The sequence below is a fragment of the Rosa chinensis genome, chromosome 6, assembly GCF_002994745.2.
Source record: "Rosa chinensis cultivar Old Blush chromosome 6, RchiOBHm-V2, whole genome shotgun sequence".
Lineage (NCBI taxonomy): Eukaryota > Viridiplantae > Streptophyta > Magnoliopsida > Rosales > Rosaceae > Rosa > Rosa chinensis.
In genome coordinates this window covers 3,090,404-3,369,346 of record NC_037093.1, presented here as the reverse complement: position 1 = coordinate 3,369,346, position 278,943 = coordinate 3,090,404, and the positions used below count along the sequence as shown (strand labels likewise).

Below are 278,943 nucleotides of genomic sequence, written 5' to 3'. Positions count from 1 at the left end.
TCAGAGTTTCAATTTATATGATTTGGTCACGGTGTGACCTTTATTGTTTCTTTTGGGAAAAGAATGTACTATTTTGGGAAAACATGGTGTGTGTCTCTTTTTACGAGTTGATGGGTTTCCTCGTTGGGCGAGTTGTGCATGTGTGGTTTTGAGTTACTCATATAGGCTTGCAAAAACTTACCGGGTTTGTTGTGTGGCAACCCGGTACACCATTCAAACGGTGTAGGGGTTAATCCTGCAGGTCAGGGTAATCGTGGCTGAAACCGAGGTAGCGAGCTAGCAGCTTTACGGTAGGAAGCCAATTTTGTGACTTTACCGTTATTTGGACTTCCGTTGTAGTGAGCTCTGAGGAGCATTTACGTTTTATCTTGTTGTTGACAATTTAATTCGTAAGCTTGTGTAATATATAACTCTTTGGAGTGAGTGTATATTAACTTTGAGGGTTCAGGGCATCAATATGTGTGTAAGTTTAAGGGAAAAAGTTTCTAGGTAATTTGTATTGATGATTGAACGTTCACGCATATATAATTATGGGGTTATATATCGATTTTCATGTGTGTAAAATCAAGAGCGTGACAACGATCCCTACTTGCTTATATACTAACGAATGACAACAGGGTTTTAAATTGAGCGCCTATTTTGGCGACATCAATTTTTGGCGCCTTTGTCGGGGATTGAAAAATCTTCTTGTTTATTGCGTAAATAAATGTTTATATATATATATATAATATACTTTTAAAATTGTTTTATTTGTTCTTGTAATTTGTGAATGATAGTGGTGGACAAGCGTAAGAGTTTTGTGAACAAGCGTTAGAGTTTTGATTGTGAGTCAGAAACCATAATGAAATAGGTGAAGGACTTGATTACACGCATTTTTATGCGCGTAATTATGTTCTAAACACTAAAATTAAGCTAATATCCAAAGTAATTATTATGTAATTAATACATTTTTATTTATATTCTAGTAAATAAGTGGAGTTGTGGATTTCGGAAGAAGTTGTGCGAAATTGGAGCAAAATGGGATTTCTGACTAAAGGACGAAAAGTCAACCGTAGTCAACGTCAACGAGAAAGCGGAACCTGATGATCCGAAAATAGTGTGTGCAATTATATCTTGATGGGAAGAAGTAAAGAAAAAAAAAACAAAATAATAATAAAAAGGTATATATATATAGAAAGAAGTTGCAGTTAAGGTTTGTTTTAATTAAACTTTGGTTTAATTAAACTAAAGTTTAATTATGTGGGAGCTGCATGCACGTGCCATGCATCATCAGCCACCATTTTCTTTCTTTCTTCACCGCACCAATCAAGTTCTGACACCTCATCCATCACCTAATTTCATTTGCTCTCAGACCAGCCACACATGATTAGAGCCTATGACTGTTCTCTCTCTTACCAAGACCGAGACCCTTAGAGACCCAATTATAAAAATCCTATTATTCGCACCCTACAGAGGATAGCCGCACACCACCACACTTCCATCTTTCCCATTCTCTCGTCCACCACCCACTTCACCTCACACTCTCTCCTTTTCTTTTCTTCATTTTTAATTTCATCTTTTGGGATTTGATACTCAAGACTTCAAGGGAATTATCATTGTGAGGGTGATTTTTGTGTTTTGGACTTTCGGCAGCAAAACCCTCTTGATTAAGCGAGACTAGGCCCAAAATCGATCAAAGGTTAGACCTGAGAACAACTTTGTTGTGACCAGCTTGATGTAACAGCAGCTACTTGGCTTGACGATAACGGCAGCTATTTGGCTTGATGATAACAGCAGCGATTAGACTAGATTTCATAAGAACACGACTTATAGGCGGGCATGGTGTGGGAGCTAGATGCATGAGAGTTTAGCAGAGAGGGAGAATTCCAGCAGTAACATGATTTCTGGATTTTGGGTTAAGGTTGGTTGGGAAGAATTGATGGCTAGGGATTCAGAGACAAAGCTTGATCTCTTGCTTGATGTTTCTGGGCTGTTGTGGCTTGGTTTCCTACAGCAACGAACTCGCCCTTTATAGCGGTGATAGACGGGGAGGATTTGCGCCAAGAACCAGAGGTTTTGAAAGGGTATTCTTAGTTTTGATGGGATCATTCTAAAACCTTCAGCTTTTGTTTTCCCCATGAAATCAAAAGAGTGAAAGCTTGCTTTGGCCATGTGGGTAAAGACCGGTGGCGCAGGTATAGGACGGCGATGGGGATCCCAGATTTCGTGCTGCCGTGATTTTTGAGAGATCAAAATCCCTTGATTTGTGCTATTGTAAATTGTGATCACAAATACCTAAGGATTATTGGAAATTGAGGCAGGATTTCGGAGGATGAGAGTTGGGAAGCTTTTGTATAGACTTGGGGTTCTTACCAGAAAAGGATGGAGTAGTAATCCCAGCAACAACTTGATGGAACAACGTTCCTGATTTGGGGAAGACGACTCCAACGTCTTTTTGGGCTACGGGTTCTAGTGTAGTGGACTTTGGGTAGGGAATGACTCTAGTGGGCTCTAAGTCTTGTTGGGCTTGCTTTCATCTCTCTACTAGCCCTTGTTAAGATTTTGGTCCATCAAGCATGAATTTTGGTTCCCAAGTCCAAAATTATCGATGGGCCTTATCGTAACAATGGGCCTCACAAGATCCGTTACCTTCCACACCACACCCTTCCGTATAAGCCCCAAACGTAGCTTGGGTCTACGCGTATTGCATGGTAAATAAGCGTGTTAGCTCCTTTAAAAATGCATATCAATCGTTTGAGAATTTGGGCTTCTCGTATCGCTTGCTAAATAGAGAGCTTCCTTTTGACGTGAAATGGGCTTGCTTGAAGGGCCAATTAGGTTACGAGGTTGATGACTTGTTCTTCTTCACGTGTCACTTATTAAATTTGAACTCGTGGAAATTTGGGTGTCAACATTAGCCCCCTTGATTATGTAGGTCGTGTGACCGTGTTACGGGCTACATAATCAAAGAATCCGGAGACTTACCGCGTGATTATACATAACCGCTATATTTTTTTTTTTTTTTTTTTTTTTAGAAGTTGCATCGGCCTGGGCATCTTACTGAGATGATTTATCAAGCCTCCCGCGTGACAACAGATTCTCGTCATCATTGGACTCCTAATTAGAAGAGAGGAGTCCCACTTTTCAATTACTTTCCTTCTAGGAAAATGGCATTGGCGTGTAAAGTCCTTTTCTTTTCTCTTTTTCTTCTTCCATATTTTGATTTGCTCGAGACATCTTCCTTCTCAAGTGTCAGACTCTCGTTTTGAGGAGAGAAATCAAATTTCTTTGGCTTGAATGTCCCTATTCTCACGCTCTTACATCGGGTTAGTTACAGGGCCGATTCGCGACTTCTTCCGTGCTCGGTAGGCTTGTCAAATTGCTTTCTCTTTTGCCTGAGGTAATCATCTCCGTCCTCTATTATCTCTGTCTCCCCCTTCTTCTTTTTTTGATTCTGTATCCGCTGTAATTGATTATTGCGTTAGCTATATGATTCGTTGCATATCGAGTGCTGGGTACCAGTTCTACTTCTGTATTTGATTGTCGCTTCAGCTATTTGATTTGTTGCCGTGACTGATTCATTGCATATCGCGTGCTATGCTCTCTCGGGTTATCAGTTCTACTGCCATAACTGCTCATCGTTTCAGCTATACTGATCCCTTGTCGTGATTGGCCTGCTGCTGTAATCAATTTTGCTGCGGTGATTGATTTGCTATCATGTGTTTTGAAAGGTACATAGCCCATGAGTATTTTCTTCTCATTCCCTAGTCTCATAACACATCCCGATTTGCTTTTCTTCTTTTACTGTCGTGACAACAATGGGGTTGGTACACCAAAGTATCGTTGGCTATGTAAATTGTGTTTTTTCTTGGCTTGGCTTGGCTATATGCACTCAAAAGTCTTGGTTTTTGATTAGTTCTCTGCCTGATGTGTAATAATAGATTAATTCAGTATGAATGGCTCGATCTTTTGCTTTATGCATGGAGTTCTTTTTTTTATTTTTTATTTTTTATTGCTGTGATTGCGATTAAACATGATGGAGCTTGTTGTTTCTTTGCTTGGTTCATCATGTAAGATGTGTTTATTAGCTTGGTTGGGCTATGTGGATTCAATAGTTACAATTTTAGCTTAGCCCTTTGCTTGGCGTGTGATTATGAGTTGGTTGAGCATGGAGTGGCCTGGATTCCCTCTTCTTCTTTTTTGCATTATGCGTGGAGTTTTACTGCTGTGATTGCAATGGAACATGATGTAGCTTGGTATCATATAGTTTAGTTCATCATGTAAATTGCGCCTGTTAGCTGGGATTGACCATGTTGGTTTTAAGGTTTTAATTTTGCTCGGTTTCTTGCTTGGCATGTAATAGTTAACTGGTTCAACTTGATTGCTTGTGAATAGCATGCTGTGATTCAATGGCTTGGCCTCCCTTAGCTTCTTTTTTTTTTTTTTTTTTTTTTGCATTGGCGTGATGATGTGCTTTTGAATTGGAGCCCTTAGCCTTTTATTTGCTTGTTGCCATGTGTTGAAAATACTTTCATGCATGTTCATCATATCGATGTGCCTTTGGAAGAGTAGTTAAATGAGTAATGACATGGAGATTAGATAGTTAAATAGGTTAATATGCTGAAATTAATAAGGCATGTGTTGTGTGTGTATTAGTTTAATGCATATAGGCATCAAGTGGTGGTGGTATGCATAATTATGTTTGCTAAATAACAAATGAGTATTTGAAAGGAATGAGATGCTTGGTGATTTGAAATCAATGCTTGGTTACTATAGCTGAAGAGTCAAAGTGTTGCGCTTATTTGCTAAGTCGTGGAACAAAGTAAGGAAATCACGTAATCAAATAAATAACAGAAGTGAAAACTAGATGATATGTAACATATAAATTGATGACGTTTGTATTAGTTATGTGTGTCATATAATGCAGGAAGCATGACTTTTATGTTCAGAATGGTGATAAAATGTCTGCAACATTGTGTGAAAAATGAAATAAGAGTGATGAAAAGAATAGAAGGAAACGTATGACCTGATAATTGAAAGATGAGAGAGATGACTTGCTGCTGGGAACAGTAGCAGGAGTAATATTCGTGAGAAAGAAAAAGAAATAAAGTGTGTTTTTTGGAAAATCATGAGTACTAAATAGCGTGAACGAATAAACGAAGCAAGTACTCGGATAAGATAATGCATGTGTGACAAAATAGAGGTCAAAGAAAGCAAGGTTGGATTGAGACAGACCTTTTTCCATGATTTCGGTTATTTGCTTGGAGTATTTTTTTTTTTTTGCCTAGCATGAACTTGTTTAAGGGCTTGGCGTATTCCTCTTGGTCGTGGATCTGCTTGGCTTGAGCATGAGCTTGGCATGAGCATGAGTTTGGCATAAGCATGAGCTTGGCATGAGCATTGACATGAGCATGTGCTTGGCATGAGCATTGACAATTTGACATGAGCATTGACGTGAGCATGTGCTTGGCATGAGCCTGTGATGAGCACGAGCTTGGCATTGTGTAAATGTACTTTTAATAGTTCAAACATCATAGGAACTTTGACTTTTGTTTTTTGTTTTTTTAAGTCCTAATACCTTGAATGAGCAGAGAAGTGGTCTTTTGTAGCTTGGTAGCGCTTTGCAAGGATTACTTAGCATGTAGTGGTAATGATGAATCATACAGCAGTGATTGTGCTCATGAATCATCTTTCACCAAGCCCCCAGTATACCTTACTCCCAGCAAAACCAATATTTTGCATGTAGCACGGCAGTGACACAATACCATAGATATGCATAAGAGCTGTCATGTTTGCTCTCTAGGTTGTGATTTTTGATTGAGCTATGTAACAGAGATTCAAGCTTAGGTCTTTATTTGATATAGCTAGCACATTCCGGCTATACTCTCATGTCCATTGATTACTCGTTGACTAATTGATGGCTTGAACTTGTTGAACTAGGATCTAGTAGGAATTGCAGCTACTGTATGAACTTCTGCTGGAATTGCAGCTACTGTATGAACTTCTGCTGGAATTGCAACTACTGTATGAACTTCTGCTGGAATTGCTTTAGTACAAGTTTCAATAACTTGTGTGTATGCTTGGTTGATTATGATGGTGAGTTGTTTTGGCTTAGAGGACATAAACACAACGTCTAATGAAAAATGGTTAGAAGTGTTTATTTTCTTCAAAAATGAAGGGGAAGGACACTAGATGTTTGATTTTAATAATGGATAGAATTTAGTAAAGGAGGTGGATTGGGATACTGAAGGGAAGATGGTGCAGTGTTTGGTTTTGATAATAGATATACTTGATTGTCTGAAATCAATAGCATATGGAAGCTTGAATCTTGAATTTGATTGAATACTTTGCTTGCTCAATTTCCCTGAATTTGATTGACTTTCTTCTGTAGTTAAATTGGATTAGCATGCTAAAGCTTCAGTTTCTCACGTGTGTATTTGAACGTTGGCTTTATTCCCAGCAGTAAAATGGGTCTGCTACTTGTTGATGGAAGAGCTTGTGGCTTGATATTTTAGAGGATTTATTACATATGAAAATGCTTCATGGAATTTATAGCATCTTATCTAGCATGTTGCAATGCCTAGAATCATTGAATGCTTTGTTATTAACTGCAACAGAATGGATCTTCTCTCTCTTTTCTTTTTGCATGTTGTTAAGGCAACGAAATAGCTTGGAATATTTGAATCGCTTGGATATGATGCCTTTTTTTTCTGAGCTCATTTTAGCATGGTGGTGAGTGGTGACTTGCATGGTTTAGCAACAACTTGATCATGAATGTATGTAGTCTTGGCTTGGTTCCGGCAGTGAATTTTTTTTTACTTTTCTCTTTGTTAAAGCACTTAAGCAGTTCGGAGTGCTTAAATTTCTTTAGGCGTTGCTTGAGTTGCATGATGTTTGGTTTAGATTGCTTTGGCATGATGGTTTAGACTTGCTTGATTAGCTTTTTCGTTGTGGAATAAGTCCCCATTGCTTGGCTTGGGTTTATTTTGATTGAGCTTGTGATAACTATGCTTGAAAATGTAATAGGCATGAGTTTTCATAAAGGAATTTATTTGATTTGAATCCCTCTATACAAATGAGATCAAATCAATCCCATTCTTTTTTTTTGGCTTTCAGATGGGATCAACTTGATGCATGAATATGAGGATCAAAAGTTTGGGGTGGATGAGCAAAAGCTTGGAATTAGCACGGAATTGGCATGAATTTGAGTTAAGAGTAGGTATGAGCCTGATATTGAAATCATAGAATGTGACGATTCCTGAATTTATATATGCATGTATTGTCTTTGATTGTTTTTTTTTTTTTTTTTTGAATATCTTGATTGCATTTGTAAACTTTAGCTTCGCTTGGCCAATGAGGACCTTGATCACTGTGGTATAGAAGGGAGGCTTGAAGGTATTTTGGAGTAATGAGGCCTACATTTACTGTGACTTCTTCAAATATTCTTTTTCCTATCAGAATTTTCTCTTTTTGGATGAGATTGCCATGCCTTGATCTGAATATGGAGCATTTGCTGATAGGAGCTTCACTTTGGCAATGGAAGAGATAGAAAACATCATGTAACAACCTTAATCACAGCAGTAACTATAGTAACCATGAGCAAGGTCTTAATTACTCAGCCCCCAAGTGTCTTTGCATAAGATTTGAGATGCTATTTTGAAATATGGAGGCTTAGGAATAAGTTCAAATTGGTTTAGGTTCTTCAAAAATGAGAAGGGTAGTTGTAGCACTCAATTGGTGATTGGAAAAAGCATACTGTGATATGGGCAATACAGTCTTGAAATTTGATAGCTGCTGCTTTGCATGTTGCTTGGCTTCATTGCTTATTAAATACATGATTATTCCACTATAACTCTATAAGCTGGTTTCATATTTGGTAGAGACATGGCTTGAGAGAGGGATTCTCCTAAAAGAGCATGTATAGATTGACTAGCTCTTGGTACATGGTTTTAGGCTTAATGGAAAATCTTTGGTGTTATGTATAGTACTGAATTACAAGCAGTAGCTAAGGGAATGTTAACAGCAGCTCAAATTTTGGCTATGAAATCTACTAGTTTGAAAGAATGCACGGTGATGCAATAACATGGCTAGGAGATCAGGTGTTAGAGTAGGTTTACTAAGATTTGTGTGTTTGACTATGGTTTTGGGTTTAAAGAAAATTCACAGCAGCTCATATTTCTGTAAGCTAACTTGATATTTGACATAGGCATGGCTTGAGACAGTATTTCTCAGGAAAGAGCATGAATAGATGACTCAGGTGTTTTATTAGCTCTTCGTAACTCTTTTTTTTTTTTTTTTCTATCGATGACCCCTTTCTTTGCTTGGCTTTGGCATGATTGAATATTCTTTGCATACCCTTATGATTCTTATGAAGGTTGATCCAATATTTGGCATGGGGTCTCAACTAACTTGGCTTGGCTTTACTTTGAAGAAGTACCTTCAATTTCACATCTCGATCACTTTGTTTCTATAGCAGCTGAGTTGTTGATTGAATGACCATGACACACTTCTTTTGGTTTTCTTTTATAGGAGCATCAATAATTGAAAACTGGAAAACAAAGCTTCATTCCCGGTAGTAAATTCCAGCAGCTCAGCCCCCAGGTAAGAATGTATAGTGCAGATGCTAAATTTTCTTTGGTTCGTATTAGTCCCTCCAAAAGAAGCTTGCTTGCTTTGTCATTATCAAGTCATTTGAATTGGCATGAGAATGATATGATTGTTTGCTTAGAGAATTTGAGAATCTTCAGCCTTGGATATGTGATTTGGTAATGACGGCTCTTTCAAACATTCTTAAGCATGACTACTAATTTAAATGGAACACAACCATTTTTAACAGTGGCATGAGTTTTTGCTTGTTGGCTTGTTAGCTTGCTCGAAAAGGATACTTCTAATTGTGAGCTTTTAGTTGATTTAGGAAAACGGTGATAATAAAGATGAAACTTAGTTCTAACTCATCGGTGAAGTAATGCCTAGTTAAGGATATGGCTTTAGAAAGTGAATTTATATGGAATGAGGACCTAGTTTAGGACGATATATTTTCCTTACATGTTGGTTTGTTGCTGTGATTGTTTTGCTCTGTGCTCAATGTGTAGCCTTCTATTAACATATGCACAATAATAAAAGATTCTAATACTAAGGCTGGCAAGATCTCAGTAGTAGTTATCAAGATGTCTAGCATGTGGATCTTTGATGTTCATAGGAAGAAAAGATAAGCATGGATAGGTAAAAATGGGGATGGGTACGTCAGCATGATTATTGAGGAGCTTTTATGTTAATGCTGACTACATAACAAGAAAGGGTAAATAGTTCCTAATGATGGAAATTTTGGAATTTGGTTTAGTGCACTTTGGTTTTTGTACAGAGAAGCTCTTTACCTAATGAAGCTAATGGTGTTGAGTGCTTGATTACAAAAAATGCATGCAACCTGCTTGTGTTGTAACAATGATGGATTGAAGATTGATCTTAGGAGTGTGCCTGTTTGCTTGAGTAACTATAGCATCTGAAGGCTTGGGGCATACTTGAATAATTGTTTGTCAAATATATATATATATATATATATATTATAATTGCATCATGAATGCTTTTTCCAGCTTTTTAGAATCTCCTTTGTAACTAGTTTATGGTCTTGCCTCAGGTTGGATCGGTATTCCATTGAAGATGAAATGTCAACTTCATTAGTTGACACAAGTTACAGCAGCAACTATCTGCCCCAGGCATATTGACATGAATGGGGGTTTAGCATGGCATCTTAGCATGATTGGATGTTCTCTCCGTTTGACACCAAGAGGACTCTGCTTGTCTTTTGTGTATAGTTTAAATAGAAGTTTTGCTTCTTAATCAAAGTCACAGCTTCTGAACATCGTGAATTTGATAGGGAGGTTGCAATTGGAAGATGGAGTTTGCACGAGTCACAGCCTAGTTCCATGAGAGGAACATGAAAAGATGTAATTAATTTTTCTTTAATACCCAATTCTTGGCTCTTGGAGAAAATAAACCACTCTTGTACTAATATATTTTTATTGGTGTATATCAAAAGTTCACAAGAGGTAAGAGAGTAGGAAACTGAATATGGATTTTTCAAAAGTGAAGAAAACAAAAAATGTTTTCTGATTAAGCTTGACTATTTTGCCCTTATGCTTGACTGTGTATTGGTAATGTTGTGACAGCAAAAGCATGATTTGGATGGTTTGAAGCAAGTTATCATCCTGTTATGGAACAAGTGCTTGATTTTTTTTTTTTCAAAAAGCATAGAGCATTGATGTGAAATTGAGGGAGTTTTGTGGCACTAATGGTTGTGATGTTTGAATGGTGTTTATAAATTGCTCCTAGTATTGATTGTCAAGATAAACATCAGCTTGATATATGTTCAGCAAGGAAGAAATTAGCTGCTGGAAGTGATTTGAGATAAAAGGTTCAACCTTGTAAGGACGTGATTTGAGATTAAAAGATGCATATTTTTAGGAAAGAGGTAGTACAGACTATGAGAAGAAGAGGATAAAATGTGATTTCTTTTTCAATAGCTAGATTTTGGCTTTTGAGGAGAAAATCAAAACATTCCTTCCTGGTGTAAATCAGAGTTCATAGGAAGGTAAAAGAGTAGAAAACTAAATCCGAGTTTTTTTTAAAAGTGAGAACAAAATAAAGTTTTTTTTTTTTTTGAGTAATAAGCTTGTTTGCATCACTTTTAACATGTTGCTTCTCTGCTTGACTATATCAGCTGGAAGTGTGTGTTTGCAAAATTGTTTCTGGCAATGGTTCCCGATCCCATGAACAGAGCCTAAGGGATAGATTGGGATCTACTGTTGTTAGAATATTGTAGCTTGAGATATGTCGCAGTGAGGAAGAAACCACCAGCTAGAGTCACAGCCTAGTCCCCAGTGGAGTCGCCAAAAATGTGAGGGTGATTTTTGTGTTTTGGACTTTCGGCAGCAAAACCCTCTTGATTAAGCGAGACTAGGCCCAAAATCGATCAAAGGTTAGACCTGAGAACAACTTTGTTGTGACCAGCTTGATGTAACAGCAGCTACTTGGCTTGACGATAACGGCAGCTATTTGGCTTGATGATAACAGCAGCGATTAGACTAGATTTCATAAGAACACGACTTATAGGCGGGCATGGTGTGGGAGCTAGATGCATGAGAGTTTAGCAGAGAGGGAGAATTCCAGCAGTAACATGATTTCTGGATTTTGGGTTAAGGTTGGTTGGGAAGAATTGATGGCTAGGGATTCAGAGACAAAGCTTGATCTCTTGCTTGATGTTTCTGGGCTGTTGTGGCTTGGTTTCCTACAGCAACGAACTCGCCCTTTATAGCGGTGATAGACGGGGAGGATTTGCGCCAAGAACCAGAGGTTTTGAAAGGGTATTCTTAGTTTTGATGGGATCATTCTAAAACCTTCAGCTTTTGTTTTCCCCATGAAATCAAAAGAGTGAAAGCTTGCTTTGGCCATGTGGGTAAAGACCGGTGGCGCAGGTATAGGACGGCGATGGGGATCCCAGATTTCGTGCTGCCGTGATTTTTGAGAGATCAAAATCCCTTGATTTGTGCTATTGTAAATTGTGATCACAAATACCTAAGGATTATTGGAAATTGAGGCAGGATTTCGGAGGATGAGAGTTGGGAAGCTTTTGTATAGACTTGGGGTTCTTACCAGAAAAGGATGGAGTAGTAATCCCAGCAACAACTTGATGGAACAACGTTCCTGATTTGGGGAAGACGACTCCAACGTCTTTTTGGGCTACGGGTTCTAGTGTAGTGGACTTTGGGTAGGGAATGACTCTAGTGGGCTCTAAGTCTTGTTGGGCTTGCTTTCATCTCTCTACTAGCCCTTGTTAAGATTTTGGTCCATCAAGCATGAATTTTGGTTCCCAAGTCCAAAATTATCGATGGGCCTTATCGTAACAATGGGCCTCACAAGATCCGTTACCTTCCACACCACACCCTTCCGTATAAGCCCCAAACGTAGCTTGGGTCTACGCGTATTGCATGGTAAATAAGCGTGTTAGCTCCTTTAAAAATGCATGTCAATCGTTTGAGAATTTGGGCTTCTCGTATTGCTTGCTAAATAGAGAGCTTCCTTTTGACGTGAAATGGGCTTGCTTGAAGGCCCAATTAGGTTACGAGGTTGATGACTTGTTCTTCTTCACGTGTCACTTATTAAATTTGAACTCGTGGAAATTTGGGTGTCAACAATCATCAAGAGCACACATCTTATTTTTGGGTAGTTGGGTGAAGAAATTCTTAGTTCATACTAACCCATAGCTAGGAGTGACCAAGCTAACTTTCTTCTCTCTTCCTTATTATCTAGTTCATAATTTTTGTGTACTTTTGTTGATGAATTCTTGAATGGGTAATGAGTAGTTTAATTTGAGAGTTAGGGTTGTGCAGCCCTAACTCATCTTATATAAATATTGATGCTTTAATTTTAATAAATGCAATTTTCATTGTGTATGCTTTAAATCCAAATTTATTGGTCCTTAGAAGCATGTTTCTAGGCTTTGTCATCATTTGAAATTATGTGAGCAATTGTGATGAGTAGATTGATAAATTGACAATTATTGGTCTTGTTGCATCTAGGATTTAAGTGTGGTGACTATTAGCTAGCTTAATTGTAGCTAAACTTGCTTGGGTCTCTATTATCTTGCTCTCTAAGCCTCTAATTTTAGATATTCCGGCATTGACAGGCGTAATGCCTAAGTTAGAGAGTTGATTGTGGGCCTAACCGGCATAATCAATACACCGAAATGATAATTGGTTTAGTAGCCTTGACCGGTACTAGATACGAGACTCGACACATATAGGAAATGCATGAATTTGTGAAATTGACATCGATATTTGCAAGATAGTTAGTGTGAATCACTCGACACTCCCATGTTTTCATTAATTTGAAAAATCCAAATTTAATTTCTTATTTGATAATTAGTTATTTAGTTTACTTTTAGTTTGCATTTAATTTAGTTAATTCTAAATTCAAAACTCCCGAACAAAATTATACCTTCCATTGTGTAGGCTACAAGTTTATGGCTTTGATTAGGCTTAGTGTGAGCTAAGCCGAGCATTGCCGAGGCTTGGTGCCTTGTGAATATTATTTTGCTTTATTTTATTTTTATTTTTCATTGTATGCTTTTGAGTTATTCTAGAGCCAATTACCTCGGTTAGGTCCAACACGTAATCCCCGAGGTATGATAAACTAAGGTCCAAATACTTCCTTTACTTGACACAATTCGTACGCTTGCGAGAGTATATGCATCAAGTCAGGACTCTTTCTTTAACATTGGCTTCCCCCTCCTTTTCTTTCAAGTAGGCGCACCTTATTAGGATATGAGGTCTAGGTTGATTGGATACTAGAAGTGCATTCAAGTGGGCCTTGAGCCCCGCCAAAATCGTTCCTCTACTACGTGGCCATGTTAGAAAAGAGTTACCAAACAATTGATGAAGGAACCTGATGTTAAAGCTAGAATCCTTGGCCTGTGTTCTAAACCTTGGTGTATGACTTGTAATTAAATTTGGGCTTTTGTAAATCACTTGTTTCACGTCACTTATACATATACTTAAACTATACAAGACGTCTTATACACACTACACCAAAAACCTTCTCAGACAACTGGGGAAAACCGTTGTGTGATTTGGAGGGCCACTGTTGTAGACCGAGCCGTTGTCTGTTGAAAATTTAGACAGCGGTGGAACACAGTTGTTTGAGAAACACACAGGCAAGGGGTATGTGTTATAATTGTTGTCTAATAGCTTAGCAGATTGCTCGACATATGCCAGGTACAGCTGCACATCAGTTGAGGCGCTGCCTTCAGACAACACTGCTTGTTTTCAAGCTGTTGTATGTTAAGCTTGTCAGACAACATACTTTTATTTTGTGCGTTTTCTGATTGATCTTCAAACTTCAGTTCTTGGACTATATCTGTTGTATGATATACTTTTGGGACAACTGAGTTCAATTTCTTCTGTTGTATGATTTACTTTTGGGACAACAAAGTTCAATTACTTCTATTGTATGATGCCTGAGACAATGATTTGGAGAGTGTTAGTATGGTGTGATTGTTATTGGACAAAATTAATACTCCATTATTACCTAAATAATAGTACTATCAATATTGGAAAGAATCTGAATCCAATTCATCAATTGAAGTACTCCAATTCATACATTAAAGAATCAAATGTTCTAATAAAGGATGTATTTTCCAATCATCCATACATTAAAACACAAAAAATCATTCTAATAGCTCATAGATATATGTATTAACTAACTATCCAAGTTCCTCATAAAGATCAGAGTCATTCTTCATCTAGTAATTACTTGGCATGAATAAACTTCTCAATCGCACTTCTGTCTGCATTTGGTGGCAACCTTTTTCCCAATAATTATTTGCCTTCTCATTACCCAAAGCTACATAGTGAAACACAATATGTTGATTAACATGATCATGAATTTGAATATGATAGTCATTAGACATTGAATAAAGTCATCCCAAGCAAAAAATGTGAAGTGACTTTTTCTAAAAGAACTATTTTCAGTAAACTTATGGGGGATAGAACGACAAGGGGAAAAAAAAACAACTATGACTACAATGAAAGCGGAGCAATGCATTGTATCCAATTGCCTCATGAATGCTAGTCATTCTAAGAGTCATGTTAACAAGATGCTATAAGATGAAACCAAAAGATAGCATAAAACCTGAAACACAAAAACTTGACATTTATCTCCTCAGATTCCTAAGCAACCAAAAGCTAACTAGGCACATGATAATTCAAAATAGGAAAAATTAAAATAATAACCAAGTGACTAGAAAGACAGAAAAAAAAACTAATAGCATACTTTTAGTTTTTCTCCTTGATAACTTAATGAAACAGTCTTTCAATCCAATAGTCACATCAAACTTAATTATAGGTGAAAGTGTAATTCATCTAAACTACTACACACACGAAAGTTAACTAAGCCAACTGCAACCATATATACCTATGGATTGGGGGAATTGTGAGAACTCCAAATTATTTTTCTTCTACAAAGAAATGTCTGGGAGAATCCAATATCTGATACCTATGAGGGAAAACAATTGTTTACAGATAGAAAAATAAACTGTCAACGTAACAACAACATAATTAAGATTGGCTTTTCTTTAGTTGTAATTTTCAAGACGGAAATGATCCAAGTCTCCTATCAGAGACTCCAATCCCAGCATTAAAGAAGTTATGGCTCTAGGGCATCTAAAATCCGCAAGAATTTTGAGAACTTGTTGGATGGTGATTTCGAGAACTTTGTGTACAAGAGAGGTTACGAAAGAGAAAGCTTTGTAAGGTAGTGTGTCCACTTTTGTTGTTGAGACCTCTTTATATAGGCAATGCCAAGCCTTGTATTCTCCTTCAAGTTTTGCTTCCAATTAACTTCTCTAATTGCTTTAGGTTTGCCTTTAATTGGTGTACAAAATTGGAATCAATAAATTAATTCAAAGTCATCATAATCAAGGCGTAATCTTTTAGGATTCTTCTAGTATTTCTTCCTGCCCATGGCCTCTTGAACCTTATAAAGTGCACGCTAATTGTCTAAAAAGAAAAGAAAAAGAATTAACATTAGTGGTAGTACACTAGGTTTTTCTTAGTTTGGCCTTTGCAATTGTTACTATTGACTCATATTCTCCTTCTTAGTTCATAACATTTATATAATATGCTTGAATTTTAAGTATTTCATTACTTCAACCCTACGAATTGGTTTACTCTCCTTTTTTTTTGTGAAGTAAAACATGATTTATATATAATAATCAATGATGGTTACAATCAGTATGTAATAGGGGCATCATGAACATTCACAGGAGCTGAATTTGATTTAGTAAGGTTGAACTAAGAATCTAAAGCAGAACAAACCATATGTGGTCAAAATGGTTGTTCGATTACAAAACTAAAGCTCACTTGGAAAGAAAAAAACAATGCAATTACAAATGGATGTGGATTATTCTTGTCCCTAATAATATAGTTATGTTGCTCGCTAATGCTCTCAAATGAGGTGCGGTGCTCATACTATAGTAACCTAAATGAGATTCATTGAAGTCATTGAGAACTCTCTCTATCAATTTGTAGGGAATGAAAAATAACATAAAAACTAATGGAAAAATGGACTTATCAGCGACACCAATTCCTAAAATCATTAACCGCAGGACAACATCAGTCTTCTTATTTAAAATACTAGCCAATAGGATAGGCCTCCAGAAATCTAGGAAGCCCATATACCATCATCACCATTTCTCCCCGGGTCTCAAACCCATTAGCAACTTGAGACAAAGGAATAGGCTCATAGCTGTACCCAATAATCATCATTGGGCCTCTCAATCTCTATGGGCACACAAAGCCCATCTCTTCTCCTCTTTGATGGACCACCAGCACAAACACCCTTGACCAAGCCACCAGACCTTTTGCTCTACCACACCGCATCACTGCCAAAACCCGATCACCACGACTGCCATCACTAGTTCTTCCCATCCAGATTTTGTGAGATCAATCGCCATAACACCCACAATCTAGGCTTGTAAAACCCGATCCAAGACTGATCAACACTACCAAGATCCGAGTTCAAGGTCATCATCCAATACGACCACTATCAATCAAAAACTTGCAGCTTGAACCGCAATCTGGGTTAAAATATGACAACCCAAGGAGGCACACAAACCTACAATAGAATAAGACGTTTTGAGGTTTGCTCTGTTCGGACGCAAACTGAAACCTCTACTAAGATCTGTGTCAACCCAACACAACAAAAAAACCTGCTTCCATAAACGACCTAAAACCTTCATGGAAGAACACGAGAAGAAATGCACTAGATGTAGCGGGGCAACGTAGAGGAGGACATATATCATAAATAAATGAAGGTCAGCCAAAAATGGCATGTTTATGGTGCTAACGCATAGTGGGGGATCCAGAAAAATTTCTCACATAGGGCAAGACTATTAAGTAGTAAGATCATTTTTCTTTTTTGAAGCAAAAAATTCTTAACTTTTAACTTATGTCAATTAAATTATCTCAAACATGTTTGTTCTTGTTTTTTCTTCTTCTTTTCAAAATTGAGATTTAGAACCCAACAAGTATAAATAAGTAGGAGCTAAACAATAAAATTTAAAATAGAATAGTGAAACTAGAATTAATACAACTTTAAATTGAATTTCAAAAAAGAAAAATATTTCATGAAATGATTAGAGTTTGTGCTCTAGAGAAACTCTTAAGCTTTTAAATTAAAAAAAAAAAAAGATAAACATCTTCTCTCAAATAAAATTTAAAGAAACAAAAGATAGAGGTATATGCTACTATCAATACTATGTCGTTTTGATAAGTTCAAGGAGACCAGGAATCAAGAGCAGTATCTCGTCATCTTCAACCTCTTGCCTCTCTTTCATAAAATTTTTTCTGTAAAACCTTCAAAGCACAAAAGCTTCCATGGCTTGGTAAAAGAATCGAGGTTGGGCAACTGCCAAACCTCGCCACCCCCTGGATCTGCCCCTGCTAACGCACATGTTCTCAACAACGGCGTGATCGCCGTACGTTGCTAGGGTTTTCATTCTTTATGTACAAGTTCCCATTTGTTAAGGATTATTTAATTGTGCACTAATGACATAATATTACGCCAAAAATAAAGTAGTGCACTAATGGCGTAATTTATCATTTTCGTGTATACTTTTACAAAAGACACAATGCATCATCCAGAAGGATTACTCTTCTAGAGTTGTAACAGTAAAATAAAAATAAAAATTAATTATTAGAATGGAGCATAGGCAGAGGAGGGTAGTGGGAAAATGGGTTTAGGGAAAAATCAATGAGTATCATCTATTGAGGATTGTCATGCCTCGAATTTTGAATAAGATATTCAAAATCTGAAACACAATATCCTAACCAACATCCCAAAATTGCATACAATCCTTTTTCAATTTGATCTAAGCAATAACAATAATCCAAAAACATATTCTCAATAAGGACTCAATCACTTGAGTCGAACGTTATATCAACAAGTGTTTACAAGGCTCGAAAGAAAGAAATACAAAAGTAGCGATCGTTAGGAGCATACTACATACAGCAGTACGATACAAAAATAGGTCATGAACCTAAACTGCTGCAACTACACCTCGAACTCAGCCCTGGCGATCTTGACCTGCAAGAATAACTCCTACACCATAGAATAGTGCACCGGGTTGCAACCAACAAACCCGGTAAGCTTTTTAAGCTCGTATGAGTAAACTCTAGTTAAATTAACACAAACCCGCATGCTTGATAATTTCACAACTCAAGAGAAATCAAAGCAATCTAAAACAACTCCATAAATAATAAGAAAACAAGTCCCTCAATGGACTATAAAAGAAGGACACCACACAAACTCTCTTTAAAAACGTGTAATCGTGGGCCTCAAGTAACCCACGTGATACTCTCATGCAATGCCATGATAGACATATTAGAGCTCTAACTGAATCGTAGCCCGTCACCCTGCCAAGGTTATGGCATCTATACTCGCCCCAATCATAGCCTGTCACCCGTCAAGGTTATGGCATCTAATACACTCGTCTCAATCGTAGCCTATCACCCATCAGGGTTATGGTATCAGATACCCTTATCTCGACCACCAATGTGATAAAAGGTCCTTAGACCAAATATTTGACAATCCACTTGACTCAAATACTTTCCTCAAGCAAAACACACTATTACACAATAATCAACACATCATGATAATTGTATGCTCATAAGAGAAATGCTCGAAATCACAATTCAATCAACTCTCAATCATTACTTCACCCAATGTCACACCATCAACACACACACATATATATATATATATGTATACATACAGATCCTATCCAGAGCGAAGCTCCGCTTTGAAAATTAACGTGTGAAGTTCGAGTTTTGGGTCACTTTTCGGTCGCATATCCACATCTCGACCGTTTAGTTTTTACGTACTAGTGTATAGATCGTCTCTGCAAATTTTCAGCCAAAATGATGATCGTTAAGGCATTGATAACTGCCTTAAAGCTAGTACGGTTCAGGTTGACAGATTCAGTCCGTCCATTGTTTTAAGCGAGTTAGATACCTTAACGATCATCAATTTGGTTGAAAATTTGCAGAGATGATCTATACACTAGTACCTAAAAACTGAACGGTCGAGATGTGGATATGCGACCGAAAAGTGACCCAAAACTCGAACTTCACACGTTAATTCCAAAGCGGAGCTCCGCTCTGGATCGGATCTGTGTATACATATACATATATATATATATATATATATAGTCATTCACGCTAGAATAACCACTAATACCAACTATAGTTCATACGTATTAAAACCAAGAAATTCATTTTATACTTAAATTCATTTTTTACCTGTGTGCCGTAGCCTTATGAACCATAGTCGATCGAGTTCATATTATTTCAAACAAATCTTTATTTTCGAAAATGATTTACAATTAGCAATCAATTCTGACAATTAAATAACTCGGTGCGTAAATGAATCACCTGAGATTTACTCACCTCAAAATCTCGCTGCTTCTTCTCTTATAGCAGAGATATGGTATCGATCACACTCTGACAATCACCTAAGGAATGTACGTCACAACTTAGTATACGAATCAAAAATCAATTATGTTTTCGGACCCCCCTTTGCACTAAAATCCCTAAAGTAATGCCAATCGAGGCGAAACTTCATCAGAGACCAACTGAGGTCTCTGGAATACTTATACGAACAATATATCAAAGTTGCAAGTCGATCGGACGACCAGATCCTCACGGATCGAAAACTGATCGAACCGAATACCCTAAAACGCTAAAATTCATAACTTAATCATGCAATCTCCGAAAATTATGCATTGTACATCAATACGATGGAATCGATGTGTACATTAAAAAGAGAAACAGAAACTGTTCCGGGGGTGGCCGAAAACCACTGCCACAGACGGCGGCGGCGGCGCCGTCAACCACTGGGAATGGTAATGAAACCTATATGCTTCTCTTCTTCTCAACAAGACAAAAAACTTTCCCAACTAGCATCAAGTCAAAAACAAAGCGGAAAGTGTCAAAAAGTACCTCCAAAGCCACTGAAATAAGAAAATTCCCAGTCATCCGGCGAGCTTGATTTCTCCGGCTACGCTTCAATCCATGTCCGATCCTCCTCACAGCATGATCAACATTCTCAGCGATCCTAGGGTGCCCAAAAACTTGAGCAATCGTGGCCAGAGGAAGGAGAAAACGGCGTTGACTCGAAATGGAGCTCGGATCGGGTTTTCATTCCACCGCCATGTAGCCTCCGCAAGAGGGGGAAAGGTGACCACTAGTTGACGCAGGAGGAGGAAGCGAAGCCAACGCACTTGGTTTCAAGTCCAATGGTGGCCAGACGGTGAAGAAATCGACCGGTGAAGATTTGAACGATTTTCGGCTGAGAGAGAGAGAGCAATTTTTGGATTTTTTTGGACTTTATACTAAAATGAAAAGTTTTTTTTTTTTTTCAAAAGCCATAACTTCTTCATATGAACTCCGATTTCTGCATTCCATATGTCTACGAATTTGTATCGACGAGCTCTACAACTTTCGTGAAGGAAGTTTTCACAGAATCCTAACGTATAAAAAGTCAAACTTCGTAACCCCCCTAAAACGTGCATAACGAATAATTATTCGTTCGAAAATAATTCCACTCCACCCTTGAACCATGAAATCGTATTTAGGAATTGATAACCAATTTCTAGGGTCTTACAAGGATAGTCATAATAATGAGGTTCTTCATTCTTTGACTGATAATGAATTCATCAAAATCTCTTGGCCTGGGAAGTTGCTTGGATCTCCTCATTTTAGTTTTACCATCATGCTCCACTTTTAAAACACAGGAACCCTGCATGTAAAATTAATATAAAAAAATATATAAATTAGGATTAAATTCAATTTACTCCCCTAAACTTTGAGCCTAAAATCAGATCGGTCCCTCTTTCTGAAAATCAATTACGATGGTCCCTATACTCTCAAATGACATCACCCGAGTCCAAAATTTAAATTTGGCTCGAACCATGACGTCACATGCTGAATTGGAGCCGACATAGGGACCCACTTTTCAGATTTTAAATCCTACAAGGAGGGCAAAATAGATATTTCCAATTTTTCTAATTTTTTTCTCTCTTTTCTTAATTTTTGTTTTCTTCTCTCTCTGTCTCCCCCGCCCCTTCTCTATATCGACGACCACCTCCACCTCCCTTCGATCTGAAGCTCCACATCACGCCATCTTGTGTGGCAACCTGAATGAGTATACCACAGCGCCGTAATATTAAGCCAATAGGAGCTCGATACGTCGTAGACATACCGTAGACCTACCAACTTAATACTACAAGGCCTTTTGAAAATACAAATTTTAGAAAATAGGAGACCAAGAAAAACTAAATTTAGTAAGGATTTTAAATCAACAACCCAACACTCAAAAGAACAAGTCTAGAAATGCTTAAAAATAAAGTGGGCAAGTGCATTGTGGCGCCTTAGGGCTTACATCATAACCGAAATGAAAGGAAAGTTCAACAACAACAATAAAACAAAGGGGTGAGGCGCGCTCCCTGGTAGGCAGACCTCACAGAGTTCAACATAGGAAGAGAAGCTAGTAAATCGATAGAGTACCAAATGGGAAGAACTTCAAGCAACAGGAACAGCAACACACGGACTCGGCCAACGACCCACTTCTAATCCAAATCGTCCGGAATGACCTCGTTATAACCTGAAATGTAGGGGTGAGCATTTCATCCTCGCTAGCCCTATAGGGGCCGACCCAACCTTAGTTAGGTTTGAAATCTAATAGGTAAAACATAGCTACTAGAATATAGGTTGCGCGCATTTGTAAAATCAAGTAAAACAAATGCAAACCAAAAACAATCACAGTTGTTTCGTTTCAGGAAATCATATGCAGCATGCTTCACACAATTTGGAGCTCCGAGATATTTACCTGCCGACTAAACCAAAATAAATCGGTGACCGACCTGGTTCGTCCTGAATTCAAGAACCAGCCAACTACTCTGTAGTCCTTGTGACTACAAGTAGCGAAAGTGTCCATTTCCTGGCTCTGAGTCTCCTATGACTGGTTCACTGTCTGTATTTACCTTTCCTTGACAAACATAGGAGCACAGCCCCCTCCGGAGGTTCACGGTTATCGACACCGTTGGATCCCTAGGAATCTACGCGTCTAGGTCCCATTCACTTTCAGGTCACAAACACAAACATACAAAAGGGTACAGTATCTCAACATGCAAGTCTAGCCTCGGTTTTTGCAATCAACAATTATCGGTTTTGAAAACACATGTATCACGAGGCATCGACTAATGAACAACCAAAAACATACTTGCAGGCAACATAATATTATACTAGAGCATTCCACATATATCGAAAAGCCTCTAATAAGGAAGGGACAGCTCACCCTACCTGGAAAATGCTGGCGTACTCCACACTCTGATGCTTTCCGCTTAAGCTTCCTCAACGATCGTGTTTCCTGAACCATTACTTAATTTGTAAGTAATTATCCAGGTAAACATCATGATCAACCTTAAGTAACCGTGTACACTAAACCCTTTTTATTTCAATGAGGCCATTAATTATTTCTTTCAACCTTTACCAATTTGGGAAACTAACTTCTTTCTTAAAAAGGAAAACGTCCTTATCGCTCCGCTAAACTTTCGCCAATCCGAGTGACCAAAGTTGAGTCCATCCTCACGTTTTAGGAGGTCGGTCAACCATGGTCAACTCTCGGAGTTGACTTTTGACTATTTAACTTTGACTTCTGACTTTTGACCAAGTAAATCTTTATTTACCATTATTTATTATTTATTAAAAATAAATAAGTAAATAATTCTTATTTATTAAAACAAATAAATAAATAATTATAAATAAAGTTTTACTTTTACTTTTACCCATTTACTTCTCCTTTTTCACCTTTTCACTTTTACCATAACTTTTACCTCCACACTTTCACTTTTACCTTTACCTCCTTTTTACCGAATTTACCTTTACTTTCACCTTCTTCACTTTTTTTACTACTTTACCACCGTAAAACCACCTTTAATCCAATTTTTACCATTTTCTTTATTTTCCTTTTCTTCCAAAAACAAATCCATTTCTTTTCTTCTTCCTTTTCTTTTTCTTTTGGCCAAAACTACACAACAATAATCACCAAACCTTCCACAACAAAATTCCAGCACTATGAAAATTATGCTAATAAAATCCTACTAATTTAACCATCCGCAAATCTCTAATTTCACAATTTTTCCAACAACAACAATAGCTCAACATAATCAAAATAAACCAAATAAATTCTAAAAATTCTAGGGTTTGTCCAAAACCCATTCCTTACCCTTTCTTCTTCAAAAATCACGTCCTATTCCTTCTCCTTGGCCTTCTTCACCTACAAATCCGTCCAACATCAACATCTCAACCAAAAACTCGAAAACAAGGTTGCATGGATAGATCCTTACCAAAAATCCTTGCCAAACCCATAGCCTAGCTTCATGGTTTAAGGAGAAATCAGGTTCATGCACCAAAAATTCAAATGGAAATCAAAAACTCGAATTTGGTAAGAAAGATGTATAGATCGAAGGAATAGAGGCTAGATTAGGATGGAAAATACCTTGATTTGAGCTTGGAAAGAAGAAATCACAAAAGCCCCAATTTTAGCTTCGGGTTCTAAGGTTTTTGGGGGATTAAATGGCTAAATTTCATGATTTTGGTTGGAGAATTGGAAAGAGGGGATGAAGAGAAGAAAATCTGGAAATTTTGGTTGAAGTCCGGATTCCAGCGACCGGCGGCGGTGCGGCGGTGGTATGGCGGCGACGATTTCCGGCGAAGGGCTAGAGAGAGAGAGTCTCGGGTAGAGAGAGAGAGGAAAAGGAGAAAATGAGGAAGAGGCTAGGGTTTTGGGGAGAATGAGATGCTTAAATACCTCTCCAATTTAATTGTGAAAAGTCGAATTTGCCCCTCCTTTTGGGCCAATGGGCTTGGGCTGCTCCTATTTCATTTTCCTTTTAATATTTCCTTAAGCCCACTCCGAAAATTACATCTTCAATCATCCTTATTTCTCCGATACTTCACCGAATCCTTTCGGGAAAATTTTCCGGGCTTGTCCTAAGCCTCGAAACTTTAAAAATAATCTCCTAGTCCCAAATTGGATTTTTCTCTAAATTTCTTAATCCTTTAAATGGCCTCAAAGTCTTAACCTAAGCTCAAATACTTGTGTACCATACGAATACGTAGCTTCATACGTTATACGATAAATTAAAATAACCAATGAATAAAAGAAAAAGAATACGGGGGTCTACATCTTGTTCCTTGTCCTCTTCCTCGATCAGAATCGGCGGCGTAGGCACAAGCTTCTCTAATTTCTCTCTATCTCCCAAATTCGATTCAAGCCCTAATCACTCAATTTCGCCTAATTCGGAGCTGGATGTCGATGGGCCGGAAATGCCACCTCCACCCCCTTCGATCTAAAGCTTCTTGTTCCTCATCCTCCTCCTCGATCGAAATTGGCGGCGTAGGCACTAGCTTCTCTAACTTCTCTCTATCTCCCCACGAAGTTTTTGCGGCTCGAGCGGTCTTTTGCCTTTTCTAGAGACTCTGGCCACTTTACGGTAGCGCACCGGTCGCAGAACCTCCAGACTTGTCCACAGCGCTGTTTGGGGACTCAATGCTGCCGGCGAGCCTCAGAATGTCGGAATGAGTAGGGCTTTGTGCTTTTGGGGCAAGGTGGGTCGGAGGTACTTGAACACTATGGGGGTTGTTGGGTTGTATTTCTTTGTGATTGAGAGTGGAATTGATTGTTACAGGGGTGAAGATGAGATCTTCAACACTGGTGTTGCCGGATTTGGGGTACTCAAGCGGTATAGACTCCCTGGTCATGGGTGTAGAGAGAAGATTTGGAGGTGCAGTTCCTACTTTGGTGAAACATCTGCAAACGCCGCCGTGCAGTGAGGTCGAGTTTCATCGTCTTTCATCTGAAATGAGAGAGAGAGAGAGAGAGAGAGAGAAGAGTGAAAATATAGAGAAAAAATAAATAAAAAATTAGAAATTAAATTAAATTAGAAATGTCCATTTTGCCCTTCTTGGGGGCCCCTGTGTCGGCACCACCTCAGCACGTGACGTCATACTTCGAGCCAAATTCAAATTTTAGACTCAGGTGATGTCATTTGAGTAGGGACCACCGTAATCGATTTTCAAAAAGAGGGATCGATATGATTTTAGGCCTAAAGTTCAAAGGAGTAAACTGAATTTTTTCCTATAAATTATATATGTTTTAGAGATTTTTAGCAGACTCTTTATATTGGTTTTGTAGCTATTCTAGAGAGCATGTTTATCTTTCATCCATTTTAGCAATTGCACTAGACTCTTAAGTGGCTCTCTATTTTAATTTTTAACATCTAACTCCTAAATATAAAGAACGAGATGAGGGTCTCAATTATTTTTACTAAACTAAAAAAGAGTGCTTCTATTCATAACTCCAAAATTAGCTTGTAGTTTAATAGAGTGTTTCTATTAAACTACAAAGTAAAAATAAAGACATCCTCACTTTTCAAGTTTAAGGAGGTCCTCTTTAGATCCCCCCCACACATACACACACATTGTACCTACATGTGCCAGAACGAGCATAATTAGCTATAATGAGCCACGCTCATTGTACCGCCAGAGGTACCGACTCCCACCAAAGGGGTGACCTGCGAAGGCACGGCCAGGCGGGCTACCGCTCGAGCCCTGGATAGCCCCCAGATCACCGCTGACGCGCCGCGTCAAGATAGCATCAGAAGCTCCAGACGCTGGGAATCGAAGCACATCAATCCCACATCGGAAACAAGAAGAAGATCAACCTTCTCCTCACCTATAAAAGGTTCTCTCCTCTCTCCTCATTAATTACGCATTTACTACTCATTTATTGCTATGCTGCCCATATACAGTGACTGACTTAGGCATCGGAGAAGCGAAGACCGCCCAACGCGGTCTCCCTTTGACGCCTTGTCTCTCATGTTGCAGCAAGCGGAAGTCATCTAATCCTCGGAGTAGTGGTCAGCCCATCGGACTCGCGTTAAACGAAGAATCGGCTACCGCCGGACTTGAGCATTAGCATTGGTGCCGTCTGTGGGAATCCTTGAACAAAAGGTCACCCCACCACCACTATGACTAACGGTAGCAGGGAAGACGCTGACGAGCAGGCAGATCAGTCCGCTATTCCCCAACCCACCAACCCAGCAGTAGGCATCAACCGCGCGTTATTCACCACCCCGGTAAACCCCGGCGGTGAGACAAACCCAAGTAGCAGCCGCATGCCAGGCCAAGACCTTGCCTCTCTATATGAGCCGGCACTGGCGGATCTTCACAAAGCAAACAGAGAGCAGGAACAAGAACGAAAGGAAAAGGCCGAGGCCCAAAAGCAAGTGGCCACGCTTGTGTCACGCTTTGATGAGCTAAAGAGAATGCTGGAAGCAACCGCTAACCCGGCACGTAGCGAGCAGTCACGGAGCACCAGGCGCAGCCGACCTAGTACCGGGGCATTGATACCGGCACCAGTCATGCATATGCAGGTCCCACTGCACCCACCGGAGCTAGCGGGAATGGGGCCGCCCCCTGTACCCCAGCTAATGTTGGAACAGGAGGCAGAGTCATCACTTTACACTCACCACTAGAGACCTAGGGCAAGAACCGAGGGAAACCCACCCGCTCCCAGGCGAGGATCAGTTCAGCGGAGTACCCGGTTAGACCCCGCCGGCGATGCAACTGCTCAAATACTGGAAAGGATGCAGCAGTTGGAACAAAGGTTAATCCGGGCGGAATCAGGCACCCCAGCACCAACTTCAAATCCACTTTTCGCGTCCAGGCCAGGACCATTTACCGCTGCAATTTTGCTGGCCATCAGACCGGCGTACGCAAAGACTCCAAAAATGTCACATTACAGCGGTAAGACTGATCCCTTCGTCCATATGGACACCTTCAAGAAAGTCACCAACAACAAGGGATTCGATGACGCCACCCTGTGCCACTTGTTTAGCGAAACGCTGGACAATGAAGTAATGAATTGGTTCTTCGAATGCCCGCCGGGATCCATTGACTGATTCCAGGCATTATCGCACGCTTTCCTTTCTCGGTTCATCCTACTGTCCGCGTAGCACCATAATACAAGCCAACTGTTCAACGTCAAGCAGGGTATGGAGGAAACACTGAAGGCATTCGTCACAAGATGGCGAGCGGCAGCATCTCAATGCCGTGATCTTGATAAAACAATGGCTTCGGCAGCTTTTAAGCAGGGACTCCTCAAAGGGCCATTCCTCTATCACCTCAACTACAATCATCCAAATGCAGTATACGACACCTCATGAGTGAGGCGGTCATTCATGCCCAAGCAGAATTCATCACATATGGAGAAACCCCACCACCACCAGCAGCACTAGCAAAGTCGACGCAACCCTCCTCCAGTCAGCAGGGGACCGCTAACAAAACCTCCAACACACCGCCAACTGACAAAAAGAGGGAGTGGCAGCAGGGCCAGTACCAGAACAAGCGGCAGAAGGACCAACACTACAAGGGGAACCGCCCATCCCATGGGGACAACCGCAACAAACATAAGGAGTCTTCCCAGCGGTATGCAGTATTTACAGTCCTCACAGCCTCGTATGAAGAAATATACAATCAGTGCAAGGATCAAATCCCACCGCCGCCCCCGGGAAAATACCCAAAAACAGGAAAGCCAAGAAACACCGGCAGGTGGTGCAAATACCACGAGGACAGTGGTCACAATACCAACGGCTGCAACGCTCTCAAAACGGCCATTGAGACCTTGTACCGTGATGGCAAGCTGGAGCAATTCAAGGTGCGCCAACCGCCACCTATGATCGCCAACATTGAGCCCATAGGCCGCATCAACACCATCGACGGAGGTGCTCCAATCACCAACATGTTTCACAGAGCTAGAAAGCATTATGCGCGAGCTAATCACCCAAAGGAAGTCTGCAACATCTGCTACGAAAGATCCGCCAAACTCCCAAAGTCTGGTTGGGAACCTATTACCTTCTCAGAGGAGGAGGAATGAGGAGTACATCTGCCCCATGACGATCCTTTCTTGATCGACGCCATTCTCGGCAAAATGTCAGTGGGAAGAATCCTAGTTGATAGTAGGTCCGCTGTCAACGTTATATTCAGTGGTTGTTACAACGACCTTAAGCGGAACAGGAAATTACTCCAAGATCATGAACCACTGCTCAGCTTCTCCGGTGACGTCACGCAACCGCTGGGTTCTGACTATATGAGGCTAGTTATCTGTACTAGTCCATGTATGGCTGAAATACATACGGAGTTCATAATTGTCGATTATTTCAGCTCATATAACGCCATCATTGGTCGGCCAGCGCTCAACAAACTTAAGTGCATCATCGCCGGGTACATGCTGCTCATGAAGTTCCCCACACCCAACGGCACAGGCTGTGTCAAGGGAAGTCAACAGTTGGCACGCGAGTGTTATTCTACTACTATAGCACAATCAACCCGGCGCCATGAGATCCTAGCGGTAGGCAGTCAGGCACCGCCACCAAATATTTTTGAGGACCCTACGGAAGACGAAAAGAAGTACGTAAGGAAGGAGCTTGTCAACCCGGAAACATCATTAAGAGTCATCAGCATCTCTGACGTGCACCCTGAGTGGACAGTCCCCATAGGTGCTCAATTAGACCCAGAGCTGGCGGCGGAGCTCACCCAGTTCCTACGTGACAACGCTCCAGTCTTTGCCTGGTCATATGCAGACATGCCAGGTATCTCCCCTGAAATCGTCACACATAAGTTGAGCATCAAACCATCCTTCTACCCTATCAAACAAAAACGCAGAGCCTTCGACGAAGAGAAGTACAGTGCTATAGGAGAGGAGGTTGCCAAGTTGCATGGCATTGGGTTCATCCGCCAGGTCATCTATCCCCAGTGGATTTGGTTATGGTCAAAAAGGCTAGCGGCAGGTGGAGGATGTGCGTCGACTTCAATCTTAACAAGGCGTGCCCAAAAGATAGTTTCCCACTACCCCGCATCGATCAACTAGTCGATGCAACCGCTGGACACGAACTCCTCAGCATGATGGATGCTTTCTCCGGCTATAACCAGATCAGGATGCATCCCGACGACCAGGAGTGCACCACCTTCACCACCGACAAAGGCCTGTATTGTTACAATGTGATGCCTTTCAGTTTGAAGAACGTGGGGGCAACTTATCAGCGACTGATGAACGCCATGTTCGCGGAGCATCTGGCCAAGATAATCGAGGTTTACGTAGACGACATGTTGGTCAAGAGTATAAAGGCCAGCGGACATGTGGCAAACCTAAAAATCATAATAACCATCCTCTTGGCCTACTGTATGCGCCTCAACCCGGAAAAATGTTTCTTTGGCGTCACCGTTAGCAAATTTCTGGGGTATATTGTCAGTGAACGGGGCATCGAGGCCAACCCTGACAAGGTGCAAGCCATCCTCGACTTTAAGGACCCAGAATGGAAGGTGCACGTCCAGTGCCTCCAGGGCAAGCTAACCGCCCTGTCTCGATTCATCTCCAGACTGACCGACAGGTGCGCCCTATTTTTCAAAGTCCTTAAAACAACCCACAAGAAAGTCATCAATTGGAACCCAGAGTGCCAGGCGGGGTTCCAAGGCTTGAAGGAATACCTGGCGGCAGTTCCACTCCTCTCCATTCCTGTGCAAGGAGAAACATTATACATTTACCTAGCGGTATCACAGTCAGCGGTGAGTTGCGCCATCGTCCGGCGGGAAGGCCAGGACGAGTTCCCAGTGTTCTATGCCAGTAGGGGCATGAACGGAGCAGAAACACGGTATCCTCCCTTGGAGCAGCTTGCTCTTGCACTCATCGTTGCCGCCAGACGCCTCCACCAGTACTTCCAAGACCATACAATCCATGTGTTAACCAATCAACCGCTGAGACAAGTAATGCAGAACCCTGAACATTCGGGGTGCCTCAGCAAGTGGGCCATTGAGCTCAGCGAGTTCGACATAGATTACAAACCAAGAACCGCGATGAAGGGCCAAGCGGTAGCAGACTTCATTGCTGAGCTCACCGAGCGTCAGCCTGAATCCAAGATCGATGTACCGCCCAGAACGGAAATAGTGACAACCGAGGAGCCGGCTCCCCAACAATCAGACTGGAACCTACACGTGGACGGCTCCGCTAGCGCCAAGGCCAGCGGCGCTGGAATCATCTTAACAGGACCAGGGGGGCTTAGCGTCGAGTACGCATTGAAATTCAACTTCAAGGCCTCAAACAATATGGCGGAATATGAAGCACTCATTGCCGGCCTACTCCTCACCATCGATTCAGGGGCGGACAGTGTCAACATCTTCAGCGACTCTCAGTTGGTTGTTAACCAGGTCAATAACAGCTTTCAGGCCAAGGACCAGCAGTTAGCGGCATACTTAGGGTACGCCAAGACACTGCTCAAAAAATTCAAGTTCCACACCATCACACAGATCCCCAGGGAAAGGAACGCCAAGGCTGATTCACTGGCCAGACTAGCAACCGCCCAGCCACACCAGAGTCCAGAGGACACAAGGGTAGAGTGTCTGGACAAGCCAAGTATCACAAAAACCCTAGCGGAGATCTTCAACATTGAGGCCAATCCTAGCTGGATGGATGAAATTATTGTGTACAAGCGGCACGGGACATTGCCAAATGACAAGGTCAAAGCGCGACAGCTCCAGTGGAGAGCAACCCGTTACAACATGCAGAGCGGCAAACTTTACCGCCAGGGATTCACTCACCCCAACCTCCGTTGTCTAACCCCAGAGGAGGGAAAGGTCATGCTAGCAACAATACATGGCGGAGAATGAGGAAATTATTCAGGCGCCAGATCCTTGGCTAATCGCACAATGCGACAAGGCTACTTTTGGCCTACGCTTTGTGATGACGCCCGGCGGATATCAAAATCTTGTCACAAATGCCAACAATATGCTGATCTTCCACATGCCCCTGCGGAACCTCTGTCGGTTATCGTCGGTCCTTGGATTCACTCAACGTGGGGCCCAGACTTGATGGGAAAATTCCAAACCGCCAAAGGTCAGTTCAAATACATCATTGTCGCCATCGACTACAACAGCAAATGGATAGAGGCGGAACCCCTGACGGCAATAACTACCGCCAAGGTAATTCACTTCCTCTGGAAGAACATCTACTGCCGCTACGGTGTCCAGCATGCAATCATCACAGACAACGGCACACAGTTCAACAATAAGGAACTCATCTCTTTCACCGCCAACCTGGGCACCAAGATGCGTTTTGCATCAGTCGCTCACCCCCAAACCAACGGCCAGGTCGAAGCGGCAAACAAGATAATCAAGAAGCTGTTACAGAAGAAGCTCGATAAGGCCAAGGGTTTGTGGGCGGAGAAGCTCCCGGAAGTTCTATGGGCCATCAGAACAACCCCAACTTCCGCCACAGGGGAAACCCCCTTTTGTATGATGTTTGGAACTGAGGCTGTCCTACCTATCGAGGTAACCCAACCAACCGCTAGGGTCGCAGGCTACTGCCCCGAGACCAACAGCGACGGCGTCAACCTCGACAGGGATCTCCTGGAGGAAAAACGAGACGCAGCCCATTTGCGCAACCTCCAGAACAAGCGACGGGTATCGCGTTTCTTCAACGCCAGGGTCAAGGCCCGCAACCTCCAACTGGGGGACTGGGTAATGAATAAAGTCATACCACCACCAACAAAACTCCACCCAACTTGGGAATGTCCATACAAAATTGTAGAAGTCGTTAGCCCAGGCACCTTCTACTTAATGGACAAGGATGGCGTCACAACGACCCACCCTTGGAATACCGAACACCTTCGGTATTACTACAAATAGTCATGCCGCTACCCAAGAGCATCTTGACTTAGCTAAATTTTTGTTCAATATTTAGCTAAGGGAAGCTCCCCAATGGGTACTACCCCGCTTTTGTAAACGTTGTTCAGACAGCTATCAATGAAACGAGGAATTATTCAAACCATTGTTACCAAGTCTAGCACTGGGGGCAACTGGCTCAGCTACATTGTGCACTTGGACCAATTTTAATTCCTGTTATGTTTCATTCGTGGCCAAAAACAAAATTGTCAAAACTCTAGTGGAACAAACATCATAGAAAGAAAAACCAAATGCTGAAATTTCATTAACTTCACGCCTGTTCATTACATCAGTTAAATACGCCCTAGCGGCTACAAAACGGGCACTTCTGTCTTCAGGGGTGGGCAAGGTTGGCTTGGCTGCCTTCGGCATTTCCGCCTTCTGCGTCCGGCGGCGGTTGTTGGAGGCTTGTTTGGTCAGATCAGCGGGTTGTGGGACTGGGGGTCTCTATGGTACTATCCGCCCGGGTATGAGCCGCCAAAAACCCGGTACAGGACACCTCGGACTGGGTAGGGGTCCGTTGGGAGTCATCCGCCGGACAAGCGCCACTTTCCCTGCTACCCGAGCGGGTACCATCAATCTGAGAGGGGCCATCACCCTTTGCCGATGGAGCTTCCCTGGTTGGCGGCACTACAGGTATGGACACCTTCGCCCAGTCAATGGCGCCCTTCTGCCGCAGCATTTCCACATTGGCCAGAGCACTGGCCTTCGCTGCTTCAGTCAGCACCTTCTTGTACTCCGTCGACTGCTTGTATGACTCAACAACGACGGCTGCAGCGCGGCTCCCCTCAGCCTCCAGGTGAGCGACTTCACCCTCTAGCCGCTTAACCTCGGCCTGTCTGGCGGCGGACTCCCGCTGAAGGATCTCAACCTTCTTATCCTTGGCAGCCACCCGATCCCGCAGCAGGGACATGTCTTGCTCCAACTTGGAGAACTGTTCCTTCCGCTCTAAGTGTCGCTCAATGGCAACGGCCAACTTGCCACGGGCGTCTGCCGCATCACAGTCAGCCTTTGTCAAGCGTCGCTTGACATCAGCCAACCTTCCCTGGGCCTCCCCCAAGTCCCTCTGTAGGCCCGCCACCTCTTCCCTGAGCTCCCGCTCAACTGGGGGCTGTTTTGACGCCGCCTGGAACATCTCATGTAGCCCAACGGCGTTGTGCCCAAATGCTGTGCTGAAGGGCGATTCGTTAAAGGCGGTCGACCGTACAATCCCCTCCAGGCCGCCGAACCCCAACCGCTCGCAGAGGTGATACAGGAACTCCCGTTCACCGTCATTTAGGAACTCGGCGTAAGCGGCAAATGAGTCCAGGATGCTCGTACTCGCCGCTTTCGCCACATCAATTGGAGCCTCGGGCGGAGCCTGCCTTGACTTCTTCGGCTGCACACGGGCCCCAGTTATCTCCACTTCTTCCTCTTCCCCACCCGAGTCGGGTTGACGGCGTTTTCGATGAAGCGCCCGCGTGCTTCCAGCCACAGCAGGCCTCGAACCCCCCGTCGGCAGCTCCAACCCCGCTATGGTGACACCCTCAGTTGGGTGCACTCCTTTCTTCTGCACCCCGCGCCACCTCATTCACCATGCCGGTCCCCGCCTGAACAGCAGGCAGCCCGTCACCACCAAGATGAGAGTGGTGCGGCATTGGCAGCACCACGGGAACCTCGGACGGGCTCAGCTCCAGCGTCTCTGGGTCCACCACTGTCTTCTGCGCCGCCAGACCGGAAGCGTACATGGCCTTCAAGAAGTTGTCGATCTCGGCACAGTCCATGGCTTTCGCGAAGGCGTCACGGCTCGCTTTGTTCCCCGACGGAGTTTCTAAAAAAACAACAACGGTCAGCATGGAACAATCTCTGTAAAGATGCGATACATCGGAGAGTACTTACCAATGGCACGAGTCAGTTGTTGATCCACCAACAACTCCCAGCCTGTAAGGAGACGGAAGTCCAGCAAGTTGTGATTCCTCTAGCAACCTTTGATGCGTGCCACGCGGCACTCTTCCTCACGAGTCAGGTTGTACCACAACCCCGCTGCACAAAAGGGTCATTATCAGTACAGAGTACAAGGCAGTGTAAAAAAAAGAAAAGGAAAGCCCCACTAGACATGTTCGGCGGAGACCGACAAACAACCTCAGATAGGCTGAAACTCCGACTTAATCCTAAACGTCGGCTCCCCTTCGTTAGACCCCGCTTGGTACTCCCACCCCGTCGTGGCAACACAGAAGGTCCCCCGCCAATACGACATTGAGTCCCTCAGGTTCTCGATCAACTTGGGCGCTCCTTGGCGACGACTGAGGTGTACTTGCCCTCTGCAACCCTGGCGCTTCACATACACCAGTTCGTAGAAGTGTAGTATCTCCGCCATGGTCAGTCCTTCGCAATCGGACAACTGCCACAATGAGTTCAGCGCCAGCAGCAACTGCCACATGTTGGGGCAGACCTGCCCAAAGGCAATGCCAAACTCGCACACCAAGATCTGAAGGTTTGGCACCAGCGGGAAGGTCACTCCCTCGCCGAATATAGCCTCGTGCAAGACGACGTGGCCCGCTGGCAGGATCGAGGCCTTCTCCTCCACCATCGACGGATGCAGCTTCACCACGCCGGGCAACCGGAACACCCCCTTCAGCCGGTTGACGGCAACAGTAGTCATCCTACCTCCCGCCTCATCAACGGGGGTGCCGTCCTCAAACACCCATGCCGACTCGGTATCCTCTCCCGCTACACCTCCCCCCCTAGCGGAACCGCTGGCTGCGCTATTGCTTTCTAAGCGCTCTTCGTGCATAGTGTGGGCAGCGGCAGCCTCCCCCGCCCTAGAACTCTCTGGACGTGGTGCACGACCCATAACTATGTCCCACGGTATAGTCTGTAGCGGCTCAACCTCTAGCAGTTCTGGCAGTGAGGTTCCTGCACGGGCAGATGGATGCAACGAGTCAATAAAATTTCTATCCGTCGCGCTGAACGACACTTCAGATCCAGAATCCTCACTGCTCGAAATCTCTATGACGTCGGCCATCCCAAAAACCCTAAAACCCAAATTAGTTAGCTCACACAAGATCTAACCTATACCTATATCAGTTAGTACCCAAGAACATCAAGAACAGTTACCCAGAAAATACCAAAACAAGAACAAGCACTCAAACCCAGATTCGACCATCTAGCAAATCCCTAAAAGCCCCAACTCCGTCAAACACAACAACCCATCCCCAAACCCACTCTCACACCCTCACAGCACGTCAACGAACAACAGATACCCAAAACCCAGAAACTTGCCATGACAGACATTCAATGAAACAGGGATACAGATCAGAAAACCAACCTCAACAATGGAGTCTCTGGTATGAGTCTGAGCACTTGTCTTCAAGGTCGAGGTCGTCGTTTTTTCCACGTATGGTGACTCAGCAATATTTCCTCGGCCTTCTTCTCCGATCTCAGACGCAGAAAGCTTGACGACGACGAGTATAGTTCAAAGTTTAGAGCAAAGTGTCAAATATTGCTAACTTCCCCCCCTTTTATGTCAACGTCAAATAGTTCTAGGCCGTCCACTGAAAAACGACATCAAGTGTCAGCCGTACACGTGTCCCACGACTCCAATTACTCTCCGGATTAACCGAGCCGTCGCCTCAGTTACAAAATCCATCATTACTTAGCATTAATGGCGAGGAGAAGGCTAGGCGGAGGAGACACGCCTCCGCACGCTAACCCTCTAGGGGTTCGCCACGTGTCAACCGCCATCAGATGAACCGTCTAGTGGAAGCTACCACTTTTGGGAAGGCTCCAATCGTCGGAGGTATCCGCTGAGCGAAACCCCGCTAGTGGAACTTCTCACTTGTCACTTTCCAAGTGTCGAAGTCCGCTGAGCGAAACCCCACTAGCGGAACTTCTCACTTGTCACTTTCCAAGTGTTGAAGTCCGCTGAGCGAAACCCTGCTAGCGGAACTTCTCACTTGTCACTTTCCAAGTGTCGAAGTTCGCTGAGCGAAATCCCGCTAGCGGAACTTCTCACTTGTCACTTTCCAAGTTTCGCAGTCCGCTGAGCGAAACCCCGCCAGTGGAACTTCTCGCTTGTCACCTGAGTGTCGAAGTCTCCTATGACCGAATCCCCGCTAGCAGAACTTCCACTCATCAACTTGCAAGAGGCAGCCCCAGCTACACGCGACACTGCCGGCAGAGCCCCCTCCATCTTGCAAACCCCGTGCGTTGCTGAGTGCAACTTCGCTCAATAACTACCACCAAACACGTCTACGCGACCCTATTTCCTGCTACATCCAGCGGGGGGTATCCGCCAGCGGCGAATCCCGAGGCTACGCCTCACTCTGACAACGACCGCCACGCGGCGTTAGGGTCAGATCGTCCCTATGGGACACGGGGACTGGTCAATAGTCTACGACGACCCTGATCAGGTACGTTGACCCCCGTCACTCGGGTACTAAGATTGGGCTCGCTACCCAACACCCTCTGCTCTGCGTAGCTTCCCCTCAACAAAAAATTTACCGACCATCCGGAGGTCCGTCTTGGCTAGGGAGTGGGGGACTCCCTGGCGGGCCTAGCAGGGGGCCACCCGAAAGGGTATAAAGCGTTTGCTCAGTAAATCCATGGTTGACAACGCACTGACGCTAATTATGCTGTTGCAAGTCTAGCGGAAGTAACGCTTCACACCGCCGATCAACTCCCCAACCAAGATTGCCCTCCTTGACTGGGGACTTGGGGGACTTGTACCTACATGTGCCAGAACGAGCATAATTAGCTATAATGAGCCACGCTCATTGTACCGCTAGAGGTACCGACTCCCACTAAAGGGGTGACCTGCGAAGGCACGGCCAGGCGGGCTACCGCTCGAGCCCTGGATCGCCCCCAGATCACCGCTAACTCGCCGCCACGCGCCGCGTCAAGATAACATCAGAAGCTCCAGACGCTGGGAATCGAAGCACATCAATCCCACATCGGAAACAAGAAGAAGATCAACCTTCTCCTCACCTATAAAAGGTTCTCTCCTCTCACCTAATTAATTACGCATTTACTACTCATTTATTGCTATGCTGCCCATATACAGTGACTGACTTAGGCATCGGAGAAGCGAAGACCGCCCAACGCGGTCTCCCTTTGACGCCCTGTCTCTCGTGTTGCAGCAAGCGGAAGTCATCTAATCCTCGGAGTAGTGGTCAGCCCATCGGACTCGCGTTAAACGAAGAATCGGCTACCGCCGGACTTGAGCATTAACACACATACACACACAATTATTAAGAGAAGAGAGTTTACTCTCCAAAACTGAAATTTGTTACCAATTTAACATTTATATATTAAAAAAACTATGAAATTGTTCAAATAAATCCAGAATATGTGTCTGGCCCAAACTCTAGGTTACTTGACCCAATTGTAATAGGGTTTAGAATTAGAGATATTATCGGAGATATTCATAGATATCCAATTAATTGTATCTTTCCTTGTACAACTCTAATTCTATGTCTTGTAATCCTCTCTATAAATATGCCCCTCTATATAAATGTGCCCCTATTATCAATGAAAGTACGACTCAATTCTCTTCCAATTTCGGTTTTCCTAAAACATGTTATCAGCACGACATCCTAACCCTAAAACCTAATAGCCAAAACCCTAAATCCGAATACAAAACCTTGATACATTTTCTGCCTCCGCCACACAACTTGAAGCCCTCGACCCCAGGAATCTAGAACCAGCCAGAAACTTACCGAACTAGACACTAGAAGCTCTAAACCATCCGCAACAAATATTCCACCGGTTCACCACCATTCGAACTTTCAATTGCTACCAAAATTTGCCAGAATCAGCCCCTCAATGCCACCATTCAGGAACCGGAAGCCAAATCCAGAAAGCCGGCCTAAAAATTACTGAACCGGCCGACTGAACCTCGTCCAGAAAAACCCGCAGAAGCAAAAGAAGAAGAAGAAAATAAAAAGACTCGCAGCCCAAAAAGTGGAAGACGATGAGAAGTTTAGAATTAGTTTTTTTTTTTTTTTATATATTTTTTTATTTCAGTTGGGCCTCCAACTGTTTTTTGGGTTTGTTGGACTCTGACTTTTGTGTACTTCATTTTCTTTTGGGCCTTTTTATTAGGTTTTGTATCATTTATTTTATAATGCCTACTAAATTAAGATTAATTGAGATTGGGTTATGTACTTCTTCAGGTCAACCTAATAAGTATATAAACAGGTCACAATTGATCTCTTTTTACTAGGCGTTTTAATGTAATTTTTTTCACTTAATGAAATTTCATTTTACCGACCAAAAAAAGAAAACATGTCAGTCAGATAGAAAATGAGGGTCATTTAGGAATTTCAACTTAACTAATGAGATAAGGAAATTTAGTTTATAAAAAGATGAGCGTAGATTTCACTCTCCTCAAATTAACCACCATATAGTAATGCTACAGATAATAGTTCACGGCATTATCTTCTATAAAAAGATGAGACCCACCATCACGTGAAATTCCCTCTTTGATATTGAGTACATATGCTTTAACTCTCCAACCGCTATCTGTTTGGATCCAAGCACAAATCACGGAGGTACCACTACTGAATTATACTCCACACCATTATTATCGATGATCACTGTCTAGTAGGGACGTTCATCCTCATAGTTCCCAGGAGGATCATAGCTGCAGATCACAAACACCCACCCATTGGTGCACTTGGCTCTTGCACATCCCAGATGAACCGAATTGCGCCAAACCACCTGAGTATAATGCCCGCATTCATCCCCAACACACTTGTTGGAGGTGTAGTCGTAGTTGGGCTTCTCAGTCACCCAAAACTTCACTGCTTGAGCGCCAGTCATCTCACCGTAGCCCTCGGCCAAGTTCTCTCCGTAAGGCCCTTCGGAATGCACCATGTCGCAGCCTTGGATTCGAGTGTTGGCGTAGTGTTGAGCGTAGGCAGCTACGGTGTAGTTCCAAGTGATTGGACCAACACCAACCGCCGCTCTAGCAGCATTGTGCTCGTCAACAAAGCCTTGGTGACCACTAGGGTCGTAGGGGATCCCCTTGCCGACCTTACGAGCTAGGGCAGCATGAGATGCTAGGATGAAAGCTAGGGAGCATGTGGCTACTAAAAGTTTTGTGATCAGCCCCATGCTTTGTCTTTCTGCAAGAGCCAGATAGACGGTTTGGGAGGTAGTGCTTGATGGAAATGGAACATGGGGAAGTTGGTATTTATAAGGAGAAGCTTGGAGCAGTTGTTAGTTAAGATGGTGTTAAAATGATTTTAAAACCAATATAGTGGGAATGAAATGGAAGCAATAACATGCATAATGTAAGGGGATTGTTGGACTTTTGTGTCCATTTGGAGAAAATGCCAGACATTTCATGATAAGATGTGTGTCAACTTACAACTTACCTCCAAATTCTAGTTTTTGGGATCTAGTCGTAATCCTTACTGGTTTGGAAATGTCCGGGTTGCAAAGAAGTTCTGTGTTCAAAATCTCCGGTCCTGATTGTTCAGATCCGTTTCTTTGTTGGTTTGGAAGGTACTAGTGCAGAGTATGGTTGCCACATTTTTCTGCTCCATAAGCCCATGTCATTTGTTCTTTCTTTCTAAAGCTTAGGATTTTCAAGTCCAGTGATAATGTAGCATAGTTAAAGAACTAAAGATTAAGATAATATTAGGTCCCAATACGAGTGTAATAGACTATATTCACGGCCGTCCCTAACATTACTTTTGTAATTTTGCAAACGAAAAGTATGCCAAAGATTCAAAGAGAAGTGTGAAGAAATCCAAGTGAAGGATCCTAACAAGTCACGCCACTAATAGTACAAAGTCATGTGGATTCATGTCACTATCCACCACCGAATAAATCATGCATTTAAGCAACATCAAATGCTTGTAGTAACTTAACCCGGTTAAATGAGTGACTCAATTGACCATGTCGAAGACAAATTTGTTTGGCACTACATTTTAAAGGTCTGGAATTATATGTGATCATCGGTGAGCTTATTTGTTCTTTATATATGTAGCTCATCTTTGGAACCTTGTTGGTAGAAAACAAAAATAAACTTACACTAAAGCATGGATGTTACATTACATTGGACATGGTGTTTTTCTTGGAAATGAACATCCATGTATAAAAACATTCAATTTTAATCTTTAAGAAGTGAATTATAATTTTTTTTTTGGCTGAAAGTGAATTATAATTTTAGTTATAGGTATTTTCATCTCCCATATATCGATTTCAGGACTAAAGCAAGTCTCTCAAATTGACAATCATTCAAAAGTGGCCCCTTTATTTTAAATTTTCCCTTTAAACATACATGGTCTAGAGCCATTATATATCTTTGAGGTTTTGGCCCATCTTGGAGATCTTTTAATTAAGAATTTAAAAAGAGCTCGTCTAAACCTAGTCGGCTAGTCGCATAGGGAAATACCAAAAACAAATTAAAAACAAAACAAAAAAAAATCATTAAGAGTAACTCCAGCATAAATGCATAATTATTTAAAAGATTCAGAATGTGGGTTGTGGTACATCCATATATATTTCATGAAGACACAAATTTCCATCATTTTCAATAGCTATAAGAATAATAGTAATTAAGATATGGGAAATAGGAGAAGAGATTCAGACAAATTAAGTAACAAAATTAGTAGCCAATGTGCATTGTATGGAGCTTATTTCAAACAAAGAGACAGATTTTGGATTGGTAGTAATTCAAAATCACATGCTTGCTTTGCAAGAGAGCAAATTTGGGACGTGATTCACGGCCAATTTTGTGCAACCAGACCTGGATTTCTCCTACATTTTTATAATGATCAATTATGGAGTTGAAAAGAGCTGACCGAAAGCGATATCTGTTATCATTTTTTTCACTTTACAATGTTCATATAATCATTTTAATAGTTGTTTAACTTTTTTTTTAAAGAGAGTTTCTATGAAGATTTTTTAATCTGCTTACTAGATCTCTCTTATTTTTTCATTATTAAATGATCTATGTGTCCTCATATAAAATTATTGTTATAGACAACAAAGTATTAAGAAAAGTTTATTTTTATCTCTCTCCAAATCTTAATAGAATAGAAATACAAACAAAAACAGAAGGAGGCCTCCGGGGATTTCGGAGCGACCTCGCTTGCGAAACCTAGGGTTTCGATTGCAGGCGGCGGCGATCTCATGGTCCCCAGACCAGGCGGCGATGAGACAACGACGACTAGGGCAAGGAGCGGCGTTGCAGTCCTCTGGTTTCGTCGGTGGAGTTGTTTCCAGATCAGTGTTTCGACAAGAAAGCTTGAGACGGCATGGGCTCTGATCGGCGGCAGTTTTGGCTATGGCAGTTGATCGAGGGTGCAGACCAGGGGCTTCTCGGCTGCGGGGGTTGCGTCAGGGCTCTGTGCTTTTGTGTGGTGTCAGCGATAAGGAGGCGGCGGCCTGTGTGTTGTCTGAGTAGGGGTCTTTTGATCAAGGTCGGAGTACAGGTCGGGGTCCAAACTTGACCATGGCCAGGGTGGAGGTCCACGGCCGGCCGCCAGATTGGTGATTGGCGCCTGCTCTCTCGAAGCCTGATGCAGGCGGGTCTGGGAAGGAGTGGGGTAAGAGATGGGCCTCTGCCTGCCCCGGCTGCTCCTAGTGGTCTGGCTAGGCAAGCCCATTCTCTTTTTCCCTTTTTTTATTTGGATCAGGCCTGTTTAGGATTTCGGGAGAGTGGTAGGTTTTTCGCTTTGCTTTCAATAATTGAGCTTGGCTCGGCTCATCTCCTATTCTACCATTGATCGTTGCTATGTGCTGATTTAATGAGCGGCGAGGTACACCATGAAGGTCTTAGGCGTCAATGCTTGTTATGTCAGTTGCTTTGATTTAGGGTTGGATAGGTGTTGGGTGAATTTACTTGTTGCATTTTTTTTTCTAATTTTTTTTCCAGTTTTGGCTAGTAATAATTTGGCTACTTTAGGCAGTTTGGTTAGGAGATTTTGGCTGCTCTGTGCAGTCTTTTTTGTGCTTGTACCTGTATTATGAGTGGTTTCTTGAAACCCTCTAGCTTGACACTGTGACGTTGTAATATATTGGAATCTGATTCCATTTCCCTAAAAGAAAAAAAATAGAATAGAAATGCAATATTAATTTTGGCTTTTTATCCATTTAGCCATATTCTAGGGATTTTTTTCCCACTTACCTTAGTAAATTTTTTTAATTATCCCTTACCCAAAACACTCTAAGGAGGTCTTCCCTAATACCCCATTAAGTTTTTTGTTTTTGTTTTTAGACTATTTTAACTTTACCCCTTTATTACATAGAGAGAGAGAGAGAGAGAGAGAGAGAGAAACCATAGAAGACTTCGCCAGAGTCCCGTCATCTGCCGCCGGAATCTAGTAACCGATCGTCGGATTTCGATCATCGACCATTGGAATCCGGTCACCGTACGCCGCCCAACGGACTTTTCTGAAAATCTCGCCGGAGGTCCCCAAAGAGGTCGTCGGAAAGATTTATTGCCCCCAAATAAACTTTTATTGCCCCTAATAGACCTCTATTGCTATCAAGCCCTGAATTTTGAATAAATAAATTCAAATCCGAAAGGCGAAAACTTCACAAGCATAAGAAAACACTTAGAAAACTTTTCATTTAAATTAAGCAAACAAAACAGATTGAGCTCACAATGTCAATACCGACTCATTCTTTAGAGTCACATATTACATGTCGAGAGTTTACAAATTAAACTGAATAACAATTCATTAAGTAAACGCACCCCAACACACTCACTACACAGCAGAAGACTAAAACCAATACACTTCTACGTCCACACCATGGAAAGCACACCTTAGCTTCGATGACAATTAATCGATATTCTAACCTGCACAATAAACCCTACACCATGGAATAGTGCACTAGGTTGAAACAACAAACCCGGTAAGCTTTTTAAGCTCGTATGAGTAAACTCAATTAAAATGACTCACGTCACGTATGCTTATAATTTCCCAGCTTGTGAGATAAATTAAAGCAACAACATTTAACTCCACAAAATACAACCAAACATACAGTCACGTACACTAGGTAAAAATTAGTAATCCCTGCATAGAAAATTTAGTTCAGGAGATCTCCAAAGTCACACAATTCAAATTATAGCAACTCCTGCATACAGTTTTGTTCAGGAGATTATCCCAAAAGCACACAATCCAAAATAGAAATAGTAGTAATCCCTGCATATGGCTTAGTTTAAGAGATTACATAAAATTCAACAATAGAAGTTGAAAAGAATGAGAAATAAAGAAACCAAACAACAAAAATGAAAAAGGAAATTAATTAAAGAAATCAACAACTCACACTAATGAACCCTTCCAAAACTCAACACCTTTTATCAAAAGGACAATTACAAGTCACCCTGTGACAAAATCATAGGAAATGTTAACCTAACAAATCAATATGAAAATCTGGTCCAACCTGGACACGCTGTCAGACAGATTAGAGCTCTAACTGAATATATCGTAACCTGTCACCTCGGCCGAGGTTCAGCCTTACGAAATATTTCTTGAGGTCACAACCTGCGACCCCGGATCCTTAGGTCAACCTGACCCTTAGATCAAAACATTGAAACGAGTCACATTGGACCCAAAACGTTACTCAAATCACCAAAAGGAGAAAGCACAACCTGTGACTCTCACATCTTCAAACACTTTTCAAAACAATAGAAATTCCATTTCCCACAACATATTGTTTCTCGAAAAGTCATACCCCAAAACAATATATGAACTCACTCACAAATATTGTTTGCATCACAACAATTCTACCAAATACATATATATTTCCGACATAAGTAAATGTTCAATTCAACAATCTACATATCACAATGTCACACCATCCAGATATATATTTCACATAAATACACACACACACGTAATCGTCCACTCAAAAATGACTACTAATACCAACTATAGTTCACACACACTAAAAACGGAGAAATTCATTTTTATACTTGAAAACTCATTTTACTATACCTGTGAACCGCAGTCCTATCAACCGTAGTCGATCAAGTTCATATCATTTGAAAACAAATCTTCATTTACGAAAACGATTTCACAATTTACCAATTAAACTGAATAATAATGTAACTCGGTTCGTAAATGAATCACGTGAGATTTGCTCACCTCTAAATCTAGCTGCATCTTTGTAACAGCTCAAAAATAACGATTCACAAATCCTTCACCAATCAAATCCGTCAATCACCTAAACAAATACGACCTTAACTTAGAAACCGATTCAATAACACGCTTCAACGATGATCCAACAGTTGGATCGTCATCCATGACCACACAAGGTCATCATAACAGTTCTATGATCCACATATCAGAACTACAAGTCGATCGAACGGTCGGATCCTCACGGATCGAACATCGATTTAACTAAAAACCCTAAAACTTTGAAAATTCAAAACTTGTTCATACGATTTCCAAAAATTGTGCATTATACATCGACACGTTCGTATCGATGTGCAGATTGAAAAGAGGAATAGAAACTGTTCCCCAGGTGGCCGAAAACCACCACCACAGTGGTGGCGCCGCAGCTCGCCCAAATTCAAAATTTGACAAAACTTCCTAAAAAAAATCTTCTTCACAACACCAATTTCAACTTTCTCAACTGCAACAAAGTCAAATTATGAGCCAATTGATCAAATTTTACCTCGCAAGGTTTAAAACCCGAAGAACCCTGGTTTTGAAATATTCCAAATTCGATCTCCACAAGTGAAATTGTTGCAAGCTACCTTGGGAGAATCCTTCCCTAGCCTCTGGGCAACAAAACCCCTCAAGAAATTCCACCTATGGTGGCCGGAATCTTCAACTCCAACCAAGGTGATTTGCAGCTCGGTCGCTCAACTTTCCGGCCTTGCTGCGTCGTGCACGGCTCGTATCTCTCTTCGATGTCTTCAACAAACTTGTAGATGAGATCAAGGCGAGCAAAACCCTCAAATATCTCGTCCTATGGTGGCTGGACGAGGGAGACTGACGCCGGCTCAGGTGGAGGCTGCGTACGGGCTCGGGACAGAAGAGAGAAAAAGAGTTTCCGTTTCTGGGATTTTCTGATATTTTTTTTCGGATTTTTCCTATTTAACCAAAATGGAAACTTTTTCCGAAAGCCATAACTCCTTCATACAAACTCCAATTTTCGCGTTCCACATGTCCACGAACTTGTATTGACGCGCTCTACAACTTTCATGAAGGAAATTTCAGCAGAATTCAAACGTATAAAAAGTCAAACTTCGTAACCCTCCTAAAATGTGTATTTCAAAAAATTAATCATCTGAAACAATTTCGCTCTATCCTCGAACCACGAAATCTACTAATGAACACGTAATTAATTTCAGGAAATTTTGAGAAATTAATAACGAATTTTCGGGGCATTCCAATTGCACCCTGATAAAACTTGACTTTTTCTTTTTTCTTTCCATCTAGGCTTTCTGCCCCCATTTTACAAAAAAAATAAAAAATTATTTGGGCACCACGACCCCTCCTCCATTCTTTTCGGTTGCAGACCCGCGACCGACTTTTGCTACGTACCAGAGCTGCACGACTTCGAGCTTGTACTTGGCCCACCGCTATCACAATTGCCGGAATGAGAAGTGGAGAAGGCCGCATCGGAGAGACCTCGATCGAGTTCATCGGAGGAGGGCTAAGGGCAGTCCAGAGAGAGGAGAGAGAATCTGCCGAAGACCTACGTTTTGTCAGCGTGGATGACTTCAAATGTTCCCGGAGGGAAGCGGGAAGCGAGGTTGAGAGAGGGCGTCGTCCTTGTCTTCAGGCATGTACGCCATCTCTGCCTCCGGAGATCAAAGATCAGAGAGAGAGAGAGAGAGAGAGATCTGCATCCGAGTGGAATGTTGTATTTTCTTAATTAAGTACAGGCAAAATGGTCATTTGATGTTAAATTGTGTATGTGGGAACAAGAATCTATTGCTGAGGTAAGTGGGATAATTTTTGTTTATTTTGGTGCTTTGGGTCAAGGACCCATTAATTTTTGTTATTCATTTCCATTTTCAAATCTCATTTCGTCACACTTCTCTCATTTTTTTTTTATGAAAGCTAGCTTTTGAAGAAGCAAAAAAAAAAAAAAAATGCATTCAAAATTACTTGGTGAATTTTACAAGAACAAAACTATAATGCAAGATATATAAAAAGTAGGGCCGATCCTGACATTTTGGAGGCCTGAGGCAAACATTCATACAAATTTTTTTCCTATAATAAATTGAAACTTAAATACACTAGTAGAGTAGTAGCAATGAAAAAAGGAACAAAAAAATCTATATTTAATTCCTAAATTAGAAAGGACATTAGTAGAAAACTAGAAATGAAAAAAAAAAAAAAACTGTTTAATACCAAAAGAAGAACAATTCTTAGGTTCACCTCTAGGGTGAACGAGCATATTCACCCCCATTGTCGATTAAAGCATAATAACTTTATAATTTTCTAATCCGACCATTCATGTTATATAACGTAATACAAAGATTAGCTCTGTGAAAAACCAATCAAATTGAAGACTTTTTAATCATTCATTTCTATGAAATACATGGACAGTTCATCATAATAGTAGTAAGTGTTGTTAGAACCATCCATTTGTTTGATTCAATGAGATAATTAAAAGATTTCTGATTCGATTGATTTTTTACAGAGATGATCTTTAAAGGCTTATTTAAGATATGGACCGCTAGATTATAAATTTATTAAGTAAAAGTATGTTAATCGACAATGGGAATGAATATGCTTGTTCACCCTGTTTCAGTGGTCTCGAGAGCTGTATGATCGAACTGAACACGGGTTGTATCTGTCTGCTACTATCGTTATCGGTCTCGATTATCTGCAAAACAAACGAAGGTCAGAGGGAAGACCGGGTGTGCCGGCCTTCGACGCTTCGATGCCTAAGTCAGTATCGGATAAGATAATGATAATGGAAAGCGATAGTAAACAGTTACCTCTTTAGGTTGTTGGAGATGACCTTAATGTAGCAGGTTTGTGGGAGCTTGGTTTTGTTTCTTTCGTTGTGGGGCGCTTGGTATCCCGATATCGCCCCTAGGGGTATCAGAACCCCCAGCTGGGAGCTTATCTCGCCGGTGTATAGGTGATACGAGTCTTGTGCTTCTGATACTTGTGCTTAGGAGGTATGTGTATACCAACAAGTCTCCCAAGTCCCCGGTCAAGAGTTCTCTTGGGTGGGGAGTTTGTCGCTGGTAAAAGTATCGGAAGTTCAAGGCGAGTTTATGCCACGTGGGTTCCGTACAACCATTACCCCCTAGTCCCCCAAGTCCCCACTTAAGAGGAGTCTTAGCTGGGGTGACTGAGTTGTTTTGGCATTCGAGGTGGTGTCGTTATCACGAATCAGTGGTAGGGTTGCATGCGTCTTTTAGCGCATAAGCTATGCCCCGGTGATACGTGTGGTGAGCTTATTTGCTTTTGTGTGCGGGAAGACCGGTGTACTGGGATCCGTAACGTGTAATAACGGCAGAGTGGTGAGTAGCTGAGGCGACGGCGTACGACCTCTGTAACGCTCGGGGATGTCGGACACGTGGTGAGATCTGGGGTTGTCGTCCTTGCACATCCAACGGTCCCAGTGTTCTAGAGGTCCTTATATAAAGACAGGGGAGAGAGGTAGAGATGGTTACTGTTCCTGCATTTGTATTGGAGCTTGAAAGAAAAACTGGGTGAGACTTGGGTCGTAGCTGTGTGGAGAGCATTTAACCGGTCGTGGAGTGGTCGTCGTTGTTTCTGTATATCAATCGGAGGAGTGAACAGGTATGTTTTCACTTGATCTTTTGTGGGTTTATCTGAGGCTATTGGTGTGTGTGTACCTCGTGAGGGTCGTGCTCCGGGAAAGCGATTTACTGGCGGGTTATGGGTTGCTTTAGGTCCGGTGAGATTGTGGAGGGGTTGGATTGTGGGTCACGCTGAGTCTCATTTGGTTGCTCCGGATAGGGCTTAAGGATTTGAATTTTGCGGGGGAGTCTTGAAGAAGGCGATATCGAGAGAAAACGATTGATCAGGGATTTGTGTCACTCGGAGTATGGCGCGTGAGAACCGTAGTCGTGGTAGGCGAGAGGGTTCCTCTCGTGGTGGTGTTGGTGGGTCCCGTGGTTGGGGAGAAGGTGCTTCTCGCAGCTATGGTGGAGATGGTTCCCAGGGAACTGGCGAGCGTGATTCCCGAAGAGGTGGTGGGGGAGCTCCCAGCAGGAGTATCGCGGGGAGTTCCCGAGGAAGTGGCGAGGGTTCGTCTTGCGGAGTTCCGAATAGGGTGGAGCAACCCGTGGTGTCTGATGTGGAGGGTGTCGAAGTATTGGAGATCTCACGTTCGCCACTTGGGCGGTTGCTTCTTGGCTCTACGCCCATTGATCAACCTGGTATGAGTATGATGGAGGAGCAGATTGCCGAGATGAGGACCACTTGGGCAATTCCGGACAATGTTTTGTTACATCCCTTGAGGGATGGTGAAACGTTCAGTCACCCTTAGTTAGGATGGGCATGCTTTTATGAGTATCAGCTCAGGTGTAGGTTGAGCTTTTTGATACCGAAGGAGTTGCAGTATCTGCTATCTTGCCTGAATGTAGCGGTAGGGCAGCTGTTGCCCAATGCACTAAGGCAAATAATGGGAGTATTGCTATTGTGGAAGCTAAGCAAGTTGCTGTGTCCCAGTATCGGCGAGTTCAATTCCATGTTCAAGATGTAGCACACGACCAAAGCCGGCGATAGTGGCTGTGTGAATTTTAGGGGGCGCGGTCGTACTGTTATAGAAGACCTGCCATCAAATATCTACGCCAGCTGGCGGGGGAGACCGTGCTAAGTAGGTGGCCAGTGGCAGAATCAGGATATGGTACACCGAGCCCCGAGCTGGTTCCAACCCATCTGTGAGTATCTTGATTGCATTTGTAGGTGGGTTTTCTTGTCTTTGGTGTGTACTAATAGCATTTATGTGCATCGTTGTGAGGTAGGAGGTGGAGTTTACCACACTGGAGCAGAAGCGTGTGGAGAGGGTGATGGGTGCGTTTCCCAAGGGGGCGAAGGGATTCTATCGTCTGTGTAGGCTCCCGATATATGAGAGATTTGATTTGGGGAGTTTTCCGAGTGAGGGATTCTCTATTTGTTTGGTATGGTGTGGTATGTTGTGTGTTATCCTTGCTGACATTGTGTTTATTTAGCAGCGGCAAGGTTCTAAAAAACGCTAGGCGCTAGTCGGGCGGTGACCCAGGGACTAGCGCCTAGGGGCCTAGGCGGGAGCCTAGGCGGGGACTAGGCGGTTTTTTTTTTTTAATTTTTAAATTATTTTAATGACATATAATAATATAAATGATAATATTTAAAGTCTAAAAATTAATTATAAATATAAAAATAGTCAAAATATAGAATAAATTAGGGTTTATGACCGCCTAGAACCGCCTAGTCCCCGCCTAGCACCGCCTAGTCCCCGCCTAGCACCGCCTAGCACCACCGCCTAGCCCGCCTAGGCGGCCGCCTAGGCGCCCAGCGCCTAAGGGAAACGCCTAGGCCTAAATCGGAGCGGTTCCTTGCCGCCTAGCGCCTAGGCGCCGCCTAGGCGGCCGCCTAGGCCGATTTTTAGAACATTGAGCAGCGGGTATGTCGAACGAGGCCCCTAACAAAAGTGACGCCCTGTATGCTGACGTCGATCCAGATACCATTATTCAGGGATTTTTGCGAGAATCGCAGACAGCGAGGCGAGTGGATGTTGACCTGTCGAATAAAGTGCGTGTGACTGATCATCGGGTTAGCATGTCGCTGCCCGATGAGATGTATCTGAGGTTTTCCGATGCCGTGCTAGAGTATTTTAATCAACAGGCCGAGAAAGAAGCTGGTGCGGAGGGGCATGAGGGTGGCGTTGCTCGGGAGCCAACTCGGGATGTCCAGGGGCCACCCACGCAAGCTGGTAAGGCGATTGAGCGTCCCCAAGTGGGTGGTGGCAATTGTCAGTCCCCCGAGACTCGGGAAGTGACGAGGCGGTCCCCCAGTGTCCCAGCAGGAGGGGAGGGTCTTGGTGACGTGGCTCAGGTCTCGGAGTCCATAGTGGAGGTGGAGATTTCCTTCGAGGATTTGCTGGAGGAGGTGGAGCGGCGTCAGAGTGATACCAGCGCTCGTGCTCGCCTGGTGCAGGGTGCGGTTCTGGAACTGTTGGAAACCTTTTTTTGTGATGAAATTGGCGATCCTGCCTTGCGGGAAGTCATCACCTTGGATAGTGGGGAGACGGAGGTGACCAGCCAAGCTATTGGCGATACCGGGATGACAGTCGAGGTGCTTGAGGTACAACCTGAGTCTGGAGAGGGTATAATCAGGGTTGCTCAAGTTACCGAGACGGGGACCCAAGATGGCGAGGGGGATGGAGTCCGAGTGGTGGACACCTGTGCTGGTACAGATGGGGCCGAGTTAAGGAAGAGGACGACCTCACAGCTTCATCTCGGGAGTCCTCCAGTTGGTGTTGCTATTGACACTCACTGTAGTAAGAGGTCTCGGGTTGATAATGTGTCGCGCTCAAGATCTACAAGTGGGGGTTCACGGGGTTCTCGTGATGAGGTTTCCGGGGGTCTCGCACGCACCCTAGGCGAGATTGGAGTTACCAATGGTGCCATCCTTCACATGGTTGCGGACTTGTGAAACTGTCATCGCTATCGCGGTCATGTGAGTGCTGAAGACTCGCGTCTGGGGTATCGGGAAGCTCAGGACAGGTTGATAAGGGTATGTATCGTTATGAGTTTGCCCTTCTCTTTTTTTTTTTTTTTTTGCGTGCATGTAAATGTGTTGAGAATGTTGTGTGATGCAGGCTGCGAACCTGAATTACCACGCCTTGGGTGAGTTGGTGGCTCATTTTGATCTGGAGATAGCTCGGCTGCAACGAGAGCTAGAAGCCGAGAGGGAGCGGGCTTGCGAGTTGCCCAGTGTGGTGGACCAAGGTCGGATGGAGCGCGAGGATATGAGGCGGGTAATCGATGAAGGGATTGCGAGGAGGATGGAGCTGGAACGAGCGCTTGCCATAGAGGAGGCTCGTCGTCAAGAGGCCAAGGATGTTATCGCCCCACTGAGGGAGGCGAACCTGCATTTGACTGGGAAGCTACAGCGGGTGGAGGATGGCCTGAAGTTGGTGGAGCAAGTTAGGGATCGGGTGGCTAAGGCCGAAGAGTGTCTGCAAGATTTGGAGAGGCAGGTCCGAGAGCGCGATGCTGAATTGGAGCTTCATGCTGCTGCCTTGGAGAGTTTCTCCCTCTCCAGATCGCGTGGTGGATTTGGAAAAGCAGGTTGGGAATCTGCAGATGGACGTGGATCGTTTACAGGATGTGGAGCTAGAAGCAGGCGAGAGGGAGGCAGAGATGGAGCGGCTTAGGAAGGAGTTAGCCGAGCAGCGGGCTCAATCGAGTGACTTCGCAGAGGGGTGCATTTGCCTGCACGCTGCTGCCGAGACGCATCGGGACAAGCTCGCCAAGACTAAGCGAGATGGTGCGGATAAGGCGGTGGATCTCTATCTCCGGACACCCCACTTTCAAGAGAAAATGAACAAAGCCTTCTCGGATGGGGTCTTGCACTAGATTCGAGACTGTATCGCTACTAGGTGGATTGACCAGGAGAAAATGGTATGTGACATGCAGGCCAAGAAAGCGGTGAGATCGCAAGCCAGTGCCGAGAGTGGTGGCCGGAGTTCTGGGATTGTGATCCGAGACCAGGCTGTACCGGAGTGTGTATCGGGACAAACTGGTGATCTCGAGGTGGAGGGTGTTGTTGGCAAGTAGGAGGCTGTTTCACTCAAAGCAATTTCACAACATGTGCAGCCATATGCTTGCTTTTTGATCTCATCTCCACTAGGTAGCTCACAACATTCAAGATCAAGAGGTCTTTTATTTGGTTGTAATGGGGCTAAGGGCAAGTGGTTAAGAGAAATGAAAGATAAGGAAAGACAAAGTCCATAGAAGTCGATGAAACAACTCTCTCTTGTAGAGATTTAAGACTTTTGCTTTCGAATGCTAAGTCACTCACTCTAAAACGCAATATACAACCCACACTATACTAGGTAATTTTTTTTTTCTTCTTTCTTCACACAACTTTTTTTTCTTCTACTTTTCTTTTTCTTGAACTTTCTTTTTATTTTCACAACTTCTTCTTCTTCTTCTTCTTCTTCTTCTTCTTCTTTTTTTATTTTTTTTATGAGAACTTTCTTTTCTAAACACACACTCACCCTCACACTTATTCTTTTGTAACCTCAAACTTTTGACTTTTCTTTTCTTTTGAAGAACTCAAACATAAAGTCATTCTCTTGAATCGCTTCAGCAACTACCATGGAAGGGTAGGATAAAAGTGTATAGGCTAGGTAGGAATTTGTGGTGCGAATGAACAAAAAGGCTAACTATGTACATAGGCTCAAAGTGGCAATCTAGTGGTAAATATCTTTGGGCACATGGTTCTTTGGCCATGGTGGTATTAAGCCTAATTGCCTCAATCCTTTCTATCCCGTCATAAGCTAAAAGTAGCCTCGAGAGGTCTCAAGCAAGTTCTAGATACTCAATGTCATGAAATTGTGCACACATGAAAGAATAAGTGAGTGAACGATGCATACACTATGGATATTAGGCTCAAAAGCTCACAAATAAGGCATGCAAATTAATCGAATAATATATATGCTTCTCTAATTATGATGGACCTAACCATAGGCTATATGCACACATATAATCAAGCATAGATCACATATACATTCAATCACAAAATAAATTCAAAGTCCTAGATCATGCTCAATTTATCCACAATCATAACAAGTTAAGTTCATGGCTCGTCATTGGGGTTAGAAAAGGCATTAACCACTAAAATATAATTACAAAAAAAACTAATCTAAAAAATGAAAAATCTGTTTTGTTTTGTTTTTTTTTTTAGGGCACCCTAGTCCTCATCCCCACACTTAAAACCAACATTGTCCTCAATGTTGTCAAGTGAGCTCGAAAGCTAAATCCATGTTAGATTTAGGCATGAGAGTGAAGTCCGGGTGAAGACACAAAAATTAACTATCTAAATGAAAATCTAAATGCGGAGAAAAGATACGGAAAAACCCCTTTTGTAGACCTCCATTGCTCACGACCCACGGAGAAGACAAATATGAGACACCAACCTCAAGGCACAAGGCCTTGACTTCCTTAACATATGCTCCAAGCTAGCTCTAGGTGCTCATGAAAGATCGATTCCATTGAGGAATATATAGTGTCCAAAGAGCAATGCGTCACAAATAGACCACCAAAGAATAAGGACAAGGTCCTCCATTAAGCACATGGCCTTGACCACCTCCAACACACCTCAAAACAGCCCTATAATGGCCTCCAATGAAGAGTTGAAGTGCAAGAAGTCCAACCACCCCAAGTGAACACAAACTAGTGAGTACAGAAAACTTCCAGCAATGACCTTTATATCTTCAAATGCCCATATCTCAAACTCAGAAAGAGATAAATAAGTGAGACTACTTCGAATGGAAAGTAGACTCAGATATCTTTCTATCCATATAAAGTAAGGCACCTATATCCAAATGAGATGAAAACCAAAGCTGGTCAAAATTGTTGATCTGTCATGAAGTCTTCTGCTAACCCTCAGTCACCAAAACAGAATTATCTGAAGCTCCAGAGATGAAAAGAGGGTGATACCAACTAAATATGAAACTAGACTCATAAGGCTACCTGATGGTAAAATTTTACTGAAATATAAATTCTGAGTCAAAAATCGTTGGCCTCCAAACTCACTAATCTGTTCTGCAGTTTCTGCTGTGCCCTGTTTCTAACCTCTGTCACTTGGAACACAATATCTGCAGCTAGGAAGGTTCAAAGTAAAAACTGTTGTACTATCATATAGAATAAATGTGAAGATACATCTAAATTTTGGCTCCAAATATCTTGATATGTAGAGGGTGTAGCTTCCCAAAATCACTCTATAGTAGCTGTCTCTGTTCTGACCTCCTTTCATTGACCACTAAGTAACTTGAGTTCCAGAGACTTAAAGGGACTCAAATTTGGGCAGTACATAGCAGGCACACAGAGAAATATCTCCAGAAAAATTCAGCTCAAAATAGGACTTAGATATGAAACCTTAGTCATCCAAAGTAAACTGAAATTTCTGGACAGAAACTGCTCACTATAACATTCAATCTTTCTTCAACTTTCCAACTCCGCACACCTCCCATCCTCCCAAAAATGGCCAAAAATATTTATTGACCACAAAACTAAACTACTAAAGAAAGAAATAAGACCGATGATGTGCTAGGGTTGCCTCCCTAGCGAGCGCTTTGTTTAAGAACTTCATTGCTGGTCCATATATTGTAATTTTTGTCAAGGTGGATACTTCTCAAGTACGACCACCCTATTGTTTGGCGCTAATGGACTCCTTGATGTATCATAGAGGCAAGACCAAGAACTACCTATGAATATTCCAAATGGCGAGCAAAAGTGTAGCTTCTTAATTTTCCTCTTCTTCTCAATTTTTCTTCTAGGAGCCAATATCCTTGCCTTCTCCTTCTCAAGTGGATTAGAAATGGTGCTCATAGGAACAATAGGTGGTAGAAGCTCTTGAGAGTGATGGGAAAGGGTGAGTGCAAGTGCTTCACTTCCTTTCCAATCCATCACCTCATTGTAGAAACATTGACCACTTAATGGTTGACTGGGAGGTAAAAGTACCTTGATCCCAATCCTCTCATTAAGAATGTAAGTGCTCAATGTCCTACTCTCCCCCTTGGGAAGCTCATGATGGATCACTTTGGATGTGGGAAGAGAGAAAGTCCTTGGCTCTTCAATTTCTTCATCATCACAAGCTAGTGAAGGACTCTCTTGCTCCATGGGAATATTGGCCTCAATGTATAAGGGATTATGGTGTATGACTTGAAGCTCGACATCCTCCTCAATGAACAAAGGATTATGGTGTATGACTTTGAACTCCGCATCCTCCTCACTAGAAAAGACATCCTCCTCTTCGGAATCATCTTCAAATATCTCTCATCCATTAGGAAGCTTAGATTTCCAATATTGCACCAATTCCTCCGAAGTGTAGTCTCTCACCCCACTTGCATTGAAACTTTCATAACCAAGCTCTCTTTCTTGTACATCAACATCACTATAATCATCGATTTGCATAAATGACTCTTGCTCAAGATGCTTGATATGTACCTCTTCTCTTGAAATAGGCTCCACTTGGTCAAAGAAAGATTCATGCTCATAAATGATGAAGGGTGGTTCTTGTGCAAGACTTGCCTCAAGTTGCTCATTGGAATGTGCAAGCATTTCTTGAGAAGCTTGCAATTGGGCTTGGGAAGCTTGCAATTGAGCTAGCAATTCTCCAAGAGAAGGCTTCCTAGACTCATATGCTTGCTCATGAGGATATACTTCCTGAACCATAGTCTCTTGTGAAATCCGAGCTTGAGAGGCATGTAAAAGATCTCGGGAGGCTTGCAATTGAGCTAGTAGTCCTTCAACGAATTCCTTCCTAGGCTCATAGGCTTTATCTTGTGGATATGCATCGGGTACAAATGTCTCTTGATACATGTACTCATACTCTTGCATAAAATTTGGGCATTCAAATCTCAAAGAGCACTCAAAAGGTGAATGCCACGGAGAATGACACAAAGCACAAGTTTCATTGCAAGAAGATATAGAACCCACCGCATGAGAATTCCACTCTTGATGACCTCCACCATAAAAACATTCTTGCTCATATCCCCTCGAGTCATCTCATCCATTGCTCCATCGATCCATAACTCAATATGATAAGAAATAACCACCTATGAATTCCCAAATGTAAGATTAGTAACCAAAAAAATTAGAAAATATAAGATTAGAAAGTAAGCAAACAAAATAAACAAATTTTTTTTTAATAAAGAAACAAAAATATGCTAATGTGACCTAAAGAACCGGTTCACCAAGGGATTAAGGCTATTAAACCCTAATCCCCGGCAACGGCGCCATTGACTTGATGCTCATTTACGCAAGCGTACGTATCATTGTCAAGATACGGAAGTATAATGCCCAAAGTTATCGTACCACGGGGATTAGTGGCTAACCCACAATCCTTGGGTAGTCGAAACTAAAGTCACAAGCAAATAAAGGAAAGTAAAACAAATAAAAAGGCTAATCTAAAGCACCAAACCTTAGCAATGCTCGGCTTTGGTTTGCACCAAAAGCCTAATCAAAACTAAGAGCCTAGTGATGACTATTTACAATGAGGTAGAAATTATGATTCAAAATTGTGATTGTAATTTTGTAAAAGACTAAGTCGAAAACTAAATTAACAACAACAATTAAAAATGAAGAAAAATAAATAAAAGAGAGATAGAATTGGGTACTAGGGATCACTCTCTAGCAATTTCAATGCAACAAACACATTTCAAGCAAACAAACATATTTTCATGAGAACCAAATCCCGTACTTAATGCCGGTCAAGGCCACTAAGCCGAATTTCCTTAATGGTATTCACATTTTCGGTTAGGAAAAATATGAACTCTCTAACTCATGAATTAGTACCTTACTAGGGCTACCAAAACATGAACTAAAGGCATAGAGCACTAGAAATTAGGGATTTAAGTATGCAATAGTTACAACCTAGAATGTAATGATTACTTAGTTCTCTACCTAATTCCGGTTAAGGCCACTAAGTCAATTTCTCTTATTTGGTATCCTTTCTTCCGGTTAAAGCAAGAATGAACTCTCTAACCCTAATCATTATGCCTTGTAAGGGCCACAACATCTAGGATTAAAGGCGAAGGGCACAAGAAAATAGGAACATAGGCAATCCTTGATTCTCGATTAAGCAACTACTTGACACACCACACTAATTACATGAAGCTAGTGAACAAAAGAACCACCAATTGTATCACACATCACAAATCTCAACACATAACAAGAGAGTGGTCAATTCCCTAAAATTCATGCATCAAGAATCAATTGACATAGTAATTAGAGTGCACCCATATGAAAATGCATTATTTATCACTTGAAAAATATGTCCATTACATCAAAATTGAGCTAGAGTTAGAAACCCTAGCTCCCAAAAGTGATTACTCACAATCCATATTCATGAACATCAAAATTACAAGATTCAAATAGCAAAGAGTAGAAAAGTGTAGGTGAAAACAAAGATAGTCACTAATAGCTATGAAGCTAGCATGACTAGCCTTGAATTACAACCCCACAAAATACCCAAATCTTGAATCTTGGGGAGATTAAGCCCTTGATGGATCCTTGAAGCTTTGGGTGAGTAATTCTTGAAATCTCAAAAGAAAATATCAAGCAAAAAAATGAAGAATGGAGAGGAAAGAGAGCAGCCCAAAGGGCTGCCTCTGTTTTGGTGCGGCGTTGTAGCTCTGTAGGGTTCTTGGGAGAGGGGTCAAATCAATATATATATATATATATATATATATATATATATATATGTGGTCTCCTCGTTTTAATTGTGGTTGTCGACTGTTGGAAGAGGTAGAGGAGAGATAAGGTGATGGGTTAGTTGTCAGCAGATGATTCAAAGAAGAGAAAGAATGGTCTGCCATTCATGAAGAATGGAATAATAGTATGGTCATGGACTACCACTAGTCATCATGTAATTGGCTACTTTAATTAAACAATTTTGTTTAATGGCTGCACAATGGCACGTGATGATGGCTCTGATGGTGAACCTCAATTAATCATTATTTAATGATTAATTAATGAAACCAATGATTAATTAACAGAAATTCTTCTTTTCTTCATTTCTCAATTATTTGCTCTGATTTCACGTCATTTTATCTCGTTTCCGCAATTCCGCTTATTTCCTATACAATAAATAAAAATGGATTAATTACATAATAATTTACTTAAGAATTAACTTACTCATGGTGTTTTAGATACAATTATCTGCATATAAATGCATGTAATCAGAGGCCCTCGTGGATATCGGGGACGAGGTACAAGGCGAGATGGAGTGGAGGGGTGAGATCAGGTAGGGGAGCAGACACATAGTGCCGAGGGCGAGACCTAGCCTTTGTACTTCTTCATTTTTTGCTAGCGATAGGTTATTCTTTTTCTTGTAAATGTGTTAGATTTTGTTGGGACAATTGACCGAGTGGTCTGACTTTTGAGATGTCCTCTTGGTATTGGAACATGTGAAGTTTATGGGGAATTGATAGTGTTGGGCGATAGTCCCCCGTGCGTTGAATATATTTATTACTTTGTCGATTGGTTGCCTTGTCATTAATGCAGGTCATTAAGGCGATGCGACGATTGGTCATCTGGAGTCGGTTGGTGGTGATGGCGTCCCCTATAAATAGGCAGGTGAGGAGAAGGGTTGATCATATTTTCAACATGGTGTTTTCTTTGTTTTTCATTATGCTCCTGCTTCTGAAATCTTCTCTTCTCTCTAGGCAATATGCGTTTCTAGATTTCTGGGCTTTATAGCTTAATCTCACCTTGGGTTATGGGCTTTATAGCCTAATATCACAAGGACTCGGCTTCACCACCCGCTTGGGGATTGCTCAATCTGTGCCCCTGCGAAACTGAAAAGCCGTCCGAGTGAGAAACCCAAGGACCAAGATCACTGGAGGGGGGGTGGGCTACAACGATGGAGATCGAGTGGTGAGGTGCAACTGCCCCCAGCCTTTCACATCGGTATCCGGTCAGCCTATCAATCCTCCAATTCAGTGATCTTTTTCTGAAGCTCCTCAAATTCCAAAGAATCAAACTTGATCAGAGCCATCCTATATCGGACTCGGGAGGATATGCGAGGATAGCTGCATGTCTATCGCGTTTGTAGGAATCATGTAACGATGTAATTGTGTATCACACTTGTCCGAAGTAGCAATTGATGTATCGCTATTGGCCGCAAAGCCCTTTGTAATGAATATTTCGTTTTGGAGTATGTATCGCCTTTCATTGTTCTATCGTTTTTGAGTCTGAGCTTTGTATTGGGTATCCCCCATCACCGATTGCGCGTGCGAGTGTAGACGCTAAAAATTTTGAGGCAGTCTGATATCGTTGCTAGAGGCAAGAGCGAATGGCGAGGTGATACATAATGTAATCTCGTGTGACACGGTATCGCGTTGGCCTTGATCATAGCTGCCTTACATCACGTGTCTTTGCAATGTTAAGGGGCTCCCGACTCGCGATGTGTCGTGTGGTAGTAACTGTTCGTGGTGATGTATCACCCATTATTCAATCAGTTGATTCATGGCGAAGCATAACGGTGCATTCATTCATTCATGTGTTCGCGTATCGCGTAACATTCATTCATTCGTTCGTTGGCGTATCACGTAACATTCATTCATTTATTTATTGGCGTATCTCGTAACGTTCGTTCCTTAAGTGGCATATCGCGTAACGTTCATTCATAGATTCATTCATTGGGTCGCACCTGGCAACGCAATGGTTCGCGAGGGACAGCCCTTCGCTGGGTCAACGAGACCGGCCGTGGGCAATATCATGTTAACATTCATTCACTCGCGTAACATTCATTCATTAGTTCGTTGGCGTATCGCGTAACATTCATTCATTGGATTGCACCTGGCAAAGCAAGGGTTCGCGAGGGACAGCACTTCGCTGTGTCAGCGAGACCGGCCGTGGACGATATCACATTAACATTCATTCATTTATTGGCATATCGCGTAACGTTCGTTCATGGATTCATTTATTGGGTCGCACCTGGCAACGCAAGGGTTCGCGAGGGACAGCACTTCGCTGTGTCAGCGAGACCGGCCGTGGGTAATATCATGTTAACATGCATTCACTCGCATATCGCGTAACATTCATTCATTCGTTCATTGGCGTATCGCGTAACATTCATTCATTCATTCATTGGATCGCACCTGGCAACGCAAGGGTTCGCGAGGGACAGCACTTCGCTTTGTCAGCGAGACCGGCCGTGGGCAATATCGCATTAACATTCATCATTCATTTGTTAGCGTATCGTGTGACATTCATTCATTCGTTCGTTGGCGTATCGCATAACATTCATTCATTGGATCGCACCTAGCAACGCAAGGGTTCGCGAGGGATAGCACTTCGCTGTGTCAGCGAGATCGGCCGTGGACGATATCGCATTAACATTCATTCATTCATTTATTGGCATATCGCATAACGTTCGTTCCTTCATTGGCATATCGCATTCATGGATTCATTTATTGGGTCGCACCTGGCAACGCAAGGGTTCGAGAGGGACAACACTTCGTTGAGTCAGCGAGATCGGCCGTGGGCGGTATCACATTAATATTCATTCATTCATTGGTGTATCGCGTAGGCAGTAAGTTGGGATTGCTATACAGCGTGCCCTTGCTTGTTGACTTATGGTGGCCGTCGTAAGGCTTATGGCGATAATATCGAGAGAAATGTGACAAATTATAGGTCTAAAGGCGATAAGCGTTATCATTCTGTTGATAAGTGGGTGTGGCGATGAGGAACGTTGTGTTCAATACGAGAGCATTTGAGATATATGTAATATCATAGCATATAATACTGCGCGAAGGCAGCTGTAAAATACATAACAAGAAAAGGTCAAGGAGATAACATTGACGCTTACAAGCATGAGGGGTTGAGATAGTGTTGGGGAAGCGAGCTTGGAACCCTTGCGCTACTTGGGGTAGTATCGGAGATGCTGGGAGTTCCATGGGTGTGGGAGGGTGACGCCATCTGCTCCCCTTAAGTAGAAGGTGGCAAGTCCGAAGGCCTCGATGATTTCGTATGGCCCTTCCCAGGTGGCCTTGAGCCCTGTTGGGGTTGGCATCTTTTCTTTCATCACCCAGTCCCCGACGGAGAGGAGGCGAGGCAGGACCCTGGCTTTCTAATAGCGAGCGATACGCTGTTTGTTGTTGATATTCCTGAGGTGGACACACTCGGGTCGCTCTTCCAGTAGGTCCGAGTCAAGGTTCAACCCCTCCGAGTTGGTGAGCGGGTCGAAGCATGCGACTCTCTAGCTACGTACCTCTTGCTTGATAGGGATCACGGCCTTGGTGCCAAAGGATAAGAAGAAGGGGGACTCGCCATTTGCTTATGTAGGGGTTGTTCGTATCGCCCAGAGCACCTCGGGGAGTTTTTCGGCCCACAAGCCCTTGGCTTTGTCGAGCCTCTTCTTAAAGTTCTGCTTGATTATTTTATTGACAGCTTTAACTAGGCCATTTGTTTGCGGGTGTGCGGGGGAGGCATATCTTATCTGCGTGCCATACTAGCCCACGAAGTCCCTGAGAGTATCGTTATCGAATTGGGCACCGTTATCGGTGATAATGGTCTCGGGGATTCCGAATCGGCAGTATATGTTCTTCCACAGAAAGTTAATGACTTTGGCAACCGTGATCGTGGCTAAAGCCTCGGCCTTGACCCACTTGGTGCTGTAGTCCACTACGACGATGGCAAATTTGAGCTGTCCCAGTGCTGTTGGGAACTTGCAGATGAAGTCGAGGCCTCACTGGCAGTATGCCTAAGGGGCGATGATGATCGAGAGTGGTACCGAAGGTGCGAGAGGGGAGTTGGAGAACTGGTGGCATTTAAGGCAGGCGTTAGCGATACGTTTCGCGTCTTGTTCAATGGGAGACCAATAGTATCTTGTACGCAGAGCCTTGAAAGCTAGGTTTCTCGCTCCTACATGATTGCCGCAAATTCTGCTATGCAGCGATAATAGGACTCGTTGTCCTTATTCGAGGGAGATGCACTTTAGTAGGGGGAAGGACCTGCCCTTTCTGTATAGTTTGCCTTCTCGTACATTGTATAGCATTACTCTTCTGTGGAGCCTGGTGGCGATGATCTTGTCTTGGGGCTCGATGCCCCTAGAGAGGTAGTCAATAAATGGGTCCATCCATGAAGGTGGACGCTCGCTCTCGGTCAGGAATATTTCCGAGAACGGCTTATCGATGCTTGGTTTGTCTAGGATTTCCAATTTGAGGTTGCCTATATCGGTGTCTGGGGGTGATGTTACCAACCTCGCGACAGCGTCTGCCTTGCTGTTCTGTGCCCGAGGGATCAAGGCGGTTGTATGGTTGGGGAGACATCGCTGGAGTAAAGTCTTGGCGAGAGATTGGTAGTGGGATAGATGCGGCTCCTTGGCCTGGAAATCGCCACCGACCTGGTTGACGACGAGTTGGGAGTCACTAAAGATTGCCAGTCTCGTGACGCCTAATTCCTTGGCCAACTGGATGCCAATGATCAGGGCCTCGTACTCGGCTGCATTGTTTGAGGCTTTGAACCTGAAGTGTAGCGCAAACTCGTATGTGTTCCCCTCTGGGTCAATCAAGACCACCCCAGCACCACTGGGTTTACTGTTGGAGGATCCATCCACGTGGAGAGTCCATGGGGGCGTGGTATGGGGTTTCGAGATAGTCTCGTCCGAGGGTGCGGCATCTTCTAGGGGTATAAACTCAGCGATGAAGTTGGCAGCGGCTTGCCCCTTGATGGATGTACGTGGAGTGTAATCAATATCGAACTCGCCGAGTAAAATGGACCATTTTACCAGTCTTCTTGAAGATTCCGGTTTCTGGAGAACTAGTTTCAGGGGTTGATTGGTCAAGACATGTATCGTGTGCGCTTAGAAGTATTGCCGTAACCGCCGAGCGGCCGTAAGGAGTGCGAGGGTGAACTTCTCTATATCGGAGTACCTGGACACGGCATCGTTGAATCCCTTGCCGGTGTAGTAGACTGGTAGCTCACTGCTGTCCTCTCGCTTGACCAGGGCAGCGCTAACCCCGGTGACTGATACAGCGAGGTAGACGTACAGGACCTCTCCTGAGATAGGTTTTGAGAAAGTTGGTACTGACGCTAGATAATCTGGGAGGCCCTAGAAAGCCTTGTCTTACTCGGGTCTTCAATTGATCGTCTCGGTATGGTGAGCTTTAAGGAGCTTGAAGAATGGGGCGCACTTGTCTGTTAAACGCGATATGAATCGAGCGAGAGTGACAACCTTCCTAGTGAGGGAATGGACCTCATTCCTAGTTTTTGGTGGTGTCATACCGAGAATTTCCTATACCTTCTTGGGGCCTATACGCCCCTTTCGCTGACCACGAAACCCAGGAACTCTCCTTCCAGTACACCAAACACGCACTTGTTTGGGTTGAGTTGCATGCCATATTGGAGTAGGATGTCAAAGACGTTATCCAAGTTTTTAATGTGATCTTCAATGGTGACGCTTTTGACGAGCATATCGTCCACATATACTTCCATGATCTTACAGATATGGTCTGCGAACATGGCGTTGACCAGTCTCTAGTATGTGGCCCTGGCGTTCTTTAGACCAAACAACATTACCTTGTAACAGTACAAACCCTTATCGGTGGTGAAGGATGTGTGCTCCTGATCGAAGGGTTCCATGGCAATTTGGTTGTAGCCGGAAAAGGCGTCCACAAAACTGAGGAGCTTGTGTCCTGCGGTGGAGTCAACTAGCTGATCGATTCGTGGGAGGGGAAAATTGTCCTTCGGGCAAGCCTTGTTCAAGTTGGTGTAATCGACACACATGCGCCATTTTTCGTTGGCCTTCTTTACCATTACAACATTAGAGAGCCATGTCGGGTAGGAGACTTCTCAGACAAACCAGATGTCTTGGAGTTTCTTGACCTCTGCCTGGATGGCTTTGTATTTCTCTTCCGTGAAGGCCCTTCGTTTTTGGCGGATTGGGGGAACGTCTGGTGAGATGGTGAGTTTGTGGGTCAACAGCTCTGGCGAGATTCCTGGCATGTCGGCATACGACCATGCAAAGACCTTCTGTCGGGACTTGAGGAAGGCGATGAGCTCTGCCTGGAACTGTGGGTCCGTCTTGGACCAGATCTTAACTTTTGTTTTGGGTGTGCATCGGAAATGGAGACCGATATCAGGTCTTCCAAAGCATCTGGTCTCGGGTGCTTGAGTTTGCGCTTATCGTCCTTCCTTTTGCTGCGTGTATTGCGATCATCTGAAGTGTCAGGGTCTTCCCTTGGGTCATCAGGCTTGTCGGATAGGGAGGGCAGGTCTGAGGTTAGGAGTACCTCTCGCCGGCTGTGCCCTCTTCCGACAGTCAAGGAGTTGCATTGTCTCGCGAGTTCTTGATCGCCTCTGACGGTGAGGATGCCACCCGGGGTGGGTATCTTCATCATTAGCATGTGTCCTGCCACAAAGCATTGGAGTCCCCATATGGCATCACGCCCCAGGATGACGTTGTAGGAGGAGGGACAGTCGACGATGATGAAATGTGCTGTTATGGTGGTGATAGTGCTGCCGCCGCCCAGTGTGATCCTCAAGTTATCGGATCCTAAAGGCTGTGTAATTTCTCCTACGAAGCTGATTAGGGGTTCATGATCGGGGGTGAGTTTCTTCCTATCTCAGTTCAGGCCTTCGTAGCAGCTGCCGAAGATGATGCTGACCGCTGCGCCGCTATAGACCAAGACTCGGTGGCAGCGATAGTGGTCGATGACCATGGTGATTAAGAGTGGGTCGTTGTGGTTCTTTTGGATGGTGTCCTACGGCGATTAAAGGCTATCGAGTTCCATTCGACCTGGGGGGGGGGGTGTGGCAACCATGGCTGAGTCCCAATATCTCTTAGCCCCAAGGGCATTGGCGCTTCTGGGCATGGTGGGTCTCAGGTGTTCGTGAGGCCCTGCCGTGTATCGTTAAGATCTGGCCGTAGACTTCGATGGCATTAGCCCCAATGGCAGGAGTGCGATATTGTGAGAGTTGGCCGCTCTGGATGAGGTGCTCGATGGCGTTTTTCAGTGCCCAACATATATTGGTGGGGTGGCCGGATTCCTCGTGATATATGCAGTACTTGCCGTTATCTCGTGGCTTGGATTGGCCGGGCTTGTGCTTTGGTGGGCGCGGAATGATGTCCTTGTGATTGTTCCAGATGTCCTCATAAGAGGCAGTGAGTGTAATATAAATCTCATATCGGGGAGCCGTGAACCGCTGGTCATCCCTGTGTCGGGTGCCACCGTATGGTGTATCGCGATGTTGACTGCTTGAGGAGTTGTATTTTGGCTTCTCGGGACTCTTTCCGTATTGCTTGTCTCTCCTATCGCTATAGCCTTATCTCTCTCGTTGGGCCCTGTAGCCTGATTGGGCGGGTTTGTCTCGGTTGGTGTCTTTGTTTCTGATATCGGGATTGTTCACTTGAGGTGCAGTGACTGGGTGCGCATTGGCGTTGGTATCACGGCCAAAAGTGTCGTACTCGGCCTGAGCCAAGGCGGTAACGGTATCAAGGAGGTCATCATATTTTGCAGGGGGATTGGTGTTAATTTGTAGTAAGAAGTATCCAGGCTGGAGTGCTTGCTTGAACGCTGATACCGCTAGGACTGGATCGAGGGAGCGGCATTGAGTGGCCTGCTTTTGCCATCGGCAAACAAGGTCTCGCAATCGCTCGTTCGGTCATTGCTTGAGCCGAAATAGGTTGGGTGTTGTGCGATACCCACCGCCGCATAGGATGAATCGTCACATGAACTTGTCTCCCGGTTCCTGGAAACTGTCAATGGAGTTGGTGGTTAGGTTGAGGAACCACCGCAGGGCCTCTTCCTCCAAAGTTTCCTCGAACGCGTAGCAGGCCATGGCGTTAGTGTATCGGGTTCCATGGAGTATGGATTGGAAGACCTCTAAATGATGGTATGGGTCTCGGGTCCAATTATACTTTTCGATCTTAAGGGGCTTGGCTTCTGGAGGGCGCTTCTCGGCCTATATACAGGCGGTGAAGGGTCCAGTCTTTTCCTGGAAACCAGCTGTGATCGGCTGCCACCCGGCTCTGCTTTCGGTGCTCTCCACTCGTGCCTGTAAGGAGGCGATGGCTTCGCTCATTTGGAGCAATAGCCGGGTGTTGGGATCGGGTGGAGGTATGTTTGCGTTCGTAGCAGTGTTTGCATTCGAGGTTCCCGCCATATCGGCAGTCGGTTAGGGAATTGGTGCGGCGCCGAGCTGGCCTGGAAAAAGTTGGGAATTCAGGGTAGACCACCTGATGGTCTGTACTGGTGTTGCTGTGCTTGGGGCCAGCGAGACTTCCCGACATGAGGTTTGGGGGCATGAAGGTGCCAACGAGGCCAGTGGCGGGGTACGCAGTGAGGGCCGGTCCCGGTGTGGGGAAATCGCCAATGGTCGGCATCAGGGTCTCTTGTTGATGGGCCCTGTTGTCATGCACAAATCGCCGCTGGAGTGCTTCTCGTAGGGTGCAATTTTGGTTGGTCATGTTTTCGACCTCCCGGAGGGCAGCCATGGCTACCGCGCGTTCGGCCTCGACTTGTGCGTGTGTCTCCATGAGGTCGCGCATTGCTATCTGTAGCGCTGTGATTGGATCGGTGGTCACGAATGATCCGGTCTCGGTGTTTGGGCTCTGAAACTCGAAAGTACACTGGACCTGGCGGGGCGTTGTCTCACGAGGCAGATCATCGTTGTCGTTATCCGGATTGCTGGTAGCCATCGATGTGTTGTCCTGCCAGCAAGGAGCGAGGGGAGTCCTTCTAGCGCCAAATGTTTCAGTGGTCTCGAGAGCTGTCTGATCCAACTGAACACGGGTTGTATCTGTCTGCTACTATAGTTATCGGTCTTGATTATCTGCAAAACAGACGAAGGTCAGAGGGAAGATCGGGTGTGCTAGCCTTCGACGCTCCGATGCCTAAGTCAGTATCATATAAGATAATGATAATGGAAAGCGATAGTAAACAGTTACCTCTTTAGGTTGTTGGAGATGACCTTAATGTAGCAGGTTTGTGGGAGCTTGGTTCCTTTTCTTTCGGTGTGGGACGCTTGGGATCCCGATATCGCCCCTAGGGGTATCAAAACCCCCAGCTGGGAGCTTATCTCGCTGGTGTATTGGCGATACTTGTGCTTAGGAGGTATGTGTATACCAACACACCCTAGGGGTGGATCTAAGAATTGTTCCCAAAAGAAACCAGAAAAAAAAAGTGAGAGAATATAAAATGAAACTAATTTGTAGCAATGAGAAAAAGAAAAGAAAAAAAAGGGTACTTAATACAAAAGAAACCTTAAAAAGAAAAGGAGAACTGTTTTGCTTCGAACTTGGGTGGCTTAGAAGGCCACGATGCACACTTACCGCTGCTCTAGAGCAATAACCACTTAATGTGAAGGGCAAAGAATATATATAAGGTCGTACTGAACTACAATATATATATATATATATAATAAAAACTGTCGGAGGCCTGAGGTGGCGGCTTCAGGCTGCAGCCCTCAGGGCTAGCTCTAATAAAAAGATTAAACAAAAGTCTTTGTCATCAATGTAACAAGCTCAAGAAACGAGAGATAGAAAGCCATCATGTGAACTAACGAATAAGTTTGTGAAACGATATATAAGAGAAATTGAGTTCTACAACCTTAGCTAAAACGCCAGCATCTATAAGGCATGAAAACTAGTTAAGCATGATATATTAGGCTTCAAAAAGCCTTTGTAATTTCTTTTAATTAGTTATAAGTCTTTATCATTGTTCAATAATTATCTCAATTATTTGGTAATTCAACGATATATTATGGTTACATAGGAACAGACGGATTTTTGGGAGAGTATGAATACCAAAGATCCATGTCCAAGTTGAGAGAGATGGGGAGTGGGAATGATGAGGATGTATAGATGAAGACTTGCAAAAACGGGACATCTGAAAGCGGTAACCCGATTTCACTGTATAAATCCCATCCTTAGAGAGAGGCCATACAAGTTTTTCTTGAATATCCGAATGAGTTTGATAGTCCTAATTTTGTACTGATTTGAGGAGACAGATCGGTAATAATAGTGGAAAGGTCCCAAGCCTTCCAGTTCCAATCAATTAGTGATGACACCGGAGTGTGGAGAGAGTGTTTTTCCGGGCAGAAAGGGGAAGAAGGAAGATCCGGCACCCAATTAAATTAGTGTTTTTCCAGGCACAGTAAAAGATTGATCACAAAATATTAGCAAAAGGAACAAATTAAATTACTCCTAAAAGAATAAATGCATCACCTACAATGGTTTAACCCTGGGCAGAATAAAATTTACTTCAACCGACTCTTATGACCACAAATTGAACTCAACACATCTAGTAAAATGACTATAGTTTTTCCAAATTTTGAAAAGGAAAAGAATTCTCCCAAATTTTCTCTTTAGTGGTTCCATGGCAAAGGTTGGCAAAAGCAGCAGCCACAAAATTAGCTTATCTAAGAATATGCTTTAAACTGGCTGAATTAAAAGCTCTTGCAATGCTTCTGATGTCTTCAACAATTTGAAGTAGTCTCCATGGTGGCTTAATTTAGCAATTAGGGAGGTTCTTGCTCAAAACCTCCAAGCCACCATTAAGTAGCAACCTCCCCCAAGCAATGTTGTCTAACATCAATTTTGATGCTTCAGTTACTAATAACATACTATTCTGGATTTCTGCATGTGGAGTTGTTATTTGAGTTTCTGATGGAAATCTTCTCATTCCAATAACAAAAAAAAAATTGGAAGTGCATCAGTGCCGATTGCTGAAGCAACTGTTTTAAGAAATAGTCCCATTTTAGCCAAGGATAGAGGATGCCAAAATGTCATTGTTGAATGAGACTCAAAGTTAGTCATCGATGTAGTCAAAAACTTAATAAGAATTTATCCTCCACCTATGATTATAGTTCGAGTGTGTTTAGCTAATAGTGGTGTGCCTCTTTCTAGCTCTTGCATGTTAACCATCAGAGATATTCAAATTCAATGGTTAATATGCAAGAATAAACTTGAATAGTACTTTATTTTAGTTCATGTAACCTTAAAGAAAGTGGGATTCATTCCTGTTTACCTAACTAAACTTTCACTCATTCTTCATGCATGTAAACGTCCCTGAATTTCTAATTTTATGAACAACACCCCTGAACTCTCAATTTTCATCAGCCGTGTCCAATTTCTTGAGCTCTATTCAAATTTAAAGTTAAATCTGACGTTCGAGTCCACCGTAAGAACTAAAATAGTCATTTCAAGAAAAAAATGCTAATAAAAATACCCACTTTAACGGATAATACGACGCCATTCAGCCTCTGCTCGCCTTCATCTCTCTCTCTCTCTCTCTCTCTCTCTCTCTCTCTATTCAAACCATTTGTCTGGTACACCGAATTCAATACCCAGAGAAAAGAACCATCATTCAACCCGTTTTAACAAACTACATATCTATCAAATTTAATAGATTTCTTGGGTTTTCTTCTAGTTTCTCTCCAACAGCACCGACATGGGTATCAAAAACCAATCTGTGCTTTTTCTACTATAGCTCAAAACTTGAAAACTCAGACCAATTTTCAGAGAGAGAGAGAGAGCTGGAGAGGTGTACTGTTTACTCGGGAAGATAAGTGGGAAATTCGACCACCGCTGGAAGACCCAACTAATACCCAGTGGTTTTATTACTACACCAGAAAACCACTTGTTACCTGTTCACCATATTTCTTCTCCCCTGACCTAGTTTTCCAGCCAAAACCCCAACCCCAGATGGCTGAAACCGGTTTCGTTTCCAGGTGGCCTGGATCTGAGAGCCGAGGAGTTCAGGCCCAGAAACCGAAACCCGATACCCCTTTTCAACCCACCACCACCACCACCTCTACCAACTAAGTTTATTATCCCTACCCAAGTGCACGCCCCGATCCTGCCTCTGGCCGTGGGGCCGACTCAGGCGGTGCTGTTGAGGCCGGTGCCGTGTGATGTCAGCGAGGTGATGATTCGGAGGGAGTTGGAGGCTTTCGAGCAGGTGAGGTGGGTCCCGATAGAGAGGTCGTCCATTTTTACAATCTCAGGCATGCAGATAAGACCTTGGCGGAGATTTGGGACAAGCAGATGCAACACCAACCCACCCGGCCTCTTCATAAAGGGGAATGGACGGCTCGTATTGGACGACCAAGGTGGCTGCGGTGGACCTAGATCATGGTTCGGAGGTGGTAGTGGAAATGGTGGTGGTGGTGGTGGTGGTGGTGTTTGGGTACTACTACTTAGAATCTGAAGCAATAAAAAAATAAGTTGAATGGAGTTGGACTGCAAAGAAGAGGGGGATATGGAGCACAGGCCAAACGACGTTGTATTAGCCCTTTTGTTCTGATTTTTTTTTCTCTTAAAATGACCATTTTGGCGCTTACAATAGACCCTAACATCAGATTTAACGTCCAATTTGGACAAACCTCAAGAAATTAGACACGACTGATAAAAATTGGGAGTTTATGGGTGCTGATGAAATTGGAAGTTTAAGGATTAACATAAAGAATGAATGAAAATTCAAGTAAGTAAATAGGAACTAATCCAAGAAAATAATTAATGAATTGATCGATTGGTATACGGGGAACATCATAACTAGTAAAACATCATATACAAGTCAAATGTTTTTTTTTTGTTTCTTTTTTTATTTCAGAATCAAACAATACAGATTACATTATTAACGTAAATGATAGGAGGTTTAATAATAATAATAACAAATGTGTCCTCTCCTTTCTGTTCTAAAATCAAAATTCAAAATTAGCAGAAAAATAAATATTCATTTATATATGTGGTTTTAAGCAGAAGCTGGACTCCTCTCCCAGGTGAACATCTAAAAAGGTTTTTCGCCAATATAGTTACCAGGAGGATCATAGTTGCATGTTATAAAAGTACCTCCATTCTGGCAACGAACCTTGGCACACCCAATGTGGGTTGATTTTTCCCAGACCACCTGAGTGTAGTGGCCGCACACCTGGCCTGCGGCACATGTATTGGAGGCATGGTCATAGTATTGTTTCTCATCCGCCCACAACTCCACCGCCTTTGAAGGTGAAACGTCGTAATTACCCATGGCTAAGCATTCACCATATTGTCCATGTGAATGCACCATTTCACAAGTCTCGGCTTTTGAATTGGCATAATTTCTAGCATATTCTGCGACTGTTTCGTCCCATGAAACCGGAGGAACATTTTCCACTGCACGATATTTGTTGTGTGCTTCGACGAATTCATCAGCCAATGGATCAGCATTGGCCAGAGAAATATGAATTGAGATTAAGGCAATGCAACACATGCCTAGGAAAGTGAGCTTACTGAATTCCATTTTTGGTTGATGTTATGTTCAAAAGATACAATATTGTTCATATTTATAGAGACAAAGGATATTATTTATCTGTTAATTGGAATTTTTTTTCCTCGCACAAATGACGGTGTAGAATCATACAAATTAATGGATAAGTTTCACCATTTATACGAACAATGCGCTTAGTCCTGAAAAATTTGATTCAAAAATAGGTGAAGCACGGAAAACTAGGAACTTAAATTAGTGAATTTCCGTTTTGGTCAGATATTAGTGGAAACAAAAATTAAGGAATCATTTTTCAATGAAACGACAATAATTTTATTGATTTTTAAGTTGAAAAGGTCATGCATAATGCTAGTTCAACAAGCAATACAATAACGACACACACCCTAAGAGTCATAAAAAAGAGTTGTTACATAGAGCACACTACAAAACCCACCCATAACACAGAGTAAACTGCCTAACACACCTACCTTTCAAGATTACATCCACAACAAAGAAAAATAGAGCTCAAAAGAAGACTAAATGAACAAGCTAGGTCCCTATTTTCTTTGCGATCTTTTCTAATCAAGCAGAAAAAATAAAAAATTAGACCCGGCATCTTTTATAATACAAGATGAAGGCCCAACAATAAAAAATAAAAACCTTGAATCCATATGGATCCGATTCGAACCGGCCCATATTAAGCCCAATACACAAATAGAACCCAACAACACAAACTTTGAGAAAACCTTGCAAAAAACTTCTCTGCTGACACATTGTAGCTGCCATCATCGATGTCCTTGCTGCCATGCACGCTGATGTCCATGTTGGTCCACGCCTGTCGCAGTTGTTGTTGTCAAAAGACAAGGCCAATTCTTGTTGGGGACACTAATCAACATGTATGCCAACTCTGGTACCATAAGCATCACACCATAGCAGACGCCTTGAATACACCACAGCAGGCAGCTACTTTGCTACCTCACAGCCACCACCGTCGCCAAATTCTTTGTTGCCCCCGCCATCGTCAACAATGTCATCGGTAGCAACTAGGTTACCCATTCTACCAATATCTCGAGGCAAAACAACAGCCATATTGCTCGGATCATTAACCAGATAAAAACGGACCGCCGCCACTCACCTCGACAACAAGGGGAAGGAGAGAGCTAGAACCCACAAGCCTTTACACGGCCAGTGGCCATCGCCACCCCCAGTCAAAGGATGAAAGAGGTGCCTCCCACGGCTACTGACATCATTATGTCCACCACCATAGAGCGTAAAATCGGGCTCTATAAACCAAGCAAGGGCCCTAACATCGACTCCTGCCCTAGTATCCATCTCCACTTAAGAAATCTTAACCACGTCAAGCCAAATTCTGATCTACCACAAAAATACTTGTATTGTCATCACAGACAACGACAATAGCAAAGAAAAATAGGCAACAACCTATGAACAAGGAGCACCGTCGAGCAAGCCTGCCCTCACCACCATAGGATAAACAATAGAGAGGTGGAAGAACACCCTTCTCTGTTGAATGTACAGCGTAACCACTCGCCGGAGCTACTTGCTGCCAAAAAATCTCTCTTGTGAGAGTCAAAGGTAGAAAGTAAGTTCCACTTTGTGTTTTATTAAAGAATGCTTAATTAACTAATATTTGTATTAATTCAGAAATACTCTCAAGATGAACGCACTTCACTCTCTTTCTCTTTAATCCTTCCCGTTTTCAAACCTTAACCCCAATCGGCCTCGTTGACTCCATCTTCTCAGGCACTAGTTCTGGCCGTCTGAAAATCCTAGTGGCGAATCCAGTGTTCACGTTCTCCGCCTTTCCACCGAGAAGCGGTGGAGCAGATGGTTCTTGGCTTATGCAAAGGAAATGAGTGAAAAATGGTGGAGATGTTTGCTCTGACCTTGAAGCCTTACGAATGGAGGATCTGGACTCATGTATTCAGCCTACACCTTCAATTAAAGCTTTGATGAGCTATGCGAGAACCCTTAAAAACCCAGTTGATCGCTACAGATACACAATAATGGAGGACTTTGTGATGACTGATGATGACTGCACTTACACTCAAGGTTAACATGGTCCAAACGTTTCTTTCTCTGAAAAAGTGCATAATAAATTGGATTATGAATGGCGCTGTGCTGTTGTTGTTAAGCTTATGGGTAAACCAAATTCCACCAACACCTTTGAGTTCATGCTGAAAGGTCTGAGACGCAAGTGGGAATTGAAAGGGGGCTGGCAACTTATTGATCTCCCCAATGACTTTTCCATTGTCAAATTCAATCTGGAAGATGACATGAATCATGCTCTTTGTGGAGGACCATGGATTCTGGCTGGGCAAACATTAGTTGTTAGAAAATGGAGACCAAACTTTGATCCTATGAATGAATCTATTGGAAAAATGGCATTATGGGTTAGAATTTTTGGTCTACCTATTAAATACTTTAAGGACTACGTTGTTGCTAAAATTGGCAAGATCCTTGGAGAAGTTGTCAAAATTGATCAATTAACTCTTGGGTAGGCTAGAGGAAAATTTGCTCGTGTTTGCATTGAAGTTGATTTGAACAAGCCCCTGCGTCCTTATGTTGAAGTGGAATTTGCTGCCTATGATGTGGTGTATGAGGGAATTTCCCTTATTTGCTTTGAATGTGGTTGTTTTGGCCATTCTAAAGAGAAATGTCATTCTCTTGCCATTGACACCAGTGATGCTCATCCACAACATGTTCCTATAGTTTCTTAATGTGGTGAAGGTAATAATTCAATGGGAGATGATGTAACTATTGCTCAACAGGCAATGGATACCAATCTTGAGGGAAGGAATTTTTCTCCGGATTCTGGTATCATTAAGGAGGATATGGGACCATGGATGTTAATGAGTTACAGGAACAAGAAGAAGGTTGGAGACACTGGAGGGGCAAAGAAATTTGTTGGGGCTGGTTCTAGATTTGCTGTTTTGCAAGAAGAGGATGAGAATGTCAATCTTGCTTCTCAACATGTGACCAATAATGACCATACTGAAGATACTAATCCTATCATTGTCAAAATATGGAAGAGCTTTCAAGATCAGAAGAAGACAATAAATAAGGCTACTAGAACCAAGACCATAGCTGTAGATTCTAGCAAAAGCAATCACAATCTGAAAGAGAATCCTGAAATTGGGAAGTCCAAGTTTCTCCTAGAATTCCTATGAAAGAAGTTTTGAATAATATTGCAAGCACCAGTGATGTTAAACCTGTCATGCATTATCAAAGGAAAACCAAAGGTACCAATGCTGCAACTACTAAACATCAATCCTCTGTTTTCATAAAGCTTTCTTTTGGAAATATGGAGACAAATCTTCTGGGTACTGGTGTTTCAGCGATATTCAGTCATTGTCCTCCTGAGGAGAATTTGCCAAATAATAAGAAGGTGATAAGTGATGATAATGCTTTTGAACATTTTGTGGAGCAAACTTTTGTTGCTAATAGCATGTTGACCATTGCCAACACCCTGCCTCCCATTGATGGGGATGATATCGTTAATGTCTGACTGGGTTCCCACATATTACTTTCTTACATTTCATCATGTTTAACACAATTTTTTGGAATGTTTGTGGTGCAGGTAGTGAAAAATTTAGGTATGATATTCTAGACCTTATAATAATGTTTTCTGTTGATGTTCTTGTCATTTGTGAACCTAGGGTCCCCTTCATGAGGGCTAAAAAGTGTTTGCTGCAGGCTGCCTTTACGAACTTTGAAATTATTGAGGCAGAAGGTTTTTCTGGTGGGATTTGGCTTCTTTGTAACTCTTCTAAGGTTCAACTTAACGTGATTGATAGATCTTCTCAATTTATTGCTGCAAAAGTTATCTCTTATGGACACTCTCCTTGGATTCTTTCTTTGATATATGCTAGGCCTTGCAATACTTTATGAAGTCAACTTTAGGGACTTTTTGATTCTGTCATTCAAAATTACTCTCTTCCTGTTGTTTTTATGGGAGATTTTAATGAACTTGGTTCTGCTGAGGATAAAAACATCGGCCCTTTTCATGGTAGATTGGGAGGCTTATGTGACTGGATTAACAGGAACTCTCTGATTGATTTAGGCTACATTGGTTCCAAGTATACATGGACTAATGATACCATTAAAGAAAGACTTGACAGAGGTTTTTGTACTTGTGATTGGAGGCTTGCCTTCCCTGAAGCAATAATTAAGTATCTCCCCAAAATGAAATCTGATCACTGTCCAATAGCCCTACAACTTACCTCTACTAGATGCAACACTCCAAGGAACTCTCCCTTTCGGTTCCAGGCGATGTGGCTCTCTCATAAAGACTTCTATCAATTTATGTCCTCGACTTGGAAAGATGCTTCAGGTGAGTTTTGCTCTAAACTCTCTTAGTTATCTTATGCTCTTAAGACTTGGAATTCCAATGTGTTGTGACTTGATGCATATACTCTTTACGCAAGCGTACGTACCATTGTCAAGATAGAGAAGTATTAAGCCCAAAGTTATCGTACCACGAGGATTAGTGGCTAGCCCACAATCCTTGGCTAGCTCACAATCCTTGGGTAGTCAGAAATAAAGTCACTAAGCAAACAAAAGAAAAAAAAATAGATAAAAATGCTATTCTAGGGCACCAAGCCTTAGCAATGCTCGGCTTTGGATTTCACCGAAGCCTAATGAAAACAAAGACCTAGTGATGACTATTTACAATAAAGTAGGAAATGTCACCGAAAATGTAATTTGCATTCCTAACAACTAAAGTGCAAGAATTTAAATGGAGACTTTAATTAACAACTAAATTAAATAAAGCAAAGAAAAGTAAGAAATGATATAGGTATGGGATTGGTAGTTAGGGATGAATCCTAACCCTAATTCAATGCACTAGATGCTAATTTGATTTACATGCAATTTATTAAAGATGGTAGAAGCCGTACCCAAGGCTTTTCAAGGCTCACGGGCTAAAATTCCCTTTCATGGTATTCCTACTCCGGTTCAAGGGCCGTAGGAACTCACTTGACATGAATTAGAGCCGGTTCAAGGGTCACTAATTCACATCAAGAGGCCTAGAGTTCGAGGAATTAGGCAACCAAGCTCACCATAATTGCGATCAAGCTAATCATGTAGTGAACCATGCTTGTACTTCCCACGAATATTAAATCGGGGTTCTAGCTCTAAAATCTAAGGATGTCATCCCCTAAATTTTAATCTAGAATTATCAAAACACATACCCAAGAGTTGACAATTCCTAAGCATGCATTCTAACCAATTATCACAAAACACAAGCATCCAATAATTAACAAATTACATATATAAATTAAATTAAGCATCCATTACATCAAATTTGGGTTATGGCACACAACTCTAACCCCCAACAAGGAAATTACTCACAACCCATAATTATAAACATCAAAATTACAAAATTCGAAGATAAAAGAGTAGAGAAGCGTAGGAGAAAACAAAGATAGTCACAAGTAGCTAGGAAGCTAGTATGACTACCCTTGAATTAAAACTCCCACAAATACCCAAATCTTGAATCTAGTAGAGGAGAAGTCTTTGATGAATCCTTGAAACTTTTGGGTGAGTGAATCCTCTAAATGTCTAAAAGAAAAGTAAAGAAATAAGAAAAATGGAAGAAAGGAGGTGGAGAAGAAGAGAAAGAGAGCAGCCCAAAGGACTGCCTCTGTTTTTGGTGCAACTTTGTAGCTCTGTTGTTCAAGGGGGAGGAAATATATATATATATATATATATATATATATGTATATATATATGGGAATGGAATTAATAATCAGATTGTGGGTTGTGTGGATGTGAGAAGAGTAGGAAGATAGGCTGCCACGTGGCAGCCCAAAAGAGGGTGAGAGGAAAGAAAAGAAATAAATAAGAAAGAGAGAAAATTAAAAAAAAAAAAAAAAAAAAAAAGAGGAATGACATGCACGTGGGAGAGAAGTGAAAATATGATGATGCTGACGTCAGCAAATGCTATTTTTATTTTTATTTTTCATTTTTCTTTTCTTTTCTTTTCTTCGTTCTTCTTTCTTCTTTCTTCTTTTTATTCTTTCTTCTCCCTTCTCAATGCATTTCCTTAAAAATTATCGGAGGCAATTAGATTTTGTTCCCTTGATGGCGTTGACCACGGTTGACCCGTATTGACAATTTCCTCCTTTTGTCGGAAACTCCAATTTCGCACAATTTTCTCACGATTTCCGCAACTCCACTTATTTTAGTGTTTTAGATATAATTACACATTATAAAAATGCGTGTAATCATGTTGTTAATATCTTTAGAAAAAAGAGAGAGCTTTTGGCTAGAATTGGTGGGAATCAAAAGTGTTGCGATAGATTTGTGAATCCTTTTCTCATTGATATGGAGGCCAAGCTAATAAACGAGTACAAGTCGATTCGCGACCAAGAAGCTTTATTTTGGAAACAAAAATATAGGGACAAGTGGTTAAAGGACAGTGATAGAAACACTAGGTTCTTCCACCTGACCACTATTATTCAAACAAGGAAAAATAAAATTAAGAGATTAATGGATGATACTGTAACTTGGGCCTCTGATCTTGCTCTAATGAAATAAACTGTTGTTCAGTTTTTTGAGAAGCTTTTTTCTGTCAATGAGGTTATTGATACGAGATTTAATATTCCTCTTCTCTTTCCGTGCATTGAAACTGAGATGCTTAACTCTGTTGCTGCTGAGATATCCATGGATGAAGTTAAATCTGCCTTATTTTCTACTGGAGGTTTGAAATTCCTTGGCCATGATGGTTTCCCCGCTGTTTTCTTTCAAAAGCAATGGTACCTTTATAAGTCTGAAATTTTTGATATTGTGCATACTGCTTTTCATACTGGAATCATCCCTAGTGGCCTGAACCACACACTCATAACACTTGTGCCTAAAATGGTGAGCCCTGAGAATCTGACTCAATTTCGACCTATTAGCTTATGCACCACTATCTACAAGATTATTTTGAAAGTTTTGGTTGCCAGGATAAGACCCCTTATGCAGTCTCTGATCTCTCCTAATCAAGTTAGTTATGTCCCTAACAGTCATATTTCTGATAATGTAATGATTGCTCAAGAAGTTCTTCATAAGTTTAAAGGTTCAAAAGGTGTGAAGGGCTTTTTTGCTTAGAAAATTGACTTGTCGAAGGCTTATGATAGGCTCAAATGGTCTTTTATTGAGCTGGTCCTATATGAGTCCCAATTACCCCATTCCATTGTTAAGTTGATCATGCATTGTGTAAATTCTACAAGCTTTCAGGTTAATTTTAATGGTGAATTGTCTCGGACTTTCTGTGCTTCGAGAGGAATTAGGCAACGTGACCCGTCATCCCCTTATATCTTTATCTTGTGTATGGAAAAGTTGTCCCATCTTATTTATTCTGCCATTGATGCGAATATGTGGAAGCCTATTAGAGCTTCTCAATCTGGCCCTAAGATCTCTCATTTATTTTTTGTTGATGATTTACTTCTTTGTGCTGAAGCTTCTACTCTGCAGGCTACTACTCTAAAGAGATGCTTGGATTTATTTTACTCTTTATCTGGTCGAACTTTCAACTTTGAGAAATCCCTCATTTACTGTTCTCTAACATTGACCGTGATTTGGCTAGTAGTATCAGCTCTATTTGTAGCTCTCCATTAACAAATGATCTTGGAAAATTTCTTAGTATGCCTCTTGTTCACTACAGGGTAAACAAGCACACCTACGCAAGTATATTTGATAAAAAGGGTGCTTAGCTAGCTGGAAGAGCAATGTTCTTAGCATGGCAGGTAGATTAACCTTAATTAATTTTTTCTGTTCCTCTATACCTATTTATGCAATGCAAACAGCCAAACTCCCCCTACAGCTTTGCCATAGCATTGATAAATTAAACAGAGATTTTTTATGGGGTGATATTGAAAACAAAAAGAGTGTTCATCTTGTAAATTGGGATGTTGTTTGCTTACCTAAATGTCTGGGTGGACTTGGCATTAAAAAAACTGAAGACATGAACCAGGCCATGTTAGCTAAGGGTAGTTAGAGAATTTTTCAAGGTGACAATGATCTCTAGAGCTCCATTTATAAGTATAAATACCAAGCGAATGTCAATATTACTTGTATTGACTATTCTCCTCCTTCTGGGAGCTTAAGCACGTGGAGGAGCATTGCTCATGGAGCCTCTCTTCTAAGGAAAGGTCTTATATGGAGGGTTGGGGACAGCATGCCTGCAAAGTTTTGGACTGATCATTGGTTGGGTACGTTTCCTCTCATTAATTGATGTTTCTTTGCCTGGTTATTCGGCAAACATTGATGATACTGTTAGTATCTTTCGGAAGAACACACTACTACAGAAAATGCATTTAAGGACATTCGAAAAACGTCCTAAAAAACTTTAGATGACGCTTAAAAAAAACGTCATCTATCAAGGAGTCATTGTAAGTCATCTTTTAAGACGTTGGAAAAACGTCCTTAAATGTCTACAAGGACACTGTAAAAGCGTCATTGTTTCTATAAATAAATGTCTTCTAATATTTACAAGGACACTAGAAAAACGTCCTTGTAATTCAAAAAAACGTCATCTGATATCTACAAGGACGCTATGAAAAGGTCCTTGTATCTCATAAAAACGTCCTCTCAAATCTATTAGGATGTAAAAAAAAACGTCCTTATATGTTTTCCATGACACAAAAAAAAATATACATATTTACACAAATGATTATGAACCATTATAAATTAATAGCTAAAATATATACAATATCAATGAGCACATTCATTTTCATAAGTTTACTAAACTAGAAATTACAATCCAATCTAATAACAACTTTACAAGTTCAATTAGATCATATTCATCATGAGGGTTCATGAATGTCTTTAACTGCAAAATCAATAAAAGAGTAGTAAATAATAGTAACAGTGAACATATGTTTGCCTAGAATTTGTAATAATTAAAACTTTTTTTTTTTTTGAGTGGAAGACGTCAATAGAACCAACACACACACCCATGCAGTGTATCCCAGCATAGCCAGACTAATCACTGCACCGCAGACGCATGAACCATTGGGTGTTTTAACTAACCCAGGTCCCTCAAATCTGCTGGCCACGGGTTGTAATAATTAAAACTTAGAAGTAGTATCAACATATGAGTGTTCCAACTTTTATCACAGAAATTTAGGCAAAAGAATCCACCAATATTGAAAATCATAAACTTGTACAAGTGCCAATAAATCAAGGAAAAACTAGACAAAATTTACCTCATTAATGTAGAAGGGTCGTGTGTCTTTATATTTCTATCAAGCTTTGGATCTTTCATTCCCTGTAATTTACATACGCAAAAATCAACAAATGAACTCAGCATCCATACGTTATCACTCAAATAACACAGAATTATAAGAAAATATTGAAACTGAAAATATGGTACACGATATTAATTAGATTACCCCTATTGTGTTCACAAGTCCATTCAAACTTCAGCACAAACATAAAGATGTATAAATATATCATTCATCAACATAGTGAACGCCTACCACATTGATTCAAGCTATTTTCACCAAAATGGAACAAAAAGTTTCGAAAGGTCAATACAGATACCTCGAAGCCAATGCAGCAACCTCAGAAGAAATGAAGCAACCCTGCCACCTGCAGATAAAAAAATAAAAAAATAAGGTAGTATATACAAGGAAATAGAAAACAAAAATCATATCCCACAAAGAGTGAAGTTGCTTACATCAAGAAATTTCTAGCGACCATCATCACCCTACACAAACAAATCCCAGTCTTATTTAGATTCTGCATCCAAACTATTGAAATTAACTATTCTTTCTCTCTCTCTTTTTGGTTCAAAGAAATTACCTCTTCTTAACAATATATGATACCCAAGGGCACAAAGAGTAGAATGCGTACAAGACACCTCAAATATATGAGGGAAAAAAAAAAACAAATTATACAGATGTAAGAACAAATCAACATGATAAAATTATAAATGACAGTGAGGACCCACCTAGTTGCTATACTTTGAATCTTCTGATTCTTGCTGCTCTTGGTCAATTTTTCGAAGAATCTCACAAAATCAACAGACTTTTCGGCCACCTGACAGAAGTTAGAGAACTTTATAAACCCCATATCAGAAATCCTTTTAGCTGATATAAGAAATTGTTGTGATGCACAAAGTGGGTACCTCTCAAATTAGAAACTTGAGAAAAACAATGAAGCTTCTGCTCGGATGTGTTACCCTATTTTGAGCTCCTTAAAACATAAAATATAAAACAACATACTCAAGAAAGAAAACTCATTTCAGAAACACAAGACAACATACTCAAGAAAGAAAACAGTCACCTACACTTGTTCAAATACTAAGAAAAGCATAAATGGACAAATGAGAGATCTTGGCTAACTTGCAGAAGATAAAAGGACTTTACCTCTTCCATATCTCCAGCCAGGACCTTCTTATGAACTTTGTAATTTCTTCATTTAAGTTCGAAGCCAAAACTGAAAAAAGAGAATCTTCCAAGTCTTTCTCTCTAGAGATTAAAACTAATTAGAGTTTGTAAATTTAAACAACAATTCCAAATCACACAGATGCAAGCATGTCTTGAATCTCAATTTGAATTAAAGCCAGCCTCTGGAAAATCAACCTCTGAAATCGATCTCAAAACTCAAAACCACTTCAGACACGAGCCATCTGAAATAATACCCATTTCTGAAAGTTCATACTAAACAATCAAACAGATAATCAATCAAGAATCTTACAAGTTTCAATTGCCACTCCAACTGTATTCAATCCAAAGTACATGAACAACATATTAGAATTTTAATTTCAATAAAAGACTACCTCAATCTCTATTAGTACTTCGAATTGGAGGCAATTAATTGATCAAATAGATGTTAAAAGGAGATCAACATCAAACTTTGATCAAATAGAATAACAAGCACAACTAAAAACCCCAAAGTCCAAATTTAATGATTCAATCAGATGTCAAACAATAAATGTAAACTACAGCCCCGACAGAATAAAGTTCCACACTTGAAGCACATGATATCGATTTCAGAGAAATATAACAAAGAAAAGAGGAAAAAATTTTTACATATAAACGGTGACCCAGTTGAGAAGAAGCTACAGAGCAGAGTTTTGGATAGACGGCTGCAGAGAAGGTGCCAAGAAACGAGGCCAAGCTTGCACTATGCCATCATCACCCACAAAGAAATCTAAATTAAGCTCAAGCAATATGCAATAAACTATGAATTTAAAATACCTACTTCAGAATCAGCAATATCAATCCCAAAAACAAACATCTTACAAAGAAACTCGAAGAAATTATTTGAGAGAAGAGAGAGAGAGAGAGAGAGAGAGAGAGGAGTTGGTACCTTTAGAGTAGGGAACTATATGAGCACACTCGAATCAGAGACAACCTATCTTCCATAAGCACTTAAGAACAGCAGAAGAAGACTATGCAAGGAAGAAAGTTATAGATCGCGATGGTGATTGAGCATCAGAGCATATTGAACAAAACTCGGTTTCTTTTTTCTTTTTTCATGTTCAAGGTGAAGAACGGTTTTCTTTTTTCATGTTCAAGGTGAAGAACGGGGTGAATTCTGAAGTGAATTTGGCAAGATTCCATGGGAAAGCTGAAACTCGGAGAGGGAAAATTTGGAGAACCCGGGAAAGTGAAAATTTTAGGTTTTCGTTTCAATTTTGTTGCAAAGCTAGTGCTGTGATTTTGTGATGATTGATTTGCGAGATGTATATTTATACCTCGATATTATTGCTCTCCATTTTTGGGTTTTAAGGGAATTGAACCTGTGACCTCATATTAAACTTGGAGGCGCCTTTGGCTGAGGGTTGCACATGCTTTTCTCTCCGTGTTTTGGAAAAAACCTTAAACGTCCTAAGCATGATGCAAGGACGCATTTTAAATGTGATGTCCTTGTATCCAAAACCCAGGTGTCCCCAATCTAGATTTCTGTAGTAGTGACAATGGATGGGACATTGATAAATTACAAATTTGTTTGCCTGAGACATTTATTCAATAAATCTTAAGCATTCCTCCTAGATTTGAGGGATGTGGCCCTGATATTCAAATATGGGGATATACTTTTAATGGTCGCTTTACTGTTAGATCGGCCTACAATAACCTTTTTGATATGTCTGAGTCCAATCTTTTCAAGTGGAATTTCATATAGTATCTTAATATCTCCCCCAAACTGAAAACTTTTCTATGGTCTGTTATTCATGGGAAAATTCTCACAAATGTCCAAAGGGTTAAAAGAAACTTTTCTAGTGATGATAAATGTCATACTTGTGCCCTCATGCCCGAGACGCTTCTTCATGTTTTCAGGGATTATCCAAAAGCCATGGCTGTTTGGAGAACTTTCAATTGGCCTACCGCTGTGAAACACACTTTCAACCTTGATTGGATTGGATGGCTTACTGCAAATCTCCACATAAAGTAATTTACTCTAATAATATTCAGTGGTGTAGTATCTTTGTCTTCATTTGTTGGTATCTGTGGAAATTGCGAAATAAGGATATTTTTTAGGTTGGCTTTCATAGACCCTATAATACCTCTCACATAATTCTGAATGCTAAGATTGAGTGGTCTCATGCTCAAGCTAAACTTAACTTGGTGGATCAATATTGTTTCAATATGTTTTCTTGGACCATGCCTGATGATGGTTATGTGAAACTTAATGTGGATGGCACAAGAGCTGGTCAATCAAGACAAATTGGTGTTGGTGGAGTATTACGAGACCATAATGGTGATTGGCTTTCAAGTTTTATGATTAATGTTGGTAAAGGATAGGTCCTTACTGCTGAGGCTTGCTTTCTAGCTTGAAACTTGCTACTGATTTACAGGTTAATAGGATTGAAATTGAATCTGACTCTGCCATTCTCATCAAACTCATTGTTGAAGGCTGTGATAGTTCCCATCCTCTTGGAAGCATTTTGAACAGCTGCAAGTCTCTACTTAATGGTTTTGAAGATGTGAAGATTAAACATATTTTTAGAGAAAGCAATATGACAGCAGATGCCATGGCTACGAGCAGCCTCTCTCATGATCCTGGGATTGTTATTTTCAATACTCCCCCCCCCCCTTCAAGCTTCAAGTGCTTTTATGGATGATATTTGTGGCTTAATGAGGAGCAGAAGATCGAAAGTTAGCCTCCATGGCTAGTGTTTCTTTTTGCTTTAGGCCCTTTGGGCCTCGTTGTAACCAAAAATAAATAAATAAATATCCGTATTAATTCTCACGAGTTTCTCTCTCACCTAGGGAAACCCTAAGGCCTACTTCGGTTGCAAATTTGTTCTTGTCCGGCGGCCCCCGAATGTGGGGGCTGGCCTTCGGCTTCACCGTTTTCACGAAGTTTGCTGCCGAACGGGAGATCTACTGCCCATGGGACTCCGTCAGAGGGATTTTCTCAAGCTTTTTTCAGATGGTTCGACTGGGATGGTGGCGATGGTGATGGTCGTATTGTATGGGCCAGTAATCAATCCCCACTGATGGCATGGGTTTATTGCATCGTGAGTGTCATGGACCTCGATCGATGGCGGTGTGGTTTGCAAGGCTATGGTCTAATGATGGGTTTTTTCGTGATGATGCAGGTCACGGCGACGTGGCTTGGGCGACGTAGTAATGCAGGTCGTGGCAGTTTGGATTGCAAAGATGAGATGGCGTGGAGGTGCGAATCATGGCGACGTGAGTGGGACTGATCTAGCTCAGCTGAACAGTGTTGTATAACTGGGGTGATGGGGGGAGCAGACTGTTGACTGGCCCGAACCAGGATGATGGGCCTGGAACAATTTCCTTGGTTACCCTATTGGGCCACGAATTGTTGGGCTGGGGTTCTGCCCTTGGCCCAACCTTATGTTTTTAGCTTTTTTTGTCTAATTACAATAATTTTTCTTGTTTTAGGAACCTAGATCTCTAGCACCTTTAGTATAGTACCAATGGAGGATTCCTGCTATCTCTACATATTTGATTGTACAATGAGTAGGTCTATTTCTATGTACCACTGTGGGTACTACCACTATCTTCTTGTCTGCCTATGTCCTTAAATGGTAGTGGAAGGGTATGTAACGGCATATTCTGGCTTATAATAAATATATTATTTCACCTCTGAGGGTTGACTCAAAAAAAAAAAATGCCTAATTCATAAAACACAACGAGCATATGATCATCTAATTTTTTTCTTCTTTTTATCAATAAAGTTTTCTTTTTTTACTAAAAAAATGAAAAATATTAAAGACTCGAGACACATAATATATATATCAAATATGTTTTTAGATAGACCTTTCTATATAATTTATTATTATTAGATGTTTCGGAAAGAATGTATTGGACCTTATCACATATTTACTTGAGACAACAACTAGAGGATTAAGAGAAGCAATTGGTACTGCATAGGACTCTAATTCTTGTAAAGATATCTTAGATGTTTCTGATAAGATATTAAATGGAAAACCGTTTTGCTTATCTGATATATTAGATAAGTATAGATATGTATGCAAAAGAAGGAGCAACCTAGTGAAACACAAACACTCTTATGGGAAGAGGACTGTGTTTTCTGCTCTTATATAAAGGCATAGTCCCAGCACTCTCTCGACACCGAGTTACAAGAGTCTTGCCCCATAGAGACAACCAAGATCCTGAGAGTAGTGCAGAAGATTGTTGCTTCAAGAAATCAAATGGCTTCAGGTCATTATCATATTAAACTCCAAACACAAGTTCATGGATCAAGCTATGTTATAATCTGTGTTTATGTATATTTGTGAGTGATTGCATATATGTGCTATATGTATGGTTGCAGTTTTCATTTGGTATCAGAGCATCTCACAAAATGCATAAACCGATTTTCTATGAAAATGCTTCAACGTTTTGGAAATGCATGTTTTTCTTTTCTTTAATGTCATCAAACTATGAAACAATTATGGGCTTCACGGTCTTGGGCTTAGACCTGGTTTTTTTGTAACACGCGGGTCTTAGGATCCGATCTGCTTCCGCTTTAAACAAAACGAAACGACAACCTTTAGAACGTTACTTTCAGAACGACCACTTTATTCACTCTGATTTTGGGGCTTAAGGGTTCATGCACGTAATGCTTCAATTTCTATTATGCTTGCTTGATGGATTGTGATCTGATATGGTTGCTATTGTGATTGTAATTATGATTGTGATTGTGTTTGGTTCAAATCATGTCGTAAAATGCATAATCCTGCAATTATATGATCACTATCGTCTGTGAATATGGCTGCAAAAGATTTTAACTACTAAAGTCTCCCAAATTTACAAATATCTAAGCACCTTATTGCCTGCAATCCAATGTTTGTAACCTGGATCTGATTGGAACCTTGCTAAAACTCCCACTGCAAATGCTAAGTCTGGCCTTGTACACACTTGAGCGTACATTAAACTTCCTACCAATCGAGCATATGGTCTGTTCTTCATTTCTTCCCTTTCCAAATCATTGCTTGGACACTGTAACTTGCTCAATTTATCTCCCTTAGAAATTGGTGCTTCACCATTTGAACATTGCTGCATATCAAATCTCTTCAACACCTTTGATATATAACTTTGTTGTGAAAGCCCTAATAGATTTCTACTTCTGTCTCTCTTGATCTCAATGCCAAGAACATATGCAGCCTCACCTAAATCCTTCATATCAAAGTGTTTTGATAGAAAGACTTTAGTTTCTGATAGAAGATTAGTATCATTGCTGGCAAGCAAGATATCATCCACGTAAAGTATCAGAAAAATGAAATTTCTGCCCTTTCTCTTCATGTAAACACATTCGTCTACCAGATTCTCACTAAATCCATGTGAACTCACTACTGCATCGAATTTCAAATACCATTGTCTCGACGCTTGTTTTAATCCATAAATGGATTTGCATAACTTGCACACCATGTTTTCTGTTCCAACTTTAGAAAACCCTTCAGGTTGCCTGATATAGATTTTGAAATAAGCATTCACAGTCTTAGAGTTGAGTTTTGACTCTTGAGAATTATGTAATCTAGCTTCAGCCTTGCAACCCCATACATGTGTGTGCTATAAACTTGGTTTTATTTTATTCCACTGTTCAAAAGGTGTGATGATTACAGACTTGCTAGGATTTCGATTTGTGAGGTAATTAGCAGTTTTAAGTGCTTCTCCCCACAAAAATCTTGGAAGACCTGAAGTGCACATCATGCTTCTAATCATGTTCAGCAATGTTCTATTCTTCCTCTCTGCAACCCCGTTTTGCTCAGGGGTCCAAGTGTAGTGTACTGTGCAACAATACCATGCTCTTGCAAGTATAATGCAAATATCTGTTAAAATTTTTTAACTGCAGGAACAGCTGGTGTTCTAAACTATATTCACAGGTGAAGACATAAAGTACCAGCTGCTGGTTCTGGAATATAGATGTTTTGATGATGAATTTTGCACACAGCAAACCATTGTTGAAACTTTTATCGTTCATGAAGTTATAGGATCAGGAAAATTGTATTTTGCTTTTAAATCGCAATTGTATCTCCTACATGAGGATTGACTATTGATGTACTTTAAAATGCAAAATAGCACACTACATTTTGATCAAGCATGCATCTGGTTTATTTGTTCTTTTCTTATCACACAGATTATGACTGAACATATAATATAGTAGCTTGATTAATTTTGGTTTTGTGATATGGAACCTAAAGAGTTTTATCATGTTCTAATACACAGGAAGACTTGATGAAAATAAAGAGAAATTGGGGCTTGATTCTATTCTATGTTGAGTTATAAATATGATTGCTATATGACTTTTAGAATGTTTTTGTTTTATGATTGTTTGTTATTCTTTAAACTAAAACTTCATGAAAGAAAACTTACACTTCTTTTCTTTTCTTTTCAGCAATGAACAACTCAGGACTAAGTTTAGCTACCATCGAGCCACTCAATGGACACAACTTTAAGAAGTGGAGGTCTGATATTGAGTTGTACCTAGGGTTGAACAATATTGATAATTGTTTAACCGAAGAGGCGCCTGTGATCACTAATGTGAGCACAGCCCAGGATAGGATGAAATCTGTTGAGTGGATTAGAGCCAATAGGATGTCTCTGTTGATTATGAAAAGGCTTATGAGTGATGCTATGAAGGGTAGCTTCCCAGATAAAGCAACGGCAAGAGAGTATCTGGACTCAATTGTAGAAATGTTCAAAGAGAATGAAAAAGCTGAAACTAGCATTCTGTTGAGCACCCTGAATAATCTGAAGTATACTGCTTCTGTGGGGATTAGGGAGCACATAATGAAGTTCATTGATGTTGCTGCAAAGCTGAAAGACTTAAACATGCCTCTGCAAGACCAGCTTATAGTTCACCAAGCCCTGAATTCTCTGCCTAGTCAGTTCAACCAGCTGAAAACCACCTATGCAACCTAGAAAGATAAGTGGAGCCTGAATGAGCCCATTGCCGTGTGTGTGCAAGAAGAGAGCATAATTAAAAGTGAGAAGGAAGTGACAAGGGATGTGAATCTGATCGGTAAGCCACAGTGGCAGAAGAAAAAGGGTAAAGCTGTGAGTGATCCTAGCAAACCATCTACTTCAGGAGTTAAGAAACCATTTCAGGCCAAGGGTAAGGGAAAATTCAAGTGCTTCTTTTGTAAAAAGGAGGGGCATATGAAGAGGGATTGCAACTCATACAAGAAGCGGATTGCAAAGAAATCAGGTAATGTAGTCTTTCCCATTGAGATTAATTTGATAGATGTTACTCCTGATTCTTGGTGGTTGGATTCGGGCTCACCGATATATATTATTACTTCGATGCAGGGGTATCTAAGGAGCAGGACTCCAAGAAGGAGTGAGTGCAATATACGCACTGGGAACAGCATGAAGGTGGCGGTCAAAGCTGTTGGAACAGTTAGACTAGTCTTAGATAGTGGAAATTTTTTGGATTTAGATTCAGTTTATTGTATTCCATCAATCAAAAGGAATTTAGTTTCGTTTACCCTCCTTGTAAAAGCTGGTTACAGCTTGAACAATGATTTAGCTAGTGGAATAAAAATCCTTCATGCTTCAACTTATTATGGTTCAGCTTCTTTGGTTAATGATTACTGGAAAATAAATTGCTCCTATCCTAAAGAAATACTGCTTGTTGAGAACTCAGAAAAGATAACTGGAAAGAAGAGAAAGTATAATGAAAAGTCAGCTTTTCTATGGCACAGGAGACTCGGACATGTCTCAAAAGAAAGATTGCAGTCATTAGTAAAAGAAAACATTCTGCCTGAGCTTGATTTCAGTGACTTAGATACCTGCATCGAATGTGTGAAAGGGAAAATGACTAACAGTAAGAAAAAGGGAGCAAATAGGAGTATTGAATTGCTTGAGTTGATACACACAGATATTTGTGGACCCTTCTCTCATAAAACCATATGTGGAAACAAATATTTTATCACTTTTATCGATGACTTCTCAAGGTATTGCTATGTATACTTGATATCGGAGAAATCACAAGCACTTGACATGTTTAAAATCTTCAGAGCAGAGGCTGAAAAGCAATTAGAAAAGAAGACACTACTAGAATAAATTAATCACACAACACATGAGTTTTTGCTGTTGTCTGAGTTAATCAGACGACAGATTTTTTAAACCAATCGTTTCACCTCCACTCATCCAACACATCGTCATTTGTTAAATTTGAGAGATTTCAGACAACACTAACAAGGACATGTGTTGTCTGAATAATGAAAAAAACAAACAAACAATTAATTTACATTTATTTTTTCCCACTCAAAACCAAAATCTTGTTCCCTTCCTTAGCTAAAAAATTAGGTCATTCTCCCACCCAAACTGCTTTCAGCCTCTCTCACTCACCAAAATGGTGTTCCCTCCCTTAGCTAAAAAATTAGGTCATTCTCCCACCCAAATCGTGTTCCCTATCTTAGCTTAAAAATTAGGTCATTCTCCCACCCAAATCGCTCTCAGCCTCGTTCTCACTCAGCCTCGCTCTCACTCACCATCAATACCCCTCACCCTCAATCTCGTTCACCCTTTCACCCTCGTCGAGCCTCTCAACCTCTATCTCACTCACTCTTGCTCTCACTCACACTCGATACACTCTCAGGGGGCTGTCTCCGTCGATCGAGACTCACCCTCGTTCTTCTTGGTTTAAATCTTCTGGGTTTCATAACTCATCTTTGTTCTTAAAGACTTCACCTTTCTATTTCTCTCCCTTCCAATTCAAGACCTTTTTTATTCTTCTTCACCTTTTCACGCCACTGTTGCTCTGAAACTTTGATGGGTTCTCTCTAATTCCAACTCTTCTGGGGTCTTTTTGGAGCTGCTGAGCTTTTTGACTTAAGGGGGCTCAAAGATGATCAAACTTCATCTCTTTTTGTTGTTGCAAGAATCATGCTTTTCATATTAGATTTTGATTATTCAGTGGCTAAATTCAAATTGATTATTCAGTGACTTCAACCTCCGATATAGCAGACCCACTCAGGCAAAGATTGAAGGACAGAGAGAAGACTGCGATTCACACAGATTTTAAGATGGTAAGTAACTCTGCGCGTCCTTTTCTTTCAATTTTCTGATTATGCGATGAGTGACGACTATTTCGTTTGAAATTTCTGATTAGACGATGGCTGAGCTGAATCTGCTAACCACCTCCACTTGTTAATCCACAGAGGAGAGACTCTTCCTTCTTCCTCTCTCAACCCAATTGCGTCTTCTACAGGCCAACTCGCTTCCAGAAACGAATCCCCAATTCGAGGTTATTTCTGGGGTTTTGATCTAATTTCTTCACAATTATACTTGAATATGCAATTCGATTGCCTTTTCCTTGCTATGTGTTTGTATGCAAATGTTAAGTTTTCAACGGCATGAGAATTGAAGAGACCGTACATTCAATGTACAATTTGGAATAAAAGTAATTGAAAGATAATGAGATAATGTAGTTTTGTGTTAGGTAGGTGATGATTGACACTTCATGAACATAAAGAGGAGAATTTGGCAGCTTAATGTAGATTGTTATTGGTGTAAAAATTGCTAGCTTAATTTTTTCTCCAGGAATTATTACTCAAAGATCAAATGTGTTTATATCTCATACCATCAGGCAGTGCATTTATTGAAAATTTGTGATCATTAGCTGAATTGCAATTTCAATAAATAAGCATGGGCTTTCCAACTCTCAACAATTGTGGCATTGGAGATAGAATATGAGGAGTATGTCTTGTTTGCTGGTATTAATTTGTGGCTATTTTCAATTTTCTTGCTGATTTGTAAAGTAATAAGATAGCTGTAAGCATTATCTGAAGGAGCTAGGACATTTTGAATTGAATTTTGCTTTGTGAAAATCATGGAAATGGTCTCAAAACTTATGATTAACAGATAGTTGCTATTCTTTAGTCCAACTAGTAGTACTATCGTTACTCTCTATCCATGTTTGGCTTTCTGTTTTGCTTTGGGTTCATGCTTTAGTTTGTTCGTTTCGTTTTACTTTTCCTTTAGTGTGGTTCTTAACTCAGGCGGGTACTGATTGTAAATTGCTTTCCTTTCTTGATCATAGTAATAGCCGGAGGCTTCCTATCCACTATAGGGATCATTCGTCGCCTTGAGGAATTGCGAGGCGAAAATTTTCTGCTAGTTAGTGCCAAGCTTGATCCCAGTAAGTCCTTGCATTAAAACTTCATTCATGATCATATCAGGAACCTAATCAACTAGCTACTTAAACTCTAGTTAAATTTTGATAATTTCTATCCAGCTGCTAGGTCTTAATGTTTTCGTTAGGTCTTAATGTTTTGAAGCCACTATGCTCTTGATTTAATTACGTGTATATATATATATATATATATATATATATATATATATATATAAGCAACATACATATTCAACTGAGCAGCTAGCAGGACCATGCAATTTGCATATATATATATATATATATATATATATATATATATTGATGCACTTTTGACGTGTATTGATCTGTTTTGATGAATACTTATAATGCATAATGGTTGAATTCCCATTTACTTATCGCATCACTTAAATGTTATGAACTTCAATTCTATTTGGTTTTATGTTTTGTTTTGTATCGCAGCATTGAAATATTATAAATGAAAAGAGCTGATTGTATATGGTTTGTGCTTCCAGATAATGACACCTTCTATGCGGAGACCTTCACCTCAAGCAGTAGCAACGGCCAAAAGAATGAGGGAAATTCAGCTAAGAGGGACAAGGTCTACCAATACCAAGCGATCCAATGGAGCATCATCAAGGGGAACCAAGGCTTTAGTACAAGTTGCATCAATGTTGTCATTGAAACGACAAAAGAGATTGAAGGGTAAAACAGCTATGAAAAGGGAAGGACTGAAGTTGCTTAAACGAGGGTGTGTGACAATGTCTCGTATAGTGAGATGAAAAATAATTGGAAAGAGGATGACAGTTCAGTTCAACCTTAAAGGACAACCCATAGGGAAAGCTGGTAAAGAAATGCAGTCATATATTGGGGTGTTAGCTCGCAAGAAGGTTCCAATCTCGATACCTACATGGAAGGATGTTTTAATGGAACCAAAAAAAAAAAAAAATCTGGGAAGGCATAAAGGTATGAGAACTCTACTTTTTTTTTGGTTCTATTGGTATCTATTATGTGTTAACTATATGCTTATTTGTTAAAGTGCTTCCTGATGTGTGCTTTCTGCTATTTTCTTGTATGCAGTTGGCATTTTTGTTGCATCTAGAACACAAAAGAATGGTCTTAACGTCAGCAGGAGCAAAATGGAGAGAATTCAAGAGTCATTTGACCACCCGCTACATTCTCCCACATAGAGATAACCCTAAAATTATCAAATCTCGACCAGAGGACTATCTTTTCATTAATCAAGATGACTGAGAGATTTTTGTACAAGATAGGTTATCTGACTCATTTCTAGTAAGTTAACTAAGAACTATTATAAGTTAATATTTTTGTTTTGCATTTAGTGTTTACAAGTTAAGCATGTATTGACTGGACATTGTTATATAGGAATTCCATGAGAAACAAAAAAGAAAATGAGCTTTAAGTAAATATCCTCATCGGCTGTCACGTAAAGGGAACGCTGGATTGGAGGAAGAACTGGTCAGTAATCAATTTTTCGTTTCTGGGTTTGTGTATATTGATTCATTTAATGTCTATGTACAATGGTATAGATATTGACTTAATCAATTTATGTAGTCTGCAATTATGGATGAAACTGAACTTGATCATGCAACCATGTGGATCAAAGCACGTCAAGATAAGAATGGAGGATTTAAAGATCCTGTAGTAGAGGAGAAGGCCAAAAAATTGTAAGTTCCTATTTGGTTTGTGAAAAGGCATTGTAAATGTAATGTTTACCACATCACTACCTGCTTATATCTAAACCTCATCACTTATATTTGTTAGGATGATTTGAAGAAAAAAGAGGCTGAGGGAGAGTTAAGCACTTTTGGTTCAGATGATGTGTTAACTTTAGCATTAGGAAATCCTGAACATACTAGAATAATAAGAGGTGTAGGGGCAAATGTGAGGCAAGATGCATACTTTAACCTCCCAAAACGCCCAAAGCAAAGTGTTGAACAGACTGTTAGGTTGAGTGTTCAGAAAATAATGGAACAAGAAAGGGAGAAGATACTAGCAGAAGAACAAGCAGTTTGGGAGGAGAGGTTGAAGAAGTTAGAAGCTGTGGTGTTAGGGAAGCCTATGATAACTGAATCCCCCAAAGTTTCCACCATTGAGAGTCAAGTTGGTTCTGGGCAAGGAAGTTGTTCAAATATGCATGAGAAGGCTGCCAACGCAATTGAAAAACTGATTCCCTCCACTGTCAGAAAGTCTTTGGATTTAGAACTTCATGACAAGGAGCCTGTGAAAGCTGTGAATCCCATTGATGGTGTGAATTTGAATGCTACTAAGAAGGGTCAGCAAATTGGTCCCGTGGTTGTTGATCTGGAAATCCAGAAGGGTGAATTTCAGGTAATTGTAAATTTATTATATTGTTAAGTTAGCTGATGTGTTATGCTGCCAGGTTATACATTCAATTATTTTATATAGTGTCTCATTAAATGCACTTTTTCATTTTTTAGGCACAGACAATTGGGAAAGAGTGCCAATTAGCTTTAGGTTCAACCGATAACGTTGTAGCTATATATGTGTTGCATAGATTCATTGTTGTTGCACAATTCAGTTCTATAGATTCTTTTTAGGAATTATGTCAATTACTAAGTACAAACCATTTTGTTTCAGTGGGAGAGAAGAGGTAAAGCAGTATATTCCCAGGAGGATATCGATGTGGTCAGAACTTAGTGGGCAAAGTTTGTGGTTAAAACATATATGTAAGATTTGTGTTGGTACTTCTTGGAGACCTAGTTCAAAGTTTGTGGTTACGTTTTGGTTGGACATGATCAATAGCTAGTACTTTGAATTGATGTGTAAGAAATACTTTATACAATTGGGTACCCTATTTCTAATTTCGGTGTGTTTTGCCAATGTATGACAATGATGTGCTAGTAAATGACATTTGAACTAATTTGTATTTCATATTTGCCTATTTCCAGAATCAGTTGTGCTTATTCAATTCAAACAACATATATAAGGCTATTAAATGTGGTAATGCAATATCATCAGACAACACATAAATTTACACACGTAATATCTATTGTCTGAGGAACATTCAGACAACAGTTTTACTCAAGGAGGCATTGTGTGCAATTCCTTGAAACGACACAACCAAACTATCACTGATGTCTGAGTTTCATTCAAGACAACAAATGCATCCAACATTGTTATCTTAATGGATTTCAGACAACATTATTATGCAACAACATGTTATCTTAAATGAATTCAGACAACAGAAACAAAAATTACGTGTTGTCTGAGGTTCATTCAAAACAACAGATGCTTCTGGCATATTGTTATCTTAAATGCTTTCAGACAACATTTACATCTTGCAATCTGTTATTTTAAATACATTTCAGACAACAGGGAAAAAGTATATGTAGTCTGAGGTTTATTTCAGACAATAGATGCGTCCAGAACATTGTTATCTCAAATGCTTTCAGACAACATGTACATCTAGTAACCTGTTATCTTAAATGAATTTCAGACAACAGGAAAAAAGTATCTGTAGTCTGAGGTTCATTTCAGACAACAGATGCGTCCAGAACATTGTTATCTCAAATGCTTTCAGACAACATGTACATCCAGTAACCTGTTATCTTAAATGAATTTCAGACAACAGGAAAAAAGTATCTGTAGTCTGAGGTTCATTTCTGACAACAGATGCGTCCAGTAAATTGTTATCTTAAATATCTTTCAGACAACAGAAAGAAATGAAACATGCTTGGTTGATATACATTTCAGACAACAGCGACAAGATGAAGTCTTGTTTGAGGTTCATTTCAGACAACAACATTCACTTATTCTTGTTGTTGGAGATTCATCAGACACAACACAACATTTAGAAAATAGTTGTCCTAAAATAATTTCACTCAACACCAAAATAACAAGTTGTTGTCTAAGTCAACACGCATTAGATTTTGGATAAATTCAGACAACAAATTTTTGCTTATACGTGTTGTGTGACTGCACAACAGACAACTGTTATCGACGGTTGTCTGAATGAGGTCAATCAGACATCAGGCTACTAGACAGCAGTAGGTTTTTCATTCAGACAACAGTCGTTTGACAGTTGTCTAATTAACTTTGTGGTATAGTGAGATTAAGGTGGTGAGATCAGATGGGGGGAGAATACTATGGTAGGTTTACTGAAGCTGGACAGAACAAGGGTGCTTTTGCATTATACTTGCAAGAGCATGGTATTATTGCACAGTACACTACACCTTGGACCCCTGAGCAAAACGGGGTTGCAGAGAGGAAGAATAGAACATTGCTGAACATGATTAGAAGCATGATGTGCACTTCAGGTCTTCCAAGATTTTTGTGGGGATAAGCACTTAAAACTACTAATTACCTCACAAATCACTTAAAATTGCTAATTACCTCACAAATCGAACTCCTAGCAAGTCTGTAATCAACACACCTTTTGAACAGTGGAATAAAAGAAAACCAAGTTTACAGCACACACATGTATGGGGTTGCAAGGCTGAAGCTAGATTACATAATTCTCAGAAGTCAAAACTCGACTCTAAGACTGTGAATGCTTATTTCATAAGCTACCCTGATAAATCTAAGGGCTTTAAATTTTACTACCCAAATCATAGTACTAGAATTATGGAGACTTCAAAAGCTGTTTTTGTCGAAGAGATGAATTATTTACATGATTTTGAAGATCTGGAGCTTGAATTTCAAGAAATACCAGAAGAAGATTCACCAGAAAACTCTAATGTTGTGTCTCTTGAACCCCTACAGTTGCCGAATTATTTAGCAACTGAGACCTTACCTGAACCAATAGTTCCAATAGCTCCAGAGCCATACATTCCCATTGAACAAGTTGAAAATGTGACGGAAAATGTAGAACCTGCACAACTTGCACAACCTGAACAAGTTTTGAGGAGATCACAAAGAGAGAGAGAAAGTCTACTATTCCAGCAGATTATCATGTTTATTTACAAGAAGCTGAAGATGAAGTTGTTGAAGACAATGATCCTTTGACTTACAAGCAAGCTATGGAATCAGAAAATGCAGAAAAGTGGATAGAAGCATTGCAGGCAGAAATGGACTCGATGAAAGTTAATAAAGTCTGGAAACTTGTGGAGCCAGTGAAGGGCCATAGAGAAATAGGATGTAAGTGGGTGTTCAAGACTAAAAGATATGCAGATGGGAGTGTTGAAAGGTATAAAGCCAGGTTAGTGGCTAAGGGTTTTACGCAACAAGAAGGAGTTGATTTTACTGAAACCTTTTCTCCTGTGTCCACCAAAGAAACATTTAGGGTGATAATGGCTTTAGTTGCTCACTATGACATGGAATTACATCAAATGGATGTAAAGACCGCTTTTCTAAATGGTGATTTAGAGGAGGAAATCTATATGAGGCAACCTGAAGGGTTTTCTAAAGCTGGAACAGAAAACATGGTGTGCAAGTTATGCAAATCCATTTATGGATTAAAACAAGCGTCGAGACAATGGTATTTGAAATTCGATGCAGTAGTGAGTTCACATGGATTTACTGAGAATCTGGTAGACGAATGTGTTTACATGAAGAGAAAGGGCAGAAATTTCATTTTTCTGATACTTTACGTGGATGATATCTTGCTTGCCAGCAATGATACTAATCTACTATCAGAAACTAAAGTCTTTCTATCAAAACACTTTGATATGAAGGATTTAGGTGAGGCTGCATATGTTCTTGGCATTGAGATCAAGAGAGACAGAAGTAGAAATCTATTAGGGCTTTCACAACAAAGTTATATATCAAAGGTGTTGAAGAGATTTGATATGCAGCAATGTTCAAATGGTGAAGCACCAATTTCTAAGGGAGATAAATTGAGCAAGTTACAGTGTCCAAGCAATGATTTGGAAAGGGAAGAAATGAAGAACAGACCATATGCTCGATTGGTAGGAAGTTTAATGTACGCTCAAGTGTGTACAAGGCCAGACTTAGCATTTGCAGTGGGAGTTTTAGCAAGGTTCCAATCAGATCCAGGTTACAAACATTGGATTGCAGGCAAAAAGGTGCTTAGATATTTGCAAAGGACTAAGCATCACATGCTTGTATATAGAAGAGTGAAGGAACTGGAAGTTGTTGGCTATACTGACTCTGATTTTGCAGGGGGCTATCCAGCATCAGGAAAATCGACTTCTGGTTATGCGTATATGTTGGCTGGTGGAGCAATTGCTTGGAGAAGTGCAAAGCAAACTCTCACGGCTACTTCTACAATGCAAGCAGAATTTCTTGCTGTTTATGAAGGAACTTGTGAAGGGCTATGGCTGAAGAATTTTATTAGCCAAACCAAACTAGTTGACACCATTATTAGCAGGCGCTTGAAGATATTTTGTGACAACACAGCATCAGTGTTCTTTACCAACAACAACAAAAGATCTTCAAACTCTAAGCATATAGATTTGAAGTACTATAGTGTGAGGGAGAGAGTGAAACATGGTGAGATTTCTGTTGCTAATATTGACACCTTGTCACAATTAGCTGATCCATTCACCAAGGCACTCTCAGTTGGTGTCTTACCTAGTTTAGATTGCTGAAAATAGTGGGAGTTGTTCTAAGTTTTCTGATTCTTTTGATGCTTCTTTTGTATGACATTGAGACAATGATTTCATTGTGTAATAAAGTTTTTCCCTATGGAAATTTTCAGTTAATACCATGGTTTTCTGTTTTGTTGCAGCATTATTTTATTTTAGAGTAAAACCCATCACTAGGGTCAAAACTTTTCTCCACCGGACAAAATGATACCCAACTTTTAAAAGTGATCAAAATGATACCTAAATTTTTAAAAGTGATCAAAATGATACCTAAATTTTTAAAAACAAATCAACTTAATACCCAACTTTCAAAAGTGATCAAAATAATACCTAAAGTTTTAAAAACATATTAATTTGATACCTCGGTTTAATTTTTTTTTACTTTTTGTTAAAATTAATCACGTGTGGTGCAGTATTTTATGGGGTTATAATAATATTTTACACAAAAAACTATTTTTCAATTATTTTTTATTTTACTTTGTTAATTCTCTTCTTCTTCTTCTATCTCTGCCTCTCTCTCTCTCTTCCCATTTTTCTTTGTTTCTTTAGAAGTTAGGAAACATCCGAACTTTATTTGTTTCTACGATCGATGGTAGAATTGAAATTGAATGGAAGATTTTTTTAAAAAAATTCTATAAAAGAAGAAGATTGGGTTATAGATGATTAATGACCCTTTGACCACAAATCACTTCAATTTTTGTGCTTGATTTTGCATTTGACTTAACAAAGAAGTAAAACAAAACAAAAAAAGGGCTAAATACATTATACTACATAGTTTGGGTCTAAAATCAATTCAGTCCCTAAACTTCTAATTTCATCAAGAACACCCCTGCACTTTCAATTTTGATCTAATAGGTCAAATTTGTTAGTCTTCCGACAATTGAGTCATTTAACTTGTTGACGTGGCTCATATATGGTCTATGTCTTATGATGTGGTGTTGAGGTGGCCTGCATAATCAATTTTGGAGTGAGTCCCACTATTAGAAATCTATCAAATAAATAGTTTTTCTACAAATAATCCAACTATAACTTGAACCCATAACAGAATATTAATGAATTGGACCTATTAGATCAAAATTGAAAGTACATGGGTGTTTTTTTATGAAATTAGAAGTCTAGGAACTGAATTGATTTTGGACCTAAACCACAAAGTAGTAACCAGTATTTAGCCCTAAAAAAAATAAACTGAGGTATCAAATTGATTTGTTTTTAAAACTTCAGGTATCATTTTGATCACTTTTGAAAGTTGGGTATCAAGTTGATTTGTTTTTAAAAATTTAGGTATCATTTTGATCACTTTTGAAAGTTGGGTATCATTTTGTCCGGTGGAGAAAAGTTTTGACCCTAGTGGTGGGTTTTACTCTTTATTTTAAGCTATAGATGCTTGTTTTAACAGCTGTTATTCTTATGAGTATGAATGGTTTTTTCTTAAATGTATGGCTACATTATTTGATCATACTCATGAGTAGAAAACATATCAGGTGGATTTATGGTGGAATCTATGTTTTCATGGATTTTGTTGATATATACAAGATCATAAAGAAAGGACAGTTTACTTTGAGCGTAGATGTCAGATTCATGCAGGAGCTCAATTAAACATATAGATCATATCTTGTTGGTGATTTATGTATTATTTTGCTGCTGCGTTGTAGTTGTGGAATTCAATTAACTTGTTAGTTATTTGTTGTTCTTTAGCTCAATGTTGCAGCAATATATTGACAAAGTCTTGAAATGGTTGGTGAGACTATGTAGTACCTTGTGCACACTCCAGATTATTGCTATGCTCAGTTTATACTAGTTTTCTTGTCATGTAAATTTGTGATGGTCCAAGTGGGAGAATGAAAGAATGTATTGGACCTTATCACATATTTACTTGAGACAACAACTAGAGGATTAAGAGAAGCAATTGGTACTGCATAGGACTCTAATTCTTGTAAAGATATCTTAGATATTTCTGATAAGATATTAAATGGAAAGCCGTTTTGCTTATCTGATATATTAGATAAGTATAGATATGTATGCAAAAGAAGGAGCAACCTAGTGAAACACAAACACTCTTATGGGAAGAGGACTGTGTTTTCTGCTCTTATATAAAGGCATAGTCCCTCACTCTCTCGACACCGAGTTACAAGAGTCTTGCCCCATAGAGACAACCAAGATCCTGAGAGTAGTGCAGAAGATTGTTGCTTCAAGAAATCAAATGGCTTCAGGTCATTATCATATTAAACTCCAAACACCAGTTCATGGATCAAGCTATGTTATAATTAGTGTTTATGTATATTTGTGAGTGATTGCATATATGTGCTATATGTATGGTTGCAGTTTTCAGTTTCCCATTACATACGTAACATATCTTCTAGTAGGCCGGGATGCTCTCCAATATAGTTTCCAGGAGGATCATGGTTACAAATAATAAACATTCACCCATTTTTACACATGGCCCTAGCACAACCAACATGAACCAAATTGCGCCAAACCACTTGAGTATAATGCAAACATTCATCTCTAGCTAATACAGTTATTATTGGCGCGTAATCATAGTTAGGCTTCTCGGTCAGCCAAAGCTTCACTGCTTGCGCACCTGTCATTTCATCATAGCCTTCAGCCAAGTTTTCGCCATACGGTTCTCTAGAATGCTCCATTTCGCATGTCTCAATTTTCAAATTGGCATACGTTTGTGTGTATAGGCTGCTACTATGTTGTTCCCACGTGATTGGACCAACACCGCGTTGAGAATATATACATCCCACATGAGAAAAATAGGAACTTACCCATGGGTTTATAACTGTTTGGGTCACTCCATCATTGCCAATTGGTTTTAGATGTGAACCCTAGATTACTTTATCATGGTATCAGAGCATGTTATCCCACGTGTGCATACCTTACCATGATAAAGTAATCTGGAGTTAAAACTAATTGGCAATGGATGGAGTGGCCCAAACCCTTATAAACTTATAGGCAAGGTTCCATTTTTCCTATGTGGCATGTATATATTCTCAACACGCCCCCACACGTGTGGTGAATTTTCAAGTCATACACGTGGACAAATTTGGATGATTTGGAGCCCGTGTGGCCGTGAGGCATGCACACGTGGGATAACCTGGCTCTGATACCATGATAAAGTCGTTTGGGATTCACATCCAAAACCAATTGGCAATGGATGGAGTGATCAAACCTTTATAAACCCACTAGAAGGATCCCATTTTTCCCATGTGGGATGTATATACTCTCAACATATCGATCTTCGCTCGAGCTTTGTTGTGTTCATCAATGAAATTTTGGTTGGAACTGTTAATTACTCTAGCTTGAGAGACATGAGATCAAATGATTACTACGTATTAAGATGCATATGCCCAAAAAAGGTTATTAAATCCTATAATTTTCCTCTATCCAGTGTGTAATGGAACATGAGATTGTGCATTTAAATAAAAAGATATGGCAGTTGTATTGTAACTAAGAAGGTTGAAGAAAGGCATTAGTACTTTCAACAATGAAGTAAATTTGGAAATTAAATGCTAGATCCTTCAACTTAGTTAATTAAAATAAAAAGAACACATCCCTTAAATAGGAGATATTTTCCTTTTAATTCATGTCACCTCCAGACATTTTTTTTGAAATTGGCTTCAATTTGTGTAAAAAATTTCGTTACTTAGATGTAATTTCGCACTTGGAATTAGTCCTATTAGAAAAATTATTGTATAGTCTCAAACCATCATGTGTACTATGGTCCTAGCGAGTTAATATTATTTGTCTACATGGGGTTAGAAATGAAGGGGAATTAGTCTAACTAATTAGGGACAAATTGGTCTGTTGCTTGTTAGCCTTTCAACTTTGGTCCAATAATGAGAAATTAATTTCAGATTTGTAAACTATGAGTTTTTAACAATACAATCTTGTATTTTCCTAGTGCATGTTGCAAATTATCGAACAATTTTAGAGATTTGTACATCTGTGTTTTACTGAAACATGATATATTCATCATTTTAACCATTAGATGTGTTCCGGTTACATGTCACATCATTTTTCAATTTAAGATGTTCTTATAATAATCTAACATAAATTTAAACTCAAAAACGAAATAAAACCCTAACGCCGCTCTCATGCTGCTCTCAAAAACCAAACCCTAACACCGCTGTCGACCTTTTGCACCACTTAATGGCTTCATAGATGAGGTCACTGCTACCTTTGCTGCTTCTCTCACATGGATGGAATGAGAACTCAACGTGGAACTCAAGCTTTCTTGCTGGCTCGTCATCTGACAACAAAGAGAGTCAATGCCCCTGAACTGCAACGCCATTTTTGGTGTATATGGGTACTCCACGGCGGCTTTAAGGTGTGAGACAGAAACCTAGATCGCTTTGTCTTCACATTTGACTTGCACCGAGACCAGAATAAGGTCCTCAAAGGGGATCCGTGGTATTTCAACCGGTCACCGGTGGTGCTCCAAGCCTATGATGACCTTGTCGCGCCTCAATCTGTACAGATGAAAACCCTATTCGCATAAGCAACATCCCGCCGACCTTAAAAGCTGAGAAGATGATCAGGAATGTGGCATCTATCGCTGGTACATATCAGGACATTGATCAGAAACTGCTGGATTCCACCTGTAAGATTCGAGTCCATGTTAGCCATGAAATCTCAAAGCCTTTCTTCCCTAAGAAAACCCTAAAGCTAGCTAGCTGCCGGTGTTTTTGAAGAGTTTTCGTTCTATTATGAGAATCTGATAGACAAATGTAGGAAATGCAACGTAATCTACCATGTACAGGGGGTTTGTCAAGCGATGTCACCAAATAAGAGTGTGGACGAAGCTGATGCAGAAAGGCTGCAGCTTCCAAAACCATTCATGGGCTTTTAAGAAAACAGGTTTAAGAATGGAACTTTCAAATTCAAAAGCATTCAAACGCCGATTCTACTTTTATAGCACGTAACCTATTTGGGTCTGTTGAGGGCAACAAGCCACTGAAACAGGTGGTTATCAAAAATCTGGGAACTGAAAGCAGCTAGACTAGTGGTGATGTCGCTTTTGCTCTGATCCCGTTTGATAAAGCTCTAAAGGAGTTGAAGAGAAGTAGACCGGCATCTCCATACTCCTCTCCAAAGAAACCGAGGTTTCTGTTGAATTTGAATACGGATGTTTTGGCAAAAGAAACAATGGCAAAGGAGGTAAAAGTTTCTGAGTTTCCAACTAAGTTTACAACTAAATCTCTTGGCTTAGTTGAAACTCCAAGAGGTATGCTTGTTCCCATGGAGGTGATGATGCCAAAAGAGCCCAAAGTTGGTGAGGAAAGTGCATCGGTGGCTACAAAAAAGAAGAGAGGTCGTCCTTTGGGATCAAAGAATAAGAATCCATCCAAGTTGGTACCAAGAAGTACCTCGTGAAGAAGTTTTGAGTCTGCTCTATATTCTGGAAAGCCTCGTCGGCCTAGCGCTAAGGGCAAGCAAAAGATTTAATTTCCTGTTTTGTCTATCAATGCCTATTTACTATGTTACTTCATAGTTAGAATAGGCTTACTTTAATAAGTGAGCCATGAGTTGTACGATGAATGGTCCTAGTCTATGTGTCAACGTGATGTTTCTTCATCACAACTTCTTGTCGATGTTTCTTCATCATAACTTGTTGTCTATTTGCTTAAAGTAGCGGAATGATATGTAATTGTCCTTGAGACACTTTAGTTCCAAAAAAAAAAAATTTTAACATAAAATGTTCTTATAATCATCTAACAGCTATTAATTTTTTCAAAGAGAAATTAAGTTGGCCAAAATGTATTTCTCTCGACAATGATGGATGAAGTCTAAAGGTATTTAATTTGCTTTCTATGGTGGATGGTCCCAACTTTCGAATCACTCCCTCCCCAAAGTGTTAAAATTTTTTTTTTAATTAAAAACATGTTACTAGGGTGTTGGTTCGGATTTTGCATTTATGTGGCTCAAACTCTTATAAACCCACAGGGGGGTCCCATTTTTCCAATGTGAGATGTATATTCTCAACACGCCCCTGCACGTGTGGCAAATTTTCAAGCCATACACATGGACAATTTGGGTGACATAGAGCCCGTGTGGCCGTGAGACATACACATGTGGGTAACCTGGCTCTGACACCATGATAAAATAATATGGGGTTCACATCCAAAACCAATTGGTAATGGATGGAGTGGCCTAAACCCTTATAAACTCACAAGCAAGGTCCCATTTTTTCTATGTGGGATGTATATTCTCAACAATCTCTACTGAATCGGTAGTAAGTAATTAAGTAGAATGCCTGAAGAAATACCGAGCTTAAAACCCCCACCCAGGCCCGGCCTTGCCCAAGGGCAGCCTTGGCAACAGCCCAGGGCCCAAGGGAAGGTGGGGCACCAATATTTTATATATATATATATATATATATATATATATATATATATATATAAAATCTACAATAATATGTAGCGGAATGTAAAAAAAAAAAAACTTCTATTTTCAAATTCTAGACGCACTAGCTGTGTGTTTTTTTGTCTTTTTCTTCTTCTTCGACTCTTCAAGTCCTTGAGAACTGCAAAAAGTCAAGCATCATTATAGCAGAGTCTCTCACTCTTTCCAAAACGTTGAAATCAAACAAATTTCTTTTTAAAGTTAGGGTTTCAATGGTTATTCAATCCCTCAATTCATTTTCATAATTGGTGCCTCCAATCTTTCTCCTCTCTGTTTTTCATCTCCTAATCTTTCTTCTTTCTATTTTTTTGTTCTTCTACGGTGCTTAAACAAATTTTTTGACATTCCATGATGTAGGTTGAGGTATTTATCAAAATAGGTATTGGGTGTATTTCAATTTTGAAATTATGAATATTAGAAGTTAGGTTGCTTGGTTTTTCTCAGAATCGTCATAAAAAAAATACAAAAAATCTCCAGACAAGCTCTAGGCACCAAAAAAAATTTCGCCCTGGGCATCAAGAACCTCAAGACCGGGCCTGCCCCCACCACCTCTTGCTTCCAGAGTCAATCCCCAAACCAAACACGTAACATAATAAACTTTGAGAAAACAACTAATTTGGTTAACCGTCCGTGGCTCCGTCATGACGAGATGGTACTTACTTTCAGACTATATATAGCCTCGGCATGGCTAGATGCAGACCTAGGGAGTTTCCAAGAATCATAATATGTTATCGTAGCCAACTTCAAAAGTTTGTTTAATGAATAATGTACGTTGGTTAACTATAAGTTTTTCTTTTCTTCTACTTCTGAATTAAGCTCATATAATTTTTTCCAGCTTTAAATTTTCATGTAATCCAGATGTACGTGCTAGAGGAGATAAGGCCTATATCAATACAAACTTGTTTCTCCTTTTTTGTAGCTATGCTTGAATGGTTTCACGTGTCATGTATAATCTTCGTTTTCAATTTAGGGATGCAGAATTGGAATGCAATTTATAGACTGGGACAATAAGCGTTGAGAGCATGTCTCGAATAAAGAATTAAGAGTTATGTAAACTATGAATTGGAAGTGCTCCTGTAATTATCTAAGACGTTCTCGCACTGATTATAATATGAGATTTAGGAAATATGTGCTTCCTACCGTAATAAAGAGTTAAGGACAGTCAAATGGCCATTTTTAACGCAAAGATAAAAAATAAAAAATATTAAATGTAGAAAATGTTAAGTTCACACTCATGTTTTAAATTGGCTATGCTTTGCGCAAAGTGTTAACATATAGAGTCAGATGCTCTAGTTAAAGTGAGAGAGAGAGAGAGAGACATGAGAAGTATACTGGTTCGTCTCTCACTTTGTGGGAGACTACGTCCACTTTAATCTTGCACTATATGAGTTGGACCTTGTGGCCCAAGTGTATTACAAAGGTTGTAATGGGATGAGGTCTAAGAGGGAAGGATTTTCCTTTTATCCCTTTTATAGGGAAGGGAGGCTTCTTCTCTTACATGTTTTCCAATATGTGAAATACTAATGTCCTATAAAAGCATATCATGAAGCATATTGATGACGCCGGGAGGGTAGCCTCCTAGCAAGGTCTTGGCTGCCTTCAACCACTATGGGGTAGCTTGGATAAAAATCTACGGGATCCATGTCGTTGTCGCATCCCACCATGAATTGTGGGCCCACTAAGAGAGTGTCACTTATGCTTGGTGGCATGGCATATTAACCATGCTAGTGGAGGTATGTACAAGTCCTTGAAATCCCTAAGTAAGAGCGTGAAGCTCGGGGGTGCCAAGAAGGCAAAAGCTTTAAGCTCAGGTGTGTCGGGAAGGCAAGATCTTTAAGCTCAGAGATGTCAGGAAAGCAAGGACATGATGAGCTCAAGGGTGCACGTGAGGCATAAGCAAAGAGCTCGAGCATGTCATAAGGCATGAACGGGTAGCTTGAAGATGATGCCATGAGGCATAAGCGTAACCGTTGCTAATATGCTTGGTAATAGGTCGTATATACAAGTCCCTGAAGTCCCCAGTCAAGGAGGCTTTTCTTATGGGGTTGATATCAAAGTGTGGCTTTGTGCTATATATCGAGCACAACTAGTGCGTTGTGTCTGAGCGAACGCTTTCAGGTGAGTCCCTGCTAGGCCCTCCTCGCAGTCTCCTTTCCCTAGGTAAAATAGACTCCATATGGTAGGATAATTGCTTGATAAAGGGAGTCTACGTTAAAGCAGTGAGCTCTAGGTAATGAGTCTAAACTTAGAACACTAGTGTCGAAGGATACTTGCCAGATCAATGGCTGCTGTGAGCATATTGTAATGTCCCTAGCTCTTTCCCTGTGGAGTAACTTGACTGTAGAGTCTTGTAGAGACTACTGTAGTGAAGGCGTAGCCTTGCTATAGGCAGGTGACCGTGGACCATAGACTCATGGATTCTAGATCCATTAGGTCTCTTTTCCGTAGGGAGAGTTTGACAATTTTCTGTGAGTTTGACATAGTATGATGCCCGAGTAAATACATTATTAACAGATGTATGTAAATGACAAGAGGATTTCTTTTTCTTTTCTTTTTTTAAATAAGGGATTAGGCGATACTTAGCTCTTCTAAGACAAACATTATAGGGAAAAAGTCTCACCCTCAATTCCAAAGGAGAATTAATTTAATTACAATTGTGTTCTCTACTATCCATCCAAAAGCTACAATTCAAAACTAGCAAAAAAAAAAAACACTCATTTATAAATTTATAATTCAACTGTCCATATTTAAAATAGTCTTTAAATATGGTCTCTGTAAAAAATCAATCAAATCGGAAATCGTTTAATTATCTAATTGAGTCAACCAAATGGATAGTTCTAACAACACTTACTACTATTATGATGAACCGTCCATGTATTTCACATAAATGAATAACTAAAGGGTCTTCAATTTGATTTATTTTTGACAGAGCTAATCTTTGTATTACGTTATACAACATGAGTGGCTGGATTAGAAAGTTATATAGTTATTATGCGTTAATCGCAAGAAATGATGAATATGCTCATTCACCTAAGGGGTGAACTTAGGAATTGTCCCTCATTCATATATGTTGTTACAAGTAGGAGCCGGACTCCTCAAAAGATTTGGATCTCTATCATAAGTGAACATCTAGAAAGGTTTCTCGCCAATATAGTTTCCGGGGGGATCATAGTTGCATGTGATAAAAGTACCTCCATTCTTGCAATGAACCTTGGCACACCCAACGTGGGTTGATTTTTCCCAAACCACCTGAGTATAGTGGCCGCATACCTGGCCTTCAGCACATGTATTGGAGGCATGGTCATAGTATTTCTTCTCATCTGCCCACAGCTTCACCGCCTCTGCAGGTTTCATGTTGTAAGAACCCATGGCTAAGCATTCACCATATGGTCCATCTGAATGCACCATTTCACAAGTCTCAGCTTTTGACTTGGCATATTTTTTAGCATAATTTGCGACTGTTTCGTCCCATGAAAGTGGAGGAACATTTTCCACTGCACGGTATTTGTTGTGTGCTTTGACGTACTCTTCAGCCAATGGATCGGCATTGGCCGGAGAAATATGAATTGAGATCAAGGTGATGGAGCACATGCCTAGGAAAGCGAGCTTGGTGAATTCCATTCTTGGTTGATGTTATCATAAAACAATACGAGATTGTTAATATTTATAGAGACAAAGGATATTATTTATTTGTAATTGGAATTTTTACCTCATACAAATTAATGGACAATTTGCACTATTTATGCGAAGAATGCTCTTAGCCGTGAAAAAATTGACTCATCATAGGTGAAGCACGGAAAACTAGGAACATAAATTAGTGAATTTCCTTTTTTGTTGGATATTAGTCAAACCAAAAATTAAAGAATGTTGACAATTAGTGTGCTTTGTCAAATTAGGATTAGTTTTATAGTTGTAATAGGAGAGATTTTCTACTTCGAGTTAGAATAGGAATCCTTATACTCCAAGATTATGTACTATATATATATATATATATATATATATATATACACACATATATATATATAAATATATATATATACAGATCCTATCCAGAGCGGAGCTCCGCTTTGAAAATTAACGTGTGAAGTTCGAGTTTTTGGTCACTTTTCGGTCGCACATCCACATCTCGACCGTTCAATTTTTAGATACTAGTGTATAGATCGTCTCTGCAAATTTTCAGCCAAAATGATGATCGTTAAGGCATTGATAATTTCCTTAAAACTAGTACGGTTCAGGTTGACAGATTCAGTCTGTCCATTGGTTTGAGTGAGTTAGATACTTAACGATCATCAATTTGGCTGAAAATTTGCAGAGATGATTTATACACTAGTACCTAAAAACTGAATGGTCGATATGTGGATATGCGACCGAAAAGTGACCCAAAACTCGAACTTCACAAGTTAATTTCATAGCGGAGCTCCGCTCTGGATAAAATATGTATGTGTATGTGTGTCTATATATATATATATATATATATATATATATATATATATATATATATATATATATATATACAGGCCCAATCAAGGGCGGACGTCCGCATTGTCGCTAAAGTGTGGAGGTCGACGCAGGGCATGGAGGGAGGCTGGAGGCGTCCCGGACCATTCTGGGCACCGTTCGAGGTCGGGCTTGCCGGTTTCTGGGCAGCCACCTCACCTGCAACTACAGGTTCTGTGCAGCATGGCTGCAGGTTCTGTGCAGCATGGCAAAACCCGTCGTCGGCGACTCCACCAGACCGCAGACCCCTTCGCATGACCCCTGGCTTCCCTCCGGCAAGCCGTGCAGCGCTGTCGCAGCTCTCTCGAGGCCGGAGCCGCGACGTCCACACTTTTTCTGGGTTGCGGACGTCCGCTCTCGAACGGCTCCGTGTGTGTGTGTGTGTGTGTATATATATATACAGTGCTCCTATTATCAATGAAGACACACAACTATTTTTCCAATGCTCTCTACATTCCAATATCCTTAAACACATTATCAGCACGAGCCCTAAATCTGATACCAAAAAGTCAAAAACCGAGAAAGGAAAAATTCCCTCTGTGGTTAGCCTTACCTGCCCCTACAGCTTAGAGCACCTTGCCCTCGTTTGCTAGCCTTGCTAGCCCCCACATCAGTGCACCAGCGCCCATCTTGCACACTCTTGCACGCGTCCACCAGCTAACCCCTGCAAGTTTCTGCTACGCCCCCCTGCACCCTCGCAGCTAGCCTCACTACTAGCCTTCTCTTGGTGGTGCCTACGCACAAGCCTGCACATTAAGGATTGAAGCCGACGTTGCAATCCTGCACATCTCGGCCGCACAGCAGGGATATATTGAAAGATAGTTTGCAATCCCCGACCCAGGATCGATAGCACGTCTGTAATCCTGCACACCTGCACCAACACGCGCATGCTTCAAGAATTTCAAGCTCCGAAATTCACAAGTAAGTTGTTCCCATTTTTGAAATTTAAATTTGTTTTTATTTTTCTTCGGGGACTTACAAAATCTCTTCTCCTACATCCCACCTTTCTTATAACGTGGGTTCGATTCACAAAAGTGGAACTGTGGGGAATTCAAGCTAAATTACGAACTAAGAGCGTTCGTAAACCACAAACTAAGAGCGTTTGTGAGCATCAAAATATTACGGACTAAGAGCGTTCGTAGGTGACCGACCAAGAGAGTTCATGAGCATCAAAATTTGACTATATAAATGTCATTGTTTTCAATCCAAATCCAAAATTTGGAAACTATCAACAAAGACAGTGGTTATAAATCTTTCCCAAGTAGGCCTATCCAATTAATTGTGATGTCTAGGAAATGTTTGAACTGAGAAAATGGTTTTAAAAGTGAGCATAGCTCCACCAAAATCTTGCCTTACCTTACCTGTCACTACCAAATTGGAGTTACCGAACGGATTGAGTAACTACTACTTATCTAAAACTTGATTATTATTTTTGGATTGAATTTTGATGTAGAAATTTTGACGTAATCATTGGCTTTCATTGAAATAAATTTTCGATTTTGATTCAAACTTTATTCATTCAAGTATGTTTCCTAGAGAGCTAGAATGCCTCATGGATAGTGCGACTACGCACACCATACTTCGAAATATGCAGTTATTTCTTGAGATGATGCCTACTCGATCTTCAATGACTACAATGGCAGGGACATATAAATTAATTCTTGGTTGAGGACCAACTCAATTCTTGTTGCCAAATGGTACAATCATTAATGTCACTAAAGCTCTCTACGCTCCTAGGGCCGGAAGAACCCTTTTGAGCTTTAAAGATATAAGAGGCAATGGTTTTCATGTGGAAACACATTGAGAGAATGGACAAGAGTTCCTTTGCATCACTTCTAATGACTACAGACATAAACGAGTATTAGAGAAACTTATGTATCACTCTAATGGGTTGTATGCAACCACTATTAGAATTATTGAATCCAACCATGCTATGAGAGATGACTTATGGGATTCCGACACATATAGACTTTGGCATGACCGTTTGGGACACCCAGGTCGTGATATGATGATCCGTATATTAAAGACTTCACACCGACATCCCTTCTTCAGAATGAAGAGAAGTAAGAACCAAAAATTGGTTAGCTGCACCTGCGCCTCACGACACCAAGACTGTGCAAGACCAGCCACTTAGAGCCCATGTCGTCCACCCCCTGTGGCAACAACATGGCTTTGACTCTATGGACCCTTCTTTGACTCCTCTTTCTACTTCTAAAGTCCATTGTGACTTCATGGCTCAACCAAAATCATCATTGGTTGCTTCTAAAGCCCATCATTCGTTCTGTAAAGCCTGCTCTTTAGCAAAATTAGGATCAAAATCATCTTATGCAAAGGACACTAAATAAAACATACCATTCTTGCAAAGAATCCAAGGTGATATTTGTGGACCTATTCAACCACCTTGCGAGCCATTTAGATATTTTGTGGTGTTGGTTGATGCATCAACATGCTAGTCACATGTCATGCTTTTGTCCACAAAAAATGCTACATTTGCTAAACACGTAGCACAAATTATTAAGTTAAGGGCTCGCCACCCTGATCATCCTATTAAGTCTATAAGACTTGACGATACTGGGGAGTTTACATAAAAAACTTTTGATGATTATTGCATGTCCATTGGGATTGAAGTTGAACATCTAGTTCCTCATGTTCACACCCAAAATGGTCTCGCAGAAGCTGCCATTAAACGACTACAAATGGTTGCTAGAGCATTGGCAATGCTCACCAATCTCCCTATGTTTGCTTGGGGATATGCAATATTGCATGCAGCTGTGCTTATTTATCTGAGACCCACTGCTACTCAATCCTTTTCTGCATCCCAGATGGTTACTGAGTATGAGCCTGATGTCTCACACTAATGCATATTTGGGTGTGCAGTTTATGTGCCAATTGCACCGCCACTGTGCACCAAAATGAGTCCTCAACAACGTTTAGGCATTTATGTTGGATATGACTCTCCAACTATTATCCGCTACTTAGAACCGTTGATAGGCGATCTATTTACCGCTAGATTTACAGATTGTCACTTTGATGAGACAGTCTTCCTGTTGTTAGGGGGAGATAAGAACATAAATGTTCAACAGGAATGATAGGAATTGTCATGATATGTCCCCACTTTGTCTCATTTTGATCCCCGAACCGCACAGTCTAAAATTGAAGTGGGAAGAATTCTCGATCTTCAGAACGTAGCAGAATCGATGCCTCATGTATTTTCTGATATCGCTAAAGTGACGAGATCACACATACCTGCTGCAAACGTGCCTGCAAGGATTGATGTCCCAAAAATTAGAGGACATGACGCTATCTCATGGGAACCAAAGCATGGCGCCAATGTCCCCTCCTATGGTGATGTTGTGGCTAGGTCCATGGCTCCTGCCAGGAAGCGTGGGAGGCCCAAAGGTTCGATAGATTTTCGCCCAAGAAAGAAAGTGAGTTTGGCACAAAATAATCCATTAATCATTGATGTGAATAATCCACCTCATGAAGATATTCCGGATTATGGTTATGTCCAAGAGACATTATTGGGGGACGCCCCAATGTCAGAACTAATTTCAGAGAATAGAGAGATCTCCATGAATTATACTAGTGTACATGAGATGATGGATAGAAATTCTATGGCTATTGATGATGCATTTGCATATCATGTTGTCAAAGGAATTATAGAGTATGATGATATCGAACCTCACTCTGTTGAAGAATGTCAACGAAAAGCGGATTGGTCTAAATGGAAAGATGCGATCCAGGCTGAATTAGATTCACTAGCAAAAAGACAGGTATTTGGGCCTATAATGCAGACACCCCCAAATGTAAAGCCTGTTGGCCATAAATAGGTCTTTGTTAGAAAGCGTAATGAGAAAAATGAGGTTGTTAGATATAAAGCTCACCTTGTGGCGCAAGGTTTCTCACAACACCCTGGAATTGACTACAAGGAGATATGTTCTCCCATAATGGACGTCATAACGTTCCGTTACCTTTTTAGTTTAGTAGTTTCTGAAAAACTTGACATGCAGCTTATGGATGTGGTTACAGCATATCTCTATGGGGATCTAGATTTAGAGATATATATATATATATATATATATATATATATATGAAGGTTCCAGATGGACTTTAATTACCCAAATCAAGTAGCTCTAAACCATGGAGCGCGTTTTCAATAAGATTAAAACGCTCACTATATGGATTAAAACAATTTGGACTGATGTAAGTAACTACTTGATTGAGAAGGGATATATTAACAATGAACTATGCCCGCGCGTTTTCATGACAAGTTCCAGATTTGCAATTGTCGCGATTTATGTTGATAAACATAATTGGAACTCTTGAGAGATAAGGGAAACCGCTGAACACCTAAAATCCCAGTTTGAGATGAAGAACCTTGGGAGAACACGGTTTTGGCTAGATTTAAAACTTGTATACCGTGTCAATGAATGCTTTGGTATTTTGATAAAGTCAAGATGTACTCCCATGACCATCCGTAGTCTTGACCCTAAGAGGGATACGTTTCATCCCAGGGATGATGACGAAGACGTGTTAATTAGCAGAAGTGTCCTACCTAAGTGCAATAGGCGCATTATTATACTTAACACAATACAAGACCAGACACCTCATTTGTTATGAACTTATTAGCTAGATGTATCCCTGTGCTAACGCAATGTCATTGAATTGGTATAAAGACAATCTTTCTATACTTAAAGGGTATGATAGATATACGCTTGTTTTATCCCTACAAATAATGGAGGAATGATGGAATTATGGGATCGGACTCCATATGGCAAAGAGCCGCCGTCTACACCTCCGTGGCCGACCATGTCGCTGCAGGAACTACCGCTGCCACCAAGGGCGGTCAGCCTCACCCACCTCCCATACATCAAAATGATGGTGATCTTTTGATAGGTTTTGCTGATGCAAGGTATCTCTCTAACCCTCACAAAGGTCGCTCCCAAACGGATTATGTCTTTACCATGTGAAGCACCGCGATATCTTGAAGGTCTACAAAACAGACCCTTGTTGTACTTCCTTGAATCTTACAGAGATTATTGCTCTACATGAAGCTGTGCGTGAATGCATATGGCTGAGGTCTATAACTAGACATATTCGAGGAACTTGTGGTTTGAAGTCTACCACAGATGAACCTACATGCATTTATGAGAATAATGCAGCTTGTATTGAACAAATGAAGTAAGGTTTCATCAACGGCGACAACACTAAGCATATATCGCCTAAGTTTTTTTACAATCAGCAACAACAATCACTTCTAAAGATTGTAGTGAATCAAATCCGATCAGAGGATAATATAGCGGACTTATTCACTAAGTCATTACCTAAATCCACCTTCGAGAAACATGTGAAGAGCATCGGATTGAGAAAGTTATCCGAACTCCCATGATTGTAGTAATCAGGGGGGGATGTCGACATCAGGGGGAGGTATGATATCTACATGTTCCATCTCGAAGAGTGAAGAAAGTGTTGTACTCTTTTTCTCCTCCTCGAGGTTGTTTTTGTCCCATAGTGTTTTTATTACTCGAGTAAGGTTTTTAACGAGGCAACGATCAAAGCGTCACCAAAAGTTTGAGCGGCGCCACAAGGGGAGTGTTGAAAAATGTTGACATTTAGTGTGCCTTGTCAAACTAGGATTAGTTCTATACTTATAATAGGAGAGATTTTCTACTCCTATTATCAATGAAGACACACAACGATTCTCCCAATTCTGTCTACATTTCAATTTTCTTGAACAATGAATCATTTTTCAACGAAACAACAATAATGTCATTGATTTTTTAGTAGAGAATGTCCTCCATTATGCAAGTTTAGCAAGCAATACAATAACGACAACCCTCCAAGGGTCGTCAAAAAGAGTTGTTACATAAAGCACACTACAAAGCCCACCCCTAACACAAAATAATCTACCAAGGATTGAAAAAGTAGTTGCAGTCCCATTAACCAGAAAAGACACACTAAACGCAAACACTTACACTGCATGAGCAAATAAAATTCTTGAGTTTTGCAATCACATACGTAGAGAGTTCAGTCACCTATAAGTGAAGATGTAGGATGATGAGAATCCTTTCTTACCCAAATTTGTTTCAATTTTGGCACAAATGACCGGGATTAAAATCATGTCTGCAATCTTGTTAACTTCTCTCATTGTTCTCTGAATTTTTTTTTTAAGGGATTGATTGTACGTGGATGCTTCTTTGGAGAGCCCTAACATTCTGAAAATTTTCCTTGAGCTTGTTACATCGAGGTTTGATATGACCAGGTATCCCACAGTGATGACAAATATGTACAAATTTTCTAGGAGGTGACTGAACTTTAGAGGCATTTAAATCTGAACTTTTCACGAACCTTGTCCTTTTACCCACACTCACATCTTTCCCTGATTCAAAACCTAAACCTCTTTTGTCACCACCTCTCTTACCCATATTAATCATTTTGTTCACTTTCTCTAAACCTATTGAAGATTGAGACAATTTTTTTTAGGACTCATGAAGATCAATTAAGGCTCAAATTTTCAGAGGCTAGAGAATCACCACGGCAAATTTGGGCATTCAAATTACATTGCAAGACTTTTATTTGATCAACATAAGCATTCCTCTCAACTTCCCAACTTTTATCTTTGGACTGAAGTTGCTCTTCCAGTCTCTCTCTCTCCCTCAAACAACTTAAGGGGGGTGTATTCAATTCAGATTTTAAAAGACTTTGTTTGAGTTTTTATAATCCATGGATTTACTTAATCCACGGATTGTTTAAATTCTATATGGACTCTGATTGATTTTAATGGATTGATTTACTAGTATTTGTTTAGATTTTACAAATCCTTATGCTGTTTTTGGTAGGTTAATTTTTGTTTTCTTCTTCTTCTTTAATTAAGCAATGGATGCATGTATGGATCCAACTATAATGCTATATCAATGACAAGAAAGTATGGCAATCTACCATTCTTTATGTTGTGTATAATGATATATGAACAATAAGAGAAAATTAATGAGTCAAAATGTTACACAAAAATAAAGTAGTAAACTAATGACATAATTTATTTCATATCTAATAATAATACCATTGAAAGTGAGCTTCATTAGCTAGAAGGATTAAGGCTTCTAGAGCTATAGTGATAAAAATAAATAAATAATTATTAGATGAGAGCAGAGGCAGAGGAAGATAGTGGGAAAATAGGTCTAAGACAAAATGGATGAGTGTCACCTATTGAGACCTGCTTTTTATTTTTTTTATTTTTTTTGGGTGAAGAGGTTCTTTATTTTTTGAGCGATAAAGAATCCATCAAAATCTTTTGGGAAGTGGTTGGATTGTTTTTGAGTTTTGATATGTATAAAAAGCACTATAAAATCCTCCAAAATCCAGCATTTAATGAAATCCTTAAAAATCTGTATACTTTTGAATATCAACAGATTTAAATGGATAATTTTAAATCTTAATTGAATACATCAAGATTTTAAAGGACTGTTTAAAATCTCAATTGAATACCCATAAACTTCTAAAATACAAACAAATCTTGTAGACTCTTAATTGAATACACCCCCCTTTTTTGCTCCAAATGATATCACTAAACCAAATGATACTAGGCTGTTCAGTCCCATAACTTTACCCAAATTTAGTTCCTTACATGTATTCCATATATTTATTTGACTTACTGTAATTAAACTTTTATTTAATTTGATCATTTTGGTTGTGGCAACACCATGTTTCTTATATTTATCTTCCAACACATCATTCGAATTCTTATCATCGTCTGATTTATCTGAGGATTCATTATGAAGAGAAGCAGTTAGAGCAAAGTGTCTTTTTACACCGGAGGAATCTGATTCTGACTCATAATCACTCAAAGTATACTCAATGCATGTTTGTACTTGATTTTGATTTTGGCCTTTTGTTTGCACAATTAATAGCAAATTGACCAAAACCTTGACACTCAAAACACTTGACACCTTTACTAGAACTCTTATTGTTATTTGACACACCACAAGATCTATCAAACAAAAACTTTGAGTGACAGTTTGGACTAAGATTCTTCGGGTCAAATTTGTTCTTTTTCAATATATGCAACTATTTTTCTAAAGAGATTGACAAAGAGGTCAAACTCTGTCTCACATCCTAACTATGCCTGGGATCTCACTAAGTATGTATAGTGACCTACTCGACAAAAGAAAGTACTAGGATAGATATCATGTTGGGGGGGGGGGGGGGGGGGGGGGGGGGGGTTAATAGGCTTAGGTGGAAATTATGCTTAATTTTAACTTAATTAAAAACAATCTAAGCTACAGTATTGAGATTGCAGAGGTCTATCGATCCGTGCAACCCAACTTTAGTATTTTCAGAATTACATGTTAAGAGAGCAACACATATTCAACAACCACAACGGAAGTAAATAACTGATTACACATTTTTATTCACGTAATTACATTTTAAACACTAGAATTAAGATAGTTTCCAAACTAATTACTATGTAATTAAGATAGTCTTTCTTCGGTCTCCAGGAGACCACCACGTCCCATCCATGACCCATTCGTTCATTTTGCTTTTCTTTCATGTTTGAGTTTTTACCCAATAGGCCTAGTTTCTACCTTCTCTCTCCACCAATCACAGCCACCAATTTCTATTCCTTCTTTTCTCTCACGATCATCACCATCCACGTGCTCATTCACTTACCCTCTTACAAAACCAGCCGCGCCACACCGTCCCATCATCCATCTTCTCTCTCATGACGACACCACCCTATTCTATTCTCTCCGCCAAACTGCAGCCACCTCAATTCAACTAACCATTTTCCTTCACCTTTCCTATACCCACCGAAACCACAGCCTCACACCCAACTAATTTTCATCATTTTCTCCAAGAGTTTGAGTTTAAGTATAGAGCGAGTATAATTCCAAGCTAGTCCTACTCACAACAATACTAAGTGACTAGTGTTGTTTTCTCTCTCTTTTCTCAACTCTATACTTTCTTTAATTTATTGTAATTTAATGAATTTTGTAGTGGGTTTATTAATGGATTATGAGTAGTCTATTTTGAAAATTAGGATTTGAGTCCTGGCATGAATTTGATGTAATAAATATGTTTTAATTCAATAGTTTTCAATTTCATATATGGCATATGTTCTATTCTATAATATTTGACTTACATGATGATTAGGAATTTGATCAACTCTTGAATGTGTGGATGAGCATGTCTAAAACAAATTAGAGAGTCTAATCACCTCTTTAATTTATGACCAGGACACTTGTTTAGAACAATCACAATACCAATTTCGATAGTCATATTGGCTAGCTTGGGAATCTTGATTTTGGAACTCTTCGCATTTTGGTGCAACTAGAGGCCCTAACAAAGCTCTAGATCATCCAAATTGAGCTTCTACGACCTTTGAATCGGAGTAGGAATACCCTTTAAGGAATCTAATTGCCCATGAGCCTTAAAAAGTCTTGGGTACAGTTATTGATGCTATTATGAATTGAATGACCATTGGAGTAACATATTTACACATTGAATTTGACTAGGAGGATATCCTAGTGATCTAATTTTCATTTCTTGATTTTCTAGCATCTTAATTTTTAATTGCAATTTTAATTTTTAATTTTCAATTTGCTTTTCAAAATCAAAATCAACTTTCACAAAATCACTTTCATTGTCCATACCATTTGGTTGTCAGTTTTGGCATATACTTGTGGTTGTCTTGACACATTTTAGGCTTGGTTGTTTCGAGCTGGACATGTAAATAGCTTAATTGGTGCTAATTTTTAGATTTTAGTTGTTTAATTACTAGTGACTTATTAATCGGCATAACCAAGGATTGTAGTTAGCTTTTCAATCCCTGTGGCACAATAATTTTGAGTTTCAATATTTTCCAATTCTTTGATGATCATGCCCTTATTGCACATAAGTTGCATTTAAGCATCAAATCAAGAGCTCAGACACAAAAGGTTGGTTGACACAGTAAAACTCTCAAATTGAGGTAAACAACTACGAGTCTTAATTCTTGAAGGCCAAATGAAAAGCAATGCGCTAAGTGTATACGAACAAGCACATACAAACTTATAACTAAATTGAATTGCTTTGACCGCGGCTATTTCTAATTACTCCTCAAGAGGGTTGAATAATTATCGACTTGTTGTTATTCACCTTTTAAATTGCCTCTGTTATCTTCTTGAAGGAATAGCGCTGACATCGGCTATTGATCTCTATGACACATGAACTATGCACGCCACTTCCTCCTAATTGATCTCGTGGGATTCTCGAAAATGCTGATGATATGAAAGTGTTTGATCGACTTATTAATTCACTTCAACGTGGAAAAAATGAACTAATAATTCTCAATGAAGCTAATCAGTTTTTCTATGAATAAAAAATAAACCTCTCTCAACTAACAATGGATGCACAATATATTCTCAAAAAGTGTAGAAGAATAAAACTTTTTTCTCATATATGTATGTGTAGCCAACACCTTAAAACGTCGGTAAGCTGTGACCCGTTGGTAAGTTATAATTTCAACAATGTAAAGATCATGAGTTCGATTTACACTAACATATGTAAGGTTGGGGTGAGTTTAGGGTTTTAAAAAATAAAAATAGAAAATGAAAAGCCAACACCCTAAGACATCAAGAGAACCTAATAAATGAATTATTTTTTGGAGAATACATCTAAGATCAATTTTGGGTTTTGGTCTTTATTGCTTTATTAATTTCAGATACTCACACACTTCTGAAATAAGCCTAAGACTCATTGTATGCGAACACATTCATATAATTCTTATACTAACCAATGGTAACGAGGAAATGGGAAAGTGGATAACAAAATTAAGCAAGTGCATTGTACCGAGCATATTTCAAAATAAAGATACAGATTTTGGATGGTAGTAATTCAAAATCACATGCTTACTTCGCTAGTAGAGCAAATTTGGGACGTGATATCTAGTCAAGGCCACTTTTGTGCAACCGGACCTGGATGTCTCCTCCATTTTTATAATGATCAATTATGAAGTTGAAAAAATTAACCGAAAGCGACGTACGTTGTCAGCGGGCAATTTTACGCGGAGCAAATTGACCGCAAAACCGGCCGGTAATTTCTAGCCTTTTTATATCCCTAATGATGACTTTCATGTTACAGAAGAATAATGCCAATAGATTAAGAGACATATAGAGAATTACCTTTCCCTCGATTGAAGATAGAAGAAGATAGAAGTTTGTTAAACATAAAGTCGATTGTGTGGGACTCTAAATTCGAAATCCAACCACGAATTTGTCCATAAGGAGAGAGTCAATTGTACTTTCATTATTCTTTTTTAACAGATACACATATCATTCTAAATTTCTAACCATCGCAAAGTTAATTAAAGTGTTGTATAAAAATAAAATTAAAACAAAAAAGTTAATTGAAGTAGTTTGAAGGTGCAAAATTTGTTCAGTCTTATAACTCACAATCTCTTACTTATAAAAAAAAGACTAATGTTAATAAACCAAATGATACTGGACTGTTCAGTCCCATAACTTTACCCTCAATTTAGTTCCTTACATATTTACTGTAATTAAACATGAGAAAAATGATGAGGCTAAATCAAGTCGAGCAACAAAACTACTACCATGCAGCGAGTTTTAGGCTTTTAGCCAATTACTGCCTAATACCATTGCTCATCTATCAGGGGAGGAGCGAAAAAAAAAAAAAAGCATTCTGGTTTTCTTTCTTCCGAACAGCGAGTTGCTCTCGCCACCCACTATGGGCAATTTTGCTCGGAACTTGTCCCTGATCTGATGCCATGTGCCTTTCCTTTTCAATTCCTGTTTTTTTTTTTTTTTTTTTTGGGAACCTCCTTTCAATCTTCTTTAATCCCTTCTCAGATCCCTCCTCCTTTTTTTTTTTGGCCTAGGTAATTTCAGCGCCTTTTCTTTTCTGCACTCTGTGGAACCACGACTTTTGGCATCCCGCACAGTAACGTCAAGACAAATAAGAATGACTTAAGGCTAAGCCTCATGAGTCATGACCAGCCCACTAGGGTGCGTTTGGGGGGCTTTTTTGCTCCCCTGCTTATAAGCACCTGAAGGGTCTGCGTTTGGTAAACTAGCTTTTGCCCCACTTTTGCAAGAAGCCACCACTTCTTTGGTCGAAAAGCATAAGCCATCAACCCCTTGCTCTTAGAAGCAGGCAAGGCCTTTTCTCACTATAGTGGTAGGTACTGTAGTTTAATAAAATTTTCGAAATACCGGGATGTGTCCTCTCTTCCTTTCAGCAATTACACCACAATGCCATCAAACCCTAATCTTCCGTGCTCAAAGCCTCATTCCAATCCCCAAATTTTCGTACCAGGCTCTGAAAATCGAAAGCTTTCTAGGTATTAATAACTCCTCCCTTTTCCATTTTAGTTCCTATTTCATCTTTCATTTCTCAATCCATGATTCCCTATCTGGATTCTTCTTTTATTCGCTTAATGCTTATCTGGGTCATGCTTCTATATTCAAATCCTTGTTTGCAATTGTTATTAAGCTTGATGGTTTATAAGTTCACAGTTTCAACCAAGAAGCTAATTACTTTGTAGTTAAAGCTAGAATCTTGTTTGTCAATTGGTGCTCGCCTCTTGTTTCCTTTGTTTGTCTTTTCAATTACCAATTATCTAGCTGCTACTTTTATTCTGTATTGCTATGTGACATTGGGTTTCTGAGCTTAGAAGAAGTGCATGTTTGATCTTGGATTTTGGTTGTTTTTTTTTTTTTTTAAAATTTTGCTAGCTATAGATTGCTTGGTTTTCTAATGTTGGAAGAAATAAGTTTTTTTAGAAGCATACACTACTAGAATTATAGCCCCAGACATCGGTCAAAAACCGATGAGAAAAAAAAATCCAACCGATGTCTTTGTGGGTGATGAGAAAGATCCGGAAAATGCAGACATCGGTTTTTAGCCGATGTCTAATATTCGGGTAGACATCGGTTCCTTATAATAAACCGATGTAAAGAAGTTTAAATGATAACAAACTTGCATGCTTTACTATTGTTAAACCCACATTTTATTGTATTTAAAGCTTAAAGAAATATAGATTATATAACACAAGTTTGAGTTTTAACATCGTTATTGATTTAAGAACCGATGAGTAATACTGTTGTAGACATCGTTTCTGACAATGAACCGATGTGTGGATATGTTAGTAACATCAGTGTTCATTTCCGAACTGATGTCTGGAACTCGGTAGTATATCGTTTCTGATAATGAACCGATGTCTGGATGTTTTAGTAACATCGGTTTTCATTTCGGAACTGATGTCTGGCACTCGGTAGTATATCGTTTCTGATAATGAACCGATGTCTGGATGTTTTAGTAACATCGGTTTTCATTTCGGAACTGATGTCTGGCACTCGGTAGTATATCGTTTCTGATAATGAACCGATGTCTGGATGTTTTAGTAACATCGGTTTTCATTTCGGAACTGATGTCTGGCACTCGGTAGTATATCGTTTTTAACAATGAACCGATGTCTGGATATATTAGTAACATCGATTTTCATTTTGGAACTGATGTATCTGTATTTCTGGACATCAGTTTTTATGGCTAAAACTGATTTCAACTTTATATCTAAACATCACATTCTATAAAGAGGATTCTGTCCACAAAATAGAACTGTGATTATAAATTGCAAATTGGGGTATTATATCCGACATTCATCATCCTTAACAGTTTACAAAATGGGCAAAATAAAACCCCAATTCATATATGCACCTATATACTACAAGGCTAGCCTAGCAATTAGTATTCTTGTTTGTTCATAATTGCTACAAAAAAGTTAGTTAAAACTAACTCAAAATCAAGAAACTGGTCAGAACCTACAACAGAGTCTGTAAGTAGTCGGCTACTTCAATGCGGACCTCGTCAAGTTGTTGTTGGGTATACCCTTTCCGATCCTTTACCGCCCACTACAAATACCTATAATTCAATAAATAAATCACTTATCTGAAATAGAAAAGAAAACAATTGGGAAGCTAATTGCCATAACTCTTGTTAGTTGAGATTTGACATACCTGAAATCCCACCAATATCACTCAAAATTGATCCAGATTGGGTTCAGTCCCTGCAAGGCAAAATAGTCGATGATCATCAAATTTCACAATTCACATTTGGCAAAGTTTTCTCGATCCCAAGCATTTGAGCCTACAATGTGGAAATATAGCAAGAGCAAGAGCTAAAGCATTGCTTTCTTCAATTTCTGCAACTTTATATTAAACAGCAGAGTAATTGCAGTTATATCATGATCCTCACAAATCTTCTAGAATTGTAAGAATAGACAACGAATATCATAATCTACTTCAGCCTCTAAATCCTATTTAAGGTGGCACAGAATCAAGAATTTTCATCGAGATGATTCTATAATTATGATATGCAACAGTGGTTTATATGTTCAGAAGCAGAATCATGAAACCTTGTGAAAGAAGAGCCTAATCTCTCCTAGCAAAACATCAAAGCTTTTGAAAATAAATAGACATACTTCACACTTGCCATCATTAGTAATTTCGAAAATTTCTTCACACTTATTTCCTTCACAATTGAATCACACACCTCATTTCTTCTCCAACAGTTTGATCTTTTAAATAATAAGAAAACTGAACTTAACTAACTACATTGAACTACTATTACTTGGTAGTAAGCAGTGAGGGGTTTTGCAAGCTCAATGACCACAACATTGAACCTTTGCTCTTACCACTGTGATAGTCCTAAGGCTCCAGACAAAATTGAAGTTGCCGCTTTGATCTGCTAGCGTTGACCTGCAACAATGATGAATTAAGAGCACCATTCAAAATTGAAAGAAGCTTAACATGTTATCAATGCCATTCAAAATTGCTGCCCAAATATGTTTCTTTGCCTTCTAATGTAATAAGTATCTAGCATACAGCATGCTGTCTAGAACATGAAATCAGTTCACACATGCAAATAGCAATGACTAAGGTAAGTTCAAAAGGCTAAAATGCAGTCAACCCAAAACCAAGTAGCTTTGGAAAAAAATATATACAGATACATATATATATATATATATATATATAATTACAACTTTAAAAATAAAATGAAGTGATTGACATCTTACCTGTTAGCTTTCTTATGGAGTTTCTTTATAAGTTTCCGCTACTTTTCTGGATGGTTATGTATGCAGTTATGCACAGAGATAATCACATGGATAAAAATATCGTCAAATTAACTTAAGAGTCTAGAAACACAAATACTTAAATTTAAAAAGCATTCTAGTAAAACACTCACATCCTCTATCGGCTCAGATCAAATCCTCACAGGCTCCACCTCTTCAAACTTAATGAACTCCCTGATCAAGACCTTCTTCTTCACCTTCACCGGTAATTTTTCAACAAAGATAGTCCTCAGAAGCTTACTTTCGTAGGATATGTGTTGCAACTATGCTAAGTAGCCACTTCTAATCATGAACAGTGATATGTGGAGTTTCCTTTTTCTTTAAATTCCTGCAATAAATCAAATGAATCATACTTCAAAACATTGCACTTGCATATGAAGTCAGCAGAGAAAAGCAAGTTTAATTGTATCTAGACTTAAAATATTTTCCAGAAATTCTTTCCTGTAAGCCTAAACCTCAGTCATGGAAGAAAAAGTTCATAATCTGCATTGGAAAACCAAAATACCATCAGGCCCTTGCTTAAATATATGAAAGAAGACCTACAAATTGGCAGGCCAACACTTTTTTATCAAATGCACCACATCAAAACCCAAACAAAATGAAATTATGCAGACTCTTTTATCAAAGTCTAATCATGCAGGACTTTCCTAAGTTCACATGTGTATAGTGGGTGGACAATGACTCATGAGATGCCCAGTGATTCACGAAATTCAAGTTCAAATTTACACAACGAAGTGAAAAGGAACTCTATCAAAATTGAAAACCTAGTATCGATCTGAAATTAATCATTATAATACATAACCAATAAGCATAAAAATTAATTTGGTGTATAAATTTGTACCTTGAATCTGTGAAGTAGAGCAGTTCTTCTCGTCTTTTGGATTTCCCTGCCTCTTCTGTCCTTCCCGTCTCCCCCTTCTTCTGTTTCTTCCTTTCTCCCCCTTCTTCTGTTTCTTTCTTTCTCCCCTCTGAAAACCCAAAATCCACAACTATGCAAACTATAATGAGAAATCAATCACACACAATCAAATATGGCTAATTGAATAATAGCATCAATATAATACCTCAAAACTTTAACTTACACAACAGAAAATCAAGAGCCTAGCTAAAAAATCCATACTACTCAACACGACTTATCTTTGAAGACGTATTAAAAGCAATTGCTTGTAATGCTAATAGAATTATATAATCCCAAAAAATGAAAACTATCTGACCTGTACTTGAAGCTGGAGCTGCTTCAAATACTCAACTGCTTCATCCAGCATTGAAGCCTTATCAGTCTAATAAAAACAAAACCCCAGATCACTCATTTGAAAGATAAACCACACAAAACAAAACAAAAAATTGCAGAAAATTTAAAAGCAGAGTACCTTGTTAGAATTTGGAATCAGGCACCAGATCAACATCTTCACGTTTAGTTCAATATGAATAGAGGTCCAAGTTCAAATGATTGAGATTCCTAAATGTTGGTAAGCTTTGGAGTATTTCATTGACATAAAGATTAACTCTGAAAGATAAAAAGTATCAAAACATCAATTTCATGCTTTATAATCTAGCTAAACTCAAAACATCAATAACCAAGAAATCAAGTACTATATATAATCTAAAAACTAAAACCTCCACAGAAAAAAAAAAAAAAACTAATTGGCAGAATCAGAAACAGAACCATTAAACACCAAAATTGTTATAAAACAGAGAATAAATATAATCTGCATAACGGCAAATAGATGTCCGAATATAATTTTCAACAACCTCTAATTTAACGAATCAAACAATAATCTCACACCCCCAATCCAACAAACTGAACTTCCCCAATCACATTTCTCACTATCCAATTAAAATTGCAGAACAAATTTCTCTAAAACTGTAAGTAGATGTCTATGCGTTAAATTTATAAGCAACCCCACAGCAGACTGTTGAAACATCAAATTACAAACTGTAATCAAAATCAATCAACCCCAACATTATTGATAAAGGAAATAACGAGAGAGCCATTGACTGAATCCCATCAGGCCAACTCCGAAATCCGCAATTCTGCACAATCAACTTCCCATTATGCAACTCATTGCCTCTTTCAGCCCTCATGGGTCTTGGTTTGTACCTCTTTATCAATATGAAACCACAAATAAGCACGAACCCAGAAAAGCAAGTAATACTCAGATGAGAAAAGGCAGAGAGTAAGAAGAAGTAATACCTTTCTTGCAGCACCATCAATGGGTTTAGCAGACTTTAGAAGAACGAAAACATGCAAAATACCCTGCTCCTATCCTTTCTTCCTTCTTGAAAACCTTCAACTCCCGATCTTCCTCTGCAGATTGACAGCCAACATGTGCAAGAACTAAAATCAAACACAATCAACATGCACCAACTCAAAATACCACACATTTAAGCCATTCAAAGACAAACCCAACTCAAATACACAAGAATTAAACAAAAAAGACTGAACTTTAGATCAAAACCGGACAGAAAATCAGTACTGGTGGTAACCAAGAGAAGAGAGAGAGAGAGAGAGAGGACCTACGTTGGAGAATGACAAGCTCAGGTCGGCTAATAAGCTCGAGGTCAGATCGGAACTCAAGCTCGAGGTCTGGAAAACTAGATCGGGGACTCGGGGTCAGAGCGAGGCAGGGGAACTCGGGGTCAGAGAGCGAGGTCGGGGACTCGGGGTTAGGTTGGGAGCGGCTCCAGTAGGCTTAGGTTGGAGAATGAGGTCGGGAGTCGACGCAGGTCAGCTTGGAGAAGGAGATCGGGAGTCGATGCAGGTCAGCTTGGAGAAGGAGGCTAGGTCTGGAGGTCTGGGTTCGAAATTTTAGAGAAAGCGGAAAAAATACCAAGTGTTGGGGGGGAATGCAATTTTAGTCCCCGCACGTTCTCAAATTTTTCAAAGTTAGTCCCTCCGCAGTTTTAAAAATTTTTCCAACAAAACCTTTCTCATCGGTTCAGTTAGTGACTGATGTCTATAATAACAATAGAAATCGGTTTTTTCACAAACTGATGTTAAAACGATTTTTAACATCAGGTGCAATCCTGACCGATTTAATAGTGGCGATGTCTAATGACATTATTCTAGTAGTGATACAACAATAGGGTTTTGAATTGCTTTAGGAGAGTTGTTTCTAGAATTTGAACTCATTAGTGAGCTGCTGAAAATGTAATTGATCTTTAACCTGTGATTCTTGTGTCCATCTCTACTTCTCCAATTAGGGAAAATTGATCGAGGAATCATAAATGATGTCTTGATGAAAAGAAGAATATGACTGGTTTTGTTTGAATTTGTTGATCAAGGTACTGGTATAACTGATCTTTACCTAGAAATAAAACTTTAGGACACACGCTTTACCAAAAGAAAGTATGAATGAGTATGCTGGTTGACTGAAGTTTCCATTCTTTGAGTGAACTTTGAAAATATGCTGCTTTCTGAAATCTTGTTTTTTAGAAAAACAATTGTTACTTTCATTAAAGTAGTTTCATGTTTCATGTTTATGAAAGCCTTAACGTGGGGGGATCACTTTTTGTTGACTGAAGTCTTTTCATATAATTGAGTCTCTTGCCACTTGGAGGTTGAGTAATGAGTTTGGCATTCAGGCCATAACCTCCTATTGCATTTTTCCTGAAATGGGCTGTTATTGTTTTTTACTCTTTTTATTTTACTAAAGACACCCATTTCTGGAACTTGTTGGCTCCGCGTCCACCGAAAGTCAGTAACCTTTGTCACCATCAACATTTGGATTGCTCCATTTCTTGTAGATTAAATGTTTTTTCTTCTTCTTTTGATCAGATGAAAGAATGAAATCATTGTCTTTGTTTTTTCCTCTCACCTCTGTGTTTTTGCTAAAAACGTTAGATTTTATTAGCTTTAATTTTTTCTATATCTTAGATTTTACTTTTTTAAAGGTCCTGGATTGAACAATAGAGGTACTTCTGTTTATTCATTTACTTTTGTTACCTCCATACGCTTTAGCTTATTGACTTTCATTTATTTATCTATTAGCTTATTCATTTACATATGAATTTATGATTAGGATTTATGATTAGGACTCGGCTTGTGAAAGAGCTGGGTTTTGGTAATGACATGTGTTGCAATAAATTCTTTGTTCTGCCTCTGAAATTTCTTTGTTGTGATTGCCATACACTTGCTATGTTTTAATAAACTTTGATTGTTCCTCCGAAATACTTGAGTGCTAATTAATCATTGCAAGTTCATTGACAGAAATTGTCTATGATTAATTTTCCTGGTGTAGTTTGGTTTGTTTCATATATAATGTAATGGTTGGTTGTTCGTATGATTCATCATTTGTTTACTGGTCTAGTGATTAAGCACATTGTTTAGATCCCTTGCATATGACTCATCCTTTGCTAATCTATATTGGATATCTTGGTTTTTTTTTTTAAATTAAATTTTCTTGCTTGGAGTCTAGAAGGAGTTTGTGATTCAAAGAATGGAATCTGCAATTCATAAAATTTGAAAAGATGTGATTTTGTGATTTAAAGTCTATCACTTAGAAATCCAAGAAAATTAAGCTTCTTTCTGAATGCAATAGCTTAGGAAATACTGTCTGAATAATACTGTTGGATAGAAGACTAATGCCAGTAAATTATATTGCAACTCAATAACTCCTCAGATACTATTGTAAAGGATGTTGATATTTGATTTGCTAGAATCAAGTTTTACATTTTTTGTCTGTTCTGCTATAACCAGTTAACATCAGTGTCTTGCAGCACTATGGGTAATGGATTTTTGTATTTTATTGCTACATAAGTCAAGATTAGATGGGCTCATAAATGTCCATCCGATTTTGATAATTTACTATTGATTGCATATGCTAAATGATTCAAATATTGTCACAGTTCTAGAATCTTTCATTACTTATTTGTGCTGTCATATGGCCTTTATTTTCTGCACAATAAGAACTGAGTTATAACTTATGGATATATGGCTAGTTTTGTGCAAGACTGCAAGATATTTACATAACATGCATCTACTTCTTTGGTTATAGCTTTGTATTTGGAATGCATGATAGCTAACTTTTCACTCATCAAAACTTGTTAGTATGGCATTCGGTCCCAGTACCATATGGATTGTCATAATTTGTCGCAATACGGAGACATGTACATTGTGATAGACATTTTGTTCGTGGTGAAGAAAGAGAAGGTGATGGGTCAAGTCGTGGGATAGAGCTGGATGATGATGTAGAAGAAGAATATCATGGTCATGATGCACAAAAAATGGAAATAATAAGAAATATCATTACTCAAAGTATGATGAGTGCGCGTAATAACGTGAACATTTGAATATGTTATGATATTTTTTGTGGTTACTTGATGCGAACCAGAAACCAATTGTTATTAATGTTACTAATATATTTGTATAAGTTATTTTTAAAATTGTCCAATATTAATCATATGGTCACCCTAATTTATAAAAACTGAAAGTTGACAAAAATGAATAAGGACATAATAAAGATTAAAAATACTAACAAAAGCATTTGATCATCATTGTATTACCAAACAATCAAGGCAAAATAATCTCTCATGTCCAATTTGGTCATTCCACAAACAAAAAGTACAAGCCAGTTTGAGTTTACCAAACACTTCGGCACTGACAGCACTTACAAAAAGCCAGTTTACCAAACACTCAGCTGCTTTCCTTTTCAGCTAGTTTTTCTCATAAATAAGCAGAAGCCAGCTTTTCTGAAAAGCATAGCCATACCAAACATAACCTATATATGGATTAGGATCTATTAAGACAAAGTCTAAATAGCCCCATAAGATAGCACCTGACCCAATTCTTCATCTACACCTCTGGTTTCCAAACTCTTTACCCCACACCAGGCTTCTCTACATCAAAGAAGGTTTGTTACCCACCCATTCTCCTAACCATTTAGACTGAGGAAAATATTTAGCTCTCAGAAGTCTACATACCAATGAATGGGGCTGATGCATTAATGATTAATCTCCAAAAAGTTTTGGCAAGAAGAACCTGGTTAAACAACTCCAAATCCTTGATGCCAAGTCCTCCTTTTCCTTTACTATTACATAGCTTCTCCTAACTACACCACTGTATTCCTCTCTTTCCTCCCCTTTAGCCCTGTTTGGACTCAAATTAACATTTTTCCTGACAAGGCGTGACTCGAAGAAAACCGGGCCAATATCTGTGGCCCAAGCCATGTATTTTCGACAAGTTTGAAATATATTATTTAGAGGTTAAATAAAACGTACTTGGAGACCAAGAAATCTAGAAGCAATCTCAGTATTATCGGATTATTACTAATAATTAAGGATTTGTTAATTAATGGTGATTTGCTTGATTAACAAGATTGTACAAGATAAATATGCAATTATCGGATTATTACTAATAATTAAGGATTTGATAATTAATGGTGATTTGCTTGATTAACAAAATTTTGCAAGATAAATATGCAAGCTGCATATATGGCTGAGATTACGTGAGCCATGCAAGGTAATTATCAAGGTTGCCTACATATATTGCAATCCGGAGTATGGTGGACATGGAACAATTCAAGAAGGATATATACAATTATCCTTAATTGCTTGCGATCATCAAGGGATATGTATATGAAATCTTGCTCAAGGTAATTATCAAGGTTGCCCACATATATTGCAATCAAGGAGTATGGTGGACGTGGAATAATTCAAGAAGAATACAATTATCCTTAATTGCTTGCAATATATATATATATATATATTATATATATATCTTAATTGCTTGCAATATATATATATATATATAATATATATATATATAATATATATATATATATAATATATATAATTTATATATATTATATATATATATATTATATATATATATATTGCAAGCAATTAAGATATATATATAATATATATATATATATATATGTATACAGATTCTATCCAGAGCGGAGCTCCGCTTTGAAAATTAACGTGTGAAGTTCTAGTTTTGGGTTACTTTTCGGTCACATATCCACATCTCGACCGTTCAGTTTTTAGGTACTAGTGTATAGATCGTCTCTGCAAATTTTCAGCCAAAATGATGATCATTAAGGCATTGATAATTGCCTTAAAGCTAGTACGGTTCAGGTTGACAGATTCAGTCCGTCCATTGGTTTGAGCGAGTTAGATACTTTAACAATCATCATTTTGGCTGAAAATTTGCAGAGACGATCTATACACTAGTACCTAAAAACTGAACGGTCGAGATGTGGATATGTGACCGAAAAGTAACCCAAAACTAGAACTTCACACGTTAATTTCAAAGCAGAGCTCCACTCTGGATAGGACTGTATATGTATATATATATATATATATATCTATATGTATATATATATATATATCTATATGCATGAAATCTTGCTCGTGCACGGTGCACGGTGGATCAATTTTTTTTTTTTTTTTAGCAAAGAGAGAAATTAACAACTTTATTGATCATTTGAAATATGGTTACAATCAAAGCTTAGAACATCTCTAATTAAGCAGCTCAGGAATGACATCATTCCAATCTAGTTGATCATCAGACTCATAAGCTTCACTTGCAAGTCAATGTGCCACTGCGTTTGCAGTTCTAGGAGTGCGGGAAATAGTGACACCAGGCCTACTCTCCAGCCATATTCTAATATCATCAATGAGGTTACCATGTTCCAAATTCTAGTAATCCTCCATATGGAGCTCGGAAACAGCCACAAGACAGTCTGTTTCCACACTACATTCAGTAATCTGCCTTACCTGCAGCAATTGTAAACCAGCTTTCAACGCTAATAATTCCACAAGTTTGGTAGAAGTGACGAAAGAAACATGGTGAGCAAAGGCTGCTATACAGTTTCCTTGATCATCCCGGAGCACACCCCTGACACCTCCTTCATACCCGTTAGGCAAAAAAGCTATCCACGTTGAGTTTTAAATGTCCCAACGATGGAGGAGACCATCGTACTCTTTTCTAAACTGGAGCTCTTTTTGTTGGTGGACAGTGAGCCTGCTGAAAATCATAATATCACACCATTGTGCTACACATAATATCCGGATGCATAGTGGATCGATTAAGGAAAGCTACTAAAGATATATGTGCATATCCAAGAATCAGTCTTTGAGGCAATTATGTTGCCTACAGGAAGATTACGTCCAAGACTCTAAGAGGCAATTAACCTTGCCTAGAAGATAGCTACATGATAAGAGGCAATCTATTATTGCCTACGATATATTATTAAAACTATTAAGTGTTTTGATTTGATTCAAGGCAATAAATGTGGCCTAAAATATGGTATTTCTTTCCTACTAGGAAGGTGAATCTGCAATGAGTAGCCTATATATATATATATATATATCAGTATTAATTAAGCCAATAAGGCTTAAGGTTAAATTTTCAATAATCCTACAATTTCCCTTGATTAATTAAAACTCTAAGACTATAAACTTTAATAGATAATGGATAAAACAGTAAATTAAAAATAGGAAAAAGAAAAACAGGAAAAGAGAAAAAGAAAAGAAGAGAGAGAAGAAACTGTTAATCTCAATGTAGGAGGGCTTTTACTAGACGTGTGAGCAATGAATCACCAATTGTTATTTACCACAAGTCCAGAAACTGTATTATTCCTCATTTTTTATTGCAGTTTGATGAAGAAATAAATTATGTAAAACCAATTTTTTGGTACAAAAAAAATTAAAAAAAGCCAATTGACACACGTTAAGAGGCTAGTGTGTGTGTGTGTGTGTGTGTATATATAGGCTAAAGATGAAACACAACACAATCAACTAGTCGCACAGATTATCACTCCGGAGCAAACCTACTTTCAACTTAGTAGAAACCACCCTAGCAACCCAGCGAAGCTAAAGTCACGCTTTAGCAAAACCCTTACTTTCTCCTACAACCCGGTTATTGCTCTGCTCAACCTACAACAGTGAGTATCGATTCGGTGATGTAAGAGATCACACCAAAAGTTCTTATCTGTAAGGCATAGAAAAGAACCTTATGACAAAGTTGGTGCTCTCCTCATCCACAACGTTTGAGAAGAAGTTAGGTCAAGGAACGCCCCGACGACTACACCCTCAGTGTTCGCATGCTCGCGCATCAGCAAAAGCGTCTATTTGCTAGCCCAAATTAGGATGAGGCCAAACAAGCCCACCGTAATTTTGTAATTTTTGATTGGAAAGCCTTCTAGACCCCTTTAGGCAGCTAGAAAATATAAATTGTGTATGTAGGAATTGTTTGAGCCACTGATTTAACATTGCTTTCCTTGCCTTTGAAAGAAATTTTCTCAATCAACCTACTAAGTGACTATCCAATCTAGACGCTTATTATACAATTATATTAAAAGCAATGGATTGGTCTAGTAAGAACGAATTTGATAATATTTTATTTTGGTTTTAGTGTTTAACTAGCAATAATTTCTCGCGCTTTGCTGCGGGCGTTAGAATTGGTAGTGAATTGTTAATGATAGTGAATTATTTTTTATCTTCTGTTAATGATTATGTGTGAAATTTTGGTTTACTTTTTTTTTTTTTTTTTTTGAACAAAGGGCTGGTGCGACTGCCCTCAACCCTTGAGTAATGAAACCGTCGAATACAAGGAGGGGACATTGAGCCTAAACCCCTTATTACAATAGGCACCTAGAGTACATCCTGAAATAATATCATGAGTCTCTACTAAATTATTGTATTCAAATATGCACCAACTAGTAAAAAACTCGCTCCAGACGGTTCTATTTGCTTCCCAGAGGTGACACAACGGAAAGATAATTTGATCTGCAACTTGAACACAGCATAGCATAATATCCATTCTTACAGCTTTCCCACCATGTTGCCACTGGAAAATACATCCAGTGACACCAAGTTTCACCCTGCCACTAGAAGGTAGTGACCATTTGACAAAGCAAGGAACTCGCCGCCTACCAAGAGCAGACAAGGCACATTGCGTGCACACACAGGCGAATTGCCCGACTAACCCTACACTAAAGATGTAGGGACTTATTACTCGCAAAATGCGCAACCAAACTAAAACATAAAAATAACTAAAAACTTTGAATAAAAAAATAGCCTGGGCAGGGCCCAAGAAAAGAAGCCCAACCCAAGCAACAGCCCAGATAGTAAGGAGGTCACAACCATTGTGTAAAGCCCGGCCCAATTCTGACACTGCACCTGCAGCGAACCGCCACTGCCTTCCACGGGTCGCCACCATATGTAACGGATCTCCACCGCCAGCCTCAGCCCACAGCCTGCGTCGGACCACCACCTGAGTCAGACCACCTTCTGCAACGAATCGCTACCACCTGCATCAGATCTCCCTTGCCTGCATCGGACCTCCACCTGCGAGTTGACACTGACAATGCACCGCCATCCCAATTGTCCCAAGCCACTGCCCTCCTACCCATCCTACTCAGATTAGATCTGAACAAACTCACAGATCCAATCAAGAACAGAATCACCATCACCCACCGACTTCGTCCAACCAGCCTGCGAACAGCCACCACAAAACCCGACACCGCCGCCCATCCGACCCACCGCATCAACCTGCCAGAGCTGAAACACCGCCACTCCACAATCCTGATCACCCCTACCACCTGACACCAATCCCCTCGATCTAGGGAACGAAGATCACCCAACAACACATCCCGTCCGATGATAGTGTCCATGGACACGCCGCCAGACGGAGACCAGAGCCATTTTTTTTTAAAACCTAGTCTCCCTTTTGTCCGATTTTAAGATTCCTCAAAATTTCTTATACAGAAATGATTTGGAAGTACTTAATATGATACCAAAGAAAAATATTGTGGAAATTGAAGTAAAGATCTAATCTAAAAGGCTGGCAGAAGCAGAAATTATAGAAGGAATGTAAGAAGTTTGCAAGGAAGTTCAAGCAAAGTTCAGTTGGTAGTGCTGTTCATCAGATAATTTAGAGATGATTTTAAATCTAAAAAGAATTTTGCTTTAATTTATTGATTGAATTCTATTATCTCCACCAATTCATTCATTTTTTCATTTGCATGAGAGGGTTTCTAGTCCTTGGAGACGGAGTACAATTTTGGGTGTAGATAAACAGGACTGCCAACTGAATTTTGCTTGAATTCCTTCTTGAATTGCTGCTTCTGCTAGGTGCTCAGATTGAGTATTATAGTGAAATGAACTGAATAAGATTACATTATGACTTTATTCTGCTTGTTAATTCACTGTAGAAAAGCCAATGCTACTCTGTGGGATTTATTGTGGGAATGTCTGCAAATTGATTAGTAAAAGAATCAGTACTATATTTGTACTGTGAAAAAACATATTCAAGTAACAGTATTTTAGTACCTGTAGTAGGATACAGTGAGTTGTAATCCCACTTTGTTGCCATAGGTGAGTGAAAGTTTTGGAAAATAACAGAAAATGATTGTCTTTTTTGGAGAAAGATTATTTGAGGCCTGTGTATGGAATCAAACATCAAGAATCTGAGATGAAAGAGATATAAGGAATTGCAAACTAAAGATTGAAGGTGGAAAAGCTGTAAAACTTGATCAGATTCAAAATCACAAACCAGTATAGATTCAGAAACATTTTCATTCTTTGTGGAACAACAGTTAATTTCATTTTTTACCGGCTGCGACCTTTCAACTATCTGCAAAAGCAAAAGCATGTCTAAGATATTTAGACTTCTATTAAAAGAGAGAATATTAAATTATTTAAGTTGAACATTTTGTCTATTATTAGCTAAGATATTTGAGTATAGTAGTTTAGTTCACCATGTACAGTACTTTGTTGCAAGAGCTGAGCGCAAAAGGGTGGTCAAGTTTGAAGCAAAAACAAAAGAATTGTCATTTGAGTTGTAGCTAAAAGTTTTACTATAGCGATATAAGATAAAGGTTGAATAAACTACAGTGAATGAACAAATTTTGGCTGCAAAGATTTGCATAAATTTATGAATTAATCATTTGTCAATCAAAGATGAATATAATTGAGTATAACAAAATTAGATCATTTTTTGTAAGGGTTGACGATAAATAGAAAATGATTATGGAGAACTTAGTCAATTTTGAAGTATTTGACATATTGATGAAATCTAACAACAGGTTCAACCTATAAGAGAGTGAATAGACAGAGTTATGAACAATAGAAGTTGAGAAAACAGCAATATGCAATCAAGGAAGCACAAAATAGAATGCATCTATATTGATTCTATTCTTTCGTTATGCTCATTTTGTCATCTTGTAAATCGTTTTTTGCAATGAATTAGAAAAGCAAATATTCTGTTAATTTCATGTTTATCACCAATTAGAGCTTTCCCTTTTCTCTATCTCCATCTGACTCTTACAGTTATATTTGGCTATCAAAGAGCGACACGTGGCAAAAGCGAATGATTCTTCTCCACATCGCTGTCAGTTGGCTCAAGTATTACTTCTATGCGAAAATGTTCACCTGGTCAGTTATTGATCAAGTAAATAATGCTCAACCACCCTTGGATGTAAATCCAATGGCAGAAAAAATTATTATTAAGTTGAGGTGTTTTGTTTTCCACCATTTGATGTAAATCTAAGGGTTATTGAGCATAAATTTTTTAGTCAGCAACTGACCAGGTGAACACCACTTGACTTCCATGAGATTGACGACACTGCCATTCGGTCCCATTTTTTGATTCAAACCCAAAACCAGGGGCAGCTGCGTCTTTCCCACCCCTGATGAAGAATCGGAAATAGTAACCTCAACTCACCACCTGAACTCAGTTTTAATACACATGCTCTCCCCAAAAACCCCCCACAGTAATTTTTTGACTCCCCAAAAACACCTACAGCAATTTTGTGATTCAAACCCAAAGCCAGAGACAGCTACGCCATTTCCCACCCCTGATGAATAATTGAAAATAGTAACCCCAACTCATCTTTAGTATATGTATAATTTGTTAATCTTTATATATATGACTTCGATTAGCGCGCTATGCAAATGAGCTTTACCTGCTCATGCCTCATTTATGTTTCTTTGTAGATCCTTGTTAGGGTTCTGAATTTTTTGTAGTTGTATGTATGTAATGAATTTAGTACTATAGGATATTCTCTGATTAAGGCGTAAGAGAGCACTGTAGATTTTTCTCTCTCTTTGAAACCCACTCCATGCCCTTGAGAATCGATGGTATTGCTCTCTCTTTATGGGAGCTTCCCTGAGCTATGTCTCAGATTTGGGGCTTCTGCCTCTTCTTTCTTCTCTTTTTTTCTCCTTCAATCTCCCTCCCTTCTCCTTCCATCTTGCCCCAATTTTCTTTTTGAACTTTAGCCCCAAATTTGCTCTAACCCATTCCTCATCACCCATCACTTTCTTTTACCCACCATCTCTCATCTCTAGATCTTGTTGCCTGGATTTCTTCTATTCCATTTCAAATCGGTACCATGGCTTGGTTCTTACAGTGGCTTCTTTCAAACGCGATTTCTCGCGTCTCAATCGGAAGATAGGTAGAGCTTTGGCTCGGGTGCATGCACCTCCTCCTTCTATGTTCTACTTTCAGGGTCTCTTGGCTCCTCATGATCTGGGTTTCGTTTGTTAAATCATGATGCAATAACAGTATACATCAAACAACCAAGATCAACACATATAACAACATATCAAGAACAAATAATCCAGCTGCACAACATCCGCACATAATCTGCAGAAAAGCTTTCCTAGTAGCACTAGGACTCCACCTGGATCAATAGTGCTTTGGATCCTTACAGAAATAGCTTGGCCTAGGTTCGACATCTTGGAGCAACTGGAATGAGGATTGAATAGCAGCAGAACTCGAGCAAGAAGCCTTCTGTATGTCAACACCAAAAGCTTCAGAATGGGGCTGAACGATATGCAAAAACTGGTGATGAATACAGGGACTTTGCTCCCTATATATATTAGCCAATAAACCCGAGCTGGACTCATCCCATAAGGAGTCCAACACTTGCTTCATGTTTATCTTGATAGGAGACTCGTTGTTTATCACAAATACTCGATGTAATTCAGGTTAATTACTAATGAGCTTCCTACTTCTATTAACAGACATACTTCTCAATAGATAACCAGAATTAGAGTTATGATTATATACTTCTTGTTATTTATGTAAAGATAAATCAATTGCTTTTATTCTTAATGTAAAACAGATAATATTAAGTCCATATTTTCTAACAATCTCCCACTTGGACTAACATTGTTTGCATACAACACAATTGAACCAATAACTCCACATAACCAACACTACAACAATGATAGTCATTTCCAAGGGTGGCGTTTGGTCGGAAAAAGCTATTTCCGACAACTAGGTGCCCTCGGTGGTCCTCAGAAAACTCACTACTCATTCAGCTTGGTCAATTACAGAAAATAATGCAGAACCTCAAATCAACTTTGATTAAATAACCAGGTTGATTAAAAATCACTAACAGAAATTTCTGTAATCACATAAGCTCAAGGTGATAACAAGAGCAAAAATATGGATAAGTATATCTACCTGCAAAATCCAATGCTCACAGTCCAACATAATGATTTTGACAATTCAAAATCTTAACAGCAAAACTGAAAACACTAGTGAACTGGTATTTGCTTAACTGAAAACTCAAATTGTATCTGCAACATTCTACAATACAGAAAAGTCGATCACTTTTTTTTTAATTTTTTTTTTATGAAAACGAGAGGAGGACAAGCTCAACGTCCTCTCTCGGAAATTTATTGATAACTGAAGAAACAATACATGGGGTGGAGGACGTTACCAAAGCCAGCCCCAATCAAAGAAGCAAAGAAGACCAATACATACTAGGAACATTCTAGAAAGTTCCGTACCAATACAAAACAAAGCAAACAAATCAAAAGTCAAGTTAGCACAGAGAGAAAAAGAATACCTTGAGAATGTCAAGAGAACCTATAGACTAGCCTAGATGAGAAGTCACGCCTATAGTCAACTGCCAAGAATGAAGGTAAAGAAGACCACGTACTCCTTCCCACATGCGACGCTTCGTAATTAGCCAACGTATCAGCAGGAGAATTTCCTTCCCTAAAGATGTGAGAAACATGCAGATGCAACTGTTGAGCAAGAGCTAGACAGTTGAACCATTGTACTTGCAGCCGCCAAGGAATCAAATTTGGAGAAACAAAATACCTCAGGAGAACTGCTGAGTCCGTTTCGACCCACACATACTGCCATTCCTGCAACATGGCCACCTTAATAGCTTCAATAAAGGCCAGTACCTCAGCATCGAGAGAACTAGGAACACGCACACGTGAATCGAAGGTAAAGATGAAAGCACCATCATGATCCCGAGTTATGCCTCCAAAGCCTGCCTGGTCTTGACATCTGAAGTTCACTTGATAACACACACTGATATTCTAAAGTTCAAAAATTGTAAGCAATAGTAAATGCATAAAACCAAAACAATACTGAAACTAAAACATATATATGAAATACCTCATTTTATTCAAAGCCTGCATAATCAAAATTGCAACCCAAGTTTAAGAAATGCAGTAACTAAACCAAGAACCCTATTACAAAATTAAATTCTAAAAATTAAAAATGGCTCCCACTGAAGTCAAGCCTCCAAATCTGATAGAATTCCCATGTTCTTGGTATGTTTCTGAAAGCTTGTAACTGACAATGCTTTAGCGAAAGGTCTGCAAGCTGTGACTCAGTATTGATGTTCAAAACATTTATCTCACCATGCTTCACTCTCTCTCTAACACTATTGAATTTTAAGTCTGTGTTTAGAGTTGTTAGACCTTTTACTATTTTTACCAAAAAATACTGCAGCCTCATTATCACAAAATATTTTCAATGCATCTAAAACAATTGAACTTAAGACTTTAGTATGCATTAAAAAAATTTTGATCCACAGACTCCTTCATAAATGGCTATGAACTCAGCTTGCATGTTGGAGGTTGAAATCAATGATTGTTTCATGGTTTTCCATGTAACAACCCCTCCTGCAAGCATGAAGACATAACCAGATGTGGACTTTTTAGAATCTGGATAATGGCCTGCAAAATCTGAATCAGTATAGCCAACTAGTTCAAGCTTCTTAACTTGTCTGTAAACCAACATGTGAGATTTTGTTTTCTGCAGATATCTAAGTACTTTCTTTCCTGCAACCCAGTGTTCATGGCTAGGATTAGACTAAAACCTAGATAAAATTCCCACTGCAAATGATAAATCAGGTCTAGTGGAGACCTATGCATACATAAGGCTACCAATTAATCTAGCATAAGGTTTGGTTTCCATATCAGACATCTTCCCCTCATTTTAGATAGTTTGTCACCTTTGGTCATAGGAGCATCACCTGATGCACAAGTCTCTATTCCAAATCTCTTCAACACTTTTGTGATGTAATTGTGTTGAGATAAGCCTAATAAGCCTTGTGCCCTGTCTCTCTTAATTTCAATTCCTAAAACATACGATGCCTCACCTAGATCCTTCATGTCAAAACATTTTAGACAAGAAGGTTTTGGTGTCTTTGAGGAATTTAATGTTAGTGCCAGCTAAAAGAATATCATCTACATACAGTATAAGAAAAATAAAATTTTTCCCAACTGTCTTAATGTACACACATTCATCTACAATATTTTCAGAAAAGCCAAAAGATGAAATCACTAAATCAAACTTCTTGTACCATTGTCTAGAAGCCTGCTTAAGTCCATAAATTGATCTTTTCAATTTGCATACATGATCTTCTTTTCCAGTTTTCACAAAACCTTCAGGTTGTTTCATATATATGACCTCATCTAACTCTCTATGCAAAAAAGCTGTTTTCACATCCATTTGATGTAGCTCCATATTATAATGAGCTACTAGAGCCATTATAATCCTGAATGAGTCTTTAGTTGAAACTGGAGAGAATGTTTCTGTATAGTCTATGCCTTCCTTTTGTGTGAAACCCTTAGCTACTAGCCTGGCTTTATGCCTTTCTACATTACCATTTGCATCTCTATTTGTCTTAAAAACCCACTTGCAGCCTATTGGTTTTTGGTTTGGGTTTGGTTTAACCAATTCCCATACTGAGTTTTTCTTCATTGACTCGATTTCAACCTTCATATCCTTCTGCCATTCTTCAACTTCATGGCTCTCAACAGCCTGTTTGAAGCTTGAAGGATCATTATCTTCACCTAGGATATCAGTTTCTTGCAGGTATACTATAAAATCACTCTCTTCCCCATATACTGGTCTTCTTTCCCTTTGTGATCTCCTAGGCTGAGGTGGAATTTGTTCTTCTGCAAGGTTATTTTCTAAATGGACATCATTTATAGGTTTAAATACTCAGGCTACTGGTTCTTCTAAAGCTTGATTTTGGCTTTGAGTTTTTGTATATGCATTATTTGACTGAATTAAAGGCAAGATATTCTGTAAATTTTCATTTTCAGTAATTTCTTCTAACTCTAAAGACAAGTCTTCAAAATTAGTATTACTGAAACCTTCATCCAAAAATTTTGCTTGATGAGTTTCAAAAATTCTGGTAAAATTATGAGCTGCATAGAACCTATAGCCTTTGGATTTTTCACAGTAGCCAATAAAATGGCAACTGATTGTTTTGGATTCAAGCTTCTGTGTTAGTGAATTTGGCAACTTGGCCTCAGCCTTGCATCCCCACACATGGCAGTGATGCAAGCTAGGTTGCGTTCCACACCATAACTCAAAAGGTGTTTTGTCTACTAATTTACTAGGTGATCTATTGCAAATATAATTTGCAGTCTTAAGAGCTTCACCCCATAAAAATATAGGTAGACCTGTAGTGCACATCATACTTCTCACCATGTTTAACAAGGTCCTATTTTTCCTTTCTGCTAATCCATTTTGGGTAGGATTATAGGGAGTTATGTACTGAGCCTTAATGCCATTTTCCTGTAAATAAAGTGCAAAAGGACCCTTTTGCTGGCCTACTTCAGTGTGTTTACCATAGAACTCCCCTCCCCTATCAGATCTCACTAACTTAATTTTTTTCTCTAGTTGCAATTCAACTTTAGTCTTATAAATTTTGAATGCATCTATGAAAGTTTATATAGAGAGAAAATGAGAGAAAGCAAAAATGTATACGAGTCTATATTGATCAATCTGAGAGAGGTAGGTACAAGTGCAACTTATATCCTCAACTGAGAGTGAGTAGAATTGTTCCACGTGTCCTACATCTGGAGACTTCTACCTAAGTAACTAATCATGCACTAAAAATGTAATTAACCCTAACAACTAATTAACGAGTGAAACAGCTAATTAACAACAGTTGAGCTAATTAACTAATTAATAGTAGCTCTTCTAACACCCCTCCTCAGCTTGATGTGAGGGAACCAACGTCAAGCTGCTGCAGAGGTAAGAATGTTGAGGGAAGCATAGCCCTTTAGTAAACAAATCAGTAATTTGCTCTTTTGAGGCAACAAATTGTAATCTGATAGTCCCTGCCTTTACTTTGTCCCTGGTAAAATGGATATCTACTTCGATATGCTTCAGTTTGGAATGATGAACAAGGTTAGTAGCTAATGCCAATGCTGAGATATTATCACAATGAAGAGTAGGTGTGGTCTCAAGTTCAATATGTAAATCTTTAAGCAAGTGTATAAGCCATTAAAGCTCAGAAGTAGTGTCAGCCATGCTTCGATATTCTACCTCAGTTGATGATCTTGACACAGCAGTTTGCTTTTTGCTACACCAAGAAATAGGAGATTGATTGAGTAAAATGACAAACCCTGTGGTAGATTTACGATCATTAGGATCTCCAACCCAGTCGGCATCACTATAGGCTTGGAGACTCACAGGGAGGTTAACATCACCATGTGCTTGAAGTTTCAATGGAAGCTCAGGACTAGTACCCCTCCTAAAGACAATGCCATGGTCTAAAATGCCCTTGATATATCTAAGTACACGCTTAGCTACATGAAGATGATCCTTAGTTGGTGCTTGGAGAAATTGACATATGCTATTAACACTATAAGCTATATCTGGTTTAGTGAAAGTAAGATATTGCAGGCAACCGACCAAACTTCTAAAGTGAGCAATATCATGAGAAGCTAAAGGAGTACCAACATCCTTAAGAAGCTTAACACCAGATTGACATGGAGTGAGATGAGTGTGACAGTCATCTAGGCCAGCTTTGTGTTATAGGTCCTTGGCATATTTATTCTGAGAAACAAATAAACCATTTTTGACATGCTTGATTTCCAAACCCAAGAAATAATGTAGATCATCCAAATCCTTCATTTCAAACTCAGTTTGTAATTGTGTCTTGATCTCGGCAATGAGAGATTCATTATTACCAGTGATAATGATGTCACCCACATAAAGAAGCAGATAGACTTTGGATGAACCAGTAACCTTGACAAAAAGAGAAGGGTCTGCATAAGAAGATGTGAAGCCAAGAGTAGGAAGAAATGTTGTGAACTTGTCATTCCAAGCCCTAGGAGCCTGCTTTGAGCCATATAAAAACTTGTTCAGCTTGCAGACATGAGTGGGATAAGCAGGATGTTCAAATCCTCCAGGCTGTTGCATATAGACCTCCTCATGTAATTCTCTATGCAAAAAGGCATTCTTGACATCCATTTGATGTAGTTTCAACCCATAATATGCATCTAGACCAAGAATAAGTCGAACAGTAGTATGTCTCACAAATGGAAAGAATGTTTCTTCATGATCAACTCCATATTCTTGGCTAAACCCTCTTGCAACCAGTCTTGCTTTATGCCTTGCCACAGTACCATATGCATTTCTTTTGATTTTAAAGATCCACTTGCAAGAAACAAGATTCTTATCATGTGGGAGAGGCACCAAGGTCCAGGTATTTTGATGCATGAGAGCATCATATTCTTCTTGCATGGCTCGATACCAAACTGGAATGTGTAAAGCTGATTTATAGTTTGTAGGCTCAGTTTGATCAGAGTTAGCAGCTGTACTAGTCAAGATTGAGAGACAACATGTTTTCTGCTTCACAATACCTCTCTTACTTAGAGTGAGCATGGAATAATCATTGACAGTAGAAGTTTCCAATCCGGCAATGGGATGCAGAATATTAGAAGTAGAAATTTGATGTGTAGGTCTATCAGGTGCACATTCCAAGATAATAGAGAGACCATTTCCAGGCTGAGTATCGACAGACACAGTTCCATTATCTTCACCAAAATGTATCAGTGTGTGTGTGTGTCTGTGTCTAAGACATCAGAAGAATGAGTTGGAGGAATAATAGGATCTTGTGACTGATTGTCAGAAGATAGAGTATCTGACTGAGATGCAGGACTGATCATATATGCATTGTGATTTTCATTAGAAGAGAACTGATGTAAACTTGGAGGAGAAGAAATGGACTGACATGGAGAAGATGTGACTACTGCAATAACCTGAGTACTTGTGTGTTGGACAGGTGAGAGCAATACTGTTTGTGTTGTGGACTGAGTAGTATAAAGAGATTGTGAGCATGGTTGCATGGTTGTAGCTGAGATGGTCCTTGACTTTAGGTTGCTTACTGGAGAAGTGAACTGTCTTGCATATGGAAAAGAATCTTATTCAAAAATAACATGCCTTGTGGCAATATATTTCTTTGAAACTGGATTGTAACATATATATCCTTTTATCCAGTAGCAAAACCTATGAACACACACTTAATAGTCTTGGGTAGGAGCTTATTGGACCTATATGGAGTCATTAAAGGATAGCAGGCACACCCAAACACTTTAAGTATGTCAAGTGATGGACTGGTGTTATATAAGTTTTTAAATGGAGATAATTTGTCAAGTACTGGTGTTGGCATTCTATTGATGAGGTATGTTGATAAAGCACAGGCATGGTACCAAAACTCTGAGGGAAGTGAGGCATTTTATAATAAGGTCACAGCTGTTTCTCTAACATGTCTATTCTTTCTCTTAGCTATGCCATTCTGCTCTAGGGTATATAGATATGAGACTTGATGCATTATTCCTTTTGAGCTCAGAAATTCTTTGAATATATTGTTCAGATACTCTTCTCCCCCATCTGTTCTAAGTGCTTTAATTGTAGTTGAGAATTGATATGAAACAAAAGCACATAGAGAAGAGAAATGAGTGAAAACTTCACTTTTATTTTTCATTGGAAATATCTAGGTGTACCTTGTACAATCATCTATGAACAGTACATAATACTTGAAACCATCTAGAGATAAGTAGGGAGATGGCCACCAAACATCTGAATGCATAAGTTGAAAGGGCAATTGACACCTAGAGGTTGAGCTAGAGAAAGGTAATTTCTGAAATTTTCCTAAAAGACAGGCTTCATAAGTTATTGTGTTTTCAAAGTCTAAAGAGGTACTGTCAAGATTACACTTATTCAACATCTGCTTAACTATTTCATTTGAAGGGTTTCCAAACCTCTGATGCCAAAGAGTACACTTCACATGCTTTCCAAGATATGCAGACTATGTTTTTACTGTGGATGATGGACTAGATGTTGTTGATTGTTCCTGAAGTCTCCATAGTAGGCTTTATTTAGCCTCTAAATAATATATTTCGAACTTGTTGACAATATATAGCTTGAGCCACTGACATTGGCTCAATTTCTCCAACACATGCCTTGTCAGGCCAAAATGCTCATTTTGGGTCCAAACACAACCCTTGTTTACTCAGCCCTTTGTACAGTATTTTGCCCAGCACTTTGTCTTGTATCACACACATAAACTCATCAAACCAAACAGAACAATTGTTCTGTTTTCATAGTTGATATAGGGAAAGCAAGTGAGCAGCAAGTTCAGGAATCAATAAGACATCATCAAGTTTAAGTAGTCCAAGTACAGCTTTACCAATGTGAGTAATGCTAAGTTTGTTACCATTTCTAATCTGAACAGTGTTTGAGGCAGTATATGGAGCAATATTATTGAGGAGTTTCACTTCAGAGGTCATGTGATTGGATGCACCAGAGTCTGTAAGCCAGAATTGAGGTCCAGATGTTGAAGCTGCAAACATTGCATTCCTAGAAGACGTGCTAGTTGAAGCAACTTGATTCAATGATTGATTTTGTTGTCCTGGAAAGCCTATAAGATGATAACATCTATCTGCAGTGTGATTCATCTTTCCACAATACTGACATCCTCCATTGTTTGAGAAGATATTGCCTTGCTGAAAGTTCTGTTGAAAGTTTTGCAGAAATCTACAAGTCTTGGCCCCATGACCATTTCTTCCACACAATTGGCATTGCATTGAATTATTGCCATTTCTGAAAAATGAATTGTTCCCATTTTGACCACCAGTATTATTAAATGCCTGAAATCCACCATTGAAACCATTTCCTACAGCATTGTTATTTGAATTAAAGCCATTTCCTCCAAAGTTGTTGAAGTTGCCATTTGGTTTGCCACCAAAGTTGTATGGCCTGTTTCCATTTCCAAAACGATTTTGCCCCTTTCCTGCATAGAACCCAGTCATGTTAAAAACATTCTCTGGAGTCATTATTGGATTGAAACCATAAGGAATGGCTGGGATTGGCACATATGCAGCCTGAGATGATACAGTAGCAGGAACAGCTTGAGGAGCAAAACCAGGTGGTGTGGTGAGTATAGATGGTGTTGGTGGAGCAGATACTTGTGATGATTGACTTGGAATAGATGTAGATGATGAGCTAGCACCAGTAGATTGTTGAGCAACCATAGCAGTGAGTGGTAAGGCTGATGATGAAGCTTCATTCTCAATATCAATCTCAGCTGCCTTGAGTAAGGTCTTTAGCTCTCCCATGGAGCCACTCACAAACTGTGCTCTAATAACAGTCTTTATTACTGCAAATTCATATGGAAGCCCCCTAAGAACAGTGACAACCACATCTTCATCTTCAAGAAACACACCTACAGTTTCTAATGCATCTCTAGCAGCCTTGATCTTATCCAAGTAAGTCTCAATATTATCAGTTCCTTTCTTGAGATTTTGCAGATTTGATTTCAGTTGCAAAATGTTCTGCCTATTAGGAGAAGCAAATTTCATTTTCAGATTATTCCACATTTCTTGAGCAGATCTACTACCAACAGCACAAGACATTGCAATAGGACTCAAAGTCTGGCCTAGCATATTCACAATACTATGATCTTGAGCTTTCCAAGCAATGTAATTAGCAAATGCAACATTAGTGCCATCAGAAGTGGTGACAAACTGTGGTGGACAAGGCAAAGTTCCATCCACAAATCCATATAGATTTTGACCTTTCAAAAATGATTCAAGCCTAAACAGCCAAATAGCATAGTTCGATTCATCAAGCAAAATGTTTGGAAGGTAAACAGTGGTTTGTGTAGTAGTCTGAGTATTCTGAGTTGGTGCCATAGTGATTTTTCACGTAGTAACCAGAAATTGAAAGGTATAGACCAAGATTTTTGGGGTATTTGAAGTAGATCTAGGATTTATGGTAACAAGTGCTACAAATTTCAGAGAATTCAAAGATTTCTATATCTTTTGCTACAATTTCCAGTAATCACAAGTATAAAACTGAAATCCAAGTCTTCGATTGTATGAACTGAGATGAAAGCACTTCAACAATTCTTCATGAAGATGAAGAAGAACTTATCTGAGATTCTTGAGTTGAGTTGATGAACTAGTGCACAAATTGCACAAACGTGATGAACAACTGAGAAGAAACTTCAATCTTTGATGAATTTCTTGAGCAAGAATCTAGGTCACCAATCGACCTGGCTTGCTAATACCATGAAAGTTTAGAGAGAAAATGAGAGAAAGCAAAAATGTATACGAGTCTATATTGATCAATCTGAGAGAGGTAGGTACAAGTACAGCTTATATACTCAACTGAGAGTCAGCAGAATTGTTCCACGTGTCCTACGTCTGGAGACTTCTACCTAACTAACTAATCATGCACTAAAAATGTAATTATCCCTAACAGCTAATTAACGAGTGAAACAGCTAATTAACAACAGTTGAGCTAATTAACTAATTAATAGTAGCTCTTCTAACTATCTAGAGCTTGTGATTTTTCTGACAGTAAATAGATATAGCAGTACCTAGAAAAATCATCTATGAATGTGATGAAGTAAAAAATTTCAAAAATAGTTTTGTGTTTAAATGGACCACATATGTCTATATGTATTAGTTCTAATAGGTTTTGACTTCTTAAGGCCTTTTTCTTTCTGCAGTTTGTCAATTTTCCTTTAAAACACTCAATGCAGTCATTCAAATAAGTATAATCCAATGCAGGTAAAATTTTATTTTTCTCGAGTGTTTTCAGTCTTTCTTTAGATATATGGCCTAATGTTCTATGCCATATATTTGCAGACTTATTATTGAACAATGTTCTTTTTGTTCTTGTGATAGTGTTATTCTGCATGGTGTTTTGATTATTTTCAATTGACATAATCTCCTGTTGAGCAACATAACAATATAATTTTAAATAATCATGCATAAACACACCACAGCCAAGATAATTTGAACCTTGAAATAACTTTATTCCATTGAAATCAACAATGAGTTTGCAACCAATTTTAACTGAAATCAAATTCCTTTTCAAGGAAGGAATATAATAAACACTATCTAGAAAAAGAAAATTTCCTAAGCCTAAATCAATCTTCAAGGTCCCAATGGCCTTAACTGCTACTCTCGAACTATTCCCCACACAGACTTGGACCTCACTTTTCTTTGGTGTCCTCCTGTTTGTTAAACCCTGCAAGGAATTTGTAATGTGTATAGGTGAGCCTGAGTCTAACCAGTAAGAGTGTGATGCTATATTAACAAAATTAACTTCTAGAGAAAAGCAGAATTTGGAAAAGACTCACCCTTCTTTATATCCAAGCCTTGAAACCACTGCAATCTCTCTTCATGTGCCCTATTTTCTTGGAAAAATAGCACTTAAACTTAAAAGGTTTCTCAGCTTTAGGTTCTGCAGGTTTGCCAGGTACTTTAGTGGTGGTAGTCTTCTTGGCCTTAAGTTTGTTTTGTTTCTTCCACTTAGGCTTTTCAACTAGGTTGACTGCAGTAGCTGGTTTGCCTTCTTTTCTGATTCTCTCTTCCTCTACTACACATATAGAAATCAACTTGTTCAGATCCCAGTTAGACTCTTGGGCATGGTATGAGGTCCTCAAGTTATTGTATGTGTTAGGCAGTGACTGAAGTGCCACATGCACAACCTGAGAGTCTTTAACTCCCATGTCTAAATCCCTCAACCTTGAGTTAAGGTCGATCAGCTCCATAATGTGCTCCCTCAACCAGTATGAACAAGCATTCCAAATATGATTATGACAACCCTTTCCATATGTAGAATTGAAAAACAAGTTCTGAGATTCTTAATGAACATACCTTGGCCTTTGCTACAGTGTTGCAAACAATTATTTTTAGCGGAAGCAAAAGAAAATAAGAAACAAATTTCAACCCTTTCACATGATCCTGTCAATTCTAAATAGGAGTCTTCAATCCCATAACTGAGAATTCATCTCAATGAGCCCTAACTCAATCTGATCCCTGAAGCACAAGTGACCGTTATGTTCTAACGGTAATATTCTTTAACTAATATATTAATTCTGGACTCCGGTTTGGGCCTATTTACTTAATGAATTGGATTAGTACTAAAACCTGGTTAATGATACTTAAGGCCTGCTTTACTCTAAATAAAAAATATATTTTATTTTCAAAAAATAATTTTCACATTATGGTTTTCTGAATCAAAACAAAAAAGCATGATATGTGTTTTATGAAATTTCTAAGCTCTGATACCATTTGTTGAATCATGATGCAATAACAGTATACATCAAACAACCAAGATCAACACATATAACAACATATCAAGAACAAATAATCCAGCTGCACAACATCCACACATAATCTACAGAAAAGCTTTCCTAGTGGCACTAGGACTCCACCTGGATCAATAGTGCTTTGGATCCCTACAGAAACAGCTTGGCCTAGGTTTGACATCTTGGAGCAACTAGAATGAGGATTGAATAGCAGTAGAACTCGAGCAAGAAGCCTTCTGTATGTCAACACCAAAAGCTTCAGAATGGGGCTGAACGATATGCAAAAACTGGTGATGAATACAAGGACTTTTCTCCCTATATATATTGGCCAATAAACCCCAGCTGGACTCATCCCATAAGGAGTCCAACACTTGCTTCATGTTTATCTTGATAGGAGACTCGTTGTTTATCACAAATACTCGATGTAATTCAGGTTAATTACTAATGAGCTTCCTACTTCTATTAAGAGACATACTTCTCAATAGATAACCAGAATATTTTCTAACATCGTTTGCTTAGATTTGTTCTCAAAGTTGTGGCTGCAAATCTCATGTTATGGTGCAAATTTGTACTGTGGGGAAGATGATATCTATGTGTTTAGATCCTCTTTTTTCTTCTGTTTTTCCATTTTCAGGGTAATTTTGATCGGGCTTTGGTGTAGGGGTCTCCTTAGAAGCTGCAATTTTGGAGTTCCATGTACAAATTTAGCTACGACGGCCATGGTGGACGTTGGTAGTGCTGGATTTGTGGCGGCTGAAGAAGATTTGTGGTGTTTCCATTTTCTGGGCTTTGTTACTTTATTTCCTTCTTTTTTCATTTGCTTTAGGTTTTAAGCTGTTCTTTCTTTTCTTTTGATTTCTCTAGTCTTGGTTGTTCTGGCAATTAATTGACTATGTGAATCATGATTTGCAGACTTCGTCTGTATTGGGCTGTGTCCCTTGTACTGTTGTTCGGCCTTGGGCTTTGTTAATTGATGCTACCTTGGAACAAAAAAAAAATTTAGTACTAGAGTGGTATATAATATATAATGAAGTTCAATCACTTCTGAAGTAATTTTTTTTTTTAATTATCTATCTTTGTCTTTTTTCTATTTCTTCATCATAGCTCGTGATGTCATGCATTTTTAGGGATCGAAGAGTCACATCGTATGCATGTGATTTAGAAATTAAACAGCTACAATATACTTTCACAATTCCTGAATCACAACCGAGATGAACAATAAGTTCAGCATATTGTCCAAATATGTATCTATCTATGCTATCAGAAGAGACATTGTCAACTAAAATCAAATTGAATTTTTTTACGTAAATAACCTAGAAAAATTAAATTACTTTACAAACCAATTTAATGCATTGGCTAACAAATTGGTTAACTTTGGAGCCACCAATATGGGTTCTATTTGGGACATTAAAGTCCCTTCTTTTGTTACAGGTCTCTACGGATGTGATTTGACATCAAGCACTAACTACAGTTTTAGGTAGTTGATTAGTTTTTTTTTTGTTTTGAAAAGGGGTTTGGAACCCAGTCAAGCTGGGAGGCTCATCCCCACACCCATATTATTATTTATTTCATTACGTCACATAGGGGGGGACATAATACCTTAACCCCTGGCGCTCATATTCAATAGACAACAATCTTGATAGAGAACATCCTGTAAGAAAACAGGCGCCTCCTCTAAAGATATATCAATAACATGACCTAGACTAGCAAAGTGGGCCAATCTATCCGCCACACTATTTGTTTCTCTATAGATATGCCGAATTACAGAAAAATCAAATTCACGTAAATAATCCTTGCAATCGTCTGTAATACGACTTACCTCAGAAAAATCCACCGCTTGACGGTTTAAAGCAGCAACCAAGGCAGAGGAAATCACTCTCTAATTATATCTCCTTCCACCCTTGATGAATAGCTAGCAATAAACCTGCTCTACATGCCTCTGCCTCACAGTGAAGAACGGAGTTAACATAGGGCAGAAAGCTGGACCATGCTCCTCTGAAAGCTCCAAACTCATCACGCACTATAACCCCAATGCCCCCACTCTGAGACTCACTCCTGAATACCCCATCCACATTTATTTTAAGCCTTCCCCGTGGTGGAGACACCCACTTAATTGCCCCTCTCCTCCTGCCCTTGTTAGCAACATGTAAAGGGTTGAGTCTTTGATATTCATGCAATAAGTTTGCTGACCACGTAGCTGCATGCATTGGAATAAAAGTACCACCATTCCAAACTATATTGTTTCTTTCCACCATTTTGGGTAGTTGATTAGTTTTTCCTTTATCTATTGTAATTGTTTTCTTCAGTTGTTTTTCCTCTGTACTAGTAATTGTTACATTTAGTTGTACTTGTTTAGCTTGTATTTTCTTATGGCAAGGTATTGGCATAGCCCCCCTTGCTATGTACCTTTTGTTTCTTTATCAATAAATTCGGTTAAGAGCGCTAAGTTAGCTCTTATTCCGCTTCTTTAACAAACAAAAAAATTAATCATCAAGGACTATTCATCCTTGCACACTATTATAAGGACCACTTATTCCTAACTTTCAATTTCTTTAGTTTCATTTTTGTTTTATTTCAATCTTTTAAGAGGTTTTGACTTGATCCTCCTCCTTTGTACTCTATTCTTTTTCTTAATATAAGAGGATAGGGATCATTGTCTATCCAGACCTTTCCGAAAAAAGAGGCAATTCATTATAGGCCTAATTTTTATAAGAAATAGTAGGTAAAGCCCATCCATTATTTATTTTCAATTTACACTAAAAAATTATTCTATAAGATAAATAATACGGCCCTTTTTTCCATCAAAATTACAGAAATTGCTGGTGAATGAAATTATTAACCCACGCTAATCTACATGTTGACAAAAAAATAACGTTAGGGTATGGTTATTGTCACCCTACTAACTACTTTGTTCACTCTACATTCTCTTCTCATCCTACGGATATATTTTTAATTTTACGTTTACTTTGTTCAGCCATTTGCAGTACCCAAAATACTCTTTTTCAATGTAGAGTTTAACTCGAAATCTTTTTCTATTTGACTTCCTTTGCATCTCTCTCAGTTGTTTTTGGCTTCCTCCTCGTCTTTCTGATCAGTCAATCTCTTGAAGTCTTAGTCAATCAATCTCCCCGGGTTTAACGATGAATGAAGGGATTAAGTATAAAGTTTAAGTACGTTTATTCTAAGGGGTTATAAGAAAAATTAATTGTAATTTTTAATAAGATTTGTTTTCCTCCATTGTAATTTCATATTAGGATATTTTAGTATTTTAATAAATCAGAAACTTGTAGGGTGAACAAAATAGTTAGTAGGGTGGTAATTTCCGCACCCGTCCATGGTTAAAGCTCTTTATATTATCATTTTAATTGTAGGTTTTGTAATACCTAACTTTAATATTGTCATCAATATTGCTAGAATCATGCAACTTGGTCTATTTTTTTAAATTCAAATGGCTTGATTGCTGCTTTAAATGAAACAAATATGAAGAGACTTTTGCATATCTTTTTTTTGGGTTCAGAAACCTTCTATCACATAGTTAAGTTACTTGATTCTTACTAGCGATAGTAATTGTTGATGGGATTGAGATTGTGGAGAACAATGTTTATGGTTTTTTAATTGTGCACTCGAAGTGGTGTTAGCTCAGTGGTTAGAGCACCCACTACCTAATGACGAAGTCATGGGTTCGAGTCACCATGGGGGTAGGAGTGAAATCCTTTGATCCTCTTTTTTTAAAAGAAAAAAAAAATTGTGCACTCGATGTATTCGATGAAATGTTACTAATAATTTAATTCATATAATAGTCTTTGTTAGTTGCATACCTACCATAGATGTTTGTTCGACTATGCTTATGTACCATAACTATTATACCTATACTAACTCGAGGAGTTAGGTAAAGCACCTAACTTTTAGGCAACAATAAAAAAAAAATGTAGTAGGTAGACTTTCAAGTTCTAAAACTTTAATGCCTACCGGTTTTTATCTTATTTTTTTATATTATGAGTTTCATTGGTTACCTACTTTTTTTTTTTTGCTGCGATGCACTCAATGTAGTCGGTGAAATGTTAATAAGAATTTAGTTCATATATAGGTTTGTTCGACCATACATCTATAGTCTATACCATACCTAATATATCCATGATAACTAGAGGAGTTGGGTCAAATGTAGTAGGTATGACTTTCACATTCTAAAACTTTAATGCCTACTATTTTTTTTTTATTTTTTTTTATGTTATGAGTTTCTTCCATACATTTAGCAATGTTCATGGCTATGAGATAAGTTGTTTCATGCCATGAGTTTTTTTCAATACCTTGTCAAAACTCAAAAGGTATAAGGTTTTAGATGCCTCAAAACTATGTCATTTATTAGTTATTTGTTCTGGAAATATGTTACCTAATGTCATGGCTATATATGAGGTAAGTTGTTTTATGCTATGATTTTTTTTTCAATACCTTGTCAAAAGGTATATAGTTTTAGATACCTCATACCTATGTCATTTATTGGTACCTTGTTCTAGAGGTATGTTATCTAATGTAATGGATGTGACATGAGTTATTTTCTAATATGAGTTTTTTTTTTCAATACCTCATCAAAAAAATTTTATTTTATTTTTTGAAATAAGTAGTACTTGATTCATATATAATAACTCATGCCAGAATGACATAATATAGATCCCCTAGTGGTGATTCACATACCATTATACTTAAAAATTTCTGCTCCTTTATTCAAATGCCTAGTAGAACTAAATCTATTCAAAACAAAAAGATAATAGTGTATGAAAGTTTCTATTGCAAATGCACTCAATTGTGGTGTCATCAATACCTAGACATAAAGAATAAAGCTTCATTTTTCAGGCAAGACACCAAAATCTCAAACATTCTCCTATGATCCCGATAAGATTATGTAGTTGGATTAGTCCTCCGGGAACCCAAATACAAAATCCTATAGAGCCAGAGCCTATTAGTTTGATCCATAAATGGACCCAAATTCAAAGAATACGCCCAAGTGTTATGGGCACCCAAATCCCATCAGATTTCATCACCCAGTCAAATCTGGGCCTCCAAAATGATTTGGGCACCCCTATTCTACCACCGCTCCATGACCTCGCCTGCGCTGGTCCAGCAGTTCGCACCACCACCTTGCTGATTTCTTCAAGCCTGTACCATGACCACCGCCGACCAATAGGAAAGAAGCAGATCGGGATGTGGTTTGACGGACTGCATGGCCACTGCAAAGTGATCTTGAGGCGTCCCCTAAGCGGTCTAATCCACCCACAACCAAGAAAACCTCCCTCCTCCTCATGCGGAGATTGGTGGAGAGCCAAGGCTCTGACCATTCGTCTCTACCCCGAGAGATCACCTTAGGCAGCAGCAGATTCTGCTGCCCACCAACATGCTCTAACGGAAGGGGTAGTAGATTGGAGACTCGATCCATTTGAAGAGTGTCGAACCAGTCTTGTCCTTGAAAACCAAATCTTGACATCGACTGGGCAACGCACGATCCTTTTCTCAAGCAAAGAATTGACACCAATAGAGGCTTTGGTTTTCGATAAACACGCCATGGAGACCCTTACTAGTAGCGGCTAGGGTTTATAGAGAGAGTCTCATTGTTGTGCTTGTCAAAAGGTATTTAGTTTCAGATATCTCATACCTATGTCATTTATTAGTTACATGTTCAATAAGTAAATGCTAAAACTAATGATCAATTATCATTTCATATTACTTTTCACTACCCTAAGGGTTAATCAGGCATATAGGACAAGATGAAAAAAAAATATTAATTATACATCAATACTTTACAAGGAAGGTTTGCCTATGTGAAACTGCCCTAAGGGTAATCTCAAGGGAAATCAAGCATATAGGATAGTATGGAAAAAATATTAATTATATATCAACACTCTATAAGGAAGGTTTTCCTACATGGATTGGGTGTAGATTGATAAGAAAATATGTATGTATTTTTACCAATACCTCTTTAGAATCTTGGGTTTATACTAAAAATAATAATATATATATATGTAAGACCCCGGAAATTTTTTATTAATTCCTAAATGTTTCCTGGGATTAAGAAAGCATTCGTTAGTATGATTTCGTGGTTCAAGGGTGGAGTGGAATTATTTTCGGACAAATATGTATTCGAAATGTGCGTTTTAGGGAGGTTAAGAAGTTTGACCTTTTTCTGTGTTAGGATTCTGTGAAAACTTCATTCACAAAAGTTATAGATCGCGTCGATACGAGTTCGTGGATATGTGGATCACATAAATCGGAGTTCGTATGAGAAAGTTATGATAGATTGAAAAGTTGGGAAGTTTCTATAAATAGCAAAAATTCCGGGATTTTTCATAAAACCCAAAAATTTCCCTTTTTCCATTTTCTCCCCCAGAATTCTCTCTGTTCCCTATCCTCCGCGTGACTGCGAAACCACCGGCTTAGAACTCATACAAACGTTTCCGACTGCCCTCTGGTGCTCGCCGTCGACGACAACAGTCGGAAGTAGCAGATCAGATCTTCCACAGTCGAAGATTTCGGGATCCGACCAGAATTCCCTATTCTGACATCCCCTCGGGCCGATTGTCAGCTATCTGGAAACATCTTCTCCTCTAGATCACGTCCATACCCACCTTGAAGGAGGATTCAAAGTGTAGAGTGAAAGATCAAGGTTTGAAGATTTAGACAGCTCTGGTTGAATCTGGAAACGTGATCACATGACCGAGATTAATCCAACTTCCAAGCTTGATCTAGGACTATTTAGACCTCTTCTCGCTTAACGCCAGGTATGAAAGTTGCTCATGTCTTCAATATGAACATGTTTGTAGTTGGTGACTTTTCCATTGGAGGTGGTTAGTCAGCGTTGACCAGCCGTTGACCTCCCACTGGCGAAGGCGCGTCACGCCATATTTTTGGGTTCTGTTTTCAGTTCATGCATTTACGCATCCATACGATCATTTTGATATATTATAGGGTCATATTGGAAAATGTTGATGCAGGCTAGATTTACGATTTTACGCTTTATCTTCGGTTTGCGATCCGAGAGGATCCAACCGTCAGATTTCAAATTGTGATATGTTGATCGTAGAACTGTTCTGATGACCTTGTGTGGTCACGAATGATGATCCAACTGTTAGATTGTGATTCAAGTGTGTTTATTGAATCGGTTGCTAAGTTAAGGTCGTATTTGTTTAGGTGATTGACGGATTTGATTGGCGAACGATTAGTAAATCATTATTTTTGGGCTGTTATGAAGACGTAGCAGGAGTTAGAGGTGAGTAAATCTCACGTGGTTCATTTACTAACCGAGTTATTTAATTGTCGGAATTAATTGATAATTGTAAATGGTTTTTGAAAATAAAGATTTGTTAGAAATAATATGAACTTGATCGACTATGGTTCATAGGGTTACGGCTCATAGGTAAAAAAATGAATTTAAGTATAAAATGAATTTCTTGGTTTTAGTACGTATGAACTATAGTTGGTATTAGTGGTCATTCCTGCGTGAATGACTACGTATATATATATATATATATATATATATTTACGTGGAATATATATATATATATATATATATATATATATCTGGATGGTGTGGCATTGTGATATAGACTTTTGATGATTTATATTGATAAAAGAGTGATTTGGAGTTGTGGTGTGACATTTTTGAGTCGTGTAGGATTTCTTTAAATGTTTTGTTCTGAGGGCCAAGTGGTCGGAAGTCCGAATGTTACAGTGGTAACCTGGGTGTCGGAAGTCCGAAGGTTACAGTGGTAACCTGGGTTTTGTTCTAAGGGCCAAGTGGTCTAAAGTCTGAAGGTTACAGTGGTAAACCTGGGTTTTGTTCTGAGGGCCGAATGGTCTGAAGTCCAAAGGTTACAGTGGTAACCTGGGTGTAAAGATATCGTAAGGTTGAACCTTGGCCGAGGTGACAGGTTACGATATAGTTAGAGCTCTAGTCTGTCGTAGTTTCGGGGAAGGTTTTTGGGGTTCTTTCTTTAGCATTTATGTGAGATTTGGATTTCCATGAATTCTATTGTTTGATTTAATTGTAATCTTCTGAACTAAAACACATGCAGGGATTACTATGACTTTGGATTAAGTGCTTTTGGGTGATCTCCTAAACTAATCTTCCACGCAGGGATTACTAATTTTTATCTTGTTTGATTTCAAATTCAGTCGTGTATTGTGGAATTATATATTATTGTTTTAATTTATCTCACGAGTTGAGAAATTATAAGCATGCGTGACGTGAGTCATTTTAATTGAGTTTACTCACACGAGCTTGCAAAAGCTTACCGGGTTTGTCGTTTCAACCCGGTGCACTATTCCATGGTGTAGGGGTTATTGTGCAGGTTAGAATATCGAGTGATCGTCGTCAAAGCTGAGGTGTACGTTCGGTAGCGTGGACGTCAAAGGTACTTTGGTTTTAGTCTTCCGCTGTGTAGTGAGTGTGGCGAGTGTGTTTACTTATTGAATTGTTATTAAGTTTAATTTGTAAACTCTCGGTAATGTAATATGTGACTCTAAAGAACGAGTCGGTATTGATATTGTGAGCTCAGTTTGTTTAGTTGCTTAATTTAAATGAATAATTTTCTAAGTGTTTTGCTTGTGCTGTTCAAGTTATCGCGTTTTGGATTTGAATTTCTGTATTCAAAATTCGGGGCGTGACAATATATATATATATATATATATATATATGATATTTATACAAAGTAAGGCCTCACTCTGAAATTAAAGTGCGAAGATAAAGTTTATGGTCACTTTTCGGTCTCATATCCACATCTCGACCGTTCAGTTTTTAGGTACTAATGTATAGATCATCTCTGCAAAATTTCAGCTAAATTGATGATCTTTAAGGTATCTAACTCACTTAAACCAATGGACGAACTAAATCTATCCAACCTGAACAGTACTAGTTTTAAGGCAATTATCAATGTCTTAACGACCATTAATTTGACTAAAAAATTAAGTCAACTGAAAATGAATTAAAATGAATAATAATTATACTTACCAACGGAGCATTTTTTTTGTCCTTATACTTTCATATATAAAGATGATAGGGGTAGCACTTGCAAATTGCAATTGCATGCACACCCAAGTTTCGGCTCTCTCTCTCTCTCTCTCTCTCTCTCAAGTGTTTCATGGATTACATTAAGGAATTACTTTTGTCTTATGATTTCATTTGGTTTGCATGGTGATTAGGATTTTTACTTTTTTTTTTCATGTCCTTTCAATATTTGTTTCAAAAAAATTAGTGATAATACGGGACACAATTTTGCTAAGAAGGCTCTCTCTCTCTCTCTCAAGTGTTTCATGGATTACATTAAGGTATTACTTTTGTCTTATGATTTCTTTTGGTTTGTATGGTGATTAGGATTTTTACTTTTTTTTCATGTCCTTTCAATATTTATTTCAAAAAAGTGTAGTGATAATACGGGACACAATTTTGCTAAGAAGGCTCTCTCTCTCTCTCAAGTGTTTCATGGATTACATTAAGGTATTACTTTTGTCTTATGATTTCATTTGGTTTGTATGGTGATTAGGATTTTTACTTTTTTTTTTCATGTGCTTTCAATATATATTTCAAAAAAGCGTAGTGATAATACGGGACACAATTTTACTAAGAAGGATTAAGAGAGACATATGCGCGCCTTCAGCCTCCAATATTTGAGATATAAAAAGAAATTTAATTTTTATTTTTACTGATTTATGTATCGTATTATCACTACACTTTTTCGAAATATATATTGAAAAGCACATTAAAAGAAAAGAAGTAAAAATCCTAATCACCATATAAACCAAATGAAATCATAACACAAAGCTAATACCTTAATGTACTCCATGAAACACTTGAGAGAGAGAGAGAGAGAGAGAGAGAGAGCTGCAACCAAAACTTGGCTGTGCATGCAATTGCAATTTGCAAGTGCTACGCCTATTCATACCCTAAGACTAAATGCTAAACCCTAAATCCAAAATTTTAAATACACAATGATGTGTACCTAGTCAATTCTTAAACAAATTATGTTTAACCGTCCTTAAATCTAGATGTAACCGCCCTTGAATCTAGATATAACAGTGAAAAACAAAACTAACTCAAATTTATTGGATCTAGATCTAGAAATAATTGACCATGATTTTTCTTATCAGTTATTGGTCTAAATGTCTTGGCTATATATTTGTTGTTTGCCTAGGCTCCAAATGTTCAAGATGAGTGCATGATCGGTGTAGTCATACTAAAATTTGTTTTTTTCGAGGAGAGTGAACTGCAAGTATAAGACCTCATCTGTCATTGTTCAATAAATATCATTGAATCGACTAGTTTTTCATAATGGTATGTATAATTTATTTCCCCGTTTCTTTTTGTTTGTTGATTAATACCTGAATAAATTTGGGTTATAGTATTTCTATCTCCCTTCTTTTATCTGATTATTGTTAAGATCTGATCGACGTGATTCCAAATTAAATTGCAGATCGACACACTAAGAATTCCAGCTATGTCTTCTTCAGCTTTGCAAACAACTGGTGAATCTAACAACCACAGGTAATTAACTTAATCATATTCTGATAAATAAGCTAGCTTAGCCCATATGATCGCCTTTATTAACAATAATGCTGACTTAATACATATTTATTTCTATGTGAAAATGCAGTCTGAAAAACGGTGAAATGTATGCTGATGGCATTAACTGGGATGATCTTGGGTTTGGACTGATTCCAATCGATTACATGTACACCATGAAATGCTCCGACGGAGAAAACTTTTCACAAGGACATCTCTCTCCCTTTGGAAAGATTGAGCTTTGCCCATCTGCTGGAATATTGAATTATGGACAGGTAGGTCAGCAATGTTTTAATTTATTTTACAGACTGTTAATTCATTTCTTAACAGGTGCGAGTTCAGTAGTACATTTGTCTAATACCATACTGAACTTTAGGGTAGAATTAGAAACCTTGGAGCACTCACTTATTTGTTGTCCGCAGGGACTATTCGAAGGTCTTAAGGCGACCAGAACAGAAGATGGTCGTATTATGCTGTTTCGGCCCCAAGAGAATGCTCTAAGAATGAAGATGGGTGCAGAGAGAATGTGCATGCCATCTCCATCCGTTGAGCAATTTGTTGATGCTGTGAAGCAAACAGTCTTCGCCAACAAGCGTTGGGTACTGTATATATTCTTGATAACATATTTATGATCTATAAATTTTGTTTTCGGAAATTTGCAACATTGTCAAATGGATTCCTGTTTTTGCGGATTCAATGGAACACTGCATGTTTTTGGATCAATTAGAAATTTAATTTCCGTCTTTATATAGGTACCACCTCCAGGAAAAGGATCACTGTATATTAGGCCTTTGCTCGTGGGGAGTGGATCTAATCTGGGCTTGGGCCCGGGGCTGGAGTATACATTCCTAATATTTGCTTCTCCAGTTGGTAATTATCACAAGGTAAGAGTAAACCATTTCAGCTGGCTGGACTAAACTGTATGAGCAAAACATATTTGATGGTATCAGTAGTTACAAGCTTGTCGGGTTCAATTTTTATTATGATGGTATCAGATATCTAATTTCCGGAGTTCTTGTTTTGAACCATCATCATGTGTGCGTTTGTCTGTCCCTTTACATAAAGGGCTGAGTGTGTACTGGAGAAAGGTTATTAGTTTGATATACATTGTCTACATAGCTAAGGATTTTGGAGTCCGGTTGACTAACATCCGATCTCTTTAGATGATGAATGAGACTGCAGGTAAAAGAGGGTGTCAGTAATTTGACATATATCGTCAACCCAACTCATTACAATATTTGACAGCTTATTAAGATTTAAGGCTCTGCAGCTGGTTGTCTAATAGTCGGACGTTTATTCTGTGATAGGGAAGGGCAGCCCTCAATTTGTATGTTGAGCATAAAATCCACAGAGCTACTCCTGGTGGAACTGGAGGTGTCAAGTCCGTCACCAATTACTCACCTGTAAGCTCATATATAGAACTAATTAATCACATGGTATCTTTTTTGGTTTTCTAATTAATAGCAACAAATAAGGAAAAAAAATTGATGTATTTGCTGTACTTATTTTTCTTTATAGGTTTACCAAACACAACAGCAAGCAAGGGCCAAGGGGTTCTCTGATGTCTTATTCCTAGATTCTGCAACTGGTAAAAACATTGAGGAGATTGTAGCAGCTAACATTTTCATTCTGAAGGTATTGCCAAGTAGTTATTTTTAAGGTTATATATACTGTTTGCTGTATAGCTTTATGACTATATATTTTTGACGTGCCTGCAGGGTAATGTCATTTCAACACCAACACTGAAACATGGAACTATCCTCCCTGGAGTAACCCGTAAAAGCATCATTGACATTGCCCTTGATTTTGGTTACCAGGTGATCTAAAAGTTCCAATGAGCTGAAATTTTTGATGTATCAGACAACATTTTCAGAAGAAATTAATTTTTAGAGCATGCATGTACTTGCATTAATTGTCAATCAGGTGGAGGAGCGTGTGATCCCAGTGGAGGATTTACTTGCAGCCGATGAAGCTTTCTGCACAGGAACTGCAGTGGTTGTCAACCCTATTGGCGCTGTAACTTATCAAGACAAGAGGCAAGTGCAACACCCCATTGATCCTAATGATTGACGTAATGAGTAACATATCAAACTGCCACATCGATCAATCATGTGATCAGTAATTGTATCAAAACTACAATCCAATCCGCATTTTCCTTAACAGTTATTTATCTTGTAACATGCCTATATATTGCAGGGTTGAATACAAAACAGGAGGAGCATTATGTCAGAAACTGTATGAAACGCTAACAGGAATCCAAACAGGTCGTCTTGAGGACAAGAAGGGATGGACCCTAGAGGTCAACTGAGCTTCTTTATTGTACCAAACCCCAGAAGCTTGTCATCTTTTTTGATAAGTATTCTATTTGTCATTTGTTTTGAATAAGTAGAGGTCCTAGTCTACTAGGAGTTTTGTTAGTGTTTACCAAGTCTTTAAGGAAATCCCATGAACTTAGGAGTTGTTAATCATGGCATAGTTGTTCTAGATTTCTGTTAGTTTGTTTGTATGCTCTATTTATATAGAGCTTCTTTTCAATCAATGAAATCAGTCAGTTCCAATACTTCTTAATTTTGCTTTCATTATGTTTGGTTTCTCTAACAATCTGGCATCAGAGCCCCACTGGGCTTGAGATGAAAAAGCAGCAGCTTTGTGTGACTTACTACAGCAAGGATTGTGGCAACAGAGAATACATGCAACCTTTAATACCTCGCTTCGATGGTCACTACTCATTACGACCATTGGAGTATGTTAATGGAGAATTTCTTCAAGTCCAAGGAGTATTGGGGCCTCAGTGAAACCGGTGTTATTGAATCTGCCATTGTAGATTTATTGACGGCAGCACAACAAAAGACATTGGATAAGCTAAAGTTGAAGGATTTGAAAGCAAAAAATTACTTGTTCCAAGCAATTGATTGCTTAATTTTGGAGACCAGTCTCTAAAAGGACACATCCAAGCAAATATGACATTTGATGAAAAAGAAGTATCAAGGCAATGCAAGAGTCGAACGTTAATTCTCAACTCCAAGCACTTAGCAGAGAGTTTGAGACCCTTGAGATGAAATCTGGTGAGACTGTTACAGATTATTTTTCAAGAGTTATGTCAGTTGCAAATAAGATGTGAATCCATGGTGAACAGATGCAAGATGTTACCGTTGTGGAGAAAATTCTTCGCTCCATGAGTGACAACTTTAATTACATAGTTTGCTCCATTAAAGAATCCAAAGACATTGATGAGTTAATTATCAATTGATGAGCTGCTTGTAGAGTTCTTTGCTTGACCTTGAGCAAAAATTCGACACGATGGGGAAGAGCAAGCTGCTTTGAAGGTTGCAACCAATAGTGATTTTTCTGCAAGAGGAAGAGGTCAAGGCAAATGGAGAGGAGGAGGCAGAGGTATTCGAGATGGCAATGGAAGCAAGCTCAAATATGATCATCACTCCTCAGATTTCCAAGGAAGAGATAGAGGACATCTTGACAAGTCCAAGGTTCAATGCTTTAGGTGTCATGGATATGGTCACTTTCATTCGAAATGTTATGCAAAGCTTCACAAAGGCAAATAAAAGAATGGGGAGCAGTCCAATTTAGCCGAGAAAAAGAAAGAAGAAGATGAAGAAGACATTTTTGATGGCATTCCATGTGAACGAGGAGCCTGATGTAAATGCATGGTACTTTGACTCCGGGTGCAGCACTCACGTGTCAAATTTGAATGGTTGAGTTAAAACGCCTATGTCAAATTTGAATTTGAAAGTTGAGGTGGCAATTGTTAGTTTTGACATACTTCTACTCCAGCAAATAGGTCTAATTTAAATATTATTTTATTATTTTTTAAGAATATTTTATAACAAAGAGAAAAACTTTTTTTTTTTTTATTGTTAAGAAGACAAACAAGCAACAAAAAAAAAGAAGTTAGGTTTTCTCTCTAGCGAGAAAAACCTCTACGGCCGTCGGCGTCCTCGTCTGTGAAGATCAGTCCTGTCCGGTGGCACCCGGACGTCTTGGCTGGCCTCTGGCCTCGCCGACGTACTGCGGTCTGCTGCCGGACGGGATATTGATGGCTACTGCCCAGGGTTTTCGTGGGAGAAAGGTTTTCCGCTTGAGGCTTCGATATGCTGGTTTTGGCGCAGGTCTCTAGGTGTCGTCTCTGATTCGCGGTGGCAGGCGCTTGGTCGTGGGTTTCCAGGACCGACGTGAGACGTTTGGATTGTGGAGCCTCTGATCTGGTGCGCTACATTGCCGTCAGTTTCGTAGTGGTGCTGACCGGGTTGCCAGGGTCGAGGTGGCGTAGTTCCATGGCAGCATGGCGGTACTAGTCACGGAGGCTGAGGTAGCAAGGGATGTGGCGATACGGTGGCGGCGAGGTTGAGTGGCAGTGCTATCTCCTGGTGTGAGATAGAGAAAGATGTCGTTTGGGCTTGAATCAATCCAGTACTGTTGGGCCTTGAGTTGGGCTAGGGTTTTGGCTTTGGCCCACCACTATATTATTTAGTTTTCTCATTTTACAATAATTGTTCTGTTTTTCAGGGACAGTCTAGGCACTTTTATGTATCTAGTTTTAGTATTGGGTCTTAGTCTTGTCAACTTAATTCTCAGTGTCTCTAGTTGTACACCAATCGAGGTCTCTAGGCAACTAGATTTACTGTTTCCGAGTTAGGTTGGGAGGGTCGGGTCTTTCTAGCTCCTGCGTCGTAGTACCAAAGGGGAATCCCGCTATGTCTACGATGTATTCAATGTCAAATGAGTGACCTAGTTTCTATGTACCACTGTGGGTACTAACACATCTTCTTGTCTGTCTTTGATGGCAGCGGAAGGGTATGTAAAGGCCATTATGGCTTTTGATCAATATATTGGCTTTGCCTTCTTTCAAAAAATAAAAGGAGAAAAACTTTTTCTCTTTCTTCTCTATCTTCTTCTCCTTCTGTTTCTCAGTTCCTCTTCATCTTCTGCAGATTTCTTTCTTCTGTTTAAATCTCCCCATTTCTTTCCCTCCTTTTCTTTCAAGAAACAATAACATGCACATGAATTCCCATAACTTCCAAAGGTCTAAAATCCTCAATTCCTCCAAAATATAATTACAAACTTGTCCCATGAAACCTCCATATCTCCCAAACAGAGATGGTCAGATAGCTACATACTCTCAATGACTCAATCTCCATTTCTTTCCCTCTTTATTCCTCAAAATCGATCTCCCACCTCACCTTAATTTATACATACATCATCCTTTGGTTTAACATATATACACAACCTCTGTTGTGCCCGGCTGTCGGCGAAAAATGGCGACCTTTGCTACTCCCAAACTGCTTGGCTTGGATTCGGGGTTTGATGCCCAGCTCAGTGAAGACCCACTGAAGAACGGTGGTGATGCCAAAATTGCAGATCTACTGAGTTTTTGCTTTTGGTCTGGGTAGGAAGAAGAGAGAGAGGAGGGGGAAAGTGGGAGAACGAGAGATAAACAATAAAAAAAGAAAAGACAATTTCATTTGGGTCTGTCAAATTTGACAGTTTGAAACCAAATTGTCATCCACAGCGGCAATGACATATGGGTTGGAGGGTAATCTCGTGTGTCATTTATAGCTGTTGGGCTTCCAGGTGGCAAATGACCAATCCATTGAAGATGTTCTAAATATACTAAAGGCAAACTACACTTTTCCTGTTCATTTCATAACAGACAAAATGAATGAATAGTGTACACTGTTTTGCCGCTGCCTCATGTCTTCTATTACGGGAATTGCCCCGACACCTGTACCTTTTCTATGACATTGAGCCCCATGAGCTGTTTGCTTCTCCTGCCACCGATTAGTGTTGGCGTGGCTGCGCGTCCTTTCCCTGCAGAAATATAGAGAGAGAGAGGTAGACAGCGATGGTGATCGAGGGTTTGCTTAATTCTTTCCTGCGCACAAAGAGATAGAGAGAGCGAAGGGAGTAAGAGGAAGAAGAAGAGATTCAGCAGTAAGCAAGTAAACTATGGAAAGAGGGAAGAACTTCCTGCGGTGTGTTCCTATGCGGAATCAAATCCGATTGAACCAAGGTTCGATTTCGAATTGGAGAATAAGACGATTGCTCATGTATGTTTTTTTTTTTTTTTTTGGTTCTCTAATTGGGGATTGATTTGGGTCCTCCTCAATTTTTTTGATGCAGATTCTTGCTGGGTTTTCTTATTTGTTCCTATAAATAGAAGCAATTGTTGGGGCAAAATCGATTTTGGGGATGTCATTATTTTCTGAGAGATTCAAGCTGTTGAAGCTCCTGAATTTTCAAGGAGGACTTTTGATGGGTATTGATGAATTTCCGACTGTTCTTGGGTATTATTTGCTTGATGGTGTTTATTTTGAGATGTTTTATTAGTTTGACAAAGGTGCAGGTTAGCTTTTGGTGTTCTATGTTTGAATTGTTTTAGTTAAACTTAACTTTCCATGCATTTGCAATTGAAGTTTACATTGGGTGAAATCTTTGTCTCCTTTTTTCTTTTTCTTTTTCTTTTTTGTAGTCTGATCCTATTGTCAATGAAATCATATAATTAGCAGTGGTTCAATTATGCATGGTTACATAGATTACTATTAGATTGTCATGATAGTATCAATTTGCGTATTAACATGTAAAATATCCTTTCTTCTTTGAACAAAATCTGATTGATACTAAAGAAAGATTGTCATCATAGTATTTTACAAAATCTCCCAACACATGTCCTTTCTTCTTTGAACAAAATCTGATTGATACTTAACCAGATTTATTTATCGGTTTGGACTACTCACATCATCGTATAAATCGGTGGTTTTGGGTTTTAAACATACCAGAGTTCTCTGCTATGTGCCTCTTTTTGATTTGAAATTAACAATTAGATAGTATCTACCTTTTGAGTTTTATATATAAATTTCATCATTGTTTTCTTTAGTTCTTTCAGTTCCTATCTCACAAAAATAAAGAATATTTGTTTGACAAAATTTTTAGGCAATTGTGTTTCCACCTTTATTTAATTTCCATGTTTGCTTTATCTGACTTACAAAGCTCTGGTCTTTTGTTGCTTTTGGTTTTGCCTGCAGCAACTTTGTCTTCAATTGGATCAATTTACGAGTAGAGTGCCTTCTGTGTGATGTTCAGGTTCCTGGTCAATATAGCTGTGTTGATATCTGCCATTGGGTTTTTGTGGTTTTATTTCTAGATAAAGTAAGTATTCAAAATAAATCTCACTGTTCTCTCTGTTTTGGCTCTTCAGTTTTCTTTTATATGTTTAAAGTTGGCTGCTTTGGGATAGTTAAACTGAGGTTAAGTTTGATTCGGTCTCATTGCTATGAAAAGTATGGATTTCTAAAGAAGGAGGTCACTGCTGTGATATGTATAGTCCAATTGATTGAACTATCTCAATGAATCTGGTATCATTATTTGGTCATCAGTATTGGAATTTGTGCTTCTTTAGCAATGCTTAAGGATTGGAGATCAGGGCTCATAGAATCTGTAATTGTTCGGGATGAATGTTGTATTGAGAATTCATTCTAAACATTTGGTCCTTTGGTTTTTCGTATTATTGGGAAATTGTAGCAGATAAATAGTGTAGATAAGCATGTCAATTTACTAAAATTAGTTGAAGTTATGAGTTTTATGAATCTCATTATGAGAAAGACTTCGTTGAATTGCAACTAAGCCATAGCATACACTGCTGATTTCACTGTGTGTTCTTCTATTGTGAAAAATCTTTCTAGATGCTTTTGGAAGATATTAGCCCTGTCATATGCTTTCAGATTGCAAAAGCTTCTCTGAATCAACTCAAATTGTTCCTGAGGTAGGTTTTCAATTTCAATTTCATCTTCTTATTCATGCTTGGTTGTGTTCAATATAATTATGAATTGTTTTGTTTTGCATTTTCTATTTGAGCTGGATTTTTGGTGGGTGGGAATTCAATGCAGGAATTGACTTCTTGGAATTTAAACCCTCAGAGGTTGCAGCAGCAGTGGCCATTTCTGTGGTGGGAGGAATCAAAGCATTAGATCACACTGACAATGTAGTCTCTATGCTCATCCAACATGTAGACTTGGAAAAGGTGCATAAGTCATTGATGACATTTGCTTTTGCATTTGCTCTTATCATTTTGGTGTTGATTACAAATTTACACAATCAAATACAAACATCAAACATGATTACTGTAAACATTGATGTTGTTTTTGGTTTTGGTTTTTACTTTTGTGAGGCAACTCCTTTGTGTTTTGAATTGAGGGAAATTTAAGCTACAATCATCCACTTTTAAGTTTCAAGGCATGCACCGATGTCTTGACCATTTGCATATATATAAACCTCCATGGTTCCATTCAATTTACTAGCAAGTTTCTTCCCCGCAGCGTCGCGCGGGACTACTTCCTAGTCTTTCTCTATTTTGAATGAAGCATTTCGCACTGTTGTGATGTTTGGTAATAATTCTACTGTGAATGTTATATGGGGAAGGGTGCTATTCATATTAGAACTAAAACTGATCATATATATTAAAATAATTTTAAATGTGTTTTATGTTTCTAATTTTGAAGTGTAATTTGTTGAGTATTTTTCAGCTTCAAGAGAAGGGATGTGTCCACAATCATAAAAGTTGCTTATAAAATTTATGATCCACAAAGGAGCCTAATTGCTCCTGTTAAGATGACACCAAATAAGTTATTTCCTCAGCTAATCAAGAGTGTTCATTCCTGCCATACGACCGAGATGAAAGATCCAACATGGCTTTGGCATTTTCGCTATGGTCATTTGAATTTTAATGGATTGAATACACTATATCAGAAGAAGATAGTTACCAGTTTTCCTCAAATCTGTCCTCCCTCCAACAAAGTATGTCAAAATTGTTGTATAGGCAAGCAGCATCATGAATCATTTCCAAAAGAAAAAGCCTAGAGAGCTCAAGAGGGAGCAGTGCCATTAGGCGTTACCCATAGCCGGCGTGGGATACCGATCCGTAGTCTTGGATCGTCGTCTCGATCAATATGCCGTTTTTTGATGCATGTACGTAGCAGACAAAGTGTACATGATTGAATCAAAGTTTTATTTTGTTTCTGCTTCGCTGTATCTAATTGCTACACACATTTCTTCCGGCGAATTCTGCCATGCACCCAAGGCAACTTGAACCGAATGTGCTGGCATCTCATTTGGGCTCTACGCCCAACCTCTTTTCAACACCAGATTTAATTAATTTTTCTTTTACAATCTCTTTCGAATAATTCGATAATCATGCAAAACATAATTGAAAAAAGTACAATTGCTATTTGAAAAAATAACAATTGTGTAGAAGCAAACGACCTGGGTTTCGCTGGAACGCGCCTCACGCACTTTCCCCAAAACCCATCTGCGTCTCTGATTGGCCCATTCCCCCTCAATCTCTCCAACTCTCTCCAGCTACCTGAACTCTCTGGTGGCTACCCCGGCATTCGTGTTCTCCGCCTTTCCTCCTAGAAGTGGCAGAGGCCTTGATTCCATGACGATGCAAAGAAAACGTGTGAAGAATGGTGGTGACATCAGCTGTAGTACCCCGAAAATTCGTTATTATTTTCTGAGGATTTTCCGGAATCTATTTTTTTGTTATTGGATGGTTTCATGGCTCGTGGATGGAGTGGAAGTGTTTCGGAGGAATAAATATTCAAGAAGAGTCATTTTAGGGGGGGCGCAAGGGTTGACTTTTTGTTCATTGGGTTTCTCTGAAAACTTCCTTCACGAAAGTCGTAGAGCGCGTCGATATGAGTTCGTGCATAGGTGGAACGCGAAAATCGGAGTTCATATGAAGAAGTTATCGCATTGGGAAAAAGTTTCTATGCAATTTTCGGGAAGTTGGTTAAGTTAACGCGTTTCGGATTTGAATTTCTTTGCTCGAAATTCGGGGCGTGATAGTTTGGTATCAGAGCGTAAGGTACATATTTGGTGACAATCAGTACTACTCGAGTGATGGCCCGTCTGCAGCGGATCCCCATCATCTACTCTTCGGTATTGATATAATCATTGGGTATGTGGGAGTGTTAGGTGTTGTCTAGAACGTTAAGTCGTCAGAGCATAGGTCGGCTCTGTAGGTGAAGTGTAGGAGCTTTGTGTAGCTTCTTTGAGTTGTAATCTTTTGAGGAATGGGAACCTCTGGATTGAACTCTGATTGAGTCGGCAATGAATGTTTCATGGAAATGATGTCCTTTTGTACGATTGAAGTTGGTTGGTTAGGGTCATGGGGTTTGACCTATACTTGTATCTAAAGTTGGTACAAGTATTTGACCAGTAGTTGTGCTTTTTCTGAGTTGGATCAGCAGATGTTTTGGGATTGGAAGGTACTTATCGGTTATTAGTTTCTTGGTGATAGGGTCGTGATATAGTGGAGCATTCATTTATGCATATCCGTTTTGTGTTTGGAATGGCTTCAGTGTATCTAGCTAGATCTTTGGGTGTGGTTTGACTTCTTGGTGTGGTATTGAGATTGATTGTGTGGTGATGAGTTTTTGCATGATGTCTATAGCTAGACTTGTGCGTGTAGCTACCTTTTGCGGAGTGATGCATCTCTATTGTTGTACAATGGTGGTTTTCTATAATTTAGATTTGTGTTGTGGAATGCCTTGTAGTGATGGTGTGTAGTGATGTAGCACGCAGAATTGTTGCTATGAAGATACATTGTAATGTTGTTTGCGTAGTGCAATGCTTTTGTGGCAGTGCTAGTAGTGCTTTTGTAGCAGCTTTTATGACAATACTTGTAGTGATTGTGTGGCACTCTGGGTGGTGGTCTGTGTGACAATGATTATGTGTGTACTGTTATGTGTTGATTTATGTGTGAGTTTGGTCATTGTTGTGGTAGTAGAGGATATATACCACTTTGATTGTGATTACAATGACATGTGATAATTCTTGTGCAGGTTAGGCGCGGCTAGACCTTAGCTTGATTTTGTGTCCCAGGATGGGTAGGTACTTATCGAGTTGTGATGCATAGGCTATTGTTGATTTGAATTGATATGACGGTCTCATTTTCAATTCTTGTAATGAAAGGGTTGCATTATCAAGGAAATGATACAGACGCTGTTGTGATACTAGGTGGGGTACTTGTATCCATTATTAGATCAAGGTAAGTTGTACGTTGAGTTAAGGGCATTCTTGCTGAGGAATGAGAATTGGATTTGAGCATGATTTATCTGTACTTGTTGGCGTGGTACGTGTAAATTTCGGGACGAAATTTCTTTAAGGAAGGTAGAATGTAGTACCCCAGAAATTCATTATTATTTTCCGAAGATTTTCCGGAATCTAATTTTTGGTTATTGGACGGTTTCATGGCTCGTGGATGGAGTGGAAGTGTTTCGGGCAAATAAATATTCAAGAAGCGTCATTTTAGGAGGGGGCGCAAGGGTTGACTTTTTGTTCATTGGGTTTCTCTGAAAACTTCCTTCACGAAATCGTAGAACGCGTCGATACGAGTTCGTGCATAGGTGGAACGCAAAAATCGGAGTTTGTATGAAGAAGTTATCGCATTCAGAAAAAGTTTCTATGCAATTTTCGGGAAGTTGGTTAAGTTATCGCGTTTCGGATTCAAATATCTTTATTCGAAATTCGGGGCGTGACATCAGTTCCGACTTGGAGGCTCTCCAGATGGAAGATCTTGACTCTTCGATCCATCCTTCACTGATCTAAAACCTCAGATGGCCTATGTTGGTACACTCAAAAACTCGGTCGATTGCTACCGGCAAACTATGACAGAGGACTTCGAATTCACTGATGAGGATTGCTCATACTCCCAAGGTAAGCATGGGCAAAATGTTACTTTCTCTGATAAGGTTTCGTAACAAGCTTGATTATGAATGGCGTTGTGCTGTAATTGTCAAACTCATGGGGAAACCTAACTCCACGAATACTTTTGATTTTATGCTAAGAGGTTTAAGAAGAAAATGGCAAGTGAAAGGGGGGTGGCAACTCATTGATTTACCCAATGATTTTTTCATTGTTAAGTTTAACCTGGAGGAAGATATGAATTATGCTCTCTGTGGAGGTCCTTGGATTCTTGCTGGGCAGACTCTGATTGTTAGAAAATGGACACCTGACTTTGATCCTATGAATGAAGTTATTGGGAAAATGGCTCTATGGGTCAGAATTTTTGGTTTGCCTGTCAAATTTTTCAAGGACTACACTATGGCCAAAATCGGGAAAATCCTTGGTGCTGTAGTCAAAGTGGACAAGCTCACAATTGGTCAGGCTAGAGGACAGTTTGCTCGTGTTTGCATTGAGGTTCATCTTTCTAAACCCCTACGCTCCTTTGTTTAAGCGGAATCCATTGCTTATAATGTGGTTTATGAAGGCATTTCCCTTATATGTTTTGAATGTGGCTGCTTTGGTCACTCAAAAGATAAGTGTACGTCCCTTAATTAAGAATAACAGTGGTGAAGCTGATATAAACCCGAATGCTTTGAATACTACTGATCCATCTCTTGCTTCTAGTGGTGAGACATCTTCTCCAACTGAGATGAACATTTCTACAATGCAACAAGATGTGGACACTCTGAGGCAAACTGATATTATTAAAGAAGACATGGGACCTTGGATGCTGATGAGCTAACAGAAATAAAAAGAAGAATGGAGATGCTGGTGGATCTAGGAAAATTAGTAGTGGCAGTGGTTCCAGATTTGCTGTTTTGCAGGATGAAAGTGGTAAGGACTCTGAGTTGCCTGAGCAGACCATTGAGAATAACTCTTCTGATAGCAGTCCTCCCATTGTCAAACGTTGGAAAAGCTTCCAAGAGAAGAAGAAGACAGTTCCTGTGAACAATGAGACTTACAAACCCAAGAATGTTGCTGCTCCTTCTACCTCTTTGAGAAAACTTGGTTCCTCTGGTAATCATTCTTCGTCTGTGAAAGTTACTGCTACAAATGAGAAATCTATATCTTTGAACACTAAAAATAGTTCTAGAATCCCTATGAAAGATGTGTCTAATGTTGAAAATTCTAGTGGCTCTAAAACTGATCTTCAGTATCAAAGAAAATCCAAAGGTGTGGCTGGTTCTGGTTCTAAACATAATTCTCACATTTTCAAAAAGCTTTCTTTTGAAAATATGGGAACCAATGTTTTAGGAGATGGAATTGTTGCCATCTTTGGGCATTGTCCTCCTGAGGAGGTTATTGGGGACAAGGCCAGCCCTTCATCTCTTTCTATGGACTCTGAAACCTTTGTGGAAAAGACCTAGCCTTTACTGCGAATAGTATGTTGACCAATGATGATAACCTACCTATCCAAAATGGGGAGGGTATGGTTGATGCCTAATTTTGAGGTGTTTAACCTCTCCTTCTTTGCATTCTCAATGTTTAAAATTTTATTTTGGAATGCTCGAGGTGCTAGAAGTGAGAACTTTAGATCTGCAATTGCGGACCTTGTAAAAATTCACTCTGTTGACATGCTTTCTATTTGTGAACCCCATGTTCAATTCTCTAAAGCTTGTGCTAGTCTTAGACTGCTTGGTTTTTCTGATTCAAGGGTGGTTGAAGATGAAGGTTTCTCTGGTGGCCTTTTGTTACTTTGGAACAGCAATAAGATTAAAATTGATTTCATTGATGAGAATTTTCAGTCCATTTCTGTTAGAGTTACTCTCCCTGGCAAGCCCTTCTAGATGCTCACTGTTGTTTATGCCAGCCCAACTCACACTATTAGAGCTTCACTATGGTCTTACTTTGATAATCTTTCTACCAGATTCAATCTTCCTTGGATGCTAATAGGTGATTTTAATGAGTCAGTCTCTTGTGCTGATAAGAATTGTGGTCCTTTCACTGGTCGTTTTGGTGGCCTTAGAGATTGGATAAATAGAAATGCTATGATTGATATGGGTTTCTATGATTCCTGCTTCACTTGGAGCAATAATAGAATCAAAGAAAGATTGGATAGAGGATTTAATGAAGCTTTCATTCAACACTTGCCTAGAAGTAGGTCTGATCATTGTCCTATTATCATGCAATTATCCTCTAACAATTTTGTGAATAGGGAGGCTGCCCCTTTTCGCTTCCAAGCTATGTGGTTCTCACATGAGAGTTATGTTGATTTTGTGTCTAATACTTGGAGTTCTTTGACTGGTGATTTCTCTTCCAAAGTCAAGGCTCTTGCTATAGCTCTCTCTAAGTGGAACAGAGATATGTTTGGCCATCTAATTCAAAAGAAGAAGAGACTCCCAGCCAGAATTGGGGGAATACAAAAGGCAAGAGACAGGTTTGAAAACCCTTTCCTGATTAATCTTGAGGCTGATCTCATCCAAGAATATGAAGTTCTTAGAGATCAAGAAAACATGTTCTCGAGACAAAATTAAATCAAGAGACAAATGGCTTCATGATGGTGATAGAAACACTAGGTTCTTCCATCTTACTAATCTAGTTAGAAGACGAAGAAATAAAATTGAGGGCCTTTTTGACAGCAATGGTAACTGGTTTACTGACTCTAAGTCGATGAAAAAGATTGCCGTTGATTTCTTCACTGATATTTTTTCTCAACATTGCTATGATGATATTAGATTTCTAATTCCTTGGTTATTTCCTCATATTGACCAGTTAAGCTTGGATAGCATTTGCAGGCCTATTACTCTGCTGGAAGTCAAGGACTCTTTCTTTTCAATTGGTGGACTTAAGGCTCCTGGTTATGATGGCTTTCCTGCCATCTTTTATCAGCACCATTGGCAAATATACTATTGTGAGCTTTTTAAAATTGTTAGTGATGCCTTCAAATCTAGCTCAATTCCTCCTGGCCTCAACCACACATTTATCTCTCTTATCCCCAAGATTGATGGACCATAGCATATGGCTAATTTCAGACCTATTAGTCTGTGCACTACCATTTACAAGGTGATCTCTAAAATTATTGTGGCTAGAATCAGACCATTGATGTAGCATTTAATTAGCCCTAATCAGGTTAGCTACATTCCTGGAAGATGTTGTAAAACAATAGTGAAAAATTGGAGAGAGAGAGAGAGAGAGTTTAGACGTAGAGAGTAGAATGTGTGTGTTATTCATCTCACCATGAGGAGCCTTATATAGGACTACATGTTGTACACAAAAGGGTAATACTTAATTACAATTCAATCACTCCTACAATTACAACCTTCAACCACCAATCTATAGGGATAGGCACCTATTATTCAACATCTATTTACATGATTATCCACAAATATTTACAACACTCCCCCTTGGATATTCCATGTCAATAGTGTTGCATAGGTTGTACGCTTCTAAGTTGCCTCGTCAAAAACCTTGCCAAGTAATAGAAAAACCCTGTGGGAAAAAAACAACCTTGGTCGAAGGAGAAAAAGAGCACAACACGCATTAGTGTGGAGTAGTCGTATCACAACTTCAGAGATAGGTGAAGTCTTATATTAGCATCATAAGTAGGTAGTATGTCTATGAGAGGGATGCATTAGAGTTGCTGCACCAAAACCTTGCCCAGTAAACCCAATGGGAGAAACTCGTGGTAGAAGAAAAAAGATGAGCAAATGCGTATATGTCGAATCAAAGCATCTTCAGGATGTACTATAATTAGGGTGACCATGCTAAAGATGTGCCTCGTTAAAACCTTGTCAGGTAACAAAACCCAGTGGGACAAAATAACCCTGGACGAAGGACAAAAAGAGCACACGATGGTCAAGTGGGTATGCTTCAGGATACTCCCCCTGAAAATTACATGTTAGGTAATTCAGATAGTTTACGTAGACCAATATGTTGAACATGCTTCTGGAATGTATACTTTGGTAGTGACTTGGTGAAGAGGTCTGCATGATTGTCTTCAGTTCAAATCTGCTTAACTTCAATCTTCTGATGCTCCTGTTGTTGCTAATTGAAGGAAAACTTCGGTGTAATATGTTTGATGTTGTCTCCTTTGATTAAACTCGTCTTTATCTGCTCTATGTAAGCAGCATTATCCTCGTAGATAATGGTTGGTTCATCAGTGGTGGAATGCAGTCTACATGTGCTTCGAACATGCTTTGTAACAGCTCTTAGCCATGTACATTCACATACTGCTTCGTGAAGAGCTAGTATTTCAACATGATTCGAAGAGGTAGCAACAAGTGTCTATTTCATAGACATCCAGGAAATTGCAATATTCCCAATGGTAAAGACATAACCAGTTTGAGAAAGTGCCTTGTGCAGGTCTGATAGATAGTCTATATCAGCATATCCAACAAGGCGAGCATCATTCAGAGGATCAAGGGGGTTTGATCCATTCCTTGATGCGTAGGGATAGAATAAGCCCATATCCGCCGCACCTCTAAGGTAGCGAAAAATGTCTTTTATGCCATTCTGGTGGCGGCGTGTTGGCGCAGAGTTATATCTAGCTAACAAGTTCACATCGAATATGATGTCCTATCTAGGGCATTGAGCCAAGTACAATAATGCGCCTATTGCACTTAGATATGGGAATTCTGGCACCAATATCTATTTGTTATCATTTGCAGGACGATACGGTTCTCTTTAGACTTCAGACGACCATGGGTGTGCTTGCTTTTATCCTCATTAAAGCGTCTTAACATCTTCTAGATGTAATTTGGTTGATGGACCAAAATTTCATATGCACTTGTCCTCGGGCTTCAAGTCGAGACAATAATTTGTTTTCCCAAGGCCTTTCATCTCAAATTCCGACTTTAGGTGCTTTGCGGTTTACTTGATTTCTTCAGGAATATCAATCAAATTCATGTCTTTGACATAGACTGCACATTTCCAAACCCGGAACTTGTTTCCTTAATAAACACGCAAGGGCATAGTTTATCATTCACATATCTCATCCCGATCAAATATTCACTTAGACAGTTATACCACCTCCATCTAGATTTTTTCAATCTATAAAGTAAACGCCTCAAAACCAATGGAGAGCGTGTTCCGTGGTCTAAAACTATTTGCATCGGGTATCATAAGTCCTTCAGGAACTTTCATGTATATCTCTGTATTGTGATCCCCATAGAGATAAGGTGTGACCACATTTATATGCTGCATATTCAGTTTTTCAGAAACTACCGAACTGATAAGGTAGCGGAACGTTATGATGTCTATTACGGGAGAATACTCCTCCTCGTAATTAATCACAGGGCGTTGAGAAAATTATTGCGCCACTAGACGAGCCTTATGTATCACAATCTCGTTTTTCTCATTACGCTTCCTTACAAATACCCATTTAAATTCTACGGGTTTAACATGGGGATGTGTAGGAACAACAGGTCCAAACACCTTTCTCTTTGTCAAGGAATCTAATTTGACCTGGATTGCTTATTACCTTGTTAGCCAGTCGTCTTTTCATTGATATTGATCAACAAAGCAAGGTTCGAGGTCATCGCATATTATAGATTCGGTGGCCACCACAAAAACTAATATATCATCGATGATAAGCTCAACCCGATTCCAAATCTCACTAAATTTACCAAGTTTCTCTATTCTTGGGAGTGGGTTCAAATATTGGAGCGTCCCCCAACATTGTCTCTTCTAGGACAGACCCATAATCCGGATTTATCTCATGAAGTGGATCGGTTTTAGATTACGATGTTAAGAGGATTCGTTTGTGCCAAATTTACCCTCTTCTGGGGATAAGAATCCTTCGAACCTAATGGTCTACCTAACTTCTGGGCAGGGACATATGACTAGTTAGCTGCCATGGTCGTACCTCGTCCATCTGGGACGACACATCCTACAGGGACGTCTATCCTTGCAGGCACATTTGCAGCAGGTATATATGATCTTGTCACTTTTGCTAGATCAGAGAAAGTGTCTAGCATATTGTATTCTATACTCTATAGATCTAGAATTGTCCGCACTTCACTATTTTAGTGCGGTTTGGGGATCAAGATGAAACATAGTGGGGACATTTCATGTTAGTTCACGCCGTTCATCAGGAACGGTGACGTTCTTATCTCCTCCTAACAGCGGGAAGATTGTCTCATCAAAGTGACAATCCGTAAATCTAGCGGTAAAGAACGTCACAATTGGCACGTGGATTCATAATTGACATACACGCCCATCCTTTGTTGATGACCCAATTCTGTACGTTGTGAAGGCACAATTGGCATGTGGACTGCATACCCAAATGTGCATAAGTGCGAAACATTAGGTTCGTACCAAGTCACTAGCTGTAACGCGGAGTAAGATTAGGTAGCAGTAAGCCTCAACGGGACCAACATATCTGCATGCAAGATTGCATAGCCCCACGCAAAAACTAGAAGCTTGGTGCGCATTACCAAGATTCTATTTGCGAGACCATCTTGGATGTGAACAAAGGGAACTATATGTTCAGCATCAATCCCAAGGGATATGCAATAATCATCGAAAGACTTCGATGTAAACTCTCTGGTATTATCAAGTCTTATAGACTTTATGGGATAATCCTAGTGGTGAACCCTCAATTTCATGATCTGGGTGAGAGTTTAGCAAAAGCAGCGTTTTCTTGCAGACAATAGTGTAACATGTGATCACTTTGTCGAAACATCAACAAAAACCATTAATATTTAACTGGTCCACATGGTGGTTGGATATGTCCACAAATTTCCCTTGCATTCTATGCAGAAAAATGGTGGTGTATGTACTAGTCTTTGCATATGATGGTCTAGTATTAAATATTCTTAACAAGTATGGCATAGCGTGTCATTATATACAAGACCCTTATTCAGAAGGGGATGCACCTGCAATGAATTGAGGATACGATGCATCATACTTTGACATGGGTGTCCCAAACGGTCATGCCATAGCAAGTAGTTGCTTGAATTAGTTAGCTTCTAGCTAACAGATTTCAATTTCTCCAATGTACGCTTCTAGCCACACACTTGGAGGTTATGCAAAGATATTACACTCATTTTTCTCAGTGGTTTCAATGTGATAACCGTTGGTTCGAATATCCTTAATACTCAATAACGCTCTTCTGGAACGTGGAGAATATAAAGCCTCATTAATGGTTGGTTCAGTACCATTGGACAACATACAGTGGGTTTTGCCATAACCCTCTATCAGGTTGGATTGGCCTGATACGGTTGTCACAGAGGTATGAATAGACAATAAGTTTGAAAAATATCTCCGATCTGGGAGTATGGTATGCGTAATAGCACTTTCAACCAGCCAACAAACTTCCCCACAAAATATGACTATTCATTTATTTAATTCAATGGATCACATGTATAAATGAGTTTATTGAATTAAATATATCCAAACATAACCACATTTCTATAATCCAAAATAATTGAAAACATAAATCACCAAAATCCGAAGATGTTTCATTCATTAAGATGAAATAGATATGTCACAAGGGGCCAATTATACCCATGTCTTCGAGTTCTAATCCTCGGTATGTTCAGTAACTGCCTGAAAATCTATGATCTCTAGTGTCAATAGAAAATGACCCTTTAATAAAGTTGGTATTTCGAGTTCCGCGACTGGCGTAATACTCATCTATTGCTTCGGCTATCGCACAACAAGTGCGGGACCAGCAATCAATTCCTCTACATCAATAACAAAGATCATATTGATTCTGGTGGCAGCGGGCTGGACAAGTGTTCCTTTCAACTCAAGCTTGCTGAGTTATGGCATCATAGTTCTTACCAGGTGGGCCTTGGCCACGTGGAGCCTGATTACATGGCCTCTTGGGCTTTGGCCAAGTGGCAAACAGTCATATGGACTAATTTGTTCTACCAATCATGTCTTGCTTCAAGCAAGAAAGTGGTCATTTGATGGTGAAAGTGCTCTTCTAGAGCGACCCAAAGAGTCTGTGTATGCTCTTCATCGGATACTCAACTTGGAGTGCTTTCTCCATATGTTTCCTTTTTGAAAATTATGTCACACATATTAAAAGCCTCAATGATGACATTGTTAGCATTGATTGTTGATCTCATCTTCTTTGCAGTCAGATGAATTTTCACATCTTGAGTTCACTTTAGATAGTTTCTTCTGGAGACCTCCAAAGCAACAAAGTCAAACATGTTGAGATTTGCCATTTCTTACAGGAAAGGAACAAATAATATTAGTGATTTTGGTAATATCATCCATAAGCAAGTAATGAGAACTTCAGATTCTGTAACATGGTATGAAAAATCAGATTAGACATGTAAAATCTACTAGTTTTATCATGTGTGGTGAATTTATGAAAGAAACTTCAAGTTTCTTAAATGGCATTATCGAAACTACAAGTTCGATTTAGGTATGAACAACTGGTTCATTTAAAACTTCTAGTTCATTAGGTACCTGCATTTTCTACACATATATTCTAGTGCGAAAATTTAGACAAGTAACATAAAAATATTGAATAAACTAAATTGTAATAATATCTCACAAATTGGATAAATGGAAATCATAAATCAATTGAGATATTAATTGCATACTAGTAATATAACAGATTAATTATCACACAATTATGTAAATAAATGCTTCTGGCAATTAATTACACATATTAGATATGGTGAATCTATTTACAATATGAAATCATTTTTCCTTTTATTTTGATTCTGCTGGACCAAAGAAGGAGTGGGCTTGATAGTGAAGCCTATCGGGCTTAGTCTGCGGGCTCGTGACGTAGGCTTTCATGCGCTAGTCAAAGAGTATGTGAGGCCTGCTGGGCTGCTAGGCCCTGTGCAGGGAGAGTGGGCCTGCTGGTCTGGCAAACTGGTCTGTCAAAGAATGAAAAGTTATTACTCAACCCTTTTGGTAGCTCCAATTGAATACGACCAGGTAAGGAAAGATGAGGTTTAGGTGGAGTCAGGCTCACTTAAGTACACGACCTCATCTGAACCTTGCCTAGACATTGCATCCAACTGGATTAGCCTAGTTGGAGAAGATTCATAACCATTGTCATGGCAACACGTGGCGAGTTTCTGTGCTAGCCTTGCACCTTGGGCCTGAGCTTCTGGCTTGGATTTGTTGTTGTGACTTTTGGCTTGATTTTAGCTTCTAACTCAGCCATATTTAATATTCTCAATTATAACATAACCAAATTCAATATATGTTATTAAATCGTAACGTAAATAAATTAATGCAGCGGTTATGTACCTAAGGAAATAGGTTCAAATCCCATTAATGCTTCTGCCATTTCATATAAATAAATTGGGCAAATGCTTCTGGCATAATGTTTATGCAATAATTTAGCCCATAATGCTTCTAGCATAAAGAATTATAATGACAAATTCAAATTTGTGTAAGCAAAAATTAAGCCCATAACTCACGCAATACACAATATTCAGATGTAGTAATAAAAGATACATTGTGAAATTATTATGGCAATTGTTTTGGATAAATGTCAATCAAAACCAAAACATGAATTGAATCAATTGATCAATCACCAATTAAATGGAGTTGAATCTGCTTCTGGCAGTATTAATATTAAATGGTGGTGATAATTACCAATTGGCCATAATGGCACAGTGGACAACATGCTGGGCTGCTACACATTGTGGCTGGGTTCGAATCCCATAAATAGCAGATTTTATTTTTGCATGATTGATTGATGCTCTCTAGTTGTGAATTGGTGCTACTGGACCAAGTGCTAGAAATAGCTATAGCCAAAGAATCCTAATTTTTTTCTTTTCCAATCAAACAATCCAAAACATGAACAGATATATATATTCCAAATAAAACAATCAGAATTTAGGGTTCATGCATCATGGAGGATTTTTCATGTTCAATCAATAGGCTCAATAAGTATGAATATAAAATTAGATTTTGGAAAACATTACTTGATGAAGAGCGGATGAATCTTCAGTTTATATGTGCAGAACTGAGAAGGTTGTCTTCTCAGCCAATCTAAGAGCTTGAACGATGATCCGCCTCTTTTCTTGATTGAATGACTAACCACCTCTTCTCCACAACTCGCAATCTAAATTCTAGAACTTTTCGTGCTGATAACGTGTTGTAAAACAATAGTGAAAATTTTGAGAGAGAGAGAGAGAGAGAGATAGAGAGAGAGAGAGAGAGTTTAGACGTAGAGAGTAGAATGTGTGTGTTATTCATCTCACCATGAGGAGCCTTATATAGGACTACATGGTGTACACAAAAGGGTAATACTTAATTACAATTCAATCACTCCTACAATTACAACCTTCAATCACCAATCTATAGGAATAGGCACCTATTACTCAACATCTATTTACATGATTATCCACAAATATTTACAATAGAAGACATATTTCTGATAATGTCATGATTGCTCAAGAGATGCTTTTTAAGTTTAAAAAGTCTTGTGGAAAGCTGGGTTTCTTTGCTTGGAAAGTTGATTTATCTAAAGCCTATGACATGCTTAGTTGGAATTTTATTGAAATGGTGCTTTATGAAGCTCAATTTCCTCATTCTTTGGTTAAATTGATTATGCAATGCATTACCTCTATAGCTTTCAGATTTGTTTTAATGGTGAGTTGACTATTTCTTTCAATGCTCATCAAGGCATTAGACAAGGTGATCCCTTGTCTCCCTACATCTTTGTTTTATGCTTGGAAAAACTATCTCACCTTATTAATTCTAATGTTGATAATGGAAAGGTGTTAGAGCTTCTCAAGCTGGGCCTAAAATCTCCCATCTTTTTTTTGCTGATGACTTGACGCTCTTTGCTGAGGCCTCCCCCCATCAAGCTTCTGTGCTTAAAAAGTGTCTTGATATCTTCTGCTCCTTATCTGGTCAAACTGTTAGTTATGAGAAATCTCTCATCTACTGCTCTCCCAATACTTGTAAGATGACTACTTCTAGAATCAGCAACATTTGTGGCTCCCCTCTTATTAATGATCTTGGTAAGTACGTAGGCGTCTAATCCAGTCTCGTGTGAATAAGCACACTTATGCTGGGATTTTTGACAAAGTTCAAAATAGGCTATCCAGTTGGAACAGTAAGGTCCTCAGTATGGCAGGAAGACTCACCCTTGTCCAATCTGTCACTTCCTCCATCCATGTGTATGCTATGCAAACTGCCAAGTTGCCTTTAAGTCTTTGTGACAAGATTGATAAATTAAACAGGGACTTCATTTGGGGAGATACTGCGGACAAGAAAAAAGTGCACCAGTGAGTTGGGACACTATTTGCCAACCTAAACAACTTGGTGGGTTGGGAATCAAGAAAACCTCTTACATGAACCAAGCTATGCTTGCCAAGGTTAGCTGGAGATTATTCCAACATGATGCTGGTTTATGGGCTAATATGCTTTCCAAAAAGTATCTTCAGAATAGTCTGTTAGATGAGACTTATAAACACACCCCACCCCCCCCCCCCGATTGCTCGAGTACTTGGAGGAGCATTGTTTTTGGGGCTTCTGCTCTCATCAACTTCGCTCTTCCTAATGCAATTATTAATGTCAATGCTCATGTTTGTGATTTTTGGACCGATACTGGGTGGGATTTGAATCTCCTGTCTACTGTAATTCCTAGTGATATCATTAATCATGTCATCAGTGTCCCTACTGGTTAATTTGGGGCCCTACCTCTAATGGATACTTCACTGTTAAATCTGCATACAATTCCATTTTCGATTACTCTAGTCCCCAGTACCCTCTTTGGAAAGTTAACTGGAAGCTTGATACCCCTCCCAACCTTTCTTTGGATTGTTCTGCATAAGAAAATTCTCATCAATGTCCAGCGTGCTACTCGTGGTTTTACTACTGTTTCTACATGCCCTTTGTGCAATGTTGCTGATGAAACTCTACTCCACCTATTTAGAGATTGCCCCAGATCCATGGCCATTTGGAAATGCTTCATTAAATCTGGTACAATTCTTAATTCTTTCTCCCTGGATTGGAACAGTTGGATTCTTGCTCAACTGCATTGTCATACCATTATCAAGAACAATATAAAATGGTGCAACATTTTTGTTTTTATCTGTTGGTTCATCTAGTAGTGGAGGAATAAGCAAGTCTTTGATATTTCATTTACTATGCCTACTTGTCCTGCTAAACTTATATGGGATTATGCTGTGGAGTGGAAAAATGCCATTTACAAGACTAGTGTTTCCAATATGTACAGTCTTATCATACTTTCCTGGAAGAAACCTCCTGAAAATTTTTACAAACTAAATGTTGACGGCACTCGAAATTCTGCATCTAGTAAAATTGGGGCTGGTGGAGTCATCAGAGACCACACTAGGAATTGGGTGATTGGCTTCCAAATTTACTTAGGATTGGTGAGATTCTGGAGGCTGAAGCCTAGGGTCTCTTTTACGGTTTGAAGTTAGCATCAAGTTTGCACATCCATATGTTGGAAATTGAATCTGACTCTGTTGTTCTTGTCCAGTTAGTACAGCAGCAAAATCTTCCTAATCATCCTCTTGGATCTCTGCTCGCGGGATGCAGCAACTTTATGGCCACCATGCAGAATGTCCATCTCATGCACATCTTTCGTGAATGTAATATGACCGCGGATGCTTTGGCTAGATGCAGCATTGATCATGAGCCTGGCCTCATCACATTTATGGATCCTCCTGTCCATGCTACTGAAGCCTTCCTTGATGATCTTGCTACAGTAACTAGAACTAGGAGAACTGTCTCTTCTTGGCTTTTTCTTTGCTTTTGCTTGGGCCTTTTAGGTTTAGGGTCTCTTCTTGGCTTTTTCTTTGCTTTTGCTTGCCTGTAACCAAAACAAAAAAATTGAAAAAAGTACAAAACAAAAGCCCAAAACGAAAAGTTCGTACATCTCGACAAAATACTACATTACATCAAAACAGAACTTCTCGCAGACTGGTAAGGAAGATGGAAAGCAATATACACATTATGTCCAGCCAAAAGAAGTCAAACACATGCACAGACAGGGCCATGTCTCAGGTAACTTCTTTAAACTTCTAGCAGTTAATTCCATTTTAAACCCGACTTTAAAACCAACATCCAACCATTTCCCCCCTTCTTGATGAATTCAAGTTTCATACGTGAAAGTGGAAAGAGGAAAGTAAGCTGATCAAGTCCATATGAATTTGCACCTGCTGGATTACGAGGAAAGTTCAAGCAACCTTTATACATATGTACTGCCTTGACCCTCGCTATCTATATCAAATGGAATACCTTGAACCTGCAGAGAACATGAAAAAAAGATTTATACCAACCTGGCATGTGAAAGTCCTTATTGCCAGAACGGATCACTAAAACATAATCTAGAGTTATGAAAAAGTCAGAAAAAAAATTGTGAGGAAATATATATGAACAGGGGGTGTCCTTTAGAATTTCTCATAGCAATATCTTCATCATATACATTGAAAATCAACTTTGTACTCGGAGCAACAATGCATGAGAGTGAATGAAGAAAGCCAGTAAAGAACAATACATGACATTGAGCATCAATTCTTTCTATTCTCTGTGACCCTGTTACTTTAGATGGACCAAAGATAGACATTTTATGCAGGAAAATCCAGTGCCATCACACCAGGTAGTTGGTGCAATAAATGCATTCTTATGGACTCTATAATTAATGGCTAATTAAGATCGCACAACTCTGTACCACATGTAAATTGCAAAAAATGTGTCCAATGGTGCAAGGATGGACTTCCAAAGAAAATTTAACATCCATTCATTTTGTTGGTTTACTATATAAACACACATGATGATCATTTTCAAGGGAAGCCACATAATTTCATACAATCCACTGAAAATGCAATGCAAGGTTACTTAATAGTTCTCTGTAACAGCACACCATTCTACATGAATACATGGTATGAAAGTATAATCTTAACGGTGCAAGCAGACAAGCGTACTGATAGCTAATAGTCTATAATCACCATGAGAAGCTTTATATGCTTTTCCTGCCAAACTAACTACAGAGAGGCAATTTAATTTATTGTAAAACTACTTTAATGCAAGTAAGATTATAGTGTCATTTGGAAATAAGTTGGCGAGTCCTCTAATAAATAGGAAAAGTATCAAAACTAGAGTGATCGAAACTCACCAAACTGTAAAAAGACGAAGGCAAGAGAGCTTCAGAATGTAATTGCAGCAGAAATTCAAATGACAGAAGAGGATGCATTGGCCATTCATGATCTGCAACTCATTTCCAACCAAGGGATCAGAAAGTCCTTTAATTGTGGTCCTTCAGAGTGACCAGTGGTGGATCCCCTCTATTTCTGCGAGTCCTACAATTCTTTGAGGGTGCAAGTTCTGCTACCAGTGCCACTGGTTTCCCCTTCAACTGGAATGTCAAAATCAACCAATTTATCGTCATATGGAGACAACCTACTGCTTGATTGAGTGGTTGTTTGGTTCAACTCTTGCACATCTTGCTCACATATCAGACGGACTCCACACTCCTTCACCTTCAGACCTGGCCCTCTAGTTTCAAATAAGAAATCAAGCCGACTGCAACTGTTACGCCACCACTCTGTGCCAAAGTATTTATCACGAGATACATAGAATAGCCACAGGTGATCTGAGTCCAACTAGCAAAACTCTTCACTAAAGCGAAATGCAGGCTGTCTGCCATATACATCTAATTCTCTTCCATTGAGCTCCAGGCAACATACAAGATGGTGAGTAGTGTTAAAATTCTTGAATTGATGAATATCAAGCTCATCAACCTGATGGTGCTCATGGAGTACAAAAACAACACACACAGCAAATCCCATAAACCTACTGCTATCCCAATCTGGAGGCAGCTTCACACTTAATGAACGCCCACCACTTCGATGGCTGAACCACTCAGGAATATTACTTCCAGGAATTACAATTTGAAAAGTTTCCCTCTTATCAGAGATTCCCTGTGCAAGAAGAGATAGGATGTTAGTTGATTAATGTCTATAAGTATATGAGCAGAAAAGCACACGCTTAGAGAGGAAGTACCTGATACATGAATGTCTTCAGCATTTCAAATGCTATGTTATTGCATCCCTGATTGCCATTTAGATTGACGCAATTGATGAAATTGAAATATGATTTGTTCAATCTGTTCAAATTTGATGCATCAAACAAGTATTTCAGTGAAGTACAACCATCTGCCCTTAAATCTAGGCTACTATTTGATGGAAGGTCTGACAACTCTTGAAGTCTCTTGCAATTTTCCAAGTTCAAGTTCTCAAGCTTAGAAAGCGATCCAATGCCTGAACGAAGACGAACAAAATTATTTCCACTTAGATTCAAGGTCACCATAGAGGGAAAGTAACCAAATTCGTTGGCAAATGCTCCTTCGCCAAGATTGCAATTACGCAGGTTCAGATATGTTAAATTACAGAGACCCCATATAGGCAAGCGGAAACTCATTGGCTCTGTATTCACTTCGCATCCATGAAAGAATGAACCTCTCACATGCTTTATGAGATCATAGGTAGATGACATTTCTATTGCAGACCCACTATTCACATCATTTTCCTCATAACATTCCCTCTCCCTCTCGCTTTCCTGATGTTTGCCAAGTTTCATGCATCCAGAAAGATTAAGATTTTTAACAAACTTCAAATTATTGATGGTGCTTGGAAGACGGACAAGATTTGTGCAGTTACTTAGATTCAATGACACAAGGCCACTCAGGCGTCCAATTGAAACAGGCAGTTCCTCAATGGCAGTCTCATCGAGATCAAGCACAGACAGACGCTCCATATTTCCATCAAACTCGGGAATCTTTTTAATTTTTGAGCAGTTAGACAGAATTAATGTTTGAAGAGATTCCATTTCAATTCTACCTGGCAGATTCTCAAGACTTTTGTAGTCTTTAAGATTCAGGACAATAAGCTTTTTGAGAAATCCGAGGGATTGATGGATTCTTACCAAACTCTTACATCCTTCAAGATCTAAACTCTCAAGATTCTGAATGCCCGCGAGGTCTGGGGTCTCCACAATGTTTTGAGAATGGCAGAGTTTGATGAACTTCAACTTGTCAAAATTCTGCACATACATTTATAAAATCAAAAGGGTGAGCCACCAAAACAAACAATTTTCTTTATACAAATAAACAAATAGTAGACTATTGACTAACAGCCATACCTTTTCTCCCTCCCAAAGATGTTCAATATTGCTGTGACACAAGTTAAGTTCAATAAGTTCATCTGATTCGAACTTTTGTGGGAGAGATCTTAACGGACACCCAGGCCATTCCAGGAGTCTCAAGGAATTAGAAAGACAAGTGAGGCCTTTGGGAAGGTCCACATTACGAATATGGAGAAGATTAAGTTCAGACAAATTTGAGAAGGCTTCTGGATTCCAATGAGCCACTTCTAATTTAGGCAACTCCATTACCATCCCTTGGATTGCTTCTGTTCCCTAAATAAAAAAATAAAAACAAGAATAAAATGTGAGGTCTACAATGCAAAAATACTGCTGGACCAAAACAGATTATGGAACAAACCACACATGCGTATAGTAATCTACTTCTCTTTTTTCTTTTTTCTTTTTTCTTTTTTTCTACATAATCAAGCTATTACCTTATTTTTCTTCAACACATGGTGGATGTCTTCATGAGACCACAATCTACTACGTTTGCCTGACTCTTTAGGAGACTGTCGACGAACTATTTCCCAGCCCATTTCTTGTAGCAAATCATGCATTGACAGTTCATTGCTAGAAATAGTAATGAGAGATTTATCAGCAAGAACTCTTAATCCAATGACAGGGTTCAGCTCACAATAGTTTAGTATTTGTGTCACTCGATCCCTATCTTTCCCCTTGTAAAAACAAGCAAATGTAGGAATATTTCTTTCTCTATGTCCTCTAGTCCATCAAAACTAATCTGAAGCACATCCATAATTCCTCTATTTGGTGTATTTTTTAGCCTATCAATTGCACTTGCCCATTCATTGTGCTTTCTACCACATAAAAAAGAACCTAAAACCACAAGAGCTAGCGGCAGCCCCTGAGCATACCCTAAAATACGGTCGCACAGGTCCAAATAATCTTCTGGTGGGAGGCTTTTCTTGAAAGCCTTTAAACTCAAGAGTTGAAGAGCTTCACCAGAATTTAACCCGGTAGCCTTGTATAGAGCATCAACATCATGTGCCTCTAACAAGTGAATATTTGTGGTGGTTATGATAATTCTGCTCCCTGGACCAAACCAGTCATGACTTCCAGCCAATTTTTCTAATTGTTCCAACCGATCCACATCATCAATAACAACAAGCACCTTTATTTTACATAAACTTCTTTGAATCACATCAACTCCTGTATATTCATCCTCTATGTATTCAATTTTGTCCGTCAAAATGCTGGAAAGAAGGTTCTTTTGTAAAGAAACTAGGCCATCCCTTTTAAACCTTTCTCTAACATTGAAAAGAAAGCATCTATTCTCAAAATCCTGACCAAAGTCATCATAAAAAGCTCGAGCAAGCGCTGTCTTACCAACTCCTCGCATCCCATGTATCCCTATAATTCGTACCTTATCCGACTCTTGATGTATGTAATGATGTAATAAATCATCAACACGGACATCCATTCCTACGAAGCCCTTGTCAACACTTGAAGATTTATACACCACCTTCCTCCCAATATCCCCAACAATTGCCTCAACAAGTTCTCTCTCAGTTCTGAGAAGAAGAAAAGTTTAGAGAAATTACCGAGTTAGCAACTTAGCATGCAACATGTCAGCCAAAAAAATTTTGCAATGTAAAGGTAGTGATTTTGGCACTCAAGTGGTAAAATAAACAGCACAGTTGAGTGCCAAAATAATTACCCAGTAAGCAAATGCAAAATGCTAATTTTACACGGATGGTTACTACTCTCCATTTCTATTCTTCCATCCTGATCCCTCACGGCCTCAGAAAAAATCAACATGCCAAAACTTGGATTCAGAAATTAAATCACAACGAAAAGTTCATTTTAGATAATATAACTTATCAAAAGGATGAGATAAGGAAGGAATTCCAATTGAAGGATGAAAACAAAAAATATAAAGCGGTATGAAGGAAGAGATTACCTAAAATTCTTTGAATCCCACCCAGAAAGATTGGCTACCTCTGTCAACGCAGCTCTCCACGCCTTGAATTTGTCCTCATTCTTGCCATAAAATTCTTCATGTTCCCTTACTTCTACTCGGGGTCGGGTTTTCCCTTTAAGCTCAAAACTTCCCCTTTGGTGCCGCACATCAGAAGACTCCACTTTGTAGAAGACGGGCATGACTCGAAGCCACTTCTCTTTCATGCATTGAATAATCGTGACGAGTTCATCCAAGCACCATGGCGAAGAAGCATAGTTGGGTGAAAGAATGACAATGGCAAATCTTGACTCCTCAATTGCTGAAACAAGAGACGGGCTAATGGAATCTCCTACACGAAGATTGGGGTCATCCATAAAGGTTTTAATTCCTCTCCATTGTAGTCTATCATACAGCTCGGAGGTAATCCCCTTGCACGTATCTGGCCCTCTGAAACTTAGAAACACATCGTACGTCCATCGCGTATCCGGCCTTCCGGACCGGATCCTCCGGGACTCCCAGGCCGCCTCGGGTATAGCGAAGTCGTCTGGGCCGGAGAAGCCCAGCTCGGCGCAAATCCGTTCGAACTCGCCGTTATTTCCTTCGACCCGGAAGCTGATCACGTCCGACAGGTCGAGCGAGCGCGTGTGGAGCTGCGGCGCGTGGGTGGAAGAGTGTTTGGGACACATATCCCCTTGCGCGTATCCCCTTGCTGCACCTACATTTATCATATTTTAATATATATCATTTTCCCTACGAATCTGAAAACTGAGGTAAATGTTTAATTAAGGATTAATTTCAGTTTACTTACCTGAACTTTCACTCATTCTTCATGTTAGTCCCTGAACTTCTAATTTTATCAAGATTACCCCTGAACTCCCAATTTTCATCAGCCGTGTCCAATTTTCAAAGCTCCGTCCAATTTGGACGTTAAGTGATGACGTGGCAAGAGATGGAATTGTTAAATTTCTATACTACCCCTTGTCAAACCTAAATGAGAAGAAAACAGAAAAATAAATAAATAAATAAATAAATTCTTCAATTTTTTTTGTTTCACCAACCGTGTCCAAGCCGCACATACTCATCTGCATATACAATTGCACAACCTTCAATTTGGAGTCCACTCCCTCATGGTCCGCTGCCTCATGTAGACTCAATCCAAACAACCATACTTTCATAACACAAATTCTCGATGGCCACATCCTGGAATTCCACCCAATTCTTATTGTTACCACAAATTCTCCATTTAAACAACAGTAGAGATAATTGCTCGAAAATTGGCAACAGAACTTCAAAATCACCACATTTCATCAGAGCATAGTGCTCGAACACACAGAAAAAAAAAAAAATTCTGCAACTCTAGTATCTAAGAGCCAAAATCATGTTCTGTGATCCATAAGTCATCGAAAATTAACCAAGCAAAGTCGGATAATCACCATGAACAGTGAAACTCGAAAGAACAGAATATTCCAAAATTGCAATTCCTTGAATCTTAAACAAAACTGTAAATTGATTATACCATCTTGTAGAGCTCGACAAGGGGATGAAGTTTGATACCGGGTTCGAAGCCTAGCGTCATCGGAAAACATGGCAAATCGCCGGGAAACTTAGAAAAGTTATCTTCTTCGATTCTCCCTCAAAACTTGTTATCTGGACAACGAACGCCACGGATAAGTCGTCAAGGACGAGAGAAAGCTTCGACACCGGTAAGCCGCCACGATTTGACCGGAATCGGAAAACCCATCGCCGAGCCCAGAAATGTTTTGGGCTTCAATTCTCTCTCACCGGAAATTGTATGAAGAAATAGAGAACACAGAGAGGACGGCGACGTCAAGACAAAGCTAACGCCACCAGTCCGCCGCCGATTCGTGGCCGAAGGAAGGAGAAATGGCCCGGTCTCCATCACGGGTATCTGGGTTAGTGGAGACTCAGTCTGGGCTTCGACCTGATGTGGGTAGCCACGCCATTTTGGGTTTGGAGTTTTTCGGTGAGGAAGTGGAGAATTTTTGGAATGGAGAGGTTATATTTAGGTCAGAGTGAGAGAGAAGACGTCAGAGTGAGAGAGAAGTTTGATGGAAGAAGAAGATATATTTTTTTGTTATGATTTTTTTGTCTTAAAATGACTATTTTAGCCCTTATAGTGGGCCCAACGTCAGATTGAACGTTCAAATTGGACGGAGCTTTGAAAATTGAACACGGGTGATTAAAATTGAGAGTTCAGGGGTAATCTTGATGAAATTAGAAGTTTAGGGACTAACATGAAGAATGAGTGAAAGTTCAAGTAAGTAAACTAAAATTAATCCTTTAATTAATAACTAACTTAAAACTAGCAATTTTTACATAAATTTCTATTTACCAACAGTTCAAAATTTTTACAACAATTTTTCACATTTTCAATTATATAAATAGTTCAAAATCTCATTCATTTCTTGTACCGAATGAAACGACAAGTTTCTTTCTTTATTTCTTTCTCCTTCTACTTTTTTCTTCACTCCAAAAGACTCTTAAGCTTCTATTTGAGTATTTGATGAACCAAAATTTAGCAAGTAATTACTTAATTTTTTTTTTTTATCAAAGAAAAACTTCATTGAAAATGAATTGAGTACAAAAGGAGTACATAAGACATGGCAGGAGCATTATTTCTTCGACTTATTGTACCATGTACACTTATCTGCAACTGAACATGAATTAGCTACTTTTTGTTATGTTGCTTGGTGGATTTGGTGAAACATAAACCTTCACAGACATGGGGAGAAAAGTATGGAACATGGTGAGTTATTCCAGGTAGCAGTTGAGTGGCAAATTGAATATGAAAGGAACTGCTTCAAGGTTAAGGACATAACAAAGATTGCTTCTCCAATTTGAGTCAGTTGGAAACCCCTCATGAAGGAAGCCTAGAGATGAACTTCGACGAAGCTTGTGATGTAAAGAATGGTTTGTGTAGGCTGGGAATTAATTTCCGAGATCGCCAAGGAGATATGAAGGGAGCAAAGGCAGGCCCTCAAGTTAGAAACCTCCCTTCTCGTTCGGTGGAAGCCTTGGCCTTGTTGCATGGTCTTCGGTTTGCCCTACATGTGGGATTTCTCAACATTGAAGTGGAAGGTGATGCACTCTCAGTGATAAATAGTTTTAATGATAGTTTTGATGATTTAAGTTCTTAGCGACATATTATTGATAAAGTCAAGTCTTTAGTTCAGTCTTTTATTTCCTGTAGTGGGCACTTTGTAAAAATGGAAGGTAATGGTATTGCTCACCGTTTAGCAAAGGAAGCCTTAAAACTTAGTCAACCTTTTCTTTGTTTGGAGTCGGGGCCGAAGTGGCTCCATCAGTGTGTCAGTAGGGACTTTCAGTATGAAGTCTAGTTGGGAAGCTGTTTTGCAATCTCTATCCTGGGGTGACTGATTGCTAACGTGCTTTCCACAAATCATTGTACTTAATATTATTAAGCATTTGGTTTTATTGTTTTTTTATTGTTCTAATTAATAACATTTACTATTTTTAATATTTGGTATCTTACTACATTCCTACATTATCCCAATACACTCCTATGTGGTTCTACATTATTCATATAATTCAAGGTATAATCTATGATATGTAAAAAGAATGTATATGAGGTGTGATAGCCTAACCTCTGATTGGGTTTCCAGCCATAAAAAAAAAAAAAAAAAAATTAGATGTTGATTTCAAAAATGTTAAGAATTGCATGTCATCGATTTAGCATTTATTGTTTCATCTTAAATTATTGCAACTCACCATATTCAAGGTTTTCCTTTCAAATATACTATATAATTGAAAAAACAAACATATCCAAAGTTTTCACTTAAAATTTTCATGTTTTTCTTTAAATTTTCATCATTTTTCTCGATTATTTACAAAAATTGATATATCCACAATATTTCTATCGAAATTTTCCTTTTTTGGACCATCGATATTTCCTCAAAATCTGATATTTTGGTCTCAGTCTGAGAATCGAATCCATCAAATTAACGGTCAGACAAAAAAATAAAAATAAAAAACTTTCATTTCAAATAAAAAAATTATTAATCTTGTCTCTACTACTAATCGAAATGTCATCAATCTGAATGAAAATATTAGTGATTATATCTCTAATGATTCTTGAAACATCAGTAAGTTTTCTTCCTGCTTGGATAGTTGGATCATAATATCGTGAATAACATTATTGGTATTCATATCCCTACTATGGATGTTTCTGATGAACTTATTTGCGATCCAACTTCTAATGGGCATTTTTTGCAATTAAATTTGCTACTTGGTTACAATATGAGTCTATTGTTCCTCACTTGAATGTCAAGATCATGAGTGATATTTAAAATTTAATATTCCTCCCAAAGGCAAGATTTTTAATTGGCTCTTATCTAGAGGAAGACTAAAAAGTAGGGAAAGAATCGCTTGTTATACCTCCAATGTAGATGATACTTGTGCTTTTTGTAACTCAGGGGTTGAGGCAAATCACCTCTTCTTATTCTGCCCTTTTGCTCCTTCTGTTTCAAAGTTTTAATCATATTGATTATTAAAAACTTAGTGATAGGATTCTTTCTAAGGTTCAGGAAGGATTCCTTGAAAAATTCTTCTGAAACATGCTTCTCCTTTGCTGGAAATTTTGAGAAGCGAGGAATGACCTTATCTTTAGACAGGTTCCTCCTCTCCCAGATATGGCAGTTCACAAGGCAGCTTCTACTAGGAATAGTTACAAAGACACAATTCTCCGCCTCCCTAAGTGTCTTTCTGTGAACTATGGCACAATTTGTTGGTCCCCCTCCTGATTAGTTTGCAAAGCTGAACTTTGATGGCAGAGGCGGAACGTCATTGGGGCCAGAGATGGCCCGTCCCCCCCCCCCCCCAAGACATATTATAATCTGATGTGGCCATGTATAATTGGTTGGAGTTTATTGGAAAATTGAAAAATAATTATGTTGTGGCCCCTCCACATTCCAAATTACTCTATTTTATATGTCTTGTTAAAGGAAAATACTAATAAATTCCTTGATGTATGAGATTTCAACCTATTAGTTAGTGTTTTCGAGAAGGAAACATGCATGTTGAGGAATCAAATTTAAATGGAAAACATTAATACATGCTTTAATATCTACGCTCCTAATGAAAAGAATAAATATATTTTATGTATTTTTTATAAATAATTATTTATTATTTTTTTTGCCCCTCCAGAAATAATTTTCTAGTTCCGCCACTGTTTGATGGTTATGTCATCAACAATAAGGATGTTGCGGGCTTTATCATTAGGACTGCTCCAATCATAGGGGTTCTATCCCATATTTGAGACCGAAATGCGACTTGGGCTCTCCAACAATCTATTTTAAGGGAGTTGGTCTCAAAAATATAGGACTTAGTCTCAAACCAAGTCTCAAATTTGTGACTTTTCCATAACCATGAATTTGAACAGTAGCTCGAGGCCACACACGTTTAATTGAATGAATTAACATGGTTTTTAATATAATATTGATAAACATTATACTTATATTATATTCCTACACCCCAAATTAGTTGAATATGAGATCTGGGTGCTGTATGAATAGTGCAAGAAGGAGGTGCTAAAATGACGATAGCAGCCCAAAATGAGACTTCATGGTTGGAGTTACCTTTAGGGATCAGTATGCCTCCCTTATAATTTCTCACAAAGGGGTTTAGGTCATGCTAATGTTCATGTGGCTGAATGCAGTGCTGTTCAAGATGATATTTTCCATGCTCTTCAAAACACTTCGAATTGGTCATTAACTCGATCAACAACTTGTGTGACCCTCCTTGGCGCATCAAACCTCTTATCAGAGATATTCATCATATGGTCAAAGAGTTCGAAGTAAATTCCTTCAAGCGTATTCCTCGTGAAGCTAACTGCGTTGCGAATGCTATCAGAAGCCTAGGCCATGACGCTTTAGACCCAAACATATGGACCAAAAGATTGTCACACTCTGCTCTCTCTACTTTTAATTTTGATCTTTCAATGTAAGTTATATTTGGGGTCTCTGTTTGTAATTTTCTTTTCCTTCTCTAAAAAAAAAAATAATAATAATAAAAAATATAAATAAAAGAGAAAAATTCAGTCACCGTCCCCAAACTATGCTGCCAAAGCAAATTTAATACCCGAACTCTCAAAAGTATCAATGTGATACCCAAAGACATATTTTGACATCAACATGATACTTCCGTCCAAAATTTATGACGGTTCCGTTAAAATGCTGACGTGGCAAGCACGTAGAGACAAAAAAAAAAAGTTAAATGACCAACTTACCCTTTTGTTTTTGTTAATTCATTTTTTTTTCTTTTATCTTTCCATTTCTTCTTCTTCTTCCTCTTCTTCTTCTTCTTCTTCTGGGTTTTGTACTAGCTAAACCACCGAAGCAAGCTCCGCCGCCACATTTCCTTACTTACCTGACAAGGCCACCAGCCACCAACCACCCAGCCCAAAATGAATTCTGATTTGGCCTTGAACGAGAGCTCGGCCCTAACGACAGTTACCGTCCCAACATCAAAATCTCACATTACATGCAGATGCAGCAATTTGACAACTTCTAATCCAATTCAAATTGAGAAAATAAGAACAAACAAGGTCTGAAAACAAGAACAAACAATTCAACTTCTAATCCAAAATTTCAATCTCCCATACCCATATTCCGCTGCCAGAAATATCAAGAGAAGAACCTTGTTTCTTCATCTTACCCATTACCCATAACCAAGCTGTTTGCTCAAAGATTGAGCAGAAGCTCATACCATAAAATACCAAGAACCAATTTTGTTCTTCACTATATCCAGCACCAGAAACTCTAAACCATACCAGTACCAGACAAAGAAGAATTGTGTTTCTTCATTTTTACCCAGAAAATACCAATAATCCATACCAGAAAATATATCTCTAAGAAAATACCAATCCATACCAGAAAATACCCAACTTACTAATCCCAAATTATGTTCTTCCATATACCCAGTACCCATACTATACTTAGGAAGACAATCAAAGTACCTTGATTCCTTTCTCACCATTCCGGCAGTGACCGATTCCAACTTCAGTACCAAGACATCCGAATCGGATCGTGACGGAACAGAAGCTGGCGTTAATCTCCGGCGTCCTTCGACCCAAACCCAGATTTCGATCGCTGACTCAGACCTGTTGAACCCTGACCTTCTCCGCCTCTCGGATCCTCCGCTTGCAACTGTTTCCATTGCCGTGAACCGAACAGCAGCTGGCTCCATTGCTTGGGCAAGCCCGACCTGCATCCATCCAGACGCCGGACGACCTGTCGCTGAGGAGAATCATCGCCAGTGCCATCAGATTTGGCGAACAGAGCTGATCCAAGCAGCAGCTCCACGGATACCCGTCACGCTGCACTTCTCCGATCTGCACTTCTACTTTAGCTTCAGCTGACAGAAGAAAAGAAGAAAGGGACAGGCACGTTGTCAGGTCTAAGTTGAAGATGAAAAGAATACTTCTTTTTTTTTTAAAATATATATATATATATATATATATATTTATATATATATAACAAAATTGGTGTAAAAGTACGACTTTGCCCTTAAAAATCTAGTCACATATATGACACGTAATTTTTTTAACGGAACCGTCACAAATTTTGGACGGAAGTATCACGTTGATGTCAAAATATGTCTTTGGGTATCACATTGATACTTTTGAGAGTTCGGGTATCAAATTGGCCTTAGCAGCATAGTTTGGGGAAGGTGACTTAATTTTTCTCTAAATAAAATAACATTTTATTTATCACCCTAAAATCGGCACCTCACCACTTGAGTGTTACAGGCCGCAATTTTTGAAGAACACAAGCTAAGATGGCTTAACTCATGCCCTAAAGACATACAAGGCATTTCTAAAAGAAGATAAATGTAAACTGTTCAGGAAATTGTTAAGAAATTTTAAATAGAAGTCATTGTTCAAATTTCATCATTGTAATTTTTTTAATATTTTTAAATATATAAAAAATTTATTTGTAGCGGTCCAACCCATAATTATGTCATGCTAGAGCCGTGCAGGGCCCATTACGGGCTCAGGTTGGGCCGGCCCATGGACTAATATACCTCGGCTCAGGCGACTGGTTCTGTGATCAGATGGTTAATTTGAAGCCTTCTCTGGAACTGAGAGACAAATCAATGACTTGCGCAAGAGAATTTTAGTGGAATGAAATACTGCAATTGAAAAATCTCAACGCACAAGATTTATTTTGTTCTAAATCAGGACATTATTTAACTGTGCTATGAGCAAGTCATTCCAAGTATCTGTTATTCCTGGCAAGCACCAGTGCATACAATCATCGTGCTTCTTCCCACCAGCTGCAGATGGATGGGCATCTGCTCTGAACTCACTCAAGTGGGTTATGTCCAAAATAAGGAAACCTGACCCCTCAAGGGCCTTGTAAAGGTGTTGATTCACGAGTCTTGCCTCTACATTTGTTCCATTATTCTTCAATGAGAAGAGTTCCTCAACCTGAACATCAAACCATGACTTTAAATATTTATCTTGATGTTGCATACAAGAAATTGTCTACACAAAGGACATAGGAGGAGTTTGTGCTCAGATGTAAGCATCAAGTAATTAAGCATTCAATCAGTTCATGATAGTGTCATGTGACTCACCTGCTCTGGCAACAAAGGGTTTTGCCGGTTACAAGAACCACCTTGGTTCCAGTCACCTCCTTCAAAATGTCTAGGTGATTGAGTACGAAAGAATTTGATTGCACCAGGTTTCAGTCTCTTCTCCACAAACATTACCTACAAGGAGAACACTCTTAATACATACCACACAATGAAATAGCATGTGTTGGAATCTAGTACTATATGCACAAGAGATTTTAGCCTCACATTTTGATCATATTTTAGAAACATGACCACTAGACACTACACCAAAAACTGCATCACACGACGGTGAAAAAACGTCGTCTGATTTGAAGACTCACCGTCGTCTATCTCGATGTTGTCTGATGAAAAATCAGACGACGGTGAATTCACCGTTGTATGATACAAAGTCAGTCGACGTATATTTCTTAACACCGTTGTCCAAGAACTCGACAGATGCTGGACACACCCATGCGCAGCAGTTCACACAATAGAATTTGCTTTTTTGCCGTTGTGGGTTGAGATTTTCATACAACGGATTTGTAGTTTAACTGTTGTGTTATTTAAAGTAAGACAACTGTGTTCTAGTATTTTCTGTTGTATGAGCTTAAAACTAGACGACGTAACTTATTGAAATCCATTGTGTGATATATATAATTGCGTTGTGTGAATACCCAAATTTTGAATGGATATAAATTAATAGTGAACAATTGGAATACAAATTGAATGCAAACCATCAAATGATCAACATTTGTACCAAAATCATTGTGATACATCAATTCATAAAATATTGAATTTAAGGAACATTGCTAAAGCATTCATACATCTCATAGACTAAAAAGCATTTAAGTTTCCTGGTTAAGTTTTACATGATGAAAGAAAATATAGCTTGCTGCATTGCTTTGTACTCCACGCTCGATCTCCCAAAGACTCTTTACGCAACATTCCACCATTTAGTTCCTGACACAATTAACAAATGCAATGAAAACAAAAGGAATAATGCCTTACTATGTACATAATATACAAGCATTTTAGAATTAAACAATTTATAATATACAAGAAAGAAATAGAGAGTGACGTTCTAGCAGTAATTAAAAGTATGATGCCATAGGTATAAAATGCAAGAGAGCAATCACTTGCAACAGAGAAAAAAGTATGCACTGATCACTTACATACCACACCAAGATAAGAGTACGTTCTGACCTCTTCTTTTGTCCAAGGTATCAATTGTTTGAATGTACTAGTGATTCATCTAGTATAGCAAAAGATATCATTGATCCTATTAATCAAACAGAGGATGTCATTCACCAAGTAAAAACAGAAGGTAATAAACTAATAGGAGTGTCCAAAAAAACATTGTTGACTTTATTTTCTTAATGAATACTAAAGAGCATCAGTGATCTCTTTACCTCAAGATTGTCTGCACTTGACGTTCTTTGCAACACTAAAACCAAATTGAGGCTACATTAGCAGCAGGAATATTGACAATTTCAACCGGCTACTTCGAGTGTCCTCTTCCCTGTGAAAGAGTCTATGAATACCTCCACACGTTCTTTCTCAGCAGCATGGTCAACTTAGAAAATTCACCAAAAATTCATTGCAAATCCAAATGACAAGGAATCAGTTTTCAAACAAGCATTGGGATGTCTAGTTCAATATACAGAAAAACCAGAACTTAAATGATTCAAGTAGAAGTTCAAATCTCAACAGAAAATCAGAGGAACATTTAAAATTCTGGAACTTTTTCAATTACAGACCAAACTTGGAAAATTCACAGAACATTCAATTTATGTCGAAATACGATGAAACTTTCCAGATCTTTTGCTAACTAACAGAAGTAAAACATATCAAAAATTCAGGTCATTTGGAGGTCAATAAGTCAGGAAAAAGAAATACCAAAGAAGGCTGTACTGCAGGACAGTTTCTGCAGATTTCTTTCAAAATACCAGAGTTCTTGGTATCATAATCCTTAAACTGATGGAAGGAAAATGATTATAATTTCACAATGAGACCTATAGTTAACAATACCAGAGTTCTTGGCATCCTCTTGCCTCATCCACTTCTTCTTGGCTCTGGGTTCATTGGGGTGGCTGATACCCTTTAATTGGCAAGGATCACACTCCAAATTAAACTAAAAGTAAATGGTAAATAAAGGAAATTAAGACTCTAAATTTATATGTGCAGAGGAGAAACTTCAACAATTCAGTTGTATTCTTAGTAGTACATCCTGGACTAGGTGGAATTTTCACCAGAAACAAGGAAGACATATACAATACTCTACTTTAAACGCAAGGACCTTCATTTGAACACTACTTACACCGGAAACCATATTGAACCGTTTTCTCTAAAGCTTGTAAATACTATCACATTATGCAAACACTTGCTATCGAAATACAATGACAATAACCAAAATAAGCAACGTACAGATGACATCAAAGTGACCTGTTGATAGTGGTGCTTCTGAACACATCAAGACCTTGGCACAGGTTGGTTCTCATTCCACTGCTCGAACACATGATTGCTATAAAAAACAATCTCTTCTACTGATAACCTGCTTCACCAGAAACACTCCTTGAATTAGAATTAGAATAACCTCTTCAGAGAACAAAATTTCAATAAAATGCAGACAAAATCTTTGAATCTAAAACTAATCCATATGATTTTTCTATGAGTAAAAATAAAATCGGATAGAATAATTACCAAACTTAGTTCTTAACGATTTACCCAATTGAAAGATAAACAAAGACAGATCTATAAGGATTTACAAAAAACACACAGTCTGATCAGAAACGCAACCGACCGAGCAAGTCTCATACAAATTGAAAGCAACATTTACTAAATATAAACCAAAATCAGCAATTCAATAACACAACACAGTTTTGAAAAATCAGGGCCTCTTCTTTGGCACAACTCTTCTTTCCTATCCAAAACAGTCTAATCAGTAACCACCATGAAAACTCATAAGCATGAAAAGCATAAAAGGTGTGATCTTGAAGCTGATCCTAAGAAACCCAACTTGAGAAATCACTAACCCACCACAGAAATTGCATAACAATAAACAAACCCAGCTCCCAATTTCTCTAAAAACATGAAAAGATGAAATCTTTACAAGCAGAATAGCAGAAAAATATGAATTTGAGACTCACCAAGAACTGGGTAATCTGAGAGCTCTCTGAAAATTGAACTCTAATTTCTTAATCTTTGAAGCCCACGACTGCCCCAAAAATGATTGAATGGGAGCTCTCGCTGTCAAGCATCAAGGGAACCAACTGAACAGAGACTTGAAATGAGGAATAATTACTGCTAGTGGCCGGAGAGTTGGAGAGCAAATCGGCGGTGAGGGATCGAATCTCGGAGGAGAGGCAACGTCCCTAATTGATTTAGATCTTTAGGAGAGGCAACGTCAGCAAGGAGAAAAGGAGAGGAGTTACTATGGAATAACTGATTTTGAAAGGGAATAAACCGAAATCAGCAAATTTGTTGGAGATAGGGACCTTACCAGATTGAGAAGCCTTGAATTGATTTAGATCTTTAGACATAGAGAGAGAGAGAGAGAGAGAGAGAGAGAGAGGAGGGTAACGCAAAGCGGAGCTTCAATTATCCATTAGGTAGACGGAGTTGAAGGCAGGTTTGGAGAAGTGAAGAGCCAGCACAAATTCGAACCCCAATTTCCAGTAGAGAGAGCTCTCAAAACACTGTTGAAGCGAGCCCTCTGCCTATCCAGAAACGCCATCGAAACGCCGCTGCCGCTATTGCTCATTGCCATCGTCTTCCCATCTCACCCCATTGGACGGCTTGAGAACCGAGACCATCGTAGTCAGCTCCCTGTAAAGGTGGAGGATTTAGGGATTTAAAGGGTTGAAATTCCACACAACTGGGGAGAGAGGGCCAAGAGAGGTTTCACGAGACAGAGAGCTTTCGCGGAGGACTAAAAGATTCACGAGAGAGATCGAGGTTTCATGAGAGAGAAAGAGAGGCGTTTCGGGGAGGCTATTCGAGAGAGAGGGTTGAGAGTCTTTGTATGTCGTGCTAGGTTTTGTTTTCCTTCTCTCTTTGTGTTTTTTTGCACCATAATGTGGCATGGCAATTAAACCTAGAAAAAAATTGTCAAAGTTACTCACACAATAGAAACCTCACCCAACTGTCGTCTGAGTGTCGCACTAAAAATCAAAATGTGAAATCATGGAGGGAAACATGGCGCCTACAGCATTTTAGCTCAAAATGTTGCCGCCCAGTTTCAAGTTCACACATCAGAAAATCTTAATTCTGTTGTATAATTTCTACAGCTTGCACTAAGCCTATCTAGGGGAAGACATTCAAGCAAGCTTCCTCAAACTTTGGTGCTAAGTTTTTTAATCATACAACGGAAATAGTGAAATCTGTTGTACCTAGTACCCCAAATTTTAGTGTTTCAAGAGGCAACCAAGACTCCAAAGTGGAGGGAAATCTGCCGCTAAATTTTTTAAGACTCAGACGACGGACAATACTTAATTCCGTTGTGCAATGTAGTTCTGATAAAAAAGTTATCACTTTATTGACATTCACACAACAGAACATCACTAATACCGTTGTACAATCGAGTTTACTTAAACACACAACGGATAATTTCTGTTCCGTTGTGTGATTAGTGTTGTGTGATGCAGTTTTTGGTGTAGTGAGAATACTGCCACTTGCTAAAAAACTAAGCTTTCATATTAAAAGTTCCTATACCATGTGTTTCATAACCATATCGAGGCCAACATCAGGATGTACTGGAGGAACCACAGGCTGACCATTTTCAAAGAAAAGCACAGGCGACTTCATAGGGTCAAACTTTGCAGGAGCCCACCACCTGTTCACAAAAAAAAACAAAAGTTCAAATGAGTAGCCAGCAATATTAGTGTGGCGCAAGTAAAAGATCCTAATGTGTTGCATTTTCCATTTAAAACACAGTTTTTCCTATTCAAAATAGCATCTGTATAGGCTTTTGAAGACATATGCTGGTTTTTACCCCTGGTACACTTGTGGGAAAACCAACAAGCTCCAAGGAGATCACAAATTGCTTTATGTTTTTCAACATATTATATGCTTTTCTGCATCAAAAATATTCTCACTCGCAGATGATATTAAGAAATTGTATCATGATTGTCAATAATAAGCTATTTATCACGAGATACATAGAATAGCCACAGGTGATCTGAGTTCAGCTGGCAAAACTCTTCACTAAAGCGAAATGCAGGCTGTCTGCCGTATACTTCTAATTCTCTTCCATTGAGCTTCAGGCAACATACAAGATGATGAGTAGCGTTAAAATTCTTGAATTGATGAATATCAAGCTCATCAACCTGATGGTGCTCATGGAGTACAAAAACAACACACACAGCAAATCCCATAAACCTACTGCTATCCCAATCTGGAGGCAGCTCCGCACTTAATGAACACCCAACAGTTAGATGGCTGAACCACTCAGGAATATTACTTCCAGGAATTACAATTTGAAAAGTTTCCCTCTTATCAGAGATTCCCTGTGCAAGAAGAGATAGGTTGTTAGTTGATTAATGTCTGTAAGTATATGAGCAGAAAAGCACACGCTTGGAGTGGGAGTACCTGATACATGAATGTCTTCAGCATTTCAAATGCTATGTTATTGCATCCTTGATTGCCATTTATATTGACGCAATTGATGAAATTAAAATATGATTAGTTTAATCTGTTCAAGTTTGATGCATCAAACAAGTATTTCAGTGAAGTACAACCATCTGCCCTTAAATCTTGGCTACTATTTGATGGAAGGTCTGACAACTCTTGAAGTCTCTTGCAATTCTCCAAGTTAAATTTCTCAAGCTTAGAAAGCAATCCAATGCCCGAAGGAAGACGAACAAAATTGTTTCCACTTAGATTCAAGGTCACCAAAGAGGGAAAGTAACCAAATTCATTGGCAAATGCTCCTTCACCAAGATTGAAATTACTCACGTTCAGATATGTCAAATTACACAGATCCAATAGAGGCAAGTGGGAACTCATTGGCTCTGTATTCACTTTTTGCACCTTACACAGACCCGATACAGGCAAGTGGAAACTCATTGGCTCTGTATTCACTTTTCGCACCTTACCAGAAGGCAAGAACTTACGTAAAGATCCCAAAACTACTTTGCATCCATGAAAGATTGAACCTCTCACATACTTTATGAGATCAGGGGTAGATGACATTTCCATTGCAGATCCACTATTCATATCATTTCCCTCATAACAGTCCATCTCCCCCACGCTTTCCTGTTTGCCAAGTTTCTTGCACCCAGAAGGATTAAGATTTTCAAAAACTTCAAATTATTAATGGTGCTTGGAAGACAAACAAGATTTGTGCAGTTACTTAGATTCAATGACACAAGGCCACTCAGGCGTCCAATTGAAACAGGCAGTTCCTCAATGGCAGTCTCATCGAGATAAAGCACAGGCAGACGCTCCATATTTCCATCAAACTCGGGAATCTTTTTAATTTTTGAGCAGTTAGACAGAATTAATGTTTCAAGATATTCCATTTCAATTCTACCTAGCAGATTCTTAAGACTTCTGCAGTCTTTAAGATTCAGGACAATAAGCTTTTTGAGAAATCCAAGGGATTGATGGATTCTTACCAAACTCTTACATCCTTCAAGATCTAAACTCTCAAGATTCTGAACTCCTGCGAGGTCTGGGGTCTCCACAATGTTTTGAGAATGGCAGAGTTTGATGAACTTCAACTTGTCAAAATTCTGCACATACATTTATAAAATCAAAAGAGTGAGCCACCAAAACAAACAATTTTCTTTATACAAATAAACAAATAGTAGACTATTCACTAACAGCCATACCTTTGTTCCCTTCCAAAGATGTCTAATATTGCTGTGACACAAGTTAAGTTCAATAAGTTCGTCTGGTTTGAATTTTCGTGGGAGTGATCCTAAGGGACACCCAGGCCATTCCAGGAGTCTCAAGGAATTAGAAAGACAAGTGAGGCCTTTGGGAAGGACCACATTATGAATATGGAGAAGACTAACTTAAGACAAATTTGAGAAGGCTTTTGGATTCCAATGAGCCACTTCTAATTTAGGCAACTCCATTACCATGCCTTGGATTGCTTTTGTTCCCTAATTAATAAAAACAAGAATATCATGTGAGGTCTACAATGCAAAAATACTGCTGGACCAAAATAGATTATTGAATAAACCAAACATGCGTATAGTAAACTACTTGTCTCTCTTTTTTTTTTTTTTCTTCTACATAATCAAGCTATTACCTCATTTTTCTTCAACACATTATGGATGTCTTATTTATGAATAAGTACCTGTGGTTCATAGATTCCGAAGTTAATTGTTGTTAAACCTGAAGAAGCTTCCATGGCTGCAAATTTGATTGTCTGCAGATCCCACAGAGAGAGAGAGAGAGAGAGAGAGTATGAATTAACCTGGGAATATTAAGCGGAGACTGCTGTTTGACCCGTAAACCAGTTGGCTTGCAAACTGTCTCTTTTGAGCGTGTGTGCGCAGGCGTGCCAGCACCGTGGGGTGCAGTCGTCGGGGTAGTCCCTTGACCTGACTTCTATTTCAAGCGCTGTGGACGAGGAGAGCACCAACCTCGTCACAGGGTTCTTCTCTAGCCTTCCGGAAAAGGACTTTTTGCCTTACACGGGTAAGGGCTTTGGCTGTGGTCTCTTGCGTTCACAGAATCGATACTTAGTGTTGTAGACTAAGCAGAGCAATCATTGGGAAGTTGGGAGAAGCACGGGTTTTTGCTAAAGCGTGACTTTAGCTTCGCTGGGTTGCGAAGGCGTTACCCTTACTTCGCTGGTAGTATCGGTGGCAGTAGCACTAGCAGTCGGCTCGCGAGGAGACTAGGACTGGGAGTACGGTCGCCGGGTTTCAACGAGGTTAAAGGTTTGCTCCGGGGAGACTTTGTAATCGCTGGGATTGATTGAATTGAGAGAGGTCCGTTTTTGTCCTTGAAACCTGGTATTTATACCTAGGGTTCCGACCGTTGCTTGCCACAGAAGGACTCTTGATTGAAGTTTCCTATCTGATCCCTGCTATTGAATCTCATAAGGACTTGTTTCCCTCATGGACCACGGAATAGGCCGGTCTGTAGTTCAAACCCATGTAGTCTCATTTTTGGGCCGCAGGTATCGGCCCGCTATGCTAAATCCACTAAAGGATTTTGCCAAAATTACTTTTGGGCTCAAACATTGCCCCCAGGCCCCGAAATCAGGCCTGCGAAGAAGGTAATTGATTGAAGGGACTAAAACGATGCGCTGGTTACTTGAAATGATATCATTAATGAGGGTTGCGTCCTTTCGCTTGCGAAAACAGCTTTCTGTCGTATCGTTTCCCTCACAAAATCTTTATTTAAATTTGTGGCCACTTCAGACCCGTCACATCGGAAACTTTTCCAATCTCATAAACCCAGAACCCCTTACGGCCCTTACCTTCCTTGAGAACAAACCCAGAAATGGCTCCCCCAAAGAAAATAATCATCGACCAAGAAGACGAACTGACCGAGCAGGTCGCCCATTCTTGGGGAACCGGTATCGGCGCTCGTATCCTTCTCCATACCCACGTCCAGAGATCCCTACTCCTTCAACTTCCAAACAATCATGCCGGACTGGGCCTAACTCCTCTAGATTCTATCCCAGACGATGCCATAGCCTTCTACGGCCTGCCCATCCGTCGACCCATCCCCGTCCTCAAGAGGACTCGAGGGGATTTCAGTAGCTGGGGTGTCCAGAACCACCGGGCCAAAATAGGGTACTGGCCGTCCTCAATCAGTCAAACGGAACTATCCTGGTATCGCGAAGCGCGAGCGCGAGATCTGGCTCGCTGGAACGCCGCAGGTATCACCCATACCATCGATCTCTGTTTTTGTCTTCCACGCGGTGGCAATCGTTCACCGCTCGCCGCTTTCCTCTGTTTCTGGAACACCGCCACAAACACTTTTGATTTTCGATTTGGCCAAATGAGTATCACACTGTTGGATATTCTCACCATCACAGGCTTACCCATTGACGGCGAGCCCTATTTACATGGTCAATTCGATTCTGTCAACTTTACTTCCACCATGACCCAAACCGGTCGCAGCGCTCATAGTGGTTCTTACCCACGGTGGTTGTCTTATTATCACGGCGAGCGGAATGCGACTGGTGGGATTGCATTCTTAGAATACTGGCTCTGCAAATTCATTTTCTGCACTTCTTTCGGTAAGCCCACCGACACTTGGACTCTTCTAGCGACGGCCCTCTACAACGGCCACCGTATTGGGCTGGGACAACCAGTTTTAGGTGCCCTTTATCGCACCCTGTACCAGGCCACCATGCACCCTTCTGAGACAAACATCTCTGGCCCTTTCTGGATCCTCGACTTTTGGATTCAAACTTACTTCCCATACTTCTGTCGCAATGACATCCCGCTGCTTCCACCAGCCGACCAACTCCTGGGTTGATGGCTTAGTCGCGAGGAAAAGTACTCATCTCCTCCTTACTCAGAATGCTTTACATATCTGTATCTCCTGCACGAGATGCCCTACTGTGACTTGGTGCTAGGTAGAAGATTTCCAGACCTGCTTGAGAACAGATTCCTCCCTGGTGACCCTCGCTACAGTGATCGCGCGCGCTTGGCCTTCCGCCGCGCGATTTCCTGTTCAGACATCAGGATTGCTGCTGACGAACTCAGCTATGAGCTTTATGCTCCTAACCACTTTGCCCGTCAGTTCGGTCTTGCCCAATTGGTGCCGCTTCCTCTGTACGATGCCTGGAACTACAATACATCTTGGCGCAGATTTAGGCCCCTTTCTGGGCCTCCGCCAGCGCAAAGCACGCTCGCGCTGGTCGATCTCCCTGAGTGGGTTAAGGACATCAGTTCCGTGGACGGGACCGAAGAAGGATATGAGGAATGGTGGGCAGAAGTTTCTGTCAATTGCTGGGGACAACGGTATGATGAACTCTTCGCGACCATTTTTGAGGAGCTGAGACAACCCTACGCTGTTGTCCTTGAGCTACTTGATCGCTTTCGTGAAGACACTGAACAAACTTCCCCCTCTCCTGAACCGGCTCAGCGGCTCGCGCGAGCCCCACGCCAACCCTAGGCTGGTATAGTGATTCGCAAGCACCCCCAAGTAAGTATCTAAGCTTATATTTTTCTTCACTCTTTCACTCTTCCCTGTCTAACCTATCTTCACTGTACCAGGGATGACAAGACCCGACCCAGATTTCACCCTGAAATCCGAGGTGGCCCTGCGGGGCCCACCTTAGAAGAAATTCTTCCAAAAATTTGGCAGAACTTCCCCTAAAATGGACTACCCAAAACCTGTAGAAAGGAAATTTACACTTCTAAGTCATTCATCCTTATTCTCCTGGAGCCACCCTGCTCCCCAAATCACAACATCGTCAAATTCACATAACACAAAACACAACTTGAATAACATTAATCCCACAGGTAACCAGAGCAATTCTAATAGAAAGGTAAATAAGGGAAAACCTAATTCAAAGGCAAACGCGGAAGCTGTGCAATTGACTATGCCTCAACTCCATGTACGGCCGACCTCAACTAATTTTGCCTGCAAACTGGGCATTTGAAACCGAAGGGCCCAGGGGAAAGTACATAAAAACGTTAGCGTGAGTGGACAAAAATAAACAATTTTAAACCAAATAGATTTTATACTTTCCCACATTTATTTCTTTTTTTAAAAAAAAATTCCCGATGCATGCAAGGATTAACGAAAATAAAACAAGAGGAGTTCCACTCATGAAAACCGACTAGCCCCGCTAGTCACATACGATTTAAAAGAAAAAGTTGGAACTCTGATACTCAAGGAAAAATAAGACCAGCCCCGCTGGTTAAACGAAAATCGAGCTAGCCCCGCTAGCTTAAGTAGTAAAGTGAGTAGGGGAAAGCGATAGCCATACGAGTGAGCCTCCCAGGCTCAGGTGATAGCCTCCCAGGCTAAAATACTCCCATTAATCCCGTAATATACCCTTACGCCACTAAGTGTAGCGACAGGATACCGGGCTACAGAATTACTGTCATAGAGACAGTAACCTGCGCCACAAAGGCGGAGGGCTACGGTGATCCCATCACCGCGCCACAAAGGCGGAAAATCAATGTTAGCAATGATAAGTCACCCAAAGTATGGCAAAAGAAACCCGAAAACCAAGTAAATCCATAAGTACATAAAGCTTCCCCATCTCTCGTAAATGAATTTCCAACGACGTTTCTCACACGCCAAGATAATCTCAAGTTCAAAATAAATAGGAGATAAATAAATATAAAGATTTACTCCATCGAAATCTCATTTCGAAAATCTCATAAAAATCTCAAATCGCCGAATATAAATATGATATAAATAGTACAAATTCGGAAATCACATCGGAAATAAATAAATAAAAGAAAATAAGCATAATCCAATGACGTGACCCCGCACGCCATAAAACCTTCAAATAATCAAATATCCAAAACCATTCCTGAAATTAACCATATGCTCGGGAAATTAATACAATAAACAAATTATAACCTCGGAACTAATTAAATAAAAGCATGCATCATTCTTTGAAAAATAAAAGTCCACTCACAGTACTATTCCGACGATCACGTATACGAGTTCCTTCATCGAGCCAGAGCTCGGTACGTCGCCCTGTACACGATTATATTCCGTAAGCGATAATTCGACAATTTAATACGAATCCATAATCAAACCCTCACCAAACAACTCTCCACTTGTTCTCGGATTCAACCCAAATTTTACCTCTAATACTAATTCATTATCTTAAAGGTTCCAAGTCAGAACCGAGAGATATCCGATGGTCGGATTCTCGTAATTCGATAATCGAAACTCTAAACTTCAAAATTCATAATTAATTCCAAGTTTCTTGATTACACTCATTTATATGCGTGTAATTATATCTAAAACACTATAAATAAGCTAATTCTCAAGTCAATTATAATGTAATTAATCCATTTTTTATTATTTTGTAGAAAATAAGAGGAATTGAAGAATCAAGGAAAAATGGTGGAAAATTGAAGCAAATTGAAGTTTCCAACAAAATGACGAAATAGTCAATGCGGATCAACCGTGGTCAACGCCATCAAGGAAGCGGAATCCAATTACCTCTGGTAGTATTTGCGAAAATGCATTGAGAAGAGAGAAGAATGAAGAAGAGAAGAGAAGAAAAGAAAAGAAAAGAAAGAAAGGAAAAAAAAAAAAAAGAATGAAGAAGAGAAGAAAAGAAAAGAAAAGAAAGAAAGGAAAAAAAAAAAGACTTTGATGACGTCAGCATCAGTATCATGACGTCTCCATCAGAAACACATTTGCACGCCCATCCTCTTTTTTCTTTTTTTTCTTTTTTTTATTTTTCCTCTCTTCCTATTATGTGTTGCCACGTGGCACACATCCTCTCTCTCTTCCTATACAGCCACACATATTTGCACTGCAATGATCCCATTCTTCCTAGAGGCCGACCACCCCCTTTTTTATTTTTTATTTTTTTTTATTCCTCCTCTTCAACTTTAAAACCCAGTAGACCATCTCTAAGACCGGATCCATCTTCTCTCTTCTCTGCCTCACACACCACCAGACCCATCTCATCCCTTCTTCTCTCTTCTCCTCCAACAGACCACACCACCATTTTCCTCCTCCTCATATTTTCACTACCACCTCACCAAGATCCATTTTCCTCCTCACTAAGATTTATTTTCCTCCTCACCAAGATCCACCATCACCTCAACAAGATTCACCTCACCAAAATTCCATCAAATCCTCATCAATTTGTCAAGGGATTTCAAGAGGCATCAAGATTTGAGATTGGGTATAGTGGGAAGCCATCAATCAAGGCTTGTCATAATTGCTCCATAGCAATTTGTGACTTGTTCTCGTTACTTCTCACTCTTCTTCACCTTTACCTATTTAATTGATGAATATTGTTGTTGATTTGTGGATGGGTTGTGAGTAATCTATTTAGGAAGCTAGGGTTTGAGCCCTAGCATGAATTTAATGTAATAAATATGTTTTGATTTAATGGTTTTCAATTTCATGTTTGGCATATGTTCTATTCTATAATATTTGGCTTAGATGCATGCTTAGGAGCTTGATTAACTCTTGAATGTGTAGATGAGCATGTCTAGAACAAGTTAGGAGACCCAATCACTTCTCTAATTTATGGCTAGGACACTTATTTAGAACATGGTTAGTTACAATACCAATTTCGATTGCCGTATTGGCTAGCTTGGGAACCTTGATTCTAGGACTCTTCGCCTTTTGGTGCAACTAGAGGCCCTAACAAGGCTCTAGATTGTCCCAATTGAGTTTCTACGACCCTTGATCCGGAGTAGGAATACCCTTTAAGGAATCTATTGACCCATGAACCTTGAAAAGCCTTGGGTACGGTTCTTGATGCCACTATGAATTGAGTGACCATTGTCGGAATATATTTATGCATTAGATTTGGCTAGGAGGATACTCTAGTGACCTAATTTCCATATCTTGATTAGTTTCTATTATCTTTATTTTTAATTTTAATTATCAATTGTCATTTTTATTTTCTTCGCAATTAAAAAAAAAAATCAAATTTCACAAACCACTTTCATTGTCCATACCATTTGGTTGTGAGCTTCCGCATTTATTTGTGGTTCTCTTGACCCATTTTAGGCTTGGTTGTTCCTAGCCGGGCATGTAAATAGCTTGGTGCTATTTTTAGGTTTTGTTTGTTAAATTGTTGGTGACTTAGTAATCGGCATAACCAAGGATTGTAGTTAGCTTTTCAATCCCCGTGGTACGATAATTTCGGGTCCAAATATTTCCCACTTCTTTGATGACCGTGCCCTTATTGCGCGTAAGTTGCATTTAAGCACACAAATCATTTCTCCAAAAATTACTAAACTTCACAAACAAGCTCTACACAATTTATAGGATTTAATGGGCTAAAAACCGGAATTAAAACACTGCCCTACACGCCTCCACGCGCCACCAACAGTGGCAGCGCGTGGGCCCCACGCGCCACCGGCAACCTCCTCCGATGACCACCAAAATTTGGCAGCACCATCTACTCAACAAACCCAACCTCTTTCTCAACTACAACAAGTCCCAATTTTACCTGGAAGAGCTCCAATTTGGCAGTTGAACACAAGCCCAGAAAACCCAAGAACCCTATAATCGGGTTCTCCTTGATTCTCCTTCTACACTGCAAATCGTGGCTCAAGGCTAGGGGCAAAACGATCCTTGGCAAAAACCGCGCCTTCGACAGTGGTTTGGTGGCCGGAAATGGCCGAAATCGCCGGAAATTGCCGGAAAACGTCAACTGCTACAGTAAACTTCCAAGCTTCAAATCGTGCTTCTCCGGCCAAATCGTGACAACCCACGACCACCGGCAAGTAGAGAAGGAGGAGGCGAGTCGACAGCCACCAGGGTCTCACCGATTGATGGCCGGACGACGGCAAATCGAAGGAGAAAGGGAAGAGGGCTGACGCGGGGAGAAAGAGGAAAGAGAGAGAAAATCTTGGGGGGGGGGGGGGTAGGTTTCCGAAAATGGAAACCTACCACAGTAACTTTCCATATATATAGAAAGTTACCATGAACAGTAACCGTGAACAGTAACTTTAATCTTTCGCTTATAACTTTCGTATATGAACTCCGATTTTTACGTACCACATATCCACGCGCTCGGTTTAACGTCCCCTACAACTTTCATGAAGAACATTTTCTCAAATTATGACCTGAATAAAAAGTCAACTTTTAGGGTCACTAAAAGCACTAAACGACAGTAAAAGTGGAAGTAAAGGCTGTTTACCGTCCAAATGACTAGTAAACCGGTAACTTCAGGTTCGGGATGTTATAAGGGAAACGTGCCACCTTCTGGCGGTCGCGCGGTCAGTGCTTCCCTAGCCACTGGTCAGTCTGGGAAGCAAAAAGCAATAGTGATGCAGCCTGAGGTTGAAGACTCCTCTTCTGGTGATGAGGACCTGCAAACGGTAACAACTTTCTTACCTCCAAGGATAAACCCAACAATGCTATTTTTCCAAATTACATCTAATCCTCTGACCCCAACAGATCACTGCTATCTTGGCCCGTAAACGGAGCCGCTCAGACCCTCGAACTGATCCATAGGCGGAAGATGAACCAATCGCTGATCGATTGGTAAGAGACTGAAAGTACATACTGTTCCCTTTGTTCCTACTATTCCATGCGACCATATAACAATCCTCGCTTGCAGGTTCGCCAACGGTCTTCCAGACAAATTGGGGAAGGGTCCTCAGCCGTTGGTGAAGGCATATCTGCTTCGCCAGCCCAAGCGCCTGCTAGTTCTGACAACCCCCCCCAACTTCTTCCGGCGTCGCAGATATCGTGCCGCTGGCTTCGGTCCCAGTATTAACCATAGATGACAGCTCGCCTGAGGCCGAGGAGAGGATGCTCCCTTCAGATGCCCCTTGAGAGGAACCAAGCCTCACACCTATCCCGGAACAGCTAGTGCCTGACTCGATTCCAGATTCTGGCGAGGCCGCTCCTGCATCTTCGCCAGAAGCCAACCTTCGCTCATCGCCAGCGATAGAGGTACATTTCGCTCCTTAACAATTATTATTCTGATTTCTCACATTATTTCTTACGCACTCCACTGCTTCCTGTTTAGAACCGGAATCCTAGTCCTATAGAGGGGATAGCCACTGCGGAGGAAGTACCCGGTGTCAATCCTGCTGACCCGGCTAATGGAGGCGTAGTTGACCACGGGCCTGCCCCCCATGCCCCCCAAGTACCTGAAGCAGGAGAGGGGGTAAATGCTGAACTAGCATTAGCGTTGGTTCCTGTTGAGGAGCCTGAAGAAGCACTTGCCCCCCCTTCCAGACAAGCAAGGCTGGCTCGCGTACTTGAGGAGACTCCTCCCGGGGTCACAGATAAAGCTAGGGATTGCCTTCGCAATCTTCTGAATCCTGACATCCTGCTACCTGGAGCGCCTGCCCGGGTCCTGGAGTATTTGAGAGTTCTTCGTCGCGAGCAAGCTATCACGGGAGAGGAGTTTACTGAAATAGACGAGCTTTTGCAGAACCTCCCCCAAAGGATTAATGAGAGAGCGGTCGCAATGACGGAAGCCAGACAAGCCCAGGCCCACTATCAGGGCTTTGCTCAGCAAATGGACTCTTCGCGGGACTTTCTAGGAGAGAAGGCTGTTCTCGTTAGAGACTTGAGACTCCTGCAAAATCACCTCCAATCCCAATTCCAAGATCTTCAAGCCCAATTAACTGTGGTGACGGCCCGGCTTGAACATGAAAAGTCTTCGCTGGAGGAACCCCTAGCGGCCTCTGAAACACTATCACAGCATCTTACTCAAGCTCGTGAAGAGGCCCGACGAGCGGAGCGAGCCGCTGCTGACGCCGGATTTCACCTGGATGAGCATCTCCTTCGTTTAGCCCATGCGGGCCTAAAACTTTAGGCCTCTAGTACTAGGCCCATTTTGTATGAACAATATTAAATTATATACATATATTTAGCCCACTTTGCTTGGCCCAAACACATGTGCAAATTTTCAAACAGATCAGCATTCAGTCTGCCTTTAATGCCATTGAATACCGTTTGACAAGATAATCTCGAAATGGCGTGGTTACCTCCTTGAAGAATGCCCCGCTTCCCACGCGTTTTCAATTTCCCTCATTTCCGAGATCCTCGCATTCAATTCCATTGATATTCTTATTGATGGCATCGAAAGTTCTTCAACTGCCAATCGTACGGTTGAGGCCACTGAGATTGGTCCTCTATAAATACCTGTACTTCGGAGAAGTGATAAACACAAACCAATATGGCTTTCCCAGGGATAATCTTGCAAACCTTACTTCTCTTTCTTCAGTTTCTGAAATCCTCCCCTCACGATCTCACCCTTAGCCTCAAACCCCTAGGCCTTATGGCTTAATCTCAATACCTGGGTAGGCTTTTTATGGCCTAATCTCAGGACCAACCGCGTGTCTTTGGTCTCTGGAACTCCGGCAGGCACTCCCCGGTTTCAGTTAGACTGGAGAACACGCGGCGCTCCCAACGCGGCAGAACCAGATTTTGAGGGTCCCTTCTCCTCAGATCGTTCGCGTGGAGCAAGATGGAGAGGGGAGGTAGGCCACTAGAGGCCGATCGTTCTTTCTTCAGAGCCTACTTCCAGGGTCTGACTACCAGACTTCTGTTTTTCCCCTGGAGGTAGATGTGGTCGTGAGTCGCTCGCTGCCTGAAAAGCATCTCCGTCTCGGAGGATAACCAACAGGGAAGTTCTGATGGATTATGTCCTTCCCTCTTCCTCTGGTACAAATTATAGCAGTTGCGGCCCCGATCAGAGGAGGGATGTGGGTGAAGAGAGGAAGAGTGGAAACGATCAAATCATACTCCCTCTGTCGCCACAGATCTAGCGACTCTAAGACGACCTGCAACTCTTATGAATTTCAATTACCTTCTTTGCTTGTAATTGCTTTGACTTGTACTGCTTTTGGCCGCAAAGCCACTTTATGAATGAAGGCTTCTGAAAATTGTTAGAACAATTGTTATTATAGAATAAGGCCTCAGGTGCAGGCCATTACATGTCTCCTTAACACATATTGCTAAGAAAAGAACACTGAAAGGACAATAAAACTCGCTGAAAGTATTGCTGAAATAATCATAACAAAAAGACATAACGTTTGAGGCCACTATATAGGCCATAGTTACAAAATAATAATAAGGCCTCTGATATAGGCCATTACATATGCATAGAGTGTTTCCCCCCTAGTTTTCGTAGGCGAAGCAAAGAGATGAGAGAAAGGCCACAAGAAAGGCCTATACGGATGAAGCGAGCCAAGGAAGACTATGGATGTCCTCCCTCCGTTGGTGAAGAAGGTGGGTCTTCGAACTCCCAAACACTAGGGTAATATTTCTTCAAGAAACACCCATTGATGGGATTGCGGTGTATATCACCATCCAAATCTTTGAGGTGAAAAGCCCCTAGCTCCAGAATGCGGTGAATAACGAACGGCCCTTCCCATCGCGGAGTCCATTTGCCGCGACCGATCAGCTTCTTGCCAAAGGGCAGAACCGCCTTCCAAACCAGGTCACCCTCATGGTAACTACGGCCACGTGTCCTCTTGTCATAAGTGCGAGTGATCCGCTGCTTTTCCATGACTAAATTATCCAAAGCCGCTAAGCGCTGCTCGCTCAGATCTTCATGTTCTTGCCACATCGCCTGGACATAATCTTCCCCAATCAGGTGATCTTGCTCTTGGACGCGTAAGGATTGAACGTTTAGCTCTAAGGGTAAGACTGCGTCATGCCCAAACATGAGGGCATACGGCGTGGTAGCAGTAGGATTCCTCTTGGATGTGCGGTAAGCCCATAGCGTCTCATACAACGTGTCGTGCCATTGGCGAGGGTTCTCCACAAGCATCTTCTTGAGCAAGGTGATGATAATCTTGTTACTGGCCTCCGCTTGACCATTGGATTGAGCATAATATGGAGTGCTATGGATGAACTGGATGCCCAGGTCGTCAACAAGTTTCTCGACTTCACCTCCCATGAATGCTGCCCCCCTGTCCGAGACAAGCACTTCAGGGATGCCAAACCTGCATATAATATTATGAAAAATGAATTGGCGAATAGTTGCCCCGGAAGCCTCCTTCAAAGGCTCAGCCTCAACCCATTTGGTGAAGAAATCAGTAGCCACGATGATGAACTTGTGTTGCAGTGAGGAGTGAGGATGAATCATCCCAATCAAGTCTAAAGCCCAACCTCGCGCAGGCCAAGGTTTAATAATAGGTTGCATTGGGATGTTAGGGATGTGCTGCACTGGACCATGTGCTTGACAATCCTGGCATCCTTTGGCGAATGTGATACAATCTTTCAAAATACTTGGCCAATAGTAACCATGTCTTCTGATGAGCCACCGCATTTTAGGTCCGGCTTGATGAGCACCACAAACCCCTGCGTGTGCTTCACACATTAGTCTCTTGGCCTCGCAGCCGTAAACGCACCGGAAGTCTATGCTGTCTTCCCCACGCCGTAGCAGCTCGTCACCCCTAAGGAAATAATTTAATGCAAGGAAACGAATCTTCCTGTCTGCTGTAGGATCAGGTTGCTTGAGGTACTCAACCAACGGAATGCGCCAATGAACATCTATAGGTTCTAGGACTGCGACGATCGGATCAGCAGGAGGGTTAGGCCTCGCAAGCCAGGATGGCAGCGTGCAGCGCTCGACTTTCAGAATACGCTCGCGGACCCCATACTTCAATGTAATACCTGTAGCTAGTTGAGCCAGCTCATTGGCCGCGAAATTGCGCTCGTGAGGGATGTATTCCAATCCCACATCGTTAAATTGATCCAGAAGCTCAATAGCACGATCCAGATACGGTACCAGCAAGAAACTTGCACACCTGTATTTCTCTTGGAGTTGATTTATCACGAGCAAAGAATCGCCGTGAACTTGAACGTCTTGCACCCCTAATTCTAATAAGATTTCCAGACCAATAATCAGGGCCTCATATTCTGCTTGGTTATTGGTACAATTGAATTCCAACTGGAAAGAATAAGAGAAACGGTCGCCCGCTGGATTTTCCAAAACAATTCCGGCCCCCGCTACTGTTTCTGTCCTGGAGCCATCGAAGAATAACACCCAAGGGTGCAAGGAGACCGTCGCTTGATACCAAACAGTGTACTCTGGAATGAGCGCCAATTCTGGTCGAGCTGTAGTGATAGTTGCTATCTCTAACTCCCTTACTGCGGGGATATCCATCATAGGGTGATGCGCCAGAAAGTCTGCAATGGCCTGTCCTTTGATTGCCTTCTGGGGAACGTACTGTAGCGAGAACTCGGACAGGGCCAATACCCACTTGCCAATGCGACCTCTCAAAATAGGTTGTGATAGCATATACTTTACCAGGTCAGTTTGTGCGATGATGCACGTAGTAAAGGACAACATGTAGTGTCGTAGCTTACACGCCGAGAAGTATAATGTAAGACACAGCTTTTCCATTGGAGTATATCTAGTTTCGCAATCTGTAAGTGTCCGACTAAGGTAGAAAATTGCGTGCTCGACTCCTTCCTCATCATCCTGAGCAAGTAGGCTACCAATGGAAGCCTCGGCTGTCGAAACGTATAGTTTCAACGGCAATCCAGCTCTTGGGGGAACGAGCACTAGCGGGCTCGCTAAGTAAGCCTTGATTCTGTCGAAAGCCTCTTGATGTTCAGGCTCCCATACAAACTCGCTCTGACCCTGCAGCTTCAATAATGGAGAGAAGGGCTGGATTTTACCTGCGGAGTTAGAGATGAAACGTCTTAAAAAATTGATCTTACCCAGCAAGCGCTGCAACTCCTTTTTCGTTCGTGGAGGAGATGCATTGACGATGGCACTCGCCTTGTCCTCAGGGACCTCAATTCCTCTCTGATGGACAATGAACCCTAAAAAATCTCCTGCTTGAACTCCGAAAACACACTTGGCGGGATTCATCTTGAGTTTGTGCCGTCGCATACGCTCGAAAACCTTCTTAAGATCAGCGATGTGATCCCCTCTCTTCTTGGACTTCACAACTACATCATCGATGTAGACCTCCAAAATCTTTCCAAGGATGACGTGGAAAATTAGGTTCATGGCTCTCTGATATGTAGCTCCAGCATTCTTCAGCCCGAACGGCATGACCACATATTCAAAAACGCCCGCGAATCCAGGACAAAGGAATGAGGTTTTATGTCTATCGTCCTCCGCGACCGGAATCTGGTGATATCCAGCGGTGCCGTCCATAAAGGACAGCAGTTCATGTCCTACTACAGCATCTACCAACATATCCGCGACCGGCATTGGGTAGACATCTTTAGGTGTAGCGAGATTGAGGTCTCCATAGTCCACGCAGACCCTCATCTTGCCATTCTTCTTGCGAACAGGCACTATATTAGACAGCCACTGATTATATTTGGCCACCCTAATAATGCCTGATTTATGCATTTTCTCGACTTCCTCCTTGACGAGGACCTGGGTTTCTGAATTCATCCTCCTTGGTTCTTGTTTTACAGGCCTCTTGTCAGGGAGTGTTGGCAGTTGATGACAAACCAGATCCGCTGACAGGTTAGGCATGTCTTCATACTTCTCTGCGAAGCAGTCTTTGAATTCCTGTAATAAGTCAATGAGCCTCTGTTTCTCGCTAGGCTCTAAGTAAGCGCTGACGGCCACCTCCATAGGCTCGTCCGCTGTTCCAAGATTGACCTTCTCAGTAGGGTCTCTGACTTTAGGGGGTGTATCATCCAGCACTGCCAGAGCGAGCTGAATGTCCACCTCATCTTCTTGCTCCTGATCAGAGAACTCCTCGTTAACAACTTCTAAGGTCGTGATTCGATCATAGGCCTCTCTTTCTACTAGGTATGAAGATAGTCTTTCGTACAACGAGTGGAAGACCTCTATTCCTTCCTCTGGAAGGTCGTGATCCATCAATCTTGCAAGGGTTTGGGCACAGCGTGGCCGGGCCTCTCCAGGCCTTCCTTTGTGAGCGTAAGCCCCCACTGTGCTAATTCAGAGGCCGTCACCCCTGTGGGGCGGCCTTTGTTATTGATGCCACCGACCTGCAATGGAGTGATAGGCTCTAAGTAATACCTGGCATCTACATAATTTGCAGAAACTGGGAATGGACAAGGGTCCGCCTTGATCATCTCAGCTTTATCCGTTACCCTGTTCCAGATAATCAGTTCCTGGTGGAGAGTTGATGGAACGCAGTAGCTCCGGTGGATCCAGTCTCTGCCTAAGATGGCGCTGTAGGCTGCACAACATTCCGTTACGAAAAAAGCGTAGACTCCCTCTGCAGGGCCGACCTTGATACCCAAGAAAAGTAACCCCAAGGTCTTTGTCACAGTTCCCTTAAAGTTCTTGAGCGTAAGGGACGTCGACTGAATCTTCTCTTTCTTGATTCCGAGCAATTGCATGGTCCTGGTAGTGATGACGTTAACTGCAGCTCCAGTATCAACCATGATCTTGCTAACCTTGACACCAGCAACTTCAGCTGTGATATGCAGAGGTCTCATATGTTGGACCATAGCGGGTGTTGGCTTGGTAAAGCTCATGAAGGATTCTTTGCTGTTTGCGTCCTCCGTTCCACTAGTGACGGCCTCTTCTGCATGTGCAGCGACTGCTGACGTAATCTGCAAGGGTTGTGCATTACTTTCTTCAATTCCCACACACTCCTGCGCAACGACCGGTAGCGCGTACCTCGCGGGGAGTACGTAAACCATATTGCATGACATGTCCATATCCGCCTCCTCTATGCCGTTGTCCAAGTCAAGCTGAGGCTCATTGATAGGGGTATCAGTATTGAATTGCTTAACTAACCGATCTACCAATGATTCTTCTGCAAGGCCCTTCACCTCATGTTTGTGTTCCTGTACCTCGGGACCCTGCCTAGGGGAGTCTGACCTTGGTTCTCTCGCCATGTGCTCCTCTGGTAGGGCGACTATTACACTCTGGACCTTTTTTGGTCTCCATTGTAGAGTATCAGTAGCCTTGTCTTTGCCCCCCAGTCTCTCAAACACTGAAGATCTGGTATCTGGCTCCTCGCGAAACAACCTGCGCCTGGCATATGGTTGCCTAGTTGGCGAACCCTCCTTTCGAGCTAGCGGAGGCGACCTGGCTTCATTGATCTTGCAAAAAACACTGGGCTTAGATGCCCCTCTGGATGAGCTCGTTTTTTTTTAAAGCTACGGGGAGCCACTAATGCCTCCATCTCCTTCTGGTACTGTTCAGGGGATTTTACCAATTGTGAAGGCTTGATTAGGCCCTGGTCCAGAGCCTCTAGCGCGCGTTTAGCCTCCCCAAATCTGTGCTGCAGTTTCCTCTTCCTAGAAGGGCTTATTTCTACTGCCTTCCCCTTTTCTCTGGTGTACCACTTTCCTTCCTTAATGGGGTTAGCTGAAGCAGGTGGGATATATGGCCTGGTCAAAATGTCTTTGTGCTTGTTTGCAGCCTTCTCCTCCTGTCTCTGATCAACCGCGGCCGCCTTCAGCCTTTTGAACAAATTAGAATCTTTCGGGGATGGTGGTGACTCCATTTCCTCTTTTTCTCTTGGGCTAGAAGGCTAGTAATTTCGCGATGACGAGGCCCAATTGATGGGCGGGAGAGAACAGAAACAAAATGTCTGTTCGACCTCTTCATGCGACACCTGGATGCCACACTCTTCCTTGCATCGCGAGCACAGGACCACTGGTGAAGCCTGACCAACTGGTTTAGCTTTCTTTTTTGTAAGGGTCTCATCCTCGTCGGATTGTTTCTCCCCCTCCTTAGTATTTAACTCCAAAGTTGGTTTTCGCCTCATTTTCCTGGTCCAGTTCACATCGACCATATTGACTCCGGTGTCAGTAAAGGGATTTAGGTCCATAAGCGCTGCCGCTGTTGCTGGCGTTTCTACCTGCAAACTACCATTATTGATCCATACCTGAATCTGGTCCTTGAGCTTCACACAGTCTGAGGTGTTATGATTCCATAAGTTATGGAATTTGCAGTACTTCTTCCCTTTTAGCTGGTCCGGTCGAGGAAAGGGTCCAAAGTCAGTCTTCACCATCTTCGCGACGATCATCTCATCCAGAATCTCATGCGCCTTATTGGCATCATATGTATATGTTGCAAATTCAGGTTTGGTGCACGCAACTGATTTGAGCTTTACTGGTTCTCTGGAAATCTTCAGCTGCTTCAGGGCCGCATTCTTCTTTCCGGTCAGTTCATAAGCAGCAATGTCATTCTCCAACTCCTCATCGTCATCCGAGACTGATTTGTCACTGTGATGATGGTAGTAGGGATCATAGGTAATCGGCTGGTAGCTCAGGGCTGCTACCGTACGATGTTTTCCTGGTACATATGTCCCTTTGGACGCATTCTTCCTTGCGTCGGTCTCCCTAAGGAGATGTTCAAAGTTGCCCACCTCTGTGATGAGTTCTCCCATTGACTGGATCATGCTGCCATGTTGCTTCTTCCTCTAGCGAGGCTCCAAACCCTTGACCGCCAGCTTGACCAACTCCCTCTCAGGCAGAGTGACGTTCAACTTAGCTTTCTGAATCTGGAAACACTGGAGATAAGCAACAGCAGACTCTGTAGGTTGTTGGGCCATTTGGGTGAGAGAAGCCAAGTCGACCTCAGGTTCAATGGCTCCAAACGTTTCTCGGAAAAGCTTCTCCATCGCGGGCTAATCTGCCACCGTTCCTGGTCAGAGCTTGGAAAACCATCTAAAAGCAGCCCCCGAAAGAGAGGTGCCAAAGATCCTGCACTTGAGGTTGTCAACATTCTGGTATTGGCCACATTGTACCCGAAACCTGGCCAGGTGAGTTGCCGCACTTTCGGTATCTTCTCCTGAAAAGGTGGAAAACATGATGTTTTTATAGCCCCTGGGAAAAGGTGCCAGCATTATATGCGGCGGGAAAGGTCCCTCATAAACCCCATCCATTTGGGCCCTAGGGTTGGCCAGCCTGATCATCTCCTCTACCTCTTCACGTCTTACATATTCCGGGCCTGGAGGGGGAGGCGGATGCATCGCCACAGTCTGGCGGGCAGCCTGCACGGGCACAACTTGGTTGGTGGTTGCTGTCCCTTCCGCTAACCGTACAACTCGGGTTGCGGCCGGTTGCTGAAGGACCACTAGTGGCACAGTCCCTTCTTTCGCCAGGGCTGTTATCCTGATCGGGTTACCATTTTGATCAATCCCGTAGTAGCCCTCTGGCAGCTCTTGGTATATATTTTTTGCATCATCGCTATCGTAGTGAATAAATGTAGCAGGGTCGGGCGAAGCTCCACTAACTTTTGATGGCTGTTGTTTCTGCTTCGTGGTCTGTCCATCAGATGAGGTGGTGTTTCCCTTGCTGCCGCCGATAACCAGAGCCTGCTCTTTACTCCTCACAGGCGTGGCAGCAGCTGCTTTTACAGGCGTTGCAGCAGCGGTCTTTGAAGCTGTTGCAGTGCCGCCACTAGCATTCTCTCGCTGATTTGGCGGTACATATTTACCCGAACCAGATGGTTGGCCCAGAGAGCCAAGGATAGCGTTAGGATCCCCTAAAGCTTTGTTCAACACTTCTCTCGCCTGGTTCAGCTCGGCTCTTTGCATAGCCACTTCTGTCATAAGGTTAGCGCCATCCTTGCGAAAATCTGCCATATCTGACGCAGTCTGCTTGGTCTGGCTTGCAATGGTCTCCATGAGACTCTTCTGCCACTGACTCTGCTGGTCAACGATACCTGTGGTATGAGCCCTTACTGCACTCTCTGATTGTGCGATTTGTTGCTTAGTATCCTCTGCGTGTTGGTCAATGCGCTGACCAAACTCGCGTAAGCGCTGGTTCATTTTTGCGGTTTCCCTTTCAAAGTCAGTGGCAATCCTTTTACGCTGAATTTCAACATTCTCCATGAAGATCGCGAGCTTTTCCTCAAATGTCGCTCCTTCTGGAATAGGCTTTTGAACCAAAGCCTCTCTTTCTTCGCTCTCTGCTATGTTGGAAACAACAGCAGTGATAGCGGGCTTACTGGGCTGAACGTTCTGACCCTCAGTAGCGGTCGAGTGACTCTCTCCAGTTGACATATCTGCTGCTTGGAAGAAACGAGAGAATCTTTGAGTTATTTGCTCTTCAGAAAGACCACGACAGTCCGCGCGAGAATGCGGTCTGTAACTGGAGGTCTGATGCTTTGGGCAATTTGCGTAAACCTTTTGGTAAGGGTTTTCGCTTGACTTCCCAATGGCTACGTTCGTGAAGAGAGACTTGTTGGTCCCACTGGGCGTGCCAAAATGTTTGACGCGTAAACCAGTTGGCTTGCAAACTGTCTCTTTTGAGCGTGTGTGCGCAGGCGTGCCAGCACCGCGGTGCAGTCGTCGGGGTAGTCCCTTGACCTGACTTCTATTTCAAGCGCTGTGGACGAGGAGAGCACCAACCTCGTCACAGGGTTCTTCTCTAGCCTTCCGGAAAAGGACTTTTTTCCTTACACGGGGGCTTTGGCTGTGGTCTCTTGCGTTCACCGAATCGATACTTAGTGTTGTAGACTAAGCAGAGCAATCACTGGGAAGTTGGGAGAAGCACGGGTTTTTGCTAAAGCGTGACTTTAGCTTCGCTGGGTTGCGAGGGCGTTACCCTTGCTTCGCTGGTAGTATCGGTGGTAGTAGCACTAGCAGTCGGCTTGCGAGGAGACTAGGACTGGGAGTACGGTCGCCGGGTTTCAACGAGGTTGAAGGTTTGCTCCGGGGAGGCTTTGTAATCGCTGGGATTGATTGAATTGAGAGAGGTCTGTTTTTGTCCTTGAAACCTGGTATTTATACCTAGGGTTCCGACGGTTCCTTGCCACAGAAGGACTCTTGATTGAAGTTTCCTATCTGATCCCTGCTATCGAATCTCATAAGGACTTGTTTCCCTCATGGACCACGGAATAGGCTGGTCTGTAGTTCAAACCCACGTAGTCTCATTTTTGGGCCGCAGGTATCGGCCCGCTATGCTAAATCCACTAAAGGATTTTGCCAAAATTACTTTTGGGCTCAAACAACTGCAACCAAAACTTGCCTGCTTAAGCCTGTAATGATTACTTCTCCAATTGGTATCTTATATCTGTAAACAAAACAGGGTGAAAACTCCTCCTATATATTGGTGGCTTTTGGAGGCAAAAGGCTATTTATGTCAACAGAACGAAGCAACGGTGAAGCTACCATTTTCAAGGTTGGCACGCACATTGCCTTTGAAGCCGTTGGGTTAGGTTAGTAGTCATGTTAAAATAATTTGGTGCACACCTACGCAATTTGAATATTTTTTATTTTTATGTTTTTTTATGACATCGCAATTTGAATTTTTGTTTCTAAAGCTGTAATAATTTTCTTCAGTTTTTTTATTAATTGGCATCCCACGTGTGTTGGAAGTTTTTCGAAAATAAATAAGTCAAGATAAAGCACTGAATCAATATAAGGGAATAATTAATTAGTTACACCTAATTGACAGAAAAATCAAAAACCAGTATGTCACTAAATTTTGCTCTAGTAGCTGGGTAAGTGACGATTTGAATGGGTTATACATGGGAGGGTTTTGACTTTTTAATGTGAAATCTAGAAACTTCTGCAAGGGGTAAAAATTGGCTAGCTTTAAGAAATTTCTAAAATGCGTTCGAACCGACTTGAGTTACCCGATTGGTTCGACACGTTGGTTTACTGACTTAGCGGTAAAATGTTGGCTCATATTCAGACTGATTCGATAGAAATGGTAATATAAGCTACCCATATGTATTTTGACCATAGGCCTATACTTGTAACTAGGCCATTTAAATGACCTAAATATAGAGAGCCCGACTAATCACGGGTAAGATACAAATTCTAGAGGAACTGACCTTACGCTTGAGAAAATATATATAACATCGAGTGGAAATAGCCTCGAGCAGATAACCACCTCTTTGAAATGTGAGATGCAATTCTTAGGTTGAGCCTTGCGGTCTAAGTAAACTAGCGTTCTCATCCATAATTAACGGAAGTCCACAAATTAAGGCACAGAGGGACACGTGTCTTGGAGGCATTGGTTGTGCCTCGAGAAGTCCAGCAGAAGTTACTAGCTCGAAACTTGCTGCCCAAATTTAGGAGATTAGTACTTGGAGCTAGGCATCGTCGATGGAGGAAGCTAGGCATCGTCGTCAACATCATGCTTCTGTTAAAGAGCCTAGTTAGAAAAGCTGGTGCACGCCTTCAAATTGAGGGCAGGCCACACTATTCTGATAGAAGTCGTCCCCCCAACACTATCAAAGGAAGTCACCCTCAGAAACATATCTATGGTATGAGATCGAAAAGAACCAATAGCAATCGGAGACATGGCCTGGAAAACTAGCCATAAGAAGAAAGGTATAAGCAGACCACACTGGGATGAGGCAGAGGTTGTCCCTCTATACGAGAGCAGTGAGGAACGTTACCTCCATGCTCGGCGGCTTTTGAGAGAAATGGCGTTGCTGGTGGGGGGGGGGGAGGGAGAGAGGGAAGAGAAGCGAGAACCATTACGAATTAAGAAAGAGAAGCGAGAATCATTACGAATTAACAAAAAAAATTTAAAAATAAGACGTCAAGACTTAATAGCTAATAACTGCACATGCTCTTCTGGTTATACATTTATAGCTCAAAGCAAAACCAAATTTACAAGATCAAATTATGATAACTAAAAAAACTCTATGGCAATATTATAGTAATTTTTCATAAGGTCATCAAAATATTAAAAAAATTAAACATTTACATAAATTGTGGAGGCATGATTTACACTTGTTCCGTATGGAAGCAGTGAAAGGACAGAACAACCTCACGAAGAATGGGCTTCGACCTATAGCCACCCAGAGCTTATCTAGGTTCGGAAATTCAAAGATCGACTACCTTCCAGCTGAGGAACGATTAAGCCCAGCTCACTTCACGCACTGACGCAAGGACTAAGGAGAAAGAACATAGGGAAAACCATGGTTCCACCTGGGGTTCGTCCAAAACGGACAAAGGACTCTCTCACGAGTCCTAGTGTGTGGTGGTTTACACCAAGTAGGTCCACATAAAAAGACAATCGGGCCTAACCATATGTCAAAACAAGTGGGATCCGATAAAGCCTCGTTTGGATCTCAAGGCAAGCCCATTAGGGCGACACGCCTCCTTAAGGTGTCCTACACGGTCATATATAAGCTTCATTTCTCCATCACTTTGGTAAGTAATTCTAAACTCCCCACTAGCCTACTGCTTATTTCAGTATTCAATGACTTGACCTTCAGAGCCCTTTTGGTTGCTACCACATTGCTAAAGGGATTCGATAGTCCCCTTTTATAGTGTAGGTGGTTCATCCGACATCAAGGTTCATCCGACATCAAGGATTAATCATTCTGTAACATAAATGACATCACATTTTTAATTATCATGAGGTGTGAAAATGTCACTGTATCTAAACAAACTATTTTTAATTTCCAAAAAACTATTATCAGTATTTCGAAAAGTTAATATCATTCTTCATAATCATATTGTCATTCTTCCTCCTCGATGCTCTCGTATAGAGGGACAACCTCTGCCTCATCCCAGTGTTAGTCTGCTTATACCTTTCTTCTTATTACTAGTTTTCCAGGCCATGTCTCCTATTGCTATTGGTTCTTTTCGATCTCATACCATAGATATGTTTCTGAGGGTGACTTCCTTTGATAGTGTTGGGGGGACGACTTCTATCAGAATAGTGTGGCCTGCCCTCAATTTGAAGGCGTGCACCAGCTTTTCGAACTAGGCTCTTTAACAGAAGCATGATGTTGACGACGATGCCTATACTTATAGCTTGCCTCCTCCACCTACTTTCCTTTGAACTAGTCTCCACAAACCAATCATCTTTGAGTCAATTTTTCTCGAACAAATCTCCCTGATCAAATGTAACCAAGCTGACCTTCCTAGGACAAATCTTCCTCAAGCATGCTTGCTTCGACCTAATACTCCTCGAGGGTTGTTGAATAAAAGCTTGAATAGCACTATTGGTGGAGGATGAGGGAGGGCACTTGCAAAAAAACTCTCTGATGTCTAAGTCATCAATATCTTTCTTAGTCGAGTGCAGTAGACAATTGGAAATACCTTTTGTTACATGGTCGTTGAGCCTTCAATTTATAGATCAAATTGTTTCTTCAGCTCCAAGTACTAATCTCCTAAATTTGGGCAGCAAGTTTCGAGCTAGTAACTTCTGCTGGACTTCTCGAGGCACAACCCAATGCCTCAACGCCACGTGCCCTCAGTGCCTTAATTTGTGGACTTCCGTTAATTATGGATGAGAACGCTAGTTTACTTAGACCGCAAGGCTCAACCTAAGAATTGCATCTCACATTTCAAAGAGGTGGTTATCTGCTCGAGGCTATTTCCACTCGATCTTATATATATTTTCTCAAGCGTAAGGTCAGTTTCTCTAGAAGTTGTATCTTCCAGTACCCGTGATTAGTCAGGCTCTCTATATTTAGGTCATTTAAATGGCCTAGTTATAAGTATAGGCCTATGGTCAAAAATCTTCACCTCCACATATGGGTAGCTTATATTACCATTTCTATCGAATCAGTCTGAATATGAGCCAACATTTTACCGCTAAGTCAGTAAACCAACGTGTCGAACCAATCGGGTAACTCAAGTCGGTTCGAACACATTTTAGAAATTTCTTAAAGCTAGCCAATTTTTACCCCTTGCAGAAGTTTCTAGATTTCACATTAAAAAGTCAAAACCCTCCCATGTATAACCCATTCAAATCGTCACTTACCCAGCTACTAGAGCAAAATTTAGTGACATACTGGTTTCTGATTTTTCTGTCAATTAGGTGTAACTAATTAATTATTCCCTTATATTGATTCAGTGTTTTATCTTGACTTATTTATTTTTGAAAAACTTCCAACACACGTGGGATGCCAATTAATAAAAAAACTGAAGAAAATTATTACAGCTTTAGAAACAAAAATTCAAATTGCGATGCCATAAAAAAACATTAAAAAAAAAATTTCAAATTGCGTAGGTGTGCACCAAATTATTTTAACATGACTACTAACCTAACCCGACGGCTTCAAAGGCAATGTGCGTGCCAACCTTGAAAATGGTAGCTTCACCGTTGCTTCGTTCTGTTGACATTAATAACCTTTTGCCTCCACAAGCCACCAATATATAGGAGTTTTCACCCTGTTTTGTTTACAGATATAAGATACCAATTGGAGAAGTAATCATTACAGGCTTAAGCAGGCAAGTTTTGGTTGCAGTCTCCGCTTAATATTCCCAGGTTAATTCATACTCTCTCTCTCTCTCTCTCTCTCTCTCTCTCTCTCTCGGATCTGCAGACAATCAAATTTGCAGCCATGGAAGCTTCTTCAGGTTTAACAACTTCGGAATCTATGAACCACAGGTGCTTATGATTTCATTTGTTTTGTATGGTGGTTAGGATTTCTTTTCTCATGGGCTTTTCTATATATATTTCAAAAAAGTGGAGATAATACGACACAAAATTTTGCTAAGGATTAAGAGTGGCACCTACCATTCGCCTCCAAAATTTTAGATTTAAAAAGAAATATAACATATATATCATGAGACAAGTTATGGTACTTTGTGGATATTTCATATACTCATTTACAACTATTTGAACAAAAAATTACAATTATTTGAACCAAAATTACAACATTGAGAACAAAAGTTATCATATTCATTTACACTATTTACATATAGTTAAACAAAAATTACAACATTGACCACGAATTTGTTCAAAAGCTTGTAACAATGTCATAAGAGGTGTAATTACCATTATTAGAACTAAGATTACACAAAAAATTACAACATTGACAAAGAATTTGTTCAAAAGCTTGTAACAATGTCGTAAGAGGTGTAATTACCATTATTAGAACTAAGATTACACAAAATATGACTCAACATTACCACTCTGACAACAAATTTGTTGTCACTTTTGTAAATGTGGGTATGAGATACCCACAAGTACACTAGAATTTTCCATATATCATAACATTCAGGATCCATATAGTCTTGGTCAATAAACTAAGAAAACAAGGATGCGTTTGCTAAAGTTTTCTAACCGTCAACCTCTTTTTCCTCCAAGAGGGGGTGACGGTTTCAACCTCTGTCCATCTCCTCCTTCACGTTGTCCATCTTTAGCCATCGCTTCCATTCCTTGCTTTGGTTCTCCATCATCAACAACATATCCTCCATGGAGCAAGACAACGTCTCACGCTCCCAAGATACTGTTTCCAAGCCTTCGATCGCTCCATTGACGATGATTTGCTTTGAATTCTGTGTACTTGGTGTCGCTGAAGCCGTGCCATGGATGGATTAAGAACGATTACCCCCAAAAAGATGCTCCACTTGTCAACTTGATTTCTATAAGATTTGGTAATTGGTGTCGTTGTTTGGGCGGCGCTACTAGGAGTCGGCTCTATGGTGGAGAGGCAGCACGTTGGCACTCTCAAAAATTGCATGGTGGCCCTCGATTGCAGTCAAGTTTGCCTAAATCCAAAAAGGTACATGCTGATGAAATCCTAAGCATATTGTACTCAGGAAAACCTCTTAGCCCTAGCTTAAGGACAAGGAGAAGATGTAGTTTCTTTTATGTTTCTATGCCTATAAACTATGTATTAGATTATGTCATAGTTATAGGCTATCTTTAAATAAGTGAGCGATAAGTTCAAATGTAGACGGTCTATCCTTATGTATCACTGTGGTCTTCACCATGAATCCTTGTTCTATCCATTGCGAGGCAGCCGGAGGGTATGTAATAGCCTTCTTGGTATGAGTTTTATCAATGAACTTATCATTTATTCAAAAATAAAATAAAATTATATATATATAACATTTATTTTTGCTGATTTATTCTACACTTCACCCAAAATCTCAAGTACACAATGATGTGTACCTAGCCAATTCTTGACCAAATTATGTTTAACTGTTCTTAAATATAGATGTAACCGCCTTTAAATCTAGATATAACAGTGAAAAACAAAACAACCAAAATTCATTGGATCTAGATCTAATAATGATTGACCATGATTTTTCTTATCAGTTATTGGTCTAAATCTCCTTGCTATATATATATTCGTTGTTCGCCTAGGCTCCAAATGTTCAAGATGAGTGCATGATTGATGTAGTCATACTAAAATTTGTTTTCTTCGAGGAGAGTGAACTTCAACTATGAGACCTCACCCGTCATGGTCGCCTTTCTTAACAATAATAATTCCAACTTACTATATATTTATTTCTATGTGAAAATGCAGTCTGAAAAAAGGTGAAATTTATGCTGATGGCATTAACTGGGATGATCTTGGGTTTGGACTGATTCCAATCGATCACATGTACACCATGAAATGCTCCGACGGAGAAAACTTTTCACAAGGACATCTCTCTCCCTTTGGAAAGATTGAGCTTTGCCCATCTGCTGGAATATTGAATTATGGACAGGTAGGTCAGCAATGTTTTAATTTATTTTACAAACTGTTAATTCATTTCTTAACAGGTGCGAGTTCAGTAGTACATTTGTCTAATACCGTACTGAACTTTAGGTTAGAATTAGAAACCTTGGAGCACTCAGTTATTTGTTGTCTGCAGGGACTATTCGAAGGTCTTAAGGCGACCAGAACAGAAGATGGTCGTATTATGCTGTTTCGGCCCCAAGAGAATGCTCTAAGAATGATTATGGGTGCAGAGAGAATGTGCATGCCATCTCCATCCGTTGAGCAATTTGTTGATGCTGTGAAGCAAACAGTCTTCGCCAACAAGCGTTGGGTACTGTATATATTCTTGATGACATATTTATGATCTATAAATTTTGTTTTAGGAAATTTGCAACATTGTCAAATGGATTCCTGTTTTTGCGGAATCAATGGAACACTGCATGTTTTTGGATCAATTGGAAATTTAATTTCCGTCTTTATATAGGTACCACCTCCAGGAAAAGGATCATTGTATATTAGGCCTTTGCTCGTGGGGAGTGGATCTAATCTGTGCTTGGGGCCGGGACTGGAGTATACATTCCTAATTTTTGCTTCTCCAGTTGGTAATTATCACAAGGTAAGAGTAAACCATTTCAGCTGGCTGGACTAGACTGTATGAGCAGAACATATTTGAAGTTAATTATTAGCTAGGGCATGTCTGTTGACTAGCTAGCAGTGCTCATTCCTTCAGCAGTTACAAGCTTGTGGGGTTCAATTTTTATTATGATGGTATCAGACATCTAATTTTAGGAGTTCTTGTTTTGAACCATTCGACATCATGTGTGCGTTTGTCTGTACTAGTAATTTTGGGGTCTGGTTGACTAACATTCGATCTCTTTAGATGATGAATGAGACTGCAGGAAAAAGAGGGTGTTAGTTTGACACTTTGACATAAATCGTCAACCCATGCCAACTCATTAGAATCTTTGACAGCTTATTAAGATTTAAGGCTCTGCAGCTGGTTGTCTAATAGTCGGACGTTTATTCTGTGATAGGGAAGGGCAGCCCTAAATTTGTATGTTGAGCATAAAATCCACAGAGCTACTCCTGGTGGAACTGGAGGTGTCAAGTGTGTCACCAATTACTCACCTGTAAGCTCATATATAGAACTAATTAATCATATGTTATCTTTTTTGGTTTTCTAATTAATAGCAACAAAAAAGAACCGACTGGTTTGCATGAGCAGACAGAAAGAAAAAAAAATTGATATATCTGCTGTACCTATTGTTCATTATAGGTTTACCAAACACAACAGCAAGCAAGGGCCAAGGGGTTCTCTGATGTCTTATTCCTAGATTCTGCAACTGGTAAAAACATTGAGGAGATTGTACTAGCTAACATTTTCATTCTGAAGGTATTGCCGATTAGTTATTAGCTTTTAAAGATTCATATATACTCTTTGCTGAATAGCTTTATGACTATATTTTTGATGTACCTGCAGGGTAATGTCATTTCAACTCCAACACTGAAACATGGAACTATCCTCCCTGGAGTAACCCGTAAAAGCATCATTGATATTGCCCTTGATTTTGGTTACCAGGTGATCTAAAGTTCCAATGAGCTGAAATTCTTGATATATCAGACAACATTTTCAGAAGAAATTAATTGTCAATCAGGTGGCGGAGCGTGTGATCCCAGTGGAGGATTTACTTGCAGCCGATGAAGCTTTCTGCACAGGAACTGCCGTGGTTGTCAACCCTATTGGCGCTGTAACTTATCAAGACAAGAGGCAAGTGCAACACCCCATTGATCCTAATAATTGATCTAACGAATAACATATCAAACAGCCACATCGATCGATCATATGATCAGTAATTGGATCAAAACTACAATCCAATCCGCGTTTTCCTTAACATTTATTTTTGTTGTAACATGCCTATATATTGCAGGGTTGAATACAAAACCGGAGGAGCGTTATGTCAGAAACTGTATGAAACGCTAACAGGAATCCAAACTGGTCGTCTTGAGGACAAGAAGGGATGGACCTTAGAGGTCAACTGAGCTTCTTTATTGTACCAAACCCCAGAAGTTTGTCATCTTTGATAAGTATTCTATTTGTCAATTGTTTTAAATATGTAGAAGTCCTAGTCTACTAGGAGTTTGTTAGTGTTTATAAAGTCTTTAAGGAAAACCCATGAACTTAGGAGTTGTTAATCATGGCGTAGTCGTTCCAGATTTCTGTTAGTTTGTTTGTATGCTGATCTATTTATATAGAGCTGCTTTTCAATCAATGAAATCATTCAGTTCCAAGCTTTCATATTGTTTAGTATCTCTGACAATCTGGCATCAGAGCCCCTATTGGGCTTGAGATGAAAAGGCAGCAGCTTTGTGTGACTTACAACAGCAAGGATTGTGGCAACAGAGAACAACTATGTGCAACCTTCAATACCTTGCTTCAATGGTCACTACGACCATTGGAGAATGTTAATGGAGAATTTCTCAGGTCCAACGAGTATTGGGGCCTCAGTACTGAAACAGGCGTTACTGAATCTGCCATTGGAGATTTATTGGTAGGAGCACAGCAAAAGACAATGGATGAGCTAAAGTTGAAGGATTTGAAAGCGAAAAATTACTTGTTCCAAGCAATTGATTGCTCAATTTTTGAGACCTTTCTCTAAAAGTACACATCCAAGCAGATATGGGACTCGATGAAAAAGAAGTATCAAGGCAATGCAAGAGTCGAACGTTAATTCTCAACTCCAAGCACTTTGCAGAGAGTTCGAGACCCTTAAAATCTGGTGATCAGATTATTTTTCAAGAGTTATGTCAATTGCAAATAAGATGTGAATCCATAGTGAACAGATACAAGATGTGACCGTGGTGGAGAAAATTCTTTGCTCTATGAGTGACACGTTTAATTACATAATTTGCTTCATTAAACAATCCAAAGACATTGATGAGTTATCAGTTGATGAGCTGATTCGAAGGGGTGATTTTTCAGCAAGAGGAAGAGGTCAAGGCAAATGGAGAGGAGGAGGTAAGGTATTCGAGATGGCAGTGGAAGCAAGCTCAAATATGATCATCACTCCTTAGATTTCCAAGGCAGAGACAGAGAACATCTTGACAAGTACAAGGTCCAATGCTTCAGGTGTCATGGATATGGTCACTTTCGTTTGAAGTGTTATGCAAAGCTTCACAAAGAAACAATAAAAGAATGGGGAGCAGTCCAATTTCGCAGAGAAAAAGGAAAGAAGAAGAAGAAGACACTTTTGATGGCATTCCATATGAACGAGTAGCCTGACGTAAACGCATGGTACTTATACTCCAGGTGCAGCAATCACATGTGTGGTAGTAAGTCATCTTTCTCTATTTTGGATGAAGCATTGCGCACTGTTGTGAGATCTGGTGATAATTCTACTGTGAATGTTATATGGGGAAGGGTGCTATTCAAATTAGAACTAAAAATGTTCATATATATTAAAACCATTTCCAATGTGTTTTATGTTCCTAATTTGAAGTGTAATCTATTGAGTATTGGTCACCTTCAAGAGAAGGGATATGTGTCCACAATCAGAAAAGCTGCTTGTAAAATTTATGATCCTCAAAGGACTCTACTTGCTAATGTTGAGATGACACCAAACAAGCTGTTTCCGCTGCTAATCAAGAGTGTTCATTCCTGCTCAAGAGTGGTCATTTGAATTTTAATATTGAAGACACTATATCAGAAGAAGATGGTTACCAGTCTCAAATCTGTCCTCCCTCCAACAAAGTATGTCAAGATTGTTGTATAGGCAAGCAGCATCATGAATCATTTCCAAAAGAAAAGGCCTAGAGAGCTCAAGAGGGAGCAGTGCCATTAGGCCTTACCCATAGCCGACGTGGGATACCAGTCCGTAGTCTTGGATCGTCGTCTCGATCAATATGCTGTTTTTGGATGCATGTACGTAGCAGACAAAGTGTGATTGAATCGAAGTTTTATTTTGCTTCTGCTTCGCTGTATCTAATTGCTACACACCTTTCTTCCGGCGAATTCTGCCATGCACCCGAGGCAACTTGAACCGAATGTGCTGGCATCTCATTTGGCCTCTACGCCCAACCTCTTTTCAACATCAGATTTATTTAATTTTCCTTTTACAATCTCTTGAATAATTCGATAATTATGCAGAACATAATTGAAAAAAGTACAAAACAAAAACCCAAACGAAAAGTTCATACATCTCGACAAAATACTACATTACATCAAAACAGAACCTCACGCAAACTGGTAAGGAAGATGGAAAGCAATACATATTAAGTCCAGCCAGAAGAAGTCAAACACATATGCACAGACAGGGCCATGTCTCAGGTAACTTCTTTAAACTTCTAGCAGTTAATTCCATTTTAAACCCGACTTTAGTTAAAACCAACATCCAACCATTTTCCCCTTCTTAATGAATTCAAGTTTCACAAGTGAAAGTGGAAAGAGGAAAGTAAGCTGATCAAGTCCATATGAATTTGCACGTACTGGATTACAAAGGAAAGTTCAAGTAACCTTTATACATATGTACTGCCTTGACCCTCGCTATCTATATCAAATGGAATACCTTGAACCTGCAGAGAACATGAAGAAAAGATTTATACCAACCTGGCATGTGAAAGTCCTTATTGCCAGAAAGGATCACTAAAACATAATCTAGAATTACGAAAAAGTCAAAAAAAATGTGAGGAAATATATATATGAACAGGGGGGTGTCCTTTAGAATTTCTCATAACAATATCTTCATCACAGACATTGAATATCAACTTTGTACTCGGAGCAACGATGCATGAGAGTAAATTAAGAAAGCCAGTACAGAACAATACATGACATTGAGCATCAATTCTTTCTATTCTCCGTGAACCTGTTACTTTCGATGGACCAGAGATAGACATTTTATTCAGGAAAATCCAGTGCCATCACACCAGGTAGTTGGTGCAATCAATGCATTCTTATGGACTCAATAATTAATGGCTAATTAAGATGGCACAACTCTGTACCACATGTAAATTGCAAAAAATATGTCCAATTGTACAAGGATGGACTTCCAAAGAAAATTTAACATCCGTTCGTCTTGTTGGTTTACTATATAAACACACATGATGATCATTTTCAAGGGAAGCCACATAATTTCATACAATCCACTGAAAATGCAATGCGAGGTTACTTAATAGTTCTCTGTAACAGCACACCACTCTACATGAATACATGGTATGAAAGTATAATCTTAACGGTGCAAGCATACAAGCGTACTGATAGCTAATAGGCTATAATCACTATGAGAAGCTTTATATGCTTTTCCTGCCAAACTAACTACAGAGAGGCAATTTAATTTATTGTAAAACTACTTTAATGCAAGTAAGATTATAGTGTCATTTGGAAACAAGTTGGGGAGTCCTCTAATAAATAGGAAAAGTATCAAAACTAGAGTGATCGAAACTCACCCAACTGTAAAAAGACGAAAGCAAGAGAGCTTCAGAATGTAATTACAGCAGAAATTCAAATGAGAGAAGAGGATGCATTGGCCATTCATGATCTGCAACTCATTTCCAACCAAGGGATCAGAAAGTCCTTTAATTGTGGTCCTTCAGAGTGGCCAATGGTGGATCCCCTCTATTTCTGCGAGTCCTACAATTCTTCAAGTCTGCAAGTTCTGCTACCAGGGCCACTGGTTTCCCCTTCAACTGGAATATCATATTGGTTGAATATATCCTCATATGGAGACATCCTACTGCTTGATTGAGTGGTTGTTTGGTTCAACTCTTGCACATCTTGCTCATATATCAGACGGACTCCACACTCTTTCACCTTCAGACCTGGCCCTCTGGTTTCAAATAAGAAATCAAGCTGACTGCAACTGTTATGCCACCACTCTGTACCAAAGTATTTATCACGAGATACATAAAATAGCCACAGGTGATCTGAGTTCAGCTGGCAAAACTCTTCACTAAAGCGAAATGCAGGCTGTCTGCCGTATACTTCTAATTCTCTTCCATTGAGCTTCAGGCAACATACAAGATGATGAGTAGCGTTAAAATTCTTAAATTGATGAATATCAAGCTCATCAACCTGATGGTGCTCATGGAGTACAAAAACAACACACACAGCAAATCCCATAAACCTACTGCTATCCCAATCTGGAGGCAGCTTCACACTTAATGAACGCCCAACACTTCGATGGCTGAACCACTCAGGAATATTACTTCCAGGAATTACAATTTGAAAAGTTTCCCTCTTATCAGAGATTCCCTGTGCAAGAAGAGATAGGATGTTAGTTGATTAATGTCTATAAGTATATGAGCAGAAAAGCACACGCTTAGAGAGGAAGTACCTGATACATGAATGTCTTCAGCATTTCAAATGCTATGTTATTGCATCCCTGATTGCCATTTAGATTGAAGCAATTGATGAAATTGAAATATGATTTGTTCAATCTGTTCAAATTTGATGCATCAAACAAGTATTTCAGTGAAGTACAACCATCTGCCCTTAAATCTAGGCTCCTATTTGATGGAAGGTCTGACAACTCTTGAAGTCTCTTGCAATTTTCCAAGTTAAAGTTCTCAAGCTTAGAAAGCGATCCAATGCCTGAAGGAAGCCGAACAAAATTGTTTCCACTTAGATTCAAGGTCACCAAAGAGGGAGAGTAACCAAATTCGTTGGCAAATGCTCCTTCGCCAAGATTGCAATTACTCAGGTTCAGATATGTTAAATTACAGAGACCCCATATAGGCAAGCGGAAACCCATTGGATCTGTATTCACTTCGCATCCATGAAAGAATGAACCTCTCACATGCTTTATGAGATCATAGGTAGATGACATTTCTATTGCAGACCCACTATTCACATCATTTTCCTCATAACATTCCCTCTCCCCCACGCTTTCCTGATGTTTGCCAAGTTTCATGCATCCAGAAAGATTAAGATTTTTAACAAACTTCAAATTATTGATGGTGCTTGGAAGACGGACAAGATTTGTGCAGTTACTTAGATTCAATGACACAAGGCTACTCAGGCGTCCAATTGAAACAGGCAGTTCCTCAATGGCAGTCTCATCGAGATCAAGCACAGACAGACGCTCCATATTTCCATCAAACTCGGGAATCTTTTTAATTTTTGAGCAGTTAGACAGAATTAATGTTTGAAGAGATTCCATTTCAATTCTACCTGGCAGATTCTCAAGACTTTTGCAGTCTTTAAGATTCAGGACAATAAGCTTTTTCAGAAATCCGAGGGATTGATGGATTCTTACCAAACTCTTACATCCTTCAAGATCTAAACTCTCAAGATTCTGAACGCCCGTGAGGTCTGGGGTCTCCACAATTTTTTGAGAATGGCAGAGTTTGATGAACTTCAACTTGTCAAAATTCTGCACAAACATTTATAAAATCAAAAGAGTGAGCCACCAAAACAAACAATTTTCTTTATACAAATAAACAAATAGTAGACTATTGACTAACAGCCATACCTTTTCTCCCTCCCAAAGATGTTCAATATTGCTGTGACACAAGTTAAGTTCAATAAGTTCATCTGATTCGAACTTTTGTGGGAGAGATCTTAACGGACACCCAGGCCATTCCAGGAGTCTCAAGGAATTAGAAAGACAAGTGAGGCCTTTGGGAAGGTCCACATTACAAATATGGAGAAGATTAAGTTCAGACAATTTTGAGAAGGCTTCTGGATTCCAATGAGCCACTTCTAATTTAGGCAACTCCATTACCATCCCTTGGATTGCTTCTGTTCCCTAAATAAAAAAAATAAAAACAAGAATAAAATGTGAGGTCTACAATGCAAAAATACTGCTGGACCAAAACAGATTATTGAACAAACCACACATGCGTATAGTAATCTACTTCTCTTTTTTCTTTTTCTTTTTTTCTACATAATCAAGCTATTACCTTATTTTTCTTCAACACATGGTGGATGTCTTCATGAGACCATAATCTACTACGTTTGCCTGACTCTTTAGGAGACTGTCGACGAACTATTTCCCAGCCCATTTCTTGTAGCAAATCATGCATTGACAGTTCATTGCTGGAAGTAGTAATGAGAGATTTATCAACAAGAACACGTAGTCCAATTTCAGGGTTCAGGTCACAATAGTCTAGTATTTGTGTCACACGATCCCAATCTTTCCCCTTGTAAAAACAAGCAATATGTAGGAATATTTCTTTCTCTATGTCCTCTAGACCATCAAAACTAATCTGAAGCACATCCATAATTCCTCTATTTGGTGTATTTTTTAGCCTATCAATTGCGCTTGCCCATTCATTGTGCTTTCTACCACATAAAAAAGAACCTAAAACCACAAGAGCTAACGGCAGCCCCTGAGCATACCCTAAAATATGGTAGCACAGGTCCAAATAATTTTTTGGTGGGAAGCTTTTCTTGAAAGCCTTTAAACTCAGTAGTTGAAGAGCTTCACCAGAATTTAACACGGTAGCCTTGTATGTAGCATCAACATCATGTGCCTCTAACAAGTGAATATCCGTGGTTGTTATGATAATTCTGCTCCCTGGACCGAACCAGTTGCGACTTCCAGCCAATTTTTCTAATTGTTCCAACTGAACCACATCATCAATAACAACAAGCACCTTTATTTTACATAAACTTCTTTGAATCATAGCAGCTCCTGTATATTCATCCTCTATGTATTCAAATTTGTCCATCAAGATGCTAGAAAGAAGGTTCTTTTGTAAAGAAACTAGGCCATCCCTTTTAAACCTTTCTCTAACATTGAAAAGAAAGCATCTATGCTTAAAATCCCGACAGAAATCATCATAAAAAGCTCGAGCGACTGTTGTCTTACCGACTCCTCGCATGCCATGTATCCCTATAATTCGTACCTTACCCAAATCCTGACGTATGTAATTATGTAATAAATCATCAACACGGAAATCCATTCCTACAAAGCCCTTGTCACCACTTGAGGATTTTGGCACCACCCAATTCTCAATTTGCCTAACAATTTCCTCAACAAGTTCTTTATCAGTTATGAGAGGAAGAAAAGTTTAGAGAAATCAGTTAGCAACTTGGCATGTAACATGTTACAAAAAAAATTCGCAATGTAAAGGGAGTGATATTGGCACTCAAGTGGAAAAACAAATAGCAAAGCGGAGTGCCAAAATCACTGTTCTCCATTCCTTTTCTTCCATCCTGATCCCTCAGGGCCTCAGAAAAAAATCAACATGCCAAAACTTTGATTCAGAAATTACGTTGGGTGAAAGAATGACAATGGAAAATCTTGACTCCTCAATTGCAGCTAAAAGAGACGGGCTAATGACATCTACTACCTGAAGATCGGCGTCATCCATAAAGGTTTTAATTCCTCTCCGTTCTAATCTATGATACAGCTCGGAGGTAAACGCCTTGCGCGTATCTGGCCCTCTGAAAGTTAAAAACACATCGTAATTCCATCGAGAAGGAGAAGAGGTTGACGCCATCTCCTTCGCAATTGAATCTGGATCTCGGCCGCTTGTAGACGTAGCAAACTACCCTGCCGTTGACGGAAGTATCGTTTTAGTCAAATGCCAGATCCACTGAGCTAAAGAGTAAAGTTTTTCTTAAATAACTTTTTCTTTTTTTGTTAAATAAAAGCAGGGATCGAATCTTTCGGCCACCCAATGACAAGAAAGCAAATTTTCCATCTTTTTTTAAATTGCCCCTATTCTCTAAAATGCAATACCCAAATCACCCCCCTTCTGGGCAGTGATTGGTCCTCCCCACCACGTGTCTCGTGCGAGTGCCCTACGCAAAATTCTCTCCATATTGATTATTAAAATTTTAGTGATTGGTTTCTGTCTAAGTTCAGAAAGGGTTTACTTAAAAACTTCTTCCGAAACATGCTTCTCCTCTTATGGAAAATTTGAGAAGCGAGGAATGACCTCATGTTTTAGACAGGTTCCTCCTCTCCCAAAATTTTGTTTGTTAAGTAGGTCATACCCACAATATGTCGTGCTAGAGCCGCGCCAACCTACGGACTAACAAACCCTGGCTCGGGCGAACGGTTCTGTGATCAGAGGGTTATTTTGAAGCTTTCTCTGGAATGAGACAGAAATCTGTGACTTGCACAAGAGAATTTCAATGGAATGAAATACTGCAATAAAAAAGAACTGAAAAATCTCAACGCACAAGGTTCATTTTGTTTTAAATCTGACATTATTTAACTGTGCTATAAAAAAGTCATTCCAAGTATCTGTTATTCCTGGCAAGCACCAGTGCATACAATCATCGTGCTTCTTCCCACCAGCTGCAGATGGATGAGCATCTGCTCTGAACTCACTCAGGTGGGTTATGTCCAAAATATGGAAACCTGACCCCTCAAGGGCCTTGTAAAGGTGTTGATTCACGAGTCGTGCCTCTATATTTGTTCCATTATTCTTCAATGAGAAGAGTTCTTCAACCTGAAAATCAAACCATGACTATTTATCTTGATGTTGCATACAAGAAATTGTTTACACAAAGGGCATACAAGGGGTTTGTGCTCAATATAAGCATCAAGTAAATGAAGCATTCAATCAGTTCATAGTGCCATGCGACTCACCTGCTCTGGCAACAAAGGATTTTTCCGGTTACAAGAACCACCTTGGTTCCAGTCACCTCCTTCAAAATGTCTAGGAGATTGAGTACGAAAGAATTTGATTGCACCAGGCTTCAGTCTCTTCTGCACAAACATTACCTACAAGGAACAGACTTAATTAACAATGAAATAGCATGTGTTCGACAGTACCATATGCACAAGAGATTTTAGCCTCACATCTTGATAAGATTTTAGAGACATGACCACTAGAATACTTCCACATGATAAAAAACTAAGCTTTCATCTTAAAAGTTGCTATACCATGTGTTTCATGACCATATCGAGGCCAACATCAGGAAGTACTGGAGGAACCACAGGCTGACCATTTTCAAAGAAAAGCAAAGGTGACTTCATAGGATCAAACTTTGCAGGAGCCCAATACCTGTTCACAAAAAACAAAAGTTAAAATGAATAGCCAGCGCAAGCAAAAGATCCTAATTTGTTGCATTTTCAATTTACACTGTTTTTCCTATTCAAAATAGCGTCTTTATAGCCTTTTGAAGACAGATTGGTTGATTACTAGCGTATTTTTACCCCTTGTACACTTGTGGGAAAACCAACAATCTCCAAGGAGCTCACAAATTGCTTTATGTTTTTCAATGTATTATATGCTTTTCTGCATCAAAAATATCCTCACTCGCAGACGATATAAAGAAATTGTATCATGATTGTCAATAATAAGCTAGTGTTGTGATCCCTGACTATAACACAGATAACTAGACTAGACTTCTGATCTCTGACTTTGATACAAAAAACTTTGTAATTGCAACAAAAAATTCAGCATAAGTAATAAATAAGGCTAATATACTTATATGCAGAGAAAAAGAGATAAGGAAAAGAACAAAACTCATGAAGTTCTAAATGTGTTTGCAACATTTAAAGGGAATGGCATATTAGAAGGAAACTATTACCAGTGCCCTGTGTTGAATATCAGAATGTCATGAAAGCTGAGAGATTCTGCCCATGTGTCAACCGGAATGTCAACATCAACTCTATAACCCTCTTTATATCCAAGAGATTCCAGCACGCCACCATTAGAATTGGCTGACCACCTGCATCAAAGAGAAGCATAACCAGCTTAACTATACCAACTAATACATGAAAATCTGCAGCTCAACATTTGCAACATGTAAACCACCAAACAATTGGAAACATAGGTTACCTACCGTAACGAGCCAAAAGATTTGTCCGATGATACGCAAGCGTAACATTGTACTGAAGAAAAGTGAACCCTCGATCAGCACCAACTGGCCGCCACTTCTTTACTTCACTTGACACGCGTTTCAGCGAACATAAAAGCGCAACAAACATATTCCGGTTCAAGGAATCACCAATAAACCCTGCACTGTAGAATAGTCACAAGCTCTTACATTCAACACCAGATTCAAGATTGATTTCTACTTTAAGAAACTTCTATAACAAGCAACACTGAATCAAACTAGTACTTATTGTTAGTTATTAGGTCTCCAAGAACACTAAAGCCTCTAAATTTAGTGAAATAAAAAATTCACAAATTCAAGTGAATTATGGAGAAGAGAAAGTACCAATGCTGTTGTCTCTGTACATCTGAAGAAACCTAGCGGGATCGAACGGCGGGAGATCACAGTGCTTAGGCTTCCACCTCCACTTGACGAGTTCGCGGCCGTTGGATTTGTTGCTGGAAATGCAATTCCAGCCCTTGAAGATCTCCTTGCAGGTGTTGTCGTACTTGGGAGACGCATTCGGGTTAGGCCTGGCAACGTGCGGGTATAGTACGGGTACGGTGCAGGTTCTTAACGGGTCGGGTTTTTAACGGGCCGACCCGGTAAGAACCCGTTAGCTTAACGGGTTTCGCGGGCCAAACCCGGCGGGTTTGCTGGTTTTCCGTTGGAATCCGTCAAAACCCGTAAACTTTTTTTTTAATTTTTTTTTTAACTTTTTATCCAAGCAATTAAAACCAATTAAGACATATATATCCCCTTCATTTGCTATTTTCTCTATATGAACTTTTTTGGTTTTCTATTTTGAAATTTTTTATTTTCTGTCTTTTTAGATTTTTTTTCCTTTCCTTTTTTGACAAAAAAATAATTCACAAATCACAATTATACGACGATCCAACGGTCGGACCCTCACAGATCACCAAGAGGATTATCTTTACCGATTTATACGATGATCCAACGGTCGGATCACCTAGAGGATCATCTTTACCGATTTATACGATGATCCAACGGTCAGATCCTCATGGATTGCCCTTAGTTTCATCCTCTCAAAATTATACGACGATCCAACGGTCAGATCCTCACGGATCACCTAGATGATCATCTTTACCGATTTATACGATGATCCAACGGTCAGTTCCTCACGGATCGCCCTTAGGTTCATCCTCTCAAAATTATACCACGATCCAACGGTCAGATCCTCATGGATCACTTAGATGATCATCTTTACCAATTTGTACTATGATCCAACGGTCAGATCCTCACGGATCGCCCTTAGATTCATCCTCTCAAAATTGTACGAAGATCCAACGGTTGGATCGTCCCGGATCGCCCTTAGAATCATCCTCACAAAATTATATGACGATCCAACGGTCGGATCCTCATGGATCGCCTTTTGAATCATCTTTGCACAATTATACGAAAATCCAACGGTTGGATCGTCCCAGATCGCCTTTAGAATCATCCTCACAAAATTATACGACGATCTAACGGTCAAATCCTCACGGATCTCCTTTTGAATAGTCTTTTCACAATTATACGAAGATCCAACTGTCATCCTCATGGAGAATAAGAAAAATTATAAAAATGCCTTGGTTGAAAAAAAAAATGAAAAAAAAAAAAAAAAAAAAAGGGAACCCGTATGGGTAATGGGAAATGGGTTTTTGGGAAGGATTTTTAGTTAACGGGTTCCAATGGGTTTAGCCCGCAAAACCCGTTAATTTGCGGGTTTTTTGAGTGTGGGCTTTTTTTAGCCCGGATTAATAAACGGGCGGGTTTGTGCGGGTTTTTAGCGTGCGGGTATAGTGCGGGTTTGCGGGTTACGGGTTTAAATGCCAGGCCTAATTCGGGTCGTGGATCCAGGTTCCATTGGAGTAGTCGCAGGACCCGGGCGGCTCCGTCGGGTCGGATCCGGGGGGATTCCGGAATTGGAGGGAGCTGTGAGGTTGGGAGGGAACGGAGGATGTGTTTCTAATGTAAGAGAGAACGGCGAAGATGGAAATGAAGCAGAGGAGGGAGAGGAGAGGTAAGAAGAAAGGGACTTTCTTTGTCTGGTTTGGGGAGTGAGAGAGGTCTCTCGATGCCATGCTGCACTACCCAACGTGATTTGGGCGCACCTTTTACGGCTATGGAAGTAGCTTTTGGCTATGTTTGGGGGGGCTTTTTAGCTCCCCTGCTTATAAGCACAAGAGGACTATGCGTTTGGTTAGCTGACTTATGCTCAGCTTATTCGAAAAGCCACTGCAGCTTCTCGCGAAAAGGAGAAGCTGCCTGACCCCAGCTTTCAGAAGCCAGAAGCCAGCAGCTACTGTAGCGGTACTTACTGTAGCTAAATGAATGTTTCAAAATGACAGATTCTATCCTCCCTTGGGAGAGGCAATTACGGATTGCCATCAAGCCTTTGAGATGAGATCCAAGGCCGCACAGCATTTTTATCTCTATCCCATCTCCACTCTCCCTCTGACGCCGTCGGGCTCTCATCACAGACGCCGCCTCACCCTCTGACGCTGTTTAAACCAGAAATCGACCCCAATTGACCCAAACTCAGTTCCAAGAACTCACTGCCGAGACTGGAATGGTGACGAACGGATGATCTTCACGCCAGCAACTCAACCAGCTTCTTGGTTGTTGGCCTGTAGGTGCAGCCGAGCAAGAAACGAAGCCCAAAAAGGCCGAGGAAGTCGCCGGCGTCGGTGACGGCATCGAAGCCGAGAGGAACCCAGAAACAAAATTGTCAAAACTCGATCAAATTCAAAATCTAATTGTATAGGCTTGCTGTTGGGATACCAACTTATTAGGAATACCAACTTATTAGTAAAACGCAGCGTTTTGGTTGTTATAGCCTATATATACTCTGTTACTTTCATTTTGTAATTCAACTATCGAATATCTATATAAAAGTCTATCTTTTCTCATTTTTTCTTTGTTTTCTTCTCTTTAATTTCTGAGGGTACTCATCATCTAGTATCAGAGACCAAATCGATGGGGGGGATCGAAGAAGGTTACGAGTGCCTCGTCTTCTTCGTTGGTGGACCCGCCTTATGAGCTTTCCTTGCAGGCTCATCGTGAGGAGACGATGCTCCAATTCCAGGAGGTGCGAGAATCTATGGAGAAGATCCAAGCTTAGCACTCTTCCTTTCAATCCGAGCTCATGGAGGAACTCCGACAACTTCGTTTGGGCTCCAAAGCTTTGGTGGAGACTAGTGGCGCTGGACCGCCGCCTCAACTGAGTTCGCCATCGCCGGATGCTTCGATAACGGGATCGCTTGGTGGTATGACTACTATGCCAACTACTACGACTATAGATGTATCTGCATATCTATTTGGGTCTTTGCCTAGTCATAATGTTCCTGTTTCTAGTGGTCAATTTGTTGGTTCTCAACCTGTGAGTGCTGGAATTTATTCATCAGTGAATGGAGTGAGTGGGTGGTTTCAAACAGCTGGGGATTATGGAATGAGTAATGACCCTAGACTGTTCATGGACCCAAAGTTGATTAATAATCCCATTTTAGGTTATGATCCTTCCTATTTTGGAAATTATCAACATGATCAGTGTTCTAAATCAGCACCACAAAACACTCATTCATCGATTCCACTACATCATATGCCACAAAGCTCTATGCAATCTCAGTTACCAACTAGTGGATTTCATTCCAGTGTGACTAGTGCAATACCAACAGGGCCCCAAAGTAGTTCTATGGGTATGAGTGGCTTCCAATCCAAACGGAGCATCCCAACTACTACACCAACCATTTCTAATACATCATCACCTCCACCAATCTATGCCACAACTACTACTCCATATCCTCACTTTTTCTATCCATATAACCAATTCAACCCACATAGTCAATTTCATCCATATCATTATCAACATACTCACAACCATGGGTTGAGCCACCATCAAGTCCAGGACCCAAATCTGCCTACCATAAAACAAATTCGGTTGGATTTTCCAGTATTTGGTGGGGAAGATCCCTTGGAGTGGCTTAATAGAGCTGAACAATTTTTTCAATTGTATCAAATTCCAGAAGAGAAGAAAATCTCCATTGCATCGATGCACTTGACTGGTATAGCTGCTAGTTTGTGGCAATTACATTTACAAGACAATCCTAGTTCCTGGTCTGGCTTAGTTGAGCTGATGCTGCAGCAATTTGGTGGGTACAATAAGCTTGACTACCAAGCTGCTTTGGCAAAAATGCAACAAGTGGGTACTGTTACAGAGTTCCGAGATCAGTTTACAAAAATGTCTTGCCGAGCACCAGGGTTTTCTCCTGAACTTCGATTGGCTTGCTTCATAGGAGGGTTGAAAGAAGAAATTAGAACTGATGTGAGCCTTATGAAACCTTCCAACTTGATGGAGGCCTTTGAGCTTGCCAAGGCTTTTGAAGCGAGAAATTCAGGACATAAGAATTGGAAACAAAACCAGTCTAAATCTTCTTTTTTAGGTACCAAACAGATTGTTGCACCACCAGCTCCTGTACAGAGATCACAGTTTGGAAATCAGTCCACTACTGCAAAACCTTATGGCCGCAATCATTCAAACTTCTCAGCTGACAGAAAGTATTCCCAAGCTGAGTATAGAGATCGAAGGAATCGAAAACAGTGCTTCTTTTGTGATGAACCCTACACTTCTGATCATATATGTAAACGAGGCGCTAGAGCTTTACTTATTGAGGGTTTTAGTGCTGCTGGGTCACAAGGTGAAGAGCATGCTGCTGGATCACAAGGTGAAGAGCATGCTGTAGTTATGGAGGATTTACTTACCGGTGAGACAATGGAGGAAGCTCCACTCATTTCTTTACATGTACTTTCTGATATTAACAAGCCAGAGACAATGCAGTTGAAAGGCCAAATTGGAAAGAACAGGTCAGTGCATGTACTTGTGGATTGTGGAGCAACTCATAATTTTGTTCATCCCAGTTTACTCAAGTATTACATAGGTATAGTTGACAAGGGTTGCCCTATGAATGTACGGGTAGCTAGTGGAGAAATAATGAAGACCAGAGGTTATGTTTCAAACCTTCAACTTGATATTCAAGGACAAGACATTGAAGCAGATTTTTATATTCTACCCGTCTCAGGATGTGAGGTCATTTTGGGAGCAGCTTGGCTTCGTACTTTGGGAGATATTGTTTGGAATTTTGACAAGCTTACCATGAAGTTTGTTAAAAATGACCTCCAATATCACTTGCAGGGAGTTGAATCTGAAAACATTGAAGTCATAACTTGTGAACAGATGACCAGTCTTTTGGCTAAGGAGAGGGAAGCTATGTTGATAGAATTAAGGCGCATAGATGACAATAGTCAGAAACCTCATGTCCATCCTAAACTCAAACAATTGGTGGAACAATTTAGTGAACTCTTCCAGCCTCCCATTTCTCTACCTCCTAAGAGAAGTCATGATCACAGGATACCTCTACTTCCAGGTACAGTTCCTGTAAATGTGCGCCCTTATAGATATCCTTATTATCAAAAGACAAAGATTGAAAAAATTGTGAGAGAAATGTTAGCTGCCAGAGTGATTCAACCAAGTGTAAGTCCTTTCTCTTCTCCAGTCTTATTAGTAAAGAAGAAAGATGGCACTTCTCGTATGTGTGTAGATTATCGAAGCCTCAATGCTGTGACTGTTAAGGATAAGTTTCCAATACCAGTGATTGACAAATTGTTGGATGAAGTTGGTGGTTCTGCTTATTTTACTAAGCTTGACCTCAGGTCTGGCTATCATCAAATCAGGATGGAGAGTGCGGATGTAAGCAAGACTGCTTTTCGCACACATGATGGTCATTATGAATTTTTAGTGATGCCATTTGGTTTGACCAATGCACCATCAACATTTCAGTCCTTGATGAATGATGTATTTAGAGATATGTTGAGGAAGCACGTATTGGTTTTCTTTGATGATATCCTCGTTTATAGTTCATCTTTGGAAGAGCATATTCAACACTTGTCACAAGTCTTTACTCGGATGCAGGAACACAATCTCAAAGTTAAGATGTCTAAATGCACTTTTGGGGCTGATAGTGTTGAGTATTTGGGGCATATAGTTTCTGCAAAGGGAGTGGCAGTTGACCCAAATAAAATCAAGAGCATTGTGCAATGGGTAAAGCCAAAAACCTTGAAAGGATTACGGGGATTTTTGGGTCTTGCTGGATACTACAGAAAATATGTGAAGGACTTTGGTATCATCGCTAAGCCTTTAACAGATATGCTCAAGAAGGATGGGTTCAAATGGTCTCCTGCAAGTGAGAAAGCTTTTGAAGATCTTAAAGTAGCTATGACTACAACCCCAGTTCTGGCCCTCCCTAACTTTACTAAAGACTTCACCATTGAATGTGATGCCTCTGATTTGGGAATTGGAGCCATACTATCTCAACATAATCATCCCATTGCTTTCTTAAGCAAAGTGTTAGCTCCAAAGCATCGAGCTTTGTCCGTGTATGACAAGGAGATGATGGCAGTGGTGTTTGCGGTCCAACAATGGAGGCCGTACCTACTCGGGCATCATTTTAACATCATTACAGACCATAGGACAATTCAACATTTTCTTCACCAAAGAATCACTACCCCAACACAGCAAAAATGGTTGATCAAGTTGATTGGATATGATTACACAGTGAAGTATAGGGCAGGGAAAAACAATGTGGTTCCAGATGCACTCTCTAGACAAGGGGAGCTCAATACTATTGTGGGAGTATCAAGTCCCATTTCCCAATTCATGTTTGATTTACAGAATGACACTTTGGCAGATCCGGAGGCTGCACAACTATTTCATGAGCTTCAACAAGGTATGTGCTCTAAAAAGGGATATTCCATTAATAATAACAATCTGTATTATAAAGGAAGAATGTTTGTACCTTTGATTCACTCTTGGAGAGACAAAGTGTTGAATGAATGTCATGCTGGCCTAGTTGGTGGTCATTCTGGTTACCTGAGAACTTACAAGAGGGTTACAAGAACCTTCATGTGGCCTGGAGTCAAAAAATTTGTTAAAAAATGGGTAGCGGAATGTGATGTGTGCCAAAGGAATCACTATGAAGCCATTCTTCCTCCAGGCTTACTCTTACCTTTGGCTATTCCTGAAGGAGCTTGGCAAGGCATCTCGATGGATTTTATAGAGGGTCTACCCAATGATCAGGGGAAATCAGTACTATGGGTAATTGTTGACAGGTTTAGCAAGTATGCCCACTTTGTTCCAATTAGCCATCCTTATACTGCTAAAACAATTGCTGAATTATTTGTGAAAGAGATTTTCAGATTGCATGGTATGCCTGAAGCAATTGTAACAGACAGAGATCCTATTTTTCTTAGCCAATTTTGGGAAGCTTTTTTCAAAATGCAGGGGACTAAACTACACAGGAGCACAGCTTACCATCCGGAGTCTGATGGCCAAACAGAAAATCTTAATAGAACTGTTGAGCAGTACTTGAGATGCATGATCACTGAGAAAGATGGTAGTTGGGTTTCATTGATTCCATGGGCTGAATTTTGGTACAACTCCACGTATCATTCAGCAATCCAAATGTCTCCATTTGAGGCTTTGTATGGTTATCCTCCTCCCAAGGTCGTCCCATATCTTCCCAATTCCACTAATGTTCATGATGTTGATGTTGCTCTACGAGATAGGGATGAGATTTTGGCAAGATTGAAGCTTAATTTGGAGCAGGCTCGAGCTAGAATGAAATCCTATGCGGATAAACACAGAACTGAAAGGGAGTTTGAGATAAATGACTGGGTTTACTTGAAGCTGCAATCTTACAAGCAACAGTCAGTGAAACGCAGACACTCCAATAAGTTGGCTCCTAGGTTCTATGGTCCATTCCAAGTGATAGCTAAGGTAAACAAGGTTGCTTATAAATTACTCTTACCTCCTGATTCAAGGGTACACCCTGTCTTTCATGTGTCACTGTTAAAAAAGAAAGTTGGTGCGAATAAAACTGTTCAGGCACATCTGCCACCTTCATTGAACCCTTTGAATCCAAGGTGGTACCCAGCTAAAGTGTTGGGAAGAGGTATTTTCAAGAAAAAGAATGCACCAGTTACCAAATGGCTTATACAATGGGTGGGAGCTTCTATGGAGGATGCAACGTGGATGGAAGCTGATGAAGTTATGAGATTGTATCCAGATTTCAAGGATGAGTAGTTGTTTCTGTATCCAGATTTCAAGGATGAGTGGTTGTCTCTGCAGCAGGATGGGATGTTGGGATACCAACTTATTAGGAATACCAACTTATTAGTAAAACGCAGCGTTTTGGTTGTTATAGCCTATATATACTCTGTTACTTTCATTTTGTAATTCAACTATCGAATATCTATATAAAAGTCTATCTTTTCTCAGTTTTTCTTCTCTTTAATTTCTGAGGGTACTCATCACTTGCAGAGTATGACGAGGAGATGAGATTTCATACCAAATGTAGCCCAGAAGGTGGCCGGAGTCGCCGGAACTCGCGGAAATCGCCGAAGAAGTCTCGGAGCTTCCAGTCGTCGATTCTCCGTTAACGGGTTGGGTAAGGGTTTGGGTGGTGGCAGAGACGCAGAGGCGTCGGCGGAGAGAGAGACGGAGCTTGGGCATGGGATTGGGAATGGGATTGAGCTTGAGGGAGGGACATGGAGCAAATAAGGATTTGATTTTGGGGTTGGTCTGTAGCTTTACTCTAAATATTCTTCCATGCTTTTCGATCATCTTCTTCAGCTCAAAATCGATAGACTGGATTGCAGTAAGGATTCTAGTACCACCATGTGGAGCCTCATTATTTGATGCTCGTCTATTGGATTTCCAAGTCTGCTCATACTCTCCCTGAAAACACTACACACCGGCTCAAAATTGGTGCTTTTGTAATCAATCAAAGCAGAGAGGTATACCCTATAGATAGTTGCATTCATAATACTAACTTTAATATCAATATTAGTATGTAGTATCTTTCTTCTTTATCATCCAAACAGGCATTTAATTATTCTTGCCATGTCTGCTTCGTAATTGTGTTCCACATAAACTAATAGTAAAGCAAACCATCAGTTTGTAGTCTTGAACAATTCAAAATGTTAGGAATTACATGTTAATGTTGCCTTTTGGTTTGGTTAATGAGTGAGGAATCTATCCTAAGGAATGCTCTGATTCTGCGCAAAATAAGTGTTTGTACCTATTGTTAGGAATAATTTTAAGCAAAAAGGAGGAAAGGCATATGTTAGATAGGTGCTTTGTGTAGTTTTTTTAAGTCATGGAGTTGCGATGAATTCATTTAGGAGTTGGTTCTGGTTTTGTTTCTATTTGGATATGCTGCTGAATGACAAAGTTGAAAGTCTGGAGAACGTTATTTTAGCTCTCGGTGATGACATTATAGTTTCTAGTGCTGCATTGACACTCAACTTTAGCTATCGTGTTAAATCCCCACTCAATTTCATGTCTTGCATTGACATTGTAGTCTCAAGTGGTATGGTTGCATGTGTTCTGGACTTTCATGGTCATTTAAAAAGCTTGCTCACACTGACCAATTCTGAAACTAGTGTATAAATCTAGGTATCAATATATTTTTACATGTTCAAGGGCTAATTGGAATTATTTTTTAATTCATGCATTCTGTTTCATCATATTAGGCACTTGAGACTAAAAGATGTTTACTTTTAATGATAATTGATTTTCTTTTTATAACTTACATTGCTAAACTCTTATCCATGTTCTTAATATAGTCATTTCTTTTTTTAGGTGAAGTGGGGATGTGATTTGCAGAGTGAGCATGAGCGTTATTTAACTGAAGAGGAATTTAGTGGATGCCTAGTAATTGTCAGGGACTATCTGAAGGCATGAACTCTCCTCTCTCTTTTCCCATTTTATGGAATTACAGTAGAAGGGGAAAACTAATTTTGACGTTTAATTCCAGTTCTGAAACTAGTGTCCTGAACCTTTTCATACACCTTACCATTACCAAAGCATGAAAATGCATGTTTTGGGTCAATCAAATTGCAAAATAGTAGGGATACAGAGGAAGAGCATTCTAAAACCCCAAGGTTGTCTGTGGTTTAGCAATCTAATATGTTGACAGTAAAGTCCAGGTTCAGTATATCATGCCACTTTCAAGCTAATTTCATGTCATATATGGCATTATATGTTCCCATGTTAGGTCCAGCATGGTCTATATTTTCCTATGGTTATACTTGACGTCGTATTGTATATATGTCTATATGTAATGGGAAAGGTCACGAATGAGCTTTAGACGAGTCTCATGTTTATTGATACTGTTATATAATATGTTGTGGTTGTGCTTTTGTCAGGTTGGAGAGCTTATCGGTGGAAGCCAGAGAGAAGAGAGGCTTGAATATTTTAGAAAACTGGTTGGATGAATTAAAGGCTGAATAAGGAGGCATACTGGTGGTATCTTGATTTGCATCGTTATGTTCAATTTAATAAGGAGGCATACTGGTGGTATCTTGATTTGAATAAGGAGGCTGAATAACAGCTGAAGAATACGTAGGCGCGTAATAACATGAACATTTGAATATGTTATGATATTTTTTGTGGTTACTTGATGCGAACCAGAAACCAATTGTTATTAGTGTTACTAATATATTTGTATAAGTTATTTTTAAAATTGTCCAATATTAATCATATAGTCACCATAATTTATAAAAATTGAAAGTTAACAAAAATTAATAAGGACATAATAAAGATTAAAAATAATAACAAGAGCATTTGAACAACATTGTTTTGTATACAATTAAGGCAAAATAATCTCTCATGTCCAATTTGGTCATTCCACAAACAAAAAGCACAAGCCAGTTTGATTTACCAAACACTTTGCCATTGCTTCTGCCACTGATAGCTCTTATAAAAAGCCAGTTTACCAAACACTCAGCAGCTTTGCTTTTCAGCCACTTATTCTCAGAAATAAGCAGAAGCCAGCTTTTCTGAAAAGCCCAGCCCTACCAAACATAGCTCAATCCTTTTGGTATTTTTGTTGAAATTGGATTAGGATTTCTATTTGTTTGGGAAACTTGTTAAAATTGAAGTAGAAAGCATTAGCTGGAAGCAATTGGAGAATTTGAATTGTGGAATTCCACGATATTCAGGTCTATGCATGGCAATAGCTTGAGGTAAGAAGAAAGGGACTTTCTTTGTCTGGTTTGGCAAGTGAGAGATGTCTCTCGATGCCATGCTGCACTGCCCAACGTGATTAGGATTTCTATTTGTTTGCGAAACTCAAGGACTAAAATATCGAGTTTCGAGGAAATATCGATGGTCCTGAAAACGGAAATTTCGACGGAAATATCGAGGATATATCGATTTCGGTAAATAATCAAGAAAAATGATGGAAATTTAAAGAAAAACATGGAAATTTTAAATGAAACTTTTAGATATGTTTGTTTAATCAATTATTTACTATATTTCAAAAAAAAATATCTTGAATAAGTGTTATTATATAGTGAACTACAATAATCTAAGGTGAAATATACACTGACAAGTAAAAATTTACTTTAAACATCTCATTTTTTTTCTATAGCTAAAAAACTCAATCACACTTTATATACATTTTTTTGTACATAATACAATGCATATTCAAATATAGTGTAAAATTTTAAAAAGTCCTTGTAAATTTTTGAACGGCCGATAAATCTAAAATAGTCATAGATTTTGAAAATTGGTTATTGATTAAATATTTCTATGGTTTACAAATTCGTAAAAAACAGAGTTGATAGTTTATATCATATATATATAAGTCGCAAAATATAAACCAAGTGGAGGAGTAACAATGATGGCTAAGTCATCTATTTGTTTCTTACCCAAGCAGGGTTCGAATCCCAGTCTTGTTGGCTTGTATTTGCCTTTTTGATTGAAGTTTAAGTGGGAGAGAGATAAGGAAGGAGCACGTGGCCTCAAGTGGGAGAGAAATAAAGGACACGTGTTTAAGTGGGAGAGAGATAAGGAAGGAGCACATGGCCTTAAGTGGGAGAGAGATAAGGAAGGAGCACGTGGCCTCAAGTGGGAGAGAAATAAAGGACACGCGGTTGGCTTGTATTTGCCTTTTTGATTGAAGTTTAAGTGGGAGAGAGATAAGGAAGGAGCACGTGGCCTCAAGTGGGAGAGAAATAAAGGACACGTGTTTAAGTGGGAGAGAGATAAGGAAGGAGCACGTGGCCTCAAGTGGGAGAGAAATAAAGGACACGCGGCAGGTATGTGGACGAGTGGTAGGAATATTCTCTAAAATATCGTACATATCGAGTAATTTCGCGAAATAACCCGAAATTTCGGGAAATATCGAGAATTTCGCGCAAAATTAATTGGTAAGTGAAAGATATATCGGGACATGAAAAAAATGAAATTTTCGCCGAAATTTCGGCGATTTTTTCGATTTTTTAGTCTATGGCGAAACTTGTTAAAATTGGAGAATTTGAATTGTGGAATTCCACGATATTCAGGTCTACGCGTGGCAATAGCTTGAGGTAATAGCTAGTGACAAGAGTTTGTTCTCTTGGTTTGGGTTTTGCCCAACAGTCTACTCCTTGGTCCATGTACATACATGTGCATTTGCAAGCATAATTAGCTATAATGAGCCACGCTCATTGTACCGCCAGGGGTACCAACGCCCACCATATGTGTGACTGGCGTAAAGATAGCTAGCCGGGTTACCGCCTGAGCCCCGGATCAACCCCAAAGCACCGCCGACGCGCCACCACGCGCCGTGTCAAGTTAGCATCAGAAGCTACTGAAACTGGGAACTGAAGCACATCAGTCCCACATCTAAAACAAGGAGAAGATCATCCTCTTCCTCACCTATAAAAGGTCCTCTCCTCTCTCCTCATTAATTACGCATTTACTACTCATTATTGTTATGCTGCCTATATGCGTTGACTGACTTAGGCATCGGAGAGTTGAAGACCGCCCAGCGCGGTCTCCCTCTAACGCCCTGTCTTGTGTTTGGCAGCTAGCAGTAATCCTCAGATCGGTAGAGTAGCGGTCCGCCCGCCGGACCAGCGTTAGACCAAAGTTTGGCTACCGCCAGACTTTTGAGCATTAACATTGGCGCCGTCTGTGGGAAACCTTGAACAAAAAGTCATCCCATCACAATTACCATGACTAACGGTAGCGGGGGAAATGTCGAGGAGCAGGCAGACCAGTCCGCCGTTCCCCAACCCGCCCACCCAGCGGTAAGCATCAACCGCGCACTATTCAGCACCCCGGTCAACCCCGGCGGCGAAACAAATCCAAGCCGCAGCCGCCCCCCAGGTCAGGACCTCACCGCCTTGTATGAACTGGCGCTGGCGGACCTCCACAAAGCAAACAGAGAGCGCGAGCAGGAACGCAAGGAAAAGGCTGAGGCCCAGGAGCAGGTGGCCACGCTGATGACGCGTTTCGACGAGCTAAAGCGGGCGCTGGACGCAAACGCCAACCCAGCACGAAGTGAGCAGTCACACAGCACCAGACACAGCCGGCCTACCGCTGGTATAGGACCCATTGTGCAAATGCAGGTACCGCTAAACCCACCTGAGCTGGCAGGAATGGGACCACCCCCTGTCCCCCAACTGTTGGAGCAGGAGGCGGAGTCATCGCTGCGCACCCATCGCTCGAGGACTAGAGCAAGGGCTGAGGGCAATCTACCCACTCCCGGGCGAGGGTCAGTTCCGCGGAGCGCCCGAGCAGGCCCCGCTGGCAACACAACCGCCCAAATTTTGGAGAGGATGCAGCAGTTAGAACAGAGGCTAATCCTGGCGGAGGCAGGCACCCCGGCGCCAGCCCCAAACCCACTCTTCGCGTCCAGGCCAGGACCATTCACCGCTACAATTTTGCAAGCCGTCAGACCAGCGTTTGCAAAGACCCCAAAAATGTCACAGTATAGCGGTAAGACCAATCCCTTCGTCCACATGGACACGTTCAAGAAGGTCACCAACAACAAGGGATTTGATGACGCCACCCTGTGCCACTTGTTCAGCGAAACGCTGGATAGTGAGGCAATGAGTTGGTTTTTTGAGTGTCCGCCAGGGTCCATCGGCTCATTCCAGGCGTTATCCCATGCTTTCCTCTCTCGATTCATCTTGTTGTCCGCCGGTCATCACAACACGAGCCAGTTGTTTGGCGTCCGGCAGGGAGAGGACGAATCATTGAAGGCATTCGTCACAAGATGGCGGGCGGCAGCATCTCAGTGCCGCGATCTCGACAAAACAATGGCTTCGGCAGCTTTCAAGCAGGGACTCCTCAAGGGACCATTCCTCTATCACCTCAACTACAATCATCCACATGCGGCGTATGATCACCTTATGAGTGAGGCGGTCATTCATGCCCAGGTAGAATTTATCACATATGGAGAAACCCCACCGCCACCAGCAACACCAACAAAATCATCTCAACCCTCCTCCAGCCATCAAGAGACCGCCAGCAAAGCCCCCACTGCACCGCCAGCTGACAAGAAGAGGGAGTGGCAACAGGGCAGTTATCAAAGCAAGAGGCAGAAAGACAACCACTACAAGGGCAACCGCCCATCCCATGGGGACAATCGCAACAAGCAGACGGAGTCCTCTCAGCGGTATGCAGTATTCACGGTCCTCACAGCCTCGTACGAGGAAATTTACAATCAGTGCAAGGATCAGATACCACCACCACCCTCACCGAAATTCCCCAAAAAGGGCAAGCCAAGAAACACCGGCATGTGGTGCAAATACCACGACGACAGCGGTCACAATACCAACAGTTGCAACGCTCTCAAAACGGCCATTGAGACCCTGTACCGTGACGACAAGATGGATCAGTTCAAGGTGCGCCAACCGCCACCTGTGATTGCCAACATTGAGCCACTGGGCCGCATCAACACCATCGATGGCGGGGCTCTAATCACCAACATGTCTCACAGGGCAAGAAAGCGTTACGCACGCGCCAATCACCCAAAGGAAGTCTGTAACATCCGCTACGAGAGATCCGCCAAACTCCCAAAGTCTGGTTGGGAGCCTATCACCTTCTCAGAAGAGGAGGAGCGCGGAGTACATCTACCCCATGACGACCCATTTCTGATCGATGCCATTCTCGACAGATGGTCAGTGGGAAGAATCCTGGTGGATAGCGGATCTGCTGTCAATGTCATATTCAGCGGTTGTTACAACAACCTTAAGCGGAACAAGAAACTACTACAAGACCATGAGCCATTGCTTAGCTTCTCCGGCGATATCACTCAACCACTGGGTTCTGACTACATGCGGTTAACCATCGGCTCCAGTCCATATATGGCGGAGGTACATACTGAATTTATAATTGTGGATTGTTTCAGTTCGTATAACGCCATCATAGGACGGCCGGCACTCAACAAGCTCAAATGCATCATCGCCGGATACATGCTTCTCATGAAGTTCCCCACACCCAATGGCACGGGCTGTGTCAAGGGAAGTCAGCAATTGGCACGAGAGTGCTACTCAACCACCATTGCGCGGTCAACCCGCCGCCACGAAATCCTAACGGTAGGAAATCAGGCACCGCCACCAGATATCTTCGAGGATCCTAGGGATGAGGAGAAGAAATATGTGAAGAAGGAACCGGTCAATCCGGAAACATCGTTGAAGGTCATCAGCATCTCCGACGAGCACCCAGAGCGGACAGTCCGCATAGGAGCTCAGCTAGACCCAGAGGTGGCGGCAGAACTCACTCAATTCCTACGGGACAACGCCGCCGTCTTCGCATGGTCATATGCAGACATGCCAGGTATCTCTCCTGAAATCATCACACACAAGCTAACCATCAAGCCATCCTTCTATCCTATCAAGCAGAAGCGAAGGGCCTTTGACGAGGAGAAATACCGCGCCATAGGAGAGGAGGTCGCCAAGCTCCAGGGCATGGGATTCATTCGCCAGGTAGTCTATCCCCAGTGGATCTCCAACCTGGTCATGGTCAAGAAGCCTAGCGGTAGGTGGCGGATGTGTGTCGACTTCAAAATCTCAACAAGGCGTGCCCAAAGGACAGTTTCCCTCTACCACGCATTGATCAGCTGGTTGACGCAACAGCCGGGCATGAACTCCTCAGCATGATGGACGCTTTCTCCGGCTACAATCAGATCAAGATGCATCCCAGCGATCAGGAGTGTACCACCTTCACCACCGACAAAGGCCTGTACTGCTACAATGTTATGCCTTTCGGTCTGAAGAACGCCGGTGCAACTTATCAGCGGCTGATGAATGCTATGTTCGCTGAACATTTGGGCAAGATAATCGAAGTCTACGTGGACGACATGTTGGTCAAGAGTATAAAGGCCAGCGGACATGTGGCAAACCTCAAGATCATAGTTACCATCCTCCTGGCCTATGGCATGCGCCTCAACCCAGAAAAATGCTTCTTTGGCGTCACCGCCAGCAAATTTCTGGGTTATATCGTCAGTGAACGAGGAATCGAGGCTAACCCGGACAAGGTACAGGCCATACTCGACCTGGCGGACCCTGAGTATAAGGTACATGTCCAGTGCCTCCAAGGCAAGTTAACCGCCCTTTCTCGATTCATCTCCAGGCTCACTGACAGGTGTGCCCCATTTTTCAAACTCCTCAAAACGACTCACAAGAAAGTCATCAACTGGAACCCAGAGTGTCAGACGGCGTTTCAGGGCTTGAAGAATTACCTAGCGGCAGTCCCACTACTCTCTATCCCTGTGCAAGGAGAGACACTGTTCATATACCTAGCGGTATCGGTATCAGCGGTGAGTTGCGCCATTGTCCGGCTGGAGGGACAGGACGAGCTCCCAGTTTTCTACGCCGGCAGAGGCATGAACGGGGCAGAAACAAGATATCCACCCTTGGAGCAGCTAGCTCTCGCACTCATCGTTGCCGCCAGGCGCCTCCGCCAGTATTTTCAAGCACACACAATCCATGTGCTAACCAATCAATCGCTGAGACAGGTGATGCAGAACCCTGAACATTCAGGGCGCCTCAGCAAGTGGGCCATCGAGCTCAGTGAATTTGACATAGATTACAAGCCAAGAACCGCCATGAAGGGCCAGGCGGTAGCGGACTTCATCGCTGAGCTCACCGAGCGTCAGCCCAATCCCGGCACGGAGGCTGAGCCCGGGATAGAAATGGTAACCGCTGAGGAGCCAGCTCCCCTACAGTCAGATTGGAACCTGCATGTGGACGGCTCCGCCAGCGCCAAGGCCAGCGGCGCCGGAGTCATTCTGATAGGACCAGGGGGACTGAACGTGGAATACGCATTGAAATTCAACTTCAAGGCCTCCAACAATATGGCGGAGTACGAAGCACTCATTGCCGGCTTACTCCTCGCCATCGATTCAGGGGCTGACAATGTCAACATCTTCAGTGATTCCCAGTTGGTCGTTAACCAGGTCAATGACAGCTTCCAGGCCAAGGACCAACAGTTAGCGGCATACTTGGGGTACGTTAAGACACTCCTCAGGAAATTCAAATTTCATAACATCACACAAATCCCCAGGGAAAAGAACGCCAAGGCTGATTCACTGGCAAGACTGGCAACCGCCCAGCCACATCAGAGTCCAGCGGACACAAGAGTGGAGTGTCTTGACAAGCCAAGTATCACAAAAACTCTGGCGGAGATCTTCAACATCGAGGTCAATACCAGCTGGATGGACGAAGTCATTGAGTACAAGCGCAACGGCACATTGCCGGAAGACAAGGTTAAGGCGCGACAACTCAAGCGGAGGGCAACCCGCTACAACATCCAGAACGGCAAGCTGTACCGCCAGGGATTCACCCATCCCAACCTCCGCTGCCTAACCCCAGAGGAGGGAAAGGTCGTTCTGGCGGCAATTCATAGCGGAGAATGCGGAAACCACTCAGGCGCCAGATCCTTAGCCAATCGCACAATGCGGCAAGGTTATTTTTGGCCTACTCTCGGCGATGATGCCCGCCAGATATCGAGATCATGCCACAAATGCCAACAATTTGCTGATCTCCCACATGCACCGGCGGAACCGCTATCGGTCATCATCGCTCCATGGATTCACTCAACTTGGGGCCTGGATCTGATGGGAAAATTTCGAACCGCCAAGGGCCAGTTCAAGTACATCATAGTTGCTATCGACTACAACAGCAAGTGGATAGAGGCGGAGCCACTAACGGCAATAACTACCGCCAAGGTAATTCACTTCCTCTGGAAGAACATCTACTGCCGTTACGGTGTCCCACACACAATAATCACGGACAACGGCACACAGTTCAACAACAAGGAGCTCATCTCTTTCACCGCCAACTTGGGTACCAAGATGAGTTTTGCATCTGTCGCCCACCCCCAGACCAACGGTCAGGTCGAAGCAGCAAACAAGATAATCAAAAAGCTGCTGAAGAAAAAACTCGACAAAGCAAAGGGTTTATGGGCGGAGAAACTCCCGGAAGTTCTATGGGCCATCAGAACAACCCCAACTTCCGCAACTGGTGAAACTCCTTTTTGCATGATGTTCGGAACGGAGGCTGTCCTGCCTATTGAGGTTACTCAACCTACAGCCAGAGTCGAGGGCTACCGCCCAGAAACCAACACCGACGGCATCAACCTGGACAAGGACCTCCTGGAGGAAAAGCGACACAAGGCCCACTTATGCAACCTGCAAAACAAGCAGCGGGTATCGCGTTTCTACAACGCCAGAGTCAAAGCCCGGAACCTCCAACTGGGGGACTGGGTAATGAAGGAAGTCATTCCACCGCCAACAAAGCTTCGCCCAACTTGGGAAGGTCCATACAAAATTGTGGAAGTCGTTAGCCCAGGCACCTTCTACTTAATGGACAAGGATGGCGTCAAAACGACCCAGCCTTGGAATACCGAACACCTTCGGTATTATTACAAATAGTCATGCCGCTACCCAAAGGCATCTTGACTTAGCTAAATTTTTGTTCAATATTTAGCTAAGGGAAGCTACCCAACGGGTACTACCCCTCTTTTGTAAACGCTGATCAGTCAGCTATCAATGAAACGAGGAATTATTCAAACCATTGTTACCAAGTCTAGCACTGAGGGCAACTGGCAACGCCAGGAATCGTCAGCGGACCACGTCCGCTACGTTGTGCACTTGGACCAATTTTAATTCCTTTAATGTTTCATTGCTTGGCAAAAGAAAAATCTCTAAATCAAAACTCTAGCGGTACAAACATATCATGACAAACATCAAACTTTGAAATTTCATTTCAGGGCTGAGACTCCCCACCCAAAGTTGTTCATTACTTCAAAATGTCGAAACTCAGCCAACAACAAAAAAAAAAAAAAAAAAAAAAAGTAAACATATAGGAGCTCAGCTCTTCGGGTTGGCTTCAACATCTCCACCTTCCGCAGGCGGCTGTGGTTGTGCGCGGCTTGTCTGGTCAGACCCTCTGGCGGTAGGACTTGGAGTCTCTATGGTGCCATCCTGCCGAGTGTGTGCCGCCAGGAAACCAGCACGGGACACCTCCGACTGGGTAGGCAGAGGAGTCTGCTGAGAACCATCCGCTGGCTGTGCACCACTTTCCCCGCTTCCCGAGCGAACACCTTCAGGCTGGACGGGAACCGCAGCTTGCACCGGCGGAGCATTTTAGACTGGCAGAACAGGTGGCTGGGACGCCTTCGCAAAGTCAATGGCGCCCCTCTGCTTCAGCATCTCCACGTTGGCTAGGGCGCCGGCCTTTGCCGATTCAGTCATCGCCTTTTTGTACTCCGCCGACTGTTTGAATATCTCCACAGCGGCGGCAGCGGCACGGGCCCCTTCGTCCCGCAGGCGAGCTACCTCAGCCTCCAGGTTCGTCACAGCTGCTTGCTTGGCGGCAGACTCCCGCTACAGGATATCAATCTTTTTCTCCTTAGCGGCCACCCGCTCCTGCAGCAGAGACATGTCTTGTTCCATCCTGGAGATGTCGTTGTTCCGTTCCACGTCCCGCCGGATTGCCACTTCCAACTTGCCGCGAGCATCCGCCAGCCTGTCCTTGGCGTCCCCCAGTTCCCTCTCGAGATCGCTGATCTCGTCCCTGAGCTGCCGCTCAACCCCGGGCTGCTTCTGCGCCGCCATGAACATCTCATGCAGCCCAACCGAAAGGTGACCAAAAGCTGAACTGAAGGGCGACCCGTCAATCGCCGTTGGGCGGGAAATCCCCGCCAGACCACCAAACCCCAGTATCTCGCAGAGGTGGTAGAGAAATCCCCGTTCATTGTCGGTCATGAACTCGGCATAGGCGGCAAACGAGTCCAGGTCACTCGCAGGCGCCTCTTCTGCAGCGGCCACTGGCGCCTTCAGCGGAGCTTGGCGGGCCTTCTTTTGCTGGCGGACCCCGATAACCTCATCATCATCATCATCCTCCTTGTCGGAGTCATTCTGCCGACGCTTCCGCAACAACCGCGTCTGTCCAGCGGCCGCAGGCCTTGGCCCGCGTTGCTGTTGACCCACCGTAGCGGCAGCCCCCACCGGCCGCACCACCTTCTGTGGCCCACGTCCCACGTTGGGCACTCTCTCTGTCTGCGGCGCGGCGCCAGACCCCTTCTTTCCACCCCCCACATTGGCACGCGTCTGAACAACGGGTAGGCCGTCGGCGCCAAGGTGGGAGTGCAGCGGCATTGGCAGCACCACCGGAACCTCGGATGGGCTCACCGCCAGCGTCACCGGGTCTATCACTGTCTTTTGAGCCGCATCCCCTGAGGCATACATGGCCTCCAAAAAGTTGTCAATCTCCGCGCGGTCCATGGCTTTGGCAAAGGTGTCACGGCTCCTAGCGTTACTTGGCGGCGTCTCTAAACAAACAGAAAGCAACTCAGTCAACCACAGGGCCAAATTAACTAAGTGTACAAGGTAGCGGAGATTTCTTACCAATGGCGCGAGTCAATCGTTGATCGACCAACAGCTCCCAACCGGTAAGTAGGCGAAAGTCCAACAAATTGCGATTCCGCCAGCAACCTTTGATGCGCGCCACACGGCACTCTTCTTCACGAGTCAGGTTGTAGCGCAAGCCCACTGCAAAACAAGGATAAACGTTAGCAAGGTTCAAGACTAAGCACAACGTAAACCGCCAGCATTATTCAGCGGAGACCGACAAACCACCTCGGATAGGTTGGAACTCCGACTTAATCCTAAACGCCGGTTCCCCGTCATTGGATTCCGCCTGGTATTCCCACCCCGTCGTGGCAACGCAAAATGTGTCCCTCCAATACGACATAGAATCCCTCAGGTTCTCTATCAACTTGGGGGCTCCCTGGCGGCGACTTAGGTTCACTTGGCCTCCGCAGCCCTGACGCTTCACATACGTCAGCTCATAGAAATGCAGCACCTCCGCCACGGTTGGTCCCTCACAGCCGGACAACCGCCACAGCGAAGTCATCGCCAACATCAATCGCCACATGTTGGGGTAGACTTGCCCAAAGGCTAGGCCGAACTCGCACACCAAGATCTGAAGACTGGGCACGAGCGGTAGTGTCACTCCCTGGCGGAATATTGCCTCATGCACAGCGGCAAACCCCCGGGGAAGAATTGAAGCCTTTTCATCCACCGTCGGTGGACGCAGTTTAACCGCGCCGGGCAACCGAAACATCCGCTTTATCCGGTTGACATTGGCAACGGTCATCCGCCCTCCCGCCTCGTCAACAGGAATCCCATCCGGAAGAACCCATGCCGATTCGGTATCCTCCCCTGTCGCATCTCCCCCGTCAGCGGAGCCACTGGCAGCGCTGTTACTTGCCAACCGCTCCTCACGCCTATTCTGAGCAGCGGCAGCCTCCCTGGCCCTAGAACTCTCGGGGCGCGAAGCACGACCCATTACTACTTCCCAGGGTATGGTTTGTAGCGGCTCGATGTCTAGCGGTTCTGGCAGTGAGGTTCCTGCACGGGCAGACGGACGCAACGAGTCAATAAAATTCCTATCCGCCGCGCTGAACGACACGTCAGACCCGGAATCCTCACTGCTCGAAATCTCTACGACGCTAGCCATCCCAAACCCTAAAACCCAAAACGGTCAGTTTACACAAGATCTAGCCTCTACCTATATTCGTTTAGTGCAAAAACATCAAGAACAATTACCCAGAAAAATACCAAAACAAGAACAAACGCACACTCAACCCAGATTCGACCATCTAGCAAAACCCAAAACCCCAACTCTCTGTTAAACACCATAACCTCCCTCAAATCTCTCTCTACACCCTCAGAGAACACCAAAGAAGCAAGATCACACCATTAACAGAAATAGCAAAACCCAGAAACCACCATTGCAGATTCAATGAAACAGAAAAAGGATTCGAAATACCAACCTCACGTCGAAGCTGTGGCATGCAACTCGTCTTCACTAACAGATATTTCGTCCTCTCGAGTCCGACAGCTCCACGCAAACCGGGGAATCTGCTTCGCAATTCACAGACGAACAAGGCTCGAAGGAGGCGATTCAGATTTGAAGATTTTCCAGAAGTGTCGAAACTCGCTGAGTTCCCCCCCCCCTTTATGTCAACATCAAGCAATCCTGAGCCGTCCGCTAGAAAACGACATCACGTAGCAACCGTACACGTGTACCTCGTCTTCACTAACTCCCCGGATTAACCGAGACGTCGCCTTGGTTACGAAATCCATCATTACTCGCATTAATGACGAGAAGACGGCTAGGCTTAGGAGACAAGCCTCAAGACGCTAACCCTCTAGGAGTTGGCCACGTGTCAACCGTCGTCTCCTTTAGCTTCCAAGGGAAGTAACCACTTGAGAAGAAAACCCCAACCAAATGGAGTCTCCGCTGAGCGAAACCCCGCCGGCGGATCTTCACTTGTCATTCTCCAAGTGACGGAGTCTCCGCTGAGCGAAACCCCGCCAGCGGATCTTCACTTGTCATTCTCCAAGTGACGGAGTCTCCGCTGAGCGAAACCCCGCCAGCGGATCTTCACTTGTCATCCTCCAAGTGGAGTCTCCGCTGAGCGAAACCCCGCCAGCGGATCTTCACTTGTCATCCTCCAAGTGGAGTCTCCGCTGAGCGAAACCCCGCCAGCGGATCTTCACTTGTCATTCTCCAAGTGACGGAGTCTCCGCTGAGCGAAACCCCGCCAGCGGATCTTCACTTGTCATCCTCCAAGTGGAAGTCTCCGCTGAGCGAAACCCCGCCGGCAGATTTTCTCACTTGTCATCTCCCAGGTGACAGTCCACTGAGCGAAACCCCGCCAGCGGAACTTCTCTTGTCACCATCGAAGTCTCCAACGGAACTTCTCTCGTCATTCGGTAAACGGGGCGTCCTCCGCTACACAGCACACCGCTAGCGGACCCCCTTTCTCATCTGACAAGCTGCGTACTTTATTCAGCGCAATACCGCTCAATAAAATACCACCAAGCATTTTCAGGGCATTTTTGGAAGGTTATTGCTGCTGTAAATATGAAGGAGAGTCCTAGAATAATTCTACAAGATTACAACAAGATTACCAAGGCTTGAAAATCATTTAATTGTACACCAATTGAAGGAATCCTCAAGCAACAAGGGAAGGTTTTAAAAGCATTGTTGAAGAAGGAAACTAGGGCTGAACTTCTCCTATATATATTGAGCTTCTGCACACGTTGAAGACGACCACGCCTTTCACCTTCTCTTCTATCTCTCTTTCTCATTCATCCGCCATCATCTTTTTCTTCTTTTTCTCTATTTGTTTTATTTTGGTTTTCAAAACAATGTGTAACTAACTATCTTTTTGTTAGGGGCAAGGTTTGAAGCCCCAATTATGTAGAACATATGTTTGTTTAAATCTAGTTTCTTGATCTTTGGTGTGAGTTGGTTGTTTATTTCTGCTTGATTGAAAACTTTTATGTGTTTATGTTCTTTGGGTCGACACTTAGGATATATGCATGTAATTGGAGCTAGGATTTAGAAAATAATTCACCTAATCGTCTTGTTTTCTAATCCACAAGTATGCAAGGCTTTGAACAAAAGTTGATGTTTTAAACAACTAGAAGAGCATGCTAGGTAGGCGTTCCACACTAGACTGCAACTCTATAATCAATCGTTTCCATGAGATCTTAATGCTTCAAATATGTTGACACTATATGTGTTGTTGATAGGATAGTGTTCTATACCTTGATTGCATGTTTGATAGGCTTAGCTATTGTGCGTTCACGTAGACTAAGTAATTAGGGAAACATTAATAAGGGACATGATCTGCTCCGACTTGTTTCTTGGTTGATTTCTGTTCACACCTTAGTAATTGAAACTAGGTTAACTTAACATTATTCGAAAGTAATTGGTGGTGGATTTCCGAGTCTCTAACGTCTTCTCCATATTGTTTTTCAAACTCTAAAATCGTTTTTGCTTTCTTATTTTCCTTTTATTTTCATAGGAACATAAAAACCCCAAATCTGTTTCAACTTAGGATTGCAACACACCTTTCTATCCCCTTCTGTTTCCTGCCATCTTTTTCTCTCTTTTCTAGCGTTTGACGTTTTTGTTTTTGTTTAGTTTCAGATTTTGTTTGTTTGATTTGTGTTTTAGTTAGTTTAAATTAGTTTGTTTTTATTTTGTGTGAATTATAAAGTTACCCTCAATCCCCGGCTTGAACGATCCCTGCTTACTCTATATTGCTAACGACTACATCTTGCAGGGTTAAGTTGAGCGTCTATTTTGGGCGTATCAGTCTACTTGACGCTGCTTCCTGCTACATCTAGCGGGGGGACTTCCGCCAGCGGCGAATCCCGAGGCCACGCCTCTGACAACGCCGCCACGCGGAGTTACGGTCAGAATGTCCCTACGGGACACGGGGACTAGTCAACAGTCTACGACAGCCCTGATCAGGTACGTTGACCCCCATCACTTGGGTGCTAAGATTGGGCTCGCAACCCAACACCCTCTGCTCCGTGCAGCGCTGCTCCGTGCAGCTCCCCCTCAACAAACAATAATAGCGACCATCCGGAGGTCCATCTTAGCCGGGGAGTGGGGGACTCCCTGGGGGCCTAGCAGGGGCCCACCCGAAACGGCACAAAGCGTTTGCTCAGTAAACCCATGGTTGACGACGCACTGACGCTAATTATGCTTCTGCAAAGTCTAGCGGGAGAAACGCTTCAAACCGCCGATCAACTCCCCAACCAAGATTGCCCTCCTTGACTGGGGATTTGGGGGACTTGTACATACATGTGCATTTGCAAGCATAATTAGCTATAATGAGCCACGCTCATTGTACCGCCAGGGGTACCAACGCCCACCATATGTGTGACTGGCGTAAAGACAGCTAGCCGGGTTACCGCCTGAGCCCCGGATCAACCCCAAAGCACCGCCGACGCGCCACCACGCGCCGTGTCAAGTTAGCATCAGAAGCTACTGAAACTGGGAACTGAAGCACATCAGTCCCACATCTAAAACAAGGAGAAGATCATCCTCTTCCTCACCTATAAAAGGTCCTCTCCTCTCTCCTCATTAATTACGCATTTACTACTCATTATTGTTATGCTGCCTATATGCGTTGACTGACTTAGGCATCGGAGAGTTGAAGACCGCCCAGCGCGGTCTCCCTCTAACGCCCTGTCTTGTGTTTGGCAGCTAGCAGTAATCCTCAGATCGGTAGAGTAGCGGTCCGCCCGCCGGACCAGCGTTAGACCAAAGTTTGGCTACCGCCAGACTTTTGAGCATTAACAGTCCAGTGTGAGTGTTAAGGTGAGTTCTCCTAAAAGTTATTAATTGAGGCTTCTGAATTGTGGAATTTAATGATATTCACGAATCATTTGTTGTGGTTATAGCAAAGCTGATTGTTAATGAGTGAGAGTAATTTAGAGAATAAGTCATGGTATTTTGTCCTCTTTCTTCTCTGAATAAGAGCTTTATCAAAAGACCATGTCAAACAAATCATACCAACCATATCTAAAGACCAAAGCAATTCAAGAATACCTTTTTAAACATATAATGGATCCAATCTTTAAAAACGTACACTGATCAAATGTTAGCTTAACAAACATGTATAAAAAGACAATTAACAGGGCCCAAAACACAAATGAAGCAAAGGAGAGTCGTAGCACATCCAACTACGAACTAAACAAAAGGTTTCATTTTGTATTTTAATTTTGACATGGTAAATAAGAATGCTTGTGTTTAGTACGTATGATTGACATTCATGAGCTTTATTTATTTTTGATTTTGAGATGCTGATACTCCCTGAAATTGCTACTCAAACAGTTTTAAAATGCTACTATTATTGTCAAGTAAACCTATTATTAGTTTCTCTGTTTTTTCTAGATAACGAGATACTACAAAAACAAAGCTACTAATATTGTTTGAAAATGCTACTAGCATACTTTTGTAAAACTATTATGATCGTCAAACAAAGATACTGTGTATTTTTGTTAGTTACTCCATAAGTTTTCATTCATGTCAAAACTAGAAGCTTATAATCTAGTTGATCGATTCATGTGTTTTCACTCAAGCCTATCTATTGATCTTTGTCATATCTTTGTTATTCCGAAAATTCTTTTATTTTTTGTTGCAATGGGTAGCTTTCTATAATTGTTCTAGTGGCTTTTCAACACAGTGATAGTAGTTTTCTATCTCTATGTTAGCATCCTTTCAATATGATGTCAGTAACATTTCAGTTTTCATTTTGATTCATTTCAACTAGTCTTTTGTCAATAGCTTATCAAATTGGAAAAGCATGATTTTGAATTGTTTGGAATTTGTGTTACACTATCAGCATGTATAATCAGTTGGTTTTGTGCAATCAATATCTATGTCAGTAGCTTTTTATTACTGGTCCAGTAGTTTTGTACATGTGCTATAGTAGTTTTATGTACCTATGTTAGTAGGTTTTTGATCAATAGCTTTTTGTTACTGATCCAGTAGCTTTGTAAATGTTCTATAGTAGCTTTTTGTATCTATCTTAGTAGCTTTTTATTATTGGTCCAGTAGCTTTGTACATGTGTTATATATAGTAGCTTTCTATACCTATGTTAGTAGCTTTGTAGATTACTTATTTTTTATTATCAAGTTAATAAAGAGTGCCATGTTTGCGGCGCAGCAATACATTTATTTGCTGATTTATTCTACAATTCACCCAAAATCTCAAATACACAATGATGTGTACCTAGCCAATTCTTGACCAAATTATGTTTAACCGTTCTTAAATCTAGATGTAACCGCCTTTAAATCTAGATATAATGGTGAAAAACATAACAACCAAAATTCATTGGATCTAGATATAATAATGATTGACCATGATTTTTCTTATCAGTTATTGGTCTAAATCTCCTGGCTATCAGTTATTTCCCTGTTTTTTTTTTGTTTGTTGATTAATACTTGAATAAATTCAAAGGCCTAAGGCCTTCTCCAACCCCTTGGGCTAAAGGGCTAAAGGGCTTTATTTTAGCCTTTTTGGTCTCCAACCCAAACAAGTGAGGGCTAAATTGCTAAAATTTAGGGCCAAAAGGCCAAACAAAAGGGCAAATATAGCCTTGAAGATAGCCTTTTAGTCCTTAGGGCCAAATGGATCAGAAATGGAAGGCCCACCAGTGTAGTGCTGCGTGACATGTGCATGACGTCAGCAACGGCTAGTTGCTGACTTCAGCTAGCCGTTGGGGTTTTTTTTTTTTTTTTTTGTAGCCATTGCCTTTAAATTTTTTTTTTTTGACCTTTGGCCATGTAGCCGTTGGTTTGAAATAAATTTAATTTATTTTTTTCTTTTTGTAGCCGTTGGCTTTAAATTATTTTTTTTTTTTTACCGTTGGTTTGAAATAATTTAAAAAAAAAAAAAAAACTTTTACACTATAAATACATTTGACTTCAACATTCTTTTTCACATCTTCCTTCTACTTCCTCATATATATCTCTCTATTCTAAATCTTTTATTTTCTCCCTATTCTTAATCTCTCATTTATTCTTAATCTCTACTCACCTTCATCAGATTCATACCTTTTTGCTTTTTTGTTTAAACACTTTCGAAATGAGTTCTAATTGGTTCAATAAGTGGCAAGAAAGGTTACGGGCAGAAGAGGAAGAGGATGAAGAAGACGATGAAGAAGATGAAGAGATGGAAATGCATGCAACACAAGTTATGATGACGGCAGCTACTTGGTTGGCAAATAACCAACTTCGTCCACAACCGCAATGGGGTGGGTCGGTTCCCGGGCGTAAATACATCCCTCGATTTCGCTCCCGTGCGAATGATGATCTTATGCAAAAGTACTTTGTCTAAAATCCGGTGTACCCACCAAAAATATTCAGACGCCGCTACCGAATGAGGCGTGAAGTTTTCCTTCGCCTACTAGACGATGTCCAGTCAGCTAACCCTTACTTCAGGCAAAAACGTGACAACAAAGAGCAGGTCAGCTTTTCGCCTCATGTGAAATTGACTTGCGCACTCCGAATGATGGCTTACGGACAAGTGGCCGACTCTCTTGATGAAAACTTCATGATGGCTGAATCTACTGCTATAGAAAACTTCGGTGAATTTTGTCGTACGATCGTCACCATCTACCAGCAACGATATCTTCGAGCACCAAACATAGAGGATCTGGAACAGCTCTTACAGCGAGCCGAACGACTAGGCTTTCTTGGAATGATAGGTTCGCTCGACTGCATGCATTGGCAATGGAAGAACTGTCCAACTGGATGGCAAGGAAGCTTTAGTGGAAAATCAAGAAAACCAACCATTGTTCTCGAAGCCCTGGCGGATTTTGATACATGGATCTGACATGCCTTTTTTGGAATTCCTAGTACCCAAAATGACATTACAGTCCTTGGGCGTTCACCACTGTTTGATGCGCTCACTGAAGGTCAGTCACCACAATTAGACTACCACATCAATAATCATCATTATAGCATGGGTTACTATCTCGCTGATGGCATCTACCCTAAGTGGGCAACGCTTGTCCAAGCAATCAGACGCCCTCAAAATGAAGCTGAAGCATATTTCACCACCAAACAAGAGGCCTTCCGCAAAGACGTTGAAAGAGCATTTGGTGTTCTCCAGGTAAGATGGGAAATCATTAGACAACCTGCAAGAGGGTGGAGTTTGGAAAATTTGTCCAATATCATGCTGACATGCATTATCCTTCATAATATGATTGTTGAGGATGAACGTGCCGATTACTACAATGACGAACCGGATCCAAATAGGTCCAGAAGGGCTCAAGCTCGCATCTTAGATGAAGCGAGAGAAAATTTGGAAAGGGATCCAAGATCCGGAAGAATCATCATGTCGGAATATATGTCTCAATACAGAATGATACGTTCTCCTGTTGGCAACCGACATTTACAAGATGATCTTGTCCAACACCTCTGGAGTCTGCGAAGTCAAGCACCATGAATTTGATATTTGCTATGTGATTGAGTTTTCAAAACTTTCAATTTCTGATTTTAATAATTGTCAGGGTTGTCACTGACAAGTGTTTGCATTTTCTTACTTTGTTGTGTAACTTTTAAATGCTTATGTCATGAATAAAATAAATATTAAAAATATGATTCCAGTTTTATTTCATTTCAAAATTAGTTAAAGATATTTTTAATTATCTTAAAAAAAAAATACAAACGAAAAAATATTTTTTATCATATAATTTATTTCATGCGTTTACTAACACATAAATGAATCGGAATGATTCCGGATAAAAGAATTCCTGCGTTTACTAACACATGAAGGAATCGGAATGGATGTAGGTCCCACCTCCTTATCAGGAATCGATTCCTGAATACTCAGGAATTCGATTACGAAGGGGGGAGATGGGTTTAGGAATCATTCCTCCAGAATCAATACCGATTCCTTTCTTCTCCCATTCCACTTGTCTCCGATTCATGATTATTTTCCATTCCAAATAAGTAAACGTGCCATACTTGGAAGGAAATGGAATGATTAAGGAGTAAAAACATTCCTGCGTTTACTAACACATAAAGGAATCAGAATGATTCCGGGTAAAAGAATTCCTGCGTTTACTAACACATGAAGGAATCGGAATGGATGTAGGTCTCACGTCCTTATCAGGAATCGATTCCTGAATACTCAGGAATTCGATTACGAAGGGGGGAGATGGGCTTAGGAATCATTCTTCCGGAATCAATACCGATTCCTTTCTTCTCTCATTCCACTTGTCTCCGATTCATGATTATTTTGCATTCCAAGTAAGTAAACGTGCCATAAAGGAAAAAGAAAGTTCTCGAGTCCTCCTCCCTTTCCTAGGGAATTCTCTAACTATCATTTTTTCAATTTTTTTTTAATTTTTTTATTTTTTTTAACCACCATAATTGATTCTCATTTATCTATAATTTTGACCTAATATCTAAATATTAACTTTTTACCAACAACAGTATTCAAATAGTTTTAATAATTCATATAAGTCTCGGGTATTACAAAGAAAAAGATCAAGAGTCAACCCTAATTTAATTTTGTGATAGTGACTGGAGTGGAAGTGAAGATATATGACATGAAAAACACACCTAGATATGCATTTACATTTGGCTTTGGTGTATTTTCATGGGCTTCAGTGAAACAGCAAAGTGTAGCTCTGTCAACTACAGAAGTTGAGTATGTGAGTGCAGCAGAAGCAAAGTCTCAAGTAATTTGGCTGAGATATGTTCTTGAAGACTTTGGTAAAAAACAACTAGAAGCTGCTCCCTTATTGTGCAACAATACATCTGTAATTGCAATGTTAAAGAATTTAGTTTTTCATAACAAGACCAAGCACATCACAAGGAAATATCACTTCATCAGAGATGCAGTTCAAAACAATGTGATTGCAGTGCGATATTGCAGAACACAAGAACAAGGGGCAAACATCTTCACAAAGGCATTGCTGAAGAATAGGTTCACTTATCTCTGAGATTTTCTACGAGTAAAACAAGAGTGTTAAAATTTTGGGAAAATTACTGGTCACTCCCTGTACTTTTCTCTTAGGGTAAAATCCTCAAATGGTACTCGAATTATCGCGAAATGCACTTTTTAGTACCTATAAATTTTTAGAGAGTCTAGTGGTACCTGCACTATTCCTCCGTTAGCCCCTATGGTACCTCCGTCCATTATTCCGTTAAAAATGCCTACGTGGCGGCCATGTGAGATTTATGTGAGTAAAATAACAAGGGTAAAATAGTATTTTCATTCATATCTAGAATTATAGTATTATAATATATTGAAGGTCTATAATTAAAAAGTAATTTGACACATAAAAAATAAAAATAATACCCAATCCGTTATTCCCTATTCTCAGGTTACTTGGGGTAATTAATTTAAGTATTTTGTTTGTGTTTAGTTATTTTTTTATAAAAATTAATATATATTCATTTGGTCAACTAATGAGATAATTTTTTCTCAAACAATTAATAGGATTAACCAATGGAAGTAGTAAGTAAATGGTAAATGTAGATATTCACTAATTAAATTCAATTCTAGCTCTTTTTTCTTTTTTTTTAAGCAAGTTTAATTTAGTTTTATAAAAAATTTGTAAAAAAAAAAAATATATAAAATATAGTTTTTACGATTTTATCCCTACTTTAACGGAATAACTGACGGAAGTACTAAAAGGGTTAACGGAGAGTTACTACAGGTACTACTAGACTCTCTGAAAATTTGTAGGTACCAAAAAGTGCATTTCGTAATGGTTCAGGTACCATTTGAGGATTTTACCCTTTCTCTTAAAAACAGTTCACTCTCTCGCCTTTTAAATTAAACAGTTTAGTCCTTATTCAGAGAAGTTGAGTATGTGAGTGCAGCAGAAGCAAAGTCTCAAGTAATTTGGCTGAGATATGTTCTTGAAGACTTTGGTAAAAAACAACTAGAAGCTGCTCCCTTATTGTGCAACAATACATCTGTAATTGCAATGTTAAAGAATTTAGTCTTTCATAACAAGACCAAGCACATCACAAGGAAATATCACTTCATCAGAGATGCAGTTCAAAACAATGTGATTGCAGTGCGATATTGCAGAACACAAGAACAAGGAGCAAACATCTTCACAAAGGCATTGCTGAAGAATAGGTTCACTTATCTCTGAGATCTTCTACGAGTAAAACAGGAGTGTTAAAATTTTGGGAAAATTACTGGTCACTCGCTGACATGGCATGCCACGTTAGCTCCTGTGGGCCCCATCTCTAAGGCAAAGATGGGTATTTTGGTCATTTCATTATCCAGACGCAAATCCCTTCTTCTTCCCCTCGTCTCCTTCATCTAGCGAGAAGATGCGCATGACTGCGCTCCTGCAAGGACAGCTCACAGATCTCTGGGACCAAGTGGAATTAGTACTTGGGCCGTTAGCTTCCTCGCGGCGGTGTGAATCGGAGCCTGGTCCTCCCTTCTCCAAACTAGCAGTGACGACGACATGACGAAGCCTGAAAGCTTCTCGGGTTTTCCGGCATATTTTTCAACTCTAGCCATAGCTGCAACCGAAACCGGTGGTGGTAGCGTTGTCTTGACAAGATGAAGAAGCCTATGGTACCTTCTTGTCCATCTGTCAACTTGGGAGAGAGAATCGAAGAGGAGAAGACGTTTGAGTTTTCCGGTGAATTTCCATGTTTTCCGGCAATTTTTGGTTTCAACTCCGGTCTCAAACTTGTTTCCCTTGCCAAGCTCTACCTCGCTGTATACTCGAATTTAAGTTTGGAGTAGATTAGCCGAAATTGGAATTTTGGAGTTACTGATCCACCGTGGTTCACTGTTCACGGTGGTGGTTTTGTTCTTCCTATTTCCAACCATGACATGAAACAGTGAGCAGAAATTAATGATTTGATATGTCTGGAATCGTTGAAGTTGTAGAATTGTCTTTCTTTTCTTGTTTTGATTGAATGGGTTTCTATTTTTTTAGGATTGCTTGATTGGATTTTTGGTTCATTCTGGTTCATTTTGTTTCTTGGAATGAAATCACAGTTGCTGCTTTAATTCTTTGGGAAAGATGAGTCCTTACTCTGATTTTTTTGGGACATGGCACTTTAGTATGTGATTTATGAGGATATGATCTATAAATCGGATGCTTTTGTCATTGAAAAGATTGATCTTTTGAAGTTTTGATTTATGAGTACTTGCCCCTTCAATTCCTTCTCTGTCAGTCAGTTGTGGTGCTCTGGATAACGAAATGACCAAATACCCATCTGTGCCTCAGAGATGGGGCCCACATGAGCTTACATGGCATGCGAGTTAACGGCTGCAGTTGACTGAGGAATGACGGAAGGATCTATTTGACAATATTTGATAATGCATGGGTGTTTTTAATGAAATTGAAAGTCGAGGGACTAAATTGATGTTGGGCACAAACCATAGGGTACTCAACAGTATTTAGCCCTAAATATCACAATTATTAGCTGGAAAAGAAATGGAAGGACCTAATTTTACAACCAGTTTGAGGCGTGCAAGTGAAGGATGACCAAGACATTGATACCATAAATTAGGAGGGGCATTGACATGGTGAATGGAAGGAGTGAAGTGCATAGGTGATTTGTAGCCAAGTTCTGCAAAATACACAACTCAGGAAAGAAAATGACACAACATTCCAAGGATTTGGTGAGTTTTCCAACAGACATTAGATTGATATGGAAGGAAGGAACACAAAGGACATTATGCAAGGGAAAATGTTTATAATTATCAAAGGAAATTGATCATGTTGACTCTATCAGAGCGGTAGCACCATTAGGTAAATTAACAGAAGGAATTGAGAAACTGAAGACTTAGTTAAAAGACAAGGATGTAATATGATATGATCCGTCGTACCACTATCCATAATCCATGTAAGGCTAGACGATGAATTAGACAGACTTGCCACATTTGCATACGATGGAAAAACACCCTTACTCTTTGCCAATGCCATAATTTGTACTCATTGTTCAGTGGTAAGGTTAGGAGCAATTGCTTAAAGTATATCGATGGTGGACTGACCGGTAGCCATGATAAATAAAAGGGAAAATTACTGGTCACTTCCTGTACTTTTATGGCGTCGACAGTTCAGTCCCTGCTATTCTAATTTCAACAAATTACTCCTCAGACATTCAAATCTCACACAATGTGGTCCAAAATGACTATTTTACCCCTCACTTCCACTTTCTTTTTCTTTCTTTTTTCTCTCATCTCCCCCCCCTCTCTCTCTCTCATATTCCAGCAGCCTCAAGCTCTTTCAGCCCGAGAGAGGAAAAACTGACAACCCGCGACTGGGTCTGATCAGAACTGCTTCCTTTGCTGATCTCCGGCCGGCACACCGGCACCAATACCTCCGTTCGTCAAATCGTTAAGTTTGGATAGAGAATTGACGGCTAGAAGCAACGACTGCTCCGATGATTGTGTGGTGTTTTTCGGCGACCGATTAAGCTGCATGTGGTATGAAACTCACTCCTCTAGTCATAATCTTCAAGTCTGTGTAATTATTTTTCGAATTGGATTAAGTGTTGATGGTTTACATTTTCGGGTAGCTACAGTTTCGCCATGTTCTTCTACGCCGGCGACCTCTCTGGTCTTTCTGGGCTCCGCCTCTTGCTCATCTGCACTTATAGATCAACAATCGAGAAGTTTGTTGAGTTGCTGTTGTGAAAATCATGAGTTCATCACCATCCCCGTCTCGGCAGTGAGTTCTTGGAACTGAGTTTGGGTCAATTGAAGTTGATTTTTCGATTTAAAAGGTATAATCCCGACCTTGAATCAAAGTTTTGTACTTGGTGATAATTAGATGTTAATCTCTAAAAGTTGAGGAATTGGGTTGGCTATGCGATGTTGTTTGCCTGTGCAGAATGGGTGTTTATGCCTTGGGTTGAAATGTGCAGAATGTGTGTGTGTGAGAGAGAGAGAGAGAGAGGTAGGGAGGGAGAGGAGAGAAAAATAAATAAAAAGAGGAAGTCTGTGCAGAATGGGTGTTTATGTCTTGGGTTGAAATGTGCAGAATGTGTGTGTGTGTGTGTGTGTGTGAGAGAGAGAGAGAGAGAGAGAGAGAGAGAGAAATAAAAATAAAAAGAGGAAGTGCCTGTGCAGAATGGGTGTTTATGTCTTGGGTTGAAATGTGCAGAATGTGAGAGAGAGAGAGAGGGAGGGAGGGAGGGAGAGGAGAGGAGAGGAGAATAAAATAAAAAGAGGTAGTGAGGGGCAAAATAGTCATTTTGGACCACATTGTGTGAGATTTGAATGTCTGAGAAGTAACTTGTTGAAATTAGGATAGCAGGGACTGAACTGTCGACGCCCTAAAAGTACAGGGAGTGACCAGTAATTTCCCCTAAATAAAATGAGAAGTTAAAAACTTCTTAAACAAATTCCAATAGTAGCTGGAAAAAAATATATGATAACTTAGGTCCAAGAGTGAAATGCTCTGATACCATGTGAAATTGGGAGTGAATTGAATTACATTGATACAATGATAGTACATATGTAGGAATTACACAATAATATGGCTGATCCACAATTGGTGGAGCCAAATCTTCCTACACTAAATTACATTCAATATTATAAAGGTCAACTAACTAATTAATACATCGAATACAATTTATCTAGACAATATTCAACATAAGGAAATGTAGGATAAGGGAGGTTTTGATTCATTCTTAATACAAATGTATCCGACTAAGTCCCCTAGACTTGACAGTATACCACTTTTATTTTTCAAACACTACTGGGATTCTATTGATAAAGATTTTACTGCTGTTGTTCAAAGCTTTTTCCATACAGGACTATTACTGAAATGGTCTTCTAAATGTACCCAGCAAAGTTCTAAGTATACTAAGCAAAATATTATTTTTAATTATCTTTCCTTCTATCTAAATTAACTCATCAATTGTTCTTAAATTATCCTCATAAGATAAACCCAGCAAAGAAAAACTTCCTATCGAACACGTCTTTCTACTTGTTGATATCGGCTATTCAATATTGTTGATGGGATGGTGCGTAGTGCACTGACAGCGTTGGTGATGACGGTGACTTGTAGTGAGAAGGAGGAGAAGCAAGTGGTGGATGAAAGGACTAAGGATAGTTTGTCGAGGTTTGCACAGCAAAAGCAACTACTGCATGCCACTAGAAGACTCGAAACTTGAGAGGTCTTTCCTCATCCTTTAATTTGTTGATTGAATGGAAGCTGCGAAACTTGAAGTATAAGAAGAATAAAACCTAGCTACCTATTTACGATATAGTGCTAGTAGATCAAATAGAGCAATT

General features: G+C 40.3%; 12 protein-coding genes and 5 long non-coding RNA genes across 20 annotated transcripts; 6 read left to right on the top strand and 11 right to left on the bottom strand.

The window, feature by feature from the left end:
• Window positions 1-21,445: 21,445 nt before the first annotated feature.
• LOC112169101 lies at window positions 21,446-23,780 on the bottom strand. The gene is made up of 4 exons (XR_002924556.2): window positions 23,590-23,780; window positions 23,438-23,462; window positions 23,317-23,367; window positions 21,446-21,693 (listed from the first exon to the last, which is right to left on the bottom strand). It is a non-coding gene; the product is annotated as an uncharacterized LOC112169101 (long non-coding RNA).
• Window positions 23,781-38,196: 14,416 nt separating this feature from the next.
• Window positions 38,197-39,028, bottom strand: LOC112172966 (basic form of pathogenesis-related protein 1). Its single transcript, XM_024310495.2, has one exon. It carries the CDS (start codon window positions 38,961-38,963, stop codon window positions 38,448-38,450), a length of 516 nt encoding a protein of 171 aa, XP_024166263.1. The 5' UTR covers window positions 38,964-39,028; the 3' UTR covers window positions 38,197-38,447.
• A 31,015-nt stretch (window positions 39,029-70,043) lies between these two features.
• On the bottom strand, window positions 70,044-70,776 carry LOC112170585 (pathogenesis-related protein 1A). Its single transcript, XM_024307932.2, has one exon. The coding sequence runs from the start codon at window positions 70,752-70,754 to the stop codon at window positions 70,263-70,265; it is 492 nt and encodes a 163-aa protein (XP_024163700.1). The 5' UTR covers window positions 70,755-70,776; the 3' UTR covers window positions 70,044-70,262.
• Window positions 70,777-107,078: 36,302 nt separating this feature from the next.
• LOC112170584 (pathogenesis-related protein 1A) lies at window positions 107,079-107,841 on the bottom strand. The gene has a single exon (XM_024307931.2). The coding sequence runs from the start codon at window positions 107,822-107,824 to the stop codon at window positions 107,333-107,335; it is 492 nt and encodes a 163-aa protein (XP_024163699.1). The 5' UTR covers window positions 107,825-107,841; the 3' UTR covers window positions 107,079-107,332.
• A 14,457-nt stretch (window positions 107,842-122,298) lies between these two features.
• On the bottom strand, window positions 122,299-123,532 carry LOC112169378. The gene is made up of 3 exons (XR_002924638.2): window positions 123,390-123,532; window positions 122,713-122,762; window positions 122,299-122,617 (listed from the first exon to the last, which is right to left on the bottom strand). It is a non-coding gene; the product is annotated as an uncharacterized LOC112169378 (long non-coding RNA).
• Window positions 123,533-125,810: 2,278 nt separating this feature from the next.
• On the bottom strand, window positions 125,811-126,416 carry LOC112169379. Its single transcript, XR_002924641.2, has 3 exons — window positions 126,349-126,416; window positions 126,022-126,135; window positions 125,811-125,930 (listed from the first exon to the last, which is right to left on the bottom strand). It is a non-coding gene; the product is annotated as an uncharacterized LOC112169379 (long non-coding RNA).
• A 33,184-nt stretch (window positions 126,417-159,600) lies between these two features.
• Window positions 159,601-162,549, top strand: LOC112173348 (branched-chain-amino-acid aminotransferase 6). The gene is made up of 10 exons (XM_024310959.2): window positions 159,601-159,761; window positions 159,901-159,971; window positions 160,081-160,264; window positions 160,412-160,588; window positions 160,742-160,873; window positions 161,297-161,392; window positions 161,508-161,624; window positions 161,708-161,806; window positions 161,913-162,025; window positions 162,186-162,549. The coding sequence occupies exons 1-10, from the start codon at window positions 159,759-159,761 to the stop codon at window positions 162,295-162,297; spliced, it is 1,104 nt and encodes a 367-aa protein (XP_024166727.1). The 5' UTR covers window positions 159,601-159,758; the 3' UTR covers window positions 162,298-162,549.
• A 9,173-nt stretch (window positions 162,550-171,722) lies between these two features.
• Window positions 171,723-173,152, top strand: LOC112170583. Its single transcript, XM_024307929.1, has 3 exons — window positions 171,723-172,199; window positions 172,270-172,475; window positions 172,531-173,152. Exons 1-3 carry the CDS (start codon window positions 171,723-171,725, stop codon window positions 173,150-173,152), a joined length of 1,305 nt encoding a protein of 434 aa, XP_024163697.1.
• Window positions 173,153-183,804: 10,652 nt separating this feature from the next.
• Window positions 183,805-190,475, bottom strand: LOC112170582 (disease resistance protein RPV1). Its single transcript, XM_024307027.2, has 7 exons — window positions 189,748-190,475; window positions 188,629-189,358; window positions 188,264-188,503; window positions 187,827-188,102; window positions 186,690-187,727; window positions 185,803-186,607; window positions 183,805-184,932 (listed from the first exon to the last, which is right to left on the bottom strand). The coding sequence occupies exons 1-6, from the start codon at window positions 190,473-190,475 to the stop codon at window positions 186,290-186,292; spliced, it is 3,330 nt and encodes a 1,109-aa protein (XP_024162795.2). The 3' UTR covers window positions 183,805-184,932; window positions 185,803-186,289.
• A 7,451-nt stretch (window positions 190,476-197,926) lies between these two features.
• On the bottom strand, window positions 197,927-245,100 carry LOC112169924 (protein trichome birefringence-like 13). Its single transcript, XM_024307030.2, has 7 exons — window positions 244,835-245,100; window positions 243,333-243,513; window positions 242,951-243,128; window positions 242,700-242,840; window positions 203,053-203,173; window positions 198,364-198,498; window positions 197,927-198,214 (listed from the first exon to the last, which is right to left on the bottom strand). Exons 1-7 carry the CDS (start codon window positions 245,069-245,071, stop codon window positions 197,957-197,959), a joined length of 1,251 nt encoding a protein of 416 aa, XP_024162798.1. The 5' UTR covers window positions 245,072-245,100; the 3' UTR covers window positions 197,927-197,956.
• Window positions 199,058-202,364, bottom strand: LOC112169928. The gene is made up of 6 exons (XR_002924960.2): window positions 201,842-202,364; window positions 201,489-201,728; window positions 200,371-200,893; window positions 199,752-199,861; window positions 199,515-199,621; window positions 199,058-199,302 (listed from the first exon to the last, which is right to left on the bottom strand). It is a non-coding gene; the product is annotated as an uncharacterized LOC112169928 (long non-coding RNA).
• LOC112169927 (branched-chain-amino-acid aminotransferase 6) lies at window positions 228,922-233,510 on the top strand. 4 transcript variants are annotated; one of them, XM_040508606.1, is made up of 10 exons: window positions 228,969-229,167; window positions 229,870-230,287; window positions 231,038-231,221; window positions 231,369-231,545; window positions 231,699-231,830; window positions 232,249-232,344; window positions 232,491-232,607; window positions 232,695-232,793; window positions 232,870-232,982; window positions 233,143-233,510. In XM_040508606.1, exons 2-10 carry the CDS (start codon window positions 230,205-230,207, stop codon window positions 233,252-233,254), a joined length of 1,113 nt encoding a protein of 370 aa, XP_040364540.1. In that variant the 5' UTR covers window positions 228,969-229,167; window positions 229,870-230,204; the 3' UTR covers window positions 233,255-233,510. The 4 variants fall into 4 exon arrangements, with proteins under 4 accessions (XP_024162802.1, XP_024162801.1, XP_040364540.1 ...); XM_024307034.2 differs by lacking the exon at window positions 229,870-230,287 and having other exon boundaries at window positions 228,922-229,044; XM_024307033.2 differs by lacking the exon at window positions 229,870-230,287 and having other exon boundaries at window positions 228,955-229,167.
• LOC121050050 (protein trichome birefringence-like 13) lies at window positions 241,323-241,920 on the bottom strand. The gene is made up of 2 exons (XM_040508607.1): window positions 241,753-241,920; window positions 241,323-241,612 (listed from the first exon to the last, which is right to left on the bottom strand). Exons 1-2 carry the CDS (start codon window positions 241,882-241,884, stop codon window positions 241,346-241,348), a joined length of 399 nt encoding a protein of 132 aa, XP_040364541.1. The 5' UTR covers window positions 241,885-241,920; the 3' UTR covers window positions 241,323-241,345.
• Window positions 245,101-246,135: 1,035 nt separating the features above from the next.
• LOC121049919 lies at window positions 246,136-249,176 on the top strand. Its single transcript, XM_040508372.1, has 2 exons — window positions 246,136-249,084; window positions 249,144-249,176. The coding sequence occupies exons 1-2, from the start codon at window positions 246,136-246,138 to the stop codon at window positions 249,174-249,176; spliced, it is 2,982 nt and encodes a 993-aa protein (XP_040364306.1).
• Window positions 249,177-249,206: 30 nt separating this feature from the next.
• Window positions 249,207-249,905, bottom strand: LOC121050051. The gene is made up of 2 exons (XR_005801663.1): window positions 249,839-249,905; window positions 249,207-249,474 (listed from the first exon to the last, which is right to left on the bottom strand). It is a non-coding gene; the product is annotated as an uncharacterized LOC121050051 (long non-coding RNA).
• A 21,175-nt stretch (window positions 249,906-271,080) lies between these two features.
• On the top strand, window positions 271,081-271,536 carry LOC112170579. The gene has a single exon (XM_024307913.1). It carries the CDS (start codon window positions 271,081-271,083, stop codon window positions 271,534-271,536), a length of 456 nt encoding a protein of 151 aa, XP_024163681.1.
• Window positions 271,537-271,665: 129 nt separating this feature from the next.
• LOC112170577 lies at window positions 271,666-272,151 on the top strand. Its single transcript, XM_024307912.1, has one exon. The coding sequence runs from the start codon at window positions 271,666-271,668 to the stop codon at window positions 272,149-272,151; it is 486 nt and encodes a 161-aa protein (XP_024163680.1).
• The last annotated feature ends 6,792 nt before the right edge of the window (window positions 272,152-278,943 follow it).

Excerpts from the sequence above, each read along its gene's own strand:
- LOC112172966 (XM_024310495.2), bottom strand. The coding sequence starts at position 38,963 with ATGGGGCTGATCACAAAACTTTTAGTAGCCACATGCTCCCTAGCTTTC.
- LOC112170585 (XM_024307932.2), bottom strand. The coding sequence starts at position 70,754 with ATGGAATTCAGTAAGCTCACTTTCCTAGGCATGTGTTGCATTGCCTTA.
- LOC112170584 (XM_024307931.2), bottom strand. The coding sequence starts at position 107,824 with ATGGAATTCACCAAGCTCGCTTTCCTAGGCATGTGCTCCATCACCTTG.
- LOC112173348 (XM_024310959.2), top strand. Across the intron at positions 159,972-160,080 it reads GGTGAATCTAACAACCACAG|TCTGAAAAACGGTGAAATGT; the intron begins GTAATTAACTTA and ends GTGAAAATGCAG. Across the intron at positions 162,026-162,185 it reads GTAACTTATCAAGACAAGAG|GGTTGAATACAAAACAGGAG; the intron begins GCAAGTGCAACA and ends TATATATTGCAG.
- LOC112170583 (XM_024307929.1), top strand. The coding sequence starts at position 171,723 with ATGGGCAAAATGTTACTTTCTCTGATAAGGTTTCGTAACAAGCTTGAT. Across the intron at positions 172,200-172,269 it reads TTGCTCGTGTTTGCATTGAG|GCATTTCCCTTATATGTTTT; the intron begins GTTCATCTTTCT and ends TGGTTTATGAAG. Across the intron at positions 172,476-172,530 it reads CAAGATGTGGACACTCTGAG|AAATAAAAAGAAGAATGGAG; the intron begins GCAAACTGATAT and ends ATGAGCTAACAG.
- LOC112170582 (XM_024307027.2), bottom strand. The coding sequence starts at position 190,475 with ATGATAAATGTAGGTGCAGCAAGGGGATACGCGCAAGGGGATATGTGT. Across the intron at positions 187,728-187,826 it reads ATCTTTGGGAGGGAGAAAAG|AATTTTGACAAGTTGAAGTT; the intron begins GTATGGCTGTTA and ends ATGTATGTGCAG. Across the intron at positions 186,608-186,689 it reads TGAAGACATTCATGTATCAG|GGAATCTCTGATAAGAGGGA; the intron begins GTACTTCCTCTC and ends CTTCTTGCACAG.
- LOC112169927 (XM_040508606.1), top strand. The coding sequence starts at position 230,205 with ATGGTGGAGAGGCAGCACGTTGGCACTCTCAAAAATTGCATGGTGGCC. Across the intron at positions 231,222-231,368 it reads GAATATTGAATTATGGACAG|GGACTATTCGAAGGTCTTAA; the intron begins GTAGGTCAGCAA and ends TGTTGTCTGCAG. Across the intron at positions 232,983-233,142 it reads GTAACTTATCAAGACAAGAG|GGTTGAATACAAAACCGGAG; the intron begins GCAAGTGCAACA and ends TATATATTGCAG.
- LOC121050050 (XM_040508607.1), bottom strand. The coding sequence starts at position 241,884 with ATGTTTGTGCAGAAGAGACTGAAGCCTGGTGCAATCAAATTCTTTCGT. Across the intron at positions 241,613-241,752 it reads ATCCTTTGTTGCCAGAGCAG|GTTGAAGAACTCTTCTCATT; the intron begins GTGAGTCGCATG and ends TTTGATTTTCAG.
- LOC112169924 (XM_024307030.2), bottom strand. The coding sequence starts at position 245,071 with ATGGCATCGAGAGACCTCTCTCACTCCCCAAACCAGACAAAGAAAGTC. Across the intron at positions 242,841-242,950 it reads CTTTTGGCTCGTTACGGTAG|GTGGTCAGCCAATTCTAATG; the intron begins GTAACCTATGTT and ends TCTTTGATGCAG. Across the intron at positions 198,499-203,052 it reads ATATGGTTATGAAACACATG|GTAATGTTTGTGGAGAAGAG; the intron begins GTATAGGAACTT and ends TTCTCCTTGTAG.
- LOC121049919 (XM_040508372.1), top strand. The coding sequence starts at position 246,136 with ATGGAGGAACTCCGACAACTTCGTTTGGGCTCCAAAGCTTTGGTGGAG. Across the intron at positions 249,085-249,143 it reads TCAAGAGCATTGTGCAATGG|AAAATATGTGAAGGACTTTG; the intron begins GTAAAGCCAAAA and ends TGGATACTACAG.
- LOC112170579 (XM_024307913.1), top strand. The coding sequence starts at position 271,081 with ATGAGGCGTGAAGTTTTCCTTCGCCTACTAGACGATGTCCAGTCAGCT.
- LOC112170577 (XM_024307912.1), top strand. The coding sequence starts at position 271,666 with ATGGGTTACTATCTCGCTGATGGCATCTACCCTAAGTGGGCAACGCTT.